This window comes from Coenobita brevimanus, chromosome 30, assembly GCF_032717465.1.
Source record: "Coenobita brevimanus isolate Jiangsu-jjx chromosome 30, ASM3271746v2, whole genome shotgun sequence".
Lineage (NCBI taxonomy): Eukaryota > Metazoa > Arthropoda > Malacostraca > Decapoda > Coenobitidae > Coenobita > Coenobita brevimanus.
The window spans coordinates 30,453,494-30,741,851 of record NC_136983.1 but is presented as its reverse complement, the minus strand read 5'-3'; the positions used below and the strand labels follow the sequence as shown (position 1 = coordinate 30,741,851).

At 45.4% G+C, this 288,358-nt stretch overlaps 1 protein-coding gene across 1 annotated transcript; it reads right to left on the bottom strand.

Moving 5' to 3' along the window:
- Positions 1-119,155: 119,155 nt before the first annotated feature.
- LOC145395176 (juvenile hormone esterase-like) lies at positions 119,156-263,102 on the bottom strand. The gene is made up of 13 exons (XM_080268868.1): positions 263,088-263,102; positions 154,695-154,971; positions 154,014-154,172; positions 153,194-153,350; positions 149,652-149,731; positions 149,034-149,139; positions 146,146-146,336; positions 141,112-141,262; positions 140,546-140,724; positions 127,635-127,782; positions 126,582-126,711; positions 124,340-124,463; positions 119,156-119,243 (listed from the first exon to the last, which is right to left on the bottom strand). Exons 2-13 carry the CDS (start codon positions 154,968-154,970, stop codon positions 119,169-119,171), a joined length of 1,776 nt encoding a protein of 591 aa, XP_080124994.1. The 5' UTR covers position 154,971; positions 263,088-263,102; the 3' UTR covers positions 119,156-119,168.
- Between the last annotated feature and the right edge of the window lie 25,256 nt (positions 263,103-288,358).

Genomic DNA, 288,358 nt, shown 5'->3' with positions numbered 1-288,358 from the left:
TACACTGCATCTCCTTCATACTTAGGGCATGTTCATCGCTTCCCTCCCTAATGCATGATGTCACAGAGACTCGTTTCTTGCTGTAGAAACATAAACAATCCTTCCTGAGCCTAAGAATATTAGCCAGTAGAGGAAAGTGAGGAGTAGGAGAGTCGATTGGTTATGCAGATTTTGACCTTGACTGTACAAGCGGTGATGCCACTCAAGGTCTCGACTTATTTTATGCGAGGAAGAAGGAACCAAAGGCTGAGCCTGCATTAACGTTCCTTCCAAGAAAGAAACAAAAACAATAAAAAAGAGAGCCAAATCAAGATCCATTCATTTCGAGATGCCTGGACACACTGCGTTTGAAAGACTGGAGATCATAGAAAGTAGGAAATACAGACGGAGGGAGACAGTTCCAGAGTTGTCCTATTGCATAAATGAAGGACTAAGAGTACCGGTTAACTCTTGCATTAGAGAGTTGTACAGCAAAAGGATGAGAGTTTGTTACTAGCGCCCTTCGTAGAGGTGGAGGGATGCAAGCAGACAGTTCAGAGGAGCAGTGACCACTGAAGTCGCTATAGAAAAGAGATAAAGAGGCAACAGTGTGGCGAAGAGACAAAGGTTGAAGGAAGCCAGTAAAAGGAGGAGAGTTGATGAGATGAATAGCCTTTGACTCCACCCTATTGAGAAGAGCTGTATGTGGGGAGCCTCCTCACACATGAGAGTTGTACTCTAAGCAGGGGCGAATAAAACCCGTGTATGAAGTCAACAACTGTGCAGAGGTAAAGAAGGCAAGGAGTCGGCTTAGCACACCCAATCTCTTGGAAGCAGGTTTTACAAGAGATGGAATATGATCTTTCCAAGATAAGCCTCGTGTGAATGAAACCCCAAGCATGTTCAAGGATGATGCAGGATTAAGCGCGTGTGTGTGTGTGTGTGTGTGTGTGTGTGTGTGTGTGTGTGTGTGTGTGTGTGTGTGTGTGCGTGTGTGTGTGTGTGCGTGTGTGTGGCCACCACTGACATTACTCAGGGTGAAGCTGTGTGTCTATCTCAATGTGTTTGCTTTTTTTTCTGTCTGCATGCATACCACTCCGATAACGCTTAGTGAAGCTGTATACTTTCTCTCTCTCTCTCTCTCTCTCTCTCTCTCTCTCTCTCTGTATGTGTGTGTTTGTCTCTTCACATCTCTGTCTATGTTGGGTGCAGGAGCATATGTTTGTTTTCTTTACATGTTTGTACTCGTATGTATATATAATTTTGTATCTCTTTTTGTCTACCCCTTACATTAAGTTGAGTAAAGCTGTATTTCATTTAGATTACGCAGAGTGAAGCCGTATGTCTGTATTTTTCTTTGGTAACAACGGATGTGTGACCTATTTGACTGGGTACTCTGACAGTTCTTCGTTTTCCTGTTTTTAGATTCCTTCCATCCCATGTATTTACTGTACTAAGAGACAAGGTGAAGATGACTATTGTTATTATTATGATGGTGGTGGTGGTTGTGGTGCACTTGCGCATTTATTCTAGCCTGACCAACATCCGTACCCTTTTTTTAAGTTAAGTTGATGGCCAGGTGTAGTCAGGTGGAAGGAGACTTCTTCCTGCTTCATAACAAAGGCCTATCGAATTGCACGCAGCCGCTACTTAATATTCGAGTGACTCAGTACCATCAGATGAAGATAAAAACAGCTATAGCTGTGGTGTTGTGGCTGCAGTATACCGAGGCTTATGACTATCATTTCTATCTAGTTACATAGCAACTTGCCCACTTTTTGGCTTAGGGCTGTTAATTTCCAGTATTCACATAGCATCTTAATTTTTTGGCAATGCTAACTGTTAAAATCCTGTAATTGCGTAAGTCTTCGTTTTTTCGACTATTCTGGTGGAAATGGATGAAGAGCGATTCGTGAGAAAGATAATTAGACCTGATTTGAGAGGTGTGAGGCTGAGTGGACGACCATGAGTAGGATGGATGGACAGTGCGAAGAGAGCGTTAGATATGAGTGGAATGAGTCGAGCAAGGAAGAGTGGCTGCACGTGATAGACATGACTCGGATGCATGGACAGAAAGTAAGAATGCTAAAATCGTGACGCAACCCTGACTGGATGTTCTCCCCATCTGGTGTGATAAGCTGATCGGGTCAGGTGTGGGGAAGGGGACGGGTCCATTACGATGTGGGCAGGGGTAAACCAGCTCTGCTGTCGGGCCCTGCTGCAGATGTCGCTGGATTGCACAGAGCAGTTGACCCTCGTGCGGTGCGGTGCGGTAAGGAGCGGTCCCTTCTCCCTTTAAAGGCTAAGATACGAGTAAATGTGTGTGTGTGCATGAGCAATTTGGTGAGTGTGTCCTCTTGCCTCGGCTATCCCCCTAGGGGGTGAAAAGCCTAGGTATATATACAGATAGATTTTGTGATACTCTTATGGTTGTGTAGTTGCAGCTTACCTAAGGATATGGGTATTAAATTTCTCTAATCACATAGCAGCATCTCCACTTTTTTTTTTTTCTTTTTTTTTTTTTTATCATTCTTGATAGTGATTTAATTTCCCCCACTTACAGAGCAACCCTGCATCTGAGCTATTTGATGGTAGCAATGATGGTGGTTTAGTTGCACTCGACAGAGGAATATAACTATTAAACTCCCCTGTTCACGTAGCATTTTTTTTTTAACTGTTTTTTTGTACTAATTTTCTCCAAGTCAGTAACTTCCTCACGTTGGCTCTTGTATCTGTTAATTTTACCTAGTGACAATTTCCCTATTCTGGATCTTCTAGCTAATAATTTACCCTATAACACCTTCCCACTTATTGGCTGTACTGTGGTGTGCTTGGTGGTGGTGATATTGCAGTGACAGAGCGGGGATGCATACCGAAGGATCCACTGACTCTCATCACGAAGGACCACGTGAGGGCGATGCTAAGGGCAGACAAAGGTGATGCCGCCCAGGTCTCCTCCTTCAACACCTCCGACTGTGTTAAGAAGGGTGACAACATGGCCACTGTTGTCACCAGGGTCCAGGTCCTCTTTCAACAGGCCGATCAACAGAATCAGGTCCCTTACGTGGTCAAAATGAACCCATGTCGAGATGGTTACATGATCAGAATGAACCATGTCGAGATGGTTCATCACTCAAGAAGTTAAACCACATGGTATTTGACAAGGAAGTCGACTTCTACACAAAGACTGCCCCGGAACTGAGTTCTGTGCTGGCTGCTAGGGGACATGAAATTTGAGTGCCAAGGCTTCTCTACTTCTGTATGCAGCCCTTGAATGAGCTCATCTTCCTGGAGGACCTAAGGGCAAGGGGGTTTAAGATGTATGACCGATATAAAGGGCAGGATGAAGCACACGTGAAGTTGGTCATATAGGAACTGGCCAGATTACATTCTTCCTTGTACGTCCTGCAAACGACTCTGCCCAAGCGGAACCTCACAGACATGTACCTCTCCCTCAGAAAGGACTGGTTGAACACGAGTGGAGAACACAAACAAATGTTCACCAACATGATGGCTGGGAACTACGATAATACAGCAGTGATGCTGAAGAAGATTGGCGGGGTACGAAAAGGTAGTGAAGTGGATTGAAAAGAATGCGCAAAACTGCCCCGACATTATGCAGAAGCAGATCACTTGTGTCCTGCCCTTTGAAGTCCTGTGTCACGGTGACTGCAGGAGCAATAACATGCTTTTCAGGTGGGTCATTGATTGTTATACAGCTTTTTTCTTAGTCCATGTAGACTGGAAACCCCTTTCAGCTCCACTGATGGTCAAGTGTAGTCAAAGGGTTGATTTGGCTGGTAAGCAAGAGGACTAACACCTGTCATATAAGTAAGGCGTATAAAGTTTCATGCAACCATGACTTAGTATTCAAAAGTGTGGGAGTGGCCCAGTTCCGTCATGTGAAAACAAACCGACCACACATCTCGCAGGGTATTTAAGGGTAAGAGAGTTGCTTGAGTGATGGACTGAAATGTCTTCCCACAAAACACTTGTTTATTTTTTCTTTTTATTGAGAAGAGATAGGCACAAGATCAAGGGTTCATTACTCCAAGGCATATAGAAAGCTGGTGCTAAGGAATGCTGGGTTTCTATTTTCATTACCTTTAAGGACTCGACTCCTGACCATCATCCTTCGCTGACTGTGTTCATTGCTTCGCTAATACGGAGAGCAGTGCAGCATACACCTACAAACATATGCCTCCAAGTATCTGCACCAGGTTACACGTATACTATAGGATAACTAATCTTTTGTGATAATAATAATAATAATAATAATAATAATAATAATAACAATAATAATAATTAGACAAAGACTATAACCAGCCCCGTCCCGACAGATTTTCCACCACTGACTCCCCCCAATCCCGACCAATTTTGGAAAAAAAAAATTTGGCTCAAACCTCCGCTTTTGATGAGAAATGTCGAAAATTCATAGAGAAATCACTCACCCGAAGTTTAAAATACTCGATACAGGTAGCAGTACACCTAACCTTACGGGGTTTTCTATCAGGCTGGCTCCAAAGAAAACGAGTTCTATGGGAGGGTAACTATTGCACACCACTCATAAACGGTATTAGTTATATATTTGGTATGAATTTATATGTAGTACGAGAGTATATTGGTTTTCACACAGTAATATAGGCAATATAAGCATCGTTTCACTCACCAAACACATCAACATATCTGACGTTTTGGGCGACATTATCTGATCATCATTTCTGACTGTTTCTTCCTCTAATGCTACATAAACTTTGTCCTCCACATTGTCATCGATTGAGGAATCACTCTGGCCCTGAATTTCGTACCATGGCACGGCATGTCTTTACTGGTCAGGTCACTGGTAACACGTGAATTGCCAAGACAATGGCGTGCAGGGGGGGGGTCATGCGGGGTAAGATATTGTCCCTGCCTGGCATCTTGTAGAGGAAGGTGTCCCATGTATACGTACCAAAAATCACGTGCGAAAATTGAAAATCTTGCAAATTAGGGACCTTGGATTTGATGCGCGTTTATATGCATCAACGGGACTGACAGTGAGAAAATGTGTGGACGTATACAGTTTATACGTCAATGGGACGCAGCGGGTTAACCTCCAGGTACTAAGAGAATGGGATCACAAATGTCTTCCACCAGTTGTCATTACTTAACAGCACATCACGTATATCTTATGATACTAGAAGGGTTGGGCAGAGATTGTAAGGGCTGTATTCTTATCAGGTAAGGAAGCTCCCCAACACATCTTCCTAAGTGATTTTTTTTTATTTGGGCCAGAATAGCTCTGGTAGCACCTGCACTGCATGACTGAAGAGTTGGCAGCTGGAGCCCGAACCGGGGTAACGTCTTTCTGGTGAGAGATGTAGCGCTCTCTCCAAGGGTCTCTCCTTGCCCTGCAGAGCTATATGGCCCATTGGTCCTTGCTTGGGATATTCACCCTTTTGGCATATTACACTTTACTGTTCTCTTCTGTGTTTCATAAAATCCCTTGAATATTGCCATATTCTCCTTAAATAACGTACAAACGGATATAAACCACCCATATCTAACATACAAATTCCTAAGGATGAGGTGTTAGGGAGCTTCCTCAACCTTCGAGAATAAGGGGATGAGTCATTTGTTACAGTAGGGAGGAAAAGTATTTATACAGGATATGATTATATTTTTACCCTGCATCTCCAGGGTCAAGTTCCTGATATTTACTTCTTTGATAATTTGACTGATTCAGTACTAAAATAGTAGTTATGAAAATGGCATGTTATATCCTGTTATTAAATATCTGCAGCATTAGTAGTTGAATGCAGGTACTGATGTATATTTTACGGGTATTACATTCATATTCTTCCAAGAAAGTAAAAGCTCTTGTGGGACATAAATTAAATTTCACAGTTCCTGAGTAAGGTTTATGAATGAACAATTTTCTGCGATGATTCATCCTTTGATTCATTATTTTTTTTTCTAATTACCTATTCGAAGACCTACAGCAAAAAAGAATTAAATGTATGAATCATTATTTTGAAGGAGTTTAAAATTTCAGTGTGTAATGTTGACATACCGTATCGTGTTCCTTCCCCTAAAGGTACAATGATGATGGCACACCAGCTGCAATTATGCTGCTGGACCACCAGGTATCGCGTGTTGCCTCCCTGCCACGGACCTCAGCTAGTTCCTATTCACCAGCGTGTCGTCAGTTATCAGGAGGCCAAATCTGGACTCCTTCCTGACCTGCTACTACAGCACCTTCAGCAACATCATTCAGGCGGGTGGAGTGGAGATGCCGTTCAGTATGTTGGAGCTCTGGCAGGAGTTTCGGGATAAGATGGCATATGGCCTTATGTTTTCCCTGATGATCTTGCCCTTCTTAGTAACTGATCCTGCAGATGGCCCCAGTGCTGAGGATATAGTGGCCAAAGACACCAAGGCGAAACTGAAGGTCTGGCGTGAGTGACACTTCACGGACGACATGCTGAAGAACCCCTTGGTACGAACACGCTTCTTGGATACACTAGACGACATGGTGGAGGCGGGGATTATATAAGCTAGTGTGTATGTAGGCCTGTGTACTTTTTCAAAATTTTATAATAAGGGAGTAAATTTTCTCCTCACCTAGTGGATCTGTCACTTTCCTTGGTCTTTCTGCAAAAACTAAGAGTGACTATGACCGACCTAATGTTTGATTTGTTAGTGAATCTTGGCAGAGAGGGAGAGAGAGAGAGAGAGAGAGAATCAGTTCCCAAACGTCATTATGAATTTATATATACTGTAGGAAGAATTATCTGTCAAGTCGATCATCCGAATGTTCTTTGCCCCGTCAGGTGCGTAGGGGTCCAGAGATGTGGTACTCAGTCCTAACATTTACAGGGAGAATGACCACCCTCACTAGCCTCAGAGTGGCATTAGGTGGGTAAGAAACCCCGGCAATTACTCAGAAGCAAACCATTACAGGTCCTATTTGAAAGGGTTTGGGCTATTCACCAAGGGCCCTGGAGAACTACTTTATTTTTCTCTTGTATGTTCGTTTTTGTCTTCTGGCATTGACATACAATACATAGATCACTTTCAAAGAATATCAGCGTCTTGTCTACAAAAAAATAAGAAAGAGAAAAATAAATGGTAAGGAAGGGTCGGTCTTTTCACCGAGAGCCACTGAGAGCCACATAACTGGGTCAGTATTTTCACTGAGGGCCACCGAGAGCCATCAAACTGGGTAAGTCTTTTCCCCGAGGGCCACCGAGAACCACCTAACCTAACCTAATTTAACCTAATCTTGCATTTACAGTGAACTTCGGTGTCTCACAATGGCCCTCGGTGAAATGACTCACTGTCCGACAGGTGTGCCTTAACCCACAAGACCACCACCTGCCGTCATTTGGTTATATGATTACCACCCAATGCTTTAAATGCTTCTAGACTTACAGGAAACAGTTTAGCTTATTGCTAAGTTTAGCCACCTGAGAGCAGCAGTCCATTCAGCTAGTGGATGGCTAGCCCCCCCACTATATAGGTCTTTTTTTTTTTTTTCCTGGAGGAAATAACTTCTCTATCATAACTGAAAATCAATATTACAGGAAAGGCAAAGAAAGGAAAATGCAAGATCAACTCACAGTTTAACCTTTCAGTCCGACAACGTCTTCTGTATACAGCAGATCCTAGTTATCTGCGGGGGTTAGGTTCCAGAGGCCCTCGCCGAAGGCAAATTCTGCGGATACTCAAGTCATCATCACAAAATGGCATATTATTTCCACATTAGCTAAGCACATCCCTGAAAAAGTAAAAACATACCTTAAAATATTACAAATACACATTAACACTCACCAAAAGACTGTGTGTTCTCTTCATAACCATCGTACAGTGATGACGATTGCTGTATGACGATGATGATTGCTGTATAGATGACAATGATTGCTGTATGATGACGACGATGATTGTACTGTACAGTAGTGCAGTTCCTACAGTGCCAATGTGGTAAGGCGACGAGATGTGTGGCGGCGCTGTAGGTAAGCCGTGAGTCTAGTCTGACCCTTCTGACAGGATGCCAGATAACACCTTACACTCTCTCTTTGGCTTAGAAGGATTGCTTTTATACTTGTTTCTTGGGAGCCATTTTTCACTTACATAATGAAGTACAGTAGAGTTGTAAATACGAGAAGGGCAATGACAACGTAAGTATCGAACTGATTAGTTTTTAAAATTAGCCTGGCGGAGTGGCGGGAATACCCGTGGGTCCGAGTATGCTAACTGTAGCAACAAAAGACGTGCATGTTGCATGCCAATTTCAAATTAATTTACAGTTGATAGTACAGTATTAAAATAAGTTTGATCCGCGGAAACTTAAATCCGTGGATGAAAAGGGTCAACTGTATTCATTCTTGTTGCCTCTAGAGAATTTTTTTTTTCTGCTTAGGTGAGATCTCAAACTGGAGGTGTCAGGTATAGTCTGTTAACCCTTTCAGTACGAGAAGTGTTTTCCAAACCGAATAAAATTGCTTATAGGAAGCGAGAATAAACTGGACATCATCATAGTGAGAGAGACAGCTACCTCACTCCGATGATGTATTCTGTTACCGTCACCAAATGATTTTATTCGGCTTGGGGGAGGTTTTTCAAATTGAACATGTTGAATATAACCTGTAATAAATCCCTTTACAGCTACGAGTATAGGTGGCGCTGACGAGGAACCTACACGTGGTGGCGCTGTGCCAAGGCCAGCTAGAAACCTCGGCTGTGCATCCTCAGTGGAGCAGCTGCGGCAACCACTCGGAAACCAAACCGCATATTTCCCTGCACCTCGCCGTGGGAAGAATCCAGGTCCGACCTTGGTGAGCAAAGCGTTTTATACCACAAGGGGGGCGCTCGATCCCTACACGGTGCGTATGTACTGGAGTGTACAGGTAGCATGGCCACACAAGCAGTTGCTTACCTGTGTTCGACAGGCCAGCTCAGCCAGACAGTTCAAGGTTAAGCAGCAGCAACAACTAATACATCTATAGGTCTGTATCAGGTTTAATAAAATCGCCAGTCACGTCTACCAATTACTCGGGCATGTCCTTTATGGTACTTCCTGCTCCTGTGGACTCTTTTCTACCATTGAGAGACATCGTGAAGCAGAGGACTTAAATACCTACTCTTTACTAACCTCCTCATACCAGTGTGAAGGTTGATTGAGGATACTTCCGCCTACCTCGTACGCCACCTGCTAACCAAACCAGGCTTGCCAACCATTCAAATATGACCGCTTTTGATTTCTCTCTCTCCCCCCCTCAAGCACAAGATCATGTCAGACTTCAAAGTAATGTGTGTGTGTGTGTGTGTGTGTGTGTGTGTGTGTGTGTGTGTGTGTGTGTGTGTTTAGTGTAAGGGGCGTTAGCTTATCACAAGTTATCACAGAGATACAGTGGACATCAAACGTCCTGTCGTCTTTCCTGATATACCCTCCATGCACATTAAAAGTGAATCAGCAACTACTAATACCGGTGATTTTGTTCGGCCTCAAACCATTGTCATAAGCGTTGTTTATTACAAATCAAACACACTGATTTTACAAGTCTGTGGAGAGAGAGGCAGGGGGGACAACAGGACTTCTGAAGCCTACCGTATTTGGAGAGATGTATATCTGACAGTCGGCATGACATAGTAAAATGGTACAGTCTGGTTCAAAAATCCAACAACTAGTACACTGCATCTCCTTCATACTTGGGATATTTTCATCGCTTCCCTCCCTGACATGATATCAGAGAGAATCGTCTGTTGCCGCAGAAACATAAATTGTCCTTCCTGATCCTAAGAATATTAGCCAGCAGAGGAAAGTGAGGAGTAGGAGAGGCGATTGGTTATGCGGATTTTGACCTTGACTGTACAAACAGTGATGCCACTCAGGGTCGCGACTTGCCCGTAGTAACTTGTGAAGGGATTCTTAAACCTATATACGATTGATTCCTTCTCAGAACTTGAGAGTTTGACTTACAGGGCAGACAAGGAGACAGTAAAATGTGTCTCCTTTTTTTTTTTTTTTTTTTTTACTGAAAAAATCTTCGGTACGAGAGGGAGTGTTATGGCTCTTTAGACTCACCACTTTTTGTTGTTTAATGTACTCTGTATACCTTTACAACAATAAATATTTCAATCAATCTGTTTTTTTTTTTTTTTTTTTTGTTATTTGCTTAAGGACAACTAAAGGTGTGGGCAGAATCTTTGCATACGATATCCATAGTTTTTCCTTCAAATAAAAATCAGAATTCGGAGAGGAAACCTGTCTTAAGATTGTTCATAAATATCATCTTGCCATATTTCCCTTAAGAGTTTTACGTGGGAAGAGGTAGATATTTGGGATGATTTTGCCTTGTCCCTTGTGTAGTCTTTCCCCACCAAAAACCAAGTCTACCTTTTACAGGAGTTGATGGTAACCTTGTAGTTTAAAATCTCATCCATTGTCAGACACACACACACACACACACACACACACACACACACACTGACTGCAGTAGAGATCAATACATCTGAAGGGAAAGTAATTGTAGCAAATTTATACATGCCACCCAGGTCAAACACATGGGAAAGAGGAGAATATGAGGATCCGGCGGAGAGTACAATTCGGAGTTTAAGAGCATTACTACATAGAATGGAAGAGAAATCGGAAAGAATTATACAAACTGGAGATTTTAATACAAATATAAATTGGAATACTCTAGATATAACAAGCCAAGAAATCTGTTGGGACCTAAAGCTCCTGGATCTCGTGCAGTTTTTCCTAACGTGAGATGTAAGGGAAAGCACCAGAAAAAGAGGACTCGATGTACCCTCAGTGCTAGATCTTATATTTACTAAGCAAGAAAACGATTTTGAAAATTTTATGTATCACCCTCCATTCGGCAAAAGCAACCATGCAGTACTAAATTGCAACTTCAGGATTGCATATGGCATAGTTAACAACAATGAATGTTACAAAAAGAGCCTAAATTATAAAAAGAGAAACTACCATGACCTAAATAAGTACTTCTTAGAAACTGATTGGGAAAAGGAGCTTAGAGGACAAAATTTAAATGCTATATATAAAAAAATCTGTGAACTTTGTGAAATAGGGGTCCAGAAGTACAACCCACAGCACAAAGAAGCAGAAAAGAAAGTAAAGAAGTGGTTTTTATACAGACTGTAAAAAAAAAAAGAAAAGATATATAGTAGAATAGATACAAAAGACACAATAGTGAAAGGGCATATAACAACTATAAACAGGCAAGAAACGACTATGCAAGAATAAGGAGGGAAGCCCAAAAACAATTTGAGGAGGATATCATAAATAAAAGTAGTGATCAACCGAAGCTATTTTACAGCTACATCAGAAGCAAAACCAAAGTAAAAGATAAAATACAATCCATTAAGGATGAGGGGATCACCTATACACAAGAGAAGGATATTTGTGAAGCACTAATTAAGAATTTTCAATCAATTTCTACAGAAGAAAATTTTTTTCAGAGGGATGATATGGAACATGCATGCCCACACATACTACCAGATATACAAATATCAGAAAAAGAAATACAGGAGGAGTTAAGTAAATTAGACAAAGATAAAGCAAATGGTCCTGATGAAATTTCGTGTTGGGTGCTATATGAATGTGCAAAGGAGTTAAGTAAACCATTATCTTTAATTTTCAAGAAAAACTTGAGTCAAGGTAAACTACCAGATATTTGGAAGAAAGCAAACATTGTTACCTTATTCAAGAAAGGGAATAAACAAAATCCACTCAACTACCGACCAGTATCACTAACCAGTGTTGTAAGCAAGATATTAGAAAAGCTGATAAGAAAAGTTTAGGTAAATCATCTAGAAGAACATAATATAATAACAGAAAGACAGTTTGGTTTCAGAAAAGGGAAATCCTGTGTTACTAATCTGTTGAGCTACTATGACAGAGTAACAGAAACATTACAGAAAAGAGAAGGATGGGTGGACAGTATCTATTTAGATTTCAAGAAAGCATTTGACAGAGTACCATACCAAAGACTTTTATGGAAACAGTACCATCAAGGAGGAATCCGAGGCAAACTGTATTGTTAGATGCAAGATTTTCTCAAAAAAGGAGAAATGAGAACAGTACTAAGGAGAAATTAGTCATCATGGAGAGAAGTGTCTAGTGGAGTTCCACAGGGCTCAGTGCTTGCACCAATCATGTTTTTAGTGTATATAAATGATACAGATAGCAACATTGAAATTAAAGCTATCTAGATATGTTTGATAATGATGCTAAAATATAAAGGACAGTTACTAATGCAGACTCTTTTAAAGAGCTATAGGAAGAATTAAATAAACTTCGTGAATGGGGCAATACATGGCAAATGGAATTCGATGTGGATGAGCGTCATGTAATCAAGTTTGGTAAAAGTGGAAAAAGACCTGATTGGGATTATAAGTTAGGAAATACAACTCTACACACACCAGAAGGAGAGAAGGACCTAGGTGTGATTATTAATAAGAGACTATCTCTGGCTGACCACACCAGTGAGAAGGTACGGAACATGTATACACTGCCTGCAAATATGAGAATAGCATTCACATACATAAATGAAGTCATGCTAAGAAAGATAATAACATCATTCATCAGACCAACCCTGGAGTATGCATCAGTATTCTGGAGTCCTCATATAAAAAAAACAAATAGATAAGATTGAAAAAGTTCAAAGGGCCGCTACAAGATGGGTACCAAGCTTAAGGGATCTAAACTACGAAGAAACACCAGAAAAATTTAATCTGCCTACACTACAGGAGAGAAGGAAAAGAGGAGACATGATTATGGTATATAAATGCATATCAGGTAAGGAGAAAATAGACTTACATGATTACATAACCTATGGGGATGTATCAGCAAGAGGAAACTGCCAAAAAAAATGCATAAAAAGAGAGGCGATAAAGACGTAAGGAAATTTAGCTTCCCAAATATAGCAACTGATCAGTGGATTGCACTACCGAATGAAACAGTGTGTACCAAAACAATTTAAAGATATGTACGATAAATATGGTTTAAGACACGGGACAGTACGAGCTTGACTCATTCCTTTAAAGATACAATTAGGTAAGAACCAATTACCAGTATAAGTTGCCAAGTCAGAGTTTCTTCCGCTAGATGCACGAGCTATTACATGTTTTTAGCGATAAATTTTAGCGTATAGCAAGAACTCTAGCCATATTTTCGATCTATTTGCAGTTTTAGTGACATTTTTTATATTTCAGTTCCTTTACTACAGCTATCTTTTTTGGTTCATTAATAATTCGTGGAATATTAGCGATTTCTATAGCAAGTTTTGTGTTTCTTGTGACAGTGGGTACAACTGTGCTACAGGCATGAAGCAGCTGTCTTCTTCCTAGTGGTGGGCGATACAAGCTATTTCATGTCGATACGATACCGATTACTTTTTTTACTATTATCGGCAGAATCGAGTACCGATACTTCGAACTTCGCTTAGCGCTAATTTTTTATATATAGCTTAGGGATGCCAGCACTGCTGTGAGAGTGGTCTGACAAGGCCAGTGGTGTGATTCTGACTGTTATACAATACGGTCACACGACTCACACGGCTGGTGACGTGAGACGACAGGAGACAAAGAGACCGGTCAGCCAGAAGCAAAGATATTATCCCTGTCTTTCAGCGTACTAAATAATTATTTCTCTGCGTACTGAAACTATTTAATTTCTCCTTAAGAATTGCCAAATTGGAATACTTCTTTAATAATAAAAATATGGATTCCTAGGCACCAGTATCGATACTTAAGCTTAGACCGCTGGTGTTATCCAGCGTATTCTGGGTTCAACTTCTTCAATTCAGATACGGGCATGGACTTGGGTTCTTTTGTTCAGGACTGGGCAGAGCATGCAAACAAGGGATAGGGCTCAAACACAGGCTAATCAGTCTTACATGTTGTTACATAGCCTATGATTTCATCATCCTTTGTGTAATTTTAACGCACAGTATGCTGCATGTTTGATCACGAGCGTGTTCTGCCTCAGTCCCCCCCCTCTTCTACCGTTATAGTAGAGTAAGTCGTCCTTTCTGTTGTTCAGAGCAGGATTGTCAGCTCTTTGTCCCCTATGGCTTCATTTGCGCGTCCTTCTTACAAGTTGTATCAAGCTCTGCTGGCCCCTATATAATGAGCTCAGTCTCTGCATTATTGCCACTTAGATCTACTCCTCATTTTGTTCACATCTCTGTCCTCCCCTGTACAGTTATTATTATTGTGAGTGCTCAGGAAGTCTCCAACCATCTAGCAGCTGTGTGTAATTTGAGTATAACTGTTGTTGCATTTTTTCTTGTACTGTGTAGCATAAGGTTAATTCTTAGGCCTAGTGAGGTTTTTGTAATTCATGTAAGGTTCTTATTGTTAGCCATTGTTCATAATAGTTTGTATCTGTAATAATTTATCTTGCATTAACTGAGCATTACCCAGTGTATTTCCATTTTATCAGGGCTGACTTAGATAAATTTACTCTTGCTAATTTCGTGTTAATAGAGGCTATTGCAGTTAACCATATATTTAACCTGTTTTTTGCCATTACATTATCCTTATGAGTCCTGAATGTTTTGTTGTTAGTTTGAGCATTAAACTTTAACTTGTAATTTTACCTAACTCTTTTGTTTTGAACCTGGAACTTTATGGGACAGTAGTGACTCTTAGTATTCTCACTTAAAGTGTACATTATCTTTCTCTGTTCCGTAACATAAATTTGGCGACCTCATATCAGGATATTCAGGATATTATCATAAGGATATTGCTTGATATTTTGTGACTGTGATTTATTCATGATGTCTACTATTACTACACTTGATGAAGCCAAAGATTTTTTGTCAAATGTGCAAACAGTGTGTGATGTAGAAAACAGAACAAAGAATGAACTTAAGCTTGTTGCTCAACAATTGGGAATTGCAGTTCACTCTCATCATTCTAAAGATCAAATTGTTGACATGATTAATGAAAGCTTGTTTAATGTAACTCCTCCAAATGAGCAAACGCAGATTGAATTAGCTAAGTTACAGCTAGCCCTGCAGGAGGCTCGTGTTAAGGAGGCTGAATTTCAAGCAAATCACTCGCAGTCCACCTCTTGCCGAGGCAACACCTCCACCGCTGTTCCCGGCGGGACCAGCTCTCCACAGCAGCCGCACCAGCCAAGGGGCGGGACTGTCCTCTCCACCTTCGGGAGTGCCCCGGTCAGCCCACCAGGAGATGTAGGCCGTCCGCCCTTTCCATGGCCGACCGCCATTCCTCCGACACTACCTTGACCGGGGTTGTGCCCCTTGCGTCCACCAGGACCGGGCCTACCCTCCACGCGTCCACCTGCTGCTGTGGAGAGCTGGAGCGAGTCAGATGGGGGTTGAGGGCAGAGTTTCGGGACTTCCACCTGAGCTTCGGCGCCCTACCATCGGCGCCTGTCTGTCCATCGCTCTCTCGTCCCTCTCTGCCCTCGGTTAACATCAGAGCAGCCGGCCGTATACCATCACCGAGTCGTTTTGGGGTTCGACCTGAGCATGCCGGCGCCCTCTCCATCGGCGCCGTGCTGTCTACCGCTCTCCCCCTCGCCTCCTCGATCATCGGGTTGTTTCCATCGCCGCCTCGTTCCTTCCTCTGCCGCCCCTGCCCTGTCTGCACGTCTTCGTCCCTGCTTTGCTCCTGTATAGGAGCTATTTTCGCCAATCTCTGACGGGCTCTTTGTTTGCCCGTTCCCCACCATGCTGTGGGGAGAATATTTAACCAACCAACCAAGCAAATGCTAAGGAGGCTGAATCTCAGGCTCGGATTCAGGAGGCACAGATACAGGCTCAGACACAAATTGAACTAGCTAGGATTCAGGCAGACCATGAGTATCGCATGAAACAAGGTGGAACTGGATCATCTAGCTCTGATGATTTTGATGTGGCTAAAAATGTTAAACTTGTCCCTCCTTTTAATGAATGTGATTTAACAAAGTATTTTCAGTTGTTTGAAAGGGTAGCTACAGGTTTTAATTGGCCCAAAAAGTATTGGCCAGTACTCCTTCAAACTGTTCTCACCGGTAAAGCTCAAATAACTTATGCATCTTTGCCTCAGGATCAATCTGATAATTATGATGTAGTTAAGAGCTTGATTCTTAAGGCCTATGAGCTTGTTCCTGAAGCCTATAGAGTAAAATTTAGGACAACTTATAAGCAAGATAAGCAATCCCATGTTGAGTATGCAAAAATCAAAGAAGATCTGTTAGAGCAGTGGTTAAATTCTAAGAATGTGGATTCTGATTTTGGTAAATTTAAGCAGATGATTTTGCTGGAGGACTTCAAAAGGTGTATTAGTAAAGATGTAAGCCTATATCTTGATGAGAGAAGAATAGATAATTTGTCTGATGCTGCAGTTTTAGCTGATGAATATGTTCTCACTCACAAGAGATATTCTAAAGAAGAAGGGAAAGCTGAGAGTAAGTACGTTGCCTCTACTCAGAGTACAGGTAACAGGAAAGAGAATAAAGATGATGTTTCTCAGGAAGTAAATACCAGCTTCACCTCTAGATTTCAGAAAAGTAAATGTACTTATTGTAGTAAGCTTGGTCATACTACGGAGAAATGTTTCAGGAGACAGCGTGATGTGAACAAAAAGGAGTCTTTAAATATTCAGTAAATTGGTCTAGTGTCCACCCTTGAGAGTTCCCATAATTCTTTAACTGAGTTAACTGAACCTGCTTTGAGGGGTAACTTAAATTCTCATGATGGAGCTCCTCTTTTGAGCAGTAACGTGGGTGACACTCTCAAGAGTTCATGTGCTAATTTCCTGTCTGATGGTTTTGTCAGTCCTCTGGACAGTAATGACAGGAAATCAGTTCAAATATATCGTGATACAGGTGCTTGCCAATCCCTTATGCTGACCAGTGTTCTAGGCTCTAATGTTAATTCCTCTGATGAAACTGTAATCTTACAAGGTGTAGGGAATAATTACTTCTCTGTCCCTCTGTGCAGAGTGAAATTAGAGTCTCGTTTTGCTAATGGTTCCGTTATGGTTGGGTTGGTTGAGACACTCCCAATGTCAGGTGTAACTTTCTTACTTGGAAATGATATTGGTGGAAGTCAAGTGTGTCCAGCTCCTCAGTTGTCTAGTGAGCCAGTGGCTGCGTCCCAGGATTGTGATGTCCCTGATGTGTTCCCTGCATGTGCTGTCACTAGGGCTAAGTCTAAAGTTACTGGTGATTTAGAGGATAATGATGATGATGATGTTATCCTAGCTGACACTTTTCTTGCTAATTTGGACCACACACCAGAGGAGGCAGTACCCCGTAGTGTTGATAATTTGTCTCGTCAAGAGTTGGTTGAGTTGCAGGTTGCTGACCCTGAGTTGAAAGGTCTTGCTAACTCTGCTTGCAGTGAGGAAGAGTCAACTGGTGCTTCTACTTGTTATTATATAAAGTCAGGAGTACTTATGAGGAAGTGGAGACCCCCAACAGCATCAGCCGACTGTGAATGGGAGGTTGTACATCAAGTTGTCATCCCTCGTGTTTGTAGGCAGGATATCATTAGAGTGGCTCATGATTCCAGTTTGGCAGGACACCTTGGAGTGAGGAAGACTGTGGCACGCATTTTGAAACACTTCTACTGGCCAGGTATCTTCAGGGATGTTTCCTGGTATTGTAAGTCTTGTCACACCTGTCAAGTTGTGGGGAAGTGTAATCAGACCGAAAAGATTCCACCTCTAGTTCCCATTCCTCCTTTTGAGGCGCCATTCACCCGTGTGTTGGTGGATATTGTGGGCCCTCTTCCTAAGACTTCTTCTGGATTTTCTTATGTGTTGACCCTGATTGATATGGCTACTCGTTATCCTGAAGCCATTCCACTTAGAAATATCTCAGCAAAGAACGTGGTTAAGGAAATGCTAGGGTTCTTCACAAAGTTTCATGTAAAATGTTTTCAAGCAGTCTCTGAAAGAGTTGGGCATCACCCAGATCACGTCTTCAGCTTACCATCCCCAGACCCAAGGAGCGTTGGAGAGATATCATCAAACACTCAAATCGATGCTCAAGAAATACTGTTTGGAACATCAGAAAGACTGGGATAAAGGTCTTCCATTCGTTGTATTTGCCGCAAGAGAATCTCCAAATGAATCACTGGGCTTCTCGCCTTTTGAACTACTGTTTGGCCATGAAGTAAGAGGACCCCTTAAGTTACTCAAGGAATGCTGGCTGTCGGAGGAAGATGACGTCAACCTGCTGGAGTATGTGATGAAGTTCAAAGAACGGCTGTCCACTGCTTTACAACTGGTGCGAGAGAATTTAGGAGCTGCTCAGGAGAAGATGAAGACTTGTTATGATAAGAAGTCCAGGTTACGCAACTTTCAGCCAGGAGATCAGGTTTTGATTCTGCTACCGGTGCATGGGCAACCTCTTCAAGCCAAGTTTAGTGGTCCTTATTTCGTGGAGAAGAAACTCAGTGATGTCAACTATGTCATCGCCACACCAGATCGTAGAAAGAACAAGCAACTTTGTCACATCAACATGATAAAGTTATATCACAGGCGGGACGAAAATAACCAAGTCTGCACTGTAGCTGTTCCACCCGAGTCTGCAAGTGAAGCTCTCCCATGCAGCATGAGCCTGAGTGATAGTTTGGGGAAGAATCCTGATATCATGAATGATCTCCAGACTAAGTTTTCTCATCTACCTCCCGAAGAAAGGCAGGAGTTTTTGGCATTACTGCAGGAGTACCTGCAAGTGTTCCGTGCCACTCCAGGAAGAACTACTGTGTTGATGCATGATGTCGATGTTGGAGACGCAAAGCCAATTAAACTGCCTCCTTACCGTGTGAACCCAGTGAAAGTTCCTCTCATCCAGAAGGAGCTTGGCTACCTGTTGGACCACAAGATGATTGAGCCCTGTCAGAGCGAGTGGAGTTCTCCTGTCACTTTAGTCCCTAAGCCAGGTGGGTCACAGCGGCTTTGCATCGACTACAGACGTGTTAATCAGATAACCAAAACAGACACTTACCCTCTCCCTCACGTGGAAGATTGCATAGACAAGATCGGAAAGGCTAGGTACATAAGTAAGTTTGATTTGTTAAAGGGATACTGGCAAGTACCTATGACTGAACGTGCTAGGGAGATCTCATGTTTTGTAACACTAGGAAAGACTTTTGCATGTTCTGTAATGCCATATGGTATGAAGAATGCACCAGCCACATTTCAGAAGCTCATGAATGTTGTAACAGAGGGTTTGGCAGGGTGTGTTGTTTATATTGATGATGTATTAATCTTCAGTGACAACTGGAAAGATCACCTATGCCATGTCAGTAAATTTCTTGAGCGTTTGGTTCATGCTAATCTTGTAGCTAATTTATCAAAGTGTGAGTTTGGTCAAGCTAAAGTTCAGTACCTTGGGTATGTAATTGGTGATGGACATGTTGCACCACCAGGAGCTAAGGTTCAGGTTATAAGTGATCTTCCCAGACCTAAAAGTAGGAAAGAGCTACAAAGATTATTGGGAATGGTAGGTTATTACCGGAGATTTGTTCTTAACTTTTCAATTCTTGTATCACCACTTACAGACCTACTGAAAAAGGGAGTTAAATTTGTCTGGACCGATAACTGTGAATCCTCTTTCAACAAACTTAAAGCTATCCTATTAAGTCAGCCAGTGCTCGCTACTCCAAATTTTGCTAAGCCTTTTAAGATGGCTGTTGATGCAAGTGATACAGGAGCTGGGGCTGTTTTGCTGCAAGAGGATGATCAGGGTATTGAACACCCTGTATCTTATTACAGTAAGAAGTTCACTCCACCTCAAAAGAACTACTCAACTATTGAGAAAGAGCTTTTGGCCTTGATTTTGGGTTTACAGCATTTTTCATTTTATTTGTGTTCTGGTTTTGACCCCATAGTCATTTATACCGATCATAACCCAATGAAATTCCTTAGTAAGTTTAAAGATAAAAATCAGAGATTGACAAGATGGAGTCTACTTCTTCAGGAGTATTCATTAGACATACAACATATCAAGGGGAAAGAAAATGTTATTGCAGATTGCTTATTTAGACTTTAGACAGATTGTTTTAGAGTAATAAGAAATTTCCTTTGTAAATTTCTTTTTCTTTGTGGGGAGGTGTTACATAGCCTATGATTTCATCATCCTTTGTGTAATTCTAACGCACAGTATGCTGCATGTTTGATCACGAGCGTGTTCTGCCTCAGTCCCCCCCTTCTACCGTTATAGTAGAGTAAGTCGTCCTTTCTGTTGTTCAGAGCAGGATTGTCAGCTCTTTTTCCCCTATGGCTTCATTTGCGCGTCCTTCTTACAAGTTGTATCAAGCTCTGCTGGCCCCTATATAATGAGCTCAGTCTCTGCATTATTGCCACTTAGATCTACTCCTCATTTTGTTCACATCTCTGTCCTCCCCTGTACAGTTATTATTATTGTGAGTGCTCAGGAAGTCTCCAACCATCTAGCAGCTGTGTGTAATTTGAGTATAACTGTTGTTGCATTTTTTTCTTGTACTGTGTAGCATAAGGTTAATTCTTAGGCCTAGTGAGGTTTTTGTAATTCATGTAAGGTTCTTATTGTTAGCCATTGTTCATAATAGTTTGTATCTGTAATAATTTATCTTGCATTAACTGAGCATTACCCAGTGTATTTCCATTATATCAGGGCTGACTTAGATAAATTTACTCTTGCTAATTTCGTGTTAATAGAGGCTATTGCAGTTAACCATATATTTAACCTGTTTTTTGCCATTACATTATCCTTATGAGTCCTGAATGTTTTATTGTTAGTTTGAGCATTAAACTTTAACCCGTCACGTCCCGAGCCTTTCCGCACCTATGACATCCCCCAGTCCCGAGCCTTTTTGGAAAAAATTTTTTTCTTCTAAAACTTCCGCTTAGGTCGAGAAACGATGGAAAATCATGAAGAAAGTGGTCTCTGCAGTCTATAAGTGGTCTGTACAGGTGCGGTTTCCCCCCGCAGGTATCGTATTCTGTAATGGGCTGGATATGCGTTTACGTTTTCTGTGGTAAGGAATAATTGGACAAACAACACACAACACCTCTACATTTATTGAATTTGAACTAATAAACAATAACAGTAACAATATAATGGATTTCAGACACATATATAGGAAAAATAAGCATTGTACCATCGCGCGAGCATAGCGAGTTAGGTCCGAGTCGTAACATGCTATATGCTAAGTTTCTGGTATGAATCAACCTATCATTTTTTCTACTTGTATACTTCTGTTTCAATGACAATTTACCAATTACAACTGTTTGTAAGTGTTTTCAGATGTTTTCATTCATTATGATGACATGCAGCATAAGTTTAGCGCACATCAGCTTAGTAAGCGCACTCGCTATGACTCGTATTTCAACATACCAAATTGTTTTATCACTTTTCAATTATTTTCCCATTTACATAGAACCTTTCCTCCACCACTGTGAAGGTTTTCAATTATTTTCATTCATTACGAGGGCATTTAGCGATATGCTAGCGCCTATTCACGTAGCAACCACGATCTCAAACACTCGTGTTTCATCATCTACTTTATTTATTCACTCCAATTATATTTTCCCACTTACATTACACACGTTTACACCCCTAGAATGCACTGTACATACTTACTGCCATTATTTATTCAAGTGAGCGTGAGAATATCGCCTGAAAATACCCTCGCAAGGAATGTTTCGTCATACATAATACTCACACACTTATATACTAATTCACTCACACACTTATATACTAATTATTCACTTTATCACTTGCTGACTTTTATTTTGACTAATACGTGCCTTATTCATTCGACTAAGCGTCAGGAAATCTTATCTTTATAGACACGCTATGAATATTTGACTTAGAATATACATCATCATATACAATAATTTGAACTTATATTACACCCATAAGAATGTCACATAATAATAAATATATAATAAGGGGCCGTATTTATTGCACTGAGCGACAGAATATCGCATCAAACAACCCTCTATATGTAAGTTTCAACTTAGGGCAGATTTATATACTTACACCCAATGTTTTCACTTATGTTCTACCCGTAGGCACTTTATACTAATATTTGGCGATCCACATGACTGATATTTTCACAGAGCGTCTGTCTGTCGCATTTACCTCATACTCGTAATTTCAGCGTCCTTTTGCATTCTCACCATGCTAAAATTGCAGCAACGTGTGATATTCACTAAAACATGGGTGAATACACAGACCCACGTCACACTGCACGCACTCATAGCGGGTGTCCTTCCTCTGTGTTGTGAGTCTCACCTGGGAATTACTGCACACGTGACACCTGCGCTGGGGCCTAGGTCTGTTGGGCTGGGGAGGGATAGGAGTGGGGAAATGGCGGCCGGATATTCTCTGGGGAGTCTGGGTAATAGGGGCAGTGCGGGGGCGCTGTTGGGGCCTTTCAACAGCATACTTAGCAAAGATTTCTCGTGTGAGCTCCCTCACAAACCCTTCAAATGTTTCCTGAACTCCTGTGGTCATGGCGTGAAGGTGGTGGCAATTCAGAGCAGTGATATCTAGTAAGTGAAAGAACAGTTTCTTATACCACTTCATCGTGGTCCTGGCACACTCTACCGTCGATATCATGGAGTCAGACTGGTCCACGAGGCGCATGTTTATATTGTAATCCATTACACACTCAGGTTTCCAAACACGACGCCTGCTCTCGCTATGGTAATCAACAGAATCAGTACGGTGCATCAAGGGGCGGTGAACGGTGGACAAGAGGCTTACTTCTCTGTTGTGGTTCCACATTGTTGCAAGGATGTTGTTGGCTTTGAAGAAGACAACCTCACTCCTTGCAAGTTTCCGCCCTACCTTGACCATGTGACGCCGGTTCACCTTTACGGTTCCACAGACTCCCGTTTCATGTGTGTGAAGATAACGAGCGAGAAGAGGGCTAGTGTACCAGTTGTCGAGGTAGAGAACGTGACCACGATGAAGGTAGTCTTTTATCATCGTCTTTACCACTGCTCCCGAAAGTCCTATACTTCGATCTTCTATTATGTCTGTCTGTGCACCGTTGTACAAGACTATGTCTTGCACGTATCCAGTCCTACAGTCACACATAACAAAGATCTTGAACCCAAAACGGTGCCTTTTCCTGGGTATATACTGTCTGAATGAAATATTGCCTCTCCACAACACGAGACTCTCGTCTATGACGAGATCTGTATAGGGATAGAATGAGGATCGAAAGGTTTGCCTGAGGTGATCAAAGACCAACCGAATTCGCTTCATTTTGTCAGTGTTGTTTGCATTTGCAGGGTCATTAGCATCATAAAAATGGAGGCGACTCAGAATTTGTTGAAACCGATTACGGCTCATCACTTGACCAAATATGGGGGTAAACATAACAGGGTCCCTAGTCCAGTAAGCAGGATTTCTATTTTTTCTTATTATACCCATCAAAAGGACAAGGGTAAAAAATAAGAACATTTCTGGAACGGAGACAGGGTAATCATAAATCATAGAATGCCTACTCCTTGTTCCCAATCTTTCACTTTCTAGGCGCTGGGCGCTTGCAAACAGGTTTGTTTGAAAAACGATCTGATCTACAAAGGCCTCACTGAAAAACAGGTGGAAAAAATCCAACCTGCTTGAATTACAGTGAATACCTGGTGCAATGCAGCCAGATCGCCCTTGCTCAGTGAAGGGGTGAATGAGGGGAGAAAAATCACTCCCATCCTCCCAATCCCACGACACAAATCCCTCGTCCCCATCACCGCCTTCGTCTGGGTGGGGAGGAGATCCTGGTTGGGGAGGTTGGGGAGAAGGAGTATGGAGGGCTTCCCCACTGTCACTCCTCTTCCCTCTGCCTTTACCCTTTCCCTTTCCCTTACCCTTACGGCCTTGAGGAACATTAGGGGGCTGTGGGGATGAAATTGTTGAATATTGGGGAGCAGAAGACGTGCTGGGGAATGGTTCCTCCCCACCTTCCCCCTCCATTACCACACCACGTGCTCTCTCACGCAACCTTGCTCGACCACGTGTTAGGGGATATTGGGGAGCATAAGATGTGCTTTGGAGTGGTTCCTCCCCACCTTCCCCCTCCCTCACAACCCCACGTGATAATGAACGCACCCGCACTGGCCCACGTGATCCACTCTGCCGCCTCACACTGCGTAGGGAGAGCAATGACTCACCCACGTCACTCTCACTTTCCCTAATCCCAGGACTTTCCATTTCACTCCCCACTCCCTCCACTTCACTTCCTAGCTCCCCAAACAGAATGCTAGGCCCTGGGCCACGATGTGTAATCACCTCCCGTCCATACCACGTGGCAGCACGTCCCACGGCTCTGTCCTCGTCCTCGTCCTCGTCCTCGACCTCGAATTCTGCTTCCAAGGCACGCTGGGAATAGGGATATGATATACCACGTGCCTTCTTTGCCTCCTGCCCCTCTCTAGCAGCACGGTAAGTCACGTACTGCCGCTTCCTCGGTGACAGAACTTCCTCGTGACTGCTGGTGGTTTCTTCCTCCTCTGGCTGCACATAATCCTTGTCCATCTCCTCGTCATCCAGTGGGGAATCACTGTCGCCGGTAAAGGTGTCCAGGGCAACTTGAATTTCGCTCTCTGAGAGACCTCTCTTAGCCATGTCTGAGCAGGACCGTGGCTACCAGGTGAATGGACGAGTGGCGGGCTAGTGCGGGTCGCACGGGGTCGCCGAGTGTCCCCGCCTGGTGGCAGGTAGGGGAAGGTCAGGTGAGGGTACGTACCGCAAATCAAGCGCGAAATTTGAAAATTGTCGAAATTATGCACATTGCAATTGCACGACGTACTGGTACGTCGCCGGGACTGGCAAATGCAAATCGTTGCAACGTACCCATACGTCGTCGGGACGGGGCGGGTTAACTTGTAATTTTACCTAACTCTTTTGTTTTGAACCTGGAACTTTACGGGACAGTAGTGACTCTTAGTATTCTCACTTAAAGTGTACATTATCTTTCTCTGTTCCGTAACAATGTATATTACCTTACAAATACATTCAGTTGACTTACACAATAAAGCACATGAGACAACACCATATATAGGCACAAGTATGGTTTATATCACAACAATATGTATGGGGCACAAGTATTACACAGGGTTTATAACACTATAGATGGGGTGCAAGTATTACACAGAATTTATAACACTATGGAGGAGGCACAAGTATTACACAGAATTTATAACACTATGGAGGGGGCACAAGTATTATGCAGAGTTTATAACACTATGGATGGGGCACAAGTACTGCACAATCTATAACATTATAGGGGGGTAGTGGGGGCACACAAAGTCTAGATTGCAGGTAGGTGCAGGTGACAGCCAGGTGTGGGAGGAGGGCCGTCAGGGGTGCACTCTCGATAGAGGTGCTGGTCACGAGCTGTGCACTCTGAGGTCCGGTGTAGGCTGGGGGGTGGTGTGGTGGGCAGACCCTTCCTGGTGGGGGCCTTAGGTGTGTGGTGGCCCTCAGGACTGGGGCCAAATAGGGCTAGTAGGCACACTGCCCAGTGCCTGCCCATGGCTGTGGTGGGAGTCCTGGTGGAGGGACCAGGTTGGATCGGACCCGGGGTCGGCTGAGGGACACCCATCGAGGTCTGGGGACTGCGGTCTCTCCAGGAGGGAGAGGCCAGCAGGAGTCATCTGCGGCCACTCACGCTCAGGGAGTCCGTCAGCTGCTGAGGGCGTCGGGGGCTTGGTTGCAGGGACAGGACTCCCAGGCTCATGACAGATCCACTCGGACACTTTCCAAGAAGAGTCCTGTAGGGGAGCAAACTCCACCCACTGTAGTGGAGGGGGAGAGTGAGGGGCGTCTCACTTGGTCTCTGGAAGGGCGGGCTGAGTCAAGGACGTCGCCCTTGCAGGGAGCCTCCAGGGTAGTGGAGGAGGGACGACCAGTGGTCTCTCCCTCAGCTTGGCAGGTCCAGTAGACTCTGCCAGAACTTCACTCCGGGACAGAAGAATGAGATCCGGTGGACTACCCTCCTGACTGATAGGTCCGGTGGACTCTACCCAGGCTCCCTCCCTGGATAATGGACAAAAGAGGTCCGGTGGACTCTCCCTCGGCCCGACAGGGCCGATGGACTCTGTCAGGGCACCACCCATCTCGGGGACAACAGGAGGAGGAAGTCCGGTAGACTTTCTGGCTTCCACGGCAGGTCTGGTGGATTCTACTGTTCTCCTGCTGCCGGGGGAAAGTTGCAGCTGAGGGACAACCGGTGGTCTCTCCCTCTGTAGCAGGTCCAGTGGACTCTACCACGGCTTTGCTCCCTTCCCTGGGACTGCAGGTGAGGGTCGTCCAGTGGACGGTCCAAGACCCCTGCTCCCAAAGGTGGGTGGCAAAAGAAGGAGGAACGGTGGACTTTCCTGCTACAGTAGGTCCAGTGGACTCTACTGCACAGCTGCTCCCCTGGGGGTGTGTAGGACTAAGAGGACCGGCGGTCTCTCTTCTTTTGAGATGGCAGGTAGGGTGGACTCTGCTACCAAGGGCCTGCTTGGGACTGTCTCCAAACATGTCCCACCCCAAGTCTTGTGAGTGCTGTCCTGGTCAAAGGGTAATGCACCAGCACTGTGTACCTCTCGCTGGGTCTGCTTGAGAGGAAGATGGGTGCATGATGGTGAGGGACATAAGACCGTCTGGCCCGGGCCCTCTATGCACTCTGCATGTCTCCCCGTGGTTCTTCCATGGGGTGGGTGTTGTGCCACCCCTTCCGTGGCTCATCCATGGGGTGGGTATTTCAGCTGATATCGGAAATATCGATATTTTGGTATCGATAGGTCCGCCCCTACTTCTTCCCAGTATCCCTGTGCTTTGAATCCAAGAAATAAACTCCTCCTCTCTCACCTTTCAAAAGTACGTCAGATATTTAAGTGACTAATGAATGCTTACTGTTTGCGGCAAATATAAGTAAATCTGTTGTTTTTAAAGGGGAAAGTTCGCTCAGTATTGTGAGACAGCTGGTTATTGATATATATATATATATATATATATATATATATATATATATATATATAGATAGATTTATAGATATAGATAGATAGGTAGATAGATATAGATATATATATTTGCAGCTTATTTCCCGTCTCAGTGGTAGAACTTAAACAATGCCATGGCTCAACATCCTTGCCATAGAATTTCATCATGACTAGCATCATACCCCTTAATCTTTGTTACAGTTCGGTACTGATGAAGAGACTACACTTTTACGTTACTTTACAGTGAACAGAATATACTTTTGTATAGATGCAAATATTACATTCGCTGCCTACTGGACTCTTCTGAGTACCTCTGCTGCACCTGCAACTAAACTGAAGTTTGCAGCAAATAACCTCGAAATGTGGCAAACTTAAAATTGAAATTTGCATGTTTATAGTGAGAAAAATCTTGTTTGTGCTAGGTTTGTGGTCTGCTGCTTCTTTTTTTCATGCTTCTTGCTTATATCAGGTTTATAGGGTATATCAGTGTGTGAGATTTTTATGTTGTCGTAAAAGATATTTTGTATGCTTTTGGGTTCGTGGTGTACTTTTAATTTAGTAAGTTATCGATATTGTGTTTATATTGTCTTATTTACTTTATGACAGTTATATTTATTTACGTCGTGGAACTTTTATTTACAAGATATTGTTTATATTTACGTCATGTGCATCCAATTACAACATGAGTACTGTTTACATTTCTTTAGTGTCATTAACTTCATAAGTACTGTTTAGGTATTTACATATTTTATTTATGCCATAAGAACTCCTTATAGTAGGCATGTACAGGGTGTCCTGCAAGTCACGCACTATAGGGGAAAAAGATAATTATGTATTTTTCTGTTGTGGGGTTTGTATTCCAGCTGCACAACGATGTTGACCCAAGAGGAAAGCATTGAAATCATCCTGTTGTTGGATACGTGAAGCAACAGAGAGGTGGCAGACGAGTTTAATCGCCGACATCCACATGGAAACCCAACTTCTCATACCACTGTTGGACGTCTGATTGCCAGATTCAAGGAGACGGGAAGTGTGTGATACAAACCACGTTCAGGACCGCGAAAGACTGTTGCAAACTTAAGCAACACGTACGGCTATCCTGGCACGTTTTCCTGTGAGTCCAAGGAAATCCGTGTGCCGATTGTCCACTGAAATCGGTTTGAGCGAGGACGATCCAGATCGGCGAATGCAGTTTTTTGAGTGGGCTTTATCAGAATTGGGCTATGACCCCGACTTAGCCACTGTCATCCTGTTCTCTGATGAGGCCAACTTTTACGTGTCCAGCGAACTTAACCACCAAAACAGGCGTGACTGGTCCTCTTAACCCGCGGCATCCCGTCGACGTACTTCCACGTCCTCACGTTATTCACTGCCAATCCCGTTGACGTACTTCAACATCCTGCAATTGCAAGGTTCATAATTTCCACAATTTTCAAAATTCGCGCGAGATTTTCGATTCGCCCACGTACCCAAGCCTCCCCTACCTGCCGCCAGGCGGGCAGCGTCCTAGACCCCGCGTGACCCGCGCTTGCCCTTGTCTCGGTCACTCACCTGCTAGCAGTGACCCAGGTCAGACATGGCGCAGAAAGGTCTCTCAGACGACGAAATTGCATCCACCCCGGAAGCCTTCACTGGAGATAGTGATTCTGCACTTGACGATGATGTGGTGGATTGCTATTACGTCCAGCCAGAGGAAGAAATAACAAGCAGTGATGAAGAGGTCCCTTCGCCCCGGAGAAAGCGGTATGTGACATACCGTAAGGCAAGGGAAGGCCAGCCTGCTCCCCAACCACGTGCACGGCTATCTCTCCATCCCGAATCTGATGAGGACGAGGATGAGGATGATGAGGATGACGGCGGCTTAGGACGTGATATCGCCTCGTGGTTGGGAAAAGAAAAAATATCACCCCGAGGATCAGAAGGTGGGGCGAGAAGACATATAAGGTATGGTGAAAGTCTTTTGTCTGGGGAAGTGGAAAGTGGTGTGGTGGGATTGCTGGGTGAAAGGGAAAGTGGTGTTGCAGCAGCGCGGGGTGAAAGGGAAAGTGGTGTGGCGGGAGTGCGGGGTGAAGGGGCAAGTGGTGTGAGGGAGGCAGCACGAGCACGTGGTGCACGTAGGCCTAGGGGAGAGGAGGTGGAGCCACTCCCCAGCACGTCTTTCGCCCCACAATATTCCCAAACTTCCTCCCCACAGCCCCAGGATGTGGGGAAAGGAAGGAAAGGGAAGGGAAAGGGTAAAGGAAAAGGGAGAGGGAAGAGAAGTGCGAGTGATGAGAGGCGCCGCACTCCACCTCCCCAACCTCCCCCACCACCCTCACCTCCCCACCCTGACGAAGGGGACGATGGGGACGTGGCTGGAGACGGTGGTGTCTCGTGGAACTGGGAAGATGGGAGTAATTTTACTCCCATCATTCACCCTTTCACTGAGGAGTGGCGGTCTGGTTGCACGGCTCCAGGTGTGCATGTGGGTTCGTCTAGGGTGGATATTTTCCACTTGTTCTTTGGGGAGGCGTTTGTGGGACGCATAGTTGAACAGACTAATATATTTTCATGAATAAAGCGCCGTGAAAGTGAACGTTTGGGAACCACGAGCAGGCATTCCCAACAATATGACTATCCCGTTACAATTTCAGAGATGTTCTTATTTTTTGCCCTGGTTCTCTTGATGGGTGTGGTAAGGAAAAACCAAATTCCTGCCTACTGGACAATTGACCCAATGATCCTCACACCTTTCTTTGGAAAGGTGATGAGTCGTAACAGATTTCAGTATATTCTCGGCCGCCTCCACTTTTTTGATGCAAAAGATCCAGCCAATGCAAATAACACAGATAAAATGAGGAGAATTAGGCTGGTATTTGATCATTTACGGGAAATGTTCTGCTCCTCATTTTATCCTTACAGTGACCTCGTCATAGACGAGAGTCCTGTGTTGTGGAGAGGCAATATTTCCTTTAGGCAGTACATACCCAGCAAGAGACACCGTTTCGGGTTCAAGATCTTTGCTATGTGTGACTGTAAGACTGGTTATGTGCAAGACATAGTCTTGTACACGGGCGCACAGACAGATATAACAGAAGATCGGAGTATAGGACTCTCTGGGGCCGTGGTGAAGACAATGATAGAGGAGTACCTTCATCGTGGTCATGTTGTACCTGGACAACTGGTACACTAGCCCTCTTTTCGCTAGGTTCCTCCACCAACACGACACCGGAGTCTGTGGTACAGTCAAGAGAAACCGTCGCCATATGGTCAAGGTAGGGAGGAAACTTGACAAGAATGAGGTGGTTTTCTTCCAGGCCAATAACATCCTTGCCACCCTGTGGAGCCACAACAGGGAAGTTTGCCTCCTATCAACTGTTCACAGCCCCCTGATGCACCGCACAGACTCCGTGGATCACCGTAGCGAGAGGAGGCGCAACGTATGGAAACCCGAGTCTGTACTGGACTATAATCTGAACATGAGGCAAGTGGATCAGTCAGACTCGATGATTTCAAGTGTTGACTGTGCCAGGACCACGATGAAGTGGTACAAGAAACTCTTTTTCCACTTGCTCGACATCACGGTCCTGAACTCCCACTACCTGCACGCCATGACCACCGGAGTATCCGAGACCTTTGTGGGGTTTGTGAGGGAGCTGGCACGTGAAATAATCGCCAAGCATGCCCAGGACAGACCCACACACCGCACCCGCACCCCCATGGCTGCCCAGACTCCCCTACGTGTTGCAGGACGCCACTATCCTAGCACAATCCCTTCCGACCCAAACCATCGTAAACCCCAGCGCCGCTGCCATGTATGTAAGCACTCGACAGTCAGACCATCCACTCAGAGAAAAGACACAAGGTACGAGTGTGTCGAGTGCAATGTTGCGTTGTGCCTTCAGCCTTGTTTCAAAGAGTACCATAATTTCCTACACTACTGAAACTGTGTGGGATGGCGATATGACGCTCATTATAATGGTAAGGCCAGTCAGTAGGTGCTAAGTCATATATAAAGTTGAAATGGGTGTAATGTTTTCAGGAAAGTAATGTATAAGTTGAGAATTAGTGTAAGTTGAAAGAAGTGATATCAAAACTACACCCACTGTGTAAATCTGCGAAAATATGACGCTCAGTATAACACTCTGGTCAGTAAATATGTGATAGCAAGAATATAAAGTGGAAACGGGTGTAATGTTAGCATGAATAAAACGTACAAGTTGAAAAATAGTGTAAGTTGTAATAATTGATGTCACGAGTACACCCACTGTGTAAATCTGTGAAAATATTACGCTCAGTAGAACATTCTGGTCAGTAAGTATGTGATAGGAATTATATAAAGTGGAATTTGTTGTAATGTTAGTAGTAAGGTAATTTATAAGTTGAATACTAGTGTAAGATGAAACAAATGATATCGCAATAACACTCACTGTGTAAGTACGCGCTAATATGACGCTCAGTTGAATCGTAAGGTCTGAAATTATGTGATATCAATTATATCAAGTGTAAACATGTGCAATGTTAGTGGAGAAATATTATATAAGTACAAAAATAGGTTGTAAGTTGAAATAGTAGTCATTGCAACTTCACCGTGTGTGTTATTATGCGCTATTATTACGCTAAATATTTACGTAAGGCCTGAAATGATCTCAAAACAGTTCTATAAAGTTGAAAAGTGTATAATGTTATTAGGAAAGTATTATGTAAGTAGAAAAAACACAATACGAGTTGAAACAACAGTCACAGCGAGTTCACTCACTACGTAAATAAGCGCTAACATTACGCTAAATGTTATCGAAAGGCCTGTGAATACGTAAAAACAGTTCAGTAAAATGTAAAATGGTATAATGTTATTGTAGAAGTATTATGTAAGTAAAAAAAAATGATATGTATCATGATTTCCGAATGTTAGCGATTCATCGTGACCAGTCTGCCTGATTTTGCTCGTTTCGCACGATGGTACAATGCTTATTTCAGCTCTATTTTTGTATATAATCCAATTTACTCTTTTATCACATGTTTTTATGTTTGTAATAAATACATATCTACTTACTTTCATTGGTTTCCCAGACTTATAATACCATAGAAAACGTTAGAGGCTCAGACCACCTACAGAGAACACGGTGCCAAGTGTGACCAAGGCATACCTGTTTAGGGCAATTATGGACCCCGGGGAACAATTTCTTTGTGACTAACCATTGTTTCTGACCAAAAGCGAAAGTTTTAGGAAAAAAAATTGGGGTCCAAAAATTGTCGGGATTGGGGGATACCATTGGTGAGAAAGTGGTCGGGACGGGGCGGGTTAAAACCCTCACTGGTTTGACGCCAGTAAAGAGCAGGGAAGTGAACGTGTAATGGTGTGGTGTGGTCTGTGGACGCAGACTGATTGGTCCATTCTTCTTCGACAACAGTGTCACAGGAGAAAAGTGTCTGGAGATGATGGATACCGAGGCGTTTTCAAGCATCATGAATCCTGAGAGAGAATATCCAACATGGTTTCAGCAGGACGGAGTCCCTGCTCATTATGCTGTTGAAGTCAGGTTATATCTGGACAAACAGTTCCATGGACGATGGATTGGTCAATGTTGACCTGTCGAATGGCCCCTGTGTAGCCCTGACCGCACACCTCTGGATTTTTACGTGTGGGGTCGTTTTAAGTCCGTTGTGTATGCAGAGAAGATAACGTCACTGCCTCATATGAAATCAAGAATCACAGCTGCACGCGGAGAAATAACCCATGACATCATACGACGTGTCCTCGACGAGTGGGTCACCTGTCTGAATATTAGTATGAGGCACGACGGTCAGCACTTCGAACAAATACTTTAAATTTCAGTTTTCCCTTCGGTGCACGACTTGCGGGACACCCTGTAGTTATTCTTAGATACGTTAGGGTTATACTTTATCATTTAATTTTGTCGAGTCTGTAGTTTTTGGTAAGTGTGGTATATCGCAATTACGTCACAAATCTTCGTGTGCAGCTTTTATTTAACTTAATAGAACTTGTTAGTATTATGTTCGTAGGATTTTTGTTCATGTTAGAGTGCTCCTATTTTCTATTTTTTTATTTTTAGCTCAGATTCTTAGACTAAAATCAGATCCCCCCTCGTGTGTGTGTGTGTGTGTGTGTGTGTGTGTGTGTGTGTGTGTGTGTGTGTGTGTGTGTGTGTGTGTGTGTGTGTGTGTGTGTGTGTGTGTGGCCACCACGGACAATATTCAGGGTGAAGCTGTGTGTACCTGTCTCTATGTGTTTGCTTTTCTTTCTGTTTCCGTTGCTACCACTCGAATAATGCTGGATGAAGCTATATGCTGTGTGTGTGTGTGTTTCTCTGTCTCTTCACATCTCTGTCTATGTTGGGTGCAGGAGCATATGTTTGATTTCTGTACATGTTTGTACTCGGTTGTACAGTATATATCATTTTGTGTGTCTCTTTGTCTGTCACTTAGATTGTGTTGAGTAAAGCTGTATATTACGTAGATTACGCTGAGTGAAGCCATATGTCTGTATTATTCTCTGGGTAACCGCTACTCAGTGTACGTTGGGCGATGAAACAACGGACGTGTGACCTATTTTACTGGCTACTCTGATAGTTCTTCGCTTTTCTGTTTTTAGATTCCTTCCACCCCATCTATTTACTGTACTGCGAGACAAGGTGATGATGGTGATTATTGTTATTATAATGATAATTGTGGCGGTGGTGATGCAGTTGCGCATTTGTTCTAGCCTGATCAAGATCCGTACCCTTTTTTCAGTTAAGTTGATGGGCAGGTGTAGTCAGGTGGGAGGGTAAATTTGACTAGTAACCAAGGAGACTTATTCCTGCGTCATAACAAAGGGCTATAGAATCGCACGCAACCGCTATCACATGAAGAAAAACCGGCTATAGCTGTGGTGTTGTGGTTGCAGCATACCTAGGCTTATGGTTATCATTTCTATCTAGTCATATAGCAACTTCACCACTTTTTGGCTCATGGCTGTTAATTTCCCGTGTTCACATAGCATCGTAATTTTTTGGCAAGACTAACTATTCAAATCCCCAAATGATGCAACTCTCTTCATTTTTTCGACTATTCTGGTGGGAATGAATGAAGAACGATTGGTGAAAAAGATAACTAGAGCTGATTTGAGAGGTGTCAGCTGAGTGGAAGACCATGAATAGGATGGATGGACAGTGCAAAGAGAGCATTAGATGTGAGTGGAATGTTTGTCGAGCAAGGAAGAGTGGTTGCGCATTGTAGGGATGAACAGGCAGAAATTATAAATGCAGAAATGGTGACGCAGCCCTGGCGAGATGTTCTTCCGCATCTGGTCAAATCAGCTGATCGGGTCAGGTGTGGGAAAGAGGATGTGTCCATTATGAAGTGACAGGGGTAAACCAGCTCTGCTGTCGGGCCCTGCTGCTGATGTCGTTGGATTACACTGCGCAGTTGACCCTCATGTGGTGCGGTTCAGTAAAGAGTGGTCCCTTCTCCCCTTAAGGGCTAAGATGCGAGTAAATGTGTGTGTGTGGATGAGTAATCTGGTAATTGTGTCGTCTTGTCTCGGTTCTTCCCCTAGGGGAAAAAAGTCTAGGTACATAGACAGATTATGTGGTAATATTCATGGTAGTGTTGTTACAGCTTACCTAAGCATATGGATATTAAATTTCTCTAATCACATAGCAGCATTTCCACTTTTTTTTTTCATCATTTTTGATAGTGATTTAATTTTCCCCTACACACAGAGCAAGTTCCCTGCATTTGAGCTATTTCTGGTAGTAATGGTGGTGGTTTACTTGCAGTTGACCGAGGAATATAACTTTTTAACTCTCCTGCCTACATAGCAACACCAGATTTGTTCACAGTTTGGACCCCCGACATACCCTGTATGTACCCAAGAGCAAGATTTATCGCATCAGTAAGAAATGGGGGCAAGGGTTGGGAGGAAAACTCTGTAGTACAGTAGGAACTTTTTCTGAAATTACAAGAAAGATAAATACCAGTTTGGAAATCGCATAAAAATTCTCAATTATTTTCATTTCATAGACAACCCGTAATTTCCAATAGTTTTTCCGCAAATTGAGGAAACATTTTTTTATATGGAAGAGTAGCATAACAGCCAGCTGCACAAGAAGTAACCGTCTAAGGTTGCTTTAGTAGCTCAGCAGTATTTTCTGACGACTGCTGGGAGAAACCAGGTTTTGCCTTTTCCAAACAAAAACAGTAGTACCTGTTTGGCCCTAGACCTAAAATTAATACAAGAGGAGTATTGGTTTTAGGAAGTGATGGAATATTTTTGGTGTAATCTAATAAGTTCTTTTTAGTATTTTCAGGTCAGGAAATCAGAGGAAGATGATGAGCCACATGAGACAATATTCAGCACTGCCTGACTTGCTCTCTCGCTTGCTTGAACACGTTCCACACTTTTAGTGTGGACGCCTATTACATGTTACTAATTTTCTCCAAGTCAGTAACTTCCTCACGTTGGCTCTTCTGTCTGTTAAGTTCACCTAGTCACAAACGATTTCCCTATTTTGGCTCTTCTAGCCAGTAATTTCCCCTATAACACCTTCCCACTCATTGGCTGTACTGTGGTACTCTTGTGGTGGTGATATTGCAGTGACAGAGCACGAGGCATACCGAAGGATCCACTGACTGTCATCACAGAGGACCACATGAGGTCTGTGCTAAGGGCAGACAAAGGTGATGCTCTCCTCCCTCACCACCTCCAACTGCGTTGAGAAGGGTGACAATGTGGCCACTGTTATCATCAGGGTCCAGGTCACTTCCAAGAGGCCAGCCAGCAGAACCAGGTGTCTTATGTGGTCAAAATTAACCCGTTTCGGTATGGTGCTTTGCTCGAGGAGTTTAACCACATGATTATTTGACAAGGAAATCGACTTCCTCAACTAGATTGCTCCAGAATTGCACTCTGTTCTAACTGCTGGGGGACATGACGAAATTAGAGTGCCAAGGCTCATTTACTCCTGTATTAAGCCCTTGAATGAGCCTGTCTTCCTGGAGGACCTAAGGGTAAGGGGGTTTAAGATGTCTATCTATTGCCAGACGCCATGATCCCGTATGGGATGGCCATCTGACTTTGAGTTTTATGTTTTACGGGGAGGGGCACTAACTATCTACCAACCCACTTGCTGACACGTAGGGAGCACGTATGGTTTGGTTATATGGTTACCACCCAGCGTTGTAAATGGTTTCTTGGCTTACAGGAAACCATTTGGCTTGTCACTCAATGTAGAGCCACCCATAAAGGAAAGAAAAGCAATAAGAAGTGACAGGAAAGATGGGAGAATTAGGAAGAGAGGAGGGCAGGCACGGAAAAAGAATGATTAAGGCTAAGGAAGAAGTAGGCAGCACTACATCAAGTGAGTGGATGACGGTCGCCACCACCTACCACTAGTTTAAGATGTATGCCCGATATAAAGGGGAGGATGAAGCACATGTAAAGTTAGTCATGCATGAGCTGGCCAGATTGCATGCCTTGTCGTATGTCCTACAAACGAGTCTGCCCAAGTGCGACCTCACAGACAAGTACCTTTCCCTCAAAAAGGATTTTTTTTTTTTTTTTTAATAACAGAACAGAGGAAGCAAAAACAAATGAATAAAAAATAATCCATACACCAGATTACTGGTGTCCTCTGCCCATAAAATATCTGTAACAGTTAGATTTGAACAGCTGTAGGTTTAAGTTTGGAGGGAAAGAACTCTGGGGAAGCAAGTTCCAGAGAGATGCAGTTCGAGGAACGAAAGAACTCTAATAGGCAGAAATTCTGCAATATAGCTGAGTGACATTCCAGTCAAGTGCACTACCAGATGCCTGTGTAGCACGATGGAAGGCATGGAGAGGTGGTATGATGGATGTAACTTCGTTTGAGCATTTGCCATAAAAATATTTGTAAAATATTGCAAAGAAGGCAACATTTCTTCTTACTTGTAGGGGAGGTAGTTTATTTGTAATAGCAGGGTTATTAACAATTCCAACAGCTTTGTTCTGAGTTTTGTCTAGTTGTTTTAATGCAACCTCTCCACACCCATTCCACAAGGGAGAGCGATACTCAAGCTGAGAGCGCACAAGACTCTTATAAATTATAGCTAAATGCTCATCAGTGAAGAAGTTACGGATTCTGTACAATAATCCAAGTTTCTTTGAGGTGGTTTTAGCAAGTGATCTGACATGAGAGGTCCAGCTGAGGGCACTGTTCAGTGAGAAGCCGAGAATTTCAATACTTTTGGAGATGGGAATATTAATAGCATTGAAAGTAATATACGAATCTGGCATATCTGTCTATTAGTAAATTGTATATATTTGGTTTTACTAGCATTAAATGAGACAAGGTTGTTTTGTCCCCATTCATTGATCGTAGATAAGTCTTGATTTATGGAGATTGCTGTACTGGGTTTAGAGTTAGAGATATTAGACTTTGTAAATGGGTGTCTGAGTGTGAATGAACTATGAAGTGTTGAGTCATCTGCATATGAATGGATGAGATTGTGGGTGACAGATAAGAGATCAGTAATATGAACCAGGAACAGGGTTAACACCAGAACTGATCCCTGCAGCACATCAGCATTAATTGAGTGGAAATTGGAATATACATAATCTATTTTTACCCTTATTTTTCTATCATGAGTGGAGAACAGAAACAAATGGTAATTAAGATGATGGCCGGGAGCTACGACAATACAGTAGTGATCCTGAGGAAGATTGGGGGGTGCAATAAGGTAATGAAGTGGATTGAAAAGAATGCACAAAACAGCCACGGCATTATGCAGAAGCAGATCACTCGTGTCCCGCCCTTTGAAGTCGTGTGTTAGTGTGACTGCTGGAACAGTAACATGCTTTTCAGGTGGGTCATTGATTGTAATAGAGCTTTTTTGTAGCTCATTTAGATTCCAAACCCCTTTTGACTCAGTTGATGGCCAAATGTAGTCAAAGGGTTGATTTGACTGGTAAGTGAGGGGACTCACTCCTGCATTATAAGTAAGGCATATAGAGTTTCATGCAACCACGACTTAGTATTGAAAGTGTGGGACTGGCCCAGATCCGTCGTGTGAAAACAAACCAACCACACATAACACAGGTTACTGAAGATTAAGAGAGTACCCTGTGCAATGAACTTAAATGTCATCCCTGGGCTTAGGCACCAGGGCCAATACTTATAAAACACTAAGACTGCGTCATAAGGCGAAAGTCTGTCCTAAATTCACAGGAGCAAGTCATAATTCCTTATGTTCGATCTAACCTGAGTCATAGCTTAACCCCTAGGCAACGGGCACGGGTTTACCTATCCATGTCCCAGAACCGGGTTATTTTCAGGATAATCCATTTTCCCCAAGATAATTTTTTTCCATTACAAATCAATCACAAATGACAAAAAACACATAAAAGGCATGTACTTATTCTCTGTTGGCGATTTGGAGGTGGTGGTGTGGTGTGAGGGAGCCGGTGTGTGGCAGCTGGGCTGAGCATGTTCAAGGTCGCGGTGGTGTGTTGCCGATATTAGTGGAGGGAAGAGGGATGGATTATCTCACGCCATATTAAGTGTTGTGTGTGTATTTGTTTTTCTTACTAATTCACAATGCCGTATGAACACAATATTACAACTAAAATAGCAAAAAAAAAAACAAGAATAAAGATTGGCTTTTTTTTTTTTTTTTTTTTCCATGATACTTATTTTCTAACAAATTTATGTCTATTTTTTCACTATTATTTACACACTAGTTACACATTATTTCACTGTTTTCAGTAACTCTTGACAGTATGATACTCTCCATACACTCTCCCCAACATCCCTCAGGGCCTCCTAGTAGCCCCCACCACCACCCCACCCCACCTCACCCCTCCCGACCTCTACCCCAACCCTGAACCAGTATCAGTTGGTTCCAAGGCCACACTCTCCCTATTCCAGCCTCCCACCACCCTCCACCACAGCCCTCCTCACTGCTGGGCTGCCCTCCCACCCCCCCACCCACACCCCCGCCCCCTCCCCCAGCCAGCCATTATTACCCCACGCACCAGCCATGCCGGGACATTACTCTGAGTCCATATGGCACGCTACTAAGTTCAAACATGCCCACCAACACGTCATATGACGTGGACCAGCGCCTAGGGGTTAAGACACCTCCAGAGTTGGTATAGCATTTCGGACTTGGCTTATGACTCGATCATAATTGTAAACATGGCCATCGCATTAAAACAACAACAAATTCGCCACCATCAACCAAGACGTTTTCGTGAACAGAAAGATGTGTTTACCGAGCTAAGTGATGCTGAACTGGTAAAGAGATATTGCTTGGACCATGCAGGCATAATTCTTGTAACCGATTTGGTGCGGGAGACCCTAACAAGACCAATGGCAAGAAACAAGGCTCCAACACCAGAAATGAAAGTTATTTTAACGTTGTATTACCTTGCAACCGAAAAAATGCAACTTTGTAGTGGTGATGATTTGAGGCCTTCACAACAAAATGTAAGCAGTGTCATCACCAAAACACTTGAAGCACTTTCTGCCGATAATGTGCTGAGACAGTTTATCAAGTTCTCCTTCACACAGTAAGCAACAAACGGAAACAAAACAGATTTTTTGTCAATTGCCTGAGTCCCAGGTGTGATTGGCATCATATACGGAACAATTATTAGGATTGTTGCACCAAATGAGTTTGAGGCAGAATATGTCAACAGGAAAAGATACCACAGCATCAATGTGCAAACAGTGTTTGATGCCATAAATAAAGTTATTGACACTGTTGCAAGGTAGCCGGGATCAGTGCATGATGCCCGCATTTTGCATGAGTGTGCACTCAACAGAATCTTTGAAATGGATGTGGTTTCCACCTGGATGCCACTTGCAGGGAGACAGTGGGTATCCCAGCAAGAAGTGGCTGCTTACTCCATACCTCCTGCCACAGCCTGGCCCACAGTCAAACTACAACATGTATATATATGGAGCCTTTGTGGTACAGTGGTAAAGGGTGCGTTTCTATACACTGAAGAACGAGGTTTCGTGCCCCGCCAAGGTAATAAACTTTGGGAGCATTCTTCTGGCCAAGTATTGCTTGGCGGACATAAGGGGAGCTGTGGTTGAACCAGTGTCGCATATTATAATGTATGCCTGCATCCACTCGGCTTTTGCTGGCCGATTACACTTGGTTCACAGACTACACATACATCCAAAGCCACTCCAACACTACAATTACACATACAAGCACTTCTCACCCTACATACCTTCTCTACCAGACAGCCTAAGCCACTTGGTAGAGATACATTGGCTGTATCGTCCCCACTTAGGTCGGGATAGGCCAGTCCTGCAGTGGACACTCTAACTGCTGATGAGATGATATATATATATATATATATATATATATATATATATATATATATATATATATATATATATATATATATGCATTAAAGTATTCTCGTTGGGTAAGGAAGCTCCTAGGCGATTTATTATTTTGCATATTGCACCTTACTGTCCTTGTCTGTGTTACATAAATCCGTATATCACAATACTCTTTGTAAATGATGTACAGAAGGATATTAACCACCCATACCCAAAAATAATTTGTTAAGGGGGAGTTATTAACCACCCATATCCAAATATAAATTGTTAAGGGGGAGGTGTTAGTGAGCTGCCTCAGTCGATGAGAATACAGGCCTAAGTTAGTACTTCTCTATCTATATACCTAGGCTGCTTCCCCCAAGGAAAGGGAGGTAGCCGAGACAGGACGACACACTCCCCATTTACTCATCCATTCAAAGACATTCATTCGCATCTTAGCCCCAAAGGAGAGAATGGACAGATCCTCACTGCACCACACCACACAAGGGTCAACTGCGCAATGTAATCAGTGACATCCGCAGCAGGGCCCGACAGCAGAGCTGGTTTACCCCTGCCATATCATAACAGACTCACTTCCTTACCCACACCTGACCTGAAATAGCTGATCAGACCAAATGCGGGAGAATATCCCCTCAGGGCTGCGTCATCACTTATTCATTCACAATTTCTCTCCATTTACTTCTATCACACACAGCCACTCTTCCTTGCTCAACAGACATCCCTCTCGCATCCAGCGCTCTCTTCACACTATCCATCCATCCTATTCGTGGTCTTCCTCTCAGCCTTACACCTCTGACATCAGATCTAGTTATCTTTTTCACCAATTGCTCATTATCCATTCTCTCCATATGCCCAAACCATCGCAACACCCTCTGCTCAACTCTACCAGCCATCTCCCGAACAACTCCAGTTCTCCTTCGCACTTCATCATTCCGCACTCGATCCATACGCGTCACTCCACACGTACTCCTCAGACACCTCCTCTCCATTACATTCAAACTTTTCCTCTCTGCTACACCCATATTCCATGTTTCAGCCCCATATAATGCAGTCGGTACCACAACACCCTCATACGGCCTTCTCTTTACATCCATTCTAAGCGAACGACATCTAAACACTTTTTTCATTCCTCCTAGCACCTCTCCTACTTCATTTATTCTAAACTTCCCTTCTGCATCTATTCTTCCATCCACAGCAACATGTGACCCTAGATACTAAAAACACTCTACCTCCTCAAGCAACTCGCCATTCAAAACTATATTCATCCCCCTACCATCTACCAACCTCATACACTTCATCACTTTACTCTTATTCTCATTTACTTTCAATTTCCTCCTTTCACACACCCTTCCAAACTCCTCTACCAACTGTCTCAATCTCTCTCCTGAATCAGCCACCAGTGCAGTATGATCTGCAAACAGCAGCTGCTTCAGATTCCACTCTCCACCGTCAACATTCACCAGACTCAGACCTCCACCTAAAACTCTTGCATTCACCTCCCTTACAACACCATCCATGTAAATATTAAACAACCAAGGCGACATCACACATCCCTGTCGCAGCCCCACTCTCACGGGAAACCAATCACTCACAGCTTTCCCACTCTTACACACGCTCTACTATTTACATAAAATCTTTTCACCCCTTTTAGTAACCTACCATCAAGTCAATACAATCTTAAAACAGTCCACAAAGCCTCCCTATCAATTCTATCATACGCTTTCTTTAATTCCATAAATGCTCAAAACACATCCTTGCCTTTCGCTAAATACTTTTCACACACTTGTCTCACCACAAACACCTGATCCACGCATCCCCTCCCTCTCCTAAAGCCACACTGCTCATCACCAATCACTCCCTCTGTACCCTCTCTAACTCTCATAATTAACACTCTACCATACATGTTACCGACAACACTCAACAGATTTATACCCCTAAAGCTAGTACATTCATACTTATCACCCTTGCCTTTATACAACGGGACCACACAAGCACTTGCCCAGTCAACTGGCACAATACCTTTCACAATGCACATATTCAACAGTCTTACTAACCAATCAACAATAGTCATTCCACCACCCTTCAGGCATTCCACAGCACACCCATCCATACCTGCAGCTTTCCCTGTTTTCATCTCCTTTACTGCCTTCTGCACTTCCTCCTTTGTGATCAAAGAATCATTCAACTCTCCCAACACATTTATTCCTTGCACCCATCCATCCGCCACAATCTCAGCCACCCTTTCCTCCTCTACATTTAACAATCTTTCAAAATACTCTGCCCATCTCTTCCTTACTGCATCCATCTCAGTTAACATCCTTCCTTCCTCTGCTTTTACTCGTTCTTCCTTCCCAGACTCTCCCTTTCGCACCCTTTTCACCTCCTTCCAAAACATTTTCTTATTCTGTTGAAAATTCTCTGTCAGCCGCCTACCCCACCTCTCATCTGCTGCCACTTTAGCATCACGCACAGCCCTTCTTGCCCTATTCCTCTTAGTACTTACAGCCGGGAAAAAAGTACATGTTGCAGGACATGCATACGTACTTCTTTATTCCCAAATTCATGGAAAGAAGCCAATATCCACCCAATTCCGAAGAATGGAAGTTCGTCTGACCCCTCTGATTACAGACCAATAGCTGTCACATCTTCTCTTGGTAAGGTATTTGAAACTTTAATTAATAAGCACATTGTTAAACATCTTGAATCCAACAACTTAATTAGTGATAGACAATATGGTTTTCACCACGAAAGATCCACCATTGACATACTCAATCTCTTAACTCATACCATCCGTCAATCAATTGATCTTTTTAGAGAAACTCAGGCAGTAGCTCTTGATATCTCTAAAGCTTTCGACAGAGTATGGCACCGTTCCCTGCTGTCCAAACTCCCTTGGTATGGACTAACGTCTTTTGTTCCTTTGATTTCTTCATATCTTAGTGACAGGAAAATAAGAGTAAAAGTAGATGATGTATATTCCAATTTCCACTCAATTAACGCCACCGTGCCGCAGGGATTAGTTCTGGCACCAACCCTATTTCTGGTTCATATTAATGATCTTTTATCTGTCACCCACAACCCATTCACTCATATGCAGATGAGTCAACACTGCATAGTTCATTCACACTCAGACACCCATTTACAAAGTCTAATATTTCTACCTCTCAACTCAGTAAAGCCATCTCCATAAATGAAGATCTCCCTACAATCAGTGAATGGGGACAAAACAACCTTGTCTCTTTTAATGCTAGTAAAACTAAATATATACAGTTTACTAATAGACAGATATTACCAGATTCGTACATTACCTTTAGTGCTACTAATATTCCCATCTCCAAAAGTATTGAAATTCTTGGCATCTCACCTAACAGTGCCCTCAGCTGGACCTCTCATGTCAGATCACTTGCTAAAACCGCCTCAGAGAAACTTCGATTATTTTACAGAGTCCATAACTTCTTCACCGATGAGCAGTTAGCTATAATTTATAAGAGTCATGTGCGCTCTCAGCTTGAATATTGCTCACCCTTGTGGAATGGTTGTGGAGAGGTTGCATTAAGACAACTAGACAAAATTCACAACAAAGCTGTTAGAATCATTAACAACCCTGTCATTACATATAAACTACCTCCCCTGCAAGTAAGAAGGAATGTTGCCTCCCCTGCATTATTTTACAGATATTGTTTTGGCAAATGCTCAGACGAAGTTGCGTCCATGGTGCCACCTCTCCATGCCTTCCCTCGTGCTACACGGGCATCTGGTAGCGCTCATGACTGGAATGTCACTCAGCCATATTGCAGAACTTCTCCCTATCAGAATTCTTTCATTCCCCGAACTGCATCTCTCTGGAATTCGCTTCCCCAGAGTTGTTTCCCTCCAAATTTCAACCCACAGCTGTTCAAGTCTAACTGTTACAGATATTTTCTGAACGGAGAACGCCAGTAATCTGGTGTATGGATTGTTTTTTTTTTTTTACTCATTTGTTTTTCCTTCCTCCGTTCTGTTATTTATAAAAAAAAAAAAAAAAACATGATTGTTTCTACCATGCATTTCCAAGCACACGTTCCTGACAGTTGCTTCTCTGATATTTTGATAGTGCAGTAGCAAAATAGCAGTTATGGAATTAGCGTGTTTTATCCTATTATTAAATGTTTTCAGCATTAGTGGTTGATAGCAGGGACTACAGTTTGCCAGTATTACATTTATATTCTAAAAAAAAAAAATTAACTCCATGGACATAACTTTAATGGCACAAATTATGAAATGATGTCTCGGAAAGGACAATTTTTTTGCAATGATTTATCCTGTGTCCCCCTCCCCCCTCTAATTTTAATTCAGATCACACTGGTTCGGTTTCTTATCACGAGAACGAATTCGATAGATAAAGCATGGGGTTGAAGGGGTTAGAACACAATGATATTTTTTAGTGATCAGTTCCTTGACCCCATATTTCTTAAGTAATCGAAATCACAGTTAGTCAAAGACATATCAGCAGAAAGGAATAAGTGAATAAAACGTGGAGCTGAAGAGACTTAAAAATTGCTTTTTGTAAATGTTGACTTAATGTGCTTCCTACAATAAAGGTACAATGACAACTGCAAACTAGCGGAAGTTATGCTGCTCCATCACCAGATATCACTTGTTGCCTTCCCTGGCATAGTCCTCAGCTACTTCCTCTTCGCCAGCGTGTCGTCAGATATTAAGAGGCCTAATCTGGACTCCTTTCTGACCTGCTACTACAGCACATGCAGCACCGTCATCAACCCAGGTGGAGAGGAGATGCCGTTTAGTGTATCGGAGATGCGGCAGGAGTTCTGGGATAAGATGCTGTATGGTCTTATATTTGCCTTAATAGTCTTGCTGTTCATAGTGAACGATCCTGCAGAAGGATATGATGGGCAAGGATGCCAGAGAAAACTGGAGGCCCGGTGGGAGCGGCACATCACGGATGACACGCTGAAGAACCCTTTGATAAGAACGTGCTTCTTGGATACACTAGATGACATGATACACTAGATGACATGATGGAGGCGGGGGTTATAAGCTAGTCAGACTGTAGGCTCATATATTTTTGTTGACTTTAGGACACTGTACTCTTTTTACAACTTGGCCTAAAATGGCCACCTCGCCCTCTTGGGTGCTGATTTGTGACTAGAGATTAACAGTAGAAAATGATGCCAGTCACAAAAAAGTGCCATGGGAAGGATGTAGAGTCACAGAGGTACCTTATTCTGTCGCTGAGCAATGTGAAATTAGCTGCCAAAGGACGAAAGTAAAAGCAGTACAGACCATATTGTCCATTGTATCAGCTTTGTGCTGACCTTGTTTCAAAGTTTCAACACTGAACACATGCACGACATGGTGGAGGCGGGGATAATAAGTCAGTATATCTGTGGTTTCTTGTATTTTCACTGATTGCTACAACATGAGATCCTTTTGTTCTGTTATTGTACCATCATTCCTTAATTCCCCGAGTGACTTCTCTTTGGAACTCTGTCCTCCTGATTACTTTCCCCAAAAAACTTCAACCCACAGCAATTCCAGTCAAAGTACTACTATTTTTTTTGTTTTAATTAATGAAGAACACTTGTTGCACGGTGTATGGATTTTTTTTTCTACATTTAATTTGTTTTCCTTCCTTTGTTCATCTGTAAAAAAAAATCTAGCACCATACCCACTTGTTCCTTCACTGCACTGTCTTATAACACCATATCACGTCCCTTCCTGCACTTTTCATAGACTTTCTGACACCATGCCGTCTTATTCTTAACACCATCCATACTGCTTTTGATCCACAATATCAGGACATCAAGATTAGATTAGGGGCATGACTGGAGCACCAATTAACAGACACTAAAGTTGAAGAATAACCCATCTGTCCAAATTCACTTGGACGCAGTGAATGGGTGGAGGCAGGGGTTATATAAGCTATAGCCTTTATACATTAAGCTGGCCTAAAAGTGACATTTCTCTATCTTAAATTCTCAGTTGTAACAATGGATTAGCAACAGAATAATATGATGCTAGTCGCGAAGAGGTGACATGGAATTGCCGAACAACTGTAGTATAGTCCAACTATGGTGTCATGCTATGTGAAATAAACTCCAAAGGGACGAATTTCTGCTCCGAGTTAGAGTAAAAGCAGTAGTCTCTCTGTAACCTTTTGTAGTTTTGTTGATCGTTACAACATTGGGCGGGTTTATTCTGTCATGGTACCGTCTTAACGAACTTACATGCTTATGATCTGTTTTTGTTGTTTATTTCTTGCATCCTCCAGACGGTTTTATTCAGCTTAGAAGAGGCCTTCTTGTGATGATGAAGAGGATAATGAAGGATATATCTAAAACTCTCCTGTTTGAAAAGCATCACCTAAAGTGAAAAAAATCGCGCAGTGATAAAAATAACCATCAAAGCACCATGGGACTGAAGGGGTTAACACGGAACCGTCTTCTTGTGTTACGCAGCGCTTTGTCGGTCTGACTCAGAGCGCCGTCCCATCGTGCGTTCTCATAGACCCATCACCACGATGACGCATTTCCCTCGTCCTTCTTGCTACTTACAGAGGATTTTTTGTTCTTCTGTATGATTTTATTTTCGAACTGGAAGGTGTTACTTTAACGTGTATCTAACCCTTCCAATTCGAAAGCCCTTTTAAGCTGAGTAAATTCGTCTGAAGGTAGCAAGAATAGAGTGAAAAGCACGTCCTTGGGATGTAGGGGTTAATTATTTTAACACTCACACACACACACACACGTCTGAATGCGATTCTTGGATGTCTTAAACATGTTTGAGACGGGAATTTTAAGCTAGTCTGTAACTTCTTGTACTGTTGTTGCTGATGATGATGAATGTTTTAGCTGCGCAATTCTGTATTATTGTAAAGTTTAATGTTTTTTTTTTAATTAATTATCATAACACACCACCGTTTATTCCGTAATTGTACCAGCTGCTATAATTTTTCAGTATTTCTATCATTTACGTACATTAACTTCCAAGACGTTGTCAACATCCCGTAGTTAACTTTATAGCCTCAATTTTTGTCATTGTCCTATCCTATCCATATCCATATATATATATATATATATATATATATATATATATATATATATATATATATGGGGTGGTACTACTACTCTGCGGCCAGATTGTTAGGAAGAATACTGCCACCGTATTCCCTGCGTGTCGTAAAAGGCGACTAAAAGGGGCTGGGTGAGGGGACTAGGGACCTCCTCCTGTTTTTTAGTTCCTAAAAAAAGACAGGCCAGAGAAAGGGATGGGGGATTGAGTTATTCCCGTACCCTGAAGATTGGGTCTATGAATGTGCGTGGATGTAGTACGATTGAGGCTAAAAGGGAAGAGATTGGGAGAATGTTTGTGAGAAGAAAGTTGGATGTGTTAGCTTTGAGTGAAACGAAGATCAAAGGGAAGAGGGAGTCTATGTTTGAAAGTGTGAAGGGAAGATTGTCAGGTGTTGATAGAGGAAAGGCGAGAGAAGGTGTGGCCTTGTTAGTGAGTCCGGAAGTACAGCAGTGTGTGATTGAATGGAAGGTGTCATCGAGACTGATGTGGGTGAAAGCGAAATTTGAACGTGAGTTGTGGGTGTTTGTGAGTGCATATGGGCCTGGTACTGAAAGGGATGAAGAAGAGAGGGAGTCTTTCTGGAATGATGTTGATGAGTGTCTGCAGAGTTTTGGAGCGAATGTGAATGTGGTAATGATGAGAGATCTGAATGCTAGAGTGGAAAATGTAGCAGTTGAAGGTGTAGTTGGTATGCATGGTGTGCCTGGAAGAAATGAAAATGGGGAACGAATGATAGGGATGTGTGTTGAGCGAGAGATGGTGATTGGAAATACGCTGTTTGAGAAGAAAGATATTTATAAGTATACATGGGTGAGACAGGAGGGTGGAAGGGTTGTTGGTAGAGTTTTGATGGACTATGTGGCTGTGTCTAGGAAGGTAATAGGAAGGTTGTTGGATGTGAGATTTCTGAGAGGGGAGGGTGGAGGTATGTTTGACCATTACCTGGTGGAGGAAAAGTTGAGAGTATGTAAGAGATGGGTGAGAGCTAGGAGGGTTAGGTGTGGCAGGGAGGCTGTGAAAGTGAGTGAGTTGGATAAAAGAGAGAAAAAGATAGAGTATCAGGAGAAATTGAAAGATGAGTGGAACGCAGTGAAAGATCAGGAAAATGGCAGTGAGGAGGAGGAATGGCAGTTGTTTAAGAGTGCTGTGGTGGGGCACGCAGAAGAGGTGTGTGGTGTGAGACGTGTGGGTGGTGGTGTAAGAAAAGGAAGTAAATGGTGGTGCGAGGAAGTAAGTATGGCTGTGGCTGAGAAGAGACGTGCATATGAAGTGTGGCTGCAGAGGAAGGATGAGGTGTCATATGAGAGGTATAAGGAAAAGAGGAATAGGGCAAGAAGGGCTGTGCGTGATGCTAAAGTGGCAGCAGATGAGAGGTGGGGTAGGTGGCAGACTGAGAATTTTCAACAGAATAAGAAAATGTTTTAGAAGGTGAAAAGGGTGCGAAAGGTAGAGTCTGGGAAGGAAGAGCGAGTAAAAGCAGAGGATGGAAGGATGTTAATTGGGATGGATGCAGTAAGGAAGAGATGGGCAGAGTATTTTGAAAGATTGTTAAATGTAGAGGAGGAAAGGGAGACTGAGATTGTGGTGGATGGAAGGGTGCAAGGATTAATTGTGTTGGGAGAGCTGAATGATTCTTTGATCACGAAGGAGGAAGTGGAAAAGGCAGTAAAGGAGATGGAAACATGAAAAGCCGCAGGTATGGACGGGTGTGCTGTGGAATGCCTGAAGGGTAGTGGAGTGACTATTGTTGACTGGTTAGTAAGATTGTTGAATGTGTGCTTTGTGAAAGGTATGGTGCCAGTTGACTGGGCAAGTGCTTGTGTGGTCCCGTTGTATAAAGGCAAGAGTGATAAGTATGAATGTACTAGCTTTAGGGGTATAAGTCTGTTGAGTGTTGTGGGTAAGGTTTATGGCACAGTGTTAATTATGAGAGTTAGAGAGGGTACAGAGGGAGTGATTGGTGATGAGCAATGTGGCTTTAGGAGAGAGAGGGGATGCGTGGATCAGGTGTTTGCTGTGAGACAAGTGTGTGAAAAGTGTTTAGCAAAAGGCAAGGATGTATTTTGGGCATTCATGGATTTAGAGAAAGCCTATGATGGAATTGATAGGGAGGCTTTGTGGACTATTTTAAGATTGTATTGACTTGATGGTAGGTTACTAAAAAGGGTGAAAAGTTTTTATGTAAATAGTAGAGCGTGTGTAAGAGTGGGAAATGCTGTGAGTGATTGGTTTCCCGTGAGAGTGGGGCTGCGAAGGGGATGTGTGATGTCACCTTGGTTGTTTAATATTTATATGGATGGTGTTGTAAGGGAGGTGAATGCAAGAGTTTTAGGTGGAGGTGTGAGTCTGGTGAATGTTGATGGTGGAGAGTGGAATCTGAAGCAGCTGCTGTTTGCAGATGATACTGCACTGGTGGCCGATTCAGGAGAGAGATTGAGACAGTTGGTAGAGGAGTTTGGAAGGGTGTATGATAGGAGGAAAATGAAAGTAAATGAGAATAAGAGTAAAGTGATGAAGTGTATGAGGTTGGTAGATGGTAGGGGGATGAATATAGTTTTGAATGGCGAGTTGCTTGAGGAGGTAGAGTGTTTTAAATATTTAGGGTCACATGTTGCTGTGGATGGAAGAATAGATGCAGAAGTGAAGTTTAGAATGAATGAAGTAGGTAAGGTGCTGGGAGGAATGAAAAAAGTGTTTAGATGTCGTTCGCTTAGAATGGATGTAAAGAGAAGGCTGTATGAGGGTGTTGTGGTACCGACTGCGTTAAATGGGGTTGAAACGTGGAATATGGGTGTAGCAGAGAGGAAAAGTTTGAATGTAATGGAGAGGAGGTGTCTGAGGAGTATGAGTGGAGTGACGCGTATGGATCGAGTGCAAAATGATGAAGTGCGAAGAACTGGAGTTGTTCGGGAGATGGCTGGTAGGATTAGCAGAGGGTGTTGCGATGGTTTGGGCATATGGAGAGAATGGATAATGAGCGATTGGTGAAAAAGATAACTAGATCTGATGTGAGAGGTGTAAGGCTGAGAGGGAGACCACGAATAGGATGAATGGACAGTGTGAAGAGAGCGCTGGATGCGATAGGGATGTCTGTTGAGCAAAGAAGAGTGGCTGTGCGTGACAGAAATTAATGGAGAAAAATTGTGAATGAAGAAATGATGACATGGCCCTGAGAGGATATTCTCCCGCATTTGGTCTGATCAGCTACTCAGGTCAGGTGCGGGTAAGGGGATGGGTTTATTATGATGTGGCAGGGGTAAACCAGCTCTGCTGTCGGGCCCTTCTGCAGATGTCACTGATTGCATTGTGCAGTTGACCCCTGTGCGGTGTGCTGCGGTGATGATCTGTCCCTTCTCCCCTTTAGGGCTAGGATGCGAATGAATGTGTTTGAATGGATGAGTAAATGGGGAGTGTGTCGTACTGTCTCGGCTACCTCCCTTTCCTTGGGGGAAGCAGCCTAGGTATATATATATATATATATATATATATATATATATATATATATATATATATATATATATATATGCTGATATCCACAAGGAAAAGGTAACACGATATATCCCGAGAGCTTTTGCGTATTCACATCTTCAGGGGAGAGCAAAGTGAAGGAGTTGGAGTACACCTGTTATATACAAATACTAGAGTTCTAAATTTACATCCTTATTTCTAGTTAAATAGATACAGTACAGTATTAAATAAATAATATTACATGCATGAAAAATAATTCTTTGTATACACACTTATGGATAACAATGAATTTTATACCGTCCGGTAAGCATACCTGAGGAGAGTCGTAGTATTACGTTGTTAAAGAATTATTATGGTGTGGGAAGTGGATTTTCAAGCATGGGCCTATTGACCTACCCAGAGTTCTCTCTCTCTCTCTCTCTCTCTCTCTCTCTCTCTCTCTCTCTCTCTCTCTCTCTCTCTCTCTCTCTCTCTCACACACACACACACACACACACATACACACACACACACACACACACACACACACACACACACACACACACACACACACACACACACACAGACTCTCACACACACAATTTTGCGAATCAATCAAAGACAGAGTCATGCTTAATGGACAACTGCACATATAAATAATGTCATTAAACATATTATGCATGTATATTATAGGTACATGTAAGAAAAAAACAATACATAAATAATTTCCCAGTCGTATACTGTATATGTATATGAACCCAGCTACATAGGGACACTACCTATGTAAGGACATAGAAACGTGTACATATATAAATGTGCGCAAATATACATAGATAAAATATGTACTATCAAATATACGTACAATATAACCCATTCTTTTCAAGCAGATTTGCATATGCATACATACCCTTATGCAAATCCCGTCATGTACAGGTGTGTGCTTATATAAATAGGGGAGCAGAAAGTACGAAAAGATCAAACTAGGTGATCTTAACTAGGCTACATATTTTCTTTGTGATGAAGGCATCCAAGTTGTACATCCCATTGCTCAGGTTCATATTATCGGACTCTGTGTTCCTGATTACAGTGGATTCATTGATGTTCCTGTTAACAGCAGATTTGCAAGACAAAATTGAAGAGGCATTATCCCAGTCTATAGTGATTTTTATCTCTCATATGTACAAATAAGGCATTGGATGTTTGTCTTGCCATAACACAATACTTACGGTACGTTGTTTGATTCTGCATCAAGTTCTCTTCCTGTCTGGCCTACATAAAACTTGTTGCACTCTCTACATGGTATTTTGTACATGCAGCTACTTGAATTATCAGGTGAATTCTTAATCAACCTCTTCTTCACTGTACAGGAATTACTGAACACTACATTTAGACTTCATCTTTTCATCAGTGGAGGAACTTTGGATAATTTCTCACAGTATGGTAAAATTAGGAGATTCGTTTTGTCATGAGAAGGCAATGGGATGGTCCTATAGAAGGCTTTCCTTGCTTGGTTGAAAACTTTATTCATGAAGGTTTTGGGATACTTTACTTTGGCTACAATATCATAGATTTTCCAGAGTCCTCATCCATGAATTCTGGGCTACAGACTCGAAAAGCACGTAGAAAAACAAGAAAACACTGACAATTTGACCTTATTCTGACAAACAGAATAAATATGAATATCAGCATATCTACTGTATGAATCACGTGTTATTGATTTAATTGTGTATATATATATATATATATATATATATATATATATATATATATATATATATATATATATATATATATATATATATATCCTTGTTACCTCCAGACGATTTCGTTAAGCTTTTAAAAGACCTATATATTATTTTGTTTTCACTAATTTCTTTATTAATTCCTTTTTTATGAAGGGGTTAGAAACAGTCTCCATTACACTTTCACAAACTTCTTTCTCTTCGTAAGACAAAAAATAGTTTGAAGGTACCAAGATTACAATAAGAAACAAGAGTGAAGGGACTGAAGTACTTAACACCATCCCATCTTAGGGTTTTCACTGTTATGACACTGTGCTGTCTTATTCTCGTATTAAACACTATAACACTGGTAGTTTGTGCTTTTTTATTCTCTTAACAGGCACCATAACACTACCCTCTTGTGCTTTTCAGTAAACCCTTCAGTACGTTGATATTGTTTATTCTTGATGCCAATAGATTGTCCTCAGAGTCCCATAGTAGAAAGAGTGTTAATACAGGTTCTGTGTAATCCATTCATTTGAAATATTTCTAAGTTGGTAGAAATCGTCTAATACAATAAATACCTAAGTGCATTGAAGGTATAATCTGTTTGTTTACATTACATTCTGTTAATAACTGCCTTTGCATTTAACCATTTTGTGCTTCCATTAACCTTACTATCATTGTACACTTTGGCTTTATATTACAGTACTATGTTGTCTTGATGTACTGTCTTGTATCATCGTAACAAAATTGTCATCTTATTCTTTTATAAGTAATATCCAGTCTTATGGGTTTTATTACCTATTGTCAGTATGCTTTATTGTTTTATTATTAAATGCCCAAACGTAGTACTATATTGTTTTATTATTTTAACACAAGTGATGCTGCAAAGGGATGCCTACATGTGGTGGCGTGCCTGATTATACAAACATCTTTTCTACTTCTCTACCCGCCAAAGTAAGATGGTGAACTGGTGGAGGAGGGGGAACTTCAGTTGGCGGTCCACTGGGTTTACGTTCAGATGCTCCTGGGTTACTACAACAACAGCAGCTGCTACTACTACTGCTACTACTGGTCAGTTTGCTTAACAGTCCCGTATCCTGGTTCTCATTAACTGCTGTAACATAAAGTTGTCATTATGCCGTACACTGACCCATTGGCCCTACCTCTCACTCACCCGGGGACACCAAGGAGAAATTAGAGTTGTGATGGGAGTAGCAATTGAGATGACAAGTTGATGATTAAGAAAACTCATCTGAAAGCTCGTCTTGGTTGCACTGGATGGCGAGGTTATAGGATAGTCTGTCCAACTTCTTGTATTGCTGCTGATTGTTTACCGTTATACTACATACCCTCATGTTATACCGTTTTATTCTTAACACTGTCCCGTTATGCATTTTCGTGAGGTTTAATTGATAGTTTCTCTTTGCTTTCAAGCTGACTTAAAAAAGACCGAAATAATCAGTATATATATATATATATATATATATATATATATATATATATATATATATATATATATATATATATATATATATATATATATATATATATATATATATATATATATATATAATGGAACAAACTGAAACTAGGGGCAAGACCATAGTATACACTGTAAATAATCAGGAGGGACATGATGCACCCTAGTCCTCATTATCATCCCGACGTATTTTCCCCACATATGAATGGGTTGTGGTAGAGTACAAGAGAGTAAGGGAACCTACCAGAAGAAGAACTAATCAGCAGCTTTTCCAGTTGAAAGAGCCACACTCTCACCATTCTAGCTTCTGAAATCCTTACTCCACCTCACGGGCATGTCTTACACCACCAATGTCCTTAAAAGGATTAAATATCGTATTATTAATGATATAATCTTTTTTTTTTGGCAGACTCAGAGGAAGAATCACACCTCTTTCGTTTATGTGTTTTGTTGATATCTCTGGACCATTTAAGATGAGATATTTTTTAACCTGGAAGGTTCCTTTAAGAACCATTCGCTTTAGTAATTGTCCCCAGAGCTGACTAAAACCACGTATATGTAGCAGCACCTGACAGAGGTTGCAGTAATCTAGATCAATTTAAGTCTCTCTCTCTCTCTCTCTCTCTCCTTTAGGCGGGCTCACTTCAACAGCCGGACCTATCTCAAGTTCGTCATTGCCCAGAGCTTTATCACTGAGGACTGATCTCAGTCAGTGTACACAGGCAGAGGGATGATCCTGCCAGCTGGCCACTACCCCACGATGCTCACTATAATCATCTCTTTGACAAGTACATCCTGGCCATAAGGGAGGTGAGATGAGGTTATATCGTTATCATCCATCCATCCAAGCAATACCTATTTGTATAATATGCATACATCCACCATCCATCCATTCGCCCCATCATTCAAATGATCATCCTTATATTATCAACAAAAACAACAACTTTAAACATCAACAGTATCTTTATCAGTACATCACTAGTAAATTCATCATCAGCATCAACAACAACATCCATCATTAACATTATTATCATATTTATTCAGTTCATTGCGTAATTAATGTATTATTATTCGGTGTCATCATCATCACAGTCATCACAACAGCAACGTCAAACATCAAAAATATCATCATCTCTTATACTGTACATTGTTAATTAATTTTTCTTCATCATTCATTAAATATCTATATATATTTTTCACATGTGTACATTTTTGGTACTGCCAGGGGTTCCCAAACTCCTCATCTCATCGTCCCCTTCTTCCAGTTTTAGATTTTTCATTATCCCCCAAGCATTCATTATATAAAGGTAATTCACTAAAAACCTCTGTAATAAATCAATAGTATTACGAATAATAATAATAATAATAATGATAATAATAATTATTAGTATAATTATAAATGTGAATTCAAAATAATAGGTGATGATTAAAAATAAGAAAATAATATATTTAACATACCTTTTCTGCTGAAATTTTTGATATCATTAATGGGAAGGATGCGTCCGATGAGCATTAACAAAGTCATTGATATATTGGCGAGTTTTAGTCGTAAGTCAACACACACTTCACGGTTCAGGCTGTCTGATATTGTCCTGGCCTGAATAATGGTAACATCTTTAACCTGTAGGCATTAGTGTAATTCATTAGATTTTGAATATAGATCTGCCAAATAGGACAGAATTCTTACACTTTTTTTTATTAACTCTTCACATAGTGAAGGTAATACATTTGTTGGAAACAACACAGTTAAGTTGTATAAATCTACAAGTCTTTGCAAGCTATCACACTAGACAGCCACCTTACCTCAGTGTGCAAAAGTAATTGGTTCACAGTATTATCATTCTTTTCACACAGCATTGCAAACAAGCGCGAGTTGAATGGATGTCCTTTGATTTTATTAATTGTTCTGATACAAACTTTCAAGGCATTATACACTTCACCACTAAGTTTCTTGACTACAGGTTGGTGTCGGTGTAATACACAATGAACAGTACGTACATCAGGTACCTTTTCCTTGAGGAAAGTGGGAAATCCTCTGTGGCAGCTGACCATTGCTGGTGCAATTGCAGTAGCCAATGCAGTAATAGTGCTGATGGGTATACATTGCTTCACCAAATACTCCACGAAACACCAAAAACTTGTCTCACCTTTTGCATTGGCTGTAAGATACTTGGCAAAAGAGAAATCGTCAACAAAACAATTTTGACTTGTAATGTAATGCCTCACATAGACAATAAGAATATTTGAACTGCCTAAAGTTGACTCATCGAATTGAACAGAAAACTTGGAGCGTCGAAGCTCAGATGTCGATGTTTCTTCCATATCATCGGCCATCTCACTAATTCGTCATTGCGCTGTATTGGCACTTAATGGCACACATTTTAGGACAGGTTGAGAGTCTTTAATCATAACAGTTTCAATCACCTGTTTAAATACTGGAATTATGGTGTCCTTGCCAACTGTAAAAGATTTTCCTTTTTGTTATGGTGAGGGAGGCACTTTGTGATGCCTTCAGTCCTCCTTCATTATCAGCACTGACAGTTACTTTGAATAATGTCTTAAATTTTGGACGATTTTTTCGTTTTTCTTTCAGTGCTTTAAAATGATCAAAATTTTTGTTTTTCTTATCAGGGTGAACATTTTCAAGGTGGTCTTTCTTCTTAGCTGATTTCAGTGCACCATCACTGGAAGTTTTTTCACATAGTGGACACATAGGCATTGTTTCATTGGTAAACGAAATGATGCATCCAAATTTCAAATACTTTTGTGAATGTTGTTGGCTCCTCCTCTTGGGGGAGGTAAGGTCAGTATGGGAAGTGAAAAGGAATACTAAACGTACGTCTCGATAAGCGGAGCCGTAGGTACCTGTAGGGAGATAGGGAAGTTGATTGTAGATCGTCAAAGCATTACCAGAATAAAGTTGTAAGACGTAGCATGGGTCGAACTTGTCGCTGCTTACTAAAATGGTGAGTCGTCGGCTACAGTGAATAGGTAGGTCTCTCTCTCTTTCTCACCTTCCCCCTTTGTGTATTAGCGAAGTGAGTCAGAGCACTCGAGTTATGGAGTTTATTGAACAGTTATATCGAATTGTGATTTACAGCGTAACATAGCGTGATGACAAAGCCTCCTAGCTGACCGTCATGTTATTGGGCCTTCTCTCCAACCACTTCTGATCTGAAGGGAATCTCTCTGACATTATATACAGCTTGGAGATGATATGTGTGTGTGTGTGTAAAATAGTGTATGGTATATTTCCATTCACGTGGACTGACCAACTAGAGCTGGTTATCCCACATGTTTGAATACGTCATGAAATTCTTGGTCGTCTGGACTAAAAGAGATTGTTTGAGATACATCAGATGCTAAGCATTCTTGATGGTCTGGGACAAGAAGATTGTGGATATACATTATGTGGATTGACATTCCAAGTGAGAAGCTGTGTATGTCTCCAGCAGACACTACATCATGCACATTGTTATGAGATGTTTACTCGCGCCTATATAATGCCTACATATCGCTCGGTCTCAAAGCTGTCATACCAACGACAGTAAATATTGTCATAACATATTAATGCATACTGTATACACATATATGTCATAACGTATTAATGTGTACTATATACACATTGCAATCAGCTTGTGAGGTAATTTAGTGAGATACATAATATTGTAAAAGTAACATAATTGTGATAATATAGTGATTATCTATCACTATCTATTGCCAGACGCCACAATCCCGTAAGGGGTGGCCACTTGACTTTGAGTTACCTGTTTTACGGGGAGGGGCACTAACCCCTCACCAACCCACTTGTTGACACGTAGGGAGCACGTATGGGTTGGTTATATGGTAACCACCCGGCGTTGTAAATGGTTTCTTGGCTTACAGGAAACCATTTGGCTTGTCACTCAATGTAAAGCCACCTGTGAAGGAAAGAAAACCAATAAGAAGTGACAGGAAAGATGGCAGAAATAGGAAGAGAGGAGGACAGACACAAAAAATGAATGATAAAGGTTAAGGAAGAGGTAGGTAGCACTACATCAAGTGAGTGGATGATGGTCGCCACCACCTACCAGAATTATAATTATAGTTATTTTAGTAATATCATTGTAACAAAATAGTACATGTATAATAGATATATAAATATAGCAGTATTAAAATAATACAATGGTAAGTCTTCTGTAGTCAATTATACAATACTTTGTTATTTTATATATATATATATATATATATATATATATATATATATATATATATATATATATACACACACACACACACACACACACACACACACACACACATATATATATATATATATATATATATATATATATACACACACACACACACACACAATATATATATATATATATACTCAGTTTGTCTCACTTGTACAGAATAGTTCTTAAACACTGATTCCAGGTTAGCAATCCTTGCTTGCATTCAGTGCATGGCCAAAAGTAATATAGCAAATATGATTGAGAAAATTTCAAAGATGACTGGAGCTGGGCTATATACATAATATGTGTTGAACATAATCCTACTATATTCTTCCTAAGGTTGTATTGTCTGATTTATTAGTTTCTTGATTTTATACATGGATGAAGTCAACTTATTTGTGCACTTATATTCAAATTCATCCTAGGTAATGGCAGGAAGTACTTGCTTGTGTGGTTGAGAATGGCATAATGGTTTTTAGTGGGCAAGATGGATAGTGTAGGTGTCAGAACTGCACAGTAATCTGGTGAGTTGTATAAACCAGATGCTGATGTATGGGCTGGAGGTGTGTCAGGGCAAGTAACATAAACTGATGTATTTTGAGTGAAGCAGAAGAACTGTGAATGTCCAGTGCGTTGGTGATGGATGAGTTTATCTGGAGCAAATGTGAAGTTGCAATGATGAGGGATGTCGTGATTGTTTATGATAGCCATTTCACAAGGGACTGTCTCAGCTGGCTGCAGCGTGAAGACATATGCAGGACAAAGGTGAAATGCATGTAATGATGTGTGACATTTGTGTTCAGTTGTTGTTTCACTAGTGAAAGTGACAGCGTCCTGTTTCGTGGAGACCTTGACGACTTATGTTTTGATGTTGATAGTGACTGATGAGTCATCTTTCTTAGAAGGAAAAGAGTTTATTTGACAGACTATGAAGAAATGATCTGTTACGAACGGTACATGAACTACTATTGATGTTGTTGTGAGTGTTCCTTCTGGATAATACAACATCAGATTTCTTTCCTCAAACAAAGATTTCAAACCATGCTTATGTATGCCTTGACTAATTTGACGGAGATTGGGAATGGGTAGTAAATTAATGATTATCCCTCTATTACCAGCATTAGCAATTCCTTTCATGAAAGACAGAGAATGAACTCTAGTATTGGCTGACTGTGGTATTATTACGTCAGTATGTACCATGATCACTGAAAGGTGTTTAAATAGTGTATTGTTTCCTTCTAGTGGATTTACTTTCTCCACAATTCCTGGAGTTGATGCTTCTGCCTTCCTTGGGTTCTTTACAATCGCCATTATTATGGTGTTCTGGGTATCAGCCAACTTATGCTGATATGAGAGAATTCGTGCAGCTTTGTTAGATTTGGTATTTACTTCAACCAGATTATTTTCTGCAGCCAATCCAAAAATGTTGCCTATAATTGTTCCACCTAGGTCGAACAAACTGCGTAGGTTACATGTATTTGTGATGCCGTTTCCTGCCCTAAGTGCGTTATTCCCTGCTGATGGGATAACTTGGATCATGGTGATTATTATGTTAAGCATGTTTTAGCTTCCAGTCAGTTAACTAATTCAGACACTTCCTGTGTGGGGTGATCATGTGAGGAAGGGAGTGTTAATATCGCTTCCAGAGTTCTAAGTGGTCCTTATATTTTCTGTAACATTATTGGTAGGTCTTCCAGTACGTCCAAACTAATTTCGGTACTTATAATGTCCTGTACAATTGCCATTGGAGCTATTGGAACAATCAGGCACACCTGTCTGATTATAATTATGTTTAGGATGTAAGTGAGGTGATCCTCTTGATATCAACAGGAACATGATCCATGGAATTATTCGCCTCATCTTTACCTACCAAAAGGACAACTGTATTAGAGATCTAATCCACTGTTGTTAGCAAGTTATGCTAAGGGTGATGATAGTGATGATGAATAATGCATATATCTTGGCCTGTTTAATCCTATTTCCTGTAAACGGAGTCTAAATTGATCCTAAGTCATGTAAATGTCTTGTTATGGTGAGACCTGTATTAGTTGCACCTATGTTTGTCCGTTTGGTATGCTTCTGCAGTGTATTCTGGTATGTGGTAATTGCTTCTGGCTTATTTTCACCATGTGTTCTAGGGTTTTTGGTCGTGTCCGGTATTATATAATTGCAAGCAAATTTTCTTGATACCTATTTTAAGTGATCAATATGAATTTGTTTTTCTTCGTCACTCAATAGTGATTTAATCACTACCTAATTTGCTGTTCTCTTAATGACTGTATGGGCCTTCAAATTTCGGTGACAGTTTATTGTCTCTAGTGTGAATGACGCCGTAGACAATATCACCTGTGCTGATGTTTGATTCTTTTGCCTTCTTATTAAATGATTCTGTCATTTCTTCCTTGGACAGCATTAACTGTTTCTTGACCTTTGTGAGTATTTCTTGAAATTCACATAAGCGAAGTTTAGGATAATCATCATAACTGTATAGGGGAATTTGTTTGCTTTCTAATGTCTCGTAAGGGAGATGTTTGTCTGACCTGTAAATGATTAACCCTCCACGTCCTGTTGAGGTGAATAAACGTCCACACGTTTCGTCACTGCCAATCCCGTTGATGTACATAAATGCGAATCAATTGCAAGGTCCCTAATTTGCACAATTTTCAATTTTCACGAGTGATTTTTGGTACGTATACACGGACACCTTCCTCTACAAGATGCCAGGCAGGGACAATGCCTTACCCAGCATGACCTCCCCACCCCACATGCCATTGTCTCAGCAATTCACCTGTTACCAGCGACCTGGCCAGTAAAGACATGTCATGCCACGGTACGAAATTCAGGACCAGAGTGATTCCCCAATCGATGACAATGTGGAGGACAAACTTTACATAGCATTAGAGGAAGAAACAGTCAGAAATGCTGATTGGGTAATGTCACCAAAAAAAGGTCAGGTATGTTGATGTGTTTGGTGGGTGAAACAATGCTTATATTGCCTATATACTGTGTGAAAACCAATATACTCTTGTACTACATATAAATTCGTATCAAATCAATAAATAAATACCGTTTATGAGTGGTGCGGAATGGATACCCTCCCACAGAATTCGTTTTCTTTGGAGCCAACCTGATAAAAAACACAGTAAGGTGAGGAGGTACTGCTACCTGTATCGAGTATTTTAAACCTCAGGTGAGTGATTTCTCTATGAATTTTTGATGTTTCTCACCAAAAGCGGAGGTTTGAGCCAAATTTTTTTTTTTTTTTCCAATAATGGTCGGGACTGGGGGGAGTCAGTGGTGGAAAGGTGGTAGGGACAGGGCGGGTTAAATGAGGTGTATCTCCTATAGATTTGTTAACTGCACAATTAATTGATTCTTCATCTCTGGAGATCCAATCATCCTGGTTTGCATAATTTTCAATTAGAATGTGCCATAGTACATCTAATATGTTTTTTTATTCTGCCTTTCCACCAATCCATTGGAAGGTGGATGGTAGGCCAAGACATTAACCTTCATTATATTGGACTGTTTACATATTTCTCACAAAATTTCAGAGTTAAATTCACCACCATTGTCACTTATTAGCACCTTCGGTGTGGTGAACCTGGAGATAACACTTTCAGTTATTACCCTCGGGACTGTTTCAGCTGTTTTATCCTTAATTGGAACCAAGATCACATTTTGTGAGAAATGATCAGCAACAACAAAAAGACATTGATTGTGACTGGTGGTTAAAGGTAACTTAAGTAAATCAACCACGACAATGTCGCATGGTTGGTTAGGTGCAGGATATTTCACTATAGGTGCAGGTGATAATGTGTAACATTTGTGTCTTGCACATTTGTCTATGTAATTATATATGTCTTTGCATACTGTTGGCCAATAATATGACATCCGGGCTTGCCTGACTGTCCTGTTCTTGCCAGGATGCCCTGCATGTGGACTATTGTGTATTATCGTTAACCCGCCGCATCCTGTTGACGTATATAGACCTCCACATGATTTGTCACTGTCAGTCCTGTTGACTTATCTGAATGTGCATCAATTGCAATGTCCCTAATTTGCACAATTTTCAATTTTCGTGCGTGATTTTTGGTATGTATACATGGGACACCTTCCTCTACAAGATGCCAGGCAGGGACAGTGCCTTACCCTGCATGACCTCCCCCCCTCCTCACACGCCATTGTCTCAGCAATTCACCTGTTACCAGAGTAAAGACATGTCGTGTCACGGTACAGAATTCAGGGCCAGAGTGATTCCCCAATCGATGGCAATGTGGAGGACAAAGTTTACATAGCATTAGAGGAAGAAACAGTCAGAAATGATGGTCAGGTAATGTCGCCAAAAAAGCTCAGGTATGTTGATGTGTTTGGCGAGTGAAACAATGCTTATATTGCCTATATTACTGTGTGAAAACCAAAATACTCTTGTACTACATATAAATTTGTACCAAATAAATAAATACCATTTATGAGTGGTGTGGAATAGTTACCCTTCCATAGAATTCGTTTTCTTTGGAGCCAGCCTGATAGAAAACCCAGTAAGGTAAGGCGTACTACTACCTGTATCGATTATTTTAAACCTCAGGTGAGCGATTCCTCTATGAATTTTCGATGTTTCTCACCAAAAGTGGAGGTTTGGGCCCAATTTTTTTTTTTTTTCCAAAATTGGTTGTTACTGGGGGGAGTCAGTGGTGGAAAATCGGTTGGGATGGGTTGGGTTAAAATTTGAGGTATCATTGTACTAAGAATAACTAATTGCCTAATATGTTTCTATGATTTGGTTGTCCTGTATTTACCCTATATAAGACATTGTTTGCCATTGTGAATTGTTTAAGTGGTATGTAACTTGGGTAATGGGACATCATCACCTGACTCGAGATGATATATTACTTTAGACCACACTGGATCCTGCCTCTGTGCCTGTGAGATTTCTTGATTTGTATGGATCGTTTCACCACTGTTGGCGAGTGATTCCTATGGACTTACTGTAGCGACATTGGCTGACGGATTCTATGATAAGGCATCTGCTGCCAAATTTACTTTACCATTTTAATAGTGAATATTCATATTGTAATTTTGGATTTTACATTTCCATCATGCCCTCCTCCCAGAGAGAAGGTTTTCATGGAATATACCCAAGAGCTGCTTGTGGTCTGTGTATAGGTGAATTTCGTATCCATACACAAGGGCACGAAAATTCTGTTGAACAAATACTACCGCTAGGGCTTCTAAGTCTGTTGTACAATAATTTTTCCCTGTGCCTTTTCCTTGCCTGCAGCCAAATGCAATGGGTAGGTATTTTCCCAGTTTATCCTCTTGCATCAGTACAGCACCTAAATCTTTGGGGGAGGCATCTGTGCAAATTAGGAATGGTTTTGTGAAACTAGGACAGGCCAAGTAAGGTGCACATGTAAGTTCATCTTTTAATTAATTAAATGTTATTTTTTGTTCCCCTCCCCACTGAAATATAACTTGTTTTTTCACTATGTGGAATAATGGTTCTGCCATGTGAGAGTATTGTTGTATGAACGATCTGTTGCAGCCGGCAAGTGCTAAAAATTGTTTTACTTCATCCACATTTGTGGGTTCAGGGAAATTCCTTACTGCTTGTATTTTGTCCTGAGAGGTGTGGATCACCTCTCTATCTAGTCTGTGCCCTAAGAATTAAATTTCCTTAAAGCAAAATTTACATTTAGACAACTTAGTTTTGAAACCAGCATTGGCTAACTTGTGTAGGAGCTTCTCTAATTTCTATAGATGTTCATCTATTTTCAGTGTTGCAATTATGATATCTTGTGAGTGTTGCAATTACGATGTCGTCCAAGTACACAAATATACCATCATCTAATATTCCTGAAGGTACACTATTCATTAATCGTTGGAATGTGCCTAGTGCTGTCCATAATCCCATCGGCATTCTCTTATACTGATAATGCCCACTGTCTTTAGAGAAAGCAATGTATTTTCGGGATTTTTTATTTAGCTCTGATAATAGCCACTTAATAAATCAATTTTAGAAAATACCATATTTTCTGGTCCAGTGTTATGCAAGACATCGCTTAACAATGGCATGGAAAACCGTCGGGAATGGTTTCGTGATTAAGTTTACGATAATCCACAACTGCCCGCATTTCGCCTTTTTGTTTAGGTACAAATTAGAATGGTGCATTCCATGAGGATACTGAAGGTTCAGTGATGTCCAAATTTAATATTTCATCCACATACTGCTTTGCTAGCGCATGTTGTGAGTGTGCAACTCTGTACACTGGCACATACAGTAGAATTATTGTGTATCGTGTTTTACATTTATGGTGTTGTATTAGATTTGTGCACCCTAAGTTTTCACAAGGTAATGCGACAGTCTGTCGAAGCTTCTATAGTTAATCTAATAAATCATTTTCCACATCAGAATTATATGAGCAAACCAAATGCTCCTTTATGCGCTACCTGTCGGACGAGTTTACTCGGCTCGATGCTCCTGCTACTTCACTTTGCGTATAGGAGCTGGGCAAATCTTTAATTAACAAATACAGGCTCCTTTTTTAATCTTCACATCTCCATTCATGGTGTTGGCTAAAATGACGTTAGTCTCACCCTTGTCATTTACCCAAACTAGGGCACTTTCTATCAAAAGACCATTTATTCTAATAGTCTTTTCTAATACGGTGACGTTACAATTTCTCATTTTACTCTTACTCGTAAATTGCAAAAATGATTTTGGTGGTAAATTTACATCATAATTAATGCTTGCTGGGTGAGTGAGTGAGTCACGATTGGATTGTGGGTGAGTGGGTGAGAGGTGGAGTTGGCTTGTGACAGCTGGTCTAAGCGCCCATTTCCTTTGAGAGATTGTATGTCACACTCTACATTCTTTGTGTTGTGTGTAATTGCTCTTGTGTCTAGTTTTTCTATAATTGTTGGTAGTAGTATCAGGAGATGAAATTTCCTATGTGAATTCACTGTCATAGTTAATCCCTTTGAAATGGGGCATAAATATCCTCATTGCATTTAGTCCAAGCAGCATATTTCCTCTAACTGATAATTTTTCTACTACGTAAAAGGTGGTAGTGAATGATTTGTGGTGTCTGTGAATTTCATGTTTAACTCAGTCATACCAATAAACGGTATTTCTTTCCCATTCACTGTGTATAAATTTAAGTCTGATTTTTTTTTAACTTCCTTTTTTTTCTATTTCTAAAAATTCTTTCTAACTCATCTTGTGTTATTCAATTCACTGGTGAGCCTGAATCCAAAAATAATGAAATCTCTTCCTCTTCACATATGGCAGAGTCCAAAATGCTTTCATTACCAAGAATACCTCCTATGTTCTTACTATTTGTTTATTTGGTTGTTTTATGTGTTGTTGTCTTTTGTGCTGGTACGACCTTCCCCTGACCTATGGACGGATACCAATTTTTCTATTGTTTTACAGTCTGAGGTCCAGTGACTGGAAGATTTATGGTTCCTGCAATACAGTTCAAACCCCTTTGCCTTTGCCTGTCTTCTTAATTCTTAATGTAACACTCAGCTTTTATGTGACTAGGATTTACGCAATAGTAACAGAGCATGTTACCTGATTTCATCCAATGAGCTAATCTGCCATTTGTTTGTCTTTGTGCCAACCGATGTCTACTGGGACTTCAGCCTGACTTTTGTACCCCCCTGTTACCTGGTGTGCTAACTTGCCTGTTTGTTTGTGAACTGATCGAGATTTTCTCTGGTCCTTGCCAGGACTTGACTTATTTTTCCTTGCTACAGTTTCTGGCACTTTGATCCCTGTCCTGTTGGCCTAATATATGTCAGTCGTGCCAGTTTTGCCGCAGTTCTATTCTACCTCATAAATGAAATCAAGTAAACACATCCGAGGATAATATGGGATGGTTTTGGCGATTTTTAACACCCTTTTCGGAAATTTGAATAGGGCTGATATGTAGCCAATGCTGTCAACGACATGCACTGGTGACATATACCAACATCTGTGATCCAATTTGAGTTTTCTAAGCTAGCTAACAAAGTATTCTTAATAGTGGAAATATCTGCTGTTATTTCCCCGAGATCTGAGCTTGAGTGTGTTTACCTTCGTAGGTCAACAATTTTTTGTAACTCTGAGGTAATGCCACCAAGATAATTCCTTGCTCCAGAGAATTTTTTGACAAATTCTGTCTTAAATTGCTCAAATGTTGAAGCTCTCAACAGCTTGTCTGACTTGAGCAAACTGCCGGCTGGGCATCGTTCTTGGTTGATTCTAGCTGAAAAATCAGCTATTTTTCCTTTCTCACCTATAATGTGTCTCCTAATGAAATATTGCTGACACTGTTCAGTAAGTATGTGTATGTCAATCTTCTCTTTTTCAGTACCAGAGAATTTTGTGAGATCGTTGTCTTCATGAAAAAGATACACTGGAAGTGGAGTATTACTGGAATTTTGTGAAGATACTGCATTGCTGCTTGCTGCAACTTTGTTAGCCATCTTTACAGTGTCTTCCTTGCAATCGTCATTTTCAGGAAATTATGTTTTTCCTGACCTTACTACTCTATGAACTAGGTTATAGTAAGTTGGAGGTAAATTTTTATAAAGTTCACGATCTACACCTGAAAATTCTGACCAAGTGTCATCATTATTTACTTCATTGTAAATTGGATCTGTCTGCTGTTCTTTAGCTTCTCTATCCCGCGTGTGTTTTGTTTCCTGAGTTTGGTTTTCTGCTTGTTCTTCTGTCTTTGATGGTGTTTCGTAATTATATTTTGTTGATCGTTTTCTGATACTTGTTTTAGGGCATTTGACACTGCTAATGCTGATTTTTCAAATACTGATTTAGGCGCTTTTCTTAGCATAATGGGATAACTCACTAAATCACGTTCTACATTTCTCTTGATTGCTCAAAAAATAATATAAAACACATATGTCATTGTAAATTGTGTAATTTCAGTGTGTAGTTGGTAATATTTACGTGAATGATGAATACTACTCTAAATATATATATATATATATATATATATATATATATATATATATATATATATATATATATATATATATATATATATATATATGGGGGCGCTCACCTTCCACTTGATGCAGTGCTGCTCTCGGGTGTCTGCCCTTTCCTTTCCTCTCTCCATTCCCTCCTTCCTCTTCTGTCTTTCTTTACTTCATTCTTTCCCCGTCCTTCTGCCTACGGGTGACTTTACACTCCCTCTTTTGTCTTTCTTTCCTTCATTCTTTCCTCTTCCTTGTGCCTGTGGGTGACTCTACACTGAGTGACAAGCCTAATGGTTTCCTGTACACCAGGAAACCATTTACTACTCTGGCTGGTAACCATATAACCAAATTTTGGCTCCTGGTGGTTTAGTGAGTAACTACAGCGCTCCAATCGGATTTAGCCGGTGAAGGTTTATATCCAAGGAGTGGTTGGGGTTATTGCTCATGTAATGCCACTCAGGGATGAGTGAAGCTGGTCACTCTCATCTTAAATGTCAGGACCGAATTACCTAGCCCCGAGCTTCTACGCTCCTCATGGGGCAACGTATTGGCTGTATATATATATATATAGATAGATAGATAGATAGATAGATAGATAGAAATAGATATAGATAGATAGATAGATAGAAATAGATATAGATAGATAGATAGATAGAAATAGATATAGATAGATAGATAGATAGATAATTGGTTCGTTAACTGTTAGTATATTATGGATAGTTATGTAAGTGCTGAAGTGTTAACTAATACAACCTTGGTTAGAATAAATCAGCTTACTAAAACAGTAGTGGAGAGGCAGTCGTGGTGTGAAGTGTGGTGAGGGAGGTGATGATGTTCAAGATTGTTGATCCAGCTCAACACGTCAGCATCGTTTGGTCATCACTGCGGGGTCAAGACACTTACTCGCCTCCTCCGGTGGTGGAGATGGTGGTGGTGGGGAAAATGGTTGGGGTTGTGGTGGGGTGGTGGAGTACTTGGTGGAGGTCAACTCACCTGTCACACACTTCATTTACTTCCTTGTTGTTGCTTGTAGGTTTGTTCTCACTGTACTCGCTTGTAGTATGACTGACGATTGTTGCTTGTAGTGCGGTCGTCGATTGTTTTGTTTGTAATTTGCTCACTGATTGACTGAGACGTTAATTGGCTTCATTTACCGCTGTCACCAATATCGATGAAAGTAATTTGTCGTAGTTTACTGTTGTTCACCGCTGCCACCAATCTCGATAATCATAGCTGTAGGTACTTGTAGGGAGATAGAGAGGTCGATTGTAGATCGTTGAGGCACTTCTACAATAAAGTCGTGAGAAGTACTATGGCTCGAACTTATCGCGGCTTATTAAAATGGTGTGTCGTCCGCTAGACTAAATAGGTAAGTCTCTCCCTCTCTTTCTAACTTTCCCCCTTTGTTTATCAGCAAGGTGAGTTAGAGTACTCATGGCTTATTGAGTTTATTGTATACCTGTATTGAACTGTAATTTAAAGCGTAATGTAGCATGAGGTCAAAGCCTCCTAGCTGACCCTCGTGTTATCAGACCTTCTCTCCAACCTCTTCTGACCTGAAGGTAATCTCTTCCACATTAGAAACAGCTTGGATAGGATATGTGTGTGTGTGATGTACTGACTGGTAGATTTCCATTCACATGGACTGACCGACTAGAGATGGTTACCCCATGTGTTTGCATACTTCATGAAATTCTTGGTCTGGACTAAAAGAGACTGTTTGAGATAGATCAGATGGTAGGCATTCTTGATGGTCTGGGACAAGATTGTGGATATACATTGTTTTTTTTGTTTTTTTTTTTTTTTTAATGTGTCCGACACTGGGCATAGGCTTCACAGCCTGCTCTCAAGGCCCAGTAGTCCTCCTACATACCATACACCTCTCTACATGTGAATTGACATTCCTAGTGAGAAATTGTGTATGTCTCCAGCAGACACTACATCCCACACATCGTGTTACGAGATATAATACTAGTGCCTATGTAATGCCTACATACGTATATCCTTCCTGGGAAAGGAGAGATGAGAGAGACTAAGGGGTGGTTGGAGGGTACGAGAGGCGGGGTACAGATAGACAGGAAGTGGATGGGACAAGAATTATGAAGATCTCATGTGTAGAGTGAAGAAAGTTAACATATTTATCCAGTATTAGTGAACATAGTTGCACATGAATAAAGAAAATAAAAAGAATTCATCCATGCGAAAGAGACTTTATAATGCTGTGTCACGTCATGTGATATTTGCTAATAACAGGTAATTGAGACATCGTTCTGTTTCAGTAAAACTAATCTAAAATATATGATAAATACTTATTATACATAAATCATGTAACAATAATTTGTAATTTATTGCATGATACTGTACTTAATTTAAATTTCTTATGTGCATTTCAGTTTTCAGCCCTATTAGATTGATTCCCAATTGACCTTCCATCATTCATGGGACCCAAGTTGACCCCCAGTCATTTACCGACCCCCTTTTGATCCTCCAGCCATTTCTTGACATCTTCGATAGTTCCATCGACCCCTGGGAATTGATGGTGACCACTTTGGGGAACCCTGAATAGACTAATTATGGCTATAGAAGACATCCTAAGCAATCTCAAAATACTCTTAGAATACAGCACTGAATCTGACACTTCTATCCTAGGCTGGGCTGTACGTGCAATGGGAGAAGGAGACGCTGGCGGATGTAGCCCACACCAGCAGGACAACAGCAGAACCAACTACAGATACAGGAACAGAACCAAGACAGTGAAGGGCCAGACAAGAGTCCTGACAGTGATCGTAGGGTTAGTCTCACCATCATGCATCTTCAGGGTCCACTGTCTCTCCTTCCGCTGGGACTTATCGTTGCTGGTGTGGCCTTTGCAATGGAAAAGCTCATATTGCCGTTGACTAAGTTCTCACATGATTAACCCTTGTAGTCTGATGGTAGACTGATTTTCTCCAAGCCTTTTTTATTAACCTTTGTAACCTGTTGATAGATTGATTTCCCTTTAGCTTTTATTTTTATTTTTATACCCTTTAGCCTAATGATAAACTGATTTTCTCCAAGCTTATCGATTAACTTTTGCGACCTGATAATAGACTGTGTTTTTCCTTGCCTTTTTTATTAATATTTGTAGCCTCATGATAAACTGATTATTATTAACCTTTGTTGCCTGATGAAACTCTTAGACTGATTTTCTCCTAGTCCTTTGTAGCCTGTTGGTAGATTGAACTTATATATATATATATATATATATATATATATATATATATATATATATATATATATATATATATATATATATATATATATATATATATATATATATATATATATATATATATATATATATATATATATATATATATATATATATATATATATATATATATATATATATATATATATATGCGCACGTTTCTCACCTCCCTTGTTTCGTCTACTGCTGGGCCTTATCATAGGTGTGTCGGCCTTTATTTTGAAAATAATGGTACCGTCAACGTTTTCTCACATGTTTCATTGTGTAAGACTAAGGACGTCTTATCTCTCGTGGGGGAATGGGAATATTGATGATATTGAGAGCTGGAGCTCCTGCTTCACTAGCCCTCAGAATATCCTGACCATCCTCCTTTCATGACCTTTTCATTGTGACACTACGATAGAGAATAGACGAGCATACTCTCCTAAACACTCTTCTCTATCTCAAGCAATACTGTACACAAGCTTTACATATCACGCAAAGTACCCAACAACGTCACAGAGGTTGATGCATGTGACCAGGAAACTTGGCCCCCGGTGCCCTGTGACAGGCCTATTGAGATGTGTGACGTGTTCTCTGCCGGTGTAGTTTTGGGGACCCTGGTGGGATGGGGCTCAGATATGTGCTAAAGGGTACAGGGCATTGCTGTTCCCAGGGTGCCACTTCTGTCCAATAGAGAAAAAGCTTGAACCCAGGAATAGCACCCCAAGAGGCAGTCCTATCAGTGGGTGCAAAATGGTGGGACAGTTACAGTCTCAAGGTGCACTTGGGCGGCGTCCCTGTAGCTGTCCTGGCAGGGTGCCCCAATTCCACTGCCACAGCCATTGGTCATGAATGGTGGGCTATGGGATCCAGGTCCCATACCTGGACTTGGGACTGTGGTGATGGTGCAGCCTGTGGTCCATCTCTCCACTTTTGATTAATTTTTCCAACATAAGAAGTAAACACTGAGAAAATGCGTAAGCCTGAGGAAGCTATATCACCCAAGGGGAACAGAGTAACATCTTGGAATGTGGGTAGTTTCAAGGGTAGAGTGGAAGCAGCTGAGGCCATGAGATGGAGGTGCATGGGTGTTAGCTGCGTACAGGAGGTTCAGTACACGGGTGGATCAGCCTAGATGATTGCCAGGATGGATTGTAGATATAAACTATTTTGGGAGGAAAGTGCAGATAAGATTCAGTGGTATGGATGTGCTGGTAAGGTAAAAATGAGTAGAAAATGTCATGAATGTGAATTAAAACATTATAGTAGTGAAAATTTGGTTTGGTAGGCTGACAATTTCTTTTATATCGGCATATGCTCAACTGGCTGGCTTGGATGCTGTAGAAAAAAAAAAAAAACATTGTGGGGCTACATGATATGTTTAAGTGGTATGGGGGATGATGAGATTCTAGTTCTGGGAGGGGACTTAAATGGTCATATGGGTGAAGGAACACAAGAATATGAAGGGGTACGTGAGGCATGTGCATATGATATGAGGAATATGGAAGAGGAAAGGATTGTGTGCAACACACATTTTAGGAGGAGAGGGAGAGAGAGAGAGAGAGTAGGATGATTACATTCAAGTCTGGGGGAAACAGTAATGAGACTGATTATTCCCTGGTCAGTAGGAGTGATTGGAGGTTGAAGAGGGATGTTAAAGTTATAGGAAGCTAGGAATGTGAGGAGAAACACAAATTACTGATATGTGACATTGTGCTTAAGGAGCAGGTGGTGAAGCAGAGGACCTATGCACCTAGAAGGAAAATATGGAAGTTTAAAAACCAAGCAATAAGGGAAGCCTTCTATAGTGAGATGAGTAGAGTGGTGGTTGGACATGAGGCTGTTGACAGAAATGTCAATGACCAGTATAGAGTTCTCAAAATCAGTCTCCTGAGAATTGCTCAATCTCCTGAGAATTATTGATTCAGTGTGTAGATAGACTAGGGGATCGCCAAGACATAAAGTAACATGGTGGTTGGATGAGGGTGTAGAAGCTGTAGTAAAGGAGACAATAAGGCTATTGTGGTAACAAAGAGAATACTTGGCTGCCAAGAGTATGGCTAGAAAAGAGGCATACAGAGTAAAATCTGAATCTCACAGACTTTTACTGGACAAACTAAATAGCACTGAGAGGAGGAATATGATATTTATGGTGGCAAATCATATGACGAAGACAGGAATAACGTAAGTAAACAGTGTGTGACGAGTGATGAAAGAAAGGTAGTGGTTAAATGTGAGGATTTTGAAGATTTCTGGGGATAGTGCAGTAACTGGCTGCTGAATGGGGAGTCTGACTGGAAGAGGGAAGCTTTGGGGTCAGCAGATCCAATGTTTGGCCATTGGCCTTTGGTCGACGCTGCTATTGTGAGCAGGGCAATAGGCAGGATGTAGTTGAGGAAAGTGGCAGGTGTGTCTGGGTTGACTGCTGAAATGCTGAAGGCCTCAGGTGATATAGGAGTGGGGTTAATTACTATCTATCTATCTATCTATTGCCAGACCCCTCAATCCCGTTTGGGGTGGCCACAAACAAATCGCCTCCACGTCGCCCTGTCCCCAGCCATTTCACTGGCTTGCTCCCAACTCACACCCCCCTCTCTCATATACCTCTCCACCCCATCCTTCCATCTCATCCTCGGCCTCCCCCTCCCTCTTCCCCCCTCCACTGATTTAACAAAAAACATTATTTATATGAGTGTGTAGTCCCGGATGATTGGCTGAAGAGTGTAATTGTAAATGTGTACAAGGGAAAGGGTTATGCCCTGGAAAGGGTAAATTATGAAAAAAAAAACTTTTGATCCAGATAATAAAGGTAATGGAGAGAGTTCTAGAAGATATAATTAGAGAAACAGTGAATACTGAGGAGATGCATTTTTGGTTTATGCTAGGCAAAGGGAGCACTGATACCATGTTCATTGTTCAACAGTTTCAGGAAAATATATACGAAAGAAAAGGGAGCTGTACTTTATTTTTGTTGATCTGAAGAAGGCCTTTGACAGAGTCCCTACGAAGGTGGTGAAGTGGGAAATGTACAATGGAAAAGGCGATGCCCTGGAAAGACGAAATTATATAGACAAAACATTTGGACCAGATAATAAAGGTAATAGTGAGGGTTCTTGAAGATGTGATTAAAGAAAGAGTGAATATTGAGGGGATGCATTTAGGGTTCATACCAGTCAAAGGGACCATTGATACCATATTCGTTGTTCAACAACTTCAGGAAAATATATAGGAATGAAAAGGGAGCTGTACTTGAACAGAGTTCCTACGGAGGTGGTGAAGTGGGAAATAAGAAAGTTTGGGATCGAGGAGTGGCTGGTTAGAGTGGTCATGGCTATGTATGTGGGTGCTCTCACCCGGGTGAGAGTGAAAGGAGAATTCAGTGATGAGTATTCTGTGAAGGTTGGTGTGCATCAGGGGTTAGTCATTGTGCTTAAAATCCTCTGACTTGATTTCAGAAGTGAACTCCAGTGATAGGTGTTCTATGCTAATGATCGTGTGTTGCTTGTAGTGAAAGAAAGGGAGGTTGAGGAAAGATCTAGGTAGTGGAGAGATGGTATGGGGCACAAGGGTAAATGCACATAAAACAAAGGTGACGGTATGAAGGGTTGGTGGCAGTACTGTCAAATAAGAGGAAAAGTAGCCATGTGCGGTTTGCTACTAGGACATGGGAAGTAATTCCATCTTGTGATAAGTGGGTGCATAAAAGATGTAGTTGTATTAGAAGCAAACTGCCTGATACTGCTGATTTCATGTGTGTGCTGTGTTAGGGAGAGTACTTGGAGATTGTCAGCCATGAAAGGACTGATCATGCTGGTGAGTCTTGAGTGTGTGGAAAAGTTTTTTTTTTTTTTTTTTTCTTGGGAGACATGTTATGTGCTGGAGGTGAGGAGTGGTTTTGAAGAAGTTCAGGGAGCTGTTGCCTCTCCTGACATCGTGAGGGCTCTCCTTCCGTGCTGTGGGATGTTTGTATGCAGCATGTGTTAGGAGTGTAGTGTTGTATGGTTGTAAGACCTGGGCAGTAAAGGAAGAGTATATTAGTTGGCTCAAACGTGCAGCAATGACAGCGATTTGGTGGACGTACATGGCTTCCCTGAATGCGAGGTTTGTGGGGAGGGGGGCTAGGTTTGCGGTGGAAGAGGTAAGAGGAAAGATGAGACTGGGGTACATTGGTGTTGTGATGAGGAAGGGTACAATGAAATGGTTTGGGCATGTGATGGAGATGGGGGATGGCAATTGGGTGCAGAAAGTGAAAAATGTGAACGTTGGGGGTGGAGTTGCGAAAGACAGACCGAAAAAGACCTGAGATGAAGTCATAAGAGTGTGACCTCAGGGACAAGGGATTGAATGGGGAGCTGCCAGAGATCGAGCAGCATGGAGAGTCTCCATTAGGTAACCAAGGCCGACGCATGCAAACATATTTGAGCCCTAATAGACGAAATACAATGAAATGAAACTTACTGCTTTTAGACTCACTCTCTCAATGCTCCTCCAGGCTCCCTTATCTCTCCTTCTGCTTGGCCTCATCATGAGTGTGTTGGCCTTTGTGATGGAGAAGATGATAGCACTGTCGTCAGTTTCCTCATATGATGGATTGTTTCAGGCTAAAGACGTCTTTATTTCATACTTGTTACCTTCATATTACCTTACTCTTGACGTCATTGTCCCTCCTTTTCCCGGGCCTATCATAGCTGGGCTGTTATTTTGTGATGGAGATGATCAGATTGTATCAAAACGCTTCCTGACATGATAATTGAATATAAATGGAGATTAAGGCTCGTATTCCCACCATTTAAGGAGGCTCTCTGACACCTCTTTCTTAGCTTATTTTATTTTATTTTTTTTTTTAGGTATGGCTATGGCTGGTTAATATAATTCTTTACATCATTTATTCAGGGTTTGGTGGATTGAAGGATTTATTGTAGTACAACCCTGCCCAGGACTACCCATGCATAGCCCCGGGCAAGTTTTAACTGGGCTACCATCCCCCCCCCCCCATGCGTAGTACTGGTCATGCCCTCAAGCAATCCCCTAGTTCAACTCCTCCCCAGGACTACACATGCATAGTCCTAGGCAGGGATTGAACTGAGCCATCCCCCCCACCCCCCCACCCATGCATAAATACAGGACATGCCCTCAAGCAATCCCCCAGTTCAACCCTGCCCATGACTACACACATGTAGCCTTGGGCAGGGTTGAAGTGGGACATCTCCCCGCCCCCCATTATTAGGTCACATACCTCCTGTCCAAAATCTACGCAGGCTGAAGGTGTTTTAATCACGAGAGCTCACCAGACATCTAACTTCTTCGGTGGGTGGCGGGAAACTGACCGAGACAAGACCGAAGTGAGTGGCCTTGACCAACTTTCATACCCAAGTAACTTTCACCTGGCGAAAGACTCTCTCTCTCTCTCTCTCTCTCTCTCTCTCTTCATTCCGTTTTCTATCAAATTTTTTATTATTCTCAACAGTTACATTCACTCTAAGCTACAGTAACTACAGTTAACACCACCACTACTACCTGATTTAAGAAACGACTTTCCATATAATGGAAAAAAAAAAGTGAAATTTATGAAGACATTAATTAACCCGTGGATTGGGGCCACAACACGTTGCGAGCCACAGCTCAGGCTGTGCTGGCTGTGCATCACCGCTAACTACTCCACCCTTATGCAAACATAGGCATGGCGCTACGCAAAGACGGAGAGAAAGAGATTTTTTTCTTTTCACCAGATGAAGCCCTGGATGTTCAAGTTTACAACAAACAAAAACTATGAAAAAAATATTTTTTTCCTTGTTTTTTTGTGCACCACGGGGTGAGATAAAAACGGGTAATTGCACAATCCACGGGTCAATAATGTTTTTCCTATTGCATACATCCTAATCTTGGACATATCAGGCATTGTGCATCACTCAGGTACAGTGAGTCTGCACATTTAAAGCAAAATATCATGGGTATCTTGTGTGGGTCACACACTGTTTCCAAATGTTTATCACACCACAGTTCACCTAAGGGTGATTTCAGATAGTTATGCTCGAGCTTCATAGTCGTCCGTAGGTCACATCCTGGGCTTATGCCTAAGGAAAAGAGAAGTAAAAGTCCAATAAATCACTCTTAGATACAGTAAAACAAACACTTAATGAGTGCCCCCTCAAATATGCCTTACCCACCTGGCTCTCCCATTTTCCATAGATGTCTGCCATAGTCTCACCTCCGGAGGTTTATATATCCATCTCTAGACTATTACCAAGTACTGTCATACAGCCATCATCTATTATGGAACTGCAAGGACTGATACTTACCAGTATGTAGTGACTGTACTCTTCAGGGAAGATTCTTGCATAGAGTAAAACGCACATTCTATGTAATTATATTTATTAAGACAGAACGGGTGTCCTCAGTCAGGAAGAAGTACAGGAAGTATTTATACACATGCTTTAGAACCCGCTTATCGTTCTCGACATAATTATGTTTGCGGAACTGTTTTTTTATTATCATCATCAATCTATCTACACCCTCTGTACATATGACATGTATGAAAAATAATACATAGGGCCTACAAACTTAAGAAGAAACACTCTGGAGGCGGTAGGGTTGTGTGCACAATTTAAATGTTTTTTTTTATAATTTTCTTAAAGAGTTGCAAAATGTTCAGGGTACTGGTTAGGTGGAAGACCATATGAATCAAGGAAATATATAATGTAATCTTTTATGAAAAAACAAAGCCAGTGACCCATTTCTCCAGTTTTTGAAGTGGGTAATATGTTGGCAATAATAAACACAGGCCCAAGTTTGTCAGGTATTTTCACATGTATCATTTCATCAGCTGCGAGACATCCCCAGAATTGCTCAATACAGTGAGGCTGTATATTTTTACGAATCACAGTTTTGAGTTCTTAATCATTCATTTTTTAGCTCTCACATCAGAATACATCTGCCAATCATTATTTACTCTTAGAATTCCTTGAGTGTCTCCAAACGTCAGCAAGACACGATTAGACCCACTGGCTTTCTTGAATATTATATTTATTCTCAGATTTCCTGTGTATTCAGGATCAGTCTCATCTTTAACGTCATCAGGTAAGACGTCTAAAACTAAAATCATTCTTCCTTTGGTATAGGCCTCATAGTTAAGTAAGTGATCTGGATTGAGACCTAGAGCCTTCAAGGTATAATGGTACAATGATGCGAACTGATAAGGAAAAGAGACTGTGAAGTTATACAGACTTCTCCCACTGACACAGCCACCTCTGACAAATCAACAAGAGTTATATACAAAGGATTCTTATCATACAATATATCAACTATGCACAAATACAGTTTGCTTGGAATACAGTTACCCCAAGAGTTGTCAACTGTCATTGAACTTTGATTTTGAGCAATGACGTATGATTTTACCACTTGTTTATTATACACATACTCCTCAAACGACCCTGGATTAGATAATGATGTATTAACCCGCCACATCCCGACGTTTTCTGGGCAGTGGTACGCCCCAGTCCCGACATTTTTGGACCTTTTTTTTTTTTTGGCTCCAACATCCGCTTTTGGTGAGAAACATCGAAAGTTCATAGGGAAATCGCTCACCTGAGGTTTAAAATACTCGATCCAGGTAGGAGTACCTCCTTACCTTACAGGGTTTTCTATCAGGCTGGCTGCAAAGAAAACGAGTTCTATGGGAGGATAACTATTCTACACCACTCATAAACGGTATTTATTTATTTTCTTTGGTACGAATTTATACGTAGTACAAGAGTATATTGGTTTTCAAACGGTATTATAGGCATTATAAGCATTGTTTCACTCACTAACTCATCACCATTCCTGACATTTTTTTGCCACATTACCTGATCATCATTTCTGACTGTTTCTTCCTCTAATGTTTGTCCTCCACATTGTCATCGATTGGGGAATCACTCTGGCCCTGAATTTCGTACCGTGGCATGACATGGCTTTACTGGCCAGGTCACTGATAACAGGTGAATTGCTGAGAAAAGGTCATGTGGGGGGGGAGGAGGTCATGCTGGGTAAGGCATTGTCCCTGCCTGGCATCTTGTGGAGGAAGGTGTCCTGTGTATACGTGCCAAAAATCACTCGCGAAAATTGAAAATTGTGCAAATTAGAGACCTTGCAATGTCCTTGCAATGTTGCCACATTAATTTACGTCTCCAGGATATGAGTGCACATCATGTGAGGACGTGAATTCACGTCTCCGGGACGGGGTGGGTTAAGTGCAGCCACAGCTGCCGGCTGAGGACAGACACGAGTAACCCACAGTTTACACCAATCTATGTGGAGCTTCATTTTGCCTCCATCTTGATGAGTATTGATAATAAAACCCGGATTAGCAAATTCAATTCGAATATTGACGTCAATCTTATCAAATAAATATCCATCCAACCCATTTAAGTCCATCAGTAATGGGCTGCATAGGTGCAGTCCATGTTCCTTAGGTGGAGTAAGAAACCTTTTCCCCTGATCACTGAGCCCAACAAAATGGTCTTCAGTATAAGTATCTCCTATACCAGTACCATTTTCATCATGAAGTAAATAACAGTTTTTACCAATAGTCCCTACTTTGGAGGGACTAAGTGTTGTGAGCAATTTTTTAAAGACCACATAATTATACATATAGTTATTTTCAACCTGAATGTCATTTAAAAACACAGATGCATTTTTAAACATTGTATGTAATACTGCATTCACAAACATCATCTTATCATCATCTACGAGTACGGAAACTCCGTCTCCTTTCGTAACTCGCTATTTCAACTCATATCAATGATTGACCCATTAGCTCTAGGTATGCGAAATTCTACATATTTACCAGTTATTTTTTTTATCAATGCCAGCATTTATGGGCAGAACATCTATATCCTGCTTTGAAGCAGTTGATGATTCTATCATCCGGACTTTGTGAGGACAAGGGAACATTTCTGATATCATGAGACATGTTACCAGAATCAAATCACTATTCTAACTAAACCTTATTAAGTCAGATACATCCTTTTTATACCATTTCCGTAATTTCTGCCTGCTTTTTTACTTTCGTTTACGTCCTCCTTTCATGCTAGCTCTTTGAGCGACACCTTTCAGGGTTGTAGTACCTCTCTGTTTCAGAGAGTCATTCAGATTTACCGTGCCATTAAATACATCCTAGAGCACACTTCGTCCCATACCCAGAGCTTCAGGAACTAAATTTTTCATTAAAAAAAAAAAAAAAAAAGGAATTACCCGTTTCCCTATCCCCATTAGAAAGTCAAAAATACCAGCCCCACGTTCGTGGTATATGGGACTCCTAAGGGTAGTTATATCACTTAGACCCCCTCCTCGTTTGAGTAGGAATTGGTCTTTGAAATGTAGCAAGAAATCATCTTCGGAAGGAGGAATCAGAGTAGTAGGCATCATGGTGTCAAAAACAGTAATGAGTCTGTGAACATCTTTACCTACCTCTTGTATGTAAAACACAGGTAACACTGGGATTGTCTTCAAAGTACTCAGGTCCATCATTCTGATTATTAATTTTTATGCCAACACTTTCTGTGGTTGAACTACTAATTGTTTTGTACATTATAGGATTAACACCCTTACTTGTGACTTCATTCGGTAGGGGTATAGCATCAAGGATATTCAAAATTTACCCCTGAATCGGGAAGGGTTAACAAGGTCAGAGTACACATATAAATAATCATTTGAACCATCAGATCTGGGTGCATGTGGACCTATAACTTTAACGGTATTGGGTTTCGAGGATGAAGGACTTTCCTTTTCAGTTTTTATAAATACTGAAGAACGAAATCTTGGTTCAAACTCCAGCACTATGGCAAATTGAGGAGCAAACTCCATTGATAATGATCTGCATCAGCCCAACTACCATTTTTTGGATGACAACCCTTGTAATCATAGTGTAAATTTATGTTTGTAAAGGAAATAATCAGCATACGTTTCTTGAATAATTTCCTTAAGTTCTTTCATCATTTGATAGTAAATGGATTCGATTATAAATACTAAATTGTGAGAGCGTAAGTTGAAAACAATATTTGTTTCAGGTATATGATTATAAAAATTGTACTCATGGTCTTCGTTTTCAGATCTCATTATTCGTGCATGAAAACCAACTTGACACTCCGGATCACCATTTCTGAGACAGTAATAGTATTTTGCAAATAAAATATTACTTAACTTCATATTCATGATTTGGATTTAGCTGCAATGGGATAATGCGATTCTCAAAGTTTGTTGTGGTATTCTCTGGGTAAACATCACTTGCAATGGAAGAGAGATAGAAGTATATGTCATCAGTGCCTTTCAATGACATGTTGGATATTTAGTGTCAGAGTTAGCGAAATAACAGAGAAATTAGTTGGGGAAGAGCGGGGAGGTTTTAGGAAGCAATGAGGTTTTGTAGATCAAATATTTATTCTTAGGTCTTTCGTGGAAAAGTTTTTAGAGAAGGGAATGAAGTTGCATGTGGCCTTCATGGATTTGAAGAAAGCATATGACAGGGTGGATAGAAAAGGATTGTGGAAAGTATTTAGATTATATGGAGTAAATGGGCAGTTGTTGAATGCAGTGAAGATTATGTATGGGGGTGCTAAGGCTGCAATGTGTGTAGATAGTGAACTGAGTGAATTCATCTATCTGAATGTTGAATTAAAACAAGGATGTGTCATGTCTCCAAGGTGTTTCAGTCTTTATATGGATGGGATTAAAAAAGAGATACAAGGTAGGGCAGTGGATGTTGGAGGGGCCCTAATGAGATAGTGCAGTGTGTGGAAACTTCTTGTACTGTTCTTTGCAGTTGATGCTGTGTTGTTAAGTGTGAAGTTGAAGGGGAGCCACAAGGCTTGGTGAATGAGTCTGGCGGAGTGTGTCAGAAACGTAATCTGAAGGTGAATGCTGGGAAGAGTAAAGTTATGGTCTTCCAGAGAAATAAAGTCACTGAATGTACAGTGAGGTTGGATGAGGAGGAAATGGAAAATGTGAGTGCATTTAACCCGCCATGTCCTGTTGACGTATATATACGTTCACATGTGGATGTGATTGGAAGCATTATGAGGAACACACTGAGGTGGTTTGGCCATGTGGAGAGGATGGAGGGTGAGAGACTGACGAAGAGAGTGTATGTGAGTGAGGTGGAGGGGGGGAAGAGGGAGGGGGAGGCCAAGGTTGAGATGGAGGGATGGGGTGGAGAGGAATATGAGAGAGGGGGTTGTGAGTTGGGAGCAGGGCAGTGAAATGGCGGGGGACAGGGCGACGTGTAGGCGATTTGTTTGTGGCTACCCCAAACGGGATTGAGGCGTCTGGCAATAGATAGATAGATAGATGTTTTGTCACTGTCAGTCCCGTTGACATATATATATGCGCATCAATTGCAAGGTCCCTAATTTGCACAATATTCAATTTTCGCGTGTGATTTTTGGTATGTATACATGAGACACCTTCCTATACAAGATGCCAGGCAGGGACAATGCCTTACCCCGCATGACCTCCCTCCTCCCTCACACGCCATTGTCTTGGCAATTCACCTGGTACCAGAGTAAAGACATGTCGTGCCACAGGACAAAATTCAGGGCCAGAGTGATTCCCCAATCGATGACAGTGTGGAGGACAATGTGGAGGCATTTGAGGAAGAAACAGTCAGAAATGATGATCAGGTAATGTCGCCAAAAAAGGTCAGGTATGTTGATGTGTTTGGTGAGTGAAACAATGCTTATATTGCCTATGTTACTGTGTGAAAACTAATATACTCTTGTACTACATATAAATTTGTACCAAATAAATATATACCATTTATGAGTGATGTGGAATAGTTACCCTCCCATAGATTTCGTTTTCTTTGGAGCCAGCCTGATAGAAAACCCAGTAAGGTAAGGAGTACTACTACCTGCATCGAGTATTTTAAACCTCAAGTGAGCAACTTCTCCATGAATTTTCAGTGTTTCTCACCAAAAGGGGATGTTTTAGTCCCCCCAAAAATATCCAAAATTGGTTGGGATTGGGGGGAGTCAGTGGTGGAAAATCGGTTGGGACGGGGTGGGTTAAGTATTTGGGTAGTGGGATAAGTAAGGATGAAAGTTTAGAGAGTGCGAGTACAACAAGGAAGAAAGATTGTTTGTTCTTTGAAAGCAGTGATAAGAAACAGGGAAGTGAGCATGGGAGTGAAAAAGTTATTGCATGCAGTGCTTCCACAGCAAATATTTTCTTTACCCAGACAGTTCTGTGAATTACCCTAGATTACCCCAAATAATAACTTCACTTTCTCTCTCTCTCTCTCTTATCTCTCTCTCTCCTATTTTATTTATTTATTTATTTTTATTATTATTATTATTATTATTATTTATTTTTTTATTTATTATCTCCACCAAGGTGGTTATGTTTTCACCCCTGTACGTTTGTTTGTTGGTTGGTTGGTTGGTTGGTTTGTGAGTAATATTACACAAAAACTACCTGACGGATTTCCACGAAACTTGGTAGAAGAATGGGCCTTGGTGCAGAATAGGTTCCATTAACCCGCCCCATCCCGACGTTTTCTGGGCAGTGGTACGCCCCAGTCCCAACATTTTTAGACCTTTTTTTTTTTGGCTCAAACATCCGCTTTTGGTGAGAAACATCGAAAATTCTTAGAGAAATCGCTCACCTGAGGTTTAAAATACTCGATCTAGGTACGAGTACCTCCTTACCTGACTGGGTTTTCTAACAGGCTGGCACCAAAGAAAACGAGTTCTATGGGAGGGTAACTATTTTATCCACTCATAAAGAATATTTATTTATTTACTTGGTACGAATTTTTATGTAGTACAAGAGTATATTGGTTTTCAAACAGTAATATAGGCATTATAAGCATTGTTTCACTCACTAACTCATCACCATTCATGACCTTTTTTTCCCACATTACCTGATCATCATTTCTGACTGTTTCTTCCTCTAATGCTATGTAAACTTTGTCCTCCACATTGTCATCGATTGGGGTATCACTCTGGCCCTGAATGTCTTTATTGGCCAGGTCACTGGTAACAGGTGAATTGCAGAGACAATGGCATGGAGGGGGGGGGGGAGAGTGTAAGGCACTGTCCCTGCTTGGCATCTTGTAGAGCAATAGAGGAAGGTGTCCCGTGTATACGTGCCAAAAATCACTCACGAAATCACTCGCGAAAATTGAAAATTGTGCAAATTAGGGACCTTGCAATGTTGCCGCTTTAATTCACGTCTCCAGGATATCAGTGTACATCATGTGAGGACGTGAATTCACGTCTCCAGGACGCGGCGGGTTAAATATTGGTGCAGATCCGGAAAAAGATAAGGATCCTGGATTTTTTTCTTTTCACTTTCTTTAACACTACGTTAACACTACGAGATAGGGCGTTTTTTTTTTTTTTTTCGTTGGGCCTTGGTGGAGATATGCACTCTACTGCGTGCCATTCTAGTTTATTTATTATTCTGTTTATCTGTCTATTGTCAGATGCCTTAATCCCATCATAAGGGGTGGCCACAAACAAATCGCCTCCTTGTCACTCTGTTCCCCAACATTTCATTGCCCTGCTCCCAGCTCACACATCCCTCTCTCATATACCTCTCCACTCCATCCCTCCATCTCATCCTTGGCCTCCCCCTCCATCTCCCCCCCCTCCACCTCACTCATATACACTCTCCTCATCAGTATCTCACTCTCCATCCTCTCCACATGGCTAAACCATCTTAGTGTGTTTCTCCCAATGCTTCCCATCACATCCACACCACAATGCTGCTTCACTTCCTTATTTCTCTGTCTGTCTCTCCATGTGACTCCACATGCTCCTCTCAAAGAACTCATTTCCACTACCTTCGCTCTTGACTTCTGTCCCTCCAACAAGGTCCAAGCTTTAGTTTCATACGTTAGAGTTGGTATCACAATACTGTCATGTAGTAGCTTTTTCACTTCCATGCTCACTTCCCTGTTTCTTATTATTACTTTCAAGGAACAGCAACCTTTCTTCCCTATTGTACCCTTTCAAGCACATCACCTTCTAAACTTCCATCCTTCCTCATCACACTACTCAAGTACTTAAACGCACTCACATTTTCTATTTCCCCCTCATCCAACCTCACGGTACATGCACTGACTTCACTTTTCTGGCAAGACCATAACTTTACTCTTCCCTACATTCACCATTAGATTCCGTTTCCTACACACTCCCAAACTCATCCACCAAGTCTTGCAGCTCTCCTTCGTCTTCACTTAACCACATAATATCATCTGCAAACAACAGTACAGGGAGTTTCCAAACACTGCCTTCTCTCACTAGGGCTGCTGCAACATCTACTGCCCAATCTTGTATCTCTTTTAAAACCCCATCCATATGGAGACTGAACAACCATGGAGACATAACACATCTTTGTTTCAACCCAACCTTCAAAGAGAAAATTCACTCAGTTCACTATCCACTCGCACTGCAGCCTAAGCACCCTCATACACACTCTTCACGGCCTTCAACGACTTCCCGTCTACTCCATATACGAGTATTCTTCATACTTTCACAATCCTTGTCTGTCCACCCTGTCACATGCTTTCTCGAAATCAGTGAAGGCTGCATATAACTTCTTTCCCTTCCCCAGAAACTTTTCCATGAAAGATCTAAGAATGAATGTCTGATCTACTCAACCTCTTCCCTCTCTTAAACCTCTCTGTTCTTCTGCAACTAATTCCTCTGTTAATTCCCTATCTCTGTCAGTAAGTATCCTACCATATACTTCTCCCCTGACACTACGAAGACAAATATCCCTATGATTACCACACACTTCTTTTTCCCCTTTTCCTTTGTACAGGGGAATAATTATACCTGACTTCCAATGCTCCGGGACTCTACCTTCCTCCCAAGCCAATCTGTACATCTTCCACATCCATTCTACCACTATCTCTCCCCCATGGTTCAGCATTTCACCACATACTCCATCAATTCCTGAGGCTTTCCTCATTTTAACTGTCTTCATTGTTTCCACAACTTCCATCCTACTGATTTCTTCTTCTCTTCTCACATCCCTCCTTCTTCCAGTCATTCCCCAGCCACTTATACTTGCAATACTTTCATTCTCTATGTTCAACAATTCCTTAAAGTGTTCTCTCCATAGGCTCACATTTTCTCCCTTCTCCACTGATAATCTACCATTTTTATCTTTCACTCCCCAACTAACTTCTTTGTCACCCTGTCTCTCTTTACCTCTATCCAGACTATTTTCTTACATTACCCCCAATTTACACTCAAGTTCGTTCTAAATTCCTCATCCACTCTCTTCTTACACTCTCTTACTAATCTTTTCTCCTCTCTCTACCTCTGTATATATAATTCTTTCTTCCGTCTCTCAACTTCTTTCATGCCACTGTTTCTCATCCACTCACTATATGCTTTCTCATTTTGTGCCACGGCCTGTCTCACCTCTTCAGTTCACCATGCTGTTCCCAGCACCCCATTTCGTTTTCATCTTCACCCCGCATGCCACCTCACATGCTGCTCAGATTTCTTCTCTGAATATCTTGCACCAGAGGTCGGCAACCTGCGGCTCTTTTGGGACACTTTTGCGGCTCCAGGAGCTTCACTAATAATCATTTATTCTTTTACAAAGAATGGATTGCCTATCAAAGTTATCAGAATATGATCTTATAATTTTTATGAATGCAAAGTAGCCTACGTTTTTAAATATTTTATGCATAGTGGAAGAAAGATTGGGAAGGTATGAGCTAGAGCAGATGGAAGGGGTGGAAGACATATGTAAGATATTCACGGAAGGTTGATAAGCGCAGCGTGTGAGGCGGTTTGTGGAGTGAGGAGGAGATGCAAGGGTGTGCAAGGGACAGCATGGTGGAATGATGAGGTGAAACGAGCTGTGGAACAAAAGAAGAAGGCATATGGTGAATGGTTGGCGAGTAGAGGTAGGGGAGAAGATGAGAGAGAGAAGAGAGAGGTATATGTGAGCAGGAGAAGGGAGGTTAAGAGACTGGTGAAGGAGAGTAAGAAGAAAGTGGATGAAGAGTTTGGGAGGAATCTGAGTGTGAAATGGAGGGAGAGTAAGAAATTGTTTTGGAAGGAGGTAAAGAAAGTAAGGCAGTGTGAAAGGGGAAATAGTAGGGGAGTGAAAGATAGGAATAATAGATTGTTGGTGGAAAAGAGAGAGAAATTGAGGAGATGGAAGGAGCACTTTGAGGATTTGTTGAATGTAGAGAGTGAGAGCAGTGTGAGTATAAGTGGTTGGGGAATGGCTGGGAGAAGAAGAGATGAGAGGAGGGAGGAAGAGATCAGTAGGTCGGAAGTAGTGGAAGCGATGAAGAAGATTAAGCTGGGAAAGGCCCCAGGAATTGATGGAGTGTGTGGTGAAATGCTTAGGTATGGGGGTGAGATTGTTGTGGAGTGGATATGGAAGTTGTGTAAATTGGCTTGGGAAGAGGGAAGGGTTCCAGAGGACTGGAAATCAGGTATAATTGTTCCTCTGTACAAAGGGAAAGGGGAGAGAGAAGTATGTGGTAACCATAGGGGTATTTGCCTTCTTAGTGTGACTGGTAAAATATATGATAGAATACTCATTGATAGGGTTAGGCATATGACAGAGGAGCTAGTTGGAGAAGAACAAGGGGGATTTAGGAAGGGAAAAGGGTGTGTAGATCAGATATTTGTTCTAAGATGTTTAGTGGAGAAGTATCTAGAGAAGGGAAGGAAAGTGTATGCTGCCTTCATGGACTTGGAGAAAGCTTATGACAGAATAAATAGGCAAGGTATGTGGAAGGTATTAAGAATATATGGAGTGGAGGGGAAATTGTTGAGTGCTGTGAAGAGTATGTACGAGGGAGCTAGGGCTACGGTGCGAGTGGATGGTGAGCTGAGTGAGTTCTTTGATCTCAATGTGGGACTGAAACAGGGGTGTGTGATGTCTCCATGGCTGTTTAATATATATATGGATGGGGTTGTAAAGGAGGTGCAAGGTAGGGCAGTGGATGTGGGGGTGGCCCTAATGAATGAGGGTGAGATTTGGAAGCTTCCGGTGTTGCTGTTTGCTGATGATACAGTATTGTTGAGTGAAGATGAATGGGAGTTGCAAGGTTTGGTGAACGAATTTGGGACAGTGTGTAGGAGGAGGAAGCTGAAAGTTAATGTAAACAAAAGTAAAGTTATGGTGTTTGAGAGGAATGAAGTCACAGAGTGTGCAGTGAGATTGGATGGTGAGGATATGGAGAATGTGAGTGCATTCAAGTACTTGGGTAGTGTGATGAGTAAGGATGGAACTTTGGGGGATGAAGTACGTGAAAGGGTACAGCAGGGAAGAAAGGTTGTTGGTACACTGAAAACAGTGATGAGAAAGAGGGAGGTGAGTATGGAAGTTAAGAAGTCACTGCATGATGGTATTGTGATCCCTACCCTGACGTATGGAAGCGAGGCGTGGACCTTGCAAGAGGGGAACAAGTCAAGAGTGAGAGCAGTGGAAATGAGTTACTTGAGAGGAGCATGTGGAGTGACATGGAGGGACAGGTTGACGAATGAAGAAGTGAAGGAACGTTGTGGGGTAGATGTGGATGTGGTTGAAAAGATTAGGAGAAATACACTGAGGTGGTTTGGACATGTGGAGAGAATGGAGAATGAAAGACTGACTAAGAGGGTGTATGTAGGTGAGGTGGAAGGAGGAAGAGGGAGGGGTAGACCGAGGATGAGGTGGAGGGATGGAGTTGAGAGGTATATGAGGGAGGGGGGGATGAGTTGGGGGGAGGGGAGTCAAATGGTGGGTGACAGAGTGACTTGGAGGCGTTTTGTCTGCGGCCACCCTTTGCGGGATTAGGGCGTCGGGCTATAGATAGATAGATGATTGTCATAACGATCTATATAAGCATACTGAGTAAATTGCATACTGAATAAATTACAGAACACATTATTATATTTTAATTTGCTTTATGAATAGAAGTAGATCGAACAATATCACCGTAATGTTTTCTTTAGATATACAAGTACTGTAGATTTCGGTTTATGAGAATTTTTTTGTATTGAACCTCCGAGAGTACTACTTTTTTTTTATGAAACTTTATTATAAATGGCTCTTCTAGCTTTAAGGGTTGCCGACCTCTGTCTTACATACACCTTCCACGTCCCCATCTGCTCCAGTCCATACTTACCCAATCGCTTCTCCACTTCTCTCTTATATGTTGCCTTTTATCAATCCTCTTGTAACTTTTCCACCCTCCTTGTATGAACTATTTCCTCCTGTCCTTCCCTTCTTCTATTTCTCCATTTTATTTGGGCTTTGATTCTGACCACCACCAAGTGGTGATCAGAAAGTCCACTCCCCCAACCTCTATATACTCTTGCATCCATTACACACCTCATCCTTTCATCCACACGCACATAATCAATCATTGCCTTCTGGTCATTCAGTTCACCACCCTCCTTTCTCATCACTCGCCACCTATACCTATGGATCATTTTCGTGCCTGAAGAGGGTATTAGCTATCACCAACTCCTTCCTGGCACAAATATCCAATAAAACACTGCAATTCTCATCCATCTCTGCAGGCACACCCCAGTCACCAACTACTCCATCCACCTTCACATTCCCTACTTTTCCATTCATATATTCAATCAAAAAACACTCTCATTCCTTTCAAATTTTTCCATGCATACTTCCACATTTGTCCAGAACTCTTCTCTCACTCTGCTTGCACAATCTTGTGTTGGTGCATACACGCACACAGTCGCCCACATTTTGTAGTCTAACTTTCAATCTTACCCAAACAATCCTTGAGCCAAGTGATCCATACTCTCTTATACCCTCCTTCCATCAGTTACTCACAACAATACACATTCCTTTTGCCTTCTCATTCTCACCTACTCATGCACATATACATCATCCATACTCCCAATCTCTCGCACTCTTACCTCATCATTTAGTTTCAGTTAATCCACATACATCCACTTTCGCACCCTCAAGCACCTGGACAATCTCTCTTTCCCCTCATCATTTGCACCCATTACATTCCATGTAGCTATCCGTACGATGTCCTTTGCTCGGGCATTCGTCGTCACCTTTTGGTCAGTCATTTCGAACATATCTAGCAAAAAAAAAAAAAAAAAAAAAAAAGGTCAAAAATTGGACGCCACCATGCCTCTATGAAGGTCCAAAGTATACCGGCACATCGCGGGTTACGATCTATCTATCTATCTATATCTATATCTATCTATCTATCTATCTATCTATATATATATATATATATATATATATATATATATATGTTATTCTAGGTGTTTCTAGGTTGACTTCTTTTCCTAAGAACACTAGCTACTGAACTGGGTTCTCTTCTGAGACCGGAACTAGAATACAGTACAAGAGGAACAGGGCATAAATATTCGGCAGACCAACCTTACACTTATATTGCCTTAGTTATGATCCTTTACAATATACAACAATAATATACAGTACAGGTAAGTATGGACACTGTCAGGCTTCAATATACAACAATAACATACAGTACAGGTAAGTATGGACACTGTCAGGCTTCAATATACAACAATAACATACAGTACAGGTAAGTATGCACACTGTCAGGCTTCAATATACAACAATAACATACAGTACAGGTAAGTATGCACACTGTCAGGCTTCAATATACAACAATAACATACAGTACAGGTAAGTATGCACACTGTCAGGCTTCAATATACAACAATAACATACAGTACAGGTAAGTATGTACACTGTCAGGCTTCAATATACAACAATAATATATGGTGCAGGTAAGTATGGACACTGTCAGGCTTCACCATACAACATTAACACAATACAGTACAGGGAAATATAGACACTGTCAGGTTCGTCTTGGGCTGCTGGGGCCTGGGCTGATTACAGGTGGCACACAGGTGTGGGAGGCAGGTCATCAAGCGTGCCCTCCTGTTGAGGGGATGGGACTACTGCCAGGGGTCAGATCGTACGGGTGGGGCTCCTGGTTAGCATACAGGGAGGCCCTTTCCTGGTGGGGCCTCTACGTGGGAGGTGGCCCTCTGGACTAGGGCCAGACAGGGCCAACAGGCACGCCTGTTTTCGCTTGCTCCTTGTGAAGGGTTGTCTACAGGTGGAGGTCCCGCCCCGGGGTCCTGGGGGTGTCCCTGAGTAACTGAGGGCTGCAGTCTCCACCGGGTTGGACCACCATCAGGGGCTGCCTGCAGCATCCCTTCCTAGTGTCGTCCATCAGCACCAGGCGTCGTCCAGGGGCCGCCTGTAGGGTGTGGATCCCCTGGTCTGGGAGAGGCCCTCGCCATCATTCCTCGAACTGCAACTCCTCTGGGCAGCGAGAGGTGAGGTGTCAGATGAGGTCGCCGGTGAAGCGTCAGGGGTATGTGGGGGTGGTGTGGAGCTGGGGGAAGGTTGGGTGGAGGAAGTGTTTGTGGATGGGGGAATGGGCAATGATGATGATGAGGAGGAAGTTGAGAAGTAGTAATTGTATGAGTCAGAAGAATGTTCTGGGAAGACAGGAGATGGTGGGACAGCATGGTGGGGGGTGGAGTGGGTGCTGCCTGGGTGAGTGTTGTTGTGTGGGGCACGAAATGTTCGCACGTGGCGGTTTCAGTATGTGCGTGGGATGCCATGGTGTTGGATGGTAACTTGATAGGGGTTGGGGACGTTAACGGCAGTGTAGGGTCCCTTGAATTGTGGCGATATTTTGTTCGGGACTGGTAGGCATGCTACCACAAATGAATCTCATGTTTTGTAGGGGCTGGATGTTGTGACATCTGGCTGGAGATCTTGATGTTTTTGTAGGTGGTGTAATCGCCTCTTGAGGTGATGAAGGGGGTCGGAGGTCGGGGATGGAGAGCGTGGTTGGAGGTGGTGTAGGAGGGGTAGGAGGAGGGGGGGTTTCTCCAAACACCTCTTTGTGGAGGGTGATACCATTGTCTCTCAGGCAGGTGTTCATGCCCCACTGTATTATTTTAACATGTGCCGGCCAATCCTCATTGCCTGTTTCCTGTATTTGAGCCGGCACTTGGTTGAGGAGGTTGTGATGGCTCCTCTCACTTACTCTGTTCCCTTGGGGCCAGTAGGGGGAGGAGTGAGAGACCTGGTAACCAAACTAGGTGGCTAGTTCTTTCCAGATTTTGCTGGTAAATTCTGGTGTGTTGTCAGAGTGTAGGGCTTGGGGAATTCCAAAATATGGGAAGACATGACAGACTAGTGCTTCGGCTACAGCCACGGCGTGGTGCTCCTTGGCTTTGCAGGCGATGAGGAATTTGGAGTAAACATCCACGAATGTTATGATCTACTTGTACCCGGCTTTGTGGGGTAGGGGCCTGGCTAAGTCTATGGATAGTAGTTGCCATGGTTTGTGGGCGGTGATTTTTCCCAACAGCCCAGGTGTGCAGGTGATGTCCTTACCCAGTGAGCAGGCTCGGCAACCTTAGATGATTTGCTTGGCCAGGTTGGAGGGGCCAGGAGTCCAGTAGCTGTTATTGAAAACTTGCAACAGTTTTTTTTGTGCCTAGGAGGAGGCCGTTATTGGAGTGTAGGTGGGTCATGGCATTGATGGCGGTGTTGGGGTCGAGGACTATGTGCCGGGCCTGAGTAAACAGGTGGTCGCCATGCCCCTGGAGCTTGGAGAACATCTGGGGTGGTATTGAGGGTGGGCTTTCCTTGTCTTGGTATTCTTGTATAAGGTCGAGGGTGGCGTTGATGGAATTGATTGGTAGGTGGGACAAGACATCGGTGTTGGTGTGAAGTTTACCTGGCCTGTAGGCAATTTCAAAGTGAAACTCCTCTAGGGTCACCCTCCATCTGATCAGTTGAGCGTTGTTGGTGTTGGGTTGTTGTAGGTACTGGAGGGATTGGAGGTCTGTGATGATTGTGACGTGAGTGCCAAAGAGGTATGCCTGGAAATGATCCAAAGCCCATATAATGCCTATGTATTCATGCTTGGTGGTGATATAATTCTTCTTGGCTTGGTTGAGGGTGCAGCTGGCACAGGTGATTATGTGTTCTCATCCCTTTTGTTCCTGGACCAAGACAGAGCTGATTGCCACTAGAGACATGTCCGTGTATAGGCGGAAAGGCAGGATGTAGTCGGGGAAGGCAATGACTGGAGTGGTGATGAGTTTTGATTTGAGCGTGTGAAAGGCAGTGATGTGGGCATCGGTCCAGATGAATGGTTCGCCTTCCTTGGTTAGGTCGTGGACGGGTTTTGTGATGTCAGCAAAACACTTGATGAAGCACCGGTAGTAGGAGATGAGCCTGAGGAAGGCGCGCACGTCGTGGACATCTTTTGGTAGAGGGAGGTCTGTAATGGCCCGCAGATTGTCAGAGTCAGAAGAGATACCTTCTGCTGAGATAAAGTGGCCCAGGAAGGAGACGGAGTGTTCAGCCAGGACACATTTAGAGGGTTTGAGTTTGAGTCCCACCTGCCGAATGAGCAGGAAGACCTGCTTGAAGAACTGGAGGTGGTCGGCCCATGTCCTGCTGAAGACAATCATGTCATCCAGGTATGCCAGGCATATTTACCAGGTGAGGCTGCTGAGAACTGACCCCATCAGTCGGGAGAACATGGCGGGGGCATTGCAGAGTCTGAATGGGAGGACATTAAATTCGTAATTTAACCATGACTGTTGGAGAATGCTCTTTTTTATCAGTCCTTGGAGTGGACGGGGACTAGCCAGTATCCTGACTGCAGATCTAAGGTGGAGAACCATGACGACCCACACAGAGAAATGAAGGAGTCATCTATCCTGGGTAAGGGGGTGGCGTCCTTCATGGTCACATCATTAAGTCTTCTATAATTCACACACAAGTGCATGGTGCCGTCTTTCTTTTGGACGAGGTTGATGGGTGAGGACCACGGGCTGGTGGAGGGGGAGATAACGCGGGCATTGAGCATGTCTTGGACCTGCTAGTCTTCCTCCACTCATTGTTTGGGTTTTCTTCGCTGCGAAGGTTGGCAAATATCCGGCCCTGTGGTGTGGATTTCGTGGTGGAGGTACATGGTGTGGCCGAAGTCTGCTGGTCCTGATGAAAATAGGTCTTGGAAGTCCAGGAGGAGGAGTCTGAGGCTCTTCACCAGTAGGGTGGCAGGGGAAAGGGGGGGGGGGTTCACAAGGCTCGGCTTCTTCCATTTCTCCCACCACTAATCCTCAGGGGAGTGTGAGAGGTGTGGTGGAAAGATTTGCAAAGCGTACTGCTCCAAGGTGGGGGGGAAGAATGGTGGGTGACAGTAGGCAGGAGGAGAAGGGCCCTGGTGGTAAGCTGGGGAAGAACAGGACGGAGGTGATGGTGGGTCTGTTCAGCTGTAGCCAGGCCTCTTGTTAGGGGGGATGATCAGGGCAGAAGCAATGGTTGCAGGGAAGGTGGGGTGGGGAGGAGGAGGGTAGGCAGGGGGGGTGGTGGGTAGGGTGGAGGACAGAGTGGGGGGGCACGGGGACGGGGGTGGTGTGCACGTGCAGAGTAGCTGAGCAGGGGGGTCTGGAGGTTTTTGAAACAGGAGGCGCTGTTTGTGGCAGTTGATGTTTGTCTGTAATTCTGTAGAAGGTCCAGCCCCAGGTAGCCATCATAGGCATGGCAGGTTGAGTTGAGAACAATGAGTTTGTGTTTGGAGGAAACTTCCCGATGGGTGTCGGCTTGTAGTGCCTGGGTCTCCCCATGTATTGGCAGGGGGCCATCCCCTGTGTCTACAAGGTGAGCTGAGGTGGGGAAGAGTGGGCCGAAGGCAGAGGTGTGGCAGAGTAGAAGTGTGTGTAGAGGCAAGATCTGGCTGCTCCCCTGCCGACCACCAGCCTTGCTCTTACCCCATTCAGCCTCATGTTATCATAGACCGTGTGGAGGTGCAGGGGTGAACCTAAAAATCCATCTGCTGTGGGGCGTACTCCTCTTCAGGCTCCATTTTCCCAGGATCGGCATAGTCAGTGGGTGAAGCATCACCCTCAGTGCCTTCATCATCTAATAATGATGTACCTTGCGGCGCCCCTGGATGGTCGTCCTGCGCCAGGCAGCCTTCAGTTGTTCATGGATGTTGTGGTGGGGGCAGCTGCAGCTGCAGGAGGTGAATTCCCATATGTTGATAGATATTAGGTTTGGGTTTTCTTTGGGGCTTGGGTGTATCTTTGTAGGGTGTGCCCTGGGTACAGAAGGTGTTGGTGAAGGGGTTGATTGGGAGGAGGGCGTTTTTTGATTCTGGTGTTGTGTTCACCTCTGGGTGGGGAAGGAACTTGCTTACTGTGTCAATGTGTTGGGGGGTGGAACAGGCGGCCAGGAGGCACCACATGAGCTGCACATCCCTGTTGAGGTCTCCTGAAGGGTCACATATGGCAAAATATTCCCTTATGGTGCTAGGGAGGATCCTCAACAGTATGTTGAATATGTGTTGCTCCCGTGTGACTGTGTAGGTCTCCAGGTAGGTGGAGGTGATGAGTCGCCTGGCTTGGATAAGTGTGTCATCCAAGCTTCCGTTGTAGATGATGGCATCGAGTTGTGCCAGAGCTATGGCTCTGCCCAAAGATGGCGTGTCTGTTTGCTTCATGATTTGTGTAAACTACTCCTATGTTAGCTCTGGGACGATTTTCGAGGCTATACTTGATACTGCCTTGCCCACGTGCAGCAGAGTGACAGCTATCTTTTCCCTGTCATTTTCAGTGTCTATGTCTAGTAGTGGCTTAACCATCAACAGGTATACATTGATGTCATATAGTTCAGGATCAAATTTTGGCAGTTGGATGTGAGGTTTGGTCGCCGTTGTGCCAAATTTCCCTGTTTTGCTCCTCTCCATATTCTGATTGGGTCAAGAACCACCACTGGCCACCTGTGTTATGCTAGGTTTTTTAGGTTGACTTTCGTCCTAAGAACACTAGCTACTGAGCAGGGTTCTCTTTTGAGACTGGAATTAGAATACACTACAAGATGAACGGGGCATAAAAACTCGGCAGATCAACCTTACACTTATATTGCCTTAGTTATGTTCCTGTACAATATACAAAAATTATGTGCAGTATGGACACTCAGGCTTCAATATAATACAATAATATATGGTGCAGGTAAGTATGGACATTGTCAGGCTTCACCATACAACAGTAATACAAACTACAGGGAAATACAGACACTGTCAGGTTTGTCTTGGGCTGCTGGGGCCTGGGCTGATTACAGATGGTGCACGGGCAAGGGAGGCAGGTCGCCAAGCGTGCCCCCCCTTAGGGGGCACGGAACTAGTGCTAGGAGTGAGGTTGCCCAGGTGGGGCTGCTGGTTGGCACACAGGGAGGCCCTTTCCTGGTGGGGCCTCGACCTGGGTGGTGGCCCCCTGGACTAGGGCCAAACAGGGCCAACAGGAGCTCCTGTCTTCGTCTCCTCCTGGTGGAGGGTCGTCTGCAGGTGGGGCTTGGGAGGTCCCGCCTTGGGGTCCTGGGGGCTTCCCTGAGTGACTGAGGGCTGCGGTCTCCATCGGGTTGGACCGCAGTCAGGGGCTGCCTGCAATGTCCCTTTCTAGTGTCGTCTGTTAGCAGCGGGCAGTGTCCAGGGGAGGCCTGTAGGGTGTGGATCCCTGGGTCTGGGAGAGGTCCTCATCACCACTCCTCAAACTGCAACTCCTCTGGGGGGCTGCAGTTGAGAGAGAGAGAGACGTCTCATTTGGCCTCCAGATAGGTGGTGGGCAGAGCCAGGGATTTCCTCTGAAGTGGTAGTCTCAGTGGCTGTGTATGAAGGACGTACAGTGGCCGTCCCTTCCCCAGTGCATTCAGTGGCCATCACCACGGTTTCACAAACCCAAGAGACAACAGCTGAAGGGCGTTCAGTGGTCGTCCCTTCCCTATTGCGTATAGTGGCCATCACCTCGGTTCTGCCTCTGCCTGGCTTACCAGCCGATGTGCGTACAGTGGCTGTCACATCCTGCCTGTTGCGTCCAGTGGCCATCACCATTGGGCTGGTTCCAGGGGTGGCTGCAGCCGAAGTGTGTACAGTGGCCGTCACGTCCTGCCTAGTGCATACAGTGGCCGTCACCGCGGGGCTGCAGATGGGAACAGCTGAAGGGCGGACATTGCCGTCCCTTCCCTGGTGCGTAGTGGCCATCACCGCTGTGCTGGTTGGGACTGTCTGGAGGCAAGTCCCATCCCGATCCTGGTGAAGGCTTGGCAGCTGAGATGTCGTTGGCAAGGACTGCTCTCCTGCTGGTGGCCGTGTTGAGGGGAAGAGGGGCATAGTGCCATGGGACACCTAGGCTTATCTCGCTTGGGCCCGTCACTCTCTCTGCATGCCACTCCGTTGTTTCTTCCTAGGGTTGGTATGTGGCCATGGGTCCTTCCTGGGATGGGTGTTCCAACACCCTTCCCTGAGTTTCTCATGGGGATGGGCAATATATATATATACAACCATATTACAGAACCTCAACCTATCAAAATTCTTTTATTCCCCAAACTACATCTCCTTGGAACTCGCCTCCACAGAGTGGATTCCTCCCAAACTTCAATATATGGCTGCTCAAGTCCAACTGTTCCAGATTATTTTTTTTTTAATGAATCAAGGAGACCTGTAATTTTGTTTATTATTTTTTCATTCATTTGTTTTTCTTCCTTTGTTCTGTTAAATATATATATATATATATATATATATATATATATATATATATATATATATATATATATATATATATATATCATCATCACCATCATCATCAGCTGTTTGAGTATCCACTGCAGGACCGGTCTATCCCGACCGAAATCGGGATGATACAGTCAATGTATCTCTACCAAGTGGCTTAGGCTGTCTGGTAGAGATTGTATGTAGGGTTAGAAGTGCTTGTAAGTGTAATTGTAGTGTTGGAGTGGCTTTGGATGTGTGTGTAGTCTGTGAACCAAGTCTAATCGGCCTATGCAAGCCGACTGGTGCAAGCATACACTACAGTAAGCGACACTGGTTCAACCACAGCACCCCTTGTGACAGCCAATGTAGTACATGGCCGGGTGAACACTCCCAAAGTTTATTACCCTGGCGGGGCGCGAACCCTGGTCCACCCGTGTACGAAATGCACACTCAACCACTGTACCACAGAGGCTCCATATATATATATATTGCCAGACGCCTCAATCCCATTCGGGGTGGCCACAAACAAATCGCCTCAACGACATTCTGTCCTCCGCCATTTCACTGCCCCTCTCCCAACTCACACCCCCCTCTCTCATATACCTCTCCAACCCATCCCTCCATCTCATCCTCAGCCTCCCGCTCCTCTTCCCCCCTCCACCTCACTCACATACACTCTCTTCGTCAGTCTTTCACCCTCCATCCTCTCCACATGGCCAAACCACCTCAGTGAATTCGACCTAACGCTTCCTATCACATCCACATCCACACCACAACTCCTTTATATACTCATTTGTCAACCTGTCTCTCCATGTGACTCCACAGGCTCCTCATTTCCGCTGCTCTCACTCTTGACTTGTGTCCTTCCAGCAAAGTCCAAGCTTCACTTCAATACATTATAGATGGTATCACAATACTGTCATGTAGTAACTTTCACTTCCATGTGAACTTCCCTGCTTCTTATCACTGCTTTCAAGGAACCAGCAACCTTTCTTCCCTACTGTACCCTTTGAAGCACTTCACCCTCCAAACCTCCATCCTTACTCATCACACTACCCAAGTACTTAAACGTACTCACATTTTCCAATTCCTCACCATCCAATCTTGCTATACATTGACCGACTTCACCTCTCTCAAAGACCATCACTTTACTCTTCCCTACATTCACCTTTAGATTCCGTTTCTTACACACTCTCTCATACTCATCCACCAAGCCTTGCAGCTCTCCTTCGTCTTCACTCAACAACACAGTATCATCTGCAAACAACAGTCCAGTGAGTTTCCAAACACTACCCTCTCTCACCAGGTCCACTCCATCATCCACTACTCTACCTTGTACCTCTTTTATTACCCCATCCAAGTACAGATTGAACAATCATGAAGACATGACACATCCCTGTTTCAACCCAACCTTCAAAGAGAAAAATTCACTCAGTTCACCACCCACATGCACTACAGCCTTAGCACCATCATACATGCTCTTCACAGCATTCAACAACTTCCCATCTACTCCATATATTCTTAATACTTTCCACAATCCTTGTCTATCCACCTTGTCACATTCTTTCTCCAAATCCATGAAAGCCGTATACAACTTCTTTCCCTTCTCAAGAAACTTTTCCACTAAAGATTTAAGAATGAATATCTGATCTACACAACCTCTTCCCTTCCTAAAGCCTCCCTGTTCTTCTCCAACTAATTCCTCTGTTCTCTCTCTAACTTTGTCAATAAGTATCCTACCATACACTTTTCCTATTATACTAAGAAGACATATGCCCCCATGATTATGACACACTTCTTTTTCCCCTTTTCCTTTGTACAAGGGAATAATTATACCTGACTTCCAATTATCCGGTACTCTACCTTCCTCCCAGGCCAATCTGCACATTTTCCACATCCATTCTACTACTATCTCTTCCCCATACTTCAGCATTTCACCACACACTTCATTAATTCCTGGGGCTTTCCCCAATTTAACTTTCTTCATTGCCTCCACAACTTTTATCCTACTGATTTCTTCCTGTCTTCTCACCTCCCTCCTTCTCCCAGCCATTCCCCAGCCACTTATACTGGCATTACTTCCATCCTCTATGTTCAATAATTCCTTAAAGTGTTCTCTCCATCTGCTCGCTTTTTCTCCCTTCTCAACTAGTAATCTACCATTTTTATCTTTCACTCCCCTGCTAACTTCACTTCCACCCTCTCTTACTCTTTTCACCTCTTTCCAGAACATTTACAGTCCTTACACTTTACACTCAAGTTCCTTCCAAATTCCTCATCTGCTCTTTTCTTATTCTCTCTTACTAATCTTTTCATCTCTCTCTTTCTTTCCACATATAACTCTCCCTTCTGCCTCTCAACTTCTTCTATGCCCCTATTTCTCATCCATTCATTGTGTGCTTTCTTCTTTTGTGCCACAGCCTGTCTCACCTCTTCATTCCACCACGCTGTTCCTTGCACCCCCATCCGTCTTCTCTTCATCCCACACACCACATCACATGCTGCACATATTTCTTCTGTAAATATCCTGCAAACACCTCCACGTCCCCCATTTGCTCCAATTCATATTTCCCCAATCATTCCTTCACTTCTCTCTTATATTCTGCCTTTTTCTCATCCTCTTGTAACCTTTCCACCCTCCTTACAAATACTCCTTCTTCCTGTCCTTTCCTTCTTCTATTTCTCCACTCTAATTGGACCTTGATTCTGGTCACCACTAAGTAGTGGTCAGAATGTCCCCTCCCCCAACCTCTATAAGCTCTTGCATCCATTACATATTTCCCCATCCTTTCATCCACACACACACATGATCAATCATTGCCTTCCTTTTATTTAGTTCACCACCCACCCTTCTCATCATTCGCCATGTATACCTGTGGATCATTTTGTGCCTGAAGAGGGCATTGGCTATCACTAACCCCCTCCCAGCACAAATGTCCACTAATGCACTGCCATTCTCATCTATCTCAGCAGGCACACCCCACTCACCAACTATTCCATCCAACTTCACATTCCTTACTTTACCATTCATATCACCGATCACAAACACTCTCTCATTCCTTCCAAACTTTTTCATGCACACTTCCACATTTGTCCAGAACTCTTCTCTCACTCTGCTTGCACGATCTTGCGTTGGCGCATACACACACACAATCGCCCACATTTGTATTCCAACTTTCAATCTTACCCACACAATACTTGACCCAACTGATCCATACTCTCTTATGGTCTTCCATCTTTTACTCACAATTATACATACTCCTTTTGTCCTTTCGTTCTCACCTACTCCTGCACATATACCCCATCCATGCTCCCATTCTCTCACACTCTCACCCCTCCATTTCGTTTCAGTTATTCCGCATACATCAACTTTCGCACCCTCAAGCACCTGGACAATCTCTCTTTCACCTCATCATTCGCTCCCCTTACATTCCAAGTTCCAATTACCATGTCCTTTGTCCGGTCCTTGGTCATCATCTTTTGGTCAGTCCTTGTCCGAGGCTTATTGTTTGTCTTTTTAGTTAGTTGTTTTCTAGGGAGGGACACTAACCCTTCTCCAACCCTTTTAGTCGCCTTTTACGACAAGCAGGGATACTGGGGAAGTATTTTTGAAAAAAAAAAACTACCCCCAGGGGTACCCTCCTACCTCCAGGGTGTATATATATATATATATATATATATATATATATATATATATATATATATATATATATATCATCATCATTCGGACCTCCTTTCCCACCTTGAGGAGTAGCAATATCTAGACAAGCCAAATTTGCCCAAACCAATTGGCCACGCTTCCATTCTCATATCATTCAAGTGGGTTTATCTGATACGCCCAAAACATTATCCACGTATTGTAGCTTTACATAAACGTATCTGACAGAGTCAATCCGGACACTGTCACGTATAAAATGAGGTGCCAAATCCCTGATGATGCGCTTCCTCTCACGATATTCATCCATCCAGCTAGATCTCGTCAGTTTCCTAGCCTCACTGACTTCCAAACATCTCTTCCATACACACTCATCCGCCATATCCCTCCACCTTCTTGGCCTACCTCGTCTCGTCCCTCCTTCAGATTCTCTCACAATATATATATATATATATATATATATATATATATATATATATATATATATATATATATAGATAGATAGGTATATACTTTATATATATATATATATATATATATATATATATATATATATATATATATATATACACACAGTTTGTTGATAGAGCATTGATGGACTATGTGGTTGTGTCCAGGAATGTTAGAGAAAGACTGTTGGATGAGAGAGTTTTGAGAGCGAAGGGTGGAGGTATGTCTGAATACTAGCTGGTGGAGGTAAAGTTAAGAGTAGGTAAGAGATGGGTGAGAGCTAGGAGAGTTAGGTGTGGGCGGGAGGTTTTGAAAGTGAGTGAGTTGGATAAAAGAGAAAATGATAAAGTATCAGGAGAAATTGAAATATGAGTGGAACGAATTGAACGATCAAGAAAATGGCAGTGTGAAGGAGGAATGAAAGTTGTTTATGAGTGCTGTTGTAGGGCGTGTGGAAGAGGTGTGTGGTGTGAGACGAGTGGGTGGTGGTGTAAGAAAGGGAAGTGAATGATGGTGCGAGGAAGTTAGTGTGGCTGTGGCTGAGAAAAGACGTGCATATGAAGTGTGGCTGCAGAGGAAGGATGAGGTGTCATATGAGAGGTATAAGGAAAAGAGGAATAGGGCGAGAAGGGCTGTGCGTGATGCTAAAGTGGCAGCAGATGTGAGGTTAGGTAGGCGGTTGACTGAAAATTTTCAACAGAATAAGAAAAATTTTGGAAGGAGGTGAAATGGGTGTGAAAGGGAGAGTCTGGGCAGGAAGAGCAAGTAAAAGAAGAGGATGGAAGGATGTTAATTGAGATGGATGCAGTAAGGAAGGGATGGGCGAAGTATTTTGAAAAATTGTAAAATATAGAGGAGGAAAGGAAGGCTGAGATTGTGGCAGATGGAAGGGTGCAAGGAATAAATGTGTTGGGAAAGTTGAATGTTTCTTTGATCACGATGAAGTACAGTAGGCAGTAAAGGAGATGAAAACAGGGAAAACTGCGGGTATGGATGGATGTGCTGCGGAATGCCTGAAAGTTGGTGGAGCGACTATTGTTGACTGGTTTTGTTGTGTGTTTCGCGAGAGCTTTTGTGCCAGTTTACTGGGCAAGTGCTTGTGTGGTTCCGTTGTATAAAGATAAAGGTTATAAGTATGAATATACTAGCTTCAGGGGTAAAAATCTGTTGAGTGTTGTAGGTAAGGTGTATGATAGAGTGTTAATTAACAGAGTTGGAGAGGGTATAGAGGGAGTGATTGGTGATGAGCAGTGTGGCTTTAGGAGAAGAAGTTGATGCGTGGATCAGGTGTTTGCAGTGAGACAGGTGTGTGATAAGTATTAAGCGAAAGGTAAGGATGTGTTTTTGGGCATTCATGGATTTAGAGACAGTGTATGATAGAATTGTTAGGGAGGCTTTGTGGACTGTTTTAAGTTTGTATGGACTTAATGGTATGTTGCTAAAAGGAGTGAAAAGTTTTTATGTAAATAGTAGAATTGTGTGTAAGAGAGGGATATATTGTGAGTGACTGGTTTCCCGTGAGAGTGGGGCTGCGGCAGGGATGTGTGATGTCGCCTTGGTTTTTTAATATTTATATGGATGGTGTTGTAAGGGAGGTGAATGCAAGAGCGTTAGGTGGAGATTTTGAGTCTGGTGAATGCTGGTGGTAGAGAGTGGAATCTGAATCAGCTTCTGTTTGCGGATGATACTGCACTGGAGGCTAGTTCGGAGAAGAGATTGAGAGAGTTGGTAGAGGAGTTTGGAAGGGTGTGTGAAAGGAGGAAATTGAGATTAAATGAGAATAAGAGTAAAGTTATGATGTGTACAAGGTTGGTAGATGCTAGGAGGAAGAATACAGTTTTGAATGGTGAGTTCCTTGAGGAGGTAGAGTGTTTTGAGAATTTAGAGTCACATGACGCTCTGGATGGGAGAATAGATGCAGAAGTGAAGTTTAGAATGAATGAGGTAGGAAAGGTGCTAGGAGGAATGGAAAAATGTGTTTAGATGTCGTTCACTTAGAATGGATGTAAAGAGAAGGCTGTATGGGGTTGTAGTGGTACCAACTGTCTTATATGGGGCTGAAACATGGAATATGGGTGTAGCAGAGAGGAAAAGTTTGATTGTAATGGAGATGAGGTGTCTGAGGAGTATGTGGATTGACGTGTATGGATCGAGTAAGAAATGATGAAGTGCGAAGGAGAAATCGAGTTGTGCGGGAGACAGCTGATTGAGTTGAGCAGTGTGTGTTGCGATGGTTTGGGCAAATGGAGAGAATGGAGAATGAGGGTTGATGAAAACGGTAGCTGGATCGGATGTGAGAGGTGTAAGGCTGAGAGACCAGGAATAGGATGGATGGACAGTGAGAAGAGAGTGTTGGATGAGAAAGGGATGTCTGGTGGGCAAAGAAGAGTGGTTGTGCATGATAGAAATGATTGGAGAGAAATTGTGAATGAATAAATGATGACGCAGCCCTGAGGGGGTATTCTCCCACATTTGGTCTAATCAGCTGATCGAGTCAGGTGGGGGTAGGGGGATGGGTCCATTATGATGTGGCAGGGGTAAACCAGCTCTGCTGTGGGGCCTTGATGCAGATGTTGCTGGCTGCACTGTGCAGATGACCCTCGTGTGGTGTGGTGCGGTGAGGATCTGTCCCTTCTTCCCTTTGAGCTAAGATGCGAATGAATGTGTTTGTGTGAATGAGTAAATTGTGAGTATGTCGTCCTGTCTTGGCTACCCCCTTTCTTTTGGGGAAGCAGCCTTGGTGTGTATATATATATATATATATATATATATATATATATATATATATATATATAATATATAATATATAATATATATATATATATATATATATGTATTATATATATATATATATATATATATATATATATATATGTATATATATATATATATATATATATATATATATATATATATACATATTAGTGACGTATTGGATACCAAATTTTAGCTCCGCGGAGGCAGAAGCGGAGCCGGTTATCTATTTCTCATAAAATGCGGTTGCGGATGAAACTGCGGAGATTAACCCTAGATAGTAATGTGGGGTCTGACAGACCCCAGAGTTTTTTTTTGTGGTGTTTATTTTTTTTAATTAAAAAAACTTGTCGTTTCCAGTACCCTCCTGACTCTTGATGACCTTCGTGGGAACAGTAGGGTGATTTCTGTATCTGGCTCTAATTTGGCCCTATAGGGCCATTGGGGTTTCTCAGACCCCAGATTACCTAACATGTAACTTGTTTGGGTCAGAGAGACCCCAGATTACAACTCATGTAATATTGTTACCACTTCCTCATATGCATATTTTTTACATCCAGGGCTCCATTTTTAGTCTATATACTGCAAACACCTATTAACATGACAATCCATGAAAAAAAAAAAAAAAAATTCTACCTGCACAAGTATCTAACTGCAGTCACTGCAGATGGGAATGGAGTACTCCTGCTGGCTCCACTGTCAGTGCGCAGTGAGTGCAATTAGATACTGGTGCAGGTAAAAGATTTTTTTTTTCATTGATTGTCATGTTAACAGATGTTTGCAGTATATACAGACTAAAAATGGAGCCCTGGACGTAAAAAAATATGCATATGAGGAAGTGGTAATTGAAGGTAGCCAAAAACAAACAGAAATTTGTACGTGATTTTGTACTTTCTCTGTTTCCTGTGAAATATTCATTTGCTTTGTTTCTCCATTTCTTAGAAGGAGTTACCACCATCGGTGATGTGTGGATCACCCCCCGTTGGAAGAAGAAACTTTCAGTTTTCATAGGGCAATTACAAAAAAAAAAGTGTACTTAAGGTTTAAAATTAAGTTTTAAAAAAGCGTAGTAAAAAATGGACTTTGTTTTTTCATTAAAATAAAGAAATATGATCTAGTTTCATGTAGAAATAGGTATTTTCAAATAAGTGCAGTGTAAGTATTTTTTGTTTTTATTTTTTATGTTGAGTCAGAAACATTACCTATCTAGTGTTAAGATATTAATTTTTGCGGACGCGGACAAAACTGTGGATTATCTTTACCTCTATGTCCGTAGTTGCGGATGTGGACGCGGATTTTTTTTTTTTTTTTACACATATTGCAGTACATTTATGCAGTATAAAGTCACTAGTTTGAGCCACACTTAAGAGTACGGCAGGCGTATTAACCAGTGTGCATCGTAGCAGCGACTCAACGCTCCAGTTACACAAAGAGAGAGAGGAGAGAAAGAAAGAAGATAAAACCGAAAAATAAAGAAATATAATAAAAGAAGAGAAGAATCTATATCTTTTGATAAATTAATAACTTTAAAGAAATAACAAAACTCTTGTCATACTATCAAATAGTATTGGCTTTAGTCTAGATATGCCTATATACTGTATTAACACAGCACGTGTAACTATTGCCAGAGAGAGAGAGAGAGAGAGAGCTAACAGAGAAGAAAACAGAAAGAGGAAGAGGAACTGGTAGGTGAGAGGAACGGAGAGGAGAGTTGTGGATGAAAAGGAGAGAGATAAAGAATTATGACAAAAAGAGAAAGGAGAAATATTGGATGTGTATAGATCAGCAACCTCTGTCGTTCTTTGACGCGGAGGTGGATTATTATGCGGAGTATTATTATCTAAAAACGCGGTGGTGGATATTGATGCAGAGCTTTTGTTGTCTGAAGACACGAACGCGGATAGTATGAGGCCATTATTTTCACTGCGGAGGCTCCGCGGAGGCGGAGGCGGTGGAGAATGTCAGATACATCACTAATATATATATATATATATATATATATGTCACCAGATGCCTTAATCCCGTAATGGGTGGCAACAAACAATTTATCTCCACATCGCCCTGTCCTCTGCCATTTGGCTTCCCTTCCTCCAACTCACAGCTCCCTCTCTCATATCTCTCCAGTGCATCCCTACGTCTCATCCTTGGTCTCCCTATCATCCTCTCCTCCTCACCCACATAAATGCTTCTACTTAGTCTCTCATTCTCCATCCTCTCCACTTCATCCCTTCATCTCATCCTTGTTTCCCCCCTCCTCCTCTCCCTTTCCACATTGCTCACATGTACAGTTCTAGCCAGTCTTTCACTCTTCATCCTTTAACCTGTCACATCCCGAGGTTTTTCGCACCTCCGACACCCCCCAATCCCGAGCTATTTTGGAAAAAAATTGTTTGGCTAAAACTTCCACTTTTGTTGAGAAACAAAAGAAAATCACCAAGAAAGGACTTACCGTGCTCCATATGTGGTCGGAACAGGTGAGGTCCCCTGCGCCAGGTATTGTATTCTATCATAGACTTGTGAGTCGCTCACGTTTTCTATGGTAGGAAATTTTGGGAGAAACAACAAACAACACCTCTACATTTATTGAATTTGAACTAATAAACAATAAGAGTAACAATAAAATGAATTTCAATGATATATATATGAAAAATAAGCATTGTACCTTCGCACGAGCATAGCGAGTTGGGTCCGAGTGGGAACATGCTATGTGCTAAGTTTCTTGTATCAGTCAACATATCATTTTTTCTACTTGTATACTTCTGTTTCAATGATATTTTACTACTTTTTACTGTTTGTAAATGTTTTCAGCTGTTTTCGTTCATTACAATGACATGCAACATAAGTCTAGCGCACATCTGCTTACTAAGCGCACTCACTATGACTCGTATTTCAACATACCCAATTGTTTTATCACTTTCCTATAATTGTTTTCTCTACACAGAAGCTTTTCTCCACCACTGTAAATGTTTCCAATTATTTACATTCATTACGAGGGCATTTAATGAAATGCTAGCGGATATTCACGTAGCAATCACAATCTCAAACACTCGTGTTTCATCTTCTACTTAATTTTTTCACTCCAAATATACTTTCCCACTTACATTACACACGTTTACACCCCTATAATGCACTATGCATAGTTACTGCCATTATTTATTCTAGTGAGCATCAGAATATCGCACAAAAATACCCTCGCAATGAATGTTTCGACAAACATAATTCTTAAACAATTACATACTAATTTTTCACTTATATTACACCCGTTTCCACTTGTAGACTCTTATTTTCATATTTACGGGTCTTATTCATTCCACTGAGCGTCAGGAAATCGCATCTATATACACTTGCTAGGAATATTTTGACTTAGAATATATTTCAGCACTTACAAAACTTTGAACTTATATTACACCCGTTTGCATTTTCCATAATAATATTTACATATTTACGGGCCTTATTTATTCCACTGAGCATCAGAATATCGCATCAAATTATCCTCGCTAGGTATGTTTCCACTTAGATCATATTTATACACTTACATACTATATTTGCACTTATGTTATACCCGTATGCACTTTATACAACTACTTTCAGATCAACACGACTTATAATTACACTGAGCGTCTGTTTGTCGCATTTACTTCAGAGTAACAGTGTCCTATAGCATTCACACCATATTAGAACTGCATCAAGGTGTGATACTCGCTGAAACATGGGTGAATACAGAGACCCACGTCACACTCGACACACTCATAGCGGGTGTCCTTCCTCTGAGTGGTGAGTCTCACCTGGGAATTGCTACACACGTGGCACTTGCATTGGAGCCTAGGTCTATATGGCTGCGGAGGGATAGGAGTGGGAAAATGGTGGCTGGATATTCTCAGGGGAGTTTGGGCAATAGGGGCAGTGCGGGTGCGATGTTGGGGCCTTTCAACAGCATACCGTGCAAATATCTCTCTTGTGAGCTCCCTCACAAACCCTTCAAACGTTTCCTGAACTCCTGTTGTCATGGCGTGCAGGTGGTGGCAATTCAGAGCAGTGATATCTAGCAAGTGAAAGAACAGTTTCTTATACCACTTCATCGTGGTCCTGGCACACTCGACGGTAAATATCATGGAGTCTGACTGGTCCACCAGGTGCATATTTATGTTATAATCTAGGACACACTCAGGTTTCCATATGTGACGCCTGTTCTCGCTCCGGAAATCCACAGAATCTGTACGGTACATCAAGGGGCGGTGAACTGTGGACAAGAGGCTTACTTCTCTATTATGGTTCCACACAGTTGCAAGTATGTTGTTGACCTTGAAGAAGACAACCTCATTCCTGTCAAGTTTCCACCCTACCTTGACCATGTGACGCCGGTTCATCTTCACGGTACCACAGACTCCCGTTTCATGCATGTGTAGATAACGAGCGAGAAGAAGGCTAGAGTACCAATTGTCCAGGTAGAGGACGTGACCACGATGAAGGTAGTCTTTTATCATTGTCATTACCACTGCTCCCGACAATCCAATACTCCAATCTTCTATTATGTCTGTCTGTGCACTGGTGTACAAGACTATGTCTTGCACATAACCAGTCCTACAGTCACACATAATAAAGATCTTGAACCCAAAACGGTGCCTTTTGCTGGGTATATACTGCCTAAATGAAATATTGCCTCTCCACAACACGAGACTCTCGTCTATGACGAGGTCTATATAGGGATAAAATGATGAATGAAATGTTTGCCTCAGGTGATCAAAGACCAACCTAATTCGCCTCATCTTATCTGTGTCGTTCACATTTGCAGGATCATCAGCATCGGAAAATGGGAGGCGACTTAGAATTTGTTGGAAGCAATTAAGGCTCATGACTTGGCCAAATATTGGTGTCAGCATAACAGGGTTCCTTGTCCAGTAGGCCGGAATTCTGTTCTCTCATATAATACCCATCAAAAGGACCAGGGCAAAAAATAAGAACATTTCTGAAAGGGAGACAGGGTAATCATATACGATAAAATGCCTGCTCCTTGTTCCCAATCTTTCACTCTCACGTTGCTGGGTGCTTGCAAAACGGTTGGTTTGGTCAACTATCTGCTCCACGAAAGCCTCACTAAAAACATGTGGAAAAAATCCAGCCTGGTGGAATTAGGGTGAATTCCTGGAGCAACGCAGCCAGTGTGCCCCTGCTCAGTGAAAGGGTGAATGAGGAGAGAAAAATCACTCCCATCCTCCCAATTCCATCCCACAAATCCCTCGTCCCCATAGCCCCCATCAGCGCCTTCGTCTGGGTGGGGAGGAGATGCTGGTGGGGGAGGTTGGGGAGAAGGAGTGCGGAGGGTTTCCCCACTCGCACTCCTCTTCCCTCGGCCTTTACCCTTTCCCTTTCCCTTACCCTTACGGCCTTGAGGAACATTAGGGGGCTGTGGGGATGAAGTTCGGGAATATTGGGGAGCATAAGATGTGCTGGGGAGTGGTTCCTCCCCACCTTCCCCCTCCATCACACCACATGATTTTTCATGCACCCTCATTCGCCCACGTGTTAGGGAATATTGGGGAGCATAAGACATGCTGGGGAGTGGTTCCTCCCCACCATCCCCCTCCATCACAACCCCACTTGATTCAGGACGCGCCCTCACTCGACCACGTGAAACACCCCACCGCCTCACACCACCACGGGAGAGCAATGACTCACTCCCGCCACTCTCACTTTCCATACTCCTCCCTGCACGTTCCCTTTCACTCCCCACTCCCTTCACGGCACTTCCTACCTCCCCAAACAAAAGACTATGCCCATTCCTGCTCGTCCAACGTGGTGTGCACTCAGGGCCACAATGAATTATCACCTCACGTCTGTACCACATGGCAGCACGTCCCACGGCTCCGTTCTCATCCTTGTCCTCGTCCTTGTCAACAAATTCGGGCTCCACATCATGCTGGTGCTGGGGAGAGGATGTTCCACGTTGCTTTTTGCCCAGCTGCCCCTCTCTAGCAGCACAGTAAGTCACGTACTGCTGCTTCCTGGGGGATGGGACTTCCTCATCACTGCTGGTGGTTTCCTCCTCCTTTGGCTGCACATAATCTTTCTCTACAACCTCGTCGTCCAGTGGGGAATCACTGTCACCTGCAAAGGCGTCCAGGGTGTCTTGAATTTCGTCCTCTGAGAGACCTCTCTTCGCCATGTCTGAGCAGGACCATTGCTAACAGGTGAGTGACCGAGCCGCGGGTGAGCGCGGGTCGCACGGGATTGCCGAGAGTTCCCGCCTGGTGGCAGGTAGGGGAAGGTCGAGCGACCCTACGTACCAAAAATCAAGAGCGAAATTTGAAAATTGTGCATATTATGCACCTTGCAATTGCGCGACGTACCAGTACGTCGCTGGGATTGGCAAATGCAAAATGTTGCAACGTACCCATACGTCGACAGGACGCTGCGTGTTAACAATGACGATTCACTCTAGGAATAGTAAAAATTAGGTATGGAAGTTAGTTATGGTAAATTAACCTGAATAAGCAACATTCAGGTCATGTCTAGTCATGGAATATGTGCCTGATGGGAGGAGGCAAGTCTTAACTGCCACAGTTTTGCATTTTCACTTAAGGATCTAAAAAAAAAAAAAAAATCAGTCCTCAAATGTATTACAGTTCTGATATCCATAGTGTGACCAAAGTACGAAACAATGGATTTTGACTTTAGCAGTCCTGGTTTGCACAGTCTGGAAGAAATTTGCTTGACGTGCCTCCAGCCTTCGATCCCTTCGTTTTGCATTTACATTAACCCTTTAACCCCTTAACCGCGGGGCGTCACTTTCGTGACGCTTGGGAGCAAGGGATCATACCGCGGGGCGTCGCTTTTGTGATTCTGTGTTATTTTGAATTCACCCGGGCTTTCAAGTGGGGGCTTGTATCATCTATCAGTACTGACAATGTCCAACACTAGTCAGCACTCCTAATCTCATCTGTACTCCCATCCATTGTTGACAATTTAGCCATTTCTCCCCGTTCTTGACTCCCCTCCCTACCCCCCCTCCATTACCCTATGCTCTCGCCTGCCCGGCCATGCTACGCTAAGTAAATCTTCCCTGGAATTTTTCACTGATTTCATCCATTGAAATAAGCCCTATGTCGTATTCTTATACCAAATAATATATACAAGAAAGAAATCAGGTAAGTGACAGTGCCATACACCTGGAATTGGCTAATTATCACCTGACAACACCTCACATGCACTCGTTCGCTAATTTTCGCTGTTTTTTTCCCCTTGAAATATGCCGTATAATCTATTTTCGTAATAAATATACATGTAAGGAGAGAAGGGAGAAGCCTAAGTGATATTTACATTCACCTGGAACTACCTAATTTATAATGTATTGTCTAGATTTCCTGCCAATCATATCAGTGCTACACAAAGCTGTTTCAAGATTTAACATTGGTAGCTCTGATTATATATCTCCTAAGTAGGCCTCTAATCTATTTTCGTAATAAATATACATGTAAGGAGGGAAGGGAGAATATTTACATTCACCTGGAACTACCAAATTTATAATGTATTGTCTAGATTTCCTGCCAATCATATCAGTGCTAGACTTAGCTGTTTCAAGAAGTAATATTGGTAACTCTGAATAACCCCTAAAGCAGGCCTCTAGGCTGCCCCTGCGTTATCAGTGTACTCTCATCTTCCGAAGTGAGAGGACGTATGTTTCAACTTGCTGACTTCAAGGCCTTTTTTTCACCCCCATGCAAATGGCTCTGTGACCTTTACCCCCTACTAAACCTCGTGTGGAAAGAGGTAAAGGGCTGACAATTGATAAAAGAGTGACTACGATCTTTCTATTGAGTAAAACAGTGCAAGTGGAATTGTAAATAATGTGTAAATAATGTGTAAACAGCAAGTGAAAGTAATGAATGTAAATATACGTGAACAATGGAAAATAGTTTTATAAGTTATTTCAAGTGACAGTGCACAACAGTGTAAATAAAATAGAAATGTAAATAACGTAAATAAAATAGAGAACGTAAATAGAAATGTAAATGAGTAGTATTATAAGAATACGAGTATATACCCTAGGAGTAATGAAAGTGAAAGTTTCACTCTAGCATGTCTGAATGCTATGAGTTATGAGAGTGAAGATGAAAGTGACATTCACTCTCAATGCCAGTATACAGGACGAGAAAGTGAATGCTACGTATTTTACTGAAAGAAATTGAATCCCTACAGTGACAATAAACTAATACTACTGAAGGAAACTTATGGATAAAGACTGTAGATATATATAAGTGTTATATAGTAATAGAAATATAAAGTGTGAGGGGTTTTATGAATAATAAATGACAGACTACCATGAGCGAACTAGTGCCAGTGCGACGATCAGACGCGCTCGTAATTTCCATTGCTTTCAGAGTGTTTTTTTTTTTTTAGTATGGATCCCAAACTACTTGAAAATTGTAGAATAGTGTTTATAGTGTTTGTATCTGGCTGTGGTAATCATATTACGGGTTGTCGGGAAGTGTAAAGTGGAGACTTCGTTACCCTACTTCAGAGGTCTCCACAAGTCCTACGGTAACCGACGAAGGCTCAACAATCATTCCAGGAGAAAGCTGAAGGTATGTGCCATAAGCATATGTAATTTTATTATTCTAGGACTAATAACTGATTTTTGGCAAATATTTTTTGAGAGTCTCTCGGAGCCCAAATAACCCCGTGGCACACGCAAGTTATTGGTAAACAAGCCCGCGGTGTAGGGGTTAAACGCGGATCGTCGCGTTTGCGACGCTCGGCAAAAAGGACATAATGGCGGAGCATCGCATTTGCGATTCTAGTAAATTTTGAATAACCGCGGGCAGGCAGGCTCCAGCTAGTATTGTCTATTAGTACCACCACCCTTTAGCTACTTTTAGCACACTTGACCTTTGTACCACTGACCTCCGTTGTTGCCAAGTATCGCATTTTTCCCCTGTCCTCCCCCCACCACGGCCCCTGCCAGCCTGGCTGTGATACATGGCAGCGCTCTGAGTGCTCAGAACTGTAAATCTACGCTCTCCTCTCACAAGCAGTTTATGCTAATAGGAAACGCTTGTTTCCCCAGTTGTAACACTATCTTTTTTTCTCACGGTTTGCCCCTGTTTAGCGTCAGTTTACCGCAAGCTTTCAAAGTGACATTATGGCGAGTTCTAGCTCTTCCGAGTCAGTGCAAGCGGCCGACAGGAACGAGAATAAAGTGACGGGCGTAAGGCAGAATAAAAAGTGCGCCGTGGTGATCTTTTGGGAAGTAATATGATTGAAAATAATGTAGTATACATGTTTTTAGCTGAGAAAATGGAAATGTTTGTTGAGTGATGGGAAGATCGCCACCGCACTGCATGTCGGCCATATGCTCCGTTGATTTTAGCCTTATTTTCAGTGCTTATTGTACAAATACGGATTCCTAACTACCTTTACGTTGTAGTATAAAGTTTAATGTGACAGAATGAGGCTGTGGTAGAGGAGAAACCGTGTTGCTGGAGGTGTGAAAGTGAAGATTTGGTTACCCAACTTTGCAAGTCTCCACAAGTCCTTGGGTAGTCCATGAAGGCTCAACACCTGTCTCTGGAGAAAGCTGAATGTAAGTAGTATCTGCCATACCAAGTATAATGTTCTAGGGTTACTCTCTGATTTTTGGCGAATATTTTCCTACAGGTACTCAGACCGCGATACAACCCCGCCACTCGGGGGAGAGCGACTGTACACGCCCGCGTTTAAGGGGTTAATTATAATTAGAGAAAGAACCATCTTTCACGAAGGAAAGAGTAAGCAAAAAAAAAATAATGGTAAACACATTTTAATTAGAGTATGCACCAATTTCTCATGAAGGACAGTTTAACCCACGGCGTCCCATCAACGTTCTTTAACTTCCTCACGTTTTGTCACTGCCAATCCCGTCGACGTACTTTAACGCGCCGCAATTGCAAAGTCCATAATTTGCACAATTTTCAAAATTACCGCGAGATTTTCGATTCGCCCACCTACCCAAGCCTCCCCTACCTGCCACCAGGCGGGCAGCCTCCCAGACCTTGCATGACCCATGTGCGCCCATGTCTTGGTCACTCACCTGTTAGCAGTGACCCAGGTCAGACATGGCACGTAAAGGTCTCTCTGAGGACGAAATACAGTCCGCCCTGGATGCCTTTACTGGAGATAGTGATTCTCCACTGGATGATGATGTGGAGGATAGGGATTATGTGCAGCCTGAGGAGGAAATAACCAGCAGTGATGAAGAGGTCCCTTCGCCGAGGAAAAAGCGGTATTTTTTTTTTTTTTTTTTTTTAATGTGTCCAACTCTGGGCATAGGCTTCACAGCCTGCTATCAAGGCCCAGCAGTCCTCCTACACACCATACACCTCTACATGTCACCACTTCGGCGCTAACACCCACCGTCCATATTGAATACATGCTAGGGCTGTCTCATACAGGACTGGTGTATTGGTATTAGTGGGGGTATTTTTACGACATGTCGGCGGGTCTTCTGGTAGATCAGTAAAGCCTGATTTAATGAAATTCAAATCCTTGAACTGTTCCCTGCCCCAGCCGGGATTCGAACCTGGGTCCGTTAGGACTGCAGGCCACCTCTCTACCGATTGAGCCACCACCTCCCCACGTATCATAAGATGAGGGAAGGCCAGCCTGGACCCCAAACACATGAACGGACCTCTCTCCAGCCCCTAGAGAGAGATTCTGATGAGGACGAGGACGAGGACGAGGACGAGGGCAGCAGGCTAAGGACGTGATGTTGCCTCGTGGTTAGGGAAGGAGAAAATTTCACCTCGAGGATCAGAAGGTGCGGTGAGAAGGCAAATCAGGTATGGTCCTTCTGTATTGTCTGGGGAAGGCGAAAGTGGTGTGGCGGGAATGTGGGGTGAAAGGGAAACTGGTGTGGTGGGAGTGTAGGGTGAAAGGGAAAGTGGTGTGGGGGGAGTGAGCGGTGAAAGGGAAAGTGGTGTGAGGGAGGCAGCACGAGCACGTGGTGTACGTGGGCATAGGGGAGACGAGGTGGAGCCGCTCCTCAGCACGTCTTTTGCCCCACAATATTCCCTCACTTCCTCCCCACAGCCCCACGGTGTGGAGAAAGGAAGGAAAGGGAAGGGAAAGGGTAAAGGAAAAGGGAGAGGGAAGAGAAGTGCAAGTGATGAAGGGCACCACTCTCCATCCCCAACCTCCCCCACCACCCTCCCCTCCCCCCACCCTAACGAAGGCGACGATGGGGACGAGGCTGGAGACAGTAGTGTGTCGTGGAACTGGGAAAATGGGGGTAATTTTACGCCCATCATTCACCCTTTCACTGAGGAGTGGCGGTCTAGTTGCTCTGCTCAAGGTGTGCATGCGGGCTCCACTAGGATGGATTTCTTCCACCTGTTCTTTGGGGAGGCGATTGTGGGCCACATAGTGGAGCAGACGAACCTCTTTGCAAGAAGCCAGTGCCGTGAAAGTGAACGTCTGGGTACAACCAGCAGGCACTCCCAGCAATATGACTATCCTGTAACCCTTTCTGAGATGTTCTTATTTTTTGCCCTGGTTCTCTTGATGGGTGTTGTAAGGAAAAATCAAATACCGGCATACTGGACCACTGACCCAATGACCAGCACACCTTTCTTTGGAAAGGTAATGGGTCGTAATAGATTTCAGCAGATTCTCGGCCACCTCCACTTTTTTGATGCAGATGATCCAGCTAATGCAAATAACACTGATAAAATGAGGAGAATTAGGCTTGTTTTTGATCACCTACGGGAAATGTTCCGCTCCTCATTTTATCCTTACAGAGACCTCGTCATAGACGATAGTCTTGTGTTGTGGAGAGGCAATATTTCCTTTCGCCAGTACATACCCAGCAAGAGACACCGTTTCGGATTCAAGATCTTTGTTATGTGTGACTGTAAGACTGGATATGTGCAAGACATAGTCTTGTATACGGGCGCACAGACAGACATAACAGAAGATTGTAGTATTGGATTCTCAGGGGCCGTGGTGAAGACAATGATAGAGGAGTACCTTCATCGTGGTCATGTGTTGTACCTGGACAACTGGCACATTAGCCCTCATCTCGCTCGGTTCCTCCACCAACACGACACCAGAGTCTGTGGTACAGTAAAGAGAAACCATCGCCATATGGTCAAGATAGGGAGGAAACTGGACAAGAACGAGGTGGTTTTCTTCCAGGCAAATAACATCCTTGCCACCCTGTGGAACAACAACAGGGAAGTTTGCCTCCTGTCAACTGTACACAGCCCCCTGATGCACCGCACAGACTCCATTGATCACCGCAGCGAGAGGAGGCACCACGTCTGGAAACCTGAGTTGGTACGTGACTATAATCTCAACATGAGGCAAGTGGAACAGTCAGACTCCATGATTTCCAGTGTGGACTGTGCCAGGACCACGATGAAGTGGTACAAAAAGCTCTTTTTCCACTTGCTTGATATCACGGTCCTCAGTGCACACTACCTCCACGCCATGACAACGGGAATCTCTGAGACCTTTGAGGGGTTTGTGAGGGAGCTGTCACGTGAAATTATCACCAGGTACGCACAGGACAGGCCCACACACCGCACACGCACCCCCATGGCTGCCCAGACTCCTCTATGCCTCACAGGACGCCACTACCCAAGCACTATCCCTTCCCAACCAAACTGTCGTAAACCCCAGCCCCGCTGCCATGTATGCAAGCACTCAACAGTAATACCAGCCACTCAGAGAAAAGACACAAGGTATGAGTGTGCAGAGTGCAATGTTGCATTGTGCCTTCAGCCCTGTTTCAAAGAGTATCATAACTTCCTACACTATTGAAACTGTGTGGGATGCCGATATGACGCTCAGTATAATGGTAAGGCCAGTCAGTATGTGATATGATTTATATAAAGTTGAAACGTGGGTAATGTATGTGGTAAAATATTATATAAGTTGAGAAATAGTGTAAGTTGAAAGAAGTGATATCACAACTACACCCACTGTGTAAATCTGCGAAAATATGACGCTCAGTATAACAGTCTGGTCTGTAAATATGTGATAGCAATGATATAAAGTGGAAACGGGTGTAATGTTAGCAGGAAAGTAGTGTATAAGATGAAAAATAGTGTAAGTTGTAACAATTGATATCACGAGTACACCCACTGTGCAAATCTGTGAAAATATTACGCTCAGTAGAACAGTCGGGTCTGTAAATATGTGATAGCAATGATATAAAGTGGAAACGGGTGTAATGTTAGTGGGAAAGTAATTTATAAGTTGAATAATACTGTAAGCTGAAACAAATGATATTGCGATAACACTCACTGTGTAAATATGCAATAATATGACACTCAGTAGAATAGTAAGGTCTCCAATTATGTGATGGCAATGCTATAAAGTGGAAACATGTGTAATGTTAGTGGAAAAGTATTATATAAGTAGAAAAATAGGTTGTAAGTTGAAATAATAGTCATAGCAACTTCACCCGCTGTGTTATTATGCGCTATTATTATGCTAAATTTTATCGTAAGGCCTGAAACTATCAAAACAGTTCTCTAAAGTGGAAAAGTGTATAATGTTATTAGAAAAGTATTATGTAGGTTGAAAAAACACAATGCGAGTTGAAATAACAGACACAGCGAGTTCACTCACTACGTAAATATGCGCCAACATTATGCTAAATGTTATCGAAAGGCCTATGAATACGTAAAAACAGTTCTGTAAAATGGAAAATGGTATTATGTTATTGATGTATTATGTAAGTAGGACAAATGATATGTATGATGAATCAGCAATGTTAGCGATTCATCAGTGAACAGTTTGGCTGATTTCGCTCGGTTTGCCTGATGGAACAATGCTTATTTCACCTCTATTTTTGTATAAAATCCAATTTTCTCTTGTATCACATGTTTTTTTGTTTGTAATAAATACATATCTACCTACTTTTATTGGTTTCCCACACTTATAATACCATAGAAAACGTGAGAGCCACAGACCACCTCCACAGAACACGGTACCAGGTGTAACGAAGGTATACCTGTTTAGGCCACTTATGGACCCCGGTGAACACTTTCTTGGTGATTGACCATTGTTTCTGACCAAAAGCGGAAGTTTGAGCCAAAAAAATTTTGGTCCAAAAATGGTCAGGATTGGGGGGTACCAGTGGTGAAAAAGTGGTCGGGACGGGGCGGGTTAAGCAAAAAGAATAACGGTAAACAGGAACCTTGCTAACTGTTAAAATTATACAGGCTGACCCAAGAGTAAAGGATGTAACTTTGGGAAAAGCAAGAAGAAAGAATTTTGGTTTTTAGAGTACAGTATATCAACGTGGGTCCAAATCTCAACCGTTGCCTAGCTACAATTACTGATGACCTTATGGGCGAAAATGGTCTCCCCAATAACTCAAAAAAAGAAAAAAGAAAAAATGCATCAGTACCTTAGCTCAGTACTGGTTGAGCTTTGGACCCATGGTGGTGTTGGATTTTGCCCATAATTTCCTCATCTATACTTTCCCAGAGTCATGGTGTTTCCTCCTTGGGCACCCTGAATAACACTCCGGCTGTTTTACAGATTATGACTAAATAACATTCACATCCGCCTGAGGAGCCAAGCAATATCGTATACGTGCATCGAGAAAAAAAAGAGCAACAAGACTCTAAGAAAAAAATGGATTTTGGAGGAAACGGAATAAGGGAAGGGAGAGGGAGAGTGAATGTGGTGTCGTGAAAGATGATGGAGGAGGTCAATGGGTGGGGGGCGGAGGAGTACAGGGAGGGCAGGGGCAAAGGGGTAAGGTGAGAAGCTTAGAAGCACGGTGAAGGAGATAGAGGTAAGGCGAGGGAGTGGAAGGGTGTTGTAGTTCGGATGTTATGGTGAACTGGGCAAGAAGGTATGGTGTACAGCGGAGTATAAAGACTGCGATGATGGTTGGGGTTGGGAAGGAAGGGGAAAAGGAAGAGGAGGAGAGAGAAGATGGGAGGAGAAGGAAGCGGGGGAAGTGGAGGAAAGGGAAGACAGGATGAGAAGGAAGTGGGGGTGAGGAGGGGAAAGATGGGAAGAGAAGGAAGTGGGGGAGGAGGAGGAGGGGAAAGATGGGAAGATAGAACGAAGGATAGTAAAGGAAAAAAACAAAAACAGCAGCAGACCTGGATAGGAAAACAGGAAAAGGAAAGGGAATGGTAGGAAGGGTGAAAGGAGGGGTGGGGAATTGGGGAGATGGGGTACAGAGGGAAAAGGTGGGATTCTGAGGGTGTCGGTGCCAACACTCCCCCAAGAAGCGTCATTACCCCTCCAAGAAGCATCACTGCTCCTCCAAGAAGTGTCACTACTCCTCCAAGAAGCGTCACTACCCTTCCAAGAAGTGTCACTACTCCAAGAAGCGTCACTACTCCTCCAAGAAGCGTTCCGGGTAGAGTATCTTGTTGGTCTTGGTGGGAAGGTTGCGCCAGAAGTCCAAGTCCTGTTAAAATACATACTGGTACGTAAATATATAGACCAGTTCCTTTTTCATTCAGCAGACACAACTAAAGAAGGGAATGTTATATTTACCTAAAAGTTTGAATAATTTTACACTAAACAGTAATACAAAAAAAATCTTTAACATTGCCCCAATGTTTGCATAATTGCATACCCAGGAGTTATAAAGCATATAGTAATAATAATAATAATAATAATAATAATAATAGATATTAATAATAAAAATAAAAATAATAATAATAATAATATTAATAATAGATATTAATAATAAAAATAAAAATAATAATAATAATAATAATAATAATGATAATAATTTATCAGTCAACTGCCAGACGTTGTCGGTGGGGGCGCCCATTATCCATCCACTCATTGTTGTGGTATACTATGTCGGGGTGGCTCTACATTGTGTGGCAAGCCAGATGATTTCTTGTAAACCAAGAAATCATTTGATACGCCGGGTGGTAACTTTATAACCAACCAACATGTCTTCCTTACGTGTCAAAAAGTGGGTCAGAGGAGGGTTATGCCCCTCCCCGGAAAACAACTCACCAAAAATACAAACAAGAAGCCTCGGATCAAGAAGGACAAACAGGTGACGACCAAGGACCGGACAGTGGACCTGGTTTGGGGAGCGACATGAAATGTAAGAGATACAAATAATGAGGTGAAAGATAGAGATTGTCCAGATGCATGGGGGTGCAAAAGTGGGCACATGTGGATTAACGGAGACCATATCGAGAGGTGTGAGTGTGAGAGTGGGAGTATGGATGGGGTTTATGAGCGAGAGAAGGTGAGAATGAGAGGACAAAAGGTGTATATATTGTTGTGTGCAAGAGGTAGGAGAACAGAAGAGAGTACGGATCACTTGGTTCAAGGATCGTTGGGTAAGACTGAAAGTAGGATTACAAACGTGGGTCATTGTGTGTGTGTGTATGCACCAATGCAGAACTGTGAAAGCAGAGTGAAAGAAGAGTTTTAGGCAACTGTGGAAACGTGCATTGAAAAGTTTGAGAGGAATGAGAGTGTATTTTTGACTGGAGATATGAAAGGAAAAGTAGGGAATGTGAAAGTGGATGGAGTAGTTGGTGAGTGGAGTGTACCTGGAGAAGTGGATGAGAATGGCAGTGCTCTAGTAGACATTTGTTCAGGGATTGGGTTGGTGATAGCCAGTACCCTCTTTGGACACAAAATGATCCACAGGTATATGTGGTAAGTGATGAGATGGGTAGGTGGTGATTAAAGGAATGGAAGGCAATGATGGATTATGTGTGTGCGGATGAGAGAATGAGAAAGTATGTAGTGGATGCAAGAGCATACAGAGGTTAAGAGAGTGGCCTTTCTAACCACCACTTGATGGTGGTGAAAAGGTTCAAGTGCAATGGAGGATTAGAATTAGGGAAGGACAAGAGGAAGTAATCTATACAACCAGGGTAGAGAGGTTGCAAGAGGATGAAAAAAAAAATATATATATATAAGAAAGAAGTGAAGTGGCGAGTGGGTAAATATGATCTGGAGCAGATAAGAGAGGTGGAAGGTACTCGTATGTGCAAGATATTCACAGAAGAAATCTGTGCAGCGTGTGAGGTGGTGTGTTGTGGAGTGAAGAGAAGACATACGTGTGTGCAAGGAATAGCATGGTTGAATGAAGAGGTGGGATAAGCCGTGGCGCAATGGAAGATACCATATAGTGAGTGGATGCGAAGCAGAGGCATGGAAGAAGTTGAGAGATGGGAGAGAGAGTTATATACAGAGAGGAATAGAGAGGTGAAAAGATTGGTAAGGGAGAGTAAGAGGAGACTGGATAAGGAATTTGGAAGGAATCTGAATGTAAAGTGGAGGGAATGTAAGAAAATGTTCTGGAGGGAGGGAAAGAGAGTTAGACAGAGTGACTGAGAAGTTAGTAGGTGAGTGAACGATATAAATGGCAGATTGATTCTGGAGAAGGGAAACCACTAAGCATATAGAAAGAAAACCGTCAGTGATAGTGCTAGTACAAGTAGCTGAGGGAAGGCTGGGATAAGGAGGGAGGTGAGAAAAGAGGATCATTATGACAGTGAATAACCCTACTATTACTGAGAACCGACTCCCCTAAAAGTTAGAAGGATTGTTGCCTCTCTTCCGTATTTTATAGATACTTTTATGACAAATGCTCAGCCGAAGTTGCATACATTGTGTCACCTCTCCAAGCTTTCCCCGTGCTACAGGGGCATCTGGTAGTGCTCATGACTGGACTGTCACCCTGCCATATTTCAGAGTTTCTGCCTTTCAGAATCTTTTATTCCTCAAATTGCATCTCTTTAGAACTCGCATCGCCAAAGTGGTTTCCCCCAAACCTTCAACCTACGGCTGTTCAAGTCCAACTATTACAGATTTATTTATTTATTTATTTTTTAATGAATGGATGCTTCCTGTAATCTGGTTTATGGATTATTGTTTTTATTCATTTGTTTTTTTTCTTTCCTCTGTTTTGTTATATAAAAAAAGATGAAAGTAGTGGAAGCAATAATGTCAAAATGGGGAAGGCCCCAGGAATTTATTGAGTGTGTTGTGAAATTCTGAAGCATGGGGGAGAGATAGTAGAATGGATGTGGAAAATGTGCAAATTGGCCTGGGAGGAAAGTAGGGTCCCACAGGAATGGAAGTCAGGTATAATTATTCCCCTGTACAAAGGAAGAGGAAATGAAATGTGTGGTAATCATAGTGACATTTGTCCTCTTAGTGTAGTAGGAAAAGTGTACGGTAGGATACTTATTGACAGGGTTAGGAAAACAACAGAGAAATTAGTTGGGGAAGAACAGGTGGGTTTTAGGAAGGGAAGAGGTTGTGCAGATCAGATATTCATCCTTAGGTGTTTAGTGGAAAAGTTTCGAGAAATAGGAAAGAAGTTGTCTGTGGCCTTCATGGATTTAGAGAAATCACATGACAGAGTGGATAAACAAGGAATGTGGAAAATATTAAGAATATATGGAGTAAATGGGAACTTGCTGAATGCAGTGAAAGGTATTTATGGGGGTGCTTAGGCTGCAGTGCGTGTGTATAGTGAACTGAGTGAATTTTTCTATCTGAATGTTGGTTTGGAACAGGGATGTGTCATGTCTCCATGGATGTTGACTCTGAATATGGATGGGGTTATAAAAGAGTTGAAAGGTAGGGCAGTTGGATGTTGAAGCGGCCCTAATGAGAGAGGGTAGAGTTTGGAAACTTCCTGAAGTGTTGTTTACAGATGATACCGTATTGTTAAGTGAAAACGAAGGGGAACTGCTGTTCTTGTTGAATGAGTTTGGGAAAGTGTGTAAAAAAAGGAATCTAAAGGTAAATGTAGGGAAGAATAAAGTTATGGTCGTCGAGAGAAATGAAGTCACTGGATGTACAGTGTCGTCGGATGAGGAGGAAATGGAAAATGTGAGTGCATTTAAGTACTTGAGTAGTATGATGAGTATGGATGTAAATTGTGAGGATGAAGTGCTTGAAAGAATGGAGCAAGGAAGAAAGGTTGTCGGTACTTTGATGCAGTGATTATAAATAAAGTGATCATGGAAGTGAAAAAATCGCTGTATGATAGTATTGTGATACAAACTCTAACATAAGGAAGTGAAGCATGGACCTTGTTGGAAGGACACAAGTCTAGAGTGAGAGCAGTGAAAATTAGTTATTTGAGAGGAGCATGTGGAGTTACATGGAGAGACAGACTGACAGAGGAAGTGAAGGAGTGCTGTGGTATGGATGTGGATGGGGTAGAAAGTGTCAGGAGAAATACACTGGGGTGATTTGGTTATTTGGAGAGGATGGAGAGAGGGAGGCTAACGAGGAGAGTGTATGTGAGTGAGGTGGGGGATAAGAGGGAGGGGGAGGTCAAGGATGAGATGGAGGGATGGAGTGGAGAGGTATATGAAAGAGGGGTGTGTGAGCTGGGAGGAGGGCAGTGAAATGGCGGTTGACAAGGCGACGTGGAGGCGATTTTTTTATGGCCACCCCTTACGGGATTGAAGCGCCTTGCAATAAAACTAATAATAATAATAATATTAATAATAATAATAATAACAATAATCTATATTACAGTATGATGATCCGGTTTCTGTATGTTTGTTTGATCGTTACCGTAACACATTAAAAACCTGCGCATGTAGCGCAATTTTTGTTAGAGCAAGGTACCATTAAAATGTTCTAACTTGAAGACTAAAACAACTTCCAGTTCAGTCGGGCCACCGGTTCCCTACTTATGACTCATTTCTGACTGGAGATAGGAAATGACTTGAAATCGAGCGAAGGCTGCCTAAGGCGGCCTTTAAGTTGATAATGATAATAATCATCATCATAATATCAACACCAATACATATTCAAGTGCTTGAATGATTAATCCCGTAATTTTATTAATAATAACAATCATCATCATCATATCAACACCAATACATGACAAAGACCTTCAATAATAATAATAATAATACTAATAATGATTATCATCATCATCATCATCATCATCTAATCCAATGTTGCCTCATGAGGAGCGTGGGAGCCCGAGGCTATGCAAGTTGGTCCTGACATTTAAAATGAGAGTGACCAGCCTCACTCATCCGTGAGTGACATTACGTGAGCAATAAATCCCAACCACCCCTTGGATAAATATAAACCAACACAGGCTGAATCCGACAGGAGCGCCTTATTTACCCAGTAAACCATCAGGCGCCATAATTTAGTTATATGGTTACCACCCGGCTTAAATGGTATCCTGGTGTTCAGGAAGCCATTTGCCTTGTCACTCAGTCCAGAGTCACCCGTAAACAGATGGAAGAGAAAAGAAAGAAGGAAAGAATGATAGGAGAGAAAGGAAGGAAACAAGGAAGGAAGAAAGGAAAGGGCAGTAACACAAGAGCCGCACTAAATCATGTGAGTGGATGATGAGCGTCCCTACTTACCACTAATTAATAATAACAATAATTATATTTATAATAATAATAATAATAAGAAGAAGAAGAAGAAGAAGAAGAAGTAGATACCCAAGAGCTTCGATAATTAACCCTATGAAAACGTTTCCATGACGAGAATATAAAATTTTATGAATGAAACAAACGCTTCTCTTACCCTAACGCTGGAGGGTGCCATGTGAGGCCTGACGGAGATGCCGAGGGTGGTGCAGCCCTCTTTGTCCTCCACCACGGGGAAAGGGGTCCAGCGGAAGCCTAGGCTCCCGTTAATTGTGGGGTTGCTGGAGGAGAAAACAAACAAACAAAAAAAAAACTTATTAGTTCATTATCATCATCAACATCATCGTCATCCCGACTCGATTCGCACCAAAGGATGGGGTGAGGTAGGAAATGGAAAGCAATACTACTACTACTACTACTACTACTACTACTACCACTGCTGCTGCTGCTGCTGCTGCTGCTACTACAACCGCAGAGTTCTGTTATGGGCTGAATGAGACGATGTGTGTCGTTCTATCCCGTGAGATCTGCACTCCTATGTCTTAGGGGCACAACATCAGCCCTCAGGCCTGTCTCTGGCGGGTATGGATTACGAAGCTAGTGTGGTCGCGAATCACATAGACCAGCGACTCCAATAGTTTAATGTCTTTTTTAGCACTGTAATATTAATGAATATAAAATAAATTCATAAAAACAGTAGTAGATGGTTGGTTTCACAGCCAATGGCGTGCTTGGGACCAACATATTGTAATTATAACCTTCACATTACAACTCCAAATGGTGAACCCTATTATGAAGGCTGGTTTTGGTCTTCGCAGTATAATTCACAAACGGATAAAGGTGATGATATAGTAAAAACAACAGCAACAATAACTACCGGTACTACTACTACTACCACCAATTCTGCTTACTACTATTACTACTATTACTACTATTACTTTACTACACCTACTCCTACTACCACTTTACTAGAGTTATTACTGCTACTACTACTACTACTACTACTACTACTACTTCTGCTTATACTACTACTACTACTACTGTTACTACTACTACTTCTGCTTATACTACTACTACTGCTACTATTACTACTACTACTTCTGCTACAACTACTACTACTACTTTTACTACTACTAGTAGTAGTAGTAGTACTACTACTACTAGTACTACTACTACTACTACTAATAATAATAATAATAATAATAATAATAATAATAAAATCCTTGCCCATCAACTCCTCTAAGGGCCAAATATTTTGATTTTTCCCTGTGAGCTTCACCTTCACAACAAATTATCAAATTGTAATTCCATTATTCTCACCTAACCCTAACCCTTCCTCCAGCTTCACTTCATATCAGATCACAAATGTCTGAGTTGATTTTGCCTAGTGATCATTTGACCTTTCTCTTTGACCTTCACCTTTGACTGTTTAGAAAACTGAATCTCTTTATCCCTATTTTACTCTGAACCCTTCCACCAAGGCTAGTCTACAGCGGCAATAAACTGTTTAATTAAGATGGCCTTGGAATGTGACCTTAGTTTTTGACCTACAGTTCTCAGAAACAGTAGATCAGCCTCTTGGACGATCCTTAACTCATCCACCAAGTGTCTTTCAAATTAGATCAAGGTGATTTAGTTATTTTTCTTCACACACAGACACACGGGTTGAACTCTGAGCTTGCCCTGTTACTGTGAACTCTTTTTGTTCTCAAAATTGAATTCCTTTGTTCTTGTTTGATCATTAACATTTCCACCATATTTAGTTCAGATGAGATCAACACTAAGTTTATTTTGTCCTGTGATGTTGACCTTTGACCTACCCCTGGGACATTGACCTTTGGCGATTTTCCTTGCACTCCAGTCTTTATATTCCTGCCTCAGCCTCAGTCCTCCCACGAAGATTAGTCTCAGTCAGATGACAACTGTTTAAGATGGCCTTGCCCTGCGATCCTGACCTTTTATCTATTGTAATCAAAATCAATTGGTTTATTGTTTGGCTGACCCCAACATCTCATCCAAATTTGGTTAAAATCGTGTCAAAAGTATTTCACACACACACACACACACACACACACACACACACACACACACACACATACAGTGTGTGTGTGTGTGTGTGTGTGTGTGTGTGTGTGTGTGTGTGTGTGTGTGTGCCAAAACAATTCATAAATTTAAAGATATGTACAAAAATATGGTTTAAGACACGGGTCAGTACGAGCTTGACTCATTAATGTACAGTAAAGATACAGTTAGGTAATAACATTAACTCACCTATCCAAACAACACCCGAGGACCCTTTGTGAGCCCAGATGAAGTCATGAAAACTGTAACAAGGACAATAATAATAATAATAATAATAATAATAATAATAATAATAATAATAATAACGATAATAATACCCGTAAGCAGCAAAATTGGTCCACAGGTCAACCATGACGCGCCTAACGAAGAGGTCCTCAGGCTTTGTCAGGTGGGCATTAGGCAACTGGATGTGAAAGAGATAGAACAGGTCGTCTTCATGGTTCACATCTGTACAAAAAAACGACTTTGAATCAGTACAAGGCAGTATTAAACTATCGGGACCATGGGCGCAGCTAGGGGTGGAAGCGAAGTAATCACCCTCTCCTTGCGATAATAATAATAATAATAATAACCATAAAATGAAAGGGATAGTGCTCTGTTTTTCTTTTTTTTTATTCATTCGTTAATAATTAATGTTTCCTGGGTTCTTTACTGTTTAAAACCAGATACATTTCATTGTTACTCTAGATACTTTTATAATAGTCTCCAAGCAGGTATATCTGAATATTAATGGTAACCAAATTCTGACCCCGTCCATAACATAATCGAGGCTGCGCCCACGATCGGTTCTGTATAAATTCCATTATATAAACTGGAAACGTTATTGCCACACAACACGCACACACACACACACACACACACACACACACACACACACACAAATTTGTAGAGGTACACATACACAGTGGCCATGTAACACACACACAAACACACACAGTTCCTTCCACACGACTTCACGTACAAATATGCACGCATCTACAGGGGCATTCCAAGTTAAACTAGTGTTACGGCAACAAGAGAAATATTTAATATTTCTCATATGGGTCAAGGGATAGGGGGCATCTACACGTGTGCTGGAACAAATGGTGGCAACATGTAGACAAAACAATAACGAACAAGCTGCAAACACACTCGTAACAGCAGCGTCCAGATCATGTTGGCAGCATGATGAAGTCTCAGTTGCATCGTTTTGATTCACTCATCGTTTTTCTTCTGTTGCCGGTAAGTTCAGAGCAGCCTTAAACGTTTGTATACATCTGTCTCTAAATCCTGCTGCATATACACTTACAGCCAAATAAGTTGCCAACTGCGTTGTCAACAAATGCTCAGGGACACGTTTAGATGCGCCGTTAATGGTTGGGGCAACTCACAGTCTACATCGTCGGTGGTGTTGAGGATATCGGTAAAGCTGTGTTCACCCAAGTGTTCCAGGTTATACTGGTACACCTTCTGGCCGTGGGACGCGTGCATCAAGGCGCTGTCCTCCTGGCCTACCTTAAATATGCGGTCACCGAACAGCTGCGGAGAAGAAGAGAGGATATTTGTGTGTGTGTGTGTGTGTGTGTGTGTGTGTGTGTGTGTGTGTGTGTGTGTGTGTGTGTGTGTGTGTGTGTGTGTGTGTGTGTGTGTGTGTGTGTGTGTGTGAGAGAGAGAGAGAGAGAGAGAGAGAGAGAGAGGCAGACAGACAGACAGACTGGCAGGCAGACAGACAGATAGATAGATTGATAGTTATAGATATACGTGTATATAGATTTATATGAACAAATAGATATATATATATATACACACATATTCATTATATGTGTAACATATACCGTAAACACACACACACACACACACACACACACACACACACATATAGATAGATAGATAGAAAGGTAGATAGATATAGATATATATCTAAGGGGTGGGTGGGAAGTCACTCCCTATTTTGTAATTTTTGTTTCTGGTAAAGCAGAGCAGGTACTGGAATGAAGTTTATGTTGTTTTATTGCCTCATGTATACCATTACTTTTGCCTTTACTAATGCTGTTTTCATTTTTCAGATCCCTGAGAAACGGCCGGCGTACTGAGCATTGTGGAAAGAACTAAAACTGAAGCAAGGTATGAGGTGTGGCGCCTGTTATCCAAGTGCTACGGTGCTGGAGGACTCAACTTGGCAGGCACGCTGTTCTGGATCCAAAAACTGTCACAAGAAATCAATGACTACTGGTAGTGCGACGGACACCAAGGGATCTGGCAGACCTTCGACATCGAGGTAGGAGGATAATGCGAATTAAGTGAAAGAGATTTCTGATCAAAGTCCTGACAAATCGACAGGGCAAGCCTCGAGAGAGAGAGTGGTTTAACGCGTCATGTTGTGCGCGTTGTTCTCCTTAAAGACTCAGAATATCGACCATGGAAGCCAAATCATGTCCAGCAGTTGTTCCCAGAAAACTGTGAGAGACGCGTTGAATTTTGTGAAATGATGCTGGCAAGGGAGGAAGATTATCCAGACCTGTTCAAAAACATTCTTTGGACACACAAGGCAGTGTTTCATGTAGGGGGGGTTCGTCAATCGACATAACGGTCATTGTTGGGCAGATAAGGATCCCCAGGAGACGGTTGAAAGAATACAGAACAAGCAGAAAGTGACGGTGTTGTGCAGAGTAACTTCTCACATCCATGGACCATATGTGATACGAGACACCATGAACGGTGAACGATACTTGGAAATGTTGCAAAAAGTTTTGTGGCCCACAATTTCTGCATGGAGACAGGCTCATGGGTTGCTGTTTATGCAAGACGGTGCTCCCCCACATTTTGTCTTGCCTGTACGGGTCTGGCTGAATGAGCAGTTTCCCGAACGCTGGATAGGCCGTCAGGGTCCCACAGAAAGGCCTGCATGAAGTCGAGGCCTAACCCATTGTGATTATTTTCTGTGGGGATGGGCCAAGGAAGACGGGTATAAGAGTAAACCACAGAATATTGACGAACATGAAAACAAGATCCATGAGGTCATCTCCAGTGTCCCTGTCCAATTCATAAGGAAGGCCGCTAAAAATGTACCTGTCCGTTTAAGGAAAAAGTGTGGAAAATGCTGGTGGTTACATCGAGTTGTAACTTTGAGGGACCTAATGGCAAACATTAAGCTACAAATCAGAAAAAATATGCAGTGCTAGTTTGTATACATTAGGAGAAATAAAATATAATTATATGGAGTAACTTCTCACCCACCCTGCATATATATATATACTCGAATAATGTGTATATTATGTCTGTCTGTCTGTCTCTGTCTATCTGTCTGTCTCTCTCTTTATATATATATCATCATCATCAGCCGTTTGAGTATCCACTGCAGGACCGGCCTATCCCAACCGAAGTCGGGACGATACAGCCAATGTATCTCTACCAAGTGGCTTAGGTTGTCTGGTAGAGATTGTATGTAGGGTGAGAAGTGCTTGTAAGTGTAACTGTAGTGTTGGAGTGGCTTTGGATGTGTATGTAGTCTGTGAACCAAGTGTAATCGGTCCTCGCAAGCCGACTGGGTGCAAGCATACTTTACAGTAAGCGACACTGGTTCAACCACAGCACCCCTTGTGTCCGCCTATGCAGTACCTGGCCGGGTGAACACATCCAAAGTTTATTACTCTGGCGGGGAGCGAACCCTGGTTCACCCGTGTACAAAACACACTTCCACTGTACCACAGAGGCTCCTTTTATATATATATATATATATATATATATATATATATATATATATATATATATATATATATATATATATATATCCTCATCATCATCCGTTTAAGTATCCACTGCAGGACCGGTCTATCCCGACCGAAGTCGGGACGATACAGCCAATGAATCTCTACCAAGTGGCTTAGGCTATCTGGTAGAGATTGTATGTAGGGTGAGAAGTGCTTGTAAGTGTAATTGTAGTGTTGGAGTGGCTTTGGATGCGTGTGTTGTCTGTGAACCAAGTGTAATCGGCCCCCACAAGCCGACTGGGTGCAAGTATACTTCATATTAAGCGACACTGGTTCAACCTCAGCACCCCTTGTGTCCGCCAGTGCAGTACGTGGCCGGGTGAACACTCCTAAAGTTTATTACCCTGGCGGGGCACGAACCCTGGTTCACCCGTGTACGAAACACACAAGCTACCACTGTACCACAGAGGCTCCATATATATATATATATATATATATATATATATATATATATATATATATATATATATATATATATATATATATATATATGCAAAATAACCGCAGGAGAAATGAAAGGAGCGATAGTGAGTACTTTCGAATATTATATCTTCAGGCAGAGTGAGACAGAAACGTAAAGGGTAGAGGTCTTCTATACACACCCTCAGCAGGGAGTGACACACAGAACAAAGGAAGACTTGAATTAAAACTGATCGATACACAGAACAATAGGTACCTGACTTTTTACCTGCGGCTTAACGTATGCACACCTGCAACAGGGAGTGGTACTCAAAAGAGGATGACCTAAATTTAAAAATGAGCGATGAACAGAACAATAGGTGTCTGACTTTTTTTCCTTAGGGATGTACCTGACAAAAGGGGAGGGGGGGAAAATACTGCTGCTTAAGACCTAGAGGATTAATGTTAGGTGTGTCCCAAGCAGGTGTGACTACACTACCAGAAGACGACAAGGAACAATCAATTGTTAGTCTGGTGGAAACTGCTTCAAAATTAATTCAGTTAACAACTTGTCACACTTAAAATGGCCATAGTTCATGTTTTCATTCTTTTCATATGTTCCAGAAATTAAACAAGATTCTATTAAATTTCATTCATCAAAGCTTTTTGATCTTGCTACAATCTTAGAGTCTGCCCAGTCAGTATGGTGATCACTGGATGCTTTGTGCTGAAATAAACCACTACTCTGTTGGGCTGTCCTTACACTGTATTTATGTTGTGATTTTCTAATTTCCAAATCTTTTCCAGATTGTCCTATGTAAAATTTGTTACAGCTTTTACACGGAATTTTGTAAACAACGCCTGAATTACTGAATGGGCTGTTCTTGATGAGTTTTTTTTTTTTCTTTTTTTTTTTTTTTTTGAATACTACTTGTACATTAAGTTTCTTCAGTATGTGAACATCAAGAAAATTTTCATGGATGGGGAGGACAAGGGTTCTTTGAATATATCTGGCTTATAAGTTTTCCCTTCAAGGAATCGTTTCTTGGCTGTATTGTGGTTATTTTGCATACAGTACATATCTTCACAGTAAAGTGAAGTTTATGCTAATATCTAAATCTTTTTCTTTTTATAACAGAACAGAGAAAGGAGAAACAAATGAATAAAAATCCATACACCATACACCAGATTATTGGTGTCTTCTTTTCATAAAATATCTGTAATAGTTAGACCTGCTGAACTGTAGTTTGAAGTTTGGAGGGAAACAACTCTGGGGAAGCGAGTTCCAGAGAGATGCAGTTCGGGGAATGAAGAATTCTGATGGGCAGAAATTTTGCAATATGGCTGAGTGACATTTCAGTCATGAGCACCATCAGATGCCCGTGTTGCACAAGGGAAAGCAAGGAGGGGTGGCACCATGGATGCAGCTTCTTCTGAGCATTAGCCATGAAATTATCTGTAAAATAATGCAAGGGAGGTAACATTCCTTCTTACTTGTAGGGGAGGTAGTTTATTTGTAATGGCAGGGTAGTTAATAATTCTAGCAGCCTTTTTCTGAATTTTGCCTAGTTGTTTTAATGCAACCTCTCCACATCCATTCCACAAAGGTGAGCAATATTCAAGCTGAAAGCACACAAAATTCTTATAAATTATAGCTAACTGCTCGTCAGTGAAGAAGTTACGGGCTCTGTACAATAATCAAAGTTTCTTTGAGGCTGTTTTAGCAAGTGATCAAACATGAGAGGTCCAGCTGAGGGCACTGTTAAGTAAGATGCCAAGAATTTCAATGCTTTCGGAGATGGGAATATTAGTAGCACTGAAGGTAATACACGAATCTGGCAATATCTGTCCTTTAGTAAATTGTATATATTTAGTTTTCCTAGCATTAAATGAGACAAAGTTGTTTTGTCCCCATTCACTGATCGTAGATAGGTCTTGATTTATGGAGATGGCTGTACTGAGTTGAAAGGTAGAGATAACAGACTTTGTAAATGGGTGCCTGAGTGTGAATGAACTATGTAGTGTTGAGTCATCTGCATCTGAGTGGATGGGACTGTGGGTGACAGATAAGAGATCATTAATATGAACCAGGAACAAGATTGGAGCCAGAACTGATCCCTGTGGTACGCCAGAATTAATTGAGTGGAAATTGGAATATACATCATCTGCTTTTACTCTTATTTTCCTGTCACTGAGATATGAGGAAATCAAAGGAACAAAAGACGTTAGTCCATAGCAAGGGAGTTTGGACAGCAGGGAACGGTGCCATACTCTGTCGAAATCTTAACAAATATCAAGGGCTACTGCATGAGTTTCTCCATGCAGGTCAATTGATTGATGGATGGTATGAGTTAAGAGATTGAGTATGTCAATGGTGGATCTTTCGTGGCGAAACCATATTGTCTATCACTAATTAAGTTGTTGGATTCAAGATGTTTAACAATGTGCTTATTAATTAAAGTTTCAAATACCTTACCAAGAGAAGATGTGACAGCTATTGGTCTGTAATCAGAGGGGTCAGAGGAACTTCCTTTCTGCGAAATTGGGTGGATATTGGCTTCTTTCCATGAATTTGGGAATGAAGTACGTATGCATAGTCTGAATAACTGAACTAGAACAGAGGGAAGTTCAGGGAAACACTTTTTCAAAACAATTGGCGGAATTCCATCTGGGCCTGGAGCTTTGTTGGTACCGTAGGTAAATTGTCTAGGATGGATTTTACATACCTTGTCTGTATTTTAAGTGGAACAATTTCGGGAGAGTCAAGTTCTAGTACTGGGACGTTCTGGCTGGCTTCCTCTATGGTAGAATTTCTGGCAAGTGTACTGGCAAAAATATCTGCTTTCCCACGCAAGTCATCTATCTATCTAATCTCTCTCTCTCTCTCTCTCTCTCTCTCTCTCTCTCTACAGTATATATATATATATATATATATATATATATATATATATATATATGCAATGAAAAAAGAACCAAATGTCACGATATATATATATATATATATATATATATATATATATATGCAATGAAAAAAGAACCAAATGTCACGAATCTGTAAATTATTCCCTCCAAGACACGAAGAGAAGATAGGAGAGCCAAGTTCAAGAACTGTTCATTTCGAGATGCCTGGACACTCTTCGTTTGAAAGCCTGGAGGTCATAGGTAGTAGGAAATACAGACAGAGGGAGACATTTCCAGAGTTGACCTGTTGCATAGCTGAAGGACTGGCAGTAACAGTTAACTCTTGCAGTAAAGAGTTGGACAGAAAAGGGATGAGAGTTTGTTGCTAGACGGCTGTTAAGCGCCTGCTGAAGTAGAGGAGGGATGGAAGCAGACATTTCAGATGAGCAGTGTCCATTGACGTAGCGATAGAAAAGAGATAAAGATGCAACAGTACATCGAACATACAGAGGTTGAAGACAGCTAGTAAAAGGAGGAGAGCTGATGAGACGAAAAGCCTTTCACTCCATCTTGTTGAGATGAGCTGTGTGTGGGGAGTCTCCCCACATATGAGAGCTGCACTCTACACAGGGGAGAATAAAACCCGTGTATAAAGTCAACAACTGTCAAGGGTTAAGAATGTACGGAGTTGGCCTAGGACACCTACTCTCTTGGAAGCAGATATTACGAGAGAGATAATATGCTCTTTCCAAGATAAAACCCTAGAGAATGAAACTCCAAGAATGTTTAATGATGATGCAGAATTAAGCTGGATATTGTAAAAAATTATAGAGTACTCCTGTGGAAGATTTTGTCGGGTTAAAAATAGATGTAATTTCTGAGTTTTTGATCCAATAAAAACAAGATAACTATTTTCCCAATTCGAGATATGAGCCAAGTCAGACATTAGGTGTGCCATAGCCTCATCCTTTGTTTGTTGGAACAACTGCTGAGATGGATGCTGTGAAAAGCAAATGGGAGTGGATGGGTTTGAATGTACAGCTTGGTAGATCATTGATGAACAAAAGAGAGTTGGTGATAGAACAGAGCCCTGAAGAACACAACTGTTGATAACTCTAGTAGAAGAACGGAAGCCGTCTACAGCAGCCGCTACAGAACGACCAGAAAGGAAGCTAGAGATAAAGGCACAGATGGAAGGATGGAGACCTAAGAGGGTAGTTTGGAAATTACAAATTTATGCCAGACTCGAACGAAAGCTTTTGAAATGTCAAGTGCAATGACAAACTTTCGCCAAAGTCCCAAAAGGAGGATGACCAGTAGTTCGAAAGGTGTGTTAGAAAATCTCAAGTGGAGCGTCCCTGGTGGAACCCATACTGATAATTGGAAAGAAGGTTGTTGCAAGAATGATGCTCTAAACATTTTTTAAGAATAGACTCAAAAACTGTTCTAATACAGCATGTCAAAGCAATTGGGCGATAGTTAAAGGGCTGGGAATGATCGCCCTTCTTCGGGAGAGGCTGAATTGAAGCAAACTTCCAGCAAGAAGGACACGTACAAGTTGACAGACAAAAGCAAAATAGTTTACCTAGGCTGGGTGTAAGCACAGAAGCACTGTTCTTGAGGACAACAGGAGGGACCCCATCAGGCCAATATGCCTTCTTAGTATTGAGGCCAGTGATGGCAGAGAATACCTCAATTGAAGAAATTTTAGTGTCAGCTATGAGGAAGTCAGAAGGGGTAAGTGATTGTGGGACAGCACAGGATTCGCCTAAGGAGGAATTGCTGAAGAATTTAGAGTGAATAGTTCTGCTTTATCAGTAGAAGATATACTGTAACTACAAAGCTATCAGGGTAGAAAAGAGGAGGGAAGGATGATGAGGTAAAGTTGTTTGAAAGGGTTTTGGCAAGGTGCCAGAAGGAGCTGGAAGAATTCGGGTTGGAGAATTTAGAGAATTTATTACAATGAAATTATTTTTAGCAGAGCAAATAACAGATTTAGCAAGATTTCGGGCAGAAACATATAAGAGATGAGGTTCAGGAGTGGGTTGGCTCCGGTTTTGAACAGCATTAGAACAAACGCGATTAAATCAAGGATTTTTGCATCAGTTAAAGGATATGAGAATAGATTGTATGCTTCCATGTCCGAGAGAATGTCCTCCGCAACACAAGGCACACTCAGATGGGTCGCGGCCGTGGAACCAATAATCATTCCAGGGAAATCAAGGAAGTACTGCCTGAGGACATAGAGAGAGAGAGAGAGAGAGAGATAAAACCTTATTAAATTCACTTTATCTTGCATTATTTCCAGTACTGCCACAGAGGTTGCTGTAAATCGAATAAAGTTTTTTAAGTTAACCTTGCTCAGGATCTTGACCCTTGACTTATCGTCCTAAAAAGCATTAGATTTTCCTCTTGTCTGACCCGCAATGAAGCCATCAAGTCTGGTTAAAATCGGATCACAACTAAGCTTTGCTAACAGACACACACAAGGTCGAACTTAAATCTTCGACTGTTTGTTCTCGAAATTTAATCTCTTCATTCTTGCCTTACCCTCAGCCTTTCCTCTAGGTTGGGTTTAAACTGGATAAAAACTGTTGATTTTGTTTTTGATTAGACAAACTTAGATCTAGCCATCAGACCTTGACTTTAGACATATTGTTAAGTATACTCACCGATTGATTCCTATTAATTTTTTTTTTAATTTGATAAATCCAGGTTAATTTCTGAACACACACACACGAGGCACTGAGGAGACCAGACGCACGCCGCCACCGCTCCATACAAGGCCAACTTGGCCAGTAGCATTACCTAGATTAGTATCTTTATATGAGTCAAGCTCTGTACCAGGTTAGACTAAATGGTGTTGTAATATATATATAAAAAAAAGAAGTTTTAAGCAAGACTTGTTCAAACAGGAAAGAAAACAAAGTAGTGCAAGAATGTGCACAATCAGCTGATCGTTTGTTTAGTCTACAACTGCCCCAGGCAATGTAAGTACAATATGTGCTTTCAGTACTGCAAAATGACCACATACTTCAGTAAAGCAAATTTGGAAAAGAAAAGGGATAAAGGTAGAAAGCAGGACGATGATTTCTACCAAGAAATGGAGACCCACAATAAACTGGTGGAATGAGTACATAGACTAGAGATGGTTTTTCAAAATGAGATTGATGAAATTAAGAAACAGATGCACTTGCAAAAGGAAGAAATATTGAAATTAGGAAAGGAAGTCAACAAGAAAGACACAACCATAGATGAGATGACAGTAGAATTGGGTTCACTTAGGAGAAAAATGAGTGAAATGGCATGTACAGTAGTCAACCACGAGAGTAGAAGAGTTCAAAAATGATACAGAGACAATTAGGTAAGCAGTCTGATAGACCAGAGCAGCGATATTGAGGAGAAGATAACACAGGTGAATGAAGCTGTGCAAAGCTACAAAAATGATGTGGAAACCACTTATGCTCAAATGGTGAAAGTAAAGACTTAGAAACAAGGGTGGAAGAAAAAAACATTAAAAAGGAAGTGAAAAGAATAGTCCACAACAATCCTAAGTTAGTCAGAGATTCAGTAGATATCAACAAATCTATAGTAATCACTGGTATAGAAGAGGAAGAAGTAAAAAACAAGATCTCAAAAGACAAAAAGGAGATGGCAAATGTAATGAGCATATTGAAAGATGTATCAGAGGAAATCTGTAGTGAAGAAACAGAGGAACACAAAAGGTTAGGGAAATACGAGAGAAGCAAGCCAAGACTCCTAAAGGTAACCTTCCAGAGTGTAAACACTGTGGAGGAGATACTAAAAAATACAAAGAATCTAATGGAAAAAGAGGAGTTCAAAAATGTATGGATAAAAAGATGCCTAACACAAGAGGAACTGGAATTACTGAAAGTGAAGAGGGAGGGAAAAAAAAAAAATGAGGGAAGATCAGAGGAGGAGAAGAATACATTTTTTTTTTTTTTTTTACAAAGTAATAGAATTGCAGGTACGAAAGTGGTACATAAACAGGAGGGAATAAAAAGGAGGAAGGTAGTAGAACCAAGTAATGACAAATATATAAACAAGATGATTAAGTTGATGTACTCAAATGTGGATGGAATGGTATCTAAATTATTAGAGATGAATGATTATGTCAGAGAAAATGAACCACATATAATATGCCTAACTGAAACAAAATTAACAAATGACATCCTAAACTTAGAGGAATATAATATATGGAGAAGAGATAGGAACTTAAAAAAAAGGAGGAGGAATTATAATATTAACTAAGAAAAATCTAAAAGTCAAAGATATACCCTCACAAGTAGAAATGATTGCAGTAGAGATCGATATATCTGAAGGGAAAGTAATTGTAGCAAATTTGTACATGCCACCCAGATCAAACACATGGGAAAGAGACGAATATGAGGACCTGGCAGAGAATACAATTCAGAGTTTAAGAGCATTCTTACTACATAAAATGGAAGAGAAATCGGAAAGAATTATACTAACTGGAGATTTTAATACAAATATAAATTGGAATACTCTAGATATAATAAGCCAAGACAGCTGTTGGGACCAAAATCTCCTGGATCTCGTGCGAGAGTTTTTCCTAATGCAACATGTAAGGGAAAGCACCAGAAAAAGAGGACTCGATGTACCCTCAATGCTAGATCTCATATTTACTAGGCAAGAAAACGATATTGACAATTTAATATATCACCCTCCATTCGGGAAAAGCGACCATGCAGTACTAAATTGCAACTTCAGGATTGCATATGACATAGTTAACAGCAATGAAAGGTACAAAAAAAGCCTAAAGTATAAAAAGGGAAAGTATCATGACCTAAAGAAGTACTTCTTAGAAACTGATTGGGGAAAGGAGCTTAGAGGACAAGATTTAAATGCTATATATAAAAAATTCTGTGAACTTTATGAAATAGGAGTCCAGAAGTACATCCCACAGCACAAAGTAGCAGAAAAGAAAAGAAAGAAATGGCTCAATACAGAATACAAAAAATCAAAAGAAAAATGAGATTTGTTGTGGAATAGATACAGAAGTCACAATAGTGAAAGGGCATATAATAATTACAAACAGGCAAGAAACAATTATACAAGAAAAAAGAGGCAAGCCCAAAAACAGTTTGATGAGGCTATCATAAATAAAAGCAGTGATCAACCGAAGCTATTTTACAACTACATCAAAAGCAAAACCAAAGTAAAAGATATAATACAATCCATTACGGACGAGGGAATCACCTATACACAAGAGAAGGATATTTGTGAAGCACTAAATAAGAATTTCCAATCAGTTTTTACAGAAGAAAAAAATTTTGAGAGGGACTATGTGGAACATGCATGCCCACACATACTACCAGATATACAAATATCAGAAAAAGTAATACAGGAGGAGTTAAGTAAATTAGATAAAGGAAAAGCAAATGGTCCTGATGAAATTTTCATGTAGGGTGCTACATGAATGTGCAAAGGAGTTAAGTAAACCATTATCTATAATTTTCAAGAAATCCTTGAGTCAAGGTAAACTACCTGATATTTGGAAGAAAGCAAACATTCTTTCCTTATTCAAGAAAGGGAATAGACAAAATCCACTCAACTACCGACCAGTATCACTAACCAGTGTTGTAAGCAAGGTATTAGAAAAGCTTATAGAAAAACTTGGGTAAATCATCTAGAAGAACATAATATGATAACAGAAAGACAGTTTGGTTTCAGAAAAGGAAAATCATGTGTTACTAATCTGTAGAGCTACTATGACAGAGTAACAGACACATTACAGGAAAGAGAAAGATGTGTGGACAGTGTCTATTTAGATTTCAAGAAAGTATTTGACACAGTACCACACGAAAGACTTTTATGGAAACTGTACCATCAAGGAGGAATTCGAAAACTGTATTGTTGGATGCAAGATTTTCTCATAAGAAGAGAAATGAGAACAGTACTAAGGGGAAATTACTCATCATGGAAAGAAGTGATTAGTGGAGTACCACAGGGCTCAGTGCTGGCACCAATCATGTTTTTAGTGTATATAAATGATATAGACAGTAACACTGGAAATGAAAGTTATCTAAATATTTTTGCAAATGATGCAAAAATACAAGAGGGAATTACTAACACAGACTCTTGTAAAGAGCTACAAGAAGAATTAAATAAACTTCATGAATGGAGTAATATATGGCAAATGGAATTCAATGTGGACAAGTGTCATGTAATCAAGTTTGGTAAAAGTGGAAAAAGACCTGATTGGGATTATACGTTAGGAAATAAAACCCTACATACATCAGAAAGGGAGAAGGACCTAGGTGTGATTATCAATAACAGACTATCTCCGGGTGACCACATCAGTGAGAAGGTACGGAACATGTATACACTGCTTGCAAATATGAGAATAGCATTCACATACATAAATGAAGACATGCTAAGAAAGATAATAACATCATTCATCAGACCAAGCTTGGAGTATGCATCAGTAGTCTGGAGTCCTCATCTCAAAAAACACATAGACAAGATTGAAAAAGTTCAATGGGCCGCTACAAGATGGGTACCAAGCTTAAGGGATCTAAGCTACGAAGAAAGACTAAATAAACTGAATCTACCAACACTACAGGAGAGAAGGAAAAGAGGTGACATGATAATGCTATATAAATGTATATCAGGGAAGGAGAAAATAGACATAAATGATTACTTAACCTATGGGGAAGCATCAGCAACATGGCACCGCAAAAAATTGCATAAGATGAGAGGTTATAAAGACGTAAGGAAATCTGGTTTCCCGAATAGAGCAATTGATCAGAGGAATGCACTACCGAATAAAATAGTGTGTGCCAAAACAATTATCAATTTTAATGATATGTACAATAAATATGGTTTAAGACACGGGACAGTACAAGCTTGACTCATTCCTGTAAAGATACAATTAGGTAAGAACAATTACACACACACATACACACACACACACACACACACACACACACACACACAGAAAGACAGACATAGACACGTCGCTCAAAATATAACACGTGTGGTTGCAACAAGTGTTCGGGTACAGGTGTAGGTTGATACATTAAGTCAACAAGATTATGCATTGTCTTGTGTGACGCAGAGTGTAAAAAGTACTCTAAAATGAAGTAGAAGAATGGCGTCGAAGTCTCCCATAAGCTGAATGACATGAAGTAACATCAGCAATAATAAGCACATAATACGTCTAATAACACAGAAATTTGATACTGTACTTCAATAAGGGGGACTGCATCGTTCTCCGTGATGTTGAGGTGCTGAAGGTACTGCAGAAACACTCGCTGTGTCAGGTACTCGGGCGACTCCTCCTCCTCCAAGAATAACGCCATGGAGCCCACGTAGCTAAGGTTGCTCCTCAGTTCCTCAAACTGCTTCTTGGCCTTCGAAAACATGTCTGGGAGACAATGGACGAAGTGAATAAAAGAAACTTACTTGTTTTCCAAGATATTCAAACAAACCAAATGAAACAATGGCCGAATTGAAGAAGAGGCCCTGGCGAGTTCCACGAGATTTAAGGAAAACAGAAGATAAAATGGATGAACTGGAAAAACGAGACGAGATTTAAGCAAAACAGAAGAGACTCATTTTCTACAAGACTGAAGCAAATGATAAGAGAATTTCCACACGATCTAAACAATAGATAAAAGAGACTTGCTTAATTTTCACGTAACGAAAAGGAAACACACACACACACACACACACACACACACACACACACAGTACGAAAAAGAGGCTTACTTAATGTCCATCATCTGTAAGTAAAACTCAAATGGGGACTTACACAATATCGTATAGGCTCCTTCGTCGTTGGTGAAGCCTGATATCACGTCCATCTTGTTGAAGTGACCTGTTTTCAGCAACCTGGCTGGGTAGTCGGGCAGGAAATCTCCATCAACCCGGGGCATGGACAGACTTGGCCGATAATGCCATTCCTAAAAAATAAATAAAGGATAGTCCATGATATTAGGCGTTTAAAATCTCGTGTGTTGCGCGGACGGCTCAGTCAGACTTTACGACTGCCTAAGCTGCATAATTTTACCGACTAGGTCTGTCCAAAAAGAAAATAAACTTTTTATATACTGCACCAGCTAGCCGGCGTAGCATGATTGTGACGGGAGTGCTGTGTAGCGTGAGTTTGAGCTTTAGTCTGACAGTAGCCTCATCACGTCATGTCACTTAGACATCGGGGTACATGCGTTCGAGTGAACGTGTATTTAGTGCACTTGGCAATTTGTTGCAAGGTGAACAGTGACGGATCTTGAAGAGCAACATTCTGTTTCAGATTGTGAAAAAGTTTTATGCAGACTTTTCAGATATTACAACAGGCATATCAGGAGGATTGTTTGAGCCGTATGTAATGACATAATAGGTTCTAGCGGTTCAAATCGGGAAGAACATCCACCGAAGGCGATCTCAATCTGGACGGCCTTCCACGTTAATAGACGATGGTCACGTCGTGAAAGTGCGTGCTCTGCTCCATGAAAATCGTCATCTGACTGTCCGTGAAGATTCTGAAGCAGTAGGAGTTTGTAAAAGGTCGTGCCACACGATTTTAACTGAAAAAGTGAGGATGCATTGTGCTGCCGCAAAATTTGTGCTTCATCTACTGTCAGATGAGCAAAAAGAAAACTGTGTCACAGTCAGTCAGTAGCTGTTTGATTGTTCGAATGCTGATGAAAACTTTCTGAAAAATGTCACAACAGGTGATGAAACATGGGTGTGCGGCTCCAATGTCGAAACAAAAAGGCAGTCATTGCAGTGGCATGGAACACTGTCACCGCACCCAGAAAAAGCACGTCAGAGGTAGCCAAATGTGAGGGTGATGTTGATCATTTTTTTTTTTTTTTTACTGTAAGGTCGTCGGTCATCATTAATTTGTTTCACGTGGCCAGACAGTCAATAAAGAGTTTTACTTGGACGTCCTGAAGCATTTGAGTGAGGTAGTGCGAAGGAAGAGGCCTGAGGCGTGGACAAACAAAACCTGAATTCTGCGCAACGACAATGCATCTGCTCACGCACCTCTTCTTACTCGCGGCTTTTTGGCGAAGCACGAAGCGACTATTGTCCCTCAGTATCCGTACTCTCCGGAATTTTCCCTGGACTTTTTCCCACCTTCCACCAAAGTTGAAATCAACCCTTAAAGGTCACCGATTTCTCATGATAGAAGTGATAGAAGAAAATTCGCCAAGTGCACTAAATACATGTTCATTCAAGTTCGTATACCTCGATGATTAAGCGACGTGGCATAATATGGCTAGTGTTAGACAAAGTTATAGACAAAGCCGCTACAAAGCGGTCCCAACGCAATCACGCTATGCCGAGCTATTTAAAAAGTTCGGTTTCATTTTGGACAAACCACTTTCTACAATTGTTTATATTGTCTACCTGTTTGCGTTCCTTGATTATATGGTTGACCAGTAATTTTATAAACTAGCCTAAACCTATGTGCTTCTCACACCGGAAGAATGAGTCTCCCCGCAACACACAAGACAGGAGGGTGCAGCTTACCGACCACCCTGTATACATCTGTTATGAAAGTGCAGAACATAATGTTACAACACTTGTATTTGCCCCGTATCTCTATGGTACTGGACAAAACTATTAACTCATTAAAACTGATGACGTCATTATTATTATCTTTTTGCCTCTTCAGTCAAGTTTATTCAGCTTTGGAGTAACTTTTCGAACTGAAGGATGTAAATGGAGTCCCGCACCCCCCCCCCTTTATTTTTATTTTTCTTCTGTTAGAACAAGAGGTCTTTCCTAAGGCAAGTAAAAGTCAGTGTCGGGATACACAAACACACTTACGATAAATTCCCTGTCGTAACTGTGGCTTTGATTTGCAGGAAGGACAAGGAGGCGGTCGAATCTTCCCCTGCCTTCTGTTGTAACTTCATAAGTAAATCTAAGTTACAAGACGAAAATTGCAGCAGGTTATAACTGTTTTCTGCAGAAAGATCAGCGAAGAGTGTTAAAGTTTCCCTTGTCTAGTTCTTCCTGTAAAATCATATCTAAATTACGACAGGGAATCGATCGTAAACATGAGTATCACATCCCATAATACAGGGAATCATTGGAATATAGCAAGAAGACACTGAGAAATACGGCATCTGAATATAGCAAGAATACAATGAGAAATACATTGGAATATAGCAAGAATCTACCTATCTATCTATATACCTAGGGTGCTTCCCCCAAGAAAGGGAAGTAGCCGAGACAGGACGACACTCCCAATTTACTCATCCACACAAACACATTCATCCGCATCTTAGCCCCAAGCGTAGAAGGGACAGATCCTCACTGCACCGCACTGCACGAGGGTCAACTGTGCAGTGCAATCAGTGACATTCGCAGCAATGCCCAACAGCAAAGCTGGTTTACCTCTGCCACATCATAATGGACCCATCGCCTTATCCGCACCTGAACTGATCAGCTGATCAGACCAATTGCGGGAGAATATCCCCTGAGGGCTGCATCGTCATTTATTCATTCACAATTTCTCTCCAATTATTTCTATTTCGCGCAGCCACTCTTCCTTGCTCAACAGACATCCCTCTCGTATCCAGCGCTCTCTTCACACTGTCCATCCATCCTATTCGTGGTCTTCCTCTCAGTCTTACACCTCTCACATCAGATCCAGTTATCTTTTTAACCAATCGCTCATCATCCATTCTTTCCATATGCCCAAATTATCGCAACATTCTCTGCTCAGCTCGATCAGCCATCTTCCACATAACTCCAGTTCTCGTTCGCACTTAATCATTTCTTACTCGATTAATACACGTCACTCCACACATACCCCTCAGACACCTCATATCCACTATACTCAAACTTTTCCTTACTGCTACACCCATATTCCATGTTTCAGCCCCATATAATGCAGTCGATACCACAACACCCTGTATACATCTTCACTTTACATCCATTCTAAGCAAACGACATTTAAACACTTTTTTCATTCCTCCCAGTACCTTTCCTACTTCATTTATTCTAAACTTCACTTCTGCATCTATTCTTCCATCCACAGCTACATGTGGCCCTAAATACTTATAACACTCTACCTCCTCAAGCAATTCACCATTCAAAACTATATTCATCCTCCTACCATCCACCAACCTCGAACACTTCATCACTTTACTCTTATTCCCACTTTCTCTCAATTTCCTCCTTTCATACACCCATCCAAACTCCTCTACCAACTGCCTCAATCTCTCTTCTGAATCAGCCACCGGTGCAGTGTCACCCGCAAACAGCAGCTGATTCAGATTCCATTCTCTACCATCAGCTTTCACCAGACTCAGACCTCCACCTAACACTTGCATTCACCTCCCTTACAACACCATCCACATAAATATTAAACAACCAAGGCGACATCACACATCCCTGACGCAACCCCATTCTCACGGGAAACCAATCACTCACAGTATTTCCCACTCTTACACATGCTCTATTATTTACATAAAAACTTTTTACTTCTTCCAGCAACCTACCAGCAAGTCCACACAATCGTAAAAGAGTCCAAAGCCTCCCTATCAATTCTATCATACGCTTTCTCTAACTCCAAGAACGCCCAAAACACATCCTTACCTTTCGGCAAAAACTTTTCACACATATATCTCACAGCAAACACCTGATCTACGCATCCCCTCCCTCTCCTAGAACCACACTGCTCATCACCAATCAATCCCTCTGCATCCTCTCTAACTCTCATAATTACCACTCTACCATACATTTAACCTACAACACTCAATAGACTTATACCCCTAATGCTAGTACGTTCATACTTATCACCCTTACCTTTATACAAAGGGACCACACAAGCACTTGCCAGTCAACTGCACCATACCTCTCCCAAAAAACACATTCAACAGTCTTACTAACCACTCAACAATAGTCAACCACCTTTCAGGCATTCCACAGCACACCCAATAAAGCAAATATATAATGAGAAAAACGTCATAGGAATATAGCAAGAATACAATGAGAAATACGATATTGGAATATAGCAAGAATACAATGAGAAATACGATATTGGAATATAGCAAGAATACAATGAGAAATACAACATCGGAACATAGCAAGAATCCATCCATCCATCACCCAATCCTATGTTCCCCCATGAAGAGCGTAGGAGCCCTGGGCTAGGCAAGTTGGTATTGACATTTAGATGAGAGTGACCAGCCTCACTTATCCCTGAGTGACATTACGGGAACAATAAACCCCAACCAACCCTTGAATATAAACCTACACAGGCTCAATCCGGTTAGAGCGCCTAAATTATCCAGTAAACCACCAGGCTCCCTAATCTGGTTATTTGGTTACCACCCAGAGTAGGAAATAGTTTCCCGGTGTACATGATACCATTTGGCTTGTCACTCAGTGTAGAGTCACCCATAGGCAGAAGGAAGAGGAGAGAATGAAAGAAAGACAGAAGAGGAAGGAAGAAAAAGAGGAAAGGGCAGACACTCAAAGCAGCACTACATCGAGTGAGTAGATGGTGAGCGCCCCCACTACCACCTATACGATGAGATATAAGGCATCGGAATATAGCAAGAATACAACGAGAACTACAACATCGAAATATAGCAAGAATAGAGTGAGAAATACGACATTGAAATATAGCAAGAATACAAAGAGAGATACTACATCGAACTAAGGTAGGAATACAGTGAAAAATACGATTTCGTATTACAAGAATGATATGGGAAATAGGATCTGATGTTACCACGTTGATTTCATTCACACACACACACACACACACACACACACACACACACACACACACACACACACACACACACACACCAATACTCACTGTTATATTAGGCAAAACTTTCGCCAGGTCAGGGTATGGAACTTGGCTAATGCAGTGGATCAACTCTGAACTGTTGCAGCTTGAGCAGTTGACGAGATCACCCAGTTTGAAAGCCAGCTCTCTGTGGTTTTCTGCATATGCCCAAGGACTCAGAGCTGCCCCCGATTGCAGTATGGCTCGGTGGAATAGCCCTGTGCACATAATTGTCTTAGAAAAAAGTTGTTAGAGCTTGACTACACACTGTCAAAAAAGTTTCATGCACATGAAAAGAGGCTATGTGATTACCGAAGGAGACACTCATGACATACGGCTTGGTGTTGTCAGGTTTTAATATCATATTCATTCCATGATCATCATTATTAACATCATAATCATCATCATTATCACCATCATTGTTTCTCGCTATGGTAAAATTATGTGAAAAGACATACATAAAAATGGCAGTAGTACATTTAAACCTCAAAAGGATACCATAAAATGCCGATGAAAACCACCGTAAACAAGAAGCTGTGGCAAGGCACAGCAAACCCGTCCCCGGCAGGCATTTTAGTGCTGACGTAAAAACACAAGAGGATATGTAGTCAAAGATGTCACATATCAAATTTTGAGTAAATCGGATGACAATTGACAATGTTATGCCCACTTGAAATTTTAGCCCGACCCACCTGACACTGACCCCCCCTACGGCTAACTGGGGGGTGACCCTCCTGATGTAATGGGTCATGTTATAGGATCCAGATTTGAAGGATGCACCTTTAGGTTTGGTTTCCTGTCGATGTGACGAATTTGAAAGGAGTAATGGCGAAAAAACGATTGTTAGCCCATCGTCCCTGTAATTTTAGTCAAAATCGCACCAGTAGTTTTCTCGTAAAGTTGTTAACAGACAGACAGACAGAGAGACAAACAAACAGACAGACAGACAAATTGAGTGAAAAGAATACTCGTCTCCGAGCCCTTCTGGGGCGAGGACGGGTAAAAAGTGGGATACATAATTATTAACGAAAATTATTTATTGTGCACCTGGATGTCTGTTGTGGAGAGAGATTATGCACAAAACAAGGATTAAAACACACACACACACATCATGTATATGTATCTATATTCATCTATCTATCTCTCTATATACTGGAAAGAGAGAGAGAGAGAGAGAGAGAGAGAGAGAGAGAGAGCATATCGTGAAGTTGTGTTGTGTCATTGTCAAGAACAAGACCAGCTTCAGAATTTGGCCCGACTCTTAAGTAGGTTAGGAGATTACTTAACACCTGCTCCATTGCGATTTATTTAGCATATTGCACATGAACATAGTCTTGCATGCTATTTATATCTCTCAACTATCGACTTGGTTTACATCCCTAACACAAAGAGATACTGATGTGTAGCCTAATGCGAGGAATAAATCGCTTAGGAAGAAAGGTTACGAATCTCCACGGCCTTTAAGGTTACGACCCACGTAGCTTTAGGAGATTATGTAACCCTTCTTCTCATGCGATCCATTCTCCACATTACATTTAGTATCCTGCTGTATGTGCTGATACGATTTTTCTCTGTATTAAAACGATAAGAATGGCACAGCAAAGAATTTGATGCTCTATGCGTAATAAATCGGTAAGATAAAGCCGTTACGAAACCTCCTATAGCCTACCACCTAGATATGACCCTCAAAGAATCTTTAAAATTACGAGAGAAGACTTGGAAGTAGGAAGTTCAAGAAAGAGAAGTTAATCATCATCACCATAATTATAATCATAATCATCCATCATCATCATCATCATCATCATCCATCCCCTCATCCTACTCCTTCTCCTCCTCCTCCTCATCATCATCATCATCAGCAGTCCCATTTTCCCCATATAAACAGGAGCATAGGGGCCTGGGGCGAGTCTACTCAGTGCCGACATTTAAGGCAACAGCAACCAGCCACACAATTGCCCCTGAGTACTATTATTCGGGTAATAAACCCCAACCACCCCTCAGAAGGAATCCATACAGACTCCACATGGTTGATGCGCCTTACCCCACTAAACCTCCAGGCGTCACTTATGGAATTGTCTGTGTCTTAAACAGTATCATAGTACATTATAATACACAACCGTCCAGAATGTATTGATAAACTTGTATCTAGTTTTTTTTTCCCCTTTGGCGGTTTATTTCGCGTAACTCAGTGTCAGAAACAGATACAGCTACGGCTGTACGTCCTTTCCTAAGCACTTAGCCTATTCGTGACTAGCATCATATTGCAGCATCGGTCTATTCTTACAACTCAGCAATCAAGGTGGAAAAAGGTAATTTTTGTGTTAGGTGAAAGAGGGAAAAATTATAGTTAGGAAAAAAGCCTTCCACTGAACCCGACCGCACCTCAGGAATGCAGTGAGAGGATGGCCAGGTGGATAGATTAAGAGGTCCTACTAAATGGGATAACAACTCTTCTCTTTTCACTTTAACTTGTCCTGAAATTCCTATCTCCATCTTCAGTGCTGAGTTGTAGCATGAGGTTAGCACATGAATAGGATGTTATGCCATTTTAACTCCAGCTTAGCCTAAATCACCATCTCTTCATCTTGAATGCTGAGTTGTGAGAATAGACTGACACTAGATTCTGTTACTAGTCGCGAAGAAGTGTTATGGAAAGTACATAGAGCAGTAACGTTGTCTCTTTTTATCACAGAGCTTCGTGAAATAAGCTGCAAAAAGAAAAAAAATCATCAGGGCAAAGTTGGTGTAAAAAGGGTATAATGAAAAAGGAGTGCTATGGAAAGGCTGTAGAGCCATAGTATTGTCTTCTGCCATTGAGCTGGAGGAAATAAGCTGCAAAAGGACAACACTCTGGAGTATGTTAAGGCAAAGAGAGAACAACCATCAAAAAAGCCTCCCACGGTACCTGGACGAACCTTTGGAATGCGGTGAGAGAATATGCAGGTGGACAGACATGGCCCCTGCACTTTCCCCGAAGAGAGTGACACGTTCTGCGTCCCCACCAAACTTATGGATGTTGTCCTGGAAGCAGATTTCACTATGTTTACCTTTTTTGCACCACGTTCCATTTGATTTACCTAGGATGATCACCCCCCCCCTCCTCTCTCTCTCTCTCTCTCTCTCTCTCTCTCTCTCTCTCTCTCTCTCTCTCTCTCACATAGATTTACCTAACTGGCCAACAAACAAACCTAACTTGATATTAAGAAAAAAATAACCTAACCTAGACATTCCTGGATGAGAAAAAGTGTAAAAATGATACATAGAGCATCCACCATATTCACTTCAGCAGTCAATCTAGTATAATCGTCACAGGTAATATATTTCACATTCATTTTTTTCTCATTTGGTGGTGTCAGGTAATATTACTTATATTCATTATCCTTTCTGTGTGGTGGTGACTGCTAATACTTTTCACTTTTATATTCACTCTGGTTATGCTACGAAGTGTCTGGCAGCCATATGTGTGAAGGTGATGGCACAAAATTCTAGTCTTATATAAACCTCAAGCTCGATTAAATTTATGCGCACCATACCTGGACCCAGCGGAGTGCCAGCGTTTGATCCTTTAGACCAAGGTTGCCGGGAAGAACGTCATCCTCGGTGGACAGAAACCCTACGGAGTAGAGAACCAAACGAACACAAACTATAATTCCGGACAAATGTACATTCTGACCGTCTTAATCAGTGGGTACGACAAAGGAATAAAAAAAAAAAAAAAACTGTACCTACACAGTGAAATTACAATCCAAAAACATTAGAAACACATTATAAATAGTTATTTCAGTGCGCAATGAAGTATATTTAAAGATGCCTAATGACACAGGTAAGATGTTTTAGATATAAGTGCTATAAAAGAGAACTTTAAAATGTATGGAAAGCAAATAGCCAAGCAAGAACTACAATGGAGCCTCTTAAATCTGGTAGTCAGTCAATCAATCAGTCAAAGGACAACACGCTTCCTCTCACGTGAATTCCCTAATGAGGCTGATTATGATACACCTGATGTTTTCTATGAACTGGAATGTAAACCAAATGCCAAAACCAGCTAATTATTTCCCAGCAGTCGCCAGAAATGGTTAGAAAAAGAGAGAAAGAAAGAAAGAATAACAGACTGACAGGCAGAAAATAGGAAATATGAAATGTGTAATAGGATCTGTAGGACTGTTTGCGTCTCAGTTTGGACTCGACTCTATACACTTGTGGCTAAATCCTTCTTACCAAGAGCGATGATTTGCGGTCAGTTACCAAATTCGTTGCCACACTGCACGTTCATGTCATTACATTCCAGGGTCGATGGTGTAGCCACTCACCTACATGCTAAAATCAGAATGATAGTTTAGCATGCTCACGGGATCAGTTCCCAAGAGATGCTTCAGGGCCGAAAATTTCAACCGATTTTGGGGGGCTAGACAAAATGTGTATACCTTCGTACTGAAAACGTAAAATAAAATCGAAACACTTAAGTTTGCAGACCATCTGATATTTTTCAATTTGGTTCTACCTAAAAGTTGATGCCTAATGAGGCATGTATGTTTAATGATGGAGTTGGTTTTTAAAATAAAAGGCTCCATCTACTGCCAATCTGAACTTTTAACTCAAACTGTGACTATGTTTAATATTTTGGCCATTTTACATTTTTGTTACACTATGCTGCACCCTTATCAAGATTGTTCCTACACACCTGCGGTGGGATTCAGGCTGAAATATACCGCCCTGCCTTTATTCTTTTGAAAATGATTATAAAAAAATCTAAGTACCATTATGATTTAGTTTATGATCAGTTTGGATCAAATTTAGAAATATTCGATCAAACAAGCGTAGAATTGTTTGAATAATAAAAATAAACTATTCTAAGCTTTTCTTACCTTTTATTTTCAAGTTCAGCCCTAAAAGCCCAGTGTTGTTTTCTTTAATCTGCCGCGTCCTGGAGACGTGAATTCACCCTCACATGATGTGCACTCATATCCCGGAGACGTGAATTAACGCAGCAACATTGCAAGGTCCCTAATTTGCACAATTTTCATTTTTCGCGAGTGATTTCACGAGTGATTTTTGGCACGTATACACGGGACACCTTCTTCTATTCCTCTACAAGATGCCAAGCAGGGACAATGCCTTATACCGTATAACCTCTTCCCCCCACTGCACGCCATTGTCTCAGCAATTCACCTGTTACCAGTGACCTGGCCAATAAAGACATTCAGGGCCAGAGTGATTCCCCAATCGATGACAATGTGGAGGACAAAGTTTACATAGCATTAGAGGAAGAAACAGTCAGAAATGATGATCAGGTAATGTGGGAAAAAAAGGTCATGAATGGTGATGAGTTAGTGAGTGAAACAATGCTTATAATGCCTATATTACTGTTTGAAAACCAATATACTCTTGTACTACATATAAATTCGTACCAAGTAAATAAATAAATACTGTTTATGAGTGGATAAAATAGTTACCCTCCCATAGAACTCGTTTTCTTTGGTGCCAGCCTGTTAGAAAACCCAGTCAGGTAAGGAGGTACTGGTACCTGGATCGGGTATTTTAAACCTCAGGTGAGCGATTTCTCTATGAATTTTCGATGTTTCTCACCAAAAGCGGATGTTTGAGCGAAAAAGAAAAAGGTCCAAAAATGTCGGGACTAGGACGTACCACTGCCAAGAAAACGTCGGGATGGGACGGGTTAATATTAAAGGTCACTCATCTTTCATAACACAACATGTATTTGCCACATACACACACACACACACACACACACACACACATACATTTGCATTCCATCATAAATACCTTGATCTTAAAATATACAGATTTCAATATACGATAAGCACAAAATATAAACATTTACTCAACGTCAAAAACGAGCACACACGGCTTTTCTCCTCTCCGTCTTGTCAATAACTTCGTTCAAAACCGCCTTTTGATCAAGATTGTGAAGTCTCCTAGAATGAACACTGGACGTATTATAAAAGTGTCCGAGACTGTAGGTAGAGTTACAATAACAACAAAACACAGAAACATAATTTTAAACATAACAGAGAGAAAAACTCACGGGGCCAGAAGGCAACAGTGAGCTATCGACAACGCTTGGTATATGACAAGAACAGCATTGCCACAAAAAGTTATCATTGGAAAACATAACACTACCACTGCATCTCGTTCCAACAGAACTTATGATACCAATGAGTTTCTTTGGTCTCTAGTCAATTTCACTCTCTAATCTGACTACGCTTGGCCATCAACTAAGCAGAAAGTGTATGGGATCTTCGTCATGTCATTTCAGAAATAATAACAACGGGCCATGGATAACATATCGGATAATTTGTTACAACTGAGTATTTGCAACAAATTTTGAAGCATCTCCAATCCCTTCAGTCCAATTAGTTTAATGTATACAGATAGATAGACAGATAGACAAATAGATAGAGAATAATAGAAGGATATGACAGACAGACTGATTTAGGTGTAGATGGATAGATATATAGATATTCTTGCTTCCGTCAGTGTTGTTCATGTTAATCCCCCCAACATGGTGACGTCTTCTTATAGTATATTTCTTCTGCTGCTTGACGGTTTTTATTCATTTTATGACAGCCCCCAGTAGGGAAGGGATTACATGAGGATACAGCTAAGTTTTTATAGCTCTGGCACTCCTAAAAAAAAAAAATGTGTTTGCTGCGAGCAAGAATAAGCGTAAAGGATGCCACTGCACTTAGAGGGTAAAGTTGCCAATATTATTATTATTAGTATTATTATTGTTATTATTATTATTATTATTATTATTATTATAGTAGCAGTAGTAGTAGTGCTACTACTACTAGTAGTAATAGTAATCAAGCTCACCCGAATATAAACCTGATGGAATGCAGGCCAAATTTGGCCTTCTTCCAGTCAACCACCCTTTTCTTGAGGGACAGGGAGTGGAATGAGGGACGTTTGTATAGCCGGTCTGTTCCACTACTCATTTATATCGGTGTCGCCACATGAAGACGTCCCTCTCTAGCATCCCCCGCCTTCCTTCACCAGAAATAACGGTAAAATGAAGGCAGTAGCTAATCACCACTTGACATGTTGCCCTCACCATAGATGCCAAGGCGGTACTGCAGGGTAACAACGACCACGTCCCTCTGCAGGAGTGGGAACGGGTCGTAGTACCTGATTTTGCCCATCGTGAAGCCTCCCCCGTGGATGAACACCATGACGGGCAGACCTGGAGGCGACGCTGCCTGGGAGCCTGGCTGTGGGGGCGAGGTTAGGTTGTCAGGTTCAGTTAGATTAGATTAAGTTAGGTTATCTTAAGTTATTCATCAGATTTTTTCGATGGTTAAGTGAGAGCCGTGATTAAGCTAAATTGGGACAGGAACGATTAAGTTAGACTGGGTTAGATTAGCTTTAATTAGTCATCAGAGTGTGAATGTACCTTGAGTTATTCATAAGACTGGTTGATAGTCTGTGGGTGGGAAGACGGATTAAGTTAGGTTAGGTTAGATAAAGTTATGAATTGGATTGGATGATTGGATGAAAGAGAGAGTAGGGATTATTCAGTTTGGTTAATTAGATGTGGGTGAGAGGAAGGATTAATCGGATTGGTTGATTGGATGTGAGAGTACGGATTAATCAGGTTGGTTAATTGACTGAGGGTGAGAGTATTAATTCATTGGACTAATGATTGATGGTAGCCAGAAACACGACTCTAAAGCTCACCCTCCACAGCGTGAACATAGCGAAATGGAGATAGTCTAGGTCTCTGGGATGTCCCTGATATCCTTCCCCTGTGCCCTAAAAGTGACCTGTTTCCGGAAACTGACCTGCCACCAAAAACTAACCTATTCCGTAAAACTGACCTGTACCCTAAAATTGTACTTTTAAAGTATACCCATAAACTGCAGGCCACAACTGACCTGGCTTGGCGTGAACACATTGAGATAAAGACAGTCAAGGGTGCCCGTGGCTATGCCGGCTCCCTCTGCTCTGTCGAACTGGTTGCTGGGCTGGGGGCACGGCTGGGGGTTCTCGCCCCCATCCCTCACGCCGTCCCAACCTCCTGCTGGTACCGGAGCCTGAAGAAGGAAGAAGGAGGCGAGTATACACTTGGATTCTATCTATCTTTTTCTCTATTGCCTGACACCTTAATCACATAGGGGGTGGCCATACATAAGGTCACATTTACGTCGCTCTGTCGTCACTCATTTGGCTGTTCTCCCTCTAAACTCATATTCCATTACATATATGTCTCTCCATTCCATCCCTTCGTCTTATCCTTGTTATCCCCCTCCTCCTCTCCCTCTCCACATCTTTCACATACATTCTCCTAGTCGGTCTCCCTTCTCCAGTCTCTCCACACTTGGATTAACATCTTCAACTTAGTGACATGTTTTTTAAATATTATTTTGTCTAATATTTTCGCACGATTGTATTCAGTTTAGGGCAGAGGGCAGACCTTTTGCAATGAAGAGATCAGCGAAGATTATATCTAAGCCCTCCAGTTTGAAAAGTCTCTCCAAAGCTCAGTGAAGTCACCTGTAAAAAGCAGAAATATCATTCTCTCTCTCTCTCTCTCTCTCTCTCTCTCTCTCTCTCACCTGGAACATTAGATCGCCTACAGGTGGCTTCGCGTAAGGTATCCCCCGAAACGAGTAAAAGACGCGCTTGTTCTCCGTCTCATGCCTTCGACCTGAGAGATGCCCCTGGGTCAGCTTCACCTCCACTATCTCCTCCTCCTGGGTCTCTTTACCTCCCCACACCACCTCTTCCACCTTGTACTGTGTCTGTGTAACCTCCTCCTCCGCCATCACACACACCACCACCACAGCCACCACCACCATCACCACTACTGCCGCCGCACTCGCTAATTTCATCCTGGGTGAGAGAAGGAGAAGACTATTAACATCATCATCATCACTCCCGCTACCATACACACACACATACCATTGGAACTCACACACAAACACACACACACACACACACACACACACACACCACTGGAACTCTCACTACCTCCATTCTGCGCGAGAGAATTATTAAAGATGTGCAAACAATAACTTACCTCAACGTTTTGGCTGTGTAAACAAGGAGAATGGCTGCATAACAAACTATTATTTCCTTCCCGCCATACCACAACTACCACACACCACCACCACACATCACTTTAACCACAACATTACCACAGCTGCAACACACCGCCAACACCACCACAGCTACCACATACCACCATCACTATACTACCACAATTACCACTCACCACTAAAACCAAACACCACAACAGCCACCACACAACATCAGCTACAACACACCACCACCACCACCACTGCCACCACAGCTACCAAATATCACAAACACCTTACCTGCATAGCTACCAAATACCACCAGCATCAAACTAATACAACCACCACACCACACCACCATCACCACACCTACTACACACCACCACACCTACCAAACCACCACAACTACCACACAACATCACACCTACCACACACCACCACATGCCACAGCGCACCACCACATGCCACCACACACCGTCATATGCAACCACACACCAGCATATGCCACAACACACCACACATGCCACCATACACCACAATATGACACCACAACCTCCACATGCCATCAAACACCATCATATGGCACCACACACCACAATATGTCACCACACACCATAATATGCAACCTCGCACCACCATGTGCCACCATGCACCACAACACACCACCAAAGGCACCACTCCTACCACACACCACCACATCTACCACACACCACCACATCTACCACACACCACCACATCTACAACACACCACCACAACTAACGCACACCACCACACTTACCACACACCACCACACCTATCATACACCACCACGCCTATCACACACCACCACTCCTACCACACACCACCACTCCTACCACACACAACCACACCTACCACACACAACCACACCTACCACACTCAACCACAGCTATCACATACTACCACATATACCACACACAACCACAACCACCACACACCACCACACCTGCCAACCTCCACCACCACAGCACCTACAACACACCACAGCACCTACAACACACCACCACAGCACCTACAACACACCACAACACCTACAACATACCACCACACCTACCACACACCACCACTCCTGCCACACACCACCACTCCTACTACACACCACCACACCTACCACACACCACCACACCTACCACACACCATCACTCCTACCACACACCACCACACCTGCCAGACACCACCACTTCTACCACACACCACCACACCTACGACACTCCACCACCACCACTCCTACCACACACCACCACACTCCACCACCACCACTACTACCACACACCACCACACCTACAACACACCACAACACCTATCACCCTACCACACACCACAACACCTATCACACACCACCACACCTACCACACACCACCACTCCTACCACACACCACCACTCCTACCACACACACAACCACACCTACCACACACCACCACACCTACCACACACAACCACTCCTACCACACACCACCAATCCTACCACATACTACCACACCTACCACACACCACAACACCTACTGCACACCACCACACCTACCACACTCCACTACCACCACTCCTATCACACACCACCACACCTACCACACATCACCACTCCCAACACACACCACCACACCTACCACACATCACAAAACCTACCACACACCGCCACTCCTACCACACACCATCACACCTACCACACTCCACCACCACCACTCCTATCACACACTACCACTCATACCACACACCACCATACTTACCACACACCACCGTTCCTACCACACACCACCACTCCTACCACACAACCACTCCTACCACACACCACCACTCCTACCACACACCACCACTCTTACCACACACCACCATCACCACTCCTACCACACACCACCATTCCTACCACACAACACCACACCTACCACACACCACCATTCCTGCGACGCACCACCACTCATACCACACGCCACCGCACCTAGCACACACCACGACTCCTACCACACACCACCACTCCTACCACACACCGCCACACCAACATTCCTACCACACACCACCACACCTACCACACACCACCACTCCTACCACACACCACCACACCTACCACACACCACCATTCCTACCGAACAAGTGAATAGCTTGGATGATTATTCTGGATCAACTTTGAGTAACAGATCTGTAATTTCTGTCGTTATGTCTCCAGTCGCAAGGGAGGAGTTGCTGAAAGTTGGTTAAAAGATTCTGCTGCTGGTAATGACGAGGTTCCCATTAGTGTAATAAAGGAAACAACCAACATACTATGCCCAATTCTCTTACATCTATGCAACTCATCTTTTGCAACTGGAATATTCCCCAACAAGTTAAAGATTGCGAAAGTAATACCAATTTTTAAGGCTGGTGATAGAAGAGAATTAAAAAATTACAGGCCTGTGTCTGCTTCCTGCAATAAGTAAAATCTTAGAGAGTTTAATGTCCTGTAGGCTCATGGAGTGCTGCTGTAAAAATGATAGTTTGGTTGATTCTCATTATGGATTTCGTAAAGGCCAGTCAACAGAAACTGTCCTTTTATCATTTACTAATGATATTTTACATTCGTTTGATAAGAGACTGTTTTCCATTGCAGTGTTTTTAGATCTATCTAAGGCTTTTGACACTGTTGACCACAATATATTACTCTCTAAACTGGAACATTATGGTGTCGGAGATATTTCTATTTTATGGTTCCACTCATACCTAAAAAATTGCAAACAGTTTGTCCAGTTTAAAGAACATGCATCCGACACAAAGATAATTTCCTATGGAGTTCTGCAGGGATCCATTTTGGCACCACTGTTGTTTCTTTTATATATAAATGAAATTGTTTATTCTAGTAAGAAACTCAAATTCATAATTTTCGCTGATGATTGTACAATCTATGCTAGTCACCAGTCTTCACTCCCTGACGCAAATAATGAATAATGAACTAATCAGCTTTAACAGATGGATAACTAATAATAAACCTACATTAAATACCAATAAAACAACGGTTATCAATTTTTATCGGAAGAAAAATATACCACAGCATCGGGATCCGTTAAGAATAGGCGAGAGTGTGGTGAAAGAGGTTGATCATACAAATTTTTTGGGTTTAATTGTCGATAAACATCTTTCCTGGAACTTACACATTCAAAATGTGGTCACTAAGATAAACAAGCAATGTGGTACAATGAAATTAACTAGCCACATACTAAACGTCAAAGAACTAAAACTAATATATTACCATTTAGTGTATCCTAACATTTTCTATTGCCACTCAGTATGGGCAAATTCTGGCAAAATATAAAGTTAATCCACTTCGAATTGCACACACAAAAAAAAAGATTGCTAGAACAGTTGCCAGAAGTCCTAGGTTCTGTCATACGAACAACCTTTTTTGTGAACTGAAATTGTTAAAAATAGATGACATAAGTCGATACTGTAATGCTGTCTTTGTATACAAATCTCTCAATGGTTATATCAATGATATCATGTTCCAATACCACTCTAACAGAAATTATGATTTAAGAAATAATAACGATTTAAAAATTCCATTAATGGCTACATCACTTTCACAAACGTCGATACTGTATCAGGGAGTGAAGATCTGGAATAAATTGCCATTAAATATACGAGTGAAGGACAACATCTTAAGCTTTAAGAATCACCGAAAGAATATTTATTACAAGCCTATAGTTATCACGTATAAATGATAAATAATTTTAGCTAACCCAAATAACCGTGTACTATGTGGATGTTGCTTTAAAATTAGTATACGCCATCATAATCGCAACCTTGATACTAAAATAATTTTATATAACTGTTTTTACGTTTATTGTACATGGTAGGTTATGTATTCATGGCTTGTAGCATAAGTACATGTAAATGAATGTGTATGTATATACTGTATATGCATATAAAATTGAATGTATGTATGTATGTATGTATACTGTATGCATGGTTAATAGCGTATATGTTTGTATGTATATGTATGCATATGTCTATGTATGTATGTATGTACGTATGTATGTATTGGTATGTATGTATGTAAGTATGTATGTATGTATGTATGTTAGTAAGTATATATGTGTGTATGTATGTATGTGGTAATGTATGTAGGTAAGTATACATTATGTATGTATGTTTGTATGTGTTTTAATATATGTGTACAGGTTGTGTATTTACAAATATATTTGTTTGAGTATTTACGGATTTGAATCTATGTGTATAAGTGTGATCTATTTATTGTACTTGTAATGCAAGTTTAGTATTATGTATATGTATTTGAATGTGTAATTATGTATGTGTGTATGTGTATATGTATTCATGAATAAATGATTATGTGCATGTGTTTGGATGTATTGTGCGTATGTGAATATCTAAATGTATGTGTATATGTGTATATATATCTGAATGCATTTCATCCCACATTTTTTTTATTTTTTATTATTTTAATTTAGAATTAAGGACAATTCTATATAACAAATCTTAGCTATCTTACTGTATAAGGAATTCTAATTTTTTAACTATTTTATAAATTTTGTTTGGAGTTGATTTGGTATTATCACTTTGGTTCTGATAAAGAGATAATCAGCACAGTTCAAGAAAAGTCAAATGTTCTGAGGATCATTTCGATGTTGTTAAATTACAGGTGCCTTTTACGAGAGCTTCTACTCCCAAAGGCTCAACCACTTTTCAATTTACGGATCCATTGTAAAATATTTTGTATTTGTTTTGGCTAAATAAAGAACTCATTTAATCGATCAGTCACACACCCCCACACCTACCACACTCCACGACCACCACTCCTACCACACACCACCACTCCTACCACACACCACGATACTTAACACACACCATCACAACTACCAAACACCACCACACCTACCAGACACCACCACTCCTACAACACACTACCACTCCTACCACACACTAATACTCTTACCACACACCACCACCCCTAACACACACCACCACCCGAATCACACGCCACCACCACCACTCCTATCACAAACCACAACTCCCACCCCACACCACCATTCCTACAACACACCACGACACCTACCACACACCACCACTCCTACTACACACCTACCACCACCACCCTACAACACACCGCCACACCTACCACACATCACCACACCTACCATACACCACCACTTATAACACACCACCCCGCCTACCACATTTCACCACCACCAATCCTACTACACACAACCACTCCTTCCACACACCACCAAACTTACCACACACCACAACTCTACTACATACCACCACTCCTACCGCACACCACCACTCTTACCACACACCACCACTCCGACCACACTTCATCACTCCTACCACTCACCACCACACCTACCACAATCCACCACCAGCACTCCAACCACATACCACCACACTTACCACAAACCACAAATCCTACAACACACCACAGCACCTACCACACACCACCAATCCTACAATACACCACAGCACCTACCACACACAACCACACCTACAACACACCACCACTCCTGCCACACACCACCACTCCAACTACGCATCACCAAACCTACCACACACCACCACACCTACCACACACCACGATACTTAACACACACCATCACACCTACCAAACACCATCACACCTACGAAACACCACCATTCCTACAACACACCATCACACCTACCACACACCAACACTCTTACCACACACCACCACCCCTACCACACACCACCACCCCTACCACAGCCCAATCACACACCACCACCACCACTCCTACCACAAACCACAACTACCACATACCACCACTCCTACAACACACCACGACACCTACCACACACCACCACTCCTACTACTCCACCACACCTACCACACACCACCACACCTACCACACCCTAACACTCCTACCACACACCACGAAACCTACAACACACCTCCACTTCTACCACACACCACCACACCTACCACACACCACCACTCATAACACACCACCCTGCCTACAACACTTCACCACCACCACTCCTACTACACACAACCACTCCTTCCACACACCAACACGCTTACCACACACCACCACTCTATCACATACCAACACACCTACTGCACACCACCTCTCCTACCACACACCAGCACTCCTACCACACACCAGCACTCCTACCATACACCACCACACCTACCACAATCCACCACCAGCATTCCTACCACACACCACCACTCCTACCACAGACCACCACACTTACCACACACCACCAACCCTACAACACACCACAGCACCTACCACACACGACCAATCCAACAACACACCACAGCTCCTACGACACACAACCACACCTACCACACACCACTACTCCAATTACAGACCACCACACCTACCACACACCACCAAACCTACCACACACCACCACTCCTTCCACACACCACCACACCTGCCGTACACAACCACCACCACTACTTCCACACAACACCACACCTACCACACACCATAAAACCTATCACCCTACCACACAACATAACACCTATCACACACCACCTCACCTACCACACGCTACCACACCAACCGCACACCAAAACTCCTACCACACACCAACACTCCTACCACACACCAAAACTCCTACCACACACAACCACACCTACCATAAACTACCACTTCTACCACACCAGCACACTTATCATACACCTCCACCAACACTCCTACTACACACCACCACACCTAACACACACAACCACACCTACCAACCACCATGAAACCTATCACACACCACCACTCCTACCACACACCACTACACCTACCACACACCACGACATCTACATAACACCACCACTCCTATATCACACCACCATTCCTACCACACACCACCACACCTACCACACACCACGACTCCTACAATACACCATTACACCTACCACACACCACCACACCTACCACACACCACCACTCCTACAATACTCCACCACACTTACCACACTCCACCACCATCACTCCTACCACACACCACCACTCCTACCGCACACGACCACACTTACCACACACCAGTACGTATAACACACACTACCACACCTACCAAACACCACCACACTTACCACACACCATCACACCACACTCCACCACACCCACCACACACCAACACTCCAACAACACACCACCAAACCTATCACATTCCACCACCACCACTCCTATCACAAAACACCACTCCTACCACACACCACCACTCCTACCACACACCAATACTCCTACCACACACCAGCACACCTACCACACAGCACCACTCCTACCACACACCACGACACGTACTAAACATCACCACTCCTACCACACACCATCACTCCTACCACACACCACAATGCCTACCACACACCACCACTCCTACCACACACCAACACTCCTACCACACACAAGCACACCTACCACACAGCACCACTCCTACCACACACCACGACACCTACGAAACATCACCACTCCTACCACACACTACCACACACCATCATTCCTACCACACACCACAATGCCTACCACACACCACCACGCCTAAAACACATCATCACTTCTACTACACAGCACCACACCAATCACACACAACTACTCCTACCACACACCTCCATTTCTACCACACACCATCACACTTACCACACACCACCGCTCCTACCACACACCACAACACCTACCAAACATCACCACAACTACCACACCAAAACACCTATCACACACCACCACTCCTACCACACATCACCACTTCCACTCCTCTAACACAAACCACCACTCCTACCACACACCACCACTCTTACCACACACCACCACTCCTGCCACACACCACCACACCAACTACACACCACCACAACTATGAAACACCACAACACCTACCACACACACCACTGCTGCCACACATCACCACCACCACTCTTACCACACACCACCACACCTACCACACACCACCACTTCCACCATACACCACCACATCTACCACTCACTGCCACTCCTACCACACACATCACAACTACCAAACCCCACAACTTCTACAACACACTACCACACTTCCAACACACCACCACACCTACCACACACCACCATTCCTACCACACACCACCACTCCTACCACACAACCACACCTACCACACGCCACCACTCCTACCACACACATCACAACTACCAAACCCCACAACTTCCACAACACACCACCACACCTACCACACACCATCATTCCTACCACACACCACCACTTCTACCACACACCATCACTCCTACTGCACACCACCACACCTACCACACTCCAACACCACCACTTATAACACACCACCACTCCTACCACACACCACCACACCTACCACACACTACCACTCAAACCACACACGAACACTCCTACCACACACCAGCACACGCACCACACACAACCATTCCTACTACACACAACGACACCTACGACACACCAACACTCCTACCACACACTACCACAACTACCACTCACGACCACTCCTACCACACACCACAACACCTACCTCACACCACCACTCCTACAACACATCATCACTACAACCATACATCACCACACACCACCACACCTACCACACACCACCACACCTACCACATACCAAAACTCCTACCACACACCACCACACCTACCATCCACCACCACTCTACCAAACACCATCACTCCAACCACACATCACCACTCATACTGCACACCTCCACACCTACCACTACCCACCACTCTTACCACACACCACGACAACTACCACACACCACCACACCTACAATACACCACAACTCAAACCACACACCACCACTCCTACCACACACCACCACACCTACCAAACATCGCCATAACTACCACACACCACCACATCTAGCACGCACCACCACTTCTACCACACATCAGAACCACCACTCCTCTACCACACACCACCACTTCAACCATACACCACCACTGCTACTACACACCACGACACCTACCACACACCACCACTCCTCCAACACACCACCACACCTACCACACACCACCACACCTACCACACCCCAACACTCCTACCACACACCACAACACCTACCAAACATCACCATAACAACCACACCAAAACACCTACCACACACCACCACTCTTACCACACATCACCACTTCCACTCCTCTAACACAAACCACCACTCCTACGAAACACCACCACTCCTGCTACACGTCACCACACCAACCACACACCACGACAACTATGAAACACCACAACACCTACCACACACACCACTGCTGCCACACATCACCACAACCACCTTCACCACACACCACCACACCAACCACACACCACCACTTCCACCACACACACCACATCTACCACTCACTGCCACTCCTACCACACACCACCACACCTACCACACACCACCACTCCTACCACACAACCACACCTACCCCACACCACCACTCCTACCACACACATCACAACTACCAATCCCCACAACTTCTACAACACACCACCACACTTACAACACACCACCACACCTACTACACACATCCATTCCTACCACACACCACCACTTCTACCACACACCATCACTCCTACCGCACACCACCACACCTACCACACTCCAGCACCACCACTCATAACACACCACCACTCCTACAACACACCACCACACCTACCACACACTACCACTCAAACCACACACGAACACTCCTACCACGCACCAGCACACCCACCACACACAATCACTCCTACTACACACAACGACACCTACGACACACCAACACTCCTACCACACACTACCACAACTACCACTCACGACCACTCCTACCACACACCACAACACCTACCACACACCACCACTCCTACAACACATCATCACTACTACCATACATCACCACACCTACCACACACCACCACACCTACCACACACCACCACACCTACCACACACCACCACACCTACCACACACCACCACACCTACCACACACCACCACTCTACCAAACACCATCACTCCAACCACACACCACCACTCATACTGCACACCCCCACACCTACCACTACCCACCACTCTTACCACACACCACGACAACTACCACACACCACCACACCTACAATACACCACAGCTCAAACCACACACCACCACTCCTACCACACACCACCACACCTACCAAACATCGCCATAACTACCACACACCACCACACCTACCACACACCACCACTTCTACCACACATCAGAACCACCACTCCTCTATCACACACCACCAATTCAACCATACACCACTGCTACTACACACCACGACACCTACCACACACCACCACTCCTACAACACACCACCACACCTACCACACACCACCACACCTACCACACCCCAACGCTCCTACTACACACCACGAAACCTACAACACATCGCCACTCCTACCACACACCAGCACACCTACCACACACCACCATTCCTAACACACCACCCCACCTACCACATGTCACCACCACCACTCCTACCACACACCACCATACTTACCACAAACCACCACTCTACCACACACCACCACACCTACAACATACCACCACTCCTACCACACACCATCACTCCTACCACACACCACCACACCTACCACAATCCACCACTAACACTCCTACCACACACCACCACTCCTACCACAAACCATCACACTTACCACACACCACCATTCCTACAACACACCACAGCACCTACCACACTTTACCAATCCTGCAACACACCACATCCCCTACCACATAGAACCACACCTACCACACACCGCCACTCCTGCCACACACCACCACTTCAACTACACACCACCACACCTACCACACACCACCACACCTACCACACACCGCCACTCCTGCCACACACCACCACATCTGCCATGCACAACCACTCCTACCACACGCCACCACCAACACTACTACCACACAACACCACACCTACCACACACCATAACTCCTATCACCCTACCACACACCATAACACATATCACACACCACTACACCTACCACACACTACCACACCAACCACACATCACTACTCCTACCACACACCACAACTACCACACACCACAACTCCTACCACAAACAACCACACCTACCATACGCACCCACTCCTACCACACGCCACCATTCCTAACACTCACTACCACACCTAACATACACCACCACTCCTACGACACACCAAAACACCTACCAAACGTCACCACATCTACCACACCACAACACCTACCATACACCACTTCTCCTACCACACATCACCATCACCACTCCTCTAACGCAAACCACCACTCCTACTATACACCACCACTCCTACCACACACAACCACTCCTGCCACACACCACCACACCAACCACACACCACAGCAACTATCACACACCAAAACACCTACCACACACACCACTCCTGCCACACACCACCACCACCGCTCGTACCACACACCACCACACCTACCACACACCAACACTTCCACCACACACCACCTGACCTACCACTCACAACCACTCCAAAAACACACCACAACACCTACCACACACCACCACTCCTACCAAACCACCACACCTACCACACACCACCACTCCTACCACACACCATCACAGCTACCACACACCACCACACTTACAACACACCACCACACCTACCACACACCACCACACCTACCAAACACCACCATTCCTACCACACACCACCACTTCTACCACACACCATCACTCCTACCATACACCATCATACCTACCACACTCCAACACCACCACTCATAACACATCACCACTCCTACCACACACCACCACACTTACCACACACAACCACTCCAACCACACACCAATACTCGTACAATACACCAGCACACCTACCACACAGCATCACTCCTACTACACACAACGACACCTTCGACACACCAGCACTCCTACCACACACTACCACAACTATCAAATACCACCACTACTACCACACACCGAAACACCTACCACACACCACCACTCGTACAACACATCATCACTACTACCATACACCACCACACCTACCACACACCAGCAGTCCTACCACACACCACCACACCTACCACATACGAAAACTATCACACACCACCACACCTACCACCCACCACCACTCCTACCAAACACCATCACTCCAACCACACACCACCACTCTTACTGGACACCCCCACACCTACCACACACCACCACTCTTACCACACACCACGACAACTACCACACACCTCCACATCTACAACACACAATAACTTCTACCGCACACCACGACTCCTACCACACACCACCACACCTACCACACACCATCACTCCTACCACACATCACAACCACCACTCCTATACAACGCACCACCACCCCAACCACACACCACCACTCCTACCACACACTATGACACCTACCACACACCACAACACGTACCACACACCAACACTCCTACCACACACAACGAAACCTGCAACACACCGCCACTCCTACCACACACCACCACACCTACCACACACCACCACTCCTAACACCATCCCAACTAACACACTTCACCACCACCACTCCTACCACACACCACCACTCCTAACACCATCCCAACTAACACACTTCACCACCACCACTCCTACCACACACCACCACTCCTTCCACACACCACAACACTTACCACACACCTGCACTCTACCACACACCACCACACCTACAACACACCACCACTCCTACCACACACCACCACTCCTACCACACACCATCACTCCTACCACACACCACCACACCTACCACAATCCACCACCAACACTCCTACCACACACCACCACTCCTACCACAGACCAACACACTTACCACACACCACCAATCCTACAACACACAACAGCACCTACCTTACACCACCAATCCTGCAACACACCACAGAACCTAACACACACAACCACACCTTCCACACACCAGCAATCCTGCCAAACACCACCACTTCAACTACACACCACCACGCCTACCACATACCACCACACCTACCATACACCACCACTACTACCACACACCAGCACATCTGCCATACACAACCACTCTTACCACACACCACAAACCTACCACATGCCACAACCACAAGTACTACCACACAACACCACACTACCATACACCATAACTCCTATCACCCTACCACACACCATAACACCTATCACACACCACCGCACCTACCACTCACTACGACACCAAGCACATACCACCACTCCTACCACACACCGCCACTCCTACCACACACAACCACACCTACCATACACTACCACTTCTACCACACACCAGGATACTTACCACACTTGCCACACACCACCACCAACACTCCTACTACACACCACCACACCTAACACACACAACTACACCTACAACACACCACGAAACCTACGACACACGACCACTCATACCACACACCATACCTACCACACACCACAACACCAACATGACACCACCACTCCTACCACACACCACCATTCCTACCACACACCACCACCCCTACCACACACCACCATCACCACTCCTCCCATACACCAACACACCTACCAAACCCCACCACTCCTACAACACACCATTACACCTACCACACACCACCACACCTACCACACACCGCCACCCCTACAACACACCACCACACCTATCACAGTCCACCACGACCACTCGTACGACACATGACCACTCCTACCACACACCACCACTCCTACCACACACCACCACACTTACCACACACCACTACTCATGACACACACTAGCACTCCTACCACACACCACCATACTTACCACACACCACCACACTTACCACACAACACCACACTCCACCACCACCACTCCTATCACACACCAGCACTCCTACAACACACCACAACACTTACCACATACCATCACTCCTAACACACGCCAAAACATGTACCACACACCAGAACACCTACCACACACCAACACTCCTACCACACACCACGAAACCAATGAAACTTCACTACTCCTACCACACACTACCACAACTACCACACACCACCATTCCTACTATACACCACAACGCCTACCACACACCACCACTACTAAAACACATCATCACTCCTACCACACACCAACCACGGGTACCATTCACAACCATTCCTACCACACACCACCATTCCTATAACACACCACCACACTTTCCATACACCACCACTCCTACCACACACCACAACACCTACCAAACATCACCGCAACTACCACACCACCACACCTACCACACACCACCACTTCTACCACACATCACCACCACCACTCCTCTAACACAAACCACCACTCCTACCACACACCACCACTCCTACCACGCACCACAACACCTACCACACACACACCTCCTGCCACACACCACCACCACCACTCCTACCACACACCACCACCATCACTCCTATCACACACCACCACACCTACCACACACCACCACTTCCACCACACACCACCACTTCCACCACACTCCACCACACCTACCACTCACCAGCACTCCTACCACACACCACCACACCTACCACACACCACCACTCCTACCACTCCACCACACCTACCACACATCACCACTCCTACCACACACCATTTCTACTACCACACACCACCATTCCTTCCATACACCACCACACTTACCACAAACCACCACACCTACCACACACCACCATTCCTACCACACACCACCACTTTTACCACACACCATCACTCCTAGTGCACACCACCACACCTACCACACTCCAAGACCTCCACTCATAACACACACCACCACTACTATCACACACCACCACACTTACCACACACTACCACTCCAACCACACACCAACACTCCTACCACACAACAGCACATCTACCACACACCACCACTCCTACCACACAACAGCACATCTACCACACACCACCACTCCTACCACACAACAGCACATCTACCACACACCACCACTCCTACTACACACAACGACACCTACGACACACCACCACTCCTACCACACACTACCACAACTACCACACACCACCACTCCTTCCACACACCGCAATACCTACTACACACCACCACTCCTTCAACACATCATCACTCCTACCATTTACCACCACACTTACCACACACCACCACTCCTTCCACACACCACCACTCCTTCAACACATCATCACTCCTACCATACACCACCACACCTACCACACACCACCACACCTACCAAACATCACCACAACTACCACACACTACCACACCTACCACACACCACCACTAGTACAAAACATCACAACCACAACTCCTCTACCACACACCACCACTCCAACCACAGACCACCACTCTTACCACACACCACGACACATACCACACACCACCACAACTACCACACACCACCCCACCTAACACATTTCACCATCACCACTCCTATCACACACCACCACTCCTTCCACACACCACAACTCTTACTACACACCACCACTCTACCACACACCACCACACCTATCACACACCACCACTCCTACCGTCCACCACCACTCCTACCACCCACCACCACTCCTACCACATACCATCACTCCTACCACACACCACCATACCTACCATAATCAACCACCAGCACTCCTACCACACACCACCACTCCTACCACAGACCACCACACTTACTGCACACCACCAATCCTGCAACACAGCACAGCACCTACCACACACCACCAATCCTGCAACACACCACAGTACCTACCACACAACACCACACCTACCACACACAACTACTGCCACACACCTCCACTTCAACTACACACCACCACAACTATCACACACATCCCACACCTACCACACACCACCACTCCTACCACACACTACCACACCTGCCATACACAATCACTGCTACCAAACACCACGAACCTACCATACTCCACGACCACCACCACTACCACACAACACCACACCTACCACACACCACAACTCCTATCACCCTACAACAGACCATAACACCTATCACACACCACCAGACCTACCACACGCTACCACACCAACCACACACAACAACTCCTACCACACACCACAACACTTACCACACACCACTATTCCTACTTCACACCAACACTCATACCACACACCAGCACACCTACCACACACCACTATTTCTATCACACACCACGATACATACGAAACATCACCACTCCTACCACATACTACCACAACTACGACACACCACCATTCCTTCTACACACCACACGTCCTACCACACACCACCACTCCTATCACACATCTTCACTCCAACCACACACAACCACACCTACCACACAAAACAACTCCTACCACACACCACCATTCCTACCACATACCACCACACTTACCACACACAACCATTAGTACCACACACCACAACATCTACCAAACATTACCATTCCTACCAAACACCATCACTCCTACCACACACCACCACTCCTACCACACGTTACTACCACCACTCCTCTAACAAACCACCACTCCAACCACACACCTCCACTCCTACCACAACCACCACTCCTACCACACATCACCACACCTACCACACACCACCACTCCTACCACACACCACCAAACCTATCACACACCAACACTCCTACCACACACCAGCACACCTACCACACACCAACGCTCCTACCACACAACCACACCTACGACACACCACCACTCCTACCACACTCTAACACCACCACTCCTACTAAACACCACCACTCCTTCCACACACCACCACACTTACCACACACCACCACTCGTACCACACACCGACACTCCTATCACACCCAAACACACCTACCACACACCACCACTCCTACGAAACACCTCGACACCTACGACATACCACCACGCCTACCACACACTACCACAACTACGACACACAACCACTGCTACCACACACCAAAACACCTACCACAAATCACCACTCAGACTACGCATCATCACTCCTAGCACACACCATCTATCACACACCACCACACCTACGACATACAAACACTCCTACCACACACCACCATACTTAACACACACCACCACTCCTACCACACACCATCACTCCTACAATACACTACCACTCCTACCACACACCACCACATTTACAACACACCAGTACTCCTACCACACACCACTACACTACCACACACCACAACTACCACACACTGCCACTCCAACCACACACCACCACACCTACCAAGCGTCACCACAACTACCACACACAACCACACCTACCACACACCACCACTCTTACCACACAGCACACTCACCACTCCTCTAACACACACCACCAATCCTACCACACACCATCTGTCCTAACACACACCACTACACCTGCCATTCACCACCAATCCTACCACACACCACCACTCCTGCCACACACCACCACACCTACCACAGACAACCACAAGTATCACAGACCACCATACCAACCACATACAACCACTCCTTCCACACCCCACCACCGCCACTCGTAGCACACACCACCACACCTACCACACACCACCAGTCCTACCACACAACACCACTCCTACCACGCACGAACTTTCCTACCACACATCACCACTCCTACCACACACCATCTCTCCTAACACACACCATCACACCTGCCATATTCCACCACTTCCACCACACACCACCACTCCTGCCACACACCACCACTCCTACCACATAGAATCACAACAACCTCACACCACAACTCGTACCACACACCACCACACCACACACCACGAGACCTACCACACACCACCACACCTGCCACACCACCACTCCTACCACTCACCATCACTCCTACCACACACCACCACACCTATCACACTCCACCACCATCACTCCTACCACACACAAGCACTCCTACGACACACCACCAGACCTACCACACACCACCACACCTACCACACACCACCATTCCTACGACTCACCATCACTCCTACCACACACCACCACACCTACCATACTCCACCACCACCACTCCTACCACACACAAGCACTCCTACGACACACCACCACACTTACGACACACCACCACTCCTACCTCACAGAAACACTAATACCACACAAAGCCACACCTACCACACACATCCACTCCTATCACACACCACTACACCTACAGAACACCACCACTCATACCTCACACTACCACATCTACCATACATCACCACTCCTACCACACACCACCACACCTACCACACACCACCACTCCTACTACACACCACCACACTTACAACACACCACTACATCTACCACACACCACCACTCCTACCACACACCAGCACTCCTATCACACACCACCACACTTACCACACACCAACACACTTACCACACACCACCACCCACACCACACATCACCACTCCTACAACACACCATCACACCTACCACACTCCACGACCAGTACTCCTATCACAAACCACAACACTTACCACACACCACGGCACCTACCATACACCACCACTCCTACTACACACCACGAAACCTACGAAACATTACCATTCCTACCACACACTACCACAACCACCACACACAACCATTCCTACCACACACCACAACGGCTACCATACACCACCACTCCTAAAACACATCATCACTCCTACCACACACCACCACACCTACAACACAACCATTCCTACCACACACCACCATTCCTACCACACACCACCACACTTACCATACACCGCCACTCATACCACACACCACAACACATATCAAACATCACCACGTCTACCACACCACCACACCTACCAAAGACCACCACTCATACAACACATCACAACCACCGCTCCTCTAACACAAACCACCACTCCTACCACACACCACCACTCCTACCACACACCACGACACCTTTGAAACATCACCGCTCCTACCACACACTACCACAACTACCACACACCACCATTCATACCACACAACACAACGCCTACCACACACCACCACTCCAAAAACATATCATCACTCCTACCACACACCACCACACCTACCACACACAACAACTACTACCACACACCACCATTCCTACCGCACATCACCACACTTATTATACACCACCATTCCTACCACACACCACAACACCTACCAAAGATCACCACAACTACCACACAACCACACCTACCACACACCACAACTCCCACCACACATAACCACCACCACTCCTCTAACATACCACCAGTCCTACCAGAGCACCACTCCTACCACACACCACCACTATTGTCACACACCACCACACCAATCACACACCACAACAACTATCACATACCACAACACCTACCACAGACACCGCTCCTGTGACACACCACCACCACTACTACCACACACCACCACACTTCCCACACACCACCACTTCCACCACACACCACCACACTTCCCACACACCACCACTTCCACCACACACCGCCATCACTCACCACCACTCCTACCACACACAGCAACACCTACCACACACCACCACTCCTACCACACCACCACACTAACCACACACCACCACTCCTACCACACACCATCACAACTACCACACACCACCACTTCTACAACACACCACCAAACCTACCACACACCACCACACCTGCCACACAACACCATTCCTAACACACACCACCACATCTACCACATACCATCACTCCCACCGCACACCACCACACCTACCACACACCACCACTTCTTTCACATACCACCACACTACCACACACCACCACTCTAACGACACACCACCACAACTACCACACACCACCACCCCTACCACTCACCACCACACCTACCACACACCACAACTCCTACCACACAGCACCACTCCTACCACACACCACCACACCTACCAAAATCACAACAACTACCACACACCACCACATCTACCGCACACCATCACTCCTACAACTCATCACAATAACCACTCCTTTACCACACACCACAACTCCAGCCACACATTACCACTCCTACCACAGACCACCACTCCTACCAGACACCACCACGTCTACCACACACGGCCTCTCCTAACACACACCACCAAACCTGTCATACACCACCACTCCTACCATAAACCACCACTCTTACCACACACTATCACTCCTACGACACACCACCACACCTACCGCACTCCAACACCAACACTCCTACGAAACTCCACCACTCCTTCCACACACCACCGCACTTAACACACACCACAACTCCTAGCACACACCGACACTCCTACCACACAGAAGGACACCTACACCACACCATCACTCCTACCACACACCACGATACCTACGACACACCGCCACTCCTACCACACACTACCACAACTACCACACATCACCACTGCTACCACACACCACCACTCAGACAACGCATCATCACTCCTTCCACACACCACCACACCTACCACACACCATCACTCCTACGACACACACCCACACCTACCAAATACAAAAACTCCTACCGCATACCACCACACCTAAAACACACCACCACTCCTACCACACACCACCACACCTAAAACACACCACCACTCGTACCACACACCATTACTCCTACAACACACCACCACTCCTAACACACCACCACAACACACCACCACTCCTACTACACACCACCGCACCTACCACACACAACTCCTACCACACACCACCACTCCTACCATACACCACCACACCTACCAAACATCACCACACCTACCACACACCACCACACCCACAAGACAACCACTTCTACTACACATCACAACCACCGCTCCTCTAACACACACCACCACTCCTATCACACACTACCACTCCAGTCACACACCATCTCTCCTAACAAACACAACCACAACTATAACACACCACCACACCTACCATACACCACCAGTCCTGCCACAAACCACCACCACCCCTTGTACCACACACCACCACACCTACCACACACCACTATTCCTACCACACACCACCACTCCTACCACGCATCAACTTTTCAATCACACATCACCACTTCTATCACACACCACCACTCCTGCCACACTCCATCACAACTACCACATACAATCTCAACAACCACACACTACCACTTCTACAAAACACCACCACACTTACCACACAGCACCACACCTACCACACACCACCAGACCTACCAAACACCACCACTCCTACCACACCATCACTCCTACCACACACCATCACACCTACAACACTCCACCACCACCACTCCTACCACACACAACCACTCCTACCACACACCACCGTAATCACCACACGCCACCACTCCTACAACACACCACCACTCCTACCACACACAAACAGTCGTACCACACACCACCACACCTACAACACTCCACCACCACCACTCCTACCACACACAACCACTTCTACCACACACCACCACAGTTACCACACACCACCACTCCTACCACACACAAACACTCGTACCACACACCACCACACCTACCACACACAAACACTCCAAAAAACACCTTCACTTATACCACACACCACCACACCCACCATACACCACCACTCCTACCACACACCACCACGCCTACCATACTCCACCACCACCACTTCTATCACACAGAAACACTCCTACAACAAACCACAACACTTACCACACACCAATACTCCTACTTCACACCAACACTCCTACCACACACAAGCACACCTATCACACACCACCACTCCTACCACACACCACGACACCTACGAAACATCACTCCTACCATACACTACCACAACTACGACACACCACCATTCCTTCCACACACTACAATGCCTACCACACACCACCACTCCTATCACACATCATCGCTCCTACTACACACCACCACATCTACCACACACAACCACTCCTACCACACACCACCATTCCTACCACACACCACCACACTTACCACACACCAACATTCGTACCATACACCACAACACCTACCAAACATCACCACTCCTACCAAATACCATCACTCCTACCACACACCGCCACACCTACCACACATTACCACCAACACTGCTCTAACACAAACCACCACTCCTACCACACACCTCCACTCCTACCAAACACCACCACTCCTGTCACACACCACCACACCTATCACACACCACCACAAGTATCACACGCTAGAACACCTACAACACACACCACTCCTGCCACACACCACCACCACCACTCCTACCACACATCACGACACCAACGAAATATCACCACTCCTACCACACGATACAACAACTACCACACACCACCATTCCTTCCACACATCACATCGCCTACCACACACCGCGACTCCTATCACACATCATCACTTCTACCACACACCACCACACCTACAATATACCACCACTCCTACCACACACCACCACACCTAACACACACCACCACTCCTACAACACACCATTACTCCTACAACACACCGCCACTCCTACCACACACCACCACACATACAACACACCACCACTCCTACCACACACCACAACTCCTACAACACACTACCACTCCAACCACACACCAACACTCCTAAAATACATCATCACTCCTACCACACACCACCACACCTACTGTACAACACACAACCACTCCCACCACACACCACCATTCCTACTACACACCACCACACTTATCATACACCGCCACTCCTACCACACACAACACCTACCAAACATCACCACATCTACCACACCAGCACACCTACCACAGACCACTCCTACAACACATCACAACCACCATTCCTTTAACACAAACCACCCTTCCTACCACACACCACCGCTCCTACCACACACCACCACTCCTTCCACACACCACGACAACTACGAAACATCACCACTCCTACCACACACTACCACAACTACCACACACCACCATTCCTACCACACACCACAATGCCTACCACACACCAACACTCCTAAAATATATCATCACTCCTACCACACACCGACACACCTACCCCACACAACCACTCCTATCACACACCATCATTCCTACCACACACTACCACACTTACCATACACCACCACTCATACCACACACCACAGCACCTACCAAACATCACCACAGCTACCACACAACCACACCTACTACACACTACCACTCATATGACACATACCCACCACCATTCCTCTTACACAAACGACCACTTCTACCACACCACCAGTCCTACCGCACACCACCATTCCAGTCACACACAACCACGCCAACCATACACCACAACTACTATCACACACCACAACACCTACCACAGACACCGCTACTGTGACACACCACCACCACTATTTCCACACACCACCACACTTACCACCCACCACCACTCCTACCACACCACCACACTTACCACACACCACCAATCCTACAACACACCGTCACAACTACCACACACCACCACTCCTACAACACACCTCCAAACTTATCACACAGCACCACACCTGCCACACACCACCATTCCTACCACACACCACCACATCTACGACACACCATCACTCCCATCGCACACCACCACACCTACCACACACCACCACTCCCACCGACACCACCACACCTACCACACAGCACCACTCCATTCACATACCACCACATGTACCACACACCACCACTCTTACCACACACCACCACAACTACCACACACCACCACACCTAGCACACATCACAACTCCAATCACACACCACCACTCCCACTGCACACCACCACACCTACCACAAACCACCACTCCACTCACATACCGCCACACCTACCACACACCACCACTCTTACCACATACCACCACAACTACCACACACCATCACACCTACCACACACCACAACTACTACCACACAGCACCACTCCTACCACACGCCACCACACCTACCAAAATCACCACACCTACCACACACCACCACACCTACCACACACCACCACTCCCACAGCACACCACCACACCTACCACACACCACCACTTCATTCACATACCACCACATCTACCACACACCACCACTCTTACCAGAGCACCACAACTACCACACACCACCACACCTACCACATATCACAACTCCTACCACACACCACCACTCCCACTGCACACCACCACACCTACCACAAACCACCACTCCAGTCACATACCACCACACCTACCACACACCACCACTCTTACCACATACCACCAAAACTACCACACACCATCACACCTACCACACATCACAACTACTACCACACAGCACCACTCCTACCACACGCCACCACACCTACCAAAAAGACCACAACTACCACACACCACCACACCTACCGCAAACCACCACTCCTACAACTCATCACAACAACCACCCCTCTACCACACACCACAACTCCATCCACACATCACCACTCGTACAACAGACCACCACTCCTACCAGACACCACAACGCCTACCACACACCATCTCTTCTAACACACACCACCACACCTGCCATACACCACCACTCCTACCACAAACCACCACTCTTACCATACACTATCACTCCTACCACACACCACCACACCTACCACACTCCAGCACCACCACTCCTACGAAACTCCACCACTCCTTCCACACACCAACACACTTATCACACACCAGAACTCCTAGCACACACCGACACTCCTACCACACAGAAGGACACCAACCAAACACCATCACTCCTACTACACACCACGACACCTAAAACACACCACCACTCCTACCACGCACTACCACAACTACCACACACCAGCACTGCTACAACACACCGCAACACCTACCACACACAACCACTCAGACAACGCATCATCACTACTTCCACACACCACCACACCTACCACACACCACGACTCCTATGACACACACCCACACCTACCACATACAAAAACTCCTACCGCATACCACCACACCTAACACACACCACCACTCCTACCACACACCATCACTCCAACAACACACCAGCACTCCTGACAGACACCACCACACTGACAACACACCACCACTCCTACTACACACCACCGCACCTACCACACACAACAGCTCCTACCACACACCACCACTCATACCACAAACCACCACACCTACCAAACATCACCACACCTACCACACACCACCACACCCACAAGACAACCACTCCTACCACACATCATAACCACCGCCCCTCTAACACACACCACCATTCCTACCACACACAAACAATCCTACCACACACCATCTCTCCTAACACACACCACCACACCTGCCATACACCACCACTCCTACCACACACTAGCACTCCAGCCACACACCACCACACCTACCACACACAACCACAACTATCCCACACCACCACACCTACCATACACCACCAATCCTGCCACACACAACCACCACCACTGGTACAACACACCACCACACCTACCACACACCAATAGTCCTACCGCACACCACCACTCCTGCCACACTCCGTCACTACTACCACATACAATCACAACAACCACACACCACCACTTTTACCACACACCACCACACTTACCACACAGTACCACACCTACCACACACCACCAGAACTACCAAACACAAACCACTCCTACCATACCATCACTCCTATCACACACCACCACACCTACCACACTCCACCACCACCACTCCTACCACACACAACCACTCCTACCGCACACCACCATACCACACACCACCACTCCTACCACACACAAACAGTCGTACCACACACCACCACTCCAACCAAACACCCTCACTCATACCACACACCACCACACTCACCATACACCACCACTCCTACCACACACCACCACACCTACCATACTCCACCATCACGACTACTATCACACAGAACCACTCTTACAACACACCACAACAATTACCACACACCAATACTCCTACTTCACACCAACACTCCTACCACATACAAGCACACCTATCACACACCACCACTCCTACCACACACCACGACACATGGGAAACATCACCACTCCTATCACACAATACAACAACTACGACACACCACCATTCCTTCCACACACTACAACGCCTACCACACACCACCACTCCTATCACACATCATCGCTCCTACCACACACCACAACACCTACCACACACAACCACTCCTACCACACAGCACCATTCCTACCACACACCACCACACCACACACCAACATTCGTACCACACACCACATCTACCAAACATCACCACCCCTACCAAACACAATCACTCCTACCACACACCGTCACTCCTACCACACATTACCATCACCACTCCTCTAACACAAACCACCACTCCTACCACACACCTCCACTCCTACCACACACCACCACTCCTGTCACATACCACCACATGTACCACGCACCACCAACAGTATCACACGCCAGAACACCTACAACACACACCACTCCTGCACAACACCACCACCACCACTCCTACGACACACCATGACACCAACGAAATATCACCACTCATACCACACACTACAACTACCACACACCACCATTCCTTCCACACACCACATCGTCTACCACGCACCACGACTCCTATCACACATTATCACTCCTACCACACACCACCACACCTACGACATACCAACACTCCTACCACACACCACCACACCTAACACACACCACCACTCCTACAACACACCATCACTCCTACAATACTGTACACCGCCACTCCTACCACACACCACCACACTTACAACACACCACCACTCCTACCACACACCGCTACACCTACCACACACCACAACTCCTACCACACACTACCACTCCAACCACACACTATCACACCTACAAAGCATCACCACAACTACCACACACCACCACTCCTACCACACACCACCACTCCTACCACACACCATCTCTCCTAACACACACCACCACACCTGCCATACGTCACCACTCCTACCACACATCACCACTCCTGCCACACGCCACCACACCTACCACAGACATCCACAAGTATCACACACCATCATACATACCACGCACCACCACTCCTGCCACAGTCAACCACCACCACTCGTACCACACACCACCACAACTACCACACACCACCACAACTACCACACACCACCTCTCCCACCACGCACCAACTTTCCTACCACACATCACCACTCATACAACACACCATCTCTCCTAACACACACCATCACACCTGCCATATACCTCCACTTGTATCACACACCACCACTCTTACCACATAGAATCACAACTACCACACATCACCAATCCTACCAACACACCACCACACTTACCACACACCACCAGACCTACCAAACACCACCAGATCTACCACACACCAAAGCTCCTACAACACACTTTCACTCCTACCACACACCACCACCTACCAAACTCCACCACCACAACTCCTATCACACACAACCACTCCTACCAAACACCACCACATTTACGACACACCACCACTCCTACCACACACAAAGACTCCTATCACACACCACCACACCTACGACACACCACCACTCCTACCACACACTACCACATCTACCACACATCACCACTCCTACCATGCACCACCACACCTTCCACACACCACCACTCCTACCATGCACCTCGACACCTAAGACACACCACCACTCATACCACACACTACCACATCTACCACACATCACCACTCCTACCACACAACACCACACCTACCACACACCACCACTCCTACAGAACACCCTCACTCATACCACACACCACCACACCCACCATACAAAACATCTATCACCCACCACCACACCTACCACACACAACCATCATCACCCCTATCAAACATCACCACTCTTAGCAACACCACCACACTTACCACACACAACCACTCCTACCACACACCATCATTCCTACCGGACACCAGCACACATACTACACACCACCACTCCTATCACACACCGCGACACCTACGAAATATCACCACTCCTAACACACACTACCATAACTACCACACACCATGATTCCTACCACACACCACAACGCCTACAACACACAACCACTTCTAACACACATCATCACTTCTACCACACACCACCACACCTACCACACAACCACTCCTACCACACACCACCATTTCTACCGCACACAAACACTCGTACCACACACCACAACACCTACCACAAACCACCACTCCAACCAAAACCCTCACTCATACCACACATCACCACACCCACCATACATCACAACTCCTATCACACACCACCACACCTACCATACTCCACCACCACCACTCCTATCACAGAGAACCACTCCTACAACACACAACAACACTTACCACACACCAATACTCCTACTTCACACCAACACTCCTACCACACACCACCACACCTATCACACACCACCACTAGTATCACACACCACGACACCTACGAAAAATCACCACTCCTACCACACACTACCACAACTACGACATACCACCATTCCTTCCACACACGACAACGCCTACCACACACCACCACACTTACCACACACCACCATTCGTACAACACACCACAACACCTACCAAACATCACCACTCCTACCAAACACAATCACTCCTACCACACACCGCCACTCCTATCACACATTACCACCACCACTCCTCTAACACAAACCACCACTCCTACCACACATCTCCACTCCTACCACACACCACCACTCCTGTCATACACCACCACACGTACCACACACCACCTCAAGTATCATACGCCACAACACCTACGACACCCCACTCCTGCCACACACCACCACCAGCACTCCTGCCACACACCACGACACCAACGAAATATCACCACACTTACCACACACTACAACAAATACCACACACCACCATTCCTTCCATACACCACATCGCTTACCACACACCGCGACTTCTATCGCACATTATCACTCCTACCACACACCACCACACTTACGACATACCAACACTCCTACCACACACTACCACACCTAACACACACCACCACTCCTACAACACACCATCACTCCTACAATACACCGCCACTCCAACCACACACCACCACACTTACAACACACCACCACTACTACCACACACCGCTACACCAACCCCACACCACAACTCCTAAAACACACTACCACTCCAACCACACACCACCACACCTACCAAGCATCACCACAAATACCACACACCACCACACCTACCACTAACCACCACTCCTACGACACATCACAACCACCACTCCTCTAACACACATCACCACTCCTACCACACACGACCATTCCTACCACACACCATCTCTCCTAACACACACCACCACATCTGCCATACACAACCACTCCTACCACACATCACCACTCCTGCCACACACCACCATACATACCACACACCACCACTCCTGCCACACTCCACCACCACCACTCGTACCATACACCACCACACCTACCATACACCACCAGCCCTACTACACACCACCACTCCCACCACGCACCAACTTTCCTACCACACATCACCACTCATACCACACACCATCTCTCCTAACACACACCATCACACCTGCCAAATACCTCACCTTGTATCACACACCACCACTCCTTCCACACACCACCACTCCTACCACATAGAATCACAACTACCACACACCACCAATCCTACCACACACCACCAGACCTACCACACACCACCGCTCCTACCACACATCTTCACTCCTACCACACACCACCGCTCCTACCACACATCTTCACTCCTACCACACACCACCACCTACCACACTCCACCACCACAACTACCACACAACCACTCCTACCACACACCACCACATTTACGACACACCACCACTCCTACCACACACAAACACTCCTACCACACACCGCCACACCTACCACACACCACCACACCTACCACACACAACCACTCCTACCACACAGCACCATTCCTACCACACACCGCCACACCACACAACACCACTCCTACCGCACTCCACAGCAACAAACAAACATCACCACAACTACTACACCACCACATCTACCACACACCATCACTCCTACCACACATCACCACCACCACTACGCTTACACAAACCACCACTCCAACCACACACAACCTATCCTACCACACACCACCACTTCTGTGACACACCACCACAACTATCACACAACACAACACCGACCACACACCACCACTCCTGCCACACACCACCACCACCACATCTACCACACACCACCACACCTACCACACACCATCACTTCAACATCACCACACCTACCACTCACAACCACTCCTACCACTCACCACAACACCTACCACACACCGCCACGCCTACCAAACACCATCACACCTTCCACACACTACCATTCCTACCACACACCATCACAACTACCAAACACCACCACTCCTACCACACACCACACATACCAGACACCACGACACCTACTACACACCACCACCCATACCACACACCACCACTTCTGCCACATACCATCACTCCTACCACACACCACCACTCCTACCACATAACACCACACTTACCACACACTGCCACTTCTACCACACACCATCACTCCTACCACACACTACATAGCACACCTACCACACACCACCACTCCTACTACACACAACGATACCTATGGCATACCACCACTCCTACCACACACTACCACAACTACCACCACCGCATCTACCACACACCATCACTCCTACCACACACTACCACTCATAGTGCACACCACCACACCTACCACACACCACCATTCCTACCAAAAAACACGGCACCTACTACACGCCGCCACTCTTATCACACACCACCACAACAACAACACACCACCTCACAAACCACACACCATAACTCCGATTACACACCACTCCTACCACACACCACCACACCTACGAAACATCACCACAACTATCACACACCACCACACCTACCACACACAACCACTCCTACCACGCATCACAACCACCACTCCTCTACCACACACCACTACTCGAACCACAAACCACTACTCCTAACACACACCAACACTCCTATCACACATCATCTCTTCTAACACACCACCACACCTGCCATACACCACCACCCCTACCACACACCACCGCTCCTACCACACACCATCACTCCTACCACACACCACCAAACCTACCACAATCCAAGACCACCACTCCTACCACACACCAGCACTCCTTCCACACACCACCACTCCTACCACACACCAACACTCGTACCACATACAAGCACACCTACCACACACCACCACTCCTACCACACACTACACCTACGACACCCCCCCACTCCTACCACATACTACCACAACTACCACACACCACCTCTCCTACAACACACCATCATACCTACCACATACCAGCAATCGTACCACACACCACCACACCTAACACACACCACCACTCCTACCATACAGCATCACTCCTAAAACACACGACCACTCCTACCACACACCACCACACTTACAACACAGCACCACTCCCACCACACACTACCACACCTACCATACACCCCAACTGCTACCACACGCCACCACACCAACCACACACCACCACACCTACCAATCATCACCAAAACTACCACACACCATCACTCCAACCACACACCACCACTCCTACCACACACCACGACACCTACAACGCACCACCAATCCTACGACACACTACCACAACTACCACACACCACCACTCCTACCACACACCACCACACCTACCACACATCACTACTCCTACCAAACACCATCACTCTTACCACACACCACCACACCTACCACACACGACCACTCCTGCCACACACCACCACACTTAGCACACATTACCACCACCACTGCTCTACCACAAACCACCACTCATACCAGACACCTCCAGTCCTTCTACACATCACTACTCCTACCACACACCATCACTCCTGCCACACACCACGACACCTACCATACACCACTACTCCTACCACACACCACCACACTTGCCACCCACCACCATACCTACCACACATCACCACAACTATCACACACCACCACACCTAGAATAAACCACCACTACTGCCACACACCACCACCACAACTCCAACGACACACCACCACACTTACCACACACTACCACTCCTACCACACACCTCCAAACTTACAACACAATACCACTCCTACCACACACCACCACTCCTACCGCACACCATTATTCCTACCACACACCACCAGTCCTACCACAAACCGCCACACCTGCCACACGCCACCGCTACTACCATACACAACCACACCTAGCACACACCATCACCACCACTCCTACCACACAACGCCACTCCTACCACACACCACCACACCTACAACACATCACCACTCTTACAACACACCACCACTCGTACCACACACAACCAGTTCTACGACACATAAATACTCCTATCATACATCACAACTCCTACCACACACCATCACTCCTACCACACACCACCACACCTACCACACTCCACCACCACCACTCCTACCACATACCACCACTCCTACCACACACCACCACACTTACCACACTACCACTCCTACCACACACCAACACTCCTACAACACACCACAACACCTACCACACATCACCACTCCTACCACACACTACCACAACTACCACACACCACCACTCCTACCACACATCACCACCACTCCTCTTCCACACACCACCACTCCTACCACACATCACCAATCGTGCCACACACCACGACTCCATCCACACACCACCACTCCTACCACACACCTTCACTTGTTAGACACACCACCACATCTGCCATACACCACCACTTCAACCACACACCACCACTCCTGCCACACACCACCACACCTACCACACACCACCACAACTATCACACACCACCTCACCTACCACACACCACCACTCTTGCCATACACTACCACCACCACTCCTACCACAAACCACCACACCTACCACACACCACCACTCCTACCACACACCACCACACCTACAACACATCACCACTCTTACAACGCACCACCACTCGTACCACAAACAACCAGTTCTACCACACATAAATACTCCTACCACACATCACAACTCCTACCACTCACCATCACTCCTACCACACACCACCACACCTTCCACACTCCACCACCACCACTCCTACCACACCACCACTCCTACCACACACCACCACACTTACCACACACTACCACTCCTACCACACACCAACACTCCTACAACACACCACAACACCTACCACACATCACCACTCCTACCACACACTACCACAACTACCACACACCACCACTCCTACCACACATCACCACTCCTACCACACACTACCATAACTACCACACACCACCACTCCTACCACACATCACCACCACTCCTCTTCCACACACGACCACTCCTACCACACATCACCAATCGTACCACACACCACGACTCCATCCACACACCACCACTCCTATCACACACCTTCACTTGTACGACACACCACCACTCCTGCCACACACCACCACACCTACCACACACCACCACAACTATCACACACCACCTCACCTACCACACACCACAACTCCTGCCATACACTACCACCACCACTCATACCACAAACCACCACACCTACCATACACCACCAATCCTACCACACACCATTACACCTCCCACACACCACCACACTTCACACTGCCACTCCTACAAAACACCACCACACCTATCACACTCCACCACCACCACTCCTAACACACACCACCACTCTTACCACACACCATCACACTTAGCACACACCACTAGATCTATCACACACCACCACTCCTACCACACACTACCACTCCTATCACATACCACCATACTTACCACAAACCACAACACTTACCATACACCATCACACCCACGACACACCACCACTCCTACCACGCATCATCACACCCACCACACTCCACCACCACCACTCTTACGACACACCACCACTCCTACCACAGACCACCATTCTTACCACACACCAGGACTCCTACCACACACCAGCACTCCTACCACACACCAGCACACCTACCACACACCACCACTCCTACCACACACCAAGACACCTACGAGACATCACTACTACAACCCACTACCACAACTACCACACAACACCATTCCTATGACACACCACAACGCCTACCACACACCAACACTCCTATCGCACATCATCACTCCTACTGCACACCACCACTCCTACCACACACAACCACTCCTACTACAGACCACCATTCCTACCACACTTCAGCACCACCAGTCCTCTACCACAAACCACCATTCATACCACACACCACAACTCCTACCACACACCACCACTCGTACGACACACCACCACTCCTGCCACACACTACCACATCTACCACACCCCACCACAACTACCACACACCACAACACCAACCACACACCACCACTCCTGCCACACACCAACATGACTACGACTCGTACCACACACCACCACACCTACCACACACCACCACTCCTACCACACACCACAACACATACCGGACACACCACTCCTACCACACACCAGGACACCTACCACACACCACCACTCCTACCACACACCACGACACCTACGAGACATCACTACTACAACCCACTGCCACAGCTACCACACGCCACCATTACTATGACACACCACAACGCTTACCACACACCAACACTATCACACATCATCACTCTTACTACATACCACCACTCCTACCAGACACAACCACTCCTACTACAGACCACCATTCCTACCACACATCACCACACTTACCACACACTACCACTCCTCCCACACACCACAACACCTACCAAACATCACCACAACTTCCACAACACCACACCTAGCACACACCACCACACATCACCACCTGTCCTCTACCACAAACCACCACTCATACCACACACCACTACTACCACACACCACCACTCGTACGACACACCACCACCCCTGCCACACACTACCACATCTACCACACCCCACTACAACTATCACACACCACAATACCTACTACACACCACCACTTCTGCCAAACACCACCATGACTACCACTCGTACCACACACCACCATTCCTGCCACACACCACAACACCTACCGGACACACCACTCCTACCACACACCACCGCTCCTAGTACACACCATCACACACCACAACACCTACCACACTTCAACACCACCACTCCTACCACACACCACCACTCCTACCATGTAGTCACCTCTGCGATCCAGACTTTTGCATGGTCAAAAGGGGCAGAAAGCAAATCACTATTGATGACCACTGTGTGCTGGAACGGTCGGGAACTCAGATTGATGGAAACTCTCTCCCATTAGCGGCCTCTTCGGTTGCGTTTATTACATTTCAAGTGGCCAAGTTAAGAGCGGTAGCATGCCAAAATGACGGGGCCAGTCTCCAACTAGGCCAACCCAAGCCCAACCTTCGCAGTTTCCCAGAATGCTTCTGAATTGCACGTTAATAAACTACTAGGTAAACTCTATACGACCATTTCTCAAGGGTTATACAAACAATAAAGTTCGAGTGGGAGGGAATGTGTATTAACAAGACCAAAAAGTAGAAATCTTCCCCAGCTACTTGCTTTACAGATTAAACATGAATCTGTTGGCACAATGTTCGAAAAATATATCTCTATATGGTCCTAAAATCAAATGCAAACAACTTAGCTCCTCTGCCCCAGTCCAATGTGTTTCTTCATAATCGTCCCTCTGAGCACAAATTTCACTGGTCGGTCCAGTCCTCTGCCACTGCCGACCTTGACCTCAACACTCGGGACCTTGACTCACCCACTGGTGCTTAGACCTCCACACTTGGACTTGGACTCACTCAGGTACTTCGACCTCCACACTGGGACCCTCTAGAAGTTACTATGAATAATGAATAACTATTCTTCCCAATGCAAGTAATCCCTTCACAGGATCAGGAAGGTCTCATAATAAAGAAACATGAGTTACAACACTTGGCATCTCAAGTAATAACAGAATAACACATGGTACTACAGACACATAGGTCTGCTCAAAATAATACTTATTTTAGGGATAACATGGAAAAAAAATACTGTAACAGACACAGTAAGCATAAATAACTAACTCCAACCATGAAAATCATCACTGCATCAATATCATTGTGCCTCACAAAGTAACTACGTGAACATTAACTCACAACATAGCCCTAATAACTACTGAATTGCAAAGTCATTTCAACACAATAATTAATAATTCATGGTCCCAAGGCACCTGATACTTGGCCTACAAAAATCACACATTTATCTGAGGCTCAGTAGCTAGCATTTCGTATTCTAGTTACTAAATAATATATAAAGTACAGTACACAAAAATATGGGTAATACCTCACTATCCAGCTCAAAAATGTAGGGTAGGTGAGCGGGAACACAGGACTCGCTTGTCCAAAGGCTAATGGCATCACAGTTACATTTCCTGAGGAAGGACAACACGATTCTACCCGAGTCTGTTTCTCTATTTCGTCACTATTATCACTCGTGAGATATCACTATTTGCGCTTCAATATATTAGACATCATTAATATCAAATTACTTACAGAATTCCTTGGAGGGGGGGGGGGAGTGAGGATGACAACCTTACCGACCAACTGCCATCTATCACTGCCGGTGAGCGAGTGAGACGCCAAAACTGCGTGAGTGATGCAAAGGGGAGGAGGGGGTGACGGCGCACGTAAATTAAGATTTTAATTATTACAGACTCGAGATAGACTCAGTGTGATGTCTTTCCCCTTACAATCGATTACTCAAAAAAAATAACATTCTCTAGTTACAAAAATTACTCAACATCACCTCTCACTTTATACCCTTACATCGAAAAACAATGAAAATTATCGTGCTTTACATCACTTTGCGTACGCGTACATTATGCTGGATGATGTGAATAAAGGCACATGTTCCCATCAACTCCAGATATTATATTATAAAGAGACTTAATACTAGTGAATTACAGTAGGAAAAAAAGTGACTTAGGAACTAGGTAATTAATCTATATTCTGGACACGTCCGCATGGTAACAGCCATGCCTCGGCCACTCTCTCTCACTTAACCGAACTTTTGGTCATATAAAATAAACTAGATACAACTCATTATCACTTCCGGCCACTACAACCACACACCGCCACACTGTCACTCCTACTACACACCAACACTCCTACCACACACCAGCACATCTACCACAACCACCACTCCTACCACACACAACGACACCTACGACACATCACCACTCCTTCAACATATCATCACTCCTTCCATACCCCACCACACCTACCACACACCACCACTCCTACCACACACCACCACAACTACCACATACCAACACTTCTATCACCCGCCACCACTCCTACCACACACCATCACTCCTACCACACACCACCACTCCTACCACACACCACCACTCCTACCGAACACCACCACTACTACCACACACCCCAACTCCTTCCACACACTACAACTTTAACCACACACCACCACTTCTACCACACACCACCAAACCTACCAAACATCACCACACCTACCACACAGCACGACATCTACCACACACCATCACTCCTACCACACATCACAAACACCACTCCTCTACCAACACCACCACTCCTACCATACACCATCAATCCTACCACAGACCACCACTCCTGCCAGACACCACCACGCCTGCCACACACCATCTCTTCTAACACACACAACCACACCTGCCATACACCAAAATTCCTACCACACACCACCACTCCTACCACACACCATCACTCCTGTCACACACCACAACACCTACCACACTCCAAAACCACCACTCCTACCACATACCATCACTCCTTCCACACACCAGCACACTTACCACACGCCACAACTCGTACCACACACCAACACTCCTACCACACACCAGCACACCTACCACACACCACAACTCCTCCCACAAATCACGACACCTACGACACACCACCACTCCTACCACACAAGACCACAACTAATACACATCACAACTCCTACCACACACCACAACACCTACCACACACCTCCACTCTTACAACTCATCATCACTCCTAGCACACACCACCACACACAACCAGTCCTACCACACACCACCACACCTACCACATACCAACACTCCTACCACACGCCACCACACTTAACGCACACCACAACTCCTACCACACATACCAAACAACACCACGACTATCACACACCACCACACCTACCACACACCACCACTCCTACCACACACCACGACACCAACGAGACATCACCACTACAGGCGGTGGCTCAATCGGTAGAGGGGTGGCTTGCAGTCCTTAAGGACCCAGGTTCGAATCCCGGCTGGGGCAGGGAACAGTTTAAGGATTTGAATTTCATTAAATCAGGCTTTACTGATCTACCAGAAGACCCGCCGACATGTCGTAAAAATACCCCCGCTAATACCAATACACCAGTCCTGTATGAGACAGCCCTAGCATGTATTCAATATGGACGGTGGGAGTTAGCGCCGAAGTGGTAACATGTAGAGGTGTATGGTATGTAGGAGGACTACTGGGCCTTGATAGCAGGCTGTGAAGCCTATGCCCAGAGTCGGACACATAAAAAAAAAAACAAAAAAAAAAAAACACTACCACAACTACCACACACCACCATTTCTATGACACACCATAATGCCTACCACACACCAACACTCCTATCACACATCATCACTCCTACTACACACCACCACTCCTACCACACACAACCACTCCTACTACAGACCACCATTCCTACCACACTTACCACAAACTACCACTCCTACCACACTTACCACACACTACGATTCCTACCAAAGACCACAACACCTACCAAAGATCACCACAACATCCACAGAACCACACCTACCACACACCACCACTCCTACCACACATCACCACCACCACTTCTCAATGACAAACCAACGCTCTTACCACACACCACAACTCCTACCACACACCACCACTCGTACCACACACCACCACTCCTGCCACACACTACCACATCTACCACACCCCACCACAACTATCACACACCACAACACCTACCACACACCTCCACTCCTGCATCACACCACAACACCTACCGGACACACCACTCCTACAATATACCATCACAACTACAACACAAGACCACTCCTACCACACACCACAACACACCATCACACCTACCACACACCACCACTCCTACCACACACCACCACACAACACCACACCTGCCACACTTCAACACCACCACTCCTACCACACGCCACCACACTTACCACACACTACCACTCTTACCACACACCAACACCCCTAACACACCAGCACACCTACCACAACCACCACTCCTACCACACACAACGACACCTACGACACACCACAACTCCTACAACATATCATCACTCCATCCATACCCCGCCACACCTACCACACACCACCACTCCTACCACACACCACCACAACTACCACATACCAACACTTCTACCACCCGCCACCACTCCTACCACACACCATCACTTCTACCACACACCACCACTCCTACCGAACACCACAACTCCTACCACACACCCCAACTCCTACAACACACTACAACTCTAACCACACACTACCACTTCTACCACACACCACCAAACCTACCAAACATCACCACATTTACCACACAGCACGACATCTACCACACACCATCACTCCTACCACACATCACAACCACCACTCCTCTACCAACACCACCACTCCTACCACACACCATCAATCCTACCACAGACCACCATTCCTGCCAGACACCACCACGCCTGCCACACACCATCTCTTCTAACACACACAACCACACCTGCCATACACCACCATTCCTACCACACACCACCACTCCTACCACACACCATCACTCCTGTCACAGACCACAAAACCTACCACACTCCAAAACCACCACTCCCACCACATACCATGACTCCTTCCACACACCAGCACACTTACCACACGCCACAACTCGTACCACACACCAACACTCCTACCACACACCAGCAAACCTACCACACACCACAACTCCTCCCACAAATCACGACACCTAACACACCACCACTCCTACCACAAACTACCACAACTACCACACACCACAACAACACCTACCACACACCTCCACTCTTACAACGCATCATCACTCCTACCACACACCACCACCCACAACCAGTCCTACCACATACCAATACTCCTACCACACACCACCACACTTACCGCACACCACAACTCCTACCACACACTACCACACATACCAAACATCACCACGACTATCACACACCACCACACCTACCACACACCGCCACTCCTACCACACATCACAACAACCACTCCTCTAACACACACCAGTACTCCTACCACACATCAGCACTCCTACAACACACCATCTGTCCTTAGACACACCACCACACCTGCCATACACCACCACTCCTACCACACACCACCACTCATGCCACACATCACCACACCTAACACACACAAAACCACAAATATTACACACCACCAAACCTACCACACACCACCACTCCTGCCACACACCACCACCAGCACACCTATGACACACCACCACACGTACCACACACCACCAGTCCTACGACACACCATCACTCCTACCACACACCACCTTTCCAACCACACACGACCACTCCTACCACACATCATCTCTTCTAACACACACCACCACACCTGCCATACACCAGCACTCCTACCACACACCACCACTCCTGCCACACACCACCAGTCCTACCACACACCACCACTCCTACTGCACACCATCACTCCTACCATACACCACCACACCTACCACACTCCACCACCACCACTCCTACCACACACAACCACTCCTACCACACACCACCACTCCTACCACACACAACCACTCCTATCACACACCACCACTCCTAACAAACACCACCACACGTACCACACACCACCACAACTATCACACACCACAACACCGACAACACAAAACCACTCCTGCCACACGCAACCACGACTACTACTACCCCACACCACCACACCTACCACACACTACCACTTCAACCTCACATCACTATACCTGCCACTCACAACCACTCCTACCACACACCACAACACCTACCACACACCGCCACTCCTACCAAACACCACCACACCTTCCACACACGACCATTCCTACCACAAACCATCACAACTACCACCCACTACCACTCCTACCACACACCACCAGACTTACCACACACCACCATATCCACGACACACCACCACTCCTACCACACACCATCACACTTACCACACTCCACCACCACCACTCCTATGACACACCACCACACCTACCACACACCATAATTCTTACCACATACCACCACTCCTACCACACAGCAAGACTCCTACCACACCAGAACACCTACCACACACCACCACTCCTACCACACACCACGACACCAACGAAACATCACTACTACAACCCACTACCACAACTACCACACACCACCATTTCTATGACACACCATAATGCCTACCACACACCAACACTCCTATCACACATCATCACTCCTACTACACACCACCACTCCTACCACATACAACCACTCCTACTACAGACCACCGTTCCTACCACACTTACCACACACTACCACTCCTACCACACTTACCACTCCTACCAAACACCACAACACCTACCAAAGATCACCACACCTTACACAGAACCACACCTACTACACACCACCACTCCTACTACACATCACCACCACCACTCCTCTATGACAAACCACCGCTCTTACCACACACCACTACTCCTACTACACACCACCACTCGTACCACACACCACCACTCCTTCCACACACCACCACTCCTTCCACACACTACCATATCTACCACACCCCACCACAACTATTACACACCATCACTCCTACCACACACCACCACTCTTACCGAACACCACCACTCCTACCACACACCCCAACTCCTACAACACACTACAACTCTAACCACACACTACCACTTCTACCACACATCACCAAACCTACCAAACATCACCACATTTACCATACAGCACGACATCTACCACACACCATCACTCCTACCACACATCACAACCACCACTCCTCTACCAACACCACCACTCCTACCACACACCATCAATCCTACCACAGACCACCATTCCTGCCAGACACCACGACGCCTGCTACACACCATCTCTTCTAACACACATAACCACACCGGCCATACACCACCATTCTTACCACACACCACCACTCCTATCACACACCATCACTCCTGTCACAGACCACAAAACCTACCACACTCCAAAACCACCACTCCCACCACATACCATGACTCCTTCCACACACCAGCACACTTACCACACGCCACAACTCGTACCACACAACAACACTCCTACCACACACCAGCAAACCTACCACACACAACAACTCCTCCCACAAATCACGACACCTACGACACACCACCACTACTACCACAAACTACCACAACTACCACACACTACAACAACACCTACCACACACCTCCACTCTTACAACGCATCATCACTCCTACCACACACCACCACACACAACCAGTCCTACCACATACCAACACTCCTACCACACACCACCACACTTACCGCACACAACAACTCCTACCACACACTATCACACATACCAAACATCACCACGACTATCACACACCACCACACCTACCACACACCGCCACTCCTACCACACATCACAACCACCACTCCTCTAACACACACCAGTACGCCTACCACACATCAGCACTCCTACAACACACCATCTGTCCTTAGACACACCACCACACCTGCCATACACCACCACTCCTACCACACACCACCACTCCTGCCACACACCACCACACCTAACACACACAAAACCACAAATATTACACACCACCAAACCTACCACACACCACCACTCCTGCCACACACCACCACCAGCACACCTATGACACACCACCACACGTACCACACACCACCAGTCCTACGACACACCACCACTCCTACCACACACCACCTTTCCAACCACACACGACCACTCCTACCACACATCATCTCTTCTAACACACACCACCACACCTGCCATACACCAGCACTCCTACCACACACCACCACTCCTGCCACACACCACCAGTCCTACCACATACCACCACTCCTACTGCACACCATCACTCCTACCATACACCACCACACCTACCACACTCCACCACCACCACTCCTACCACACACAACCACTCCTACCACACACCACCACTCCTACCACACACAACCACTCCTATCACACACCACCACTCCTAACAAACACCACCACACGTACCACACACCACCACAACTATCACACACCACAACACCGACAACACAAAACCACTCCTGCCACAAGCAACCACGACTACTTCTACCCCACACCACCACACCTACCACACACTACCACTTCAACCACACACCACTATACCTGCCACTCACAACCAGTCCTACCACACACCACAACACCTACCACACACCGCCACTCCTACCAAACACCACCACACCTTAAACACACGACCATTCCTACCACAAACCATCACAACTACCACCCACTACCACTCCTACCACACACCACCAGACTTACCACACACCACCATATCCACGACACACCACCACTCCTACCACACACCATCACACTTACCACACTCCACCACCACCACTCCTATGACACACCACCACTCCTACCACACACCATAATTTTTACCACATACCACCACTCCTACCACACAGCAAGACTCCTACCACACACCAGAACACCTACCACACACCACCACTTCTACCACACACCACGACACCAACGAAACATCACTACTACAACCCACTACCACAACTACCACACACCACCATTTCTATGACACACCATAATGCCTACCACACACCAACACTCCTATCACACATCATCACTCCTACTACACACCACCACTCCTACCACACACAACCACTCCTACTACAGACCACCATTCCTACCACACTTACAACACACTACCACTCCTACCACACTTACCACTCCTACCAAACACCAAAACACCTACCAAAGATCACCACACCTTACACAGAACCACACCTACCACACACCACCACTCCTACCACACATCACCACCACCACTCCTCTATGACAAACCACCGCTCTTACGACACACCACTACTCCTACCACACACCACCACTCGTACCACACACCACCACTCCTGCCACACACTACCATATCTACCACACCCCACCACAACTATCACACACCACAACACCTACCACACACCTCCACTCCTGCCTCACACCACAACACCTACTGGACACACCACTCCTACCATATACCATCACAACTACAACACAAGACCACTCCTACCACACACCACAACACACCATCACACCTACCACACACCACCACTCCTACCACACATCACCACACAACACCACACCTACCACACTTCAACACCACCACTCCTACCACACACCACCACACTTACCACACACTACCACTCATACCTCACACCAACACCCCTACCACACACCAGCACACCTACCACAACCACCACTCCTACCACACACAACGACACCTACGACACACCACAACTCCTACAACATATCATCACTCCTTCCATACCCCGTCACACCTACCACACACCACCACTCCTACCACACACTACCACAACTACCACATACAAACACTTCTACCACCCGCCACCACTCCTACCGCACACCCATCACCCCTACCACAAACTACCACTCCTACCGAACACCACCACTCCTACCATACACCCCAACTCCTACAACACACTACAACTCTAACCACACACTACCACTTCTACCACACACCACCAAACCTACCAAACATCACCACATCTACCACACAGCACGACATCTACCACACACCATCACTTCTATCACACATCACAACCACCACTCCTGTACCAACACCACCACTCCTACCACACACCATCAATTCTACCACAGACCACCACTCTTGCCAGACACCACCACGCCTGCCACACACCATCTCTTCTAACACACACAACCACACCTGCCATACACCACCATTCCTACCAAACACCACCACTCCTACCACACACCATCACTCCTGTCACACACCACAACACCTACCACACTCCAAAACCACCACTCCTACCACATACCATCACTCCTTCCACACACCAGCACACTTACCCCACCCCACAACTCGTACCACACTCCAACACTCCTACCACACACCAGCACACCTACCACACACCACAACTCCTCCCACAAATCACGACACCTACGACACACCACCACTCCTACCACAAACTACCACAACTACCACACACCACAACAACACCTACCACACACCTCCACTCTTACAACGCATCATCACTCCTACCACACACCACCACACACAACCAGTCCTAGCACATACCAACACTCCTACCACACACCACCACACTTACCGCACACCACAACTCCTACCACACACTACCACACATACCAAACATCACCACGACTATCACACACCACCACACCTACCACACACCGCCACTCCTACCACACATCACAACCACCACTCCTCTAACACACACCAGTAAGCCTACCACACATCAGCACTCCTACAACACCCCATCTGTCATTAGACACACCACCACACCTGCCATACACCACCACTCCTACCACACACCACCACTCCTGCCACACACAACCACACCTAACACACACAAAACCACAAATATTACACACCACCAAACCTACCACACACCACCACTCCTGCCACACACCACCACCAGCACACCTATGACACACCACCACACGTACCACACACCACCAGTCCTACGACACACCACCACTCCTACCACACACCACCTTTCCAACCACACACGACCACTCCTACCACACATCATCTCTTCTAACACACACCACCACACCTGCCATACACCAGCACTCCTACCACACACCACCACTCCTGCCACACACCACCAGTCCTACCACATACCACCACTCCTACTGCACACCATCACTCCTACCATACAACACCACACCTACCACACTCCACCACCACCACTCCTACCACACTCCACCACCACCACTCCTACCACACACAACCACTCCTACCACACACCACCACTCCTACCACACACAACCACTCCTATCACACACCACCACTCCTAACAAACACCACCACACGTACCACACACCACCACAACTATCACACACCACAACACCGACAACACAAAACCACTCCTGCCACACGCAACCACGACTACTTCTACCCCACACCACCACACCTACCACACACTACCACTTCAACCACACACCACTATACCTGCCACTCACAACCAGTCCTACCACACACCACAACACCTACCACACACCGCCACTCCTACCAAACACCACCACACCTTAAAAACACAACCATTCCTACCACAAACCATCACAACTACCACCCACTACCACTCCTACCACACACCACCAGACTTACCACACACCACCATATCCACGACACACCACCACTCCTAGCACACACCATCACACTTACCACACTCCACCACCACCACTCCTATGACACACCACCACTCCTACCACACACCATAATTCTTACCACATACCACCACTCCTACCACACAGCAAAACTCCTACCACACACCAGAACACCTACCACACACCACCACTTCTACAACACACCACGACACCAACGAAACATCACTACTACAACCCACTACCACAACTACCACACACCACCATTTCTATGACACACCATAATGCCTACCACACACCAACACTCCTATCACACATCATCACTCCTACTACACACCACCACTCCTACCACACACAACCACTCCTACTACAGACCACCATTCCTACCACACTTACCACACACTACCACTCCTACCACACTTACCACTCCTACCAAACACCAAAACACCTACCAAAGATCACCACACCTTACACAGAACCACACCTACCACACACCACCACTCCTACCACACATCACCACCACCACTCCTCTATGACAAACCACCGCTCTTACCACACACTACTACTCCTACCACACACCACCACTCGTACAACACACCACCACTCCTGCCACACACTACCATATCTACCACACCCCACCACAACTATCACACACCACAACACCTACCACACACCTCCACTCCTGCCTCACACCACAACACCTACCGGACACACCACTCCTACCATATACCATCACAACTACAACACAAGACCATTCCTACCACACACCACAACACACCATCACACCTACCACACACCACCACTCCTACCACACACCAACACACAACACCACACCTACCACACTTCAACACCACCACTCCTACCACACACCACCACACTTACCACACACTACCACTCACACCTCACACCAACACCCCTACCACACACCAGCACACCTACCACAACCACCACTCCTACCACACACAACGACACCTACGACACACCACAACTCCTACAACATATCATCACTCCTTCCATACCCCGTCACACCTACCACACACCACCACTCCTACCACACACTACAACAACTACCACATACAAAAAATTCTACCACCCGCCACCACTCCTACCGCACACCATCACCCCTACCACAAACTACCACTCCTACCGAACACCACCACTCCTACCACACACCCCAACTCCTACAACACACTACAACTCTAACCACACACTACCACTTCTACCACACACCACCAAACCTACCAAACATCACCACATCTACCACACAGCACGACATCTACCACACACCATCACTTCTATCACACATCACAACCACCACTCCTCTACCAACACCACCACTCCTACCACACACCATCAATTCTACCACAGACCACCACTCCTGCCAGACACCACCACGCCTGCCACACACCATCTCTTCTAACACACACAACCACACCTGCCATACACCACCATTCCTACCACACACCACCACTCCTACCACACACCATCACTCCTGTCACACACCACAACACCTACCACACTCCAAAACCACCACTCCTACCACATACCATCACTCCTTCCACACACCAGCACACCTTCCCCACCCCACAACTCGTACCACACTCCAACACTCCTACCACACACCAGCACACCTACCACACACCACAACTCCTCCCACAAATCACGACACCTACGACACACCACCACTCCTACCACACACTACCACAACTACCACACACCACCATTCCTACCACACACCACAACACCTACCACACACCTCCACTCTTACAGCGCATGATCACTCCTACCACACACCACCACACACAACCAGTCCTACCACACACCACCACACCTACCACATACCAACACTCCTACCACACACCACCACACTTACCGCATACCACAACTCCTACCACACATACCAAACATCACCACGACTATCACACACCACCACAAATACCACACACCGCCACTCCTACCACACATCACAACCACCACTCCTACCACGCATCACAACCACCACTCCTCTAACACACACCAGTACTCCTACCACACATCAGCACTCCAACAACACACCATCTGTCCTTAGACACACCACCACACCTGCCATACACCACCACTCCGACCACACACCACCACTCCTGCCACACACCACGACACCTAACACACACAACCACAAATATTACACACCACCATACCTACCACACACCACCACTCCTGCCACACACCACTACCAGCACACCTATGACACACCACCACACGTACCACACATCACCAGTCTTACGACACACCACCACTCCTACCACACACCACCTTTCCTACCACACACCACCACTCCTACCACACATCATCTCTTCTAACACACACCACCACACCTGCCATAATCCAGCACTCCAACCACACACCACCACTCCTGCCACACACCACCAGTCCTACCACACACCACCACTCCTACCGCACACCATCACTCCTACCATACACCACCACACCTACCACACTCCACCACCACCACTCCTACCACACACAACCACTCCTACCACACACCACCACTCCTACCACACACAACCACTCCTACCACACACCACCACTCCTAACACACACCACCACACGTACCACACACCACCACAACTATCACACACCACAACACCGACAACACAAAACCACTCCTGCCACACACAACCACGACTACTACTACCTCACCCCACCACACCTACCACACACTACCACTTCAACCACAAATCACTATACCTGCCACTCACAACCATTCCTACCACACACCACAACACCTACCACACACCGCCACTCCTACCAAACACCACCACACCTTCCACACACGACCATTCCTACCACAAACAATCACAACTACCACCCACTACCACTCCTACCAAACACCATCACACTTACCACACTCCACCACCACCACTCCTATGACACACCACCACTCCTACCACACACCATAATTCTTACCACATACCACCACTCCTACCACACAGCAAGACTCCTACCACATACCAGAACACCTACCACACACCACCACTCCTACCACACACCACGACACCAACGAGACATCACTACTACAACCCACTACCACAACTACCACACACCACCATTTCAATGACACACCATAATGCCTACCACACACGAACACTCCTATCATACATCATCACTCCTACTACACACCACCACTCCTACCACACACAACCACTCCTACTACAAACCACCATTCCTACCACACTTACCAACACTACCACTCCTACCACATTTACCACACACTACCACTCCTACCAAACACCACAACACCTACCAAAGATCACCACAACTTCCACAGAACCACACCTACCAAAATCCACCACTCCTACCACACATCACCACCACCACTCCTCTATGACAAACGACCGCTCTTACCAGACACCACTACTCATACCAAACACCACCACTCGTACCACACACCACCACTCCTGCCACACACTACCACATCTACCACACACAACCACAACTATCACACACCACAACACCTACCACACACCTCCACTCCTGCCTCACACCACAACACCTACCGGACACACCACTCCTACCATATACCATCACAACTACAACACAAGACCACTCCTACCACACACCACAACACACCATCACACCTACCACACACCACCACTCCTACCACACACCACCACACAACACCACACCTGCCACACTTCAACACCACCACTCCTACCACATGCCACTACACTTACCACACACTACCACTCTTACCACACACCAATAACCCTACCACACACCAGCACACCTACCACAACCACCACTCCTACCACACACAACGACACCTACGACACACCACAACTCCTACAACAGATCATCAATGCTTCCTTACCCCGCCACACCTACCACACATCAACACTCCTACCACACACCACCACAACTACCACATACCAACACTTCTACCACCCGCCACCACTCCTACCACTCACCATCACTCCTACCACACACCACCACTCCTACAACACACTACAACTCTAACCACACACTACCACTTCTACCACACACCACCAAATCTACCAAACATCACCACATTTACCACACAGCACGACATCTACCACATACCATCACTCCTACCACACATCACAACCACCACTCCTCTACCAACACCACCACTCCTACCACACACCATCAATCCTACCACAGACCACCATTCCTGCCAGACCCCACCACGCCTGCCACACACCATCTCTTCTAACACACACCACCACACCTGCCGTACACCACCATTCCTACAACACACCACCACTCCTACCACACACCATCACTCCTGTCACAGACCACAAAACCTACCACACTCCAAAACCACCACTCCCACCACATTCAATCACTTCTTCCACACACCAGCACACTTACCACACGCCACAACTCGTACCACAAACCAACACTCCTACCACACACCAGCAAACCTACCACACACCACAACTCCTATCACAAATCACAACACCTACGACACACCACCACTCCTACCACAAACTGCCACAACTACCACACACCACAACAAGACCTACCACACACCTCCACTCTTACAACGCATCATCACTCCTACCACACACCACCACACACAACCAGTCCTACCACATACCAACACTCCTACCACACACCACCACACTTACCGCACACCACAACTCCTACCACACTCTACCACACATACCAAACATCACCACGACTATCACACACAACCACACCTACCACACACCGCCACTCCTACCACACATCACAACCACCACTCCTCTAACACACACCAGTACTCCTACCACACATCAGCACTCCGACAACACACCATCTGTCCTTAGACACACCACCACACCTGCCATACACCACCACTCCTACCACACACCACCACTCCTGCCACACACCACCACACCTAACACACACAAAACCACAAATATTACACACCACCAAACCTACCACACACCACCACTCCTGCCACACACCACCACCAGCACACCTATGACACACCACCACACGTACCACACACCACCAGTCCTACGACACACCACCACTCCTACCACACACCACCTTTCCTACCACACTCGACCACTCCTACCACACATCATCTCTTCTAACACACACCACCACACCTGCCATACACCAGCACTCCTACCACACACCACCACTCCTGCCACACACCACCAGTCCTACCACATACCACCACTCCTACTGCACACCATCACTCCTACCATACACCACCACACCTACCACACTCCAACACCACCACTTCTACCACACACAACCACTCCTACCACATACCACCACCCCTACCACACACAACCACTCCTATCACACACCACCACTCCTAACACACACCACCACACGTACCACACACCACCACAACTATCACACACCACAACACCGACAACACAAAACCACTCCTGCCACACGCAACCACGACTACTACTACCCCACACCACCACACCTACCACACACTACCACTTCAACCACACACCACTATACCTGCCACTCACAACCACTCCTACCACACACCACAACACCTACCACACACCGCCACTCCTACCAAAAACCACCACACCTTCCGCACACGACCATTCCTACCACAAACCATCACAACTTCCACCCACTAAAACTCCTACCACACACCACCAGACTTACCACACACCACCATATCCACGACACACCACCACTCCTACCACACACCACCACACTTACCACACACTACCACTCTTACCACACACCAACACCCCTACCACACACCAGCACACCTACCACAACCACCACTCCTACCACACATAACGACACCTACGACACACCACAACTCCTACAACATATCATCACTCCTTCCATACCCCGTCACACCTACCACACACCACCACTCCTACCACACACTACCACAACTACCACATACCAACACTTCTACTACCCGCCACCATTCCTACCACACACCATCACTCCTACCACACATCACCACTCCTACCGAACACCACCACTCCTACCACACACCCCAACTCCTACAACACACTACAACTCTAACCACACACTACCACTTCTACCACACACCACCAAACCTACCAAACATCACCACATCTACCACACAGCACGACATCTACCACACACCATCACCCCTACCACACATCACAACCACCACTCCTCTACCAACACCACCACTCCTACCACACATCATCAATCCTTCCACAGACCACCATTCCTGCCAGACACAACCACGTCTGCCACACACCATCTCTTCTAACACACAAAACCACACCTTCCATACACCACCATTCCTACCACACACCACCACTCCTACCACACACCATCACTCCTGTCGCACACCACAACACCTACCACACTCCAAAACCACCACTCCCACCACATACAATCACTCCTTCCACACACCAGGACACTTACCACACGCCACAACTCGTACCACACACCAACACTCCTACCACACACCAGCACACCTACCACACATCACAACTACTCCCACAAATCATGACACCTACGACACACCACCACTCCTACCAGAAACTACCACACACCACAACTCCTACCACACACCACAATATCTACCACACACCTCCACTCTTACAACGCATCATCACTCCTACCACACACCACCACACACAACCAGTCCTACCACAAACCACCACATCTAACACATACCAACACTCCTACCACACACCACCACACTTACCGCACAACACAACTCCTACCACACACTACCACACATACCAAACATCACACGACTATCACACACCACCACACCTACCACACACCGCCACTCCTACCACACATCACAAACACCACTCCTAGCACACATCACAACCACCACTCCTCTAACACACACCAGTACTCCTACCACACATCAGCACTCCTACAACACACCATCTGTCCTTAGACACACCACCACACCTGCCATACACCACCACTCCTACCACACACCACCACTCCTGCCACACACCACTACACCTAACACAGACAACCACAAATATTACACACTACCAAACCTACCATACACCACCACTCCTGCCACACACCACTACACCTAACACACACAACCACAAATATTACACATTACCAAACCTACCACACACCACCACTCCTGCCACATACCACCACCAGCACACATATAACACACCACCACACGTACCAGACACCACCAGTCCTACGACACACCACCACTCCTGCAACACACCACCTTTCCTATCACACACCACCACTCCTACCACACATCATCTCTTCTAACACACACCACCACACCTGCCATACACCAGCACTCCTACCACACACCACCACTCCTGCCACACACCACCAGTCCTACCACACACCACCACTCCTACCGCACACCATCACTCCTACCATACATCACCACATCTACCACACTCCACCACCACCACTCCTACCACACACAACCACTCCTACCACACACAACCACTCCTATCACACACCACCACTCCTAACACACACCACCACAACTATCACACACCACAAAACCGACAACATAAAACCACTCCTGCCACACACAACCTCGACCACTACTACCCCACACCACCACATCTACCACACACTACCACTTCAACCACACACCACTATACCTTCCACTCACAACCACTCCTACCACACACCACAACACCTACCACACACCGCCACTCCTACCAAACACCACCACACCTTCCACACACGACCATTCCTACCACAATCCATCACAACTACCACCCCCTGCCACTCCAACCACACAAGACCAGACTTACCACACACCACCAAATCCATGACACACCACCACTCCTACCACACACCATCACACTTACCACACTCCACCACCACCACTCCTATGACACACCACCACTCCTACCACACACCATAATTCTTACCACATACCACCAGTCCTACCACACAGCAAGACTCCTACCACACACCAGAACACCTACCACACACCACCACTCCTACCACACACCACAACACCAACGAGACATCACTGCTACAACCCACTGCCACAACTACCACACACCACCATTTCTATGACACACCATAATGCCTACCACACACCAACACTCCTATCACACATCATCACTCCTACTACACACCACTATTCCTACCACACACAACCACTCCTACTACAGACCACCATTCCTACCACACTTAGCACACACTACCACTCCTACCACACTTACCACACACTACCACTCCTACCAAACACCGCAACACCTACCAAAGATCACCACAACTTCCACAGAACCACACCTACCACACACCACCACTCCTACCACACATCACCACCACCACTCCTCTATGACAAACCACCGCTCTTACCACACACCACTACTCCTACCACACACCACCACTCGTACCACACACCACCACTCCTGCCACACACTACCACATCTCCCACACCCCACCACAACTATCACACACCACAACACCTACCACACACCTCCACTCTTGCTCACACCACAACACCTACCGGACACACCACTCCTACCATATACCATCACAACTACAACAGAAGACCACTCCTACCACACACCATCACACCTACCACACACCACCACTCCTACCACACACCACCACACAACACCACACCTACCACACTTCAACACCACCACTCCTACCACACACCACCACACTGGCCACACACTACCACTCTTACCACACACCAACACCCCTACCACACACCAGCACACCTACCACAACCACCACTCCTACCACACACAACGACACCTACGACACACTACAACTCCTACAACATATCGTCACTCCTTCCATTCCCCGTCACACCTACCACACACCACCACTCCTACCACACACCCCCACAACTACCACATATCAACACTTCTACCACCCGCCACCACTCCTACCACACACCATCACTTCTACCACAAACCACCACTCCTACCGAACACCACCACTCCTACCACACACCCCAACTCCTACAACACACTACAACTCTAACCACACACTACCACTTCTACCACACACCACCAAACCTACCAAACATCACCACATCTACCACACAGCACGACATCTACCACACACCATCACTCCTACCACACATCACAACTACCACTCTTCTACCAACACCACCACTCCTACCACACACCATCAATTCTACCACAGACCACCACTCCTGCCAGACACCACCACGCCTGCCACACACCATCTCTTCTAACACACACAACCACACCTGCCATACACCACCATTCCTACCACACACCACCACTCCTACCACACACCATTACTCCTGTCAAACAATACAACACCTACCACACTCCAAAACCACCACTCTTACCACATACCATCACTCCTTCCACACACCAGCACACTTACACCACCCCACAACTCGTACCACACTCCAACACTAATACCACACACCAGCACACCTACCACACACCACAACTCCTCCCACAAATCACGACACCTACGACACACCACCACTCCTACCACAAACTGCCACAACTACCACACACCACAACAAGACCTACCACACACCTCCACTCTTACAACCCATCATCACTCCTACCACACACCACCACACACAACCAGTCCTACCACATACCAACACTCCTACCACACACCACCACACTTACCGCACACCACAACTCCTACCACACTCTACCACACATACCAAACATCACCACGACTATCACACACAACCACACCTACCACACACCGCCACTCCTACCACACATCACAACCACCACTCCTCTAACACACACCAGTACTCCTACCACACATCAGCACTCCGACAACACACCATCTGTCCTTAGACACACCACCACACCTGCCATACACCACCACTCCTACCACACACCACCACTCCTGCCACACACCACCACACCTAACACACACAAAACCACAAATATTACACACCACCAAACCTACCACACACCACCACTCCTGCCACACACCACCACCAGCACACCTATGACACACCACCACACGTACCACACACCACCAGTCCTACGACACACCACCACTCCTACCACACACCACCTTTCCTACCACACACGACCACTCCTACCACACATCATCTCTTCTAACACACACCACCACACCTGCCATACACCAGCACTCCTACCACACACCACCACTCCTGCCACACACCACCAGTCCTACCACATACCACCACTCCTACTGCACACCATCACTCCTACCATACACCACCACACCTACCACACTCCACCACCACCACTCCTACCACACACAACCACTCCTACCACACACCACCACCCCTACCACACACAACCACTCCTATCACACACCACCACTCCTAACACACACCACCACACGTACCACACACCACCACAACTATCACACACCACAACACCGACAACACAAAACCACTCCTGCCACACGCAACCACGACTACTACTACCCCACACCACCACACCTACCACACACTACCACTTCAACCACACACCACTATACCTGCCACTCACAACCACTCCTACCACACACCACAACACCTTCCACACACCGCCACTCCTACCAAAAACCACCACACCTTCCACACACGACCATTCCTACCACAAACCATCACAACTTCCACCCACTAAAACTCCTACCACACACCACCAGACTTACCACACACCACCATATCCACGACACACCACCACTCCTACCACACACCACCACACTTACCACACACTACCACTCTTACCACACACCAACACCCCTACCACACACCAGCACACCTACCACAACCACCACTCCTACCACACATAACGACACCTACGACACACCACAACTCCTACAACATATCATCACTCCTTCCATACCCCGTCACACCTACCACACACCACCACTCCTACCACACACTACCACAACTACCACATACCAACACTTCTACTACCCGCCACCATTCCTACCACACACCATCACTCCTACCACACATCACCACTCCTACCGAACACCACCACTCCTACCACACACCCCAACTCCTACAACACACTACAACTCTAACCACACACTACCACTTCTACCACACACCACCAAACCTACCAAACATCACCACATCTACCACACAGCACGACATCTACCACACACCATCACCCCTACCACACATCACAACCACCACTCCTCTACCAACACCACCACTCCTACCACACATCATCAATCCTTCCACAGACCACCATTCCTGCCAGACACAACCACGTCTGCCACACACCATCTCTTCTAACACACACAACCACACCTTCCATACACCACCATTCCTACCACACACCACCACTCCTACCACACACCATCACTCCTGTCACACACCACAACACCTACCACACTCCAAAACCACCACTCCCACCACATACAATCACTCCTTCCACACACCAGGACACTTACCACACGCCACAACTCGTACCACACACCAACACTCCTACCACACACCAGCACACCTACCACACATCACAACTACTCCCACAAATCATGACACCTACGACACACCACCACTCCTACCAGAAACTACCACACACCACAACTCCTACCACACACCACAATATCTACCACACACCTCCACTCTTACAACGCATCATCACTCCTACCACACACCACCACACACAACCAGTCCTACCACAAACCACCACATCTAACACATACCAACACTCCTACCACACACCACCACACTTACCGCACAACACAACTCCTACCACACACTACCACACATACCAAACATCACCACGACTATCACACACCACCACACCTACCACACACCGCCACTCCTACCACACATCACAAACACCACTCCTACCACACATCACAACCACCACTCCTCTAACACACACCAGTACTCCTACCACACATCAGCACTCCTACAACACACCATCTGTCCTTAGACACACCACCACACCTGCCATACACCACCACTCCTACCACACACCACCACTCCTGCCACACACCACTACACCTAACACACACAGCCACAAATATTACACACTACCAAACCTACCATACACCACCACTCCTGCCACACACCACTACACCTAACACACACAACCACAAATATTACACATTACCAAACCTACCACACACCACCACTCCTGCCACATACCACCACCAGCACACATATAACACACCACCACACGTACCAGACACCACCAGTCCTACGACACACCACCACTCCTGCAACACACCACCTTTCCTATCACACACCACCACTCCTACCACACATCATCTCTTCTAACACACACCACCACACCTGCCATACACCAGCACTCCTACCACACACCACCACTCCTGCCACACACCACCAGTCCTACCACACACCACCACTCCTACCGCACACCATCACTCCTACCATACATCACCACATCTACCACACTCCACCACCACCACTCCTACCACACACAACCACTCCTACCACACACAACCACTCCTATCACACACCACCACTCCTAACACACACCACCACAACTATCACACACCACAAAACCGACAACATAAAACCACTCCTGCCACACACAACCTCGACCACTACTACCCCACACCACCACATCTACCACACACTACCACTTCAACCACACACCACTATACCTGCCACTCACAACCACTCCTACCACACACCACAACACCTACCACACACCGCCACTCCTACCAAACACCACCACACCTTCCACACACGACCATTCCTACCACAATCCATCACAACTACCACCCCCTGCCACTCCAACCACACAAGACCAGACTTACCACACACCACCAAATCCATGACACACCACCACTCCTACCACACACCATCACACTTACCACACTCCACCACCACCACTCCTATGACACACCACCACTCCTACCACACACCATAATTCTTACCACATACCACCAGTCCTACCACACAGCAAGACTCCTACCACACACCAGAACACCTACCACACACCACCACTCCTACCACACACCACGACACCAACGAGACATCACTGCTACAACCCACTACCACAACTACCACACACCACCATTTCTATGACACACCATAATGCCTACCACACACCAACACTCCTATCACACATCATCACTCCTACTACACACCACTATTCCTACCACACACAACCACTCCTACTACAGACCACCATTCCTACCACACTTAGCACACACTACCACTCCTACCACACTTACCACACACTACCACTCCTACCAAACACCGCAACACCTACCAAAGATCACCACAACTTCCACAGAACCACACCTACCACACACCACCACTCCTACCACACATCACCACCACCACTCCTCTATGACAAACCACCGCTCTTACCACACACCACTACTCCTACCACACACCACCACTCGTACCACACACCACCACTCCTGCCACACACTACCACATCTCCCACACCCCACCACAACTATCACACACCACAACACCTACCACACACCTCCACTCCTGCTTCACACCACAACACCTACCGGACACACCACTCCTACCATATACCATCACAACTACAACACAAGACCACTCCTACCACACACCACAACACACCATCACACCTACCACACACCACCACTCCTACCACACACCACCACACAACACCACACCTACCACACTTCAACACCACCACTCCTACCACACACCACCACACTGACCACACACTACCACTCTTACCACACACCAACACCCCTACCACACACCAGCACACCTACCACAACCACCACTCCTACCACACACAACGACACCTACGACACACTACAACTCCTACAACATATCGTCACTCCTTCCATTCCCCGTCACACCTACCACACACCACCACTCCTACCACACACCCCCACAACTACCACATATCAACACTTCTACCACCCGCCACCACTCCTACCACACACCATCACTTCTACCACAAACCACCACTCCTACCGAACACCACCACTCCTACCACACACCCCAACTCCTACAACACACTACAACTCTAACCACACACTACCACTTCTACCACACACCACCAAACCTACCAAACATCACCACATCTACCACACAGCACGACATCTACCACACACCATCACTCCTACCACACATCACAACTACCACTTTTCTACCAACACCACCACTCCTACCACACACCATCAATTCTACCACAGACCACCACTCCTGCCAGACACCACCACGCCTGCCACACACCATCTCTTCTAACACACACAACCACACCTGCCATACACCACCATTCCTACCACACACCACCACTCCTACCACACACCATTACTCCTGTCAAACAATACAACACCTACCACACTCCAAAACCACCACTCTTACCACATTCCATCACTCCTTCCACACACCAGCACACTTACACCACCCCACAACTCGTACCACACTCCAACACTAATACCACACACCAGCACACCTACCACACACAACAACTCCTCCCACAAATCACGACACCTACGACACACCACCACTCCTACCACACACTACCACAACAACCACACACCACCATTCCTACCACACTCCACAACACCTACAACACACCTCCACTCTTACAGCGCATCATCACTCCTACCACACACCACCACACACAACCAGTCCTACCACACACCACCACACCTACCACATACCAACACTCCTACCACACACCACCACACTTACCGCATACCACAACTCCTACCACACATACCAAACATCACCACGACTATCACACACCACCACAAATACCACACACCGCCACTCCTACCACACATCACAACCACCACTCCTACCACGCATCACAACCACCACTCCTCTAACACACACCAGTACTCCTACCACACATCAGCACTCCAACAACACACCATCTGTCCTTAGACACACCACCACACCTGCCATACACCACCACTCCGACCACACACCACCACTCCTGCCACACACCACCACACCTAACACACACAACCACAAATATTACACACCACCAAACCTACCACACACCACCACTCCTGCCACACACCACTACCAGCACACCTATGACACACCACCACACGTACCACATACCACCAGTCTTACGACACACCACCACTCCTACCACACACCACCTTTCCTACCACACACCACCACTCCTACCACACATCATCTCTTCTAACACACACCACCACACCTGCCATAATCCAGCACTCCTACCACACACCACCACTCCTGCCACACACCACGAGTCCTACCACACACCACCACTCCTACCGCACACCATCATTCCTACCATACACCACCACACCTACCACACTCCACCACCACCACTCCTACCACACACAACCACTCCTACCACACACCACCATTCCTACCACACACAACCACTCCTACCACACACCACCACTCCTAACACACACCACCACACGTACCACACACCACCACAACTATCACACACCACAACACCGACAACACAAAACCACTCCTGCCACACACAACCACGACTACTACTACCCCACCCCACCACACCTACCACACACTACCACTTCAACCACACACCACTATACCTGCCACTCACAACCATTCCTACCACACACCACAACACCTACCACACACCGCCACTCCTACCAAACACCACCACACCTTCCACACACGACCATTCCTACCACAAACAATCACAACTACCTCCCACTACCACTCCTACCACACACCATCACACTTACCACACTCCACCACCACCACTCCTATGACACACCACCACTCCTACCACACACCATAATTCTTACCACATACCACCACTCCTACCACACAGCAAGACTCCTACCACACACCAGAACACCTACCACACACCACCACTCCTACCACACACCACGACACCAACGAGACATCACTACTACAACCCACTACCACAACTACCACACACCACCATTTCTATGACACACCATAATGCCTACCACACACCAACACTCCTATCATACATCATCACTCTTACTACACACCACCACTCCTACCACACACAACCACTCCTACTACAAATCACCATTCCTACCACACTTACCAACACTACCACTCCTACCACATTTACCACACACTACCACTCCTACCAAACACCACAACACCTACCAAAAATCACCACAACTTCCACAGAACCACACCTACCAAAATCCACCACTCCTACCACACATCACCACCACCACTCCTCTATGACAAACGACCGCTCTTACCAGACACCACTACTCATACCAAACACCACCACTCGTACCACACACCACCACTCCTGCCACACACTACCACATCTACCACACACCACCACAAATATCACACACCACAACACCTACCACACACCTCCACTCCTGCCTCACACCACAACACCTACCGGACACACCACTCCTACCATATACCATCACAACTACAACACAAGACCACTCCTACCACACACCACAACACACCATCAAACCTACCACACACCACCACTCCTACCACACACCACCACACAACACCACACCTGCCACACTTCAACACCACCACTCCTACCACATGCCACTACACTTACCACACACTACCACTCTTACCACACACCAACAACCCTACCACACACCAGCACACCTACCACAACCACCACTCCTACCACACACAACGACACCTACGACACACCACAACTCCTACAACATATCATCAATCCTTTCATACCCAGCCACACCTACCACACATCACCACTCCTACCACACACCACCACAACTACCACATACCAACACTTCTACCACCCGCCACCACTCCTACCACTCACCATCACTCCTACCACACACCACCACTCCTACAACACACTACAACTCTAACCACACACTACCACTTCTACCACACACCACCAAACCTACCAAACATCACCACATTTACCACACAGCACGACATCTACCACAAACCATCACTCCTACCACACATCACAACCACCACGCCTCTACCAACACCACCACTCCTACCACACACCATCAATCCTACCACAGACCACCATTCCTGCCAGACACCACCACGCCTGCCACACACCACCACACCTAACACACATAAAACCACAAATATTACACACCACCAAACGTACCATACACCACCACTCCTGCCACACACCACCACCAGCACACGTATGACACACCAACACACATACCACACACCACCAGTCCTACGACACACCACCATTCCTACCACACACCACCTTTCCTACCACACACGACCACTCCTACCACACATCATCTCTTCTAACACACACCACCACACCTGCTATACACCAGCACTCCTACCACACACCACCACTCCTGCCACACACCACCAGTCCTACCACACACCACCACTCCTACTGCACACCATCACTCCTACCATACACCACCACACCTACCACACTCCACCACCACCACTCCTACCACACACAACCACTCCTACCACACACCACCACTCCTACCACACACAACCACTCCTATCACAAACCACCACTCCTAACACACACCACCACACGTACCACACACCACCACAACTATCACACACCACAACACCGACAACACAAAACCACTCCTGCCACACGCAACCACGACTACTACTACCCCACACCACCACACCTACCACACACTACCACTTCAACCACACACCACTATACCTGCCACTCACAACCACTCCTACCACACACCACAACACCTACCACACACCGCCACTCCTACCAAACACCACCACATCTTCCACACACGACCATTCCTACCACAATCCATCACAACTACCACCCCCTACCACTCCAACCACACACGACCAGACTTACCACACACCACCAAATCCACGACACACCAAAACTCCTACCACACACCATCACACTTACCACACTCCACCACCACCACTCCTATGACACACCACCACTCCTACCACACACCATAATTCTTACCACATACCACCACTCCTACCACACAGCAAGACTCCTACCACACACCAGAACACCTACCACACACCACCACTCCTACCACACACCACGACACCAACGAGACATCAATGCTACAACCCACTACCACAACTACCACACACCACCATTTCTATGACACACCATAATGCCTACCACACACCAACACTCCTATCACACATCATCACTCCTACTACACACCACCACTCCTACCACACACAACCACTCCTACTACAGACCACCATTCCTACCACACTTAGCACACACTACCACTCCTACCACACTTACCACACACTACCACTCCTACCAAACACCGCAACACCTACCAAAGATCACCACAACTTCCACAGAACTACACCTACCACAAACCACCACTCCTACCACACATCACCACCACCACTCCTCTATGACAAACCACCGCTCTTACCACACACCACTACTCCTACCACACACCACCACTCGTACCACACACCACCACTCCTGCCACACACTACCACATCTCCCACACCCCACCACAACTATCACACACCACAACACCTGCCACACACCTCCACTCCTGCTTCACACCACAACACCTACCGGACACACCACTCCTACCATATACCATCACAACTACAACACAAGACCACTCCTACCACACACCACAACACACCATCACACCTACCACAAACCACCACTCCTACCACACACCACCACACAACACCACACCTACCACACTTCAACACCACCACTCCTACCACACACCACCACACTGACCACACACTACCACTCTTACCACACACCAACACCCCTACCACACACCAGCACACCTACCACAACCACCACTCCTACCACACACAACGACACCTACGACACACCACAACTCCTACAACATATCGTCACTCCTTCCATTCCCCGTCACACCTACCACACACCCCCACAACAACCAAATACCAACACTTCTACCACCCGCCACCACTCCTACCACACACCATCACTTCTACCACACACCCCAACTCCTACAACACACTACAACTCTAACCACACACTACCACTTCTACCACACACCACCAAACCTACCAAACATCACCACATCTACCACACAGCACGACATCTACCACACACCATCACTCCTACCACACATCACAACTACCACTCTTCTACCAACACCACCACTCCTACCACACACCATCAATTCTACCACAGACCACCACTCCTGCCAGACACCACCACGCCTGCCACACACCATCTCTTCTAACACACACAACCACACCTGCCATACACCACCATTCCTACCACACACCACCACTCCTACCACACACCATCACTCCTGTCACACACCACAACACCTACCACACTCCAAAACCACCACTCCTACCACATACCATCACTCCTTCCACACACCAGCACACTTACCCCACCCCACAACTCGTACCACACTCCAACACTCCTACCACACACCAGCACACCTACCACACACCATAACTCCTCCCACAAATCACGACACCTACGACACACCACCACTCCTACCACACACCACCACAACTACCACACACCACCATTCCTACCACACACTACAACACCTACCACACACCTCCACTCTTACAGCGCATCATCGCTCCTACCACACACCACCACACACAACCAGTCCTACCACACACCACCACACCTACCACATACCAACACTCCTACCACACACCACCACACTTACCGCATACCACAACTCCTACCACACATACCAAACATCACCACGACTATCACACACCACCACAAATACCACACACCGCCACTCCTACCACACATCACAACCACCACTCCTACCACGCATCACAACCACCACTCCTCTAACACACACCAGTACTCCTACCACACATCAGCACTCCAACAACACACCATCTGTCCTTAGACACACCACCACACCTGCCATAAACCACCACTCCGACCACACACCACCACTCCTGCCACACACCACCACACCTAACACACACAACCACAAATATTACACACCACCAAACCTACCACACACCACCACTCCTGCCACACACCACTACCAGCACACCTATGACACACCACCACACGTACCACACACCACCAGTCCTACGACACACCATCACTCCTACCACACACCACCTTTCCTACCACACACCACCACTCCTACCACACGTCATCTCTTCTAACACACACCACCACACCTGCCATAATCCAGCACTCCTACCACACACCACCACTCCTGCCACACACCACGAGTCCTACCACACACCACCACTCCTACCGCACACCATCACTCCTACCATACACCACCACACCTACCACACTCCACCACCACCACTCCTACCACACACAACCACTCCTACCACACACCACCACTCCTACCACACACAACCACTCCTACCACACACCACCACTCCTAACACACACCACCACACGTACCACACACCACCACAACTATCACACACCACAACACCGACAACACAAAACCACTCCTGCCACACACAACCACGACTACTACTACCCCACCCCACCACACCTACCACACACTACCACTTCAACCACACACCACTATACCTGCCACTCACAACCAGTCCTACCACACACCACAACACCTACCACACACCGCCACTCCTACCAAACACCACCACACCTTCCACGCACGACCAATCCTACCACAAACAATCACAACTAGCACCCACTACCACTCCTACCACACACCATCACACTTACCACACTCCACCACCACCACTCCTATGACACACCACCACTCCTACCACACACCATAATTCTTACCACATACCACCACACCTACCACACAGCAAGACTCCTACCACACACCAGAACACCTACCACACACCACCACTCCTACCACACACCACGACTCCAACGAGACATCACTACTACAATCCACTACCACAACTACCACACACCACCATTTCTATGACACACCATAATGCCTACCACACACCAACACTCCTATCATACATCATCACTCCTACTACACACCACCACTCCTACCACACACAACCACTCCTACTACAAATCACCATTCCTACCACACTTACCAACACTACCACTCCTACCACATTTACCACACACTACCACTCCTACCAAACACCACAATACCTACCAAAGATCACCACAACTTCCACAGAACCACACCTACCAAAATCCACCACTCCTACCACACATCACCACCACCACTCCTCTATGACAAACCACCGCTCTTACCAGACACCACTACTCATACCAAATACCACCACTCGTACCACACACCACCACTCCTGCCACACACTACCACATCTACCACACACCACCACAACTATCACACACCACAACACCTACCACACACCTCCACTCCTGCCTCACACCACAACACCTACCGGACACACCACTCCTACCATATACCATCACAACTACAACACAAGACCACTCCTACAACACACCACAACACACCATCACACCTACCACACACCACCACTCCTACCACACACCACCACACAACACCACACCTGCCACACTTCAACACCACCACTCCTACCACATGCCACTACACTTACCACACACTACCACTCTTACCACACACCAACAACCCTACCACACACCAGCACACCTACCACAACCACCACTCCTACCACACACAACGACACCTACGACACACCACAACTCCTACAACATATCATCAATCCTTTCATACCCCGCCACACCTACCACACATCACCACTCCTACCACACACCACCACAACTACCACATACCAACACTTCTACCACCCGCCACCACTCCTACCACTCACCATCACTCCTACCACACACCACCACTCCTACAACACACTACAACTCTAACCACACACTACCACTTCTACCACACACCACCAAACCTACCAAACATCACCACATTTACCACACAGCACGACATCTACCACACACCATCACTCCTACCACACATCACAACCACCACTTCTCTACCAACACCACCACTCCTACCACACACCATCAATCCTACCACAGACCACCATTCCTGCCAGACACCACCACGCCTGCCACACACCACCACACCTAACACACACAAAATCACAAATATTACACACCACCAAACCTACCACACACCACCACTCCTGCCACACACCACTACCAGCACACCTATGACACACCACCACACGTACCACACACCACCAGTCCTACGACACACCAGCATTCCTACCACACACCACCTTTCCTACCACACACGACCACTCCTACCACACATCATCTCTTCTAACACACACCACCACACCTGCCATACACCAGCACTCCTACCACACACCACCACTCCTGCCACACACCACCAGTCCTACCACACACCACCCCTCCTACTGCACACCATCACTCCTACCATACACCACCACACCTACCACACTCCACCACCACCACTCCTACCACACACAACCACTCCTACCACACACCAACACTCCTACCACACACAACCACTCCTATCACACACCACCACTCCTAACACACACCACCACACGTACCACACACCACCACAACTATCACACACCACAACACCGACAACACAAAACCACTCCTGCCACACGCAACCACGACTACTACTACCCCACACCACCACACCTACCACACACTACCACTTCAACCACACACCACTATACCTGCCACTCACAACCACTCCTACCACACACCACAACACCTACCACACATCGCCACTCCTACCAAACACCACCACACCTTCCACACACGACCATTCCTACCACAAACCATCACAACTACCACCCACTACCACTCCTACCACACACCACCAGACTTACCACACACCACCATATCCACGACACACCACCACTCCTACCACACACCATCACACTTACCGTACTCCACCACCACCACTCCTATGACACACCACCACTCCTACCACACACCATAATTCTTACCACATACCACCACTCCTACCACACAGCAAGACTCCTACCACACACCAGAACACCTACCACACAGCACCACTCCTACCACACACCACGACACCAACGAAACATCACTACTACAACCCACTACCACAACTACCACACACCACCATTTCTATGACACACCATAATGCCTACCACACACCAACACTCCTATCACACATCATCACTCCTACTACACACCACCACTCCTACCACACACAACCATTCCTACTACAGACCACCATTCCTACCACACTTACCACACACTACCACTCCTACCACACTTACCACTCCTACCAAACACCAAAACACCTACCAAAGATCACCACACCTTACACAGAACCACACCTACCACACACCACCACTCCTACCACACATCACCAGAACCACTCCTCTATGACAAACCACCGCTCTTACCACACACCACTACTCCTACCACACACCACCATTCGTACCACACACCACCACTCCTGCCACACACTACCATATCTACCACACCCCACCACAACTATCACACACCACAACACCGACCACACACCTCCACTCCTGCCTCACATCACAACACCTACCGGACACACAACTCCTACCATATACCATCACAACTACAACACAAGACCACTCCTACCACACACCACAACACACCATCACACCTACCACACACCACCACTCCTACCACACACCACCACACAACACCACACCTACCACACTTCAACACCACCACTCCTACCACACACCACCAAACTTACCACACACTACCACTCTTACCACACACCAACACCCCTACCAAACACCAGCAAACCTACCACAACCACCACTCCTACCACACACAACGACACCTACGACACACCACAACTCCTACAACATATCATCACTCCTTCCATACCCCGTCACACCTACCACACACCACCACTCCTACCACACACTACCACAACTACCACATACCAACACTTCTACCACCCGCCACCACTCCTACCGCACACCATCACCAATACCACAAACTATCACTCCAACCGAACACCACCACTCCTACCACACACCCCAACTCCTACAACACACTATAACTCTAACCACACACTACCACTTCTACCACACACCACCAAAACTACCAAACATCACCACATCTACCACACAGCACGACATCTACCACACACCATCACTCCTATCACACATCACAACCACCACTCCTCTACCAACACCACCACTCCTACCACACACCATCAATTCTACCACAGACCACCACTCCTGCCAGACACCACCACGCCTGCCACACACCATCTCTTCTAGCACACACAACCACACCAGCCATACACCACCATTCCTACCACACACCACCACTCCTACCACACACCATCACTCCTGTCACACACCACAACACCTACCACACTCCAAAAAAACCACTCCTACCACATACCATCACTCCTTCCACACACCAGCACACTTACACCACCCCACAACTCGTACCACACTCCAACACTAATACCACACACCAGCACACCTACCACACACCACAACTCCTCCCACAAATCACGACACGTACGACACACCACCACTCCTACCACACACTACCACAACTACCACACACCACCATTCCTACCACACACCACAACACCTACCACACACCTCCACTCTTACAGCGCATCATCACTCCTACCACACACCACCACACACAACCAGTGCTACCACACACCACCACACCTACCACATACCAACACTCCTACCACACACCACCACACTTACCGCATACCACAACTCCTACCACACATACCAAACATCACCACGACTATCACACACCACCACACCTACCACACACCGCCACTCCTACCACACATCACAACCACCACTCCTACCACGCATCACAACCACCACTCCTCTAACACAAACCAGTACTCCTACCACACATCAGCACTCCAACAACACACCATCTGTCCTTAGACACACCACCACACCTGCCATACACCACCACTCCGACCACACACCACCACTCCTGCCACACACCACCACACCTAACACACACAACCACAAATATTACACACCACCAAACTTACCACACACCACCACTGCTGCCACACACCACTACCAGCACACCTATGACACACCACCACACGTACCACACACCACCAGTCCTACGACACACCACCACTCCTACCACACACCACATTTCCTACCACACACCACCACTCCTACCACACATCATCTCTTCTAACACACACCACCACACCTGCCATAATCCAGCACTCCAACCACACACCACCACTCCTGCCACACACCACCAGTCCTAACACACACCACCACTCCTACCGCACACCATCACTCCTACCATACACCACCACACCTACCACACTCCACCACCACCACTCCTACCACACACAACCACTCCTACCACACACCACCACTCCTACCACACACAACCACTCCTACCACACACCACCACTCCTAACACACACCACCACACGTACCACACACCACCACAACTATCACACACCACAACACCGACAACACAAAACCACTCCTGCCACACACAACCACGACTACTACTACTCCACCCCACCACACCTACCACACACTACCACTTCAACCACACACCACTATACCTGCCACTCACAACTATTCCTACCACACACCACAACACCTACCACACACCGCCACTCCTACCAAAGACCACCACACCTTCCACACACGACCATTCCTACCACAAACAATCACAACTACCAACCACTACCACTCCTACCACACACCATCACACTTACCACACTCCACCACCACCACTCCTATGACACACCACCACTCCTACCACACACCATAATTCTTACCACATACCACCACTCCTAAACACAGCAAGACTCCTACCACACACCAGAACACCTACCACACACCACCACTCCTACCACACACCACGACACCAACGAGACATCACTACTACAACCCACTACCACAACTACCACACACCACCATTTCTATGACACACCATAATGCCTACCACACACCAACACTCCTATCATACATCATCACTCCTACTACACACCACCACTCCTACCACACACAACCACTCCTACTACAAACCACCATTCCTACCACACTTACCAACACTACCACTCCTACCACATTTACCACACACTACCACTCCTACTAAACACCACAACACCTACCAAAGATCACCACAACTTCCACAGAACCACACCTACCAAAATCCACCACTCCTACCACACATCACCACCACCACTCCTCTATGACAAACGACCGCTTTTACCAGACACCACTACTCATACCAAACACCATAACTCGTACCACACACCACCACTCCTGCCACACACTACCACATCTACCACACACCACCACAACTATCACAAACCACAACACCTACCACACACCTCCACTCCTGCCTCACACCACAACACCTACCGGACACACCACTCCTACCATATACCATCACAACTACAACACAAGACCACTCCTACCACACACCACAACACACCATCACACCTACCACACACCACCACTCCTACCACACACCACCACAGAACACCACATCTGCCACACTTCAACACCACCACTCCTACCACATGCCACTACACTTACCACACACTACCACTTTTACCACACACCAACAACCCTACCACACACCAGCACACCTACCACAACCACCACTCCTACCACACACAACGACACCTACGACACACCACAACTCCTACAACATATCATCAATCCTTCCATACCCCGCCACACCTACCACAGATCATCACTCCTACCACACACCACCACAACTAACACATACCAACACTTCTTCCACCCGCCACCACTCCTACCACTCACCATCACTCCTACCACACACCACCACTCCTACAACACACTACTACTCTAACCACACACTACCACTTCTACCACACACCACCAAACCTACCAAACATCACCACATTTACCACACAGCACGACATCTACCACACACCATCACTCCTACCACACATCAGAACCACCACTCCTCTACCAACACCACCACTCCTACCACACACCATCAATCCTACCACAGACAACCATTCCTGCCAGACACCACCACGCCTGCCACACACCATCTCTTCTAACACACACCACCACACCTGCCATACACCACCATTCCTACAACACACCACCACTCCTACCACACACCATCACTCCTGTCACAGACCACAAAACCTACCACACTCCAAAACCACCACTCCCACCACATACTATCACTTCTTCCACACACCAGCACACTTACCACACGCCACAACTCGTACCACACACCAACACTCCTACCACACACCAGCAAACCTACCACACACCACAACTCCTCCCACAAATCACGACACCTACGACACACCACCACTTCTACCACAAACTGCCACAACTACCACACACCACAACAAGGCCTACCACACACCTCCACTCTTACAACGCATCATCACTCCTACCACACACCACCACACACAACCAGTCCTACCACATACCAACACTCCTACCACACACCACCACACTTACCGCACACCATATCTCCTACCACACACTACCACACATACCAAACATCACCACGACTATCACACACCACCACACCTACCACACACCGCCACTCCTACCACACATCACAACCACCACTCCTACCACGCATCACAACCACCACTCCTCTAACACACACCAGTACTCCTACCACACATCAGCACTCCAACAACACACCATCTGTCCTTAGACACACCACCACACCTGCCATACACCACCACTCCGACCACACACCACCACTCCTGCCACACACCACCACACCTAACACACACAACCACAAATATTACACACCACCAAACCTACCACACACCACCACTCCTGCCACACACCACTACCAGCACACCTATGACACACCACCACACGTACCACACACCACCAGTCCTACGACACACCATCACTCCTACCACACACCACCTTTCCTACCACACACCACCACTCCTACCACACGTCATCTCTTCTAACACACACCACCACACCTGCCATAATCCAGCACTCCTACCACACACCACCACTCCTGCCACACACCACGAGTCCTACCACACACCACCACTCCTACCGCACACCATCACTCCTACCATACACCACCACACCTACCACACTCCACCACCACCACTCCTACCACACACAACCACTCCTACCACACACCACCACTCATACCACACACAACCACTCCTACCACACACCACCACTCCTAACACACACCACCACACGTACCACACACCACCACAACTATCACACACCACAACACCGACAACACAAAACCACTCCTGCCACACACAACCACGACTACTACTACCCCACCCCACCACACCTACCACACACTACCACTTCAACCACACACCACTATACCTGCCACTCACAACCATTCCTACCACACACCACAACACCTACCACACACCGCCACTCCTACCAAACACCACCACACCTTCCACGCACGACCAATCCTACCACAAACAATCACAACTAGCACCCACTACCACTCCTACCACACACCATCACACTTACCACACTCCACCACCACCACTCCTATGACACACCACCACTCCTACCACACACCATAATTCTTACCACATACCACCACACCTACCACACAGCAAGACTCCTACCACACACCAGAACACCTACCACACACCACCACTCCTACCACACACCACGACACCAACGAGACATCACTACTACAATCCACTACCACAACTACCACACACCACCATTTCTATGACACACCATAATGCCTACCACACACCAACACTCCTATCATACATCATCACTCCTACTACACACCACCACTCCTACCACACACAACCACTCCTACTACAAATCACCATTCCTACCACACTTACCAACACTACCACTCCTACCACATTTACCACACACTACCACTCCTACCAAACACCACAATACCTACCAAAGATCACCACAACTTCCACAGAACCACACCTACCAAAATCCACCACTCCTACCACACATCACCACCACCACTCCTCTATGACAAACCACCGCTCTTACCAGACACCACTACTCATACCAAATACCACCACTCGTACCACACACCACCACTCCTGCCACACACTACCACATCTACCACACACCACCACAACTATCACACACCACAACACCTACCACACACCTCCACTCCTGCCTCACACCACAACACCTACCGGACACACCACTCCTACCATATACCATCACAACTACAACACAAGACCACTCCTACCACACACCACAACACACCATCACACCTACCACACACCACCACTCCTACCACACACCACCACACAACACCACACCTGCCACACTTCAACACCACCACTCCTACCACATGCCACTACACTTACCACACACTACCACTCTTACCACACACCAACAACCCTACCACACACCAGCACACCTACCACAACCACCACTCCTACCACACACAACGACACCTACGACACACCACAACTCCTACAACATATCATCAATCCTTTCATACCCCGCCACACCTACCACACATCACCACTCCTACCACACACCACCACAACTACCACATACCAACACTTCTACCACCCGCCACCACTCCTACCACTCACCATCACTCCTACCACACACCACCACTCCTACAACACACTACAACTCTAACCACACACTACCACTTCTACCACACACCACCAAACCTACCAAACATCACCACATTTACCACACAGCACGACATCTACCACACACCATCACTCCTACCACACATCACAACCACCACTTCTCTACCAACACCACCACTCCTACCACACACCATCAATCCTACCACAGACCACCATTCCTGCCAGACACCACCACGCCTGCCACACACCACCACACCTAACACACACAAAATCACAAATATTACACACCACCAAACCTACCACACACCACCACTCCTGCCACACACCACTACCAGCACACCTATGACACACCACCACACGTACCACACACCACCAGTCCTACGACACACCAGCATTCCTACCACACACCACCTTTCCTACCACACACGACCACTCCTACCACACATCATCTCTTCTAACACACACCACCACACCTGCCATACACCAGCACTCCTACCACACACCACCACTCCTGCCACACATCACCAGTCCTACCACACACCACCCCTCCTACTGCACACCATCACTCCTACCATACACCACCACACCTACCACACTCCACCACCACCACTCCTACCACACACAACCACTCCTACCACACACCAACACTCCTACCACACACAACCACTCCTATCACACACCACCACTCCTAACACACACCACCACACGTACCACAAACCACCACAACTATCACACACCACAACACCGACAACACAAAACCACTCCTGCCACACGCAACCACGACTACTACTACCCCACACCACCACACCTACCACACACTACCACTTCAACCACACACCACTATACCTGCCACTCACAACCACTCCTACCACACACCACAACACCTACCACACATCGCCACTCCTACCAAACACCACCACACCTTCCACACACGACCATTCCTACCACAAACCATCACAACTACCACCCACTACCACTCCTACCACACACCACCAGACTTACCACACACCACCATATCCACGACACACCACCACTCCTACCACACACCATCACACTTACCGTACTCCACCACCACCACTCCTATGACACACCACCACTCCTACCACACACCATAATTCTTACCACATACCACCACTCCTACCACACAGCAAGACTCCTACCACACACCAGAACACCTACCACACAGCACCACTCCTACCACACACCACGACACCAACGAAACATCACTACTACAACCCACTACCACAACTACCACACACCACCATTTCTATGACACACCATAATGCCTACCACACACCAACACTCCTATTACACTTCATCACTCCTACTACACACCACCACTCCTACCACACACAACCACTCCTACTACAGACCACCATTCCTACCACACTTACCACACACTACCACTCCTACCACACTTACCACTCCTACCAAACACCAAAACACCTACCAAAGATCACCACACCTTACACAGAACCACACCTACCACACACCACCACTCCTACCACACATCACCACAACCACTCCTCTATGACAAACCACCGCTCTTACCACACACCACTACTCCTACCACACACCACCACTCGTACCACACACCACCACTCCTGCCACACACTACCATATCTACCACACCCCACCACAACTATCACACACCACAACACCGACCACACACCTCCACTCCTGCCTCACACCACAACACCTACCGGACACACAACTCCTACCATATACCATCACAACTACAACACAAGACCACTCCTACCACACACCACAACACACCATCACACCTACCACACACCACCACTCCTACCACACACCACCACACAACACCACACCTACCACACTTCAACACCACCACTCCTACCACACACCACCAAACTTACCACACACTACCACTCTTACCACACACCAACACATCTACCAAACACCAGCAAACCTACCACAACCACCACTCCTACCACACACAACGACACCTACGACACACCACAACTCCTACAACATATCATCACTCCTTCCATACCCCGTCACACCTACCACACACCACCACTCCTACCACACACTACCACAACTACCACATACCAACACTTCTACCACCCGCCACCACTCCTACCGCACACCATCACCCCTACCACAAACTATCACTCCTACCGAACACCACCACTCCTACCACACACCCCAACTCCTACAACACACTATAACTCTAACCACACACTACCACTTCTACCACACACCACCAAACCTACCAAACATCACCACATCTACCACACAGCACGACATCTACCACACACCATCACTCCTATCACACATCACAACCACCACTCCTCTACCAACACCACCACTCCTACCACACACCATCAATTCTACCACAGACCACCACTCCTGCCAGACACCACCACGCCTGCCACACACCATCTCTTCTAGCACACACAACCACACCAGCCATACACCACCATTCCTACCACACACCACCACTCCTACCACACACCATCACTCCTGTCACACACCACAACACCTACCACACTCCAAAAAAACCACTCCTACCACATACCATCACTCCTTCCACACACCAGCACACTTACACCACCCCACAACTCGTACCACACTCCAACACTAATACCACACACCAGCACACCTACCACACACCACAACTCCTCCCACAAATCACGACACCTACGACACACCACCACTCCTACCACACACTACCACAACTACCACACACCACCATTCCTACCACACACCACAACACCTACCACACACCTCCACTCTTACAGCGCATCATCACTCCTACCACACACCACCACACACAACCAGTCCTACCACACACCACCACACCTACCACATACCAACACTCCTACCACACACCACCACACTTACCGCATACCACAACTCCTACCACACATACCAAACATCACCACGACTATCACACACCACCACACCTACCACACACCGCCACTCCTACCACACATCACAACCACCACTCCTACCACGCATCACAACCACCACTCCTCTAACACAAACCAGTACTCCTACCACACATCAGCACTCCAACAACACACCATCTGTCCTTAGACACACCACCACACCTGCCATACACCACCACTCCGACCACACACCACCACTCCTGCCACACACCACCACACCTAACACACACAACCACAAATATTACACACCACCAAACTTACCACACACCACCACTGCTGCCACACACCACTACCAGCACACCTATGACACACCACCACACGTACCACACACCACCAGTCCTACGACACACCACCACTCCTACCACACACCACATTTCCTACCACACACCACCACTCCTACCACACATCATCTCTTCTAACACACACCACCACACCTGCCATAATCCAGCACTCCAACCACACACCACCACTCCTGCCACACACCACCAGTCCTAACACACACCACCACTCCTACCGCACACCATCACTCCTACCATACACCACCACACCTACCACACTCCACCACCACCACTCCTACCACACACAACCACTCCTACCACACACCACCACTCCTACCACACACAACCACTCCTACCACACACAACCACTCCTAACACACACCACCACACGTACCACACACCACCACAACTATCACACACCACAACACCGACAACACAAAACCACTCCTGCCACACACAACCACGACTACTACTACTCCACCCCACCACACCTACCACACACTACCACTTCAACCACACACCACTATACCTGCCACTCACAACTATTCCTACCACACACCACAACACCTACCACACACCGCCACTCCTACCAAAGACCACCACACCTTCCACACACGACCATTCCTACCACAAACAATCACAACTACCAACCACTACCACTCCTACCACACACCATCACACTTACCACACTCCACCACCACCACTCCTATGACACACCACCACTCCTACCACACACCATAATTCTTACCACATACCACCACTCCTAAACACAGCAAGACTCCTACCACACACCAGAACACCTACCACACACCACCACTCCTACCACACACCACGACACCAACGAGACATCACTACTACAACCCACTACCACAACTACCACACACCACCATTTCTATGACACACCATAATGCCTACCACACACCAACACTCCTATCATACATCATCACTCCTACTACACACCACCACTCCTACCACACACAACCACTCCTACTACAAACCACCATTCCTACCACACTTACCAACACTACCACTCCTACCACATTTACCACACACTACCACTCCTACTAAACACCACAACACCTACCAAAGATCACCACAACTTCCACAGAACCACACCTACCAAAATCCACCACTCCTACCACACATCACCACCACCACTCCTCTATGACAAACGACCGCTTTTACCAGACACCACTACTCATACGAAACACCATCACTCGTACCACACACCACCACTCCTGCCACACACTACCACATCTACCACACACCACCACAACTATCACACACCACAACACCTACCACACACCTCCACTCCTGCCTCACACCACAACACCTACCGGACACACCACTCCTACCATATACCATCACAACTACAACACAAGACCACTCCTACCACACACCACAACACACCATCACACCTACCACACACCACCACTCCTACCACACACCACCACAGAACACCACATCTGCCACACTTCAACACCACCACTCCTACCACATGCCACTACACTTACCACACACTACCACTTTTACCACACACCAACAACCCTACCACACACCAGCACACCTACCACAACCACCACTCCTACCACACACAACGACACCTACGACACACCACAACTCCTACAACATATCATCAATCCTTCCATACCCCGCCACACCTACCACACATCATCACTCCTACCACACACCACCACAACTAACACATACCAACACTTCTACCACCCGCCACCACTCCTACCACTCACCATCACTCCTACCACACACCACCACTCCTACAACACACTACTACTCTAACCACACACTACCACTTCTACCACACACCACCAAACCTACCAAACATCACCACATTTACCACACAGCACGACATCTACCACACACCATCACTCCTACCACACATCAGAACCACCACTCCTCTACCAACACCACCACTCCTACCACACACCATCAATCCTACCACAGACCACCATTCCTGCCAGACACCACCACGCCTGCCACACACCATCTCTTCTAACACACACCACCACACCTGCCATACACCACCATTCCTACAACACACCACCACTCCTACCAGACACCATCACTCCTGTCACAGACCACAAAACCTACCACACTCCAAAACCACCACTCCCACCACATACTATCACTTCTTCCACACACCAGCACACTTACCACACGCCACAACTCGTACCACACACCAACACTCCTACCACACACCAGCAAACCTACCACACACCACAACTCCTCCCACAAATCACGACACCTACGACACACCACCACTCCTACCACAAACTGCCACAACTACCACACACCACAACAAGGCCTACCACACACCTCCACTCTTACAACGCATCATCACTCCTACCACACACCACCACACACAACCAGTCCTACCACATACCAACACTCCTACCACACACCACCACACTTACGGCACACCATATCTCCTACCACACACTACCACACATACCAAACATCACCACGACTATCACACACCACCACACCTACCACACACCGCCACTCCTACCACACATCACAACCACCACTCCTCTAACACACACCAGTACTCCTACCACACATCAGCACTCCTACAACACACCATCTGTCCTTAGACACACCACCACACCTGCCATACACCACCACTCCTACCACACACCACAACTCCTGCCACACACCACCACACCTAACACACACAAAACCAGAAATATTACACACCACCAAACCTACCACACACCACCACTCCTGCCACACACCACCACCAGCACACCTATGACACACCACCACACGTACCACACACCACCAGTCCTACGACACACCACCACTCCTACCACACACCACCTTTCCTACCACACACGACCACTCCTACCACACATCATCTCTTCTAACACACACCACCACACCTGCCATACACCAGCACTACTACCACACACCACCACTCCTGCCACACACCACCAGTCCTACCACACACCACCACTAATACTGCACACCATCACTCCTACAATACACCACCACACCTACCACACTCCACCAGCACCACTCCTACCACACACAACCACTCCTACCACACTTCACCACTTCTACCACACACAACCACTCCTATCACACACCACCACTCCTAACACACACCACCACACGTACCACACACCACCACAACAATCATACACCACAACACCGACAACACAAAACCACTCCTGCCACACGCAACCACGACTACTACTACCCCACACGACCACACCTACCACACATTACCACTTCAACCACACACCACTATACCTGCCACTCACAACCACTCCTACCACACACCACAACACCTACCACACACCGCCACTCCTACCAAAAACCACCACACCTTCCACACACGACCATTCCTACCACAAACCATCACAACTACCACCCACTAAAACTCCAACCACACACCACCAGACTTACCACACACCACCATATCCACGACACACGACCACTCCTACCACACACCACCACACTTACCACACACTACCACTCTTAACACACACCAACACCCCTACCACACACCAGCACACCTACCACAACCACCACTCCTACCACACATAACGACACCTACAACACACCACAACTCCTACAACATATCATCACTCCTTCCATACCCCGTCACACCTACCACACACCACCACTCCTACCACACACTACCACAACTACCACATACCAACACTTCTACCACCTGCCACCACTCCTACCACACACCATCACTCCTACCACACACCACCACTCCTACCGAACACCACCACTCCTACCTTACACCCCAACTCCTACAACACACTACAACTCTAACCACACACTACCACTTCTACCACACACCACCAAACATCACCACATCTACCACACAGCACGACATCTACCACACACCATCACTCCTACCACACATCACAACCACCACTCCTCTACCAACACCACCACTCCTACCACACATCATCAATCCTTCCACAGACCACCATTCCAACCAGACACAACCACGCCTGCCACACACCATCTCTTCTAACACACACAACCACACCTTCCATACACCACCATTCCTACCACACACCACCTCTCCTACCACACACAATCACTCCTGTCACACACCACAACACCTACCACACTCCAAAACCACCACTCCCACCACATACAATCACTCCTTCCACACACCAGCACACTTACCACACGCCACAACTCGGACCACACACCAACACTCCTACCACACACCAGCACACCTACCACACACCACAACTACTCCCACAAATCATGACACCTACGACACAGCACCACTCCTACCACAAACTACCACACACCACAACTCCTACCACACACCACAATACCTACCACACACCTCCACTCTTACAACGCATCATCACTCCTACCACACACCACCACACACAATTAGTCCTACCACAAACCACCACACCTACCACATATCAACACTCCTACCACACACCACCACACTTACCGCACAACACAACTCCTACCACACACTACCACACATACCAAACATCACCACGACTATCACACACCACCACACCTACCACACACCGCCACACCTACCACACACCGCCACTCCTACCACACATCACAACCACCACTCCTACCACACATCACAAGCACCACTCCTCTAACACACACCAGTACTCCTACCACACATCAGCTCTCCTACAACACACCATCTGTCCTTAGACACACCACCACACCTGCCATACACCACCACTCCTACCACACACCACCACTCCTGCCACACACCACTACACCTAACACACACAACCACAAATATTACGCACTACCAAACCTACCATACACCACCACTCCTGCCACACACCACTACACCTAACACACACAACCACAAATATTACACATTACCAAACCTACCACACACCACCACTCCTACCACATACCACCACCAGCACACCTATGACACACCACCACACGTACCAGACACCACCAGTCCTACGACACACCACCACTCCTGCCACACACCACCTTTCCTACCACACACCACCACTTCTACCACACATCATCTCTCCTAACACACACCACCACACTTGCCATACACCAGCACTCCTACCACACACCACCACTCCTGCCACACACCACCAGTCCTACCACACACCACCACTCCTACCGCACACCATCACTCCTACCATACACCACCACACCTACCACACTCCACCACCACCACTCCTACCACACACAACCACTCCTACCACACACAACCACTCCTATCACACACCACCACTCCTAACACACACCACCACAACAATCACACACCACAAAACCGACAACATAAAACCACTCCTGCCACACACAAAATCGACCACTACTACCCCACACCACCACACCTACCACACACTACCACTTCAACCACACACCACTATACCTGCCACTCACAACCACTCCTACCACACACCACAACACCTACCACACACCGCCACTCCTACCAAACACCACCACACCTTCCACACACGACCATTCCTACCACAATTCATCACAACTACCACCCCCTACCACTCCAACCACACACGACCAGACTTACCACACACCACCAAATCCACGACACACCACCACTCCTACCACACACCATCACACTTACCACACTCCACCACCACCACTCCAATGACACACCACCACTCCTACCACACACCATAATTCTTACCACATACCACCACTTCTACCACACACAAGACTCCTACCACACACCAGAACACCTACCACACACCACCACTCCTACCACACACCACGACACCAACGAGACATCACTGCTACAACCCACTACCACAACTACCACACACCACCATTTCTATGACACACCATAATGCCTACCACACACCAACACTCCTATCACACATCATCACTCCTACTACACACCACCACTCCTACCATACACAACCACTCCTACTACAGACCACCATTCCTACCATACTTAGCACACACTACCACTCCTACCACACTTACCACACACTACCACTCCTACCAAACACCGCAACACCTACCAAAGATCACCACAACTTCCTCAGAACCACACCTACCACACACCACCACTCCTACCACACATCACCACCACCACTCCTCTATGACAAACCACCGCTCTTACCACACCACTACTCCTACCACACACCACCACTCGTACCACACACCACCACTCCTGCCACACACTACCACATCTCCCACACCCCACCACAACTATCACACACCACAACACCTACCACACACCTCCACTCCTGCTTCACACCACAACACCTACCGGACACACCACTTCTACCATATACCATCACAACTACAACACAAGACCACTCCTACCACACACCACAACACACCATCACACCTACCACACTTCAACACCACCACTCCTACCACACCACCACACTGACCACACACTACCACTCTTACCACACACCAAGACCCCTACCACACACCAGCACACCTACCGCAACCACCACTCCTACCACACACAACGACACCTACGACACACCACAACTCCTACAACATATCGTCACTCCTTCCATTCCCCGTCACACTTACCACACACCACCACTCCTACCACACACCCCCACAACTACCACATACCAACACTTCTATCACCCGCCACCACTACTACCACTCACCATCACTTCTACCACAAACCACCACTCCTACCGAACACCACCACTCCTACCACACACCCCAACTCCTAGAACACACTACAACTCTAACCACACACTACCACTTCTACCACACACCACCAAACCTACCAAACATCACCACATCTACCACACACCACCAAACCTACCAAACATCACCACATCTACCACACAGCACGACATCTACCACACACCATCACTCCTACCACACATCACAACTACCACTCTTCTACCAACACCACCACTCCTACCACACACCATCAATTCTACCACAGACCACCACTCCTGCCAGACACCACCACGCCTGCCACACACCATCTCTTCTAACACACACAACCACACCTGCCATACACCACCATTCCTACCACACACCACCACTCCTACCACACACCATCACTCCTGTCACACAATACAACACCTACCACACTCCAAAACCACCACTCTTACCACATACCATCACTCCTTCCACACACCAGCACACTTACCCCACCCCACAACTCGTACCACACTCCAACACTAATACCACACACCAGAACACCTACCACACACCACAACTCCTCCCACAAATCACGACACCTACGACACACCACCACTCCTACCACACACTACCACAACTACCACACACCACCATTCCTACCACACACCACAACACCTACCACACACCTCTACTCTTACAACGCATCATCACTCCTACCACACACCACCAAACACAACCAGTCCTACCACACACCACCACACCTACCACATACCAACACTCCTACCACACACCACCACACTTACCGCATACCACAACTCCTACCACACACTACAACACATACCAAACATAACCACGACTATCACACACCACCACACCTATCACACACCGCCACTCCTATCACACATCACAACCACCACTCCTACGACACATCACAGCCACCACTCCTCTAACACACACCAGTACTCCTACCACACATCAGCACTCCTACAACACACCATCTGTCCTTAGACACACCACCACACCTGCCATACACCACCACTCCTACCACACACCACCACTCATGCCACACACCACAACACCTAACACACACAATCACAAATATCAGACACCACCAAACCTACCACACACAACAAATCCTGCCACACACCACTACCAGCAGACCTATGACACACCACCACACGTACCACACACCACCAGTCCTACGACACAACACCAATCCCACCACACACCACCTTTCCTACCACACACCACCACTCCTACCACACATCATCTCTTCTAACACACACCACCACACCTGCCATACACCAGCACTCCTACCACACACCACCACTCCTGCCACACACCACCAGTCCTACCACACACCACCACTCCTACCGCACACCATCACTCCTACCATTCACCACCACACCTACCACACTCCACCACCACCACTCCTACCACACACAACCACTCCTACCACACACCACCACTCCTACCACACACAACCACTCCTACCAGACACCACCACTCCTAACACACACCACCACACGTACTACACATCACCACAACTATCACACACCACAACACCGACAACATAAAACCACTCCTGCCACACACAACCACGACCACTACTACCCCACACCACCACACCTACCACACACTACCACTTCAACCTCACACCACTATACCTGCCACTCACAACCACTCCTACCACACACTACAACACCTACCACACACCGCAACTCCTTCCAAACACCACCACACCTTCCACACACGACCATTCCTACCACAAATCATCACAACTACCACCCACTACCACTCCAACCACACACCATCACACTTACCACACTCCACCACCACGACTCCTATGACACACCACCACTCCTACCACACACCATAGTTCTTACCACATACCACCACTCCTACCACACAGCAAGACTCCTACCACACACCAGAACACGTACCACACACCACCACTCCTACCACACACCACGACACCAACGAGACATCACTACTACAACCCACTACCACAACCACCACACACCACCTTTTCTATGACACACCATAATGCCTACCACACACCAACACTCCTATCACACATCATCACTCCTACTGCACACCACCACTCCTACCACACACAACCACTCCTACTACAGACCACCATTCCTACCACACTTACCACACACTACCAGTCCTACCACACTTACCACACACTACCACTCCTACCAAACACCACAACACCTACCAAAGATCACCACAACTTCCACAGAACCACACCTACCACACACCACCACTCCTACCACACATCACCACCACCACTCCTCTATAACAAACCACAGCTCTTACCACACACCACTACTCCTACCACACACCACCACTCGTACCACACACCTCCACTCCTGCCACACACTACCACATCTACCACACCCCACCACAACTATCACACACCACAACACCTACCACACACCTCCACTCCTGCCTCACACCACAACACCTACCGGACACACCACTCCTACAATATACCATCACAACTACAACACAAGACCACTATTACCACACACCACAACACACCATCACACCTACCACACACCACCACTCCTACGACACACCACCACACAACACCACACCAACCACACTTCAACACCACCACTCCTAGCACACACCACCACACTTACCACACACTACCACTCTTACCACACACCAACACCCCTACCACACACCAACACACCTACGACATCCAGCACTCCTACCACACACAACGACACCTACGACACACCACAACTCTTACAACATATCATCACTCCTTCCATACCCCGTCACACCTACCACACACCACCACTCCTACCACACACCAGCACAACTACCACATACCATCACTTCTACCACCCGCCACCACTCCTTCCACACACCATCACTCCTACCACAAACCACCACTCCTACCGAACACCACCACTCCCACCACACACCCCAAATCCTACAATACACAACAACTCTAACCACACACTACCACTTCTAATACACACCATCAAACCTACCAAACATTACCACATCTGCCACACAGCACGACATCTACCACACACCATCACTCCTACCACACATCACAACCACCACTCCTCTACCAACACCACCACTCCTACCACACACCATCAATTCTACTACAAACCACCACCCCTGCCAGACACCACCACGCCTGCCACACACAATCTCTTCTAACACACACAACCACACCTGCCATACGCCACCATTCCTACCACACACCACCACTCCTACCATACACCAAAACTCCTATCACACATCATCACTCCTACTACACACCACCACTCCTACCATACACAACCACTCCTACCACAGACCACCATTCCTACCAAACTTACCACACACTACCACTCCTACCACACTTACCACACACTACCACTCCTACCACACTTACCACAGAATACCACTCCTACCAAACAACACAACACCTACCAAAGATCACCACACCTTCCACAGAACCACACCTACCACACACTACCACTCCTACCACACATCACCTCCACCACTCCTCTATGACAAACCACCGCTCTTACCACACACCACTACTCCTACCACACACCACCACTCGTACCACACACCACCACTCCTGCCACACACTACCACATCTACCACACCCCACCACAACTATCACACACCACAACACCTACCACACACCTCCACTCCTGCCTCACACCACAACACCTACTGGACACACCACTCCTACCATATACCATCATAACTACAAAACAAGACCACTCCTACCACACACCACAACACACCATCACACCTACCACACACCACCACTCCTACCACACACCACCATACAACACCACACCTACCACACTTCAACACCACCACTCCTACCACACACCACCACACTTACCACACACTACCACTCTTACCACACACCAACACCCCTACCACACAACAGCACACCTACCACAACCACCACTCCTATCACACACAACGACACCTACGACACACCACAACTCCTACCACATATCATCACTCCTTCCATACCCCGTCACACCTACCACACACCACCACTCCTACCACACACTACCGCAACTACCACATACCAACACTTCTACCACCCACCACCACTCCTACCACACACCATCACTCCTACCACAAACCACCACTCTTACCGAACACCACCACTCCTACCACACACCCCAACTCCTACAACATACTACAACTCTAACCACACACTACCACTACTACCACACACCACCAAACCTACCAAACATCACCACATTAACCACACAGCACGACATCTACCACACACCATCACTCCTACCACACATCACAACCACCACTCCTCTACCAACACCACTACTCCTACCATACACCATCAATTCTACCACAGACCACCACTCCTGCCAGACACCACCACGCCTGCCACACACCATCTCTTCTAACACACACAACCACACCTGCCATACACCACCATTCCTACCACACACTACCACTCCTACCACACACCATCACTCCTGTCACAAACCACAACATCTACCACACTCCAAAACCACCACTCCTACCACATACCATCACTCCTTCCACACACCAGCACACTTACCCCACCCCACAACTCGTACCACACTCCAAAACTAATACCACACACCAGCACACCTACCACACACCACAACTTCTCCCACAAATCACGACACCTACGACTCACCACCACTCCAACCACACACTACCACAACTACCACACACCACCATTCCTACCACACACCACAACACCTACCACACACCTCCACTCTTACAACGCATTATCACTCCTACCACACACCACCACACACAACCAGTCCTACCACACACCACCACACCTACCACATACCAACACTCCTACCACACACCACCACACTTACTGCATACCACAACTCCTACCACACACTTACACACCTACCAAACATCACCTCGACTATCACACACTACCACACATCACAACCACCACTCCTACCACACATCACAACCACCACTCCTCTAACACACACCAGTACCCCTACCACACATCAGCACTCCTACAACACACCATCTGTCCTTAGACACACCACCACACCTGCCATACACCACCACTCCTACTACACACAACCACTCATGTCACACACCACCACACCTAACACACACAACCACAAATATCAGACACCACCAAACCTACCACACACCACCACTCCTGTCACACACCACCACCAGCACATCTATGACACACCACCACACGTACCACACACCACCAGTCCTACGACACACCACCACTCCTACCACACACCACCTTTCCTACCACACACCACCACTCCTACCACACATCATCTCTTCTGACACACACCACCACACCTGCCATATACCAGCACTCCTACCACACACCACCACTCCTGCCACACACCACCACTCTTACCACACACAATCACAACTACCAAAAACAACAATTCCTACCACACACCACCATAATTACGACACACCACCACACCTACCACACACCACCAGTCCTACCACACACCACCACTCCTACCGCACTCCATCACTCCTACCATACACCACCACACCTACCACACTCCACCACCACCACTCCTACCACACACAACATCTCCTACAACACACAACTACTTCAACCATACACAACCACTTCTAACACACACCACCACACATACCACACACCACCACAACTATCACACACCACAACACCGAAAACACACCATCACTCCTGGCACACACAACCACGACCACTAATACCACACACCACCACACCTACCAGACACTACCACTTCAACTACACACCACCATACCTACCACTCACAACCACTCCTACCACACACCACAATACCTACCACACACCACCACTCCTACCTAACACCACCACACCTTCCACACACTACCATCCCTACCACGAACCATAACAACTACCACACACTACCACTCCTACCACACACCACTACACTTACCACACATCACCACATCCACGACACACCACCACTCCTACCACAAACCATCACACTTACCACACTCCACCACCACCACTCCTATGACACACCACCACTCCTACCACACACCATAATTCTTGCCACATACCACCACTCCTACCACACAGCAAGACTCCTACCATACACCAGAACACGTACCACACACCACCACTCCTACCACACACCATGACACCAACGAGACATCACTACTACAACCCACTACCACAACTACCCCACACCACCATTTCTATGACACACCACAACGCCTACCACACACCAACACTATTATCACAAATCATCACTCGTACTACACACCACCACTCCTACCACACACAACCACTCCTACTACAGACCACCATTCCTACCACACTTACGACACACTACAACACCTACCACACTTACCACACACTACCACACCTACCACACTTACCACACACTACCACTTCTACCAAACAACACAACACCTACCAAAGATCACCACAACTTCCACAGAACCACACCTACCACACACCACCACTCCTACCACACATCACCACCACCACTCCTCTATGACAAACCACCGCTCTTAGCACACACCACTACTCCTACCACACACCACCACTCGTACCACACACCACCACTCCTGCCACACACTACCACATCTACCACACCCCACTACAACTATCACACACCACAACACCTACCACACACCACTTCTGCCTCACACCACAACACCTACCGGATACACCACTCCGACCATAAACCATCACAACTACAACACAAGACCACTCCTACCACACACCACAACACACCATCACACCTACCACACACCACCACTCCTACCACACACCACCACACAACACCACACCTACCACACTTCAACACCACCACTCCTACCACACACCACCACACTTACCACACACTACCACTCTTACCACACACCAACACCCCTACCACACACCAGCACACCTACCACAACCACCACTCCTACCACACACAACGACACCTACGACACACCACAACTCCTACAACATATCATCACTCCTTCCATACCCCGTCACACCTACCACACACCACCACTCCTACCACACACTACCACAACTACCACATACCAACACTTCTACCACCCGCCACCACTCCTACCACACACCATCACTCCTACCACAAACCACCACTCCTACCGAACACCACCACTCCTACCACACACCCCAACTCCTACAACACACTACAACTCTAACCACACACTACCACTTCTACCACACACCACCAAACCTACCAAATATCACCACATTTACCACACAGCACGACATCTACCACACACCATCACTCCTACCACACATCACAACCACCACTCCTCTACCAACACCACCACTCCTACCACACACCATCAATTCTACTACAGACCACCACTCCTGCCAGACACCACCACGCCTGCCACACACCATCTCTTCTAACACACACAACCACACCTGCCATACACCACCATTCCTACCACACACCACCACTCCTACCACACACCATCACTCCTGTCACACACCACAACACCTACCACACTCCAAAACCACCACTCCTATCACATACCATCACTCCTTCCACATACCAGCACACTTACCCCACCTCACAACTCGTACAACACTCGTACACTCCTACCACACACCAGCACACCTACCACACACCACAACTCCTCCCACATATCACGACACCTACGACACACCACCACTCCTACCACACACTACCACAACTACGACACACTACCACATCTACCACACACCACCATTCCTACCACACCACAACACCTACCACACACCTCCACTCTTACAACGCATCATCACTCCTACCACACACCACCACACACAACCAGTCCTACCACACACCACCACACCTACCACATACCAACACTCCTACCACACACCACCACACTTACTGCATACCACAACTCCTACCACACACTAACACACCTACCAAACATCACCACGACTATCACACACCACCACACCTACCACACACCGCCACTCCTACCACACATCACAACCACCACTCCTACCACACATCACAACCACCACTCCTCTAACACACACCAGTACTCCTACCACACATCAGCACTCCTACAACACACCATCTGTCCTTAGACACACCACCACACCTGCCATACACCACCACTCCTACCACACACCACCAGTCATGCCACACACCACCACACCTAACACACACAACCACAAATATCAGACACCACGTAACCTACCACACACCACCACTCCTGCCACACACCACCACCAGCACATCTATGACACACCACCACACGTACCACACACCACCAGTCCTACGACACACCACCACTCCTACCACACACCACCTTTCCTACCACACACCACCTTTCCTACCACACACCACCACTCCTACCACACACCATCTCTTCTAACACACACCGCCACACCTGCCATACACCAGCACTCCTACCACACACCACCAATCCTGATACACACCACCACTCCTACCACACATAATCACAACTATCAAACACAACAACTCCTACCACACACCACCATAATTACGAAACACCACCACACCTACCACACACCACTAGTCCTACCACACACCACCACTCCTACCGCACTCCATCACTCCTACCATACACCACCACACCTACCACACTCCACCACCACCACTCCTACCACACACAACCACTCCTACCACACACAACTACTCCTACCATGCACAACCACTTCTAACACACACCACCACACATACCACACACCACCACAACTATCACACACCACAACACCGAAAACACCACCACTCCTGACACACACAACCACGACCACTAATACCACACACCACCACACCTACCACACACTACCACTTCAACTACACACCACCATACCTACCACTCACAACCACTCCTACCACACACCACAATGCCTACCACACACCGCCACTCCTACCAAACACCACCACACCTTCCACACACTACCATCCCTACCACGAACCATCACAAGTACCACACACTACCACTCCTACCACACACCACTACACTTACCACACATCACCAAATCCACGACACAGCACCACTCCTACCACAAACCATCACACTAACCACACTCCACCACCACCACTCCTATGACACACCACCACTCCTACCACACACCATAATTCTTACCACATACCAAAACTTCTACCACACAGCAAGACTCCAACCACACACCAGAACACCTACCACACACCACCACTCCTACCACACACCATGACACCAACGAGAATCACTACTACACCCCACTACCACAACTACCACACACCACCATCTCTATGACACACGACAATGCCTACCACACACCAACACTCCTATCACACATCATCACTCCTACTACACACCACCACTCCTACCACACACAACCACTCCTACTACAGACCACCATTCCTACCACACTTAGCACACACTACCACTCCTACCACACTTACCACACACTACCACTCCTACCAAACACCACAACACCTACCAAAGATCACCACAACTTCCACAGAACCACACCTACCACACACAACCACTCCTACCACACATCACCACCACCACTCCTCTATGACAAACCACCGCTCTTACCACACACCACAACTCCTACCACACACCACCACTCGTACCACACACCACCACTCCTGCCACACACTACCAGATCTACCACACCCCACCACTACTATCACACACCACAACACCTACCACACACCTCCACTCCTTCCTCACACCACAACTCCTACCGGTCACACCTCTCCTACCATATACCATCACAACTACAACACAAGACCACTCCTACCACACACCATCACACCTACCACACACCACCACTCCTACCACACACCACCACACAACACCACACCTGCCACACTTCAACACAACCACTCCTACCACACACCACCACACTACCACTCTTACCACACACCAACACCCCTACCACACACCAGCACACCTACCACAACCACCACTCATACCACACACAACTACACCTACGACACCACAACTCCTACAACATATCATCACTCCTTCCATACCCCGTCACACCTACCACACACCACCACTCCTACCACACACCACTACACCAACCACATACCAACACTTCTACCTCCCACCACCACTCCTACCACACACCATTACTCCTACCACACACCACCACTCATACCGAACACCACCACTCCTACCACACACCCCAACTCCTTCCACACACTACAACTTTAACCACACACCACCACTTCTACCACACACCACGAAACCTACCTCAGACCACCACACGTACCACCGACCACCACTCCTACCACACACCATTAATCCTACCTCACACCACCACTTCTAGCGAACACAATACACCTACAACACACCACCACTCCTACCATACACTACCACTCTAACCACACACCATCACAACTACCACACACCACCAAACCTAGCACAAATCATAACTTTTACCACACACCTCCACTCCTACCACACACCACCACACTTACCAAACATCACATCTACCACACACTACCACTCCTACCACACATCACAACCACCACTCCTCTACCAACACAACCACTCCTACCACACACCATCAATCCTAGCACAGACCACCACTCCTGCCACACACCATCTCTTCTAACACACACCACCACACCTGCCATACACCACCATTCCTACCACACACCAGCACTCCTACCACACACCATCACTCCTGTCACACCACCACACCTACCACACTCCAACACCACCACTCCTACCACACACCATCAATTCTACCACAGACCACCATTCCTGCCAGACACCACCACGCCTGCCACACACCATCTCTTCTAACACACACAACCACACTTGCCATACACCACCATTCCTACCACACACCACCACTCCTACCACACACCATCACTCCTGTCACACACCACAACACCTACCACACTTCAAAACCACCACTCCTACCACATACCATCACTCCCTCCACACACCAGCACACTTACCCCACCCCACAACTCGTACCACACTCCAACACTAATACCACACACCAGCACACCTACCACACACCACAACTCCTCCCACAAATCACGGCACCTACGACACACCACCACTCCTACCACACACTACCACAACTACCACACACCACCATTCCCACCACACACCACAACACCTACCACACACCTCCACTCTTACAACGCATCATTACTCCTACCACATACCACCACACAAAACCAGTCCTACCACACACCACCACACCTACCACATACCAACACTCCTACCACACACCACCACACTTACCGCATACCACAACTCCTACCACACACTAACACACCTGCCAAACATCAACACGACTATAACACACCACCACACCTACCACACACCGCCACTCCTACCACACATCACAACCACCACTCCTACCACACATCACAACCACCACTCCTCTAACACACACCAGTACTCCAACCACACATCAGCACTCCTACAACACACCATCTGTCCTTAGACACACCACCACACCTGCCATACACCACCACTCGTACGACACACAACCACTCATGCCACACACCCCCACACCTAACACAGACAAACACAAATATCAGACACCACCAAACCTACCACACACCACCACTCCTGCCACACACCACCACCAGCACATCTATGACACACCACCACACGTACCACACACCACCAGTCCTACGACACACCACCACTCCTACCACACACCACCTTTCCTACCACACACCACCACTCCTACCACACACCATCTCTTCTAACACACACCACCACACCTGCCATACACCAGCACTCCTACCACACACCACCACTCCTGCCACACACCACCACTCCTACCACACACAATCACAACTACCAAACACAACAACTCCTACCACACACCACCATAATTACGACACACAACCACACCTACCACACACCACCAGTCCTACCACACACCACCACTCCTACCGCACTCCATCACTCCTACCATACACCACCACACCTACCACACTCCACACCACCACTGATACCACACACAACCACTCCTACCACACACAACTACTACCATGCACAACCACTTCTAACACACACCACCACACATACCACACACCACCACAACTATCACACACCACAACACCGAAGACACACCACCACAACTATCACACACCACAACACCGAAGACACACCACCACTCCTGGCACACACAACCACGACCACTAATACCACACACCACCACACCTACCACACACTACCACTTCAACCACACACCACCATACCTACTACTCACAACCACTCCTACCACACACCGCAATACCTACCACACACCGCCACTCCTACCAAACACCACCACACCTTCCACACACTACCATCCCTAACACGAACCATCACAACTACCACACACTACCACTCCTACCACACACCACTACACTTACCACACATCACCAAATCCACGACACACCACCACTCCTACCACAAACCATCACACTTACCACACTCCACCACCACCACTCCTATGACACACCACCACTCCTACCACACACCATAATTCTTACCACATACCACCACTCCTACCACACAGCAAGACTCCTACCACACACCAGAACACCTACCACACACCACCACTCCTACCACACACCATGACACCAACGAGACATCACTACTACAACCCACTACCACAACTACCACACACCACCATTTCTATGACACACCACAATGCCTACCACACACCAACACTCCTATCACACATCATCACTCCTACTGCACACCACCACTCCTACCACACACAACCACTCCTACTACAGACCACCATTCCTACTACACTTACCACACACTACCACACCTACCACACTTACCACACACTACCACTCCTACCAAACACCACAACACCTACCAAAGATCACCACAACTTCCACAGAACCACATCTACCACACACCACCACTCCTACCACACATCACCACCACCACTCCTCTATGACAAACCACCGCTCTTACCACACACCACTACTCCTACCAGACACCACCACTCGTACCACACACCACCACTCCTGCCACACACTACCACATCTACCACACACCGCCACTCCTACCACACATCACAACCACCATTCCTACCACACATCACAACCACCACTCCTCTAACACACAGCAGTACTCCTACCACACATCAGCACTCCTTCAACACACCATCTGTCCTTAGACACACCACCACATCTGCCATACACCACCACTCCTACGACACACAACCACTCATGCCACACACCACCACACCTAACACATACAACCACAAATATCAGACACCACCAAACCTACCACACACCACCACTCCTGCCACACACCACCACCAGCACATCAATGACACACCACCACACGTACCACACACCACCAGTCCTACGACACACCACCACTCCTACCACACACCACCTTTCCTACCACACACCACCACTCCTACCACACACCATCTCTTCTAACACATACCACCACACCTGCCATACACCAGCACTCCTACCACACACCACCACTCCTGCCACACACCACCACTCCTACCATACACAATCACAACTACCAAACACAACAACTCCTACTACACACCACCATACTTACGACACACAACCACACCTACCACACACCACCATTCCTACCACACACCACCACTCCCACCGCACTTCATCACTCCTACCATACACCACCACACCTACCACACTCCACACCACCACTCCTACCACACACAACCACTCCTACCACACACAACTACTCCTACCATACACAACCACTTCTAACACACACCACCACACATACCACACACCACCACAACTATCACACACCACAACACCAAAAACACACCACCACTCCTGGCACACACAACCACGACCACTAATACCACACACCACCACACCTACCACACACTACCACTTCAACCACACACCACCATACCTACCACTCACAACCACTCCTACCACACACCACAATAACTACCACACACCGCCACTCCTACCAAACACCACCACACCTTCCACACACTACCATCCCTACCACGAACCATCACAACTACCACACACTACCACTCCTACCACACACCACTACACTTACCACACATCACCAAATCCACGACACACCACCACTCCTACCACAAACCATCACACTTACCACACTCCACCACCACCACCCCTATGACACACCACCACTCCTACCACACACCATAATTCTTACCACATACCACCACTCCTACCACACAGCAAGACTCCTACCACACACCAGAACACCTACCACACACCACCACTCCTACCACACACCATGACACCAACGAGACATCACTACTACAACCCACTACCACAACTACCACACACCACCATTTCTATGACACACCACAATGCCTACCACACAACAACACTCCTATCACACATCATCACTCCTACTACACACCACCACTCCTACCACACACAACCACTCCTACTACAGACCACCATTCCTACCACACTTACCACACACTACCACTCCTACCACACTTACCACACACTACCACTCCTACCAAACACCACAACACCTACCAAAGATCACCACAACTTCCACAGAACCACACCTACCACACACCACCACTCCTACCACACATCACCACCACCACTCCTCTATGACAAACCACCGCTCTTACCACACACCACTACTCCTACCACACACCACCACTCGTACCACACACCACCACTCCTGCCACACACTACCACATCTACCACACTCCACCACAACTATCACACACCACAACACCTACCAAACATCTCCACTCCTGCCTCACACCACAACACCTACCGGTCACACCTCTCCTACCATACCATCACAACTACAACACAAGACCACTCCTACCACACACCACAACACACCATCACACCTACCACACACCACCACTCCTACCACACACCACCACACAACACCACACCTACCACACTTCAACACCACCACTCCTACCACACACCACCACACTACCACTCTTACCACACACCAACACCCCTACCACACACCAGCACACCTACCACAACCACCATTCATACCACACACAACTACACCTACGACACCACAACTCCTACAACATATCATCACTCCTTCCATACCCTGTCACACCCACCACACACCACCACTCCTACCACACACCACTACACCTACCACATACCAACACTTCTACCACCCACCACCACTCCTACCACACACCATTACTCCTACCACACACCACCACTCCTACCGAACACCACCACTCCTACCACACACCCCAACTCTTTCCACACACTACAACTTTAACCACACACTACCACTTCTACCACACACCACGAAACATACCACACACCACCACACTTACCACCCACCACCACTCCTACCACACACCATTAATCCTACCACACACCAACATTTCTTGCGAACACAATACACCTACAACACACCACCACTCCTACCACACACTACCATTCTAACCACACACCATCACAACTACCACACACCACCACACCTACCACAAACCACAACTTTTACCACACACCTCCACTCCTACCACACTTACCAAACATCACCACATCTACCACACACTACCACTCCTACCACACATCACAACCACCACTCCTCTACCAACACCACCACTCCTACCACACACCATCAATCCTACCACAGACCACCACTCCTGCCACACACCATCTCTTCTAACACACACCACCACACCTGCCATACACCACCATTCCTACCACATACCACCACTCCTACCACACACCATCACTCCTGTCACACCACCACACCTACCACACTCCAACACCACCACTCCTACCACATACCACCACTCCTTCCACACACCAGCACACTTACCACACGCCACAACTCGTACCACACACCAACACTCCTACCACACACCAGCACACCTACCACACACCACAACTCCTCCCACAAACCACGACACCTACGCGACACCGCCACTCCTACCACACACTACCATACACCACCAATCCTACCACACACCACAACACCCATCACACACCTCCACTCTTACAACGCATCATCACTCCTACCACACACCACCACACACAACCAGTCCTACCACACACCACCACACCTACGACATACCAACACTCCTACCACACAACACCACACGTACCGCACACCACAACTCCTACCACACACTAATACACCTACCAAACATCACCATGACTATCACACACCACCACACCTACCACACACCGCCACTCCTACCACACATCACAACCACCACTCCTCTAACACACACCAGCACTCCTACAACACACCATCTGTCCTTCGACACACCACCACACCTGCCATAGACCACCACTCCTACCACACACCACCACTCTTGCCACACACCACCACACCTAACACACACAACCACAAATATCACACACCACCAAACCTACCACACACCACAACTCCTGACACACACCACCACCAGCACTCGTATGACACACCACCATACGTACCATACACCACCACTCCTACGACACACCACCATTCCTACCACACACCATGACACCTACGAGACACCACGACTACAACCCACTACCACAACTACCACACACCACCATTTTTATGACACACCACAACGCCTACCACACACCAACACTCCTATCACACATCATCACACCTACTACACACCACCACTCCTACCACACACAACCACTCCTATTACAGACCACCATTCCTACCACACTTACCACACACTACCACTCCTACCACACTTACCACACACTACCACTCCTACCAAACACCACAACACCTACCAAAGATCACCACAACTTCCACAGAACCACACCTACCACACACCACCACTCCTACCACACATCACCACCACCACTCCTCTATGACAAACCACCGCTCTTACCACACACCACTACTCCTGCCACAAACCACCACTCATACCATACACCACCACTCCTGCCACACACTACCACATCTACTACACACCACCACAACTATCACACACCACAACACCTACCACACACCTCCACTCCTGCCTCACACCACAACACCTACCGGTCACACCACTCCTACCATATGCCATCACAACTACAACACAAGACCACTCCTACCACACACCACAACACACCATCACACCTACCACACACCACCACTCCTATCACACACCACCACACACCACACCTGCCACACTTCAACACCACAACTCCTACCACACACCACCACACTTACCACACACTACCACTCTTACCACACACCAACACCCCTACCACGCACCAGCACACCTACCACAACCACCACTCATACCTCACACAACTACACCTACGACACCACAACTCATACAACATATCATCACTCCTTCCATACCCCGTCACACCTACCACACACCACCACTCCTACCACTCACCAGTACACCTACCACATACCAACACTTCGACCACCCACCACCACTCCTACCACACACCATTACTCCTACCACACACCACCATTTCTAGGGAACACAATACACCTACAACACACCACCACTCCTACCACACACTACCACTCTAACCACACACCACCAGAACTACCACACACCACCACACCTACCACAAACCACAACTTTTACCACACACCACCACTCCTACCACACACCACCACACTTACCAAACATCACCACATCTACCACACACTACCACTCCTACCACACATCACAACCACCACTCCTCTACCAACACCACCACTCCTACCACACACCACCAATCCTACCACAGACCACCACTCCTGCCACACACCATCTCTTCTAACACACACCACCACACCTGCCATACACCACCATTCCTACCACACACCACCACTCCAACCACACACCATCACTCCTGTCACACCACCACACCTACCACACTCCAACACCACCACTCCTACCACATACCGCCACTCCTTCCACACACCAGCACACTTACCACACGCCACAACTCGTACTATACACCAACACTCCTACCACACACCAGCACACCTACCACACACCACAACTCCTCCCACAAATCACGACACCTACGACACACCACCACTCCTTCCACACACCACCAATCTTACCACACACCACAACACCTATCACACACCTCCACTCTTACAACGCATCATCACTCCTACCACACACCACCACACACAACCAGTCCTACCACACACCACCACACCTACCACATAACAACACTTCTACCACACAACACCACACGTACCGCACACCACAACTCCTACCACACACTACCACACCTACCAAACATCACCACGACTATCACACACCACCACACCTACCACACACCCCCACTCCTACCACACATCACAACCACCACTCCTCTAACACACACCAGCACTCCTACAACACACCATCTGTCCTTAGACACACCACCACACCTGCCATAGACCACCACTCCTACTACACAACACCACTCCTGCCAAACACCACCACACCTAACACACACAACCACAAATATCACACACCACCAAACCTACCACACATCACCACTCCTGCCACACACCACCACCAGCACTCGTATGACACACCACCATACGTACCATACACCACCACTCCTACGACACACCACCACTCGTACCACACACCACGACACCTACGAGACACCACTACTACTACCCACTACCACAACTACCACACACTACCATTTTTATGACACACCACAACGCCTACCACACACCAACACTCCTATCACAGATCATCACACCTACTACACACCACCACTCCTACCACACACAACCACTCCTACTACAGACCACCATTCCTACCACACTTACCACACACTACCACTCCTACCACACTTACCACACACTACCACTCCTACCACACACCACAACACCTACCAACGATCACTACAACTTCCACAGAACCACACCTACCACACACCACCACTCCTACCACACATCACCACCACCACTCCTTTATGACAAACCACCACTCTTACCACACACCACTACTCCTACCACACACCACCACTCGTACCACGCACCACCACTCCTGCCACACACTACCACATCTACCACACCTCACCACAACTATCGCACACCACAACACCTACCACGCACCACCACTCCTGCCACACACCACCACACCTACCACACATTACCACCACCACTCTTCTACCACACACCACCACTCCTACCATACACTACAACTCCTACCACACACCACTAATCCTACCACACACCATCACTCCTACCACATACAACCACTCCATCCACACAGCACCACACCTACCACACACCACCACAACTATCATACACCACCACTCCTACCACAGACCATCACAACTACCACATACGAACACTCCTACCACGCACCACCACACGTACCACACACCACCACTCCTACCACACACCACCACACCTACCACACACCAACACTCCTTCGAGACACCAGCACTCCTAACACACATCACCACACCTACCATACACAACTCTTACCACACACCACCACACTTATCACACACCACCACAACTACGGTACACAACCACACCTACCACACACCACCACACCTACCACTCACCACCACTCGTACCACACACTACCACATCTACCACAAACCACCATTATTCCTACCAAACACCACCACAACTACCACACACCACCACTTTTCCCACACACCACCATAACTACCACACACCATCACACCTACCACACACCACCACTCCCACACACCACGACTCGTACCACACACCACCACACCTACCCGACACCACCACACCTGCCATACACCACCACACCTACCACACTCCACCACCACCACTCCTACCACACACTACCACACCTACCACACACCACCACTCCTTCCACACACCACCACTCCTACCACACACCTCCACTCCTACCACTCACCAACACACCTAACATACACCATCATTCCTACCACACACCACCACACCTACCACACACCACCACACCTACCACACACCACCACTCCTATCTCAGACCACCACACCTACCACACTGCACCACTACCACACACCACTACTTCTACCACACACAACCACTTCTACCACACACCACCACTCCTTCCACATACCACCCCACCCATTACACACCACCACAACTACCACACACCACCATACCTACCACACACCACCACTCCTACTTCACACCATCACACCTACCACACACCAGCACTCCTACCACACACCACCACACCTACCACACACCACCACTCCTACCACACACACACACACACACACACACACACACAGTTACGTATTCATCTACATTGTTGTTCATTCAAGCTGAGTAAAAAGGCAGGTTTATTTATGGACTGCTGCTGTTTTTATTTTTACAGAACAGTTTCCTATGATCAGAACAGTTTGCCTTAGTTTTTCTTCAAATTTATCATTTATGTTTTCCATCTTTCGCCTTCTTATCCTTTTCTTTCACTTGTTCGTTCTTTCGTCAGAATTCTGTTTTTGCATCCAGCTTAAGATCTTTTACTGCAATCGGCTGCCTTGCAACAACAGCAGACAGTTTCATCATACTTAAAGAATTACCCCTATTTTATTCATTAGAATTCCTGTTCCGTATCCTCGTCAACCACTTCTTTATTTCTTTTTTGCTTCTTCAATTGCTATTTTAATGTCCACATCCCACAAAACTGTCCTACTCCTACTATTAAACATCCTTGCAATAATATGCACTCTTTAAAAAAGTTTCCTAGCCTAACACCTGCACACTCCATAAAAGTCTTCACTGACCATAACTCTTCCTCACCCTGTCGTTTGTATTAATCTACCACTGGACTGTCTATCTAGAGTTCTATTCCTGACTATCTTTTCAAGGCACTCCTCTCAAGCATCGCTTTTCAAGCTTCTTCCAGTTTCAGTTTCTTTATCACAATCACATAGTTACATAAATTTCCCTCTCACCACTCTCACAGATTGTAATAAAAATGGAGATGGACTAATAAAAGTTCAAATATATTTTCTGGTGAGACAACGGGGGAAGGAACCCTGGGAGAGCTAACTATGCAGGGGAGTTGGGGGAAGAGTTAAAAGTATATAGATAAATTAAAATAAAAACCTGCACAAGGGACTCGGTGGCTCGGTCGATTTTTTGCTGGCTTCATTGGAAGGACGGATTACTGTTTGGGTTTAAACCCAGTCGACTGCTGCTTTGTAGAGTATACGCCCACAATTTAACGACTGCCAGCAACAATCAACTCACTAAACCAAAGCCGTACTACTATCTACATAACCTATCCTCTGTATCACCGTCTTTTCAGGGTTTCTTTCCTTTCCTTCGAACCCCCTATGACTTTTTGCGCTCACCGTAACTAGCAATCGGACCTACGAATTAAATGACGTTCCGCTGAATATGAACTGCGACATATATCTGACTAACGGAATTGGTTAGGTTAGGTTAGATGAGGCTGTGTTATGTTAGGGTATGTTAGGTTTTGGCTGGGGTAGGGATGGTGAGGTTTAGTTAGGTTAGGGTAGGCTACGTTAGATTAGGCTAGGTTTTGATTAGGTTAGGTCAGGTTATGTTTAAGCTCGGTTGAGTTACATTAGGTGAAGTTTACTTAGGCTATGATTAAGTTAGGTTAGGGTAAGTTAGAATAGATTAGGTTCCGCGGACCAAGTTATAAATTTCGCAGGTGTTATGAATTTCACACGACACCGGAAGTGGTTGGTGGCGACGACAATCATCCATTCAACTTGATATAGTGCTGCTTACTTTTTCCTTCACCTTTCTCCTATTTTCTTAGTTTGCTCTCACCCCCTATTTCTTCCATCCTTTCGGTTACTTTTTAATGATCTTTCCACTTCAGGTGGGTCTACACTGAATGATAAGTTAAATGGTTCCCTGCAACTCAGGAAACTATTTACAGCGCCGGATGGTAACCATATAACCGAATAACGGGGTGATGTGGAGGCTAATATGATGTCCCTGTTAAAAGGATAAAGAGACGCAAGTAACCAAATTTATTTATCCCCGCTCCTCTCTGTGGTAAGGCGCGGTCTACAGCTAGAGAACATCGACTCTACATGGGCAGTTGTTTGCTTGTGGTTAATGGGTCTATACGGCCAAACAGACAGGGGTTACTCAACAACAACAACAACGTGACACCGGAATTAAGAACCTGCTCTGAATATAAAACAGATAACGTCACCGTAATCTGACGCGGCCTGAATCTACCACCTCTGATTGAATGCTGAGTGGTATCAATAAATTATCATTAGAATATGATACCAGTCACGGAAAGGATAAAGAGCCGTAGTACTTTCTCTCTCTCTCTCTCTCTCTCTCTGCCCTTGAGCTCCTTTTCCATGGCGAATTTTGTGCTAGTATACTTCCCTATCCTCTTATATGATACTGAGCAAACTGTGTCGATAATGGAATGGCGCAAATAACATTGAAGAGAAGGTTACTGTGTACGGAATAAATTAAATCGTCAAGCACGAGGTGCAACGAAACCTACCGTGCCATCCAGGGCCATGTTTCAAGTGGCAGTGTAGTTTCGTATCGCCTCTCCCTAAGCGATTTATTTTGCCTATTACACCTTATCATTCCTTGCATGATGAGTGTAATGTTTTCAGACATACTTAGTTCAGTAACATTCAGCAGGATACTGACGAGGGAGGTGGTGGCATAGTCGGTAGAGAAATTGTATGCTGTCCCTATGGACGCGGGTTCAAATCCCAGCTGGGACAGGGAACATTTTAAAGGATTTGGATTTCATTAAAATATACCTTACTGATATATCAATGACCCACCGACGTGTCGTAAACTTATTTCCTCTATTACCGATACAGCATTTCTGCATGAGACAGCACTAGCATGTATTTAATATGAACTATGCCTGTCAGCGTCGAAGTGGTGACATGTGGAGGTGTGTGGTACATAAGAGGACTGCTGGGCCTAACAGATGGACTGTCAAGCCAATGACCAGGGTCGAATACATAAATACATTCCTTACCTGCCCCTTGTCGACGCTACGGGGGTTACAGATGAACTGATCCCGTCCACGCAGTCTTACCTGTTAATCCTTGACTCACCTATACCACTCTCCCACTCCACCCCCTTCCCTTACCCCTCCACCTCGCCCCACCCCAAACCGCACCACCCCACCCCACCCCACCTCACCCTCCCAGTCTCCATATGTTCCTGTTCACTCAGCGGCCCAACTCGGACAAAGGAATACAAAAGCAAGCACACAACAAAAGACCTGTTGATTCTTTCGTGGCTGTTTGTGATACGGAATACTATGATTATCAATACAATTCATTAAAGACGGGGATAGAAAGACAGGAATGCTCCCCCTCCCCTCCCACCTATCCACTATATCCAGCAGTCGATGCTGGCAGGAAATAATAAGGACCACCATACAGCATAGAAAAGCTATCATGGAAATATCAAAGGAAAAAAGGAAAGGAATTCATATTCACCACGTAAAAAAAGGAAAGTACCATTAGGTGAAGAATACTCGTTGATGTTGTTTTGCAGTTGTGTCCTTCAAGCTCAGAATTAAACGTATATTAAGGGAAGCATGTGACTTGGCAAAAATAGACTGTCTTCATAAAAAACCCTCAGGCCGGACCATTCCCTAAGGTGGGAAAAGAAAGAAGAAGAAATTGACGGAGGAGGAGGAGGAGGAGGATAGAGTGAGGGACAGATAAGGGACAGAGGAGACAGGCAGGGGTGAAGTGATGAGAACCGTAAAAGGGAGGTGAGGTAAGAGGGTCGTGGTGGTGAAGGCGGGGGATAGAAGCAGAAGGTGGAGGATTACTATCAAATATAACAAAAAACTGGCTGCGTACCTGTCAGGGTCATATGTCACCGCAGGCAGAATACAAGGAATAGTCATGGTGAGGCGAGAAGGAAAGAGAATCGGAGAGAGGGTGGGGGTGGGAGGGAGAGGATGGAGAGAATAATGATGTTGGGAGTGGGGAAGTTGAGAGAGTGGTGGTGGGTGGGAGGGGATTGAGAGAATAGTGATGTTAGGAGAGGGAGAGGAGAGAGAATGGTGGTGGTGGGGAATGGATGGAGAGAATAGTGATGTTGCAAGAGGGGAAGGATAGAGGGTAGTGGTGAAGGGGGGGGAAGGGATAGAGAGAGCGGTGCAATGACCCAGGGAACTTATGCAACAAGTGACCGTCACTAATCTGCCCTTGAACGCATTCCTACCCACTCAGGATGCTTCATCGGCACGTCTGTTTCAGTATTGATCTAAGATTGTACATCATGATCATCATAATCACTGTCGTCACTCTCATCATCATCATCATCACCATTGTCACGCCTGTCATCATCATCATTATCATCATTCTCGCTACTGCCATCATTATCATCGTCATCATCAATATTCTCATCACTGCCATAATTATCATCATCATCACCACTGTCGTCACTCTCATCATCATCATGATCATCATCACCATTGTCGTCACTCCCATCATCATCATGATCAACATTATCATCATCACCATTGTCGTCACTCCCATCATCATCATTATCAACATCATCACTACTGTCGTCACTTCCACCACCACCATCATCATCATCATCATTATCATCACCACTGCGCCACTCCCACCACCAGCATCATCATCACCTCCATCTTCATCATTATCACTCCCACCACCACCACCACCACCACCATCATCATCGTCATCATCATCATCATTACTTCCATCATCATCATCATCATTATCATCATCCTACTTCCCTCTAGGAATGGCATTGTGTAAATTCAATAAACCAACAAACAAACAAACACTTGTCTGTACGAGAACTCTTAACGTCTCCAGTGACGTCACCTTCATCTCAGGGTAAACCTTTTCAGCGCGATGACGTAATTCATTGTATTGCTGCTGCCTCCAGACATTTTATTTAGCACTGAAGAGATGTTTGGTGAAGGTGATGTTGGGTGTAGCCTTATTTACCCCTTCGCCACAACATGTCTCATAAAAGCTGAATATAATCGTGTGGAGGAAACAAGACTGGGAAATAAACACGCCACCGAACTGAAGGGTTAAAAACAGGTAATAGAAATGTAGACGGACGCCTTCACCCGGTGGCACTGATGTAACCAGTCGGGACCACTGCCTGGGTATACAAACGTTCCTCAACTTCCTTCATATCCCCTGAGTGCAGGATGGTTGATTGGAGGAGTTGGGGAGTTTCAGCCTGTAGTCCACTGGGTTTACGTCTGTGTCCGGGGCCACAAAAACAACAAGAAAGAGCCAATGATCTAAAGGCCGATTATTTGAGTGTACCCAATAACCCTGACTTTATACTGATTGTTCTCACAACTGAAGTTCATTCTTGCCTGACCCTCAAGCTTCCCACCAAGTTGGTCTGAGATGGATCAGCAGATTTTAAGCTGATCTTGCTATCTGTCCTACACCTTGGACCTACTGTTCTTAGAAACAACACGTCTTTGATGTGATATTTTACCACATTTGATCAAAGATCACGTTAAATATGAAACATTTTCTTCACACACACACACACACACACACACACACACACACACACACACACACACACACACACACAACACCCGCCTCGTTCGTTTCTACCAGCCCGGGTGTAGCCTAATATTAACAACAATAACTGGCAACAATATATAACTTGCTTCTATTCTTTTTTGCCTCGTTACTTGAATTATTATCCTTTGATTTACTCTCTCTCTCTCTCTCTCTCTCTCTCTCTCTCTCTCTCTCTCTCGAGTTGCGAGTTCTAGAAGTTTTCCTTAAGTTTTATAAAATCATCTGTTTATTAGGAAGAAGAAGAAGGATGAGGATGGAGATGAGGATGACAAGGAAGGGGAGGAGGAGGAGGAGAGAGAGAATGGAGAGGAAGGGGAAGGGAAAGAGGAGTAGGAGGAAGAGAAAGAAGAAGAAGAAGAAGAAGAAGAAGAAGGAAGAGGAGGAGGAGGAGGAGGAGGAGGAGGAAGAAGAAAAAGAGGAAGAGGAAGAGGAAGGGGAAGGGAAAGAGGATGAGAAATAATGATACTAATACTACTACTACTACTACTGCTAATAATAATAATAATAATAATAATAATAATAATAATAATAATAATAATAATAAAACGAAAAAGAAGAAGAAGAAGAAGAAGAAGGAGGAGGAGGAGGAGGAGGAGGAGGAGGAGGAGGAGGAGGAGGAGGAGAAGACGATGATGATAAAAAGAAAATTCTACTTACGTACATAATACTAACCCTCGTTGCCCCAAAGTTTACACTGGCCAGAGCTACCCAGAACGCCTAAGTGGGTGCAATGGTCTTATCAGCAACGATTTACCTCCACAATGAAAACAACACATCTCCCTCCGTGGACAGTCGGTAGCAAAAGTTGGCATTGTATTCCACCAGATCTACGTCAAGCTTTGTACAGTTATGGGCAAAGATTGGTCGCTATTGTTATGTGATATCAGTATCATGAACACGCTATTGAGTATGAATACAAGGGATGCTCTCCGTCCTTAGGGGAGGAATGAAAAATATGGAAGGCAGGACACAGTGCTTATAGAGGACTGTCGTTGAACTTTTGCTGTGGCTGTAAATGTGGATTACTTTCCTCCCAGTCGCATCCTATCAAAGAAAATCGCATAAGAACCCCTCCCCCCCCCAAAGAAAAGAAAGAAAATGTAGAAATAACAAGCCTCCCTCAAACTTGATTTTTCAGCAACAGCTCTTTAACCTTGAGCCAGTGTGCAGGGTCGTATTTTTATTAGCTTTGAATATTTCGTAACAGCGTTTTCCGTAGCGATTTATTTTGTATATCTCATCTTTTTGTACCGTCCTTCTGTATTTGGAAACCATCCTTCTCTGTCACACTTGCATATGTTCGTGATTGTCCTTTATCCACGAATTACTGTTCATATAGTTGATTATAGGTCTTTTACCTTAACCTGGGCCAGGTTTCTGTTTTCTTGCAGCTTATTTCATGTAGCTCAGTGGCAGAAAAAGACAATGCTGTGGCCCAACATCCTTTCCGTCCCATCTCTTCGTGACTTGCATCATAGTGCAGTGTTACTCTACTTACAACTCAGCATTCAGGATGTAGAGACGGTAAATGTAGGCCACGGTAGTGCAACATTAATATAGGTGATTTTTCCTGTGATAATATAGGTTTCTTTCTTCACATTTCACATATGTTCCTTGAGATGAATTTCACTTCGTCACCATCAAGTTCTTCCCTTGTTCCCCTCCTTCCTTCCGACTTGGTGGTAAGCCCACAACATTTTGGGCTCTTTCACACACACACACACACACACACACACACACACACACACACACACACACACACACACACACCATAATATAATCTCCAGCCCACACCGAGACCTTCATGAGACCACTATTGTTCTACACACACACACACACACACACACACACACCATAATATAATCTCTAGCCCACACCGAGACCTTCATGAGACCACTATTGCTCTACACACACACACACACACACACACACACACACACACACACACACACACACATCTGGAATAGAGCAGTGGAATCAAAGTGCACCTCCTATATTTTTTTTTCTTCTTACTTCCGACAGGCGATACTATTTCATTCCCTGTACCATTTTTGCACGTTTTCTTATCCAGGAAAATCTTGGTAGGTTGGGCTTGCCTGCTTAGGATCAGGTTAGGTTAGTTTGTTAGTTAGGTTAGGTTAGGATAGATTAAGTTGGGTTAGAACTGAGAGAGAGAGAGAGAGAGAGAGAGAGAGAGAGAGAGAGAGAGACAGAGAGAGAGAGAGACAGAGAGAGAGAGAGTTGATCATCCTGAGAAAATCAAGCTTGCAAAAAGGCATACAGAAAGGACATCTGCTGTGCCATTATTACACTTTTTCTTATCCAGGAAAGTCTAGGTTAGGTTGGGTTTGTTTTCATAGTATCAGGTTAGGTTAGTGTGTAGGTCAGTTAGAGGAAACCTGTGTATGTGAGGGTTAGATATAGACTTCATTTATCTCTTCAACACATGAGGTAGGAAGAGGGATTGGGGATACTAGTGGCAGTGAAGTGGCGTCATCTATGGTAAATTGCTCTTATATTTTCATTTTTCACACACAAAGGCAGTATCATAGAAATTAACAAAATCTGAAGTCATACACACACACACACACACACACACACACACACACACACACACACACACACACACACACACACACACACACACACACACACACACACACACACAATGTACGGTGTTTATGATATCACTAGTTATTATATTACCGAGCACTACCCTTTGTATCTTGTACGGCCAACCAGGGATCAAAGATTTAACCTTTAGCCACCTCTACACTCTCAGGATCCTGTGACTAAAGGCCTTATGATTAAACCTTGAATTATAAAGCAGAATGCAGACCCCTGATTCAATATTGTCATTTTTCGAACGCTTGCCGTTATTAAGTATGGTCAGCCTGCACCTCATATTAAAGAGTGCAGTCAGCAACAATATAGGAACGCCAAACACATCACACCTGTCTCACTTGCTTCAGAAGTTATCGTTAATGTAGGGACCTTGCATTACACATTGCTTTTAATGTTTAGACGTACGACCATATCTCTCAGCTGAATAATATCGTATGGCGTTTGATGGAAGAAAATCCTATATTGTTTTTTACCTTAGCTTGGCTCGGATTTTCGTCTCTTGTTGTTCATTTTACGGTGTTTAATGGAGGAAAAAGAGAATACTGCAGCCATACCGCCTTTTCATAGCACTTCTTGGTGATTAGGATTATTATTCTAGAGTTAATCTATTGTTACAACTTAGCACCGAACACGGACATATGGCAGTTTCAGGACAAGTTAGAAAAAAATACAGCACAAAATTGTTCTGAGCATAAGGGGGTTATTATGAAAAGGTTAATACTTACACGACTCCACGAGGAAGCCCGCACTGTAGTTCTGAAGAGTGTAAATTGCTTGTTGCTTCCACTGCCATGGCTCAGAGTATACGTAACTGTAGCCTCCTTGTTATCATCTGAGGGAACTGGTCCACTCTAATAACGTCAATACGCAATTATAAGAACCTGAGTCTCGATAAACAATAGTTCTTTGGGGAAGGAAGTATTCGCCTCGGTCAACGCTAATTCACTCTCCTGTCTGTCTCTGCTTGGCCATCAAATGAACTGAAATTGGTCAATGATCTTTGTCAGGTTAGAGTTAATGCACAATTATATTTTTCCCTGCTTAAGGTATCACTTATATTCCAGTTCATTATAACCAGTAAACTTTTATTCACTGTATCTTATCAGCATCTCAAAATGAACAGATCTTGAATTTGGCTTTCTTCATTTACTTTTTTTTTTTTTTTTGAGGGAACAACATTGCTTGTCTTTTATGCACACACGCACACACACACACACACACACACACACACACACACACACACAGAGTGACAGACAGACAGATACAAGCATTCCGTGATGATTACAAAGGTAGGGACAGGTAAGTAACTGTACAATTTTAACACTAACTTGGTCTATAATTGTCATCTTATCTTGAATATTGAGTTGGAGTAATAGATTAATACTAGAATAGGATGCTAATCACGAAGACGAGGTATGAAAAGGACGTAGAGTTATAGTACTGTCTTTTTCTGCCACTGAGCTACGTGAAATAACCTGCAAAACGACGAAAATCGGGGCCAGGTTAGTATGAGAGAAGTACAGCATAATTTTGGAGGCTGCAAGCATTACAGATATTCCCATTTACTGCAAAAATAACCACTTACCTTAACTCCTATAAAGTAAATTCCCGTTATATATTACCCTTCTTTTCATGTAATTTTTCGCGATAAAGTCCACAGTATACTACAAACAACAGGTTGGTTATTACAAGTTCCGGTACTTCTTGTAAAACTGACAATATTTTCACCAATTTACACTACTGGTTATCCGGCACACACACACACACACACACACACACACACACACACACACACACACACACACACACACACACACACACACACACACACACACACAAAATCTGTCGTTTGAGTTGTATGAAAAAAATTATGAACATAATATCACGAGGAGTTTTTGGATTTCTTTTTTGTTTCATGTACAAGGTGGTCCGTAAACAAGGCTGTGCTATAAATACGCTTGGTGACATCTTATGTGTTATAGGACGACTCAGTCTGCTGATGCGGGCGTGGATGTGGTAATGGAAGCAGCATATTAACAAATAATGCACGATGGACACCGATAACGCTGACTGAGTCGTCCTCCGCTGCGCACGAGAAATAGCCCAGCAGAGTGGAAGAGAAAGGTTATATATGGACCAGCCTGTATTTCAGTTAGCTAATAGACTCCACACACACAATGCTCAATGGATGCGCTGTAGAGGGACACTGGCGCGTGGCACTCCAGGCAAACATTAGCATGACATGTTGTTGATAAACGGAACGTATTCCCGTTGGCTTAGCACATTCTGTAACATCTCCTCAGCGACTCATTTAGTCTGATACCCTTTAATATCGTTGTGTGTATTACTGGCAGAAACACAGTCGATTAAAAAGAATACCTATATTAACAGCTTATAAAACGGAGGTGTAACATGTAAAATTTATCGTTTAGGGAGAACTGTCAGGAAGCGTCCTAAGCCATGGGGAATATGACTGGGTTTCACAGCCGCCACACACAACGAGGCTAAAGTATCCGCGTGTTTTTACATTTTAAAATATGACTGTTTGATGAAGAGCGCCACCTACGTTATGTGTGAATATTTACAAGAATAAAATAATATCACAGCCTCTTAAATATGATAAAAATAAGGTTAAAATAAATATTGCATTAAAAAAAGACAAGGTGATGTTTTTTGCTGTACCTCTTCAAGCATGGGCGTGACATCAGAGAGCACAGTCAGAGTCAAAACTTCGCCATATATTCACATTTTTTCAATTCTGATTTTGCAAAGCTAAGACGCTTGGTATGCTTGTCGACCCATGCATGATATTATAAGATGTAAAAGGGAGAATGTTGTGCCGGGCACGTCCTAAATGCAAAGCAGACGCAATGGAACGGATGACGCAGATTATTTTGTCCAGTGCTGTACCCACGCTGTTCTGTGTGGCGCATTTATTGAACCAAAGACCTATATCAGCCGCCCCTGCCTGGCTTGGCCCAACCGTGATCCATTCTTAACCCTTTCAATCCAAGAAAGTAATCTGTATTTTAGTTTTGATGCTACTGAAAGATTGAAATCAGTTTAAATCTGTCAAACAGTGAAGAGGACAGTGGAGGATATATCCAGCACCTGTTCAGTGCAAAGTGAAGAACTGTTTCCACTGAACATCTGAATGCACAAAATGTTTGGGAAATTTACTGTTTCTTTGTAGATGTCATCATATCTGTGAATCGCATATAATAATTTAATTTATATATGTCCTGCAGCAACGATGCATCTGCGATATCAACGGACAGCCCAGCCTGCGAGATCCATTTATTGGCAGTTTACAATCAGTTTGATTTTAGCGCTGAAGACTGGCTCCCCCTCCTTGAAGACTGCAGTTTTCCAACAAATGACAATTAACTGACATGATTATATTTTTCGCACGATGTCATCAGTGAGTGGGTACTGTTTTACTGATCCATTGATAGACATACTGCACGTTATTCATCTGATAACACTGTGTCAGGACCAGGTGAAAAAGACGAGAGAGAGAGAGAGAAAGAGAAGGGAGAGGAGATGGAATCCTTATTCCATCTCACATGCATAATTGTCCACACTAATGTGCTTCATACCACCTGTCAAAGCCAGAAGTCGCTCAGTTATTCCAAAAACAAAAAAGGGTTTGGCATTCGATCATTCAGACCCTGGCCGTCAAGGGGCATAAAGGAGGTGCTAATGTGGCAGTTAGTGATATGATAGGATAATGGGTCAACCATAGGAGCATTACAGAGTTTCCAGGGCTTGTCGGTGGTTGATCTTCATATGACTTCCTCCAGGGAGCGAAACCTCAGGCAAATGTGGACGACAGACACATCTTCAGAACCCTGCGAGTTTGACTCAGTATTCACCAGGTTGACTAACCTTTACCACACTCCTACCACTGAAATTACAGAACCGTTATGGGAGTTTTTTACACCCATAATGTAGAATGATTATTGCTTTCTGCCACGACTGACGATATGGGTCTAGAATGCAAGCTGTTTACAGAATCGCACAACCTCGCGCAACAAGTAAAACAACCAACCAGAGTACCAGATAATTCTGACTATAACGCCTATCTCTTGGCCCATTTCCTGACAAATAATCCAGATCAGTACAGGACAGGAGTACTGTCACCTCTTGGATCCTCCGACCAAAATCTCATTAAAGCCTCATTAGTTAGTTCCCCCAAACCTCCCCAGTCTGAATCTGTCAGGTTACCAGATGGCTATTTGATAAGGCAGACTGGTATGAATTTAGACATTATAGTGTGTCACGGGGTTTTTATGTATATGCAATATTAAAGAATAATATTCAATAATGCTTGAGAACAGGACAATGAATTGACTTGTGAAAATCAAGCAATGATTCCTTTTTGACGGCTTACTTCGCCGAGTCTCTAAGGACGAGAATTTATAAACTTTCTCAACAGTGCACAGCAGAGACAAATTATTCACACGTGCTGTTTATTAGTACTGTTGGCCTCTGGAGAAAGTGACTCCACCCCTGACAATCAATAACTAACGCTATTGATGATAAACAGGTTCTTGCTGGTGCAATTAACTCCTTGATGGCACAACGGATTTTAAGCTTAATACAAAAGAACTGGCCTAAGTACCAGTTGTGGATAATGCAAAGCGTTTATGCAAACTAGGAGCTATAAGTGAAATAAGGTTAATGGAGAAATAAAACACGAGTTTACATTACATTAAGCTCAAGAAAAGGAACTATTAATTTATTGATTACAATGAAATAAATTAACGTTACATGAGTTTCAAATGAATTCAAAATAAGAACACACTCGTACACTCAAAAGCTAAACTCTTAAGCCTAGGAAAAATGAAAGGAAATACTGGTCAGAGAGTGGGCTAAGCAGATGACTGGGCGTCGTTTCTGAGGAAGGACGCTGCACATGCTGAGTCTCTTCCCAGATCATGCTAGGTGGGAATTCAGGAACTGGACAAGAGCGGCACTGCTACACACTGGGCCCAACCTGCTTCCACGGCGCTCAAATCCTGGCTGAGTTCAAATCGTGAGAGAGAGGCGAGTGTCGAGCCGCACTTGCTAATGGCTAGAATGAGCAAAACACGCCCATAACCTCAGCGGAGGTGCTAATGTCATGCACAAAGATGATCACTTATGAAACAGTGAAAAATGTCCTGAAAACATTCCCGATTGAGTAAATACAGGGACGGTTACTCTGAGTGATAAATACTGGGATTCCACTAGAATTTGCAGTTTCCCACCAAAGTTTAATGTCACGAGTTTATTCAAATATAGGATGTGCCGACTCGTGACATTACACCCCATCAAAAATGAATTTTTTTTTCTCAGGGGAAAAAAAATTTCAATATACATACATATAAATCCTAACTCAGTCACACAAGATTCACACTGTGGTGTGTGTGTGTGTGCTATCCTGCTACAGGAGAAAGTCACAGTCGCCAGTGAGCGAAAAAAAAACTAGTATTTATGTTAATAGAAGCAAGGTTGAGGGAAAAACTCCGTGACGACGGTGAAAAATCCTGTACTCAGGTCAAACTGAGCGAAAAGTTCGCTACATTTACATTAACAACTAATTGTTATGTAGCGTGATGTATGTAATACACGGTGTAAGTGTGACAGTTGTGGTGTAAACTGTACCTACGTGTAAAATTACATAATGCAAATCAATAGTAAATGATGACGACGAAGCAGAAGAGAAGGGGCAGCAGCATGCAACAGGGACGACCAGCTGATCTGCACGACAATGCTGCACCCACCAGCTGCACCTGTGAAAGGAATCAAGGTGGAGCATCAAAAGTGTCATTTCTCTCTCTCTGCCTAGTAATCAGTACTTATGCCATTATTAACCAGGAAACGTAGTCTTAGGATTTACAAATCTCTCAGGACCCTTGTAGTTTACTAGTTAGGCTAACTTATTAACCAGGAAACGTGTCAGTTCTTGAATTGCTCAAATCTCTTAGAACGGGCAGTTTACTGGTTAACCTAACATTATTAACCATTAACCAGGAAATGTGTCAGTTCTTGAATTGCTCAGATCTCTTAGAATGGGCAGTTTACTGGTTAACCTAACTCTACACTTACGATTAATGACAGGAAGCTGAGAATCCCTACGCAATCTTGGGCAGGTCACATTTTAACACCCACCGTGGGTGTGAACACTCATGTGGATATTGTGCATTCTCTGTGAATCCTCAGAGAGGCCCACAGCTCGAGACGTTCCACAAGGTACTTCATACACAGCCTCGGACTGTCTGCGGGGTTCTCAAACTTCCCCCTTAACTTATGGTATGCATGTATATACAGGCCTTGGACATACTGTGTCCTGTGGGGCCAACGGGTGAGACGTCAGGTCTGCACCCACATTACCAGTGCCCTGTCTCTCAACTGACTCAGAGATTATGGGTGTGGTTTGCAACGGCACAGGAAGGACATGTCCCTGATTCGTGGTACATGGACACACATTGCAGGAACACACAAAACTATCCATTTCTCGTCCCATCCCTGGCCAGAAAAAGTCAGCTCGGATATGGCCCTGGGTCTTCCTTTTGCCCATGTGACCTCCTGAGGCTAAACAATGACCCTATTCTAACACTGTTTGGCGGTACTTGGCGGGAACAACAAACTGCAGTCAAACCTCGCCCTCGGGTGTTCGTGACTCATGGTAGAGCCGTCCTTGTTTACGAAGGAACTTAGCTCGACCTCCCCGTGAATACTTTATCACTCTACTCTTTTGTTTCTTCCACACAGCAACAAGTGTCGGGTCAGAATGTTGTTCTTGAACAACACATTGGCTACACATCAGATCTTGCGGCGATTCAATGGTCACCAGGTTGATACAGTTTGGAGCCTCAACCATGGCTCGTGTTACTGCAGCCGAAGTCTGAGTAGCGTCATCTTCAGTGCAACTATCCTTGGCACCAGGAATATTGTCTACGATAAGGTCAAATAAAGGTTCTGGCGTGACAACTGCGAGTGTCGTACCAGTGTAAAATGGAGATGCCACCTGGATACGTGCCTCAGGGAACAATCTCACTGTTCCATCAATAAGATTAGCATGGATCTGTTGACCTGTGTACTGCTCAGGCCGAACTAGACTCTGCCTGACAGAGCAATCTGAGGAACCATTGTATCTCAGGACCTTCACAGGAATGTCTCCCACACACCCTGGCTGAACAAGGAAGGCACTCACCTGTGGGAGGGCCTGTGGAGGAAGCAGCTAGCCACTGATTAGGCTGTTGAATAAATGATGCGGCAAACATGGTGCCCTGAGAACTTGATACTTGAGGGGTTGTACTTACTCTCTGGGAAGATGGAGCATTGGCCTCCTGTGGAGGAGTGTTCACTGTCGCTGAGGGACTAGCGAACTGTGGCGAAGTGCCTGTACTGAGAGGGATGACACCACCGTGCTGCTGCTGAGGAATGTAGGCTGCGTTTGCATCCTGCCTCCGATACACTAAAGTCGATTGTCCTGACTGAGGGTTATGTGGTTTGTCCTTGCCCTGCTGCTGCTTGAAATACGGTACTGCTGCTGGTTAGGGTTCTGCTTGTCGTACCGCTTCCACTCAGGTTTCTTAGTGTTTTGCCCCTGGACCTTCTTCTGCGGTTTTGGACCTTGGCCATTATTCTGAGAACGGCTTTGTTGCTGGGGTTCAGTCTGAGGCGGTTTCCAAGATTTATCAGGTTTCCTGTTCCAGGTATGTTGCTTGCGAGTTTGATACCCGTATGCAGTGAAGAATGCATCAGCCTTCACCATTTAGCTGGCATCTCTTACCTGGCAGATCTTAAGCTGAGCCATAAGTTCAGTAGGCCATGACTTTTCTAGTTGTATGCGCAGCATAAGGTCAATTATCCCCTCACGCATGGAAAGAGTTTCATCTTTCTCCATCCACTCATCTAAGTAAGCAGTAAGCCGGTCAAGAAACTGAACGGCAGTCTCCTTTTCCTGTAAATGCGCCCTCATGAACTGACTCTTGGCGTCGTCAACTGTGAGACCGTATGCTTTGATGATTGCTGCCTTCATCATCTCATACGTGAGATTGTCTCCACGAATTCTGTGGAGAATATCGAGGGCAGGGCCCTCAAACAGGTTAAGAAACTGAAGCCGCTTAGCTGCATCATCCAGCTGGTAAAGCTGAGCCATGTCTTCAAAACGAGCTATGTATGGCTCGATTCGCTCGCCTTCCTTGTATGGAGGAAGCTTGATGTGTGGGGTTGCCATAATATGTGCAGGGATAGCGCTCGTGGAACTTGGGTCAGCTACACCAGATGTGTCTGAAGCCAAGGGATCTCGCTTGAGCTTCAACATTTCAAATTTATGTTTTTCACGTGCTTCTCGCTCAGCACGTTCGTATTCTCGTTGTTCTCGCTCATATATTCACGTTCTCTCTCTCGTTGTTCTAACTCGAGCTGACGTTCTTTCTCACGTTGTTCTCGCTCATATTCGCAATGTTCTCGCTCTTGTTCTAACTCGAGTTCGCGTTGTTTTTGCTCGTATTCGCGTTGTTGTCGCTCTTGTTCTAACTCGAGTTTGTGTTGTTTTTGCTCGTATTCGCGTTGTTGTCGCTCATGTTCACGTTCTCTCTCACGTTCCTCATATTGTTTTCGCTCGTGTTCACATTCTCTTTCGCGTTCTTCACAAGCATCTTTCTCACGTTGTTGCTCGTAATTAAACCGTGACAGGACGTAGTTCTGAATTTTTTCTGGGTAGCTAAGCCCCATATCTCTAGCTTCCTGTACATAGACATTGGCAGCCATGATGCTAACTCAATCTAAGTAAACTAGCGACTCAGTACTGACTGCAATTTTGCAAAGAAAGAGGCCAATAATCAAGAATAAAGAATATAGGCACGGGTTAGTGGTGACCAGTTTTATCTAATTAAACTGGAAAAGAAAGAAAATTAAACAAACAACTGACTGTGAAAACTATTATGTAAATTAATAGAACTGAATCAATAATCACAAGTAAGATAGTGCCTACAGAATTTAATGATAAATACCTAAGTATAAGTGAGTGAGTATTATCTCGTGGATAGCTTTAGAGGTAGGAGTTAATATCCTGGAATGAGGTCGCCAAATGTCACGGTTTTTTTTTAGAATATGCAATATTAAAGAATAATATTCAATAATGCTTGGGAACAGGACAATGAATTGACTTGTGAAAATCAAGCAATGATTACTTTATGCCGGCTTACTTTGCCGAGTCTCTAAGGACGAGAATTTATAAACTTTCTCAACAGTACACAGCAGAGACTAATTATTCACACGTGCTGTTTATTAGTACTGTTGGCCTCTGGAGTTAGTGACTCCACCCCTGACAATCCATAACTAATGCTATTAATGATAAACAGGTTCTTGCTGGTGCAATTAACTCCTAGATGGCACAACGGATTTTAAACTTAATACAAAAGGACTGGGCTAAGTACCAGTTGTGAATAATGCAAAGCGTTTATGCAAACTAGGAGCTATAAGTGAAATAAGCTTAATGGAGAAATAAAACACGAGTTTACATTACATTAAGCTCAAGAAAAAGAACTGTTAATTTATTGATTACAATGAAATAAATTAACATTACATGAGTCTCAAAATGAATTCAAAATAAGGAGAACACACTCACTCGCTCACTCAAAAGCTAAACTCTTAAACCTAAGAAAAATGAAAAGAAATACTGGTCAGAGAGTGGGCTAAGCGGATGACTGGGCGTCATTGCTGAGGAAGGATGCTGCACATGCTGAGTCTCTTCCCAAATCATGCTAGGTGGGAATTCAGGAACTGGACAACGGCGGCACTGCTACACACTGGGCCCACCCTGCTTCCACGGCGCTCAAATCCTGACTGAGTTCAAATCGTGAGAGAGAGGCGAGTGTCAAGCCACACTTGCTAACGGCTAGAATGAGCGAAACACGCCCATAACAAATCACTCAGCGGAGGTGCTAATGTCATGCACAAAGACGATCATTTATGAAACAGTGAAAAATGTCCTAAAACATTCCCGATTGAGTAAATACGGGGACGGTTACTCTGAGTGATAAATACTGGGATTCCACTAGAATTTGCAGTTTCCCACCAAAGTTTAATGTCACGAGCTTATTCAAATATAGGATGCGCCGACTCGTGACATAGTGCTGATATTCCATGGTAGTCTTTCTTCTCCATCGACATCAGTTCTATCCAGTCTTACGTTAATGACTGTGCAAGCTAGAAAGAAATTATTCATACCTAGTCAACAGTTCACTAAAAGATTGGACTTCCCAAAATGGTTTGACAGCAATTGTGCTAGAAATCGACCCAAAAGTCCATTGTATATAACTGTTACTTAAATGAAACACATCTGAAACCCATAGTCAATTTAAAATTGCTAGAAACCGTGAAAAAGCAGTAATAAATCTTGCTAAATCAAACTTTCTTCACAATCAAGCATCCAAATTATTAAACAGTCCAAATGACGAGAGAATATTCTGGCCAACTCTCAATTCTTTCAATAATTAAATACTTTAACAAGGCATCACCCATTCAGCCACTGAAATCTTCAAATGGTAAGAGTTATGCCCCCCCTGGTAAAGTGAACATCCTTAAAGGAAGTCATCCAGAGCGTCCCTCTTCTAGAACTTGACTTTCTCGAAATTGCTCCACATACCATCTATCAGTCAATTGACCAACATGGAGAAACTCATGCAGTAGCCCTTGATATTTCAAGACTGTTTGACAAAGTGTGGCACCGTCACCCACTGTCCAAACTCCCTTGCTATGGCCTGTCATCTTTTGTTCAATTGATTTCCTCAGACCTCACTGACAGAATGATAAAAGTAGTTGATGTACAGACGTCGGAATAAGTTCGTTTCTCTTTCAGTGGACCAAGGTGTTTGTAACACTGTTCGATGGAGAGGTATCCCCTCTTCTTCCCTTCCTCATAGTCCCACACTCCCACCCAACCCCCTCACTTTTCTCTCCGACCCCATAACCCCACCCGGTACCCTCCATACTCTCGCTCACAGCCAGCCAGGGGTTTCTGTACTTCAAGCACCTGTCTAATTACGTGTAGGCCTAGTCCGAACAACTAATAAAGGAATAGTACAGTAAATACATAAACCAAGTTACACTGAGAGAGAGAGAGAGAGAGAGAGAGAGAGAGAGAGAGAGAGAGAGAGAGAGAGAGGAGAGTTACGAAGTAAAAGACGGAGCGACAGGCGGAGAGGGAGAGCGAATGGAAAAATAAGTAATGAGAGGGCAGTTACGGAGAAAATAAAAAGGGGAAAGGCAAGAAGAGAACAACGAGAGTTAAGAAAAGAGATTGACAGTGAGAAGAAGAGACCGTGAGAGGTGAAATGAGATACAAACAGTGTGAAAGGAAAAGAGAAAAGGGAGATATGAATCGAAAGGCCGGGAAACAGGGAAGTAGAGACAAAAGGGGAGAGAGCTGAGAGAAAATGGGATTGGAAGCAAACATGGAAATACGGATAACAAAAGGAGAAAGTGGGTAAGACAGCTACGGAACGGAATACTGAGAACGATAATGAGAAAAATCAGAAAACGAGGCCAGATAACAGGGAGGAGGAAGAAAGTGTGTTATTCTAGCAAGGACGCAAGGAAAGAACTAAGCAGGATAAGAGGAAAGCATTGAGGCTGAATGGAACGATTGACATTCAAGTAAAAAGGGAGGGAGAGAAACAGAGAAGTTAGAGAAATTTGCGGAAAGTAGAGATTAAGGGTGGGAAGAAAACAGGTTAGTTTTGGGGGCAAGAAAAAGGAGGGGGATGTTAAGAAGGGAAGACAAGGGCAGGGATAGGGAGGGAGGAAGGGAGGGAAAGACGGGAGGAAGAGCGGAGTGAAAGATTTCCGGTGACAGGGAGAGACAGTGAGGAGAGAGAAAATGATGCATGCAGTTATTACTGGAGAACGAAAGCAGTGAAGGAAATGGATTTAGTACAGGTAAAGAAATACGGAGAGAGTAATGAAGAAAGGTAACACATGTGACATGAAAAAAGTAAGACAAAGTTGTGACACAAGGAGGGAGAAAGAAGAGTGAAGTAAGGAGGGAGTGACAGAGGGGGAGAGAGACGAAGGAAAGGAAAGAGAGAGGGAGGAAACTAGGGACTGAGCAGATAGCTATAAAGAAAGGGGAAGGAGAGAAAAGGAAACTGGGGATAAGACAAAAGATCCAAAGGGAGATGGGTGGGGGACAGTACACAGACAGACACAGACAGATAGGTCGACAAATATTCAGAAAGTGTGTGTGTGTGTGTGTGTGTGTGTGTGTGTGTGTGTGTGTGTGTGTGTGTGTGTGTGTGTGTGTGTGTGTGTGTGTGTGTGTCTTTCCGTCCCTGTGTCACTTCTATAACACTTCCATTTTTTCACCTGCGTGTTTTCCTTTTCTCAGCTTCAGTTTCTTCTCTCACTCACTTTTTTTTTATCAGAATTTCTCCTGATTGTTCTAACCATTCCAAGTCTCTCTCTCTCTCTCTCTCTCTCTCTAGGATTAAAGTGATTGTTCTCACAGTCTATATCTCCTTAATACGGCCACTTTCTGAGTTGCTGTGGAATTTTGGTCGCTTGAAAAAGACATACGTCGACTTAAAAAGAGTTCAAGAGACTAAGGTATCAGGTTCGCCTGAGGGCTGTGGGACTTTTTTTTAGCAGACACTCGTAGATTACGAGGTCAGCTCATTAAAGTGTTTATAATCTGAATGGGTTTCACAATCAATGCATACAAAGTTACTCTTACCACGGACTTGGCACACACCCATGCTTGGAAGCTGTAAATGAGAAAATTTACCAACAGAATTACGTGAAAACTTTTTCACTTGCAAGATCTGATCCACATGGAACTGACTCAACATGGACGTTGTTAACACTACAGTAGAGAAGTTTAAGGGATTTATCGGCAGGATCTTACACTAGAATAAATGAGAATTGGATATGCATTCCCAGGCAAACAAGAAGTATCTCTACGGTGTGGGCTGCAGAGTCATTTAGATCATAACTTTTCCTTGTAACTCCTCTCTCTTACTGTGTGTGTGTGTGTGTGTGTGTGTGTGTGTGTGTGTGTGTGTGTGTGTGTGTCTGTGTGTGTGTGTGTGTAAAAGAGGTGTCTACTACCGCAACATTTATTCACAACAGATTTATTCTGTGTGTGTGTGTGTGTGTGTGTGTGTGTGTGTGTGTGTGTGTGTGTGTGTGTGTGTGTGTGTGTGTGTGTGTGTAAAAGAGGTGCCTACTACCGAAACATTTATTCACAACAGATTTATTCTCTCTCTCTATGTGTGTGTGTGTGTGTCTATGTGTGTAAAAGAGGTGTCTACTACCGCAACATTTAATCACAGCAGGTTTATTTTCTGTGTGTGTGTGTGTGTGTGTGTGAGTGTGTGTGTGTGTGTGTGTGTGTGTGTGTGTGTGTGTGTGTGTGTGTGTGTGTGTGTGTGTGTGTGTAAAAGAGGTGTCTACTACCGCAACATTTAATCCAGCAGATTTATTTTTCTCTCTCTCTCTCTCTCTCTCTCTCTCTCTCTCTCTCTCTCTCACTCTCTCAGTGTAGTAAACCTTTTCCTAACTTGGTTTATGTATTTACTGTACTATTCCTTTATTAGTTGTTCGGACTAGGCCTACATGTAATTAGACAGGTGCTTGAAGTACAGAAACCCCTGGCTGGCTGTGAGCGAGAGTATGGAGGGTACCGGGTGGGGTTATGGGGTCGGAGAGAAAAGTGGGGGGGGGTTGGGTGGGAGTGTGGGACTATGAGGAAGGGAGGAGGAGGGGATACCTCTCCATCGAGCAGTGTTACAAACACGGAAAAGGAAACGAACTTATTCTGATGTCTGTACATTTCAATTTCCATTCGATTAATGCTGGCGTGCCAAGAGGATCAGTTCTGGCTCCAACCCTATTCTATCTATCTATCTATTGCCAGACGCCTCAATCCCGTTTGGGGTGGCCACAAACAAATCGCCTCCAAGTCGCCCTGTCCCCCGCCATTTCACTACCCTGCTCCCAACTCACACACCCCTCTCTCATATACCTCTCCACCCCATCCCTCCATCTCATCCTCGGCCTCCCCCTCCCTCTTTCCCCCTCCACCTCACTCACATACACTCTCTTCGTCAGTCTTTCACCCTCCATCCTCTCCACATGGCCAAACCACCTCAGTGTGTTCCTCATAACGCTTCCTATCATATCCACATCCACACCACAACGCTCCTTTATATCCTCATTCGTCAGCCTGTCTCTCCATGTGACTCCACAGGCTCCTCTTAAATAACTCATTTCCACTGCTCTCACTCTTGATTTGTGTCCTTCCAACGACGTCCAAGCTTCACTTCCATACGTTAGAGTTGGTATCACAATCCTGTCATGTAGGAACTTTTTCACTTCCATGCTCACTTCCCTGTTTCTTATCACTGCTTTAAAAAAACCAGCAACCTTTCTTCCCTGCTGTACCCTTTCAAGCACTTCACCCTCCAAACCTCCATCCTTACTCATCACACTACCCAAGTACTTAAACGTACTCACATTTTCCAATTCCTCACCATCCAACCTCGCTGTACATTCACTGACTTCACCTCTCTCAAAGACCATCACTTTACTCTTCCCTACATTCACCTTTAGATTCCGTTTCTTACACACTATCCCAAACTCATCCACAAAGGCTTGCAGCTCCCCTTCGTCTTCACTCAACAACACAGTATCATCTGCAAACAACAGTACAGGGAGTTTCCAAACACTATCCTCTCTCACCAGGGCCACTCCAACATTCACTACCCTACCTTGTACCTCTTTTATTACCCCATCCATGTACAGATTGAACAACCGTGGAGACATGACACATCCATGTTTCAACCCAACTTTCAAAGAGAAAAATTCACTTAGTTCACCATCCACACGCACTGCAGCCTTCGCACCATCGTACATACTCTTCACAGCATTCAACAACTTCCCATCAACTCCATATATTCTTAACACTTTCCACAATCCTTGTCTATCCACCCTGTCATATGCTTTCTCCAAATCCATGAAAGCCGCATACAGCTTCTTTCCCTTCTCTAGAAACTTTTCCACTAAAGATCTAAGAATGAATATCTGATCTACACAACTTCTTCCCTTCCTAAAGCCTCCCTGTTCTTCTCCAACTAGTTTCTCTGTTTCTTCTCTAACTCTGTCAATAAGTATCCTATCATACACTTTTCCTATTGTACTAAGAAGACAAATGCCCCTATGATTACCACACACTTCTTTTTCCCCTTTTCCTTTGTACAAGAGAATAATTATACCTGACTTCAAATCCTCCGGGACTCTACCTTCCTCCCAGGCCAATCTGCACATCTTCCACATCCATTCTACTACTATCTCTCCCCCGTGCTTCAGCATTTCACCACACACTCCATCAATTCCTGGGGCTTTCCCCGATTTAACTTTCTTCATTGCTTCCACAACTTCTGTCCTACTGATTTCTTCCTGTCTTCTCACCTCCCTCCTTCTCCCAGCCATTCCCCAGCCACTTATACTCGCATTATTTCCATCCTCTATGTTCAACAATTCCTTAAAGTGTTCTCTCCATCTGCTCACTTTTTCTCCCTTCTCCACTAGTAATCTACCATTTTTATCTTTCACTCCCCTGCTAACATCGCTATTCCTAATTCATATTAATGATCTCTTATATGTCACCCATAATCCCATCCATTCATATGGGGAAGGTGGTGGCTCAGTCGGTAGAGAGGTGTCTTGCGGTCCTACCAGACCCAGGTTCAAATCCTCGCTGGTGCAGGGAACAGTTTAAGGATATGAATTTCATTACGGCAGAGTTTACCAATCTACCAGAAGACCCGCCGACATGTCGTAAAAATACTACCGCTATTACCAATACACCAGTCCTGTATGAGACAGCCCTAGCATGTATTCAATATGGACGGTGGGTGTTAGCGCCGAAGTGGTGACATGTAGAGGTGTACGATATGTAGGAGGCCTACTGGGCCTTGGGAGCAGGCTGAGAAGCCTATGCCCAGAGTCGAGCACATAAAAAAAAAAAAAGATGACTCTCAACATTTCACAGTTCATTCATACTTAAACACCCACTCATAAAGTTTAATATCTCTTACTCACAACTCAGTACAGAGTCATGTGCATTCTCAGCTGGAATATTATTCATCCTTATGGAATGGATGTGGAAAGGTTGAACTAAATCAATAAGACAAAATTCAGAACACTGCTGTTATAATTGTTAATAGCCCTACTATTACATTCGAACTATCTCCCCTACCAGTGAGATGGAATGTTGCCTCACTTGCATTATTTTACAGATATTTTCATTGCAAATGCTCAGACGAAGTTGCATCCATTGTGCGATCTCTCCATGCCTTCCCCCGTGCTACATAGGCATCTGGTAGTGCAGTGCTCATGGCTAGACTGTCACACTGCCATATTGCAGAACTTCTGCCCATCAAATTTTTTTTATTCCCAGAACTACATCTCTTTGGTACTCACGTACCCAGAGGTGGTTCCCTCCAAAATTCAACTTACGGCTCTTTGTATTCAATTGTTAAAGATTTTTTTATGAATGGAGGACACCTATAATGCACTGTATGCATTATCTTTTATATGTTTTTCGTTCCTCTGTTCAGTTACTAAAAAAAAATCTGACAGCAGCGAGTGAGGGTAAGGTGTTTGCAGTAGGTGTATTTCACCCGATGGTAGTTGTCATAATGCTGGATGGTGATGCTGGTGGGGGGTTCAACATCAATACATAAGTCTAGGTCCTTCCTGGCCCCCTCTCAAATGAGTCCTCAGCCAGTCAATACGGACACAGGGAGGAGAATGGCAGGGAGGCGGAAATTGCATGCAGCAAGGGCCAGGTGATATACCTGGTCATGTCGGGTGTGACCAACACGAGCTGGGATCCAGATAGAAGTGCCTGAGATGGAGGGCATGAGCCTAATGAAGATGGTAGTACAGGGAGCAGGGAAGAGAAGAGTGGAGGCAAGGAGAGCTGCAGGAAGGGCGAGGGCTGCTTGGGATTCACTGATAATTAGTCCTGAGTATCTTTGGGAGACTGAAGTTAATGGTAGAAATAAGAGCAGACAGTTTTCACAGGGTACACTACAGGTCCACTTGGGGAGACGGTTGAGGTGAAAATGGGAGATGTATTTTGTAAAGGCAAGACAAGCTACCCACGCCTGGCCATTTGCAAGGACAGAACCGTAAGATTAAACATGAACAGGACGGTTAGGGTAGGTACAGGTCACTGAGTTAAAGGTTTTAGCGACTGAGAACTGAGGAGGGGTATGTGGATGATCCGTAAAAATGTGGAAAGTGTGTAATGAATAGCAGGAGTTGTACGTGTCCAGACAGGGTGCAGAGTGTCAGCAGGGATGGATGTGACATGGTCAGCACAAATACCGGTGGGATCTCTGCCACAGAGGAGTCATGAAGCCACGTCAGAGACATGAGTGCGCCGGACCCAGTCGAGGTGGGTGGCATTAGAAAGAACATCAACCAGTCAGGACGCAATGGATGGGACAGGGGTGGGAAATGTGGTCAGACATTATGTGTCGATGCAGAATCAGCAAGATTTTATTTTTTATTTAGGTTCTTTATTTACCAATCAGTACAAGCCCCAACACTCTGGGGAACATTGTTGCTAAAGACAAGCAGGGAAGGGTGCATGAAAGCAAAGGGTTACATAGATACCATTGGGGATAAAAAGTGTATAAGTAATTATCATTACAAACACAATAATGAACAAAGACATACGATGACTCATACATGGTACAAGTATAGCAATAAGCAATGGGATAAACTGATACACATACATGGACATACGTACTGCATGCAGAGAGAGGCACATGTGCACACATACATATACGCACATATCTATACATATATGTATATATTCACGCACATGTACCCATAGACATGCTGTATGTACAGGACAGGGACGCATGTATCAAGATATGGGTATGTGACGTGTACAGACGTGCATGAGTATACATATGTTACACATATGCACACATATATGATATACTCATAAAAACATATACAGGGAGACATATGTATAAATTAACACTTTAAACAGATACATACGACTATACGTAGTCACACACACACACACAGGTAGATCGGTAGACAGATTTGCATTATAAAATTACCTCGATTTATTATCCCTACACAAGAACAATACATGCACATGTGCCTGATGTGTACTGTATATAAAAAATTCAATGAATTTTATGAAATAGGAGTCCAGAAGTACATCCCACAGCATAAAGAAGCAGAAAAGAAAATAAAGAAATGGTTCAATACAGAATTTAAAGAATCAAAAGAAAAAAAGAGATTTGTTGTGGAATAGATACAGAAGACACAATAGTGAAAGGGCATATAATAATTACAATCAGGCAAGAAACGATTATACAAGAATAAGGAGGGAAGCCCAAAAACAGTTCGAGGAGGATATCATAAATAAAAGTAGTGATCAACCGAAGCTATTTTACAGCTACATCAGAAGCAAAACCAAAGTAAAAGATATAATACAATCCATTATGGACGAGGGAATCACCTATACACAAAAGAAAGATATTTGTGAAGCACTAAATAAGAATTTCCAATCAGTTTTTACAGAAGAAAAATATTTTGAGAGGGACCATGTGGAACATGTATGCCCACACATACTACCAGATATACAAATATCAGAAAAAGTATTACAGGAGGAGTTAAGTAAATTAGACAGAGGAAAAGCAATTGGTCCTGATGAATTTTCATGTTCCGTGCTACGAGAATGTGCAAAGGAGTTAAGTAAACCATTATTTTTAATTTTCAAGAAATCCTTGAGTCAAAGTTACGTGATATTTGGAAAAAAGCAAATATTGTCCCCTTATTCAAGAAGAGGAATAGACAAAATCCACTCAGCTACCGACCAGTATCACTGACCAGTGTTGTAAGCAAGGTATTAGAAAAGCTTATAAGAAAAGCTTGGGTAAATCATCTAGAACACAATATGATAACAGTAAGACAGTTTGGTTTCAGAAAAGGAAAATCATGTGTTACTAATCTGTTGAGCTACTATGACAGAGTAACAGACACAATACAGAAAAGAGAAGGATGGGTGGACAGTATCTATTTAGATTTCAAGAAAGCATTTGACACAGTACCACACCTAAGACTTTTATGGAAACTGTACCATCAAGGAGGAATTCGAGGCAAACTGTTTTGTTGGATGCAAGATTTTCTCATAAAAAGAGAAATGAGAACAGTACTAAGGGGAAACTACTCATCATGGAAAGAAGTGACTAGTGGAGTACCACAGGGCTCAGTGCTGACACCAATCATGTTTTTAGTGTATATAAATGATATAGACAGTAACACTGGAAATGAAAGATATCTAAATATGTTTGCAGATGATGCAAAAATACAAAGGAGAATTACTAACACAGACTCTTGTAAAGAGCTAAAAGAAGAATTAAATAAACTTCATGAATGGAGTAATATATGGCAAATGGAATTCAATGTGGACAAGTGTCATGTAATCAAGTTTGGTAAAAGTGGAAAAAGACCTGATTGGGATTATACGTTAGGAAATAAAACCCTACACACATCAGAAAGAGAGAAGGACCTAGGTGTGATTATCAATAACAGACTATCTCCGCCTGACCACATCAGTGAAAAGGTACGGAACATGTATACACTGCTTGCAAATATGAGAATAGCATTCACATACATAAATGAAGACATGCTAAGAAGGATAATAACAACATTCATCAGACCAACCCTGGAGTATGCGTCAGTAGTCTGGAGTCCTCATCTCAAAAAACACATAGACAAGATTGAAAAAGTTCAAAGGGCCGCTACAAGATGGATACCAAGCTTAAGGGATCTAAGCTACGATGAAAGACTAAATAAACTGAATCTACCAACAATACAGGAGAGAAGGAAAAGAGGTGACATGATAATGCTATATAAATGCATATCAGGGAAGGAGAAAATAGACATAAATGATTACTTAACATATGGGGAAGCATCAGCAAGAGGACACTGCAAAAAAAACCGCATAAGAAGAGAGGTGATAAAGACATGAGGAAATTCA

What these genes read in the sequence shown, in the direction of transcription:
- LOC145395176 (XM_080268868.1), bottom strand. Translation starts at nt 154,970, where the DNA reads ATGAAATTAGCGAGTGCGGCGGCAGTAGTGGTGATGGTGGTGGTGGCT. An exon ending in AGGAGCCTATACGATATTGT is followed by an intron (nt 140,725 to 141,111) that starts GTAAGTCCCCAT and finishes ATTGTCTCCCAG; the next exon opens with ACATGTTTTCGAAGGCCAAG. An exon ending in ATGCAGTCCCCCTTATTGAA is followed by an intron (nt 127,783 to 140,545) that starts GTACAGTATCAA and finishes TCTTCTCCGCAG; the next exon opens with CTGTTCGGTGACCGCATATT.